This window comes from Equus asinus, chromosome 19 (genome assembly GCF_041296235.1).
Source record: "Equus asinus isolate D_3611 breed Donkey chromosome 19, EquAss-T2T_v2, whole genome shotgun sequence".
Classification (NCBI taxonomy): Eukaryota; Metazoa; Chordata; class Mammalia; order Perissodactyla; family Equidae; genus Equus; species Equus asinus.
The window spans coordinates 17,397,116-17,685,473 of record NC_091808.1 but is presented as its reverse complement, the minus strand read 5'-3'; the positions used below and the strand labels follow the sequence as shown (position 1 = coordinate 17,685,473).

The 288,358-nt window shown below is 40.2% G+C and overlaps 1 protein-coding gene across 2 annotated transcripts; it reads right to left on the bottom strand.

The window, feature by feature from the left end:
* Positions 1-112,267: 112,267 nt before the first annotated feature.
* On the bottom strand, positions 112,268-250,309 carry EPHA4 (EPH receptor A4). Of its 2 annotated transcripts, none has more exons than XM_014843255.3 (18): positions 250,141-250,309; positions 247,078-247,145; positions 242,299-242,962; positions 187,158-187,313; positions 170,421-170,759; positions 146,084-146,208; positions 144,940-145,099; positions 143,394-143,505; positions 136,661-136,719; positions 135,127-135,240; positions 134,690-134,875; positions 130,728-130,789; positions 130,068-130,277; positions 127,681-127,830; positions 123,956-124,149; positions 120,469-120,624; positions 119,223-120,136; positions 112,268-114,861 (listed from the first exon to the last, which is right to left on the bottom strand). In XM_014843255.3, the coding sequence occupies exons 1-17, from the start codon at positions 250,229-250,231 to the stop codon at positions 120,022-120,024; spliced, it is 2,961 nt and encodes a 986-aa protein (XP_014698741.3). In that variant the 5' UTR covers positions 250,232-250,309; the 3' UTR covers positions 112,268-114,861; positions 119,223-120,021. The 2 variants fall into 2 exon arrangements, with proteins under 2 accessions (XP_014698741.3, XP_014698742.3); XM_014843256.3 differs by having other exon boundaries at positions 112,363-114,861; positions 120,440-120,624; positions 250,141-250,297.
* Positions 250,310-288,358: the final 38,049 nt, after the last annotated feature.

The following is a 288,358-nucleotide window of genomic DNA, read 5'->3' as shown; positions in this document are numbered from 1 at the left end:
GGGGAAGCCCTGGGTACCTGAAGCAAGAGCAACCCTGCCACAACAGAAGAACACATGTAGCCCACACAGGCGTCACTTCTGGAACCTTTGGACTGGTGATGAGAGGGGAGAACACTGCTGGGCCTCAAAAGGCCTCTCTTACATAAGACCACTTCTCCAAGATCAGGAGACATAGCAGACCAACCTAATACATAGATATAAGCACAGAGAAAGAGGCATAATGAAGAGACAAAGGAATACATTCCAAGCAAGGGAACAGGACAAAACCCCAGAAAAAAGAATAAATGAAACAGAAATAAACAATCCACCGGACAAAGAATTCAAACAAAAAGTCATAAGGATGCTCATTGATCTTGGAAGAAGACTGGATGAACTCAGTGAGAACATCAACAAAGAACTGGAAAATATAAAAAAGAATCAATCAGAAATGAAGAATACAATAGTGGAAATAAAAAATTCACTAGAGGGACTCAATAGCAGAACAGATGATACAGGAGAATGGATCAGTGAGCTAGATGAAAAACTAGAGGAAATCACGCAAGCTGAACAGATAAAAGCAAAAAGAATTAGACAGAATGAGAACAGTCTAAGGGAACTCTGGGACAACATCAAGCACACTAACATCCATATTATAGATGTCCCAGAAGAAGAAGAGATAGACAAAGGGGCAGAGAATCTACTTGAAGAAATAATAGCTGAAAACTTTCCTAACCTAAGGAAGGAAACAGACATCCAAGTACAAGAAGTACAGAGCACCAATCAAGATAAACCCAAAGAGGCCCACACCAAGACACATCATAATTAAAATGTCCAAAATTAAAGACAAAGAGAGAATCCTAAAACCTGCAAGAGAAAAGCAACAAGTGACATACAAAGGGAACCCCATAGGCTATCAGCTGACTTCTCTGCTGAAACCCTACAGGCTGAAAGAGAGTGACAAGATATATTTAAAGTACTGAAAGGAAAAACCTACAGCCAAGAATACTCTATCCAGCAAGGTTACCATTCAGAATGGAAGGAGAGATAAAGAGATCCCAGACAAGCAAAAACTAAAGGAGTTTATCACCAAGAAACCAGTTTTATGAGAAATGCTAAGGGAAGTTATTTAAGTGGGCAAGAAAAGATCACAAATAGGAATAAGAAAATTATTTTTAAAAAAGGCAATAAAATCACTGGTAAAGGCAAAAATATAGTAAAGGTAGCAGATCAACCACCTATGAAGATAATATGGAGGTTAAAAGACAAAAGTACTAAAATTAACTATTTCAATGATAAGAGAGTAATGGGTACACACGCAGAAAATAAGAGATTAGATATGATATCAAAAATGTAAAATGTGGGAGGAGAGGAGTAAAAGAGTAGAGCTTTTAGAAAGAGGTCAAACTAAAGAGATTATCAACTCAATATAGATTGCTACATACATAGATTATTATATATGAACCTCATGGTAATCACAAACCAGAAACCTATAATAAATACACAAATAAGTAAGAGGAAGGAAGTCAAACATATTACTAAAGAAAGCCATCAAACTACAGGGGAAGAGAAGAAGAAAGGAACAGAGAAGAACTACTAAAACATCCAGAAGAAAAGTATCAAAATGGCAATAAATGCATATTTATCAATAGCTACTTTAAATGTCAATGGACTAAATGCTCCAATCGAAAGGATTATAGTGGCTGATTGGATAAAAATACAAGAGCCATATACATGCTGAGTACAAGAGACACACTTCAGACTGAAAGTGAGGGATGGAAAAAGATACTCCATGCTAATGGCAAAGAAAAGAAAGCTGGGGTAGCAATACTTTTATCAGAAAAAATAGACTTTAAAACAAAAACTATAACAAAAGACAAATAAGGGTACTACATAACGTTAAAGGGAACAATCCAACAAGAGGATATAACACTTGTAAATATCTACGCACCCAACATAGCAGCACCTAAATATGCAAAGCAATTATTAACACACATAAAAGGAGAAATAGACAGCAACACAATAATAGTAGGGGACTTTAACGCTCCACTTACACCAGTGGATAGATCATCCAAACGGAGGATCCATAAGGAAACATTGGGCTTAAACAACACATTAGACCAGAGGGACTTAGTAGATATCTAGAGAACATTCTGTCCAAAAAAAGCCACAGAATACACATCCTTTTCAAATGCACATGGAACATTATCTAGGACTGATCACATGTTAGGCCACAAAACAAGTCTCAGTAAATTTAAGAAGATTGGAATAATACCAAGCATCTTTTCTGACCAAAAGGCATGAAATTAGAAATCAACTACAGGAAGAAAATCAGAAAAGCCACAAAAATGTGGAGATTAAACAAAATGCTACTGAGCAATGATTGGGTCAATAAAGAAATCAAAGGAGAAATCAAAAAATACCTGGAGGCAAATGAAAATGAAAGTACAACATGCCAAAATCTATGGGATACAGCAAAAGTGGTGCTAAGAGGGAAGTTTATAGCAATTCAGGCCTACCTCAACAAAGAAGAAAAATCCCAAATAAACACTCTAACAGCGCACCTAAGGACCTGGAAAAAGAAGAATAAACAAAGCCCAAAATCAGTAGAAGGAAGGAAATAATAAAAATCAGAGCAGAAATAAGTGAAAGAGAGACTAAAAAAAAAATAGAAAACATCAATGAAACCAAGAGCTGGTTCTTTGAAAAGATTAACAAAATTGACAAACTTTTAGCTAGATTCACCACAAAAAAAGAGAGAAGGGTCAAATAAATAAAATCAAAATGAAAGAGGAGAAATTACAATGGACACCTCAGAAATACAAAAGATTATAAGAGAATACTATGAAAGCATTACACCAAAAAATTGGATAATCTAGAAGAAACAGATAAATTCTTAGAATCATACAACCTTTCAAAACTGAGTCAAGAAGAAACAGAGAATTCAAATAGATCAATCACCAGTAACGAGACTGAAACAGTAATAAAATCCTCTTGAAAAATAAAAATCCAGGACTAGATGGCTTCCCTGCTGAATTCTACCAAACATTCAAAGAAAACAATACCCAGACTTCTCAAATTCTTCCAAAAAATTGAAGAGGAGGAGAGGCTTCCTAACTCATTCTGCAAAGCCAACATTACCCTGATACCAAAACCAGACAAGGACAACACAAAAAAAGAAAATTACAGGCCAATATCACTGATGAACGTCAATGCAAAAATCTTCAACAAAATACTGGCAAATGGAATATAACAATACATTAAAAAGATCATACACCATCATCAAGTGGGATTTATTCCAGGGATGCAGGGATGGTTCAACATCCGCAAATCAATCACCATGATACACCATATTAACAAAATGAAGAATAAAAATCATGTGACCATCTCAACAGATGCACACAAGGCATTTGACAAGACGCAGCATCCATTTATGATAAAAACTCTGAACAAAATGGGTTTAGAAGGAAAATGCTTCAACGTAATAAAGGTCATGTATGACACACCCACAGCTAATATCCTTCTCAATGGAGAAAAACTGAAAGCTATCCCTATAGGAATAGGAACCAGATGAGGATGCCCACTTTCACCAGTCTTATTGGACATAGTATTGGAAGTCCTAGCCAGAGCAATCAGGCAAGAAAAAGAAATAAAAAGGATCCAATTGGATAGGAAGAAGTGAAAATGTCACTGTTTGCAGAGGACATGATTTTATAGACAGAAAACCCTAAAGAATCCACTAAAAAGCTTTTAGAAATAATAAATGAATACAGTCAAGTTGCAAGAGATAAAATCAACATACAAATTCAGTTGCACTTCTATACACTAACAACGAAGTAGTAGAAAGAGAAATTAAGAATACAATCCCATTTACAATTGTAACAAAAAGAATAAAATACTCAAGAATAAGCTTAACCTAAGAGGTGAAAGATCTGTACACCAAAAACTATAAAACGTTGTTGAAAGAAACTGAAGAAGACAGAAAGAAATGGAAAGATATTCCATGCTCTTGGATGGGAAGAATTAACAAAGTTAAAATGTCCATACTCCCTAAAGCAATCTACAGATTCAACATAATCTCTATCAAAGTTCCAACAACATTTTTCACAGAAATAGAACAAAGAACTCTAAAATTTATATGGAAAAACAAAAGACCCCGAATAGCCAAAAGAATCATGAGAAAAAAGAACAAAGCTGGAAGCATCACACTCCCTCATTTCAAAATATACTACAAAGCCGTAGTAACCAAAGCAGCATGGTACTGGCACAGAAACAGACACACAGATCAATGGAACAGAATAGAGAGCCCAGAAATAAACCTACACATATATGGATAGCTAATTTTTGACAAGGGAGCCAAGAACATACAATGGAGAAAGGAAAGTCTCTTCAACAAAAGGTTTTGGGAAAACTGGACAGCCACATATGAAAGAATGAAAGTAGAATCTTACACCATGCTCAAAAATCACCTCAAAATGGATTAAAGACTTGAATGTAAGACCTGAAACCATAAAACCTCTAGAAGAAAACATAGGCAATATGCTCTTTGACTTCAGTCTTAGCAGTACTTTTGCAAATATCTTGTCCAACCAGGTAAGGGAAATAATAGAAAAATAAACAAATTGGACTACATCAAATTAAAAACTTCTGCACAGCAAAGGAAACCATCAACAAAATGCAAAGACAACCTAACAATTGGGAGAAGATATTTGCAAACCACATATCAGATTAGGGGTTAACATCCAAAATATACAAAGAACTCATACATCCAACAACAAAAAACTAACAACCCAATCAAAAAATGGGCAAAAGATCTGAACAGAGATTTCTCCAAAGAAGATATACAGATGGCCAATAGGCACATGAAAAGATACTCAACATCAATAACTATCATGGAAATGCAAATCAAAACTACAGTGAGATATCACCTCACTCTGGTCAGAATGGCTATAATTAACAAGATAGGAAACAAGAAGTGTTGGAGAGGATGTGGAGAGAAGGGAACACTTGTATACTGCTGGTGGGAGTGCAAACTGGTGCAGCCACTATGGAAAACAGTATGGAGTTTCCTCAGAAAATTAAGAATAGATCTACCATATGATCCAGCTATTCCACTGCTGGATATTTATCCAAAGAACTTGAAAACACAAATGCATAGAGACACACGCACCCCTATGTTCATCGCAGCATTATTCACAATAGCCAAGACTTGGAAGCAACCTAGGTGCCCATCAAGGGACGCATGGATACAGAAGATGTGGTATACATACACAATGGAATACTACTCAGCCATAAGAAATGATGAAATCTGGCCATTTGTGACAACATGGATGGACCTTGAGGTTATTATTCTAAGTGAAATAAGTCAGAGGAAGAAAGTCAAATACTGTATGATCTCACTCATAAGTAGAAGGTAAAAACAATGACAAATAAACACATAGCAAGAGAGACTGGATTGGTAATTACCAGAAGGGAAGAGGGCAGGGAGGATGGCAAAAGGGGTGATTAGGCACACATGTGTGGTGATGGATTGCAATTAGTCTTTGGCTGGTGAACATGATGTAATCAACACAGAATTCCAAATATATTACAATGTACACTTGAAATTTATAAACCAATGTTACTGCAATTAAAAAAATTATTTTCAGTAAAAAAAAGCAAGTAGTCTTATTAAGTTAATATTATTCAACTAAAGATATAATTATATAAAAAATAAGAGAAAAACTAAAGATATAAGTAAACCAAATCATAGTATATGGTTTTCCGATTTCAATGTAATTGTGATAATAAGCAACTGAAAAATGGAACAAACAGTGGCCTTTATAATATTTTGCTTTCCTAAATTGATTGGTTAATCTGGCTGCCACAAACTGAGCAAAAATGGAAAAAAAGAACTAAAATTATTTAGATCTGACTACTTGTCATTATGAAGAAAAGCACAAGGCTAGGCTGTCAACACAGTAGCAATTTCATGACCCTAGTCCATTGACTTTTTGAATTTTAAGGAAGTATTCGGATTGCTCTGAAGTGGTAACCTATGAAAATACCTAATTTCACTTCTCCGCTCAAACCTGAAATGAAGGATTACTTGTGATTGCCCATGAGATGAACTGAAATTACAACTTGACTTCGCGCATGAAGACACTACTTATTTGGAAACCGGAGCAGAGTTCAGATTTCTGACCCCTCCCTTTTGATCCAATGTGCTTGGAAGACTGAGGTAAAGTGTCTGCAAAATGGCGGCCACCAATTCCAAACATGCCTATACCTGTTCCCACTCCTCCCATCAAGGGGTGTGTTCTATTTCCCCTCCCCTTGAATCTGGGCTGGCCCTATGACTTGCTTTCACCAGTAGAATGAGGAGAAAGTGACATTGTGCCAGATCTACCCTGGCCCTCAGGAGGCCTGGTGGCTTCTGCTTTTGCTCTCCGTGAGCTCTGAGCCACTATGTAAAGGGGTTCAGTTACCCTGCCAGAGAGTCCTCTAGAGCCTTCCAGCTGCCCCCACCAGAGCACCAGGCATTCCAAGAGGTTGTCTTGGACTTTCCAGACCCAGGTGTGCCCCCAGCTCAATGCAGCCAAGTGAGTGACCTCAGCCGGTGCCATGAATCACAGCAGAGATGCCCAGCTGAGTCCAACCAACATGGAGAATTGTGGGGAAGAACAAAAAATACGTCAGTAAGATGTGGCATGGTCTGCTATACCATCATAGACAACAGAAAAAACACCACCCTATTTCAACTTTGTCACTTACATTTTGGTGGCTATCTCTCTAGTATTCCTACAATCAATCTATTGTGTTAGCCCAAATGCAATTTGTTGAAGCTTCATTTCTTTTTCTACCTCATGACGGAATTTCTCAATTCACATGCAAATGTGTGCGCACATGTGACATTCAAGTCAGCCAGGATCCGTATGTACTCTCTAATTTTGTTTTTATTCTCTCGTTTGCTCTCCTTAAGGTGTCACTTTAGTGTCAAAGTTAACTTCTCCTTTTATTCTTTTCAAATTGTTTATAACCTATGCCAGTGAATTCTACTATTGTTCCAACAAATCTTTCCCCCTAAGCAATTAGCAGTAACATGAATTCCCCGGGAAAACAAAACAAAAAACAGAGCTGCTGTGTTTATGTGCATGTGTGTGCGCACACTTCCGTGTAAACGTGTGTGCTTTTCACCTTCCATCGACTGTAATTAAACTTGTCCATGCTTGTTGTAATCTCGTGATTCGGAAGGCTTAAAATAAAATTTAGCTGGCTCAATCCCCAGAATGTCTAAACTTTTCCCCGTTCAAAGAAGAATGACTTTTACACCCTCTGTACACGTCTGTCCCCTGTACTTTTGCAGCGAGCTCCCCTCTCCCATCCCTGCCATTAATCCCTTAGGTTTCGTCTTGCCAAAGATGTTCTGCTGTTTGATAGAGCACTAATCTCCGAGGATCTCAAAGTATCAGCTTACCTGTGGACGCCCAGAAACTGTCTCCATCCTTAGCCTCCTCTCCTTTTATGTTTTCTTCATCTCTGAACAAATGCATTGCTTTCTGTCTGAGAATGAGGCTTACATTCTGTTGTGGTTAGAAGGGATATTGACCTGAAGGCACCCTGTTCCCTCTTAACTAAAAGAAGCAAGATCAACATTCAGAATCACTCAGAGACAAACATCAATGGGGAGACGAGCAGGTCACCCACAGGCAGGAAGCTCAGGTAAGCTCAGGGAGGAATCCTTTGTGAAATTAACCTAGAGGCTTTTGCCCAACGAAAATAAGTCTTGGAGAAAGAAAGAAAAGCAGAAGTGGGCAGGAAAACTGCAATGAGGGGAAAGTTCTCTTTCAATATTAATCTCCCGTCATGATTCTACACATCTGTAACAGGAGAGAAGAGAGATACAAAGGGAAAGTGTAAATTGACAGTTTTAGGACTCCAATTCAGGGCAATTTATTACCAGGAAAGTGGTTGAACTGTGAAAATGAAAAACTCAGTCCCTCAGCGAATGAAGGGTCTGAAGCTACAGTATTCCTTCAATGGGAAAGAGCAGTGGGTTTAATAGAATCCGCAACATGCCGCTGAGGGAGCTGCTGCTATATACAGCGCAAGCCCAGTTTTCAGTTCTAATGAGTGGCAAGGTTCTCATGCTTCAATGTAAATGATAATTGTGCGAAGCCCTGTCTTTTGCTGGAATGATGCTTTTTATGTTCCCTAACCTTATGTATAAACTCAGGGCCCCTGGTGTTTTGAGAATTAGAGGTGACAGGAGAATGCGCAGCTTCCCCTCCTCCCAATTACAGCAATGCTGAAGCCCCTTTACCATATCGGTGCTGCTGAGCTCTGCCAAAGCCCTGGGGTTGACTTCAGTCTGAGCCTGAGACTGTATTGGGACATTTACTAATCCGTCTCAGAAAACACCATGATCTAATAACCAACAGCATTTTGATGTTGGCCAGACCATTGGTGATCAGTCCACCATATGTATCCTTCCAGGCTCCATAGGCTGATGGGGGAGCAGGAAAAATAAAGAACATTTATCTGAATTTTCACAGTCTGAATGTGCTAGCGGTATAGACATTTGTGTAGTGACTTCAGACAAACATGACCTTGCTTGAGGTCCCAGGATGCCAACCAATTTCTGCCTGTGCTGTGACATGTGCTGAGAGAAAAACCCTATCTCCCAGTGCTTCTCATCAAATAAGAAAAGCCTGGGAAGAAGGAGAGAGAGGCAGAATAACAGAGAGTAGAAAAGCAGAACCATTTTTGAAGTGGAAATTAGAACAAGTTGAAGATTCATTCAAGCTTCTTTTGCTCTTTCCCCCCTTCTTAGCCCCATGGGATGGTGGCGAGACCACACCCAGACTACTACACTGCATCTTGGGTACCTGAGTACCCACAAACTTGGACTGAGTTCAAAGGAGATGATTAAAGGAATGGGGGGATTGGAAGTGATTGACTGATGAAAAAAGATGAAAGGAGTCAAACCAAGGAAGCTGACTGAGCAATAGCTCAGGGGCAAAACGGCAAAAGTTACCAATACCTGGAATGTGCACACACCAAATAAGGAGAGCGTTTCTTGATAGAAATCAGCAGAGGAAAGTTTTGGCTGAGAATTAGAAAAATCTTCTGAGAGAAAGTGTTCAATTAGCCAACTGATCACTAAGTAATGAAAGTGGAGGCTGGATCACGAGAGACATTTGACGAACAGATCGACTGTTTCCGGAAGGCATCTGGTAATGAATGCTTCGGCCCTGGGAAGGTCCTATGGCCTGGACTACCTGTCAGAGCAAAATTCCAATAATGGAGGCTAGTTAAATTACTAATTACATTAATTGCATTAATTTGTTCAATCTTCAAAAAGGTAACTGGTAACTATGGGGGAAGGGCAGTGAAAACCTTTAGAAATCAGAAACTCAAAAAGCCAGGTTTGATGTCAAACAATTTACTACAAATTATAACACGGAAATTAAATGCACAGCATCTTAGGGAACTTAATGAGGTGAGCAGCAACTGCAAAGACTTCTAATGAAAAGTGAAAATAATTGAAAAAAGGCATTTCTTGTAAAGGCAGCCTCCAGTAATGAGAACCAAGGCTGCTTTGAAGCTTTCAAACAATTCATTCTGATGACCTAAAAGGATCCCTTTAGCTTGAGAAAGTCATTTTTTACTTGTCCTCCTAAAATTCCTAGTGTGACCTTGCTGATAAAAGTGTGCTAGCTTTCCAAAGAAATTCTCTCCTATTTAGAATCTTAGAACAAAGGTTATAGAAATCTTAGACATAATTTGCATAATCATTGACCAAATAACTTGAGACGTTAAAACCTTCTCTTAATTTAAGTGTTGGATCAAATTGCTCTTTAGAATGATTTTTCTCCCTATTTTTAGGAAAGTTTGAGTCCGTAAAGAGTTTTATAGAATCCAATGAACTAAAATAATCAAACTATTTTGGGGTGTAAGACCCAATGCTTACATACACACTTGTAACTTATTTGTTCTGTAAGTGTGTAGGATGACAAACAAATTGGATTTTTTTTGATAGACTATGTATTTCTTATTAGTCTTTCTTCTACTTGAGCCTCATTTTTCTGATAAGCTGGACAATTCTCCCTGTGATAAGCTTTGCCCTTTGCCCTCATTTAACTGTGCACACTCCAATTTGCTCAGTGGGAATTTTTACAAGGGTCCTCCACCAGAATTAATAATCAGCAGCCAGCTTTAATTTGAAATTGCAAAGTCCTGTGCTGCAATAAACACCCCCCAAGATTTCTTCCAGAAGCACTTAATAATCTGTTTAATTGTGCAGGCAGACACAGGTATGGTTAATTTGGAATCTGGCCATTCCCTCCTCTTGCCTCCCGCTTCCTCCTCAATAGCTGGTAAACAAACAAACAAAAATGTCTGGACATAAATGTATTATTCTATTGCATGTGTAAATGTTATTTTTTATTCTCTAATCATTGCCTTTGACATTTTCTTCCCCTTCTCCCTTTTTATTTTTCCCTCAAGAAACTTATAAACCCTGCAAGAGCTGGACCCACTTAACTAAAGCGTGTACCACAAAGAAGTGTCTATTTCCACTCTCACCAGCAATTTCAGCTTCCCGCTTGCAGTGCACAGTTCCATTTTACATCAATAGTGGTTGCATGCAGAGAACAAGATCTAAAAGCGAGGAGAAGCCTGAGAAGCCATCCCCCGAATGGCTGACTTATAACTTGAAGTAGAAGAGAGCTTAAAGACCAGGAAAGAGGCCACAGCCTCTGAAAGCCGAGTGGGATCAGATATATTGGAGAAAGTTTTCCAAGATCCAGTTCCCGAAACAACAATCATTCATCCTGCGGTGAGAAGGAGAAAGCACACGTGTGTTCATTGGGGCCTGCTAAAGGGTCTAGAATTACACAGACACATCTCCTTGTACTTTTTTTGTGCTTCTCTGGGGAATATATTTTTATACAGCAATCTTTTCTTGTTATACAAAAATCCAGTAACTTATCAATATATTAATTGCCATCTGTGACTTGCCTAGAAGTAGTAAGAATGAACGAAGGATTGTTTTTCTCTTTAATTTCAAAGTTATATGCCGAATACCTTAACTTGTTTTTATTACCTTTAATTAGCTTAATAATCTTCACATTTCCTTGTTGAAGAACTGCTAACTTAATGTGTTGCCATAATGCATTTTTAAATTACGGCTTTAAAAATTCAGCGCTGATTTCGAGTTTCCGCTCACTGTATTAATTATCTATAAATATGTGTGAGATTTCCTTCAGCAGATTTTCACAATCTCCTTATTATCCCTATATAGACACTTTAAAGTGCTACAACAATTCAAAGTTCAACATCCCTGTAATTTACTCAGCCGTATAATTGATATTTATAAGCTCAGCAATCCTGGAAGGGAAGAGAAATATTAGCCAGCCCAACTCAAGTTCAGAGACCTTTAATTTTGGATGTAAGTGTTGAGATCTTGTTTTCAGACAGGTCCGCCCTCCTTTGTGCTTGGAAATGTGCCTCTCAGGACACAGTTTCTCCTTTTGAGCAAGAGACGATTTCCCCGAGCTCATTCATTCCTATAACAAGCTTGAGTTGAAAAGAAAAGTGAAAAAACCAGTTTGTGAGCTGCGTGCTGGGGATGGACAGTTGTTGGACTCTCGTTAGGTATTAACAGGGTAGAAGGAAAAATGAAATGCCTAAGTTCTAGCTCTGCCACTTGCTACACAATGAGGAATGTGTCCTTTACTGTCACAGGACCTCTATTTACTCATCCATACAGTGGAGGTAACATTTGCCAGAGATAAAGCCCAGCACTGTTTGAGGAACTAAGACAAACATAGACACAGTACTTTGAAAGCACCAAAGTCCGTAAAATGCAAAGATATAATTGTTAATGCTACTAACCTATGAGGGTCTGGGGAGCACGCCCAACCAGTGGTTCTCAAAGGGTACGCCCCAGTTGAGTAGGATTGGTACCACCTGGTGAATTGTTAGTTTCTAGAGAAACCAAAAACTCTAGGGTAGGCCCTGCACCCTGTGTTCCCACAAGTCCCCTGGGGAATTCTGACGCATGCCAGTTGGGGAACCAGTACCTAGCTGTATTGTGATACAATAGCTGTGATCTATCAAAGAAGTTTTGGGGTTGATTCTCCATTAAGTTATAAAGGGGAAAAGAGAAAATGGAAAAGATCTGCTTCCCTTTGTCTGTCTTGGGCAGCAGTGGTGTGTAGGGGTTAAAAGTTTGTGTTCTACAATCAGACTGCCCTGGGTAAAATTTTGACTCTCCTAATCGGGTGGTTTGGGGCAAGTTACCTAACCTCTGTGTCTCGGGCGCTCACCTAGGATATTGTAAAGTACAAGACTTAGTTCCTATGAAACACAGTGCCTGGACCATAGCACATGCTCACAACCTATTAGCTATTATGATTCTCTAGGTTTTGCTTTCTGGCCAGGCCACAATAGTGTATTTGACCCAACTTGTTTCCTAACTGTGTAAATAAAATGAAAATAAAGAAAAAATTGTCCACTGGTTTGGATATATATACACATGGTTCTTCCACGCAGACACAAGCAAATCCCAAAGGCAAATTCACAGAATAATTCCAAATAGTCTTCTCAGTATACAAGTACCTCATCCCTCCTCCCTTTTATTTGTTCCTCTGATGCTACAGATTTATGGTCCCCACTGTGCCTCTCTGTAGATATGAAACTTTTATCCATCCATCCCATCTTCAAGGAACGGGAGGCAGAGTTAAAGGAGAAAAGGAAAGTCAGCCTAGCCGATTATTTTCATGAACACATACAGTCAATTTCAAACATACACTAGAGCGTTCCTACAGAGCAAAGAATCTCTAAGAATTCACCATTCAATGGAGAGCAGGAAGTCATTAATTTCCTGAAAACATACAACGTATATTCATTAACCTATTTGTGAGGTGCTCAGAATCTTCCAGGTGTGATGCTCATTACTGGCATTAAAAGCACTGCAATTGCCAGAAGCAGACAGTGAAATAATACAAATAAATCCATGTGCATGGAAAAAAGCCTTGGGAAATCTCTGAGACACTGCAATTAAGGTGAGAAAGACGGCAGCTCTTCTGAAGGAGAAGAGTAAGAGGAATCAAGGGCTTTCAAGATGGCTTCTTGAAGGATTATTCAAAGATCTGAGGGCAAAAAGAGAAGCCCTGCAGGGGAAATGGAAAATCCAGGTTGGAACCGAAGAGACTAGAAGGAGGAAAAGCACTAGAAGGAGAAAAAGAAAGAGTGGTGGCGGCTGGGTCAACAGCGTTCAGTGCTAACCCAAAGAGAGAGACGCGGCAGGAGAATTGCCCCTTAATTAATACAGCCAGCTCTCAACTTACTGACCAGCTCTGTCCTAAGGTCATTTGTAAGTCAGCAAGTTGAAACTCAGAAAACATTTTCCCATGGAAACATTATTCATGGTGGTTTGGCTTTCTGGACAGCCCACAACAGGGTATTTAACCCAAAATGAAATTGAATATAGAAACTAATCCTTAAAAATATGATTTCAACTATGTTTAAGCAGCATTTTTAATATTGTGCCTTTGGAAAAACAGAGTTCAAGTTCAAGGGTGGCATGCATCGAATGAGTCCTGAGCCTCGGCCAGCAGCTCAGCCCGTGTCCCCTCTGCCTAGAATGTTCTTCCCCTAGATGACCTCATGACTACACAAATAGCACATTCTCAGGGAGGTCATTCCTGACCATCTTATTTAAAATTTCAGCACCCAATCCCCAGCACTCCCTAATTCTTTGCTCTGTTTTATTTTTTCCACAGTACACCATTCGACATACTATACATATTTACTTACTGATTGGCTCCCCTGGGAGAATGTAAACTCAGTGGAGGGAGAGATTCTTGCCTATTTGCTCACCAGTGCATAGAGCAGCATCTGATACACCATAGGCGACCAATACACATATATTGAACTTAATTATTTACTTTATCTATTTATTAACTATAGGTTGGAGAGCTGGAGCTGGAACAGGGTCCAGGTGGATTTTCCTGGATCCATGGTAATGCCCAAGAGAAATTAAGCTTCTAAGTTAATCTTTCCCAAATGCTTCGAATTGGAGATAGAAATGTGTGTGTTGGGGAAGCAGGGTTGGGAGAGGGCTGGGGTTGAGAGGAAGAGAATTTTGAATTCCCCGCTGGGCATGAAAGAGTCCTGGCCTAGAAGCAAAAAGCTCGTAGGTTCTTCTCTTTTCTCTCTATGCATATGACCTTGGACCAGACATTGACTGTCTGGAATCGTAGTTCCCTCTGTTTAACAGAGAGGTGATGCTTTTGTACCCTGCAGGGCTGTGGTGACGATTGACTGGGTAAAATATGCGTAAGTGTTCTGCAAACGATAGAGTGCACCCCAAAATCAGAAAATAATGGTGACAAATGGGTGATTTATACAATAACTAGGGTGATTAAACCTGCCATGATCCTATTTGGGATGCTGGAGTTGTATTTTTCTGAATACAGAAATCTGTAATCCTTACCTCAATAATCTACAAGTAGGAAGACTGGGGAAAATGTGTGTACACTTGGCATTTTTTATAAAAGGAAAAAAAAGAATTTAGGAAAATACTCAATGACAATATGACACAAAAACTTTTCTTTGAATCGCAAAATTATAGCTCAAAAATAACTTTCTCAGAGATTTCCCAGAGGTAGCCCTACCTGTCACTCCTCTGTCCATCAAAAATCTAATCTCTCCTTGCTCATAATACTCATTTTCTTTTTCTTTAATAGCCTCTATCACAATGGATAATTATATGGTGAAACATATAATTTATCTGTTTACTGACAAGCTCTCCACACCGTCCCCATCTTACAAGTTCCATGACCACAGTACCATTTTTGTCTTGCTCATGACTGACTACCCAGGACCTAGCACAGTTTCTGCCACATAGCAAACACTCAATAAATATTGGTTGTGTGATCGAATTAATGAGTAGGTAAATGGATGAATAAATGAACAATGAATGAATGAAGTCATGAATGTGTACACACATGTGTACATAGAGGCTTGAAGATCAGGGTTTAAAAGGAGAACTGGATCCACCTGGCAATTCCTTCTACGCATGGGTGAATCATCAAACATGATGGTGTTGCGTTCTGCTCTAGCAAAGAGGGGTTTCCTGGTCAAATAGTTAACTAGTGCCTGATGAGAAGGGCTGAAATGATCTGTGTGTCCCTGATTTTGCTCTCACTTTTCATTCAGGCTTTGTCATTGGCACAGGCACAGGCAAGTCCTGCTTGACTGGCTAAACCTGTCAGGCAAAACCCTATTTAATTACAGCCAGAGAAGTCTGGCACACCATTCACAAGTCTGTCTGCAGACAGGTTTGTCCAACAAGGCCCAAATATGTGCGTCTGCTCCTCTTCTCTGCCTGATTGTCTGCAGTGGCAGGGGCAGAGGCCTCATGGGGACCTGAAAAGGTTAGAGCAGAGCAAAGGCCAGCCAGAGAGCTCTCTCTCTGCACGTTCCCAGGACACAGGCCTGAACCTGAATGAGCACCCTGCCCTGGTATCATATCTAATAGAAGGAATAGGCACTGATGAAAATAAGGCCCCAGGAAGGGACACTCAGTGTGATCTTCAAAAGAGCAGATTCCACGTTTCTCCGCAATATGGCTTATTGGAAAGGGCTCGGCTTGGGAGTCCGACAGCCAACTGATTTTGGACTCATTTACTGACTGGGTTATTTACCATTTTCAGTTCCCTCATTTGCAAAATGTGGATAAAAATACCTACTGCTCAATGATGTAAAAGTTAGAAGCATATGTATATAGAAGGCATAGAGTAAGAATTTGAAAATTATAGTAATTATTGTTATTTCCTGGATTATAGGGTTGTCCTTATAAGTCTTGCTATATAAACAGTTTGCACAGGAGTATATTCCTGTAGCTCAATGGTTGTCAGCCTTGGCTGCCCAAGATGGATAACCTGGGGAGCTCTAAAAAAGACCTGAACCTGGGTACTAGCCCCAAAGATTCTGAAGAAATTGGTGTAAATTGCAGCCTGGATTTATGGATTTTTGAAACCTCCGCTGGTGATTCTACTGGGCAGACAATGTCAAGGACCACTGCTCTGGCTGGAGAACTCTCCACCCAAAAACTGATACCAAACCAAACCAAACTCTCTCTCTACCCCACAAAGCACTAACGCCGGAAGTCCTTTCTAACAGAAAGTAAGCCCTGTGTTTTACAATGAGTTTAGGTGGAAATACTCTTGGAGGAAGTTACTAACTTAAGATGATATTAGGATATGGGTCTCTCTGGAGCAAGTTTTGAGAGGAGAAAATAAGATGGAGCCTCAGGAGGGGAAAGTGGTACAGAGAAGGGAGAATGGAGACAGAGAATGCACATTCAACGGACTTCCCAATTTCCCACCACCTCTTTCTTCTCCAGAACTATTAGCAAACTCAGAATTTAACTTTTTACTCAACAGCCATATAGAACCATGTGGTCTACCAGAATTGATATTGTTCTGTCTCTTTTTTAACTTCTTAGTGATTATCTTTTTTGTTATGGTAATTGTCTTTGGTTTATTTTATGTGTTCTTTTATTGTAAGAGCTGTATGGTGTTTTGGAAGAGAGTAAGAAATAAATAAATGAATAAAATATTTCACAATTTTCTGAAGCCTTGCCCTGCATTACTCCATAAAAAATAAAAGATACTACCGGTCACCGGTAACTCAGTCTGACTCTCAATTTTAGTAATAATAGTAATAAGCCATAGTAATCATTTTTGAGCACTTACTCGGTGCCAGACACAATTTGGAGTACTTTGCATATATTAACTCTTTCAGTCCTCACAACAACCTTATGAGCTAGATATTTCCACTCTACAGATGAGGAAATTGAGGTATTAAATAACTTTCCCAAGTTCCTACACTAGAAAGTAAAAGACTTAGTAGGGTTACCAGAAAAAATATAGGGCACTCAATTAAACTTGAATTTCAGATAAACAATGACTAATTTTTCAGTATGACTATGCCTCCAATATTACATGGGACCATAATTTTTAAGTATAAGTATGTCTCATGTAATATGGGGAACATTGTTATACTAAAAAATTAGTCATTGCTTATCTGAAATTAAAATTTAACTGGGTGCCCTATACTTTTATTTGTCAAATCTGACAACTCTAGTTCGAAGTCAAGCCATACCCTCTCAGTCCAGAACACATGCTGTTAGCGTTGTGCTCTGCTGTCTCTGCCTTCAAGAATGATGGCCAATTCCATGATTCCAGAGATCTGGGGACACGAGTCAAAGCTGAAGATCCAGCTGCCACACACCAGGGCCAGGCTGGCCGCCAGACTCTGTCTCTTCTTCTCCCCCAGTAGGACCACTTGGTCTAGCTTCAGGTTCAGCCCTGCTCCCACTTCCTAACCTAAAGCAATGACTTTGACCCTGTGCTACCAACATTTTAAGGTTCAGCATGTTCTGTTGCAGTCAATTCAGCCATGACACAATGTCCTCAACCTAAGAAGTGGTTCCTCATTTTCTCTCTCATCATCAGCTCTCTGTGGGGCCCAACATCTCGATAGCTGGACTTCTGCCCAGACTCCTGTTCTGAGTGGCCACTTATGCATGATTGTGCATATAATTTCATGCATCTGCCCATTCTAAGGCTGAGTAACTCTTATTTACTAGGAAACCCTGTTTTTTCATCTTGTATTTTCGTCTACCATTAATTGCTTCTGAAACCTCTGCCCCCAAGATGTTAAACTTGGCCTGAAGGACAGAACCTCCTCTGTATAAGTCTGCCGCTATTATTCCCCTGCCAGCCCCTAGCCTATGCCAGTGGATGGCTCCAACTCTATGTCTTAGTCTTTCCCACCTGCCCTGTCCAGCTGCAAGCAACCAGCCAGTCAGCACTGGCTGGATCCCAAGATAGGACAACATGAGCAGTCTCTTCCCCCTGGCACCTTCCTAACACCATGCATTATCCTCTTTTAGTGATTTCAATTCCCTATTCTGCAGCCTTGGACCTCTGTCTGAAAGTCTGGAGTCCTTGGCGGTCCATAGGAGCAGTGACAAGAGGAATGCACAAAAGCTTTGTTTATCTCCAGAGGAAAAGAACTGAGTCGTACCCAATAAACCCTGAGGCAAATACTAGGAGAGGAAAAATTATCCAAATTCAAGAACTACAGGAAACTTGGGTTGATTTTTTTAATAACAAATCATGCCAGACAACCTAATTAGCATTTTGATGGTGTTATGACATGACTAGTTAATGTAGCAGTTGGTGGTAATATCCTGCATCTTTCTTTTAATGAATCATTTGATAGCATCTCATGAAATTTTTACTCACTGTTATCACTGTGGAGTTTGTTGCAATTTGCTCAATGCTTCTTAATAAACATACAGACAAACAAGTTTCCTGCCCAAGGGAGCTTACAATCAACAAGAAAAGTCAAGCAGAGAAGGGATTCCCACAGGAAGGAAAATAAAACTTACTACCAACACAGCCTGCTCTAAATTACCAAGTGCACTGGCTGTATCATCAGTCATCTTCACAAACACTTATTAAATGCTAATCCGCACATCGTGAGGTGTAAGGCTCTAGCTCAAGGGAGTGCAATGGACATGGTCCATGTCCTACAGGAATTGACAAGCCAGAGAGCTGGAGTTATAAATGGAAGAGAAAAGATTGTGCCTCACTTCGATTCTCCTCCCTTGCCTGGGAACTCACTGAATAACTGTGGCTTCTGCCTGAGAAACACAATCATTATGTTTACTGGGCTTGTTTTCCACCGTATGCTTGGAAATCTAGGAGTGGATCTTTTCAGCTTCTGTATATTTTTCCCCTGAAATAAATTAGATTTACCTTTGATTGTTTGTCAAATCTCAAATCCTTCCATATATAACTATGCCTCCTTCTAAAGATCTTTTATTTGGATTTTAACTTAATTTTTAACACATGGTCGAGTGTGCACTGCTCATCTTTCAAGAACAGATTTCAGAAGAAACTTTATAGTAAAGTATCTTCTTTCCAACGGTGCATTCAGCCTTAATGTAATTTACCTGTTCTTCTGTGTATAGATGTGAATAAACCTGTATGTGAGCACCTCCATCCATAATTACATATTATATGTAATAGGAATATGTAATATAACAACCAGGATTTATTGGGTACTCCCAAAATTTTATATACCATGCTGACATACTCATCTTCTCATTTAATCTCACAAAACTTTACAGAAAAGGTAAGATTATTGTCTACATTTCATAGACAAGAAAATGAATACAGAAAGTATTTACACAGTAACTGCTAAAACGGTGACATGAACCAGTAGTCGGACTCCAGACCTAAGTGTGTAACTATCCCTCTATTGTGATTGAAATTTTATTTTATTTTACTTTATTTTTTAGTGAGGAAGATTGAGCCTGAGCTAACATCTTTGGGACGCTGTCACAGCATGGCTTGATGAGCCGTGTGTAGGTCCATGCCCAGGATAAGAACCTGCGAACCCCAGGACACCGAAGTGGAGCACGCAAGCTTAACGGCTACACCACCAGACCGGCCCCTGAAATTTTATTTTTAAATTCTGTATTTGTAAAAATCCACCCTGGGGATTTGAGGCTCAACCGGTTTGAGACGCAATGATGGATAGAATGCTGTTGACTCCATGGCAACTTCTGGACAGACACTAGTTAAATCACCTCTCTGGGACATCTAGCCACAGCCATCTCATGAATGTGCCCTTGCTGTACAAAGAAAGGGAAGCTACCCAAAGGCTCCTCAGCTGGGTTCTGCCTTCACTGCCATCTCCTTGGACCTTGTGCTCGGACTGGTGACTCTCACCTTGAAAACACAGCCCCTCCCCTTACCTCGTGTCCCTCTCACGATCCAACAGCAATACATTTCTAAAGAATTCTCAAATACAACACAATTTACTTTTCTGTGCTAGTGAAGATTTATGAGGGTACGAAGTGTATACTGGCAGGCAATTACAGCCCACTTGAAAATGCCTTCGCAGAAGGCTGAAATCTGATAAGGAAGCAGAGTGAGAGTCTCAGCGGGCGCCAGCCTGCCATCCTGCTTTCCCAATGTTCAAATCACCCCAACTGGAGAACACAATATTTTTTAACTTGCAAAGGTTGACTTTTGTGCTGCAATATATGATGCACTTAAATATTTTTCCAGGAGCATAGCATTGGTCCTTATGCACATTGGGTTGGACAGAATAGGTCCAGTGTCTTCCAGCCTACCTACCCACCCGAGAAGCTTTCCATTGCACAGGCTCACAGCTCTAAATGAAGGACTTAGGAGCAAATAAGTCATCATGCTTTTTGCTATGTGACACCACGACTCTTGCCACAAGTTGATTAGATAAGATTGTCACTTGACCCTAAGCAGACATTTATATGCTGTCTAGTGATCCATGAATCAGCTGCGTATGAGAATTCCACCCAACAGGGTGCTTCATGCTGGATAACTATTAACGAAGCTTTCTTTCTTTCTCTCTCTCTCTTTCTCTCTCCCTCCCTCAGAGAATTTGAATGTGAGAAACAATAGGGAACAGAAGGATAAAATACACATAGAGCCCAGAGGCAGAAGTCAGAAAGAGAGAGAAGGGCTGAGTCCATTTGTTGGGAGGAGCAAGAGACATAAAGCTGTCACCAAAATGGCTAATCTTGGGAGTGGAAGCCTCAGATGCTTATTGCTGAAGCAGGGACTGGAGAACCAGCTCTACAGTGTAACTATGCAGTGCACCACCCTCCTGTTAGGGCCAGCTTCATGGCTGTGTGACCTGTGCAGGCTTGCATTGACCCCATGCAAGGAAGGGCCCAACACATGGTTTAATGAGTTTGCTGCCATCTTGAAATTCTTCATAGACTTTGAATAAGGAGCTCTGTGTTTGCATTTTCCACTGGGCCTGGCAAATTATGCAACTGGTCCTGCTTCCCATTGCCTTTTAAGGCATAGCCTTTTTGTGGATGAGCTTGTTGTCTGCCCCTCCCAGTGGGAGATCCAAGGTTTGTGAGTCCTGAAGCTTATATGATCATGAGAACCCTCTTTAAGAAAAAGTATACAAAATTGTGAACATAAAAGTGGGTTTGAAGTGATAATTTACCTAAAGTGAAGATATAAATCACAACAAAAATGCCTATTACTGAATTCCTCTTTGTTCCTTGAAAGAGCCAAACACAGTCTCCTGATGCTGACCTGCTGGTTTCTCAGAAAAATGTTCAAAAACACCTCAGGCTGACTTCTTATGGTCCCCGGGCTACGAGGCGTGGTTGACAGAGTAAGCTCTGGGGGAAGGGGTCATTAAGACCTCTTGGTCTGGACAGTTTTTTCCACCTACACTAGCAGAATCTTTTCCTACACCAGTTTCCCTCTGCTTGTCTTTTTTTTTTTCTTTTTTTATTCCAGTTTGTTTTCAATCCTGCTAAAAAGCAAACCACTCTAACACCACACCTAAAAAAGTACACCTCCTGGTTGTACAGAATCCTGGAATTTCCTGTTCTCTGGTTTTTACTAAGCGAAAACATTTTTCTCTTTATTCCCTTTTATTTGTCCAGATACCAATACATTTTGTTTGTCATGATATTGTTTTTATATTTAACAGCTTAAGTGTTGTCTTTTAACACATATACACCAGACGCCAGCGATATTGTCTACTCCAGAGTATTTGAGAAGAGGATGCATTCATCATCCACACTCTATCACATCTTCTTACTCTTAGAACTTGATTTTGATGTAGTTTGTCTTTAAGATTGTGGGTCTGTACTAGCAGAAGATGGCAAACCTCTTTCAATTTCATTTAGCTCATAGTTTGATGAACCCATATACGTGAAAGTATTCAGTAGAATGTACCACTCACAGTAGGACTTCAACGAATGCCTATATTTTTCTTTTGTTCCTCTGATTAAAGGTACAAAATATATGGAATGTGGACATTTTAAATGTCTGCTAAAGTTTCTTTTCTTGAAAATAATGTCACTCAACTTTCACCTATAAGACTCACTGATAAAGTTCAAAAATACTTATTGTCTCATTTTAATTTTTTTCTCTAAGTTATTCTAAAGCATAATTCCTAATTCTAAAATGTGTGGAGCAGCCTTAAATTAAGTTAATTGCTGGAATCAGTAGAAATATTTCATTATCTCTTCCCAGTGTATTATGCTACACTGGTTTTAAAGCAGTTAATAGTTCTAGCAAATAATGTATTAGCAGTTGAAAATATTAATCAATGATATTACTTTAATACTATTTCAGAAGTAACCAGAATGGTTGAATTAATAATATCTTATTATTTTATTATTGCATAAGAATTTATAGCTGCGCTGACACCACACCAGGACTAATTCTCTCTTTTATTGGACTTTATTAGACAATGTGTGTCAGTGCCTTCTCCAATGTCCCTGAGGAATCCCACAATGACCCAGGAAGGGTCACTTTCTTAACCCACACCCTGTAGCACATTATTCTTTGTCTCTCCCGGTTCATACAAAGTTCATGCATGAAAATATCTGCCCAAACCAGAGGTCAGCCAATCAACAAGGTAGCATTTGAACACTTAAACTTAAATCCAACTTGTATTTAATAAGAAATATATTATGGGCTTTCCATCAGCAACTAACTTTGACAGGGCGATTTATGTTGAGATTTACGCTTTTGAACAGTGACCAAGGCTGCTTCTGTCTAGCTAAACTAAGCCTGAATTTGCCAACCTATAGGCCAAAGGTATGTGGGAAAAAGACTTCAATGGATTATAAATTGAAGAAAGAATGACAGTCAATGCTTCTTACGCAGCAAGAGAGTTTGAGGAAGTTTTGGCTCTCCATAGATTGAAAAGTTCACTCCAGTTTCCTTATATTGTGAGATAAAGTTTAGATTTTGATCTGTTATTGCCATCTGGATCTATAATACCTCCTTGTGGTCCAAGAAGTTGATAACAGAAGCAGATCATCCCAGCGACCAAGTCATTCAAATATTTGATATTTACCACCACCTAATATACACTAACTGTGGTTGTAGGTATCAGGGATATGACGTGGAACAAGGCGTTACTCTCTTGGAGACTCCAGTCTGTCTCCCTGGCCCACTGATATAATTTACAGGGCATTGGCCAATCTTAGCCAGAGGCAGAAGGAGGAAAGTTTCCATCCTATAATTTCTAGTGCCCCTTGTCCTTACTTTAGAGGAGATTTTTTTTCTTTAATTACATTTATAGACCACTCATAGTTCACAATCTCCAAAGCTTTTTTCCCCTGGAATATAACAATGGCCACTAGAAAACCATTATATTACTTTAAGTATTTAATGTAGTTCTATTCATGGAAGAGAATGAAATTGTGCAAGTGTCACTTGGCTATAATAAAATCTGAGATCTAAGAGAAGAGGTACAGAAATTATTGTGCTCAGCTCTACCAACATAGATTCTTTCTTTCTACTGCTTCCTTTTAGTCATGGTTGACAGCTCTCAGGAAATTAAATACTTGCATGTTTTCCCAAGAAACAAGATAAGCAAATACAGAATAACACATTGAAGCCAGAAGAGACTGTGTGAATCATCAATTCAAAACTTTCAATTTACATAGGAGGATATGCTCTTTGCCTATGCTGCTACCACTCTTAGGACAGCCTTCCTCCCCTCCTTCACCTAAATCCTTGTCATCGGGCAGCACTCTCCCCCAGCATCACCTCCTCCAACTCTGAGGCTAATCCCAGGGCCCTTTGCTCTCTTCCCATTGGTCCTATGTATGCCTCCATCAAAGCACAAACAATATTGGGCAGAAATTGTTTGCTCACCTATCTCCTTTGCTTCACTACACTGAAGTTTTCAGTGCAGAAACTGCATCTCCTTGTTCACCTCTGGGTCTCAGGCTGCAGCAGGAACTGATGCCTGGTGGGCCCCTCCAGTGCCTGTGAGTTGGGATCTGCTCAAGTTTATATGGTGAATTAACAGCAGATCTGGGACCAAGACACAGTTCTCCTACCTCATGGCCTTGGGCTCTTTCTACAACACCCCAGAAAGGAGTATATGGGAGGAGAAAGGCTCATAAATTGAAAAGGGAAGGCTTTGAGCAGTTTTCTGTAGCCCCAACTAAGGAAAATTAATGGGCACTTTTGCTCCAGAGCCTATGCCACCCGCGTGATCCCATGACTAGTCTTGAGCTGCTTAAGATGAGCAGCCTCAGCTCCAATGGAAGAAAGGGAATGGAAATGAGAATTTGTTGAGCACCTGTGAAATGCCATATACTATCTCATTTAAAGCCAAGTTTCTGTGGAATTCTGTGTGCTGATTTGTTTTGCTTTCATTTTCCCTGGTGAGATTCTTTTTAAATAGTCACAAAGGGGAGAAGAGAAAGTATACCAAAAGGGTTTGGGAAACCCAAGTTCTCCCAGTAAGCAATAGAAGTGATAATAGCCTGATAATCTACTAGAGGAGTAGGTAAAAGATAATGGAGCTGGGAGAGATGGAGATGGGAAACCCATCAAAATGTCAAGCACAGCCAGGTCAATCATGAGATATAGCCCCTCGAACTTCACCTGGCTTACAGGGCCTTAAATAAATAACAGGAAGACTCAAAGTGATTGTGCTAGTTCAGACAGCCTGCGTCTTCTTGGTTTTCTTGGCCTTTCCTTCTTGTTTATCTCTTCATGATTTCAATATGGCTGCCCTAGCACCAGGTGTCTCAATTCGTTCAAGATAGAAAGTGTAAAGAGGAAGTGCCAGTCACTTTTGTGCCTTTTATCAAGAAATATAAATTCTAGGACTGTACCCCCCCCCCCATTAGATTCTTCTCATATTTCTTTGGTCAGAACAATGTCAGTCTATCACCTCTGGCTGCTTGGGAAACAGAAAAGACGAATCTTTCACAGTGGAAGATGGAGAGGGAAAAGGACATTGGGAATAGCTGTTGGGTGAGCCAACAAGCAGTATCTGACACAGGCTCCTAGAAGTGAACGGAGGTTGGAGATACTTAAGAAGACTGGAAGTTTCTGAAGGAGAACATTTGTGATATCTTTTTTACTGTGTCCTCAACACTGAGCAAGAGTTTAGTAAATGACGCATCAGTGATTGAATAGATGAAAAGAGCCCGGAACTCGGGAAAGTACAATATAGATGCTGAGAGAAATTGGGCTTGCAGTAGGAACAAAAGCGGGTTGAGGGCTGTTGCTGCTAATGGGAGGGACTCAGAGTTGTCAGGAGAGTGAAAAGTTCCTGAATCAAATTCTATCGTGACACAATTTTGCTGTGCCACCCATTTCCCGTGCCATCAGAAACCATCTCTGGCCTACACCAAAAGCAACAAAAAAGAAGATAAATATTAACATCCAAAACGCATGTTCTGTTCTTGGATCCCCTTCTCAGTGAAATTTGAATTCTTATTAGGTGAGCTGTTGAAAGAGCCAGCAGTTTCTAGAAAGTCTGAAGACACTTTTGTACATCACTGTTCCTCTTCTTTCCTCTCTCCAGCCCACACATACCCAGTGATTACGAGTTGGCACTTCTTTTTAATCTTGGTTCTCTTTATTCTGACTACATAGAAATGTGTTTAATTGGGCCTTTGTCACTTAGGGAGAGTGAACAGATGGAGGAAGGAAAATTATTAGCTACATTTTCCCACCTCATTGATTGAGGCCATCACAGAGAAAATTTTAAAAACTTGAGATTCCTTATGATGCTGCAGAATATGCTACTGTAAGCCACCAGGCAGTTTGAGGAATTCCTAAAACAAGGCTATTTAATTATCTTTATAATAAGCATGAAGCACATTTCCAGCTTGAGAAACAAAGACAATGAATCTTTTGCTTTATTTCCCCCAAATTTAGTTGCTCAACCCCCACCTTCCCCTCCACCCCCGTAAGTCTAGCACCTCTATATAGGTCTCCACTCACTACTTGAATAACCAAGAATCAGAAGGTTACTTTCTCAGTCCAATAGAGAGTCCTATCTCTAATGCTTCCAGGAGAGGGGACGGGAAGGTCCCGTAGATCTTGAAGTCAGAGATTCTCAATGTTTTCTTTTTAAAGAAATTCATTTTATTTGTGCTTTGCACCTTGATGCTTTCTATTATATTCTATTTCATCCAAAAAATATGCTGATTATAACCCACTAAAAGGATTTTACTGTATCACCTATTGCCCTTGGGGGGCAGGGAGCACAATTTTCAGCTGTTGCTGTCACACGGTGTTGGTACTGAAAACAAATCCAAAGCCTCCTCACCATCTACCACTTTCCAGACGTACACAGACCATAGTGCTGTGCCACCCTTTGGACTCCCACTGTTAGAGCTCTTTGAGCACATTATCTCTGAAACATGAACCCCAAGCTGGGGTGAGGGGGTGCGGGGATTGGTGGGCACTGAGATAAGAGCCTGCCTTCCTGAGTCATGCATTGTGCAAAATACTAGCAGGTCCCTCACAGTACCCCAGACTCTCGGGTTAGATCTAAATCGCATCCCAGACTTGCCCTTCTTTCAGAATCAGTTCCCCCTTAAGGGGCCCATGGGAGCTCTTTCATGATGACTGTAAAGCCAGAATAATATTGTACCTCTGATGAGTTCCAATGTTCCTTATATTTACATAACTGAAAGGAGATTGTTCAAAAATCACAGAATGACAGTCTGCCCCATTTACAGTCTTCACCAATAGAAAAAATGAGGCAGGCATCTTTTATATAGCAACTTCACCAGATAAAATAATAAGAGGAGTGATATGTCACCCAACCAGGCCCCCTGCTTCACTACAGAGAACTAAAAGGGGAACGACGAAGACGCTAGTCAATCAGATAATTACTGAGCTATCTTTACTAATTCACGTTGGTCAAGTCTCTTCATCCTTCTGTATCACTCTTTCTCCACATTTCAGACAGAGGCGATCATATCTCCCCCCCAGCTTTGTTTACTAGAAAACTGATGAGATATCAGATGTTACAGTGGTGTAAAAATCTTTAAAAATTATCCCAATACAAATTTAATATGATTATCAGTGTGACCTTATAGCTCTCTCTAAGAAAACTCTTCTGCTAAAAAATTGAAATGAGCCTGGAAGAAGTCTTGTTTCCATAACACACTTTGCTTAAAGTAGGAAACCACCTTGCTATCTCTGAGAACTCTAAGGATTTTATCATTATAACTTTTTTCCAGAATCAAAACTGCCTTCCCTACTCACCCCGGAAGCCACTTCAATAAAGCCTCTTCCTAGTGGGCACTCAGAGGAAGTCATTCGCTTGATGTATATATTTAATTTCATGTATATTTTTGTGCCTCATCTGCAAATCCCACTTTCTATATTTATCTTGAGATCCTCAAAGGCCCTGCTGATTAAACCTATTTCTTCCAAGCAAAAGAACCCATTGACCCAAAGGGAGTCTTTTCAAGAACCGGGATAAAGAGTAAATAAAAATCAAAGTCAAGGTCAAGATTTAATATCATCTTATTGCCTTTAAACCTGAACTTTATAGTCCAGGCGAAAGACTGGACTGATTTTCTTTCCTCCTTGATGACTTCATTGCTGGATTCGATGTATAACCTCTTTGCTTTGAAAGAATGCACGCTTTAGAACAAATTTTCTCCAAATCATTTCTCAAGATTTCCTGTTATTTCATCTAAAGCTGCTTTCCATTAACAATTCCTCAGTACAAAGCATCTAGACACACAGACACCATAATTAGGGGGATTTCAATTACCTATGTGAGGAGGCAGGTAATTGACAAACTAATTAGTCTCATTTCAATTACCATTTTTCTCTTCATTAGAGCAGTTAGTTAGAGAATGGTGAAGATTTGTAAAACATTCCAAGACCACAGCATTTTCAAACTAGATTTACTAAAGGTTAAGGCTGGACCTTTCCAAGACCAAAGGAGCATAAACAATAGGAAGGCAGGGTCCAGGACAGCTGCTGTGTGCAAGAACCAGAGCAGCATATTGGGAGCTCATCAAGCAAGAATATGATTCAAACCCCTGGGGTTGAAGCTGGCAAGTGAATCAAGCAGGAGTCATTCATTGTCCAAAGGAAGGGTTCTTTGAAACATGCATTATTTGGTGAATTAATAATCACTCTCAGGGCCGGCCCAAGGCTGAGAGGTTAAGTTCATGTGCTCCTCTTCAGGGCCTGGGGTTTCACCCGTTCAGATCCTGGGTGTGGACCTAGCACTGCTTGTCAGGCCGTGCTGGGGTGGCATCCCACATAGCAGAGCCAGAAGGACCTACAACTAGAATATTCAACTATGTACTGGGGGGCTTTGGGGAGAAGAAGAAGAAAAAAAAAGGAGGATTGGCAGCAAATGTTAGCTCAGGTGCCCATCTTTAAAAAATTTAAAAAATAAATAAATAACCACTCTCATTTATGGAATGCTTGTTATGGGTCAAACACCACATAAGCACCCAACATACAATATTTTCTCCTTTCCACACAAACATCAGCTCTCTGAGGTTAATATTATCAGCCGCATTTTACAGATGAGGAAACCAAATGGCAGAGATTATGCAATTTTCTGCATCCAGGCGAATATTCTGACCCCAGATCCCACGCTCTGAAATTTTGTGCTCATTTCCTGACTCATGGAGAACTTGGCTTTGGATTTCCACAGACCTGGGGGCAAATCCTAATTGCTTCATCTTCCAACTGCTATCTCCCCCAAAATATTAAGTTCCCTTTCATCCTCCTGAACAAAACCAATTTTCCTTTATTGTGTGTGGGGGGAAGATTGGCCCTGAGCTAACCTCTGTGCCAATCTTCCACAGCATGGCTTGGCAAGCAGTACTAGGTCCACACTGGGGATCCAAACCTGCGGAGCCCTGGCTGCCAAAGCAGAGCACGTGAACTTAACCACTACTCCCCCAGGTCAGCCCCAAAGTTGCCTTTTTATTGCTAATAAATATAAGCAAGTGGGTATATAAATATAGATATAGATATGTGTATCTATAAAAATATCCACATGTATGTATAGAAGCTTAAAAGTACCTACAGGACAAAAAATAAAACTTCCTATGGACTTTGGGTTATAATGACACATCAATGTAGGTTCATTGATTGTAACAAGTGTATCATTGGTGCTGGGTGTTTGATAGTAGAGAAAGTTGTTCTTATATGGGGACAGAGACTATATGGGAATTCTCTGTACTTTCCATTCGATTTTGCTGAGAACCTAAAACTGCTCTAAAAAATAAAGTCTATTTAAAAAAAACAAAACTTCAAAGCCAATGGTGATATGGAGCCTCTTCGTGGAAATTCCAAGATTAATCCAAACCTGTCCCATCCCTTCTCTGAGCTCTACTCCTCAATTAGGTACATCTTGCCCTCAATCATCTAGTGCCCTAAGTGTCCCCTGCCTCTCACGTCCTCAGCCTCTCTGTGCTTTGCAGCTCCTTTTCCCATCCCCATCAAGACTTTCCAGAATCTTCCATGACAACTTAAAACTTAAAGAAAAGTTGACACTTTCAAAGGTAATAGATTTTTTATTCAATGTATATATCTGTCAAAAACATATTGGTTTACTTCCAGGAAAAATTAATGGGTTAATCCAGAGGTCATGAGAACCCTTGATCATAGATTATGAGAAGACAGTCTTAAAAACAGAGAAACTTTGGGTCCAGCCCTGTGGCTGAGTGGTTAAAGTTCTGCGGGTTTCACTTTGGCAGCCTAGGTTCACAGGTTTGGATCCTGGGTATGGACCTACCCCACTCATCAGCCATGCATTGGATGCATCCCACGTGCAAAATAGAGGAAGATTGGCATGGATTTGGCTCAAGACTAGGGTTCCTCAAGCAAAAAAAGAGGAAGATTGACAAAAATCAACCAACAACAAAAAAAGTAGGGAAACCAAGTCATCAAGTTTCTGGGCTAGTGCTGTGCGAAATATAACATGAGCCACAAATGCAAGCCATGTATATAAATTTAAAATTTCTAATAGCCACATTAAAAAAGTAAGAAGAAAAAGGTAAAATTAAATTTTAAAACACATCTTATTTAACCAGTATATCCAAAATATCATCATTTTGATGTGTGATCAATATAAACATCATTATTGAGATATTTTACATTCTTTTTCTTTGGATCAAGTCTTTGAAATTCAGTGTGTATTTTACAACTTCAGCATGTCTCGATTTGAACCAGCCACATTTCAAGCACTCTGTACCAGCTGAGGCTGGTGCCTATATCTTGGACAGCACATGTCTAGACTTCTCATGATATCTTATTCATTCTCCAGTCAGCCAGAGCCACTGGGAGTTTCCCTATCTACCCCAAGGACAGGGAGAGCTCCTCCAACACAGGGTGCAATTCCAGCTTGAGTGCAGGTAAGGAAGGCTTGAAAACAAGGCTGGCCATCTGTACCAAGCTCGGTTGCCTTTACAACGCTTTTACGTGCTGTATTCCACTTGGTCCTCACAGCCACCCCACATTTTAGAATTCCCATTTGACAATTTAAACTTCCACTGACTGTTGATAGGTTCAAATACCATGTTCCAGCTATGTGATTTTTGGATAAATTACTTAACCTCTCTGAGACTCAATTTCATGCCTATATAATAAAGATAGTAATCCTTGTCATGGAAGGTGATTGAGAAGGTGAGAGAGAATATATATACAGTACCACAGAATAAATGTTCTAAAAGGGTAGTAAATATCCAAACTGTGCAGACTCCAAGTCACATATTCTTGCCCTAGATCATGGTGTCTGAAGGAGCAGATAGGTCTGGAAGATTTCACAAAAAAGGCAGAAGCCCAGCACCTGGCAGAGCGATTTCGCATCCAGATGACGGTCTTTGATGCTGTAGCCATTGTTTTCTAAACAGCCTCAGTTCTCAACCTTTCTCCCTCCTTCCTGATGGAACTTTTTAGATTTTCTGGCTTGGATGGCTTGAACTGTGAAATATAGTCATGTTGAGGAACTCTCGTTTCGATGTTAAACTTGATGGCTCTGGATGGCTCGACTTTGTAAGTGTTCAATTCTCTTCCATTGGATGGACCGCTGGACACCTGGACTTTGTCCAAAAACCTAGAGCCCTGAATTTCTTGACCTTGCATCTGCCTAATGTCACTCAGCTGCCTCTAGGAATCAGAACTCTCCAGGGCACTGATCAGCTCAGAACAAGGAGTTACCAGGGTAACACTGTTCGGGTAGCAAAAATGTTCTGTGGACTTGAAATACTGGCCCTATTGCTTTTACCTCGTGCAGGCACTGCTTAGTTTAACTACACATGAACTTGTTCTAGTTGTAATAAAAACTCTGGCCCCAGGTTTGACTCCCTCGAATTTCACCAGAAATAAAAATTTCTCCCTGGGTATTTGTGCACATAGTTCAGTACACTTCCATTCCGGAATCTTTGACAGTCTTTTCATTACTCCCACAGCAGAAATAGAGGCTAGGATAAAGTGAATTTTGAAACTTTTTATTTATAATTCTAAAATGCCATCCTGTTTATCATGACAGACTCATCATGGGTGGCAGCGGAATGAGAGTTGCTAGGGGGAGCTGGGGTAAGAATAGACTTTCAACACTGGGGGAGCTCTTAGAAGAGACAGGAGTATGGACAAAGTCAAGGTTTACAATAGACAAGATGAGGGTTAAGAAATCCATAGTACATACAGAAGGCAGAAATCCAGGTACTTAAGATGAAGGTTAAATAATATTGACTGTTCAGCTTCTCAAATGAACTTCCATCAGTTTTCTCTCTGTCTTATGCTACTGTTGCTTTTCAGATACTCTAAATTCTTCTCAATAGACTCTACCTGTAAGGGGTATAAGCATTCTTTACCAGGTTGCTTTTTGAATTACAGCGTATATCAGAAGTTATTCACTTGACTGAACAACCAGGAGGACCATTATTTCTATTAATGTATTTTTGTGGCCCTGAAGATTCTGGATAATAATCCCAGGGTTCAGATAACGGGAGATCTCTGACCACCTTCTTAATTGAGAGAATCAAGATAAAGCTTGATAAAATTTACAGCTGCTTGCTGTCTCCATGCAGAGGCTAGAAGTTGGCTAGGATCAAGCTGTAACCTTGGCTGTAGAAGATGCCCAAACTTTCAAAGGATCAGCATCAATCTTCAACTACTGACCATGGCTCAAGCTTGGACCATCTACTGATGAACTAGTATAGTTCCCTTCTGGAGTACAGTCCTGGAACTCTTCCCTAGTGGGCGTGAGATTTTCAATGTGCTTTTTTAGAATATGCTGTATATTATTTTAAAAATGTGATTGAGCTGGAGACTTTCTTCCCTTTAGAAATACTTCAAAAGGGGAAGAACAAAAAGAACAAATCCATCCCCACCAACAAAAAGACAATGTTCAGTTAACCTTGTTCCTTCAAATGCCCACGGCTTCTTTGGTTCACCAACTGTCATAAATTTGCTCCCTCCGAGCACAAAAGCCTTCTTTGAGGTTCAGAGGTTGAGTTTTATCTACCCCGAGGGATACAGGGTTGCTCTCCTCTGCTTCGGAGGCTCCGGAGTACTGTTGTTGGCCTCTTTTGAGACGGGCTTGGTTTTCTAATGAATGAGTTGTGAAATCAGTTCCGAGGCTCCCCAGGAGACAGATGAGGCTCCCTTGTCTCCCCCAACGTCGACAGCATGTGTCTATTGCATATCAAAGCAAAACCAACACCTAAGCAAATCAATCCATCAGTAGAACTTCTGTAAAACATTAACTCCCCAAAGCAAGGGAAAAAACAGGATGGCGGTGCGACTCACACTTCAGGTAAAGAAAAATAATGCTCAGTTTGCATCCTGTTAAGATTATTTTCAGGTGGTGAATTCTTTCTATTGTTTGCTATAACTAGACCATTGGCTAAGATCAATTTTTGGTTAAGTTAAGGATTCAACATTTCAAAGGTATTCTCAGAATGGAGTATGATGGGAAAAATCAAATAAAAATATGTCATTTCCTATGTAGAATTCTGCACCATCAGGTGTCCTATTGCAAGGGGATTCATGTTCTCCAGTAATTTTTTTTTCTAAATTTAATTATAACAAGTCTATAGGACTATAGAGCTACTGACAGGGAACATCATATTGAGAATATAAACAGAAGAACACTTATGATGTTTCTTGAAGTTCAAGTTCACTTTGCAAGATTGGTTATTAAAAGTCATGGAAACTGGAAAAAAAATGGCAAACCATCAAGAAAAGAAAAGGGCCACTCACTTGCCGTTCCCGGTGGGGACGGGAAGAAATTTGAAAATTGAAACTTTGGGATGCTTTAATCTGGGTTGCAATCTCCTACTCCAAGCTATAGTTAATAGACTAGATCCACTGAGCTCAATACTAAAATTGTGTTTAACATTTCACAGTCAAGTGCATTTTGGCCATAGTCATAGCTGTCGACTCTGAAATAGACTAGATTGTTCTGTTTTGATCGCTGAAATAGCAGGAACCAAACATGAGCGATCAATACAGTTATTTTGGTCATTTCATCAACCATGTGATTCCTCAATTGTCCAGCTATTGCCAATTATCGAGCTGAAAGAAGACTGAAATCCCAATAGAATGGTTGATTCCAAACTGTCATGTAGCGCAAGTTCGACTTCTCTGTAGCTGCTTCTGTAAAATGGGAGGCATACGGCACTGTGTTCCATTTCTGGGAGCACACTGAGGGTGCCTGCTCATCAAGCTTTCTAACAAAATTTTTCAGAGCTTGCCCAGGGCTTTATCCAGTTTGGCTTTCATTATATAGAAAAACTTCCATCAGTAGGGCAAAGATGATTAAATATCTTGTGCTTTCCCTTATGTGGAGTAAGAAGCATCCATGTTATTATTTTTCTATTTTCTGTGTTTCAAATCTCTCGCTTCCAGTTTGCTTTGTAAACTTGGGGTCTGGCAAGCTTTTCTGCTAGATTTTAGGTGTTAGGGGAGCCAAAATTACTTCTCACTTATCTCCTGTTGATCAGAGAGCCTGACACCGCACCTTGAACTCAGAGGGGAGTCCCATTTCTTTTGGATGATCGGATGGATTTTCAACCTGGAATGATTTTCCCCAGAGAATTCCAACGACTTTAAAAAGTAAGAATGGTGGTGTTTGGCTAACTGACTGACTATGATTATCTGGGACGAATCGCTCTCCCCAAATGAAATGACATCAGAGACCTCTCATTTCCCATTTCCCATCAGAATCCCGAGTAAGATGTCAAGGTACTCCAAACCACCGCGGCCTATGACATTTGTATTTATTAAAATATTGTGGGTACTCTTCCTCAGTTATTGGCTCTGTAAACTAGACGCTACTTTGGGAGGCCTTTTAATCAGGGATAGGAATTATTCTTAAAAGACTGTTTGGCTCTGTCTCATTTTAAACCATGTAAAAATATTCAAGGGACTACAGTGGTAACAGATCTCCATGATTATATTATGCACAATCAATTGTATAAACTTCAAGGATACCAATGAAGAGAATACCAAACAAAGTCCCATAAACATTTATACAGCTGCCTGTGTTGATGAGGAATTCACCAGTTCCATTTTCTTATAAACTTTCATCTATGATTCTGCCCTGCAGTACCTAATACAAGCAGTTATAAACATTTTGGAATCTTGACATTATAATACATATAACATTTACCTAATCAAGCTATAAAATTAGCATATTAAAGGTTCTGATAATTCCTGCAGTTAAGAAAACTCTTTTCCTTGGGAACACTCAGTCCCCAAGTGTATTCAACTTAGACACCTTTCGTTTATTTTTATTGCATATTTTAGAAGTAGCAGTCATGAAGTATCATTCTAGAAATATTTTGTGTGTTGCCTATTCTATACCAAGCCCTGTGCTCTGTGCTGGTGTGGTGTGATTGCATAAGATAGACAAGGTGACTACACTCGTGGGTCTTACATTCCAGCAGGGAGAAACAGGCAATAAAAACACAAGAAGTCCCTTTAAGATCAGTGCTACACAGAGAGAAATGAGAAGGAGTGAAGGGAGAGTAGGGGAGTAAGGACAATTGTCTCCCTTAGGAAAATCCTCTCTCAGGAAGCCACCTGCCATGGAACTGACTTTGGGATAGGCTGCCTTACAACCTACCTAAAAAAATGTTCCAGATACGTTTTTTAAAATAAAGTATAACCCTGGCTGCAAAGCCCTGTGAGTCAATGGAGGATAGAGAACGTTCCATATGAAGGGCATGCCAGGGAGCCACACTGTTAGGAACTCTGCGTTGTGCATTAAGTAGGGGGGTGTTCGAAGTTGACTTTCTTGAAGTCTGAACGCCCCCTTACCCCAAGGCCTTATTTGAAATGGCTCTCCTCTGCCTTCCACCTACCCAAATGCTTTAAAACTCAGATGAGTTCCAACTCCCTTATGATTTCAAATTTTCCATAGCATTTATAATGCGTGTTGCACCACTTAAGGATCAGATAGTCTTACAATGTAGCTGTTCTGTGTGTTACCTTCGCTTTTAAAACCAGTTTATAAACCTTTCCATAGATGTCTCTGCTGCATCTACTGGCAGGGTCAGCAAAATATTCTATAAAGGACCAAATAGTAAACATTTGGGTTTAGTGGGCCACATATGGTCTCTGCTGTATATTTATCTTCTTTTTTTTTTTTTAACAGTCCTTTAAAGATGTAAAAAAATCATTCTTAGCTCACAGCCCACACAAAAACAGTGTGTGGACTGGATTTAGCCCATGGCCATAGTTTATTGACCACTGCCTACATTATTCTAGAACAATCTCTGTGATAGTCAGTTTTCTAAGAATAAGGCTTACTTAGGCACAAGATTCAAGACTCATACACTGACACAAAGTTGCTGACACATACACATATTTATACACTCACATACCTGTCATAGAAGAATTCAGTGGGAAGAAACAGATGCCACAGGGGTTCTCAGCCATGGCTATACATTAGAGTCATCTGAGAAGCTGCTTAAACACATCCATGCTCAGGCCCCACGACAAACCAGTTGAATCAGAATGCCTGCATGGGAGCGCAGGCATCTGTTTTTTAAGCTTTCCTGGTGATTCTATTTTGCAGCTGGCTTAAGAACCAATGTTTTATTAGAGTAGTGGTTCTCGAACATTTGTGTGCATCAGAATCCTCCTGGGGCTTCTTAAAACTCATTGATGCCCCACCCTTAGAGTCTGGATTCGGTAGTCCTGGGGTGGGGATCATGGAGTTTGTTTTTCCTAATGATTTCTCAAATAATGCTGGTGCTGCTGTTCTGGGGACCACACTTTGAGAACCATTGTCACAGACAATGCAAAAGAGATCCAGATGAGAGCTTTCCTCTAGGTGGGACTTTTTGCTTTGTTTTCTTGGTTGCTCGTTTAGTTGGTATTTTTGTTTTTTCCTTGACTTAGAAGTTTCTAGGCCTCAAGTAAAAGAAAGTTGAGAGAGCAACTTGAAGGCAGGAACCATGTCAAGATATAGAATAAATTCTTAACAAACATTTGTTTAATTTAGGACATGGCGAGGGCTAACAGGAAAGGGCAAGGTAAATGGCTTTATTCTTTCCACGGAGAAAGAAGAAATTCTAAGCAAATAGCAAAGACATTTGAAAGACTGCTTTGAACGTATCTTCTAATAACACAGAGAATGCACACGTTAAAGAAAACCTACAAAGCCAACAATAGCAGTCAAAAATTTAGTTTGTTATATACTCTGGGCTCAGTATTTTGTGGAGACCCACCAAAGGAGATAATATATCAACCTTCAAGAAAGTCGACACCATGACAACTGGCAAAAGTGCATTCTCTGTTGAAATGTCCAGGTATGAGAGTCTTGCACTTGTGGCCTTTACTTAATAAGTAGAGAATCCCAGAAATGCTGAGATTTCAGATACTCGTCTCATCATCCCCAGGGAGAGAACCTGATAAAATCTTGCTACTCAAAGTGTGGTCCCTGGACCAACTGCATTGCTATCACCTAGAAGCTGGTTAAGAATAAGGCTTCATTATGACTTCAATGGGCCATAGGTGCTTTCGGCTTCATGGGCCCTTCCTCCATAAAGAAAACTGGAAAGTAAATTTTTATGCTTATGCTTATATCAAGACAGATATATTAATATTATATAGTAAAGCTTTTTCCTTAACCTAAAAGTTCAATCTTTTTCTTCATATTTTAAGAGAAATTAAAACATTGTCTTGGGCCCCCAAGAATGTGTCTAACAGACACCAGCCCTGATGAGACACAACCCGGAGTTACTGATTCAGAATCCACATTTTAACAAAATCCCCAAGAGACTCAAAAGCACATTAAAGTTTAAAGACTGTGTGAGAGGTCACTATAGCTTAACAAACAAACAAATGGAATGTGATTTTGACTTTTCCATGCTTTCTGAATGCTGAAAATATGCTACCAAGTTCTCTGCACTGCACAGTCAGCTGTGTGACTCCAGAATCCACATTGACCTAGGGGCTGTGCTCTGCAAAATTACACAGAGCTCTGTAGACATCAGGGTGGACACGGAGGATGCAATGGGAATTATATCAAGTTTCCTGAAAATCACTGAGCAGCTACAAAGGTATAGGACTCTAGCAGTTACGCAATATTTCTGACTCCCTAGAATAGTTCACAGAGATGACTTGGAATCCTGACATTATTTTCTCGTGATACCTGTGATTATGGACATTATTGCGTGATAATCCTGGTGACTATAGACTTGAGTGTGGGTTGAAACACCCATTCCTCACTAGCCAAGGAATAGTCTAGGACTATAAAATAGATCTAAACATTTTCACTCTGTTTTCTCCAATGACATTCATGAACACAGTGAAAAAACTGTACCTTTGTGTTGAAATACAGCTTCACATCTAAGACAAAAAATACCAACTCAATAGTATGGAATTTATCACCAGTATTTGGGACGGCTATTCTCCAGTTTCTCTACCTCAGTGATTCTCAAACCCTTGCAGTGGTGAAATTATTTTAAATTGAAACATTAGAAAATAAACAGAAATTAACTCAAAATGGATCATAGAACTAAATGTAAAACACAAAACTATAAAACTTGTAGAAGATAGAATAGGATGAATCTAAGAGACTCCAGATTGGATGATGTTTGAGATTCAACAGCAAGAAGCTGTGCATGAAAGAAAAAGCTGATAAGTTGGCCTTCATTAAAATTTAAAACTTCTCTGTGAAAGACACTGTTAAAAGGGTGAAAAGACAAGTCACAGATAGGGAGAAAATATTTGAAAACACATGTCTGATAAACGATTGCTATCTGAAATATACAAAGAACTCTTAAAACTCAACGATAAGAAAACAGTGAGCAAAATATCTGAACAGACACCTCACTGAAGAAGATATACAGATGGCAAATAAGCGTATGAAAAGAAGCTCTGCATCATATGTCAATAGGAAATTACAAATTAGAACAACAATGATGTACCACTATATACCTATTAGAATGACTAAAATCTAAACCACTAACAACATCAAATGCTGAGGAGGATGGAGAACGGCAAGAACTCTCATTCTTTGCTGGTGGAAATGCGAAATGATACATCCACTTTGTGAGACAGTTTGGCAGTCCCTTACAAAGCTAAACATAGTCTTACTATACGATCTAGTAACAGCACTCCTAGGTATTTATTTAAGTGAGTTGAAAACATGTCCACACAAAAACTTGCACAGGAATGTTCATAACAGCTTTATTCATAATTACCAAAAATTGGAAGGAATCGAGATGTCCTTCAACAGGTAAATGGATAAACTGTGGTATATCTGTACTGTGGAATGTTGTTCAGTGATAAAAAGAAATAAGATATCAAGCTACACAAAGGCATGGAGGAACCTTAAATGCATGTCGCTAAGTGAAAAATGCCAATCTGAAAAGTCTGTATACTGTACGATTCGAACTATTTGACCTTCTGGAAAAGGTTTTCCTGATCAGTGAAAAATCAATAGTTGCCAGGGACTTAAGGGGAGGACAGGAGGGAGGAACAGGTGGAACACAAGGAATTTTTAGAGCAGTGCAACTATTCTATATGAAACTGTGATGGAATATGCGTTTCCATCCACCATGATAAATAACATTATATATTTGTCAAAGTCCTCAGAACCATACAATATGAAGAATGCAGCCTAATATAAACTATAGACCTTAGTTAATAATAATGTATTGATATTGGTTCATGAGTTTCTGACGAATGTACCAGACTAATGCTAATAATAGAGGAAGATGTTAATAATTTAAGGATGTTAATAATAGGGGAAACTCTATGCAGGAAGAGCGAGAGCTAGGGAAACTCTCTGTATGTTCTGCTCAATTTTCTAAAAGTTCAAAAGAACTCTAAAAAATAAAGTCTACTCATTAAAAAAATAAAATAAAACAGCACTACTCTATGTGACGTGGGAACAGAAGGATCAGAATCTTGCCCCAGATTCCTCACAGAAGCCGTCCCTCCCTGCAGGCTGCTGAACTCATCAAATTTTTTTTATAGCAAAACAAAGTGAAAATGATCTTATCTGAATCCCAGACTTCATTCTTGACAACCTCTGGACCTGGGTCACTTATACGACTATTGTGCAAGAATACCTGGAAGAACACAGCAAGAGTAATCATAACTACTACATACTGGGAGACACATCAACTCTTTTGCATTATTTTATTTAATCTGCACAATAATCTGTGCCATGGGTTGTAATATAATCTTCTTATAGAAAAAAAAAAACTCAGAGGGAGAATGTGATTTCCTCAAAGTTACATAGCCAATTATTGTGAGAGTCAAGTTTCAAACTCTGACCTACTGCATACCAGTTCTTGTGCTCTTTCCATTATGCAACCTTTTTACTCAATTCTGTGGGAATTTGCTATAGTCATAACCTCTGGGTTTCTTGTGTCTGATGTTTTACATTGGTACAATGTACTTAAAACATTTTTCCAGAAAGATGTTTACATATCTTCTTCAAAAATTAACATTCTCATCATGACTGGCTTGTTTGTTAGTAATACGTCCGAATGCTAACTTGTCAACTTCCAAACATGCTCCGCCTCCAACTGAACATAGCCTACATCTTGTTATTTTAGAGCATGGGCAGCACAGTTGTCATGAGAGCAAGATATGGTCAGGATCAAAACAAGACAAAGTTCTCTGTTGAGGATCCAAAACAGTAGCATACTTTCAAAGAAAGAAGTGGATAAGGAAATCAGGCAGTCATATCCAGAAGATAAGCACAAAATCAGGAATCAGAAATCCACCCGTAGCATGGGATGAACAATCCAGAAATAGAGATAGAGCGAGATGAAGACAGAACTCAAACCAGAAGGGAGATCCACTGAGCTCCTCTGAATTGCTGAGCTGTGCTGCCCCATCCCTGGAGCTTTTATATGCTTCCTGAGAAGAGCCGATTTACAGGTTGAAATATAGGGAACTCCCTGGACCGCAGTGAACACATGGAAGGGGTTACTTCTTAGGATATTCTTGTCTTTTCCTAGTAACAAGAACAATGATAGGGCTGGCCCCGTGGCTCAGTGGTTAAGTTCACGCACTCCACTTGGGCAGCCCAGGGTTTCACCCTTTCGGATCCTGAGCACAGACCTAGCACCACTCATCAGCCATGCTGGGGCAGCATCCCACATAGCACAACTAGAAGGACCTACAACCAGAATCTACAACTATGTACTGGAGGGCTTTGGGGAGAAGAAGAAAAAGAAACGATTGGCAACAGATGTTAGCTCAGGGCCAATTTTTTTTTTTTTAAAAAAAAACCGCTAAAAAAAAGAACAAAGATATTTTTAAGATTTAAGCACTATGCCAAATTACAATACACGTTCTCATCTAGAGGTCAAAGAAACCTAATGAAAAAGACAGCATTATGTCCATTTTACAGATGAGAAAAGCATGGCTCCAAAAGCTTAAACACCTGCTTGATAGTAAGTATGAGCAGGGACTCAGATGCAAGTCTTGTTGATTCCAAAAGTGTTGATCCCAGCCACTACAACATGCTGCCTTGCTACTAAATATTGGGAGGTGATAAGCTTCCACTCTCTTACATTTTTTAAAGATCTGTTTCATTCATTTCGACAATATTAATAGCCATAGTGAAAATGAGATATCCCCGTTCGGGGGTGAAGCTTTAAGCTGGTGGAAAGCACGGTAGAGTTGCACCAGCTTAGTCAAGACTTTATACGATGCAAGAGAGACCCTGTTGGCCTAGCCAACCACTCTAGCAGCACCAGAACCTCATCATGTTCCCCCAGCACCAAGTACCTTGACTGGAACTTGTAAGTGTTTAATAGATGCTTGATAAAAAAATGATAAAGGTATACTATTAGCATTATAGTTAAGAGAATGGCCTCGAAGTCAAGCATACTTGTGTTTGAATTCTAGTCCCACCTACCACTTATTCAACATAAGACACAATCTCACTGAGCCTCAATTTCTTTGTCCCTAGCATGGGCCATCATAATCTCTACTTCACATTATTGGAATAATTAAAATGAGATTAGACACAGCGCATTAAGTACAATGCCTGCTATATAGAAGGTTATAAACAGTATCTCCCCCATCGTCTTCCTTTCTACATAACCTGTTGTTTGAAAGATTTAAAAAAAAAAAAACTTTCCCGTTAAATAGACTAGAGATTACAGTAGCTTTAACGTTGAAACGTATTCTCTTATGGCTGATATTAATTCAGTTATCTTATTTAGGGTATTAACTTTGGAATATAGTAGATGATTTTCTCAATGAATGTTAAATTATTTAGGTAGCAAACGTTATCTTCTTTGCAAATTGGAATCCCTGTCTCACAAATCTGATATCTGTTTATCCTTTGAATTCCGTCAATCCTCAGTTCTTCAGCTTGTGGATGTTTTCCGAAAGTTACAGCAAAATAGGGCTCCGATTTGTCAGTTACACTTCATAGATATGAGGGCGCACAGATAAAATCTATTAGGCCAGCAGGGCACCCATTAATGTTCCAGTGGCAGTAATTAAATCCGGATGGAAAAATATCTACAAATATTTCTCCAAAACTGAACCAGATGTTTTGGCAACTGGATGAACGCACAAACCTGAGAAACTCCACATGCCATGGGCAAAGTCTCTTCAAAAGGGGACCTTCTGAGAGCCGTGGGCCGCACACTGTCTCAGCCCGCTGACAAAATTAAATAACAGCAAAAAGTCTCCCCATGTGTGTAACTGCGATCCATCCTAGCACACCAAGAAACAATTGGAAGAATTGTCAATTTGTTAAAAGTATCTCTAATAATGAAGCAAAGTGACTAATACCTTTATATTTCCACACATGAGGTCACAATCCATTCACAATGGCCCTACAACTTAGTCATGCCCCATATATCACCCTTCTAGGTAGCTTACACAGATACAATTTCCTAATTAATAGGCAGTAAAAATATTAATTATCGCCATATTCATTTCGTGTTCAATTAACAAATGAAAATTTAAAATTCATTTTCATGGCTGGCTAAAGGTGACCTGGGGGACCCCTAAATAACTAGCATCCTTTTATTTTTTTATTTCTATCTTTTAGATTGTTGCTTTTTTTTTTGTCGCATCTTGCTTTCCCAAAGGCACCCACTCTGGCCTATTCCTCCTCGCAGCACATCATTTAAATATCTTGACAAAATGTTTTCCAGCGAGGCAGAGCTCACTCTTGTCCTGGCATGAATATCTATCATGAAGCTGTCATGATATCCTGTCCTGAAATGAGATGAGAAAAGTTATCGGATCCGTGGAGACTGAAATGAATAACGGTGCTGCTGGTTTCCATCAGCAGGGCCAGCAGCGGAGGCTGAGAGGGGCCCAGCTCAGCTGGTCTTTAATTCAGTGCAGAGCATCTTGAACATCAAGAAGGCAGCAATAAGAAGCTCGCCGGCCACTGTGTACACACAGGAGCATGGAGCATAATGGAGTGCCACCGGCTACCCTCTCCTTAGGTTGGTGAATTTCATTCTGTCAAATCAATTACTACCCTGCTACCTATGTTATTAGCGTTAATTTATCTCCCATGTTAAGGAGGTCAACGACACTGTTATTTTCTCTGCTACTGAGCTTTACTGCGTGTCTGCAGGATGATATTCCGAGTCACCTCATCAGAGGAAGGAATCACAGAGAGGACCTACCTGCACGATAAAAAACCTTTAAAAATAATGTCTCCTTCTGAGAGAGGAAATAAAGCAATATAACGTAAATTGTGAAGACTATGGAGGAAACATTTTTCATCCATCAAAAGAGACAGCATAATGGTTGCACATTCCTTAAAACACAATATCACACAAAACCCTACATAAAGGTCTGGAGCTATACTTTCACACAGTTCTTATCAGTTCACGCTGAAATTCACTAAGGTAAGAGTTATAGATATTTTCTAATTAGCCTTCATAATTCTTCTGGCTTTATTTTTTCTTTCAAAGACTCCTTCGTAGACCTGAGCCTCCCACGGTGAAGAAACACGGGCGGGAGACACATGATCTTAACTCTCTTGGTAGCAATAAGCCATACATTCCAAATCGAAGAATTTCCTCAAGTGGCGATCGGCTGAATGACCCGGCCTCCCCTCCATCCACCCCACACCCCCTACCCCCAGCTCACGGGCTGTATTGTGATTCATTGATCTTATAACAGTTACCTTTCTAAAATGCATGTCTATAAGAGTCCACAGAATTATAAACACAATATAGAATGTTAATATAAAATTATCATCTAACATAAATAGCGAGACAGTTTGGGGTGCTCTGTGGTTCTGCAATTTGGTGATTCTCATTGAAAACACTACTCTTGAAATTCTTTGGAAGATAATAAGTTCATCGTTATATAGTCAGAATTCTCTTTTCCTTGTAAAACCCTGACCCCTTAGCGTTGTATTAAATTCCACTCACAAAGAGAAAGAAAAATCTGCTATTTGTGTACTTTTGCCAACCAACAAATTCCCAAGTACTACTCCTCAAATGATTCCCAGCATAAACCTCAGTGAAATGTGAATAAAAATTGTAAATGAGCTCTCAGCCTTTTAATATTCTCTCACTTGAGGAACAACGTTGGGCTGGCCGAAGCAGGTGCTGAAATATTTTCCTGTAGCCTAATATCTTACCCCCATGCAGAGTAAATTTGGAACTTCACCCTTTACAGGCACAAGCCATGGCTGAGGTCAGATTCAACTCTTTTTTTTTTTCCTTAAAGATTGGCACCTGAGCTAACAACTGTTGCCAATCTTCTTCTTTTTTTTTTTTTTCTGCTTTTTCTCCCCCAAACTCCCCCAGTACATAGTTGTATATTTTTTAGTTGCGGGTCCTTCTAGTTGTGGCATGTGGGAAACCGCCTCACCATGGCCTGATGAGCGGTGCCATGTCGGCGCCCAGGATCTGAACCGGTGAAACCCTGGGCCGCCAAAGTGGAGCGCGCCAACTTAACCACTCGGCCATGGGGCCGGCCCCAGATTCAACTCTTTAAGATATGTGTTCTTTTAGGAAAAAAGACATTTTTTTCTTGCATCCTTTCACTCTCTCTTGCCTTGTATTAACCTGTCCCTCTTGTATTTTGGAGATTCCCTTCCCACAAAGAAACTGTAATTCAATGACCTCCTAATTTTAAAATACATAGAAGAAATCAGTAGAAAAGAACAAAGAGGAACCGAAATGCTGATGCTGGGAAGTCCGCTGGGTTTACTCATTAGCTAAGTGATTTGCTCTTTTTCACCACCTCTGCAGAATACATTTCAAACCTGCATATGCTTTATCAAAACTAGAAATAGACTAGTCATGTCGTGGACCTCTGAGGTTACTCTTAAATAATCAAAATTATAAGCGTTAGTTCTAGCAATCCCAGTAGCCGCACACAGACACACATGTATATGTAATTTTCCCCCTGGCCTTTTGACAGACAACTTCTTGAGTGATCTATTCCTTTGTTATCTCCTGTGTGGACAATGGTTTCCACTGTATAGGGAAATTAATAGAAGTTGTAACAGAAGAGGAAAAGGCTTGGCCAACATTTATTCAATATCTATCAGGTGCTTTAGACTCATGAACTCTTTTTTTTCTTTTTGAGGAAGATTAACTCTGAGCCAACATCCACTGCCAATCCTCCTTTTTTTGCCAAAGAAGACTGACCCTGAGCTAACATCTGTGCCTGTCTTCCACCACTTTATATGTGGTACACCTCCCACCACATGGCTTGACAAGTGGTGCATTGGTCCGCACCCAGGATCCGAACCGACAAATCCTGGGACCCCAAAGCAGAACACGTGAACTTAACCACTGTGCTGCTGGGCCAGCCCCTCATGAACTCTTATTAGAACTAGAAGAGTATATGGGCTTATCCCCAGTGAACACATGAGGATCCCGGAACCTAGAGAAACTGGGTAATTGTGGGGATTGTACAGCTGTTAATACAGAGGGAAATGACTTCAGAGCTTGTGTTCTTCCTATTGCATCTCTCTGCTTCCCGATTTTGTGCACCTTGTGTTGACATGCCCCGCCCTGGGAAACAACCAACATCTCCAGGCTAAACATTAGTCCAGACTAACCAAGTATTTCATCCATTCTGACATTGGTCATTAACCACGAGCACTCAAAGGAATCTGTCTGGGTTGTGAATCACTGTGTTTTGAAAACCACCCACATGTCCTTGGTAAAAATGAGAGATATAAAGATTAATTTAATCCTTCCCATTAGTACCATGGTTTGTATGGTAGATTTTTTCCTATTGTGCTATCACATAAATATGCTATTGGTTGCAAGCACAGACAACCACTTGAGTTAATTTAAGCTCTTAGGGATTTGGAAGGGTAACTGCTAAGCAAATTGAAAGGAGAAGGTAAAGAATCAAGATCAGAAAGCAGGAAGGAGGCAAGGGAGGCTAGAGATGAGAAATAATCTGGAAAAAGCATTGTCACCACTGCTGCTGCACAGCTCTGCCACCACCAATGAATGCAGACTCCGAGGTGCCCAGCGCTTCCACTGGGCTACAGCATCTCAGTGCAGGATCACACCTTGATATTCAGAGTCCTGGGTGAGGGCAGTGGACTAGCTGAGCTAGGGAGCCAGCCCTTCCTCCCTCCTGGCCTGCATGGGATGGGAAGAAATTGGATAAATTCTGTAGTAGAGTAGTGACCCACACTCTCACTGAGAGCCATGATGTATAAACTCACCAAAGCCAGGAAGATGGTTCTTTTGTTGAACAGCCAAAAAAACCCAGAAGACGAGTGTCCGCTAAAAGTAGCCTTGAACACCTCTTCTAATGGTTCTATTCACCATAAATAATATTCATAGATATTTGTTTATTTGATTGAGAACATAGGGAGATGAATAGTCCTTTCTTTACTCCTGAGTCTATAAGCTGATTGGGTTTTGTTTGTTTTAAATACTTATTTAAATATGTATCAATACTTATTTTCATAGATTTGTCTTTGATATTACAACTCATGACCAGTGTGACATAAGAAAGAATCTCTCAGGGTTCAGTTTATACTTCTTGTCATTAGGACAACTCAAAAATAAAGAAAAATATTGCTCTTGAAAAAATTAGCACCAAGGGAGTTGTGACCTGATGGAACTAATATCAAGAGTCCTGCTTTCCAATTCATGTCCTACAATCTGCTCTCTCTGGACTCTGCTACTGGAATCTCTGCTCCAAGCCTGTCTCCCTCATTTCTGAACTAGGGCTAATAATGCCCTGGCAGGATGTCTCTGAGGGTGAAATGGTATAGGTAAAACGGTACCTCTGACGGTAAAAATGGTGATCCATAGAGGCTAGCAGATCATAAGCACTCAAGTTTTATTCAATCTAAATGTTTATGTTCATGCAGGATTGCATCCAGTGGTTATAAACTATTAATCATCACAGATTCCTCCCATAACTACTTTGAGCTCATAAGGGCAACTTTATATCCTTAGTGCTTCTAAACTGGCAGTTCAGAGGAGGGTTGCCTTTATTGGGTTCTAAAACTTAAACCACAACCATAAATCACACTCATCTCAAACATATTCTCCTCCAACCTTTATAGGATTGAGATGCTCTCTGAATGAACTCATTTTGCCTGGGGAGCTTCATCAATGGATAAACCACAATGGCCAAGGTGCCTGCTATGTTCGAAGTATTTGAATAGGCTAATGGTGTAGAAGACGGGCGCAGAGAAGTGTAAAGCTCAAGTCCTACCCTCCTGGGAGCTTACAGTTTAGTTAAAGAGCAGGAAACAAAGGCAGACATGTATACGCCCAAATGAACAGTAAATTAGTTACTCATTTGAGTAACTTACCCAACAAGGCAGTTTGAGCTCAAGGATGGAGTGATCGTAAGAATCTAGCATAAGCAGGGAAGAGCGAGATCAGAGTTCCTGTAGAATGTTTGCTGCTGTGAAAGGTTAAAGGAAGAATATAATTTGAACGGGAGAGGAGAGGGAGAAGTTTAGCCAAGTAGCAGGATAATATAAAGCAGGACGGAAGAGGAGTGCTTTAGTGTGCGCTAGAGAAAACTTTTTCAATATCCAGAGCTTTCAGTGAACCAGAGAAATCCACGGATTTCCCCATTTCCCACCTCTACAGTGAATTTCCCATCTTCTTCACTAGGCCACTTGAACATTAGTATCAATGTGCCATCTGGTCCCATAACATTCCCAGGAACTTCTCTCATCTTGAGTTTACATACTGGTCATAACCATCAAATTATTTTTGAATAATATTACCACACATTATATAAATTTTCTTTCCCAGTTTCATGAAGGCATGTCTCAAACTGTTCATTTAAAAAAAAAATATTTCCCCAAAAATGGTTCTAGAATCGCTGGAGACCTTCTATGCATAGTTCCTCCAAGGCTTTTCTAAATCTCTGAGCTTTCTCATGCATACAGAGCAGAAGGGAGTATTCCAAAGGGACACTGTCATTTACAATGTGAACGACAGCTCAGGGACTTTCATTTAGATGACAAGAGGGTTCTTAACAAAAAACATTTTGTGAGCCTCTGTTTGAAGTGTTATTTTTATGATGCCAGCCATGGTAATTGTCCATCCCAGAAGTATTAGAAGTAGGTGGTTAATTTTCACGGTGATTCAGGCCATCATTGTTAGACTAGGTGTTTATTGTCCTGACCTCATCAGATGACTGCTGAGTATTTTTCTCAGTAGAATCATAAATGTCTTTCCTCCTCTTGGTACAGTTTATTTTCCTCGCTTGGAATGTCTACTTATCTTTGGTCTCGTGGTACTTAGAGTCTACCTTTATCCTAAGTCCTGGTTATAGTCACGTTGAATGGGCTTGAGATGCCTGCGCATATTCACTGAGAGTGTTAATCCCAAGTCTCTCAACATTTCAGTCTTTAGCTTCTGAATTCATTTTCACACTCTTTGCATCTTTCCTCCTTTAAAAAGTTGGTTTTGTGGTGTAATTTTGCCAATACCATCCCACGGGTTAATAAAATTATGCAACTTCTATTCTAATGGATTTCAACAAGACTTCCTGGGCTTTGCTGCCACAGCAAGGGAGCTCGTAAGACAGCACAGACTTCCTCTCATAGTCAAAAAGAAAACGTATATACTACAGTTGTCGAAATGCTCTTAGACAAGACTAACCCCCCCCCCCACCCCATCAAGGTTTACTGAGTTAATACTGGGAGAGGAGGCTGTGAGACTCAGACAGATGGCACTGTTCACTAACACTCTCATTTCATGAACCTAAGGAACCTGGAGAAAAAGATGTGTATTCACAATTCAATTTGCCCACGGCCATCATTATACGTGGAACAATAATGAGTGAAACAAGAGCAAAATAGATGTCAGAGAGAGAAGAAAACAAAGAACACAAGAAAATGAATTGCTTCCATGTTAAATACCTTCCACAGAGTTCTCTGACCTTTCCATGTTTATGCTGAGGAGCTATTCTCCTCCCAATGCAAAGACTGGCCATTGCAATGGAAAATGGGAGAAAGGAGGAAAAACTAGCCTCCCTTATAGTATTTTTTATTCCTTTTTTCACTTAGTAAACATAAATTGAAGGCTTACTGTGGTTCAATCAAGCCACATGCTGGCCTCCCCAATTTGTAGATGAAAAAGATGAAAGAAGAGAAAGAGGGATTGAGTTTAGGGGAGAGGAGCAATGAGGTAAAAATGTTTGCATATCAACGCTCAGTCCCTTCGAATTTTGTTAAAATGACACCAGAGTAGCCCAGACGTATTAGTTATCTATAGCTATATAACAAATTACCCCCAAATTTAGTAGTGTCAAACAGCAAACATTTATTTATCTCCTAGTTCCTGAATGTCAGAAATACGGTGTGGTTTAGCTGGGTACCTCTGGCTCAAATTTTCTCAAGGGGTTGCAGTCAATCTGTTGGCTGAGGATTCTGTCTTATCTAAGGCTTGACTTGGGGAGAATCTGTTACCAAGCTCACTCAATGTTTGTTGACAGTTCTCACTTCCTTGCTAGTTGATGGACTGAGGGCCTCAGTTCCTTCCTGGTTTTTTGGCCAGAGACCTACCCCAGTTCCTTGTCATATGGGCCTGTCCATAGGCCATGTCATAACATGGCAACTGGCTTCCTTCAGAGCAAGCAAGCAAGAGAGAGTGTTTAAGATGAAAGCCATAATCTTTTTGTAACCTAATGTAGGAAATGACATCCCATCACTTTTCCATATTCTGTTTGTTAGAAGCAAGTTAGTAGGTCCAGCCTACACTCAAGGGGTTAGAATTACATAAGGACATGAATGCTGGAAAGTGAGGATCCTTGGGGACTGTCTTAGAGGCCATCTCCCATGCCCATCTATAGTTTTGAAGATGTTGAGACCATTTGCTTTACTCTTGTCTTGTCAGTTAAGAGACACAAAGGCTGGAAATAAAGTTCCTGACATGGTCAGTCTAGCTGAGGTGTCCATATGTCCTGGTTTTCCCAAGATGGTCATGGTTTAAACCTGTTGTCCTGGTGTGATTATGAATAATGTCACCTATTCACTTATGAGTGCCCAAATTTGAATGATATATTACATCAGAGCTGTCCAATAAAGCTTCCTGTGCTCACAGAAATGTTCTCTATCTGTGTTGTTCAATATGGTAGCTACTACAATTGTGTAGCTATTGAATACTTGAAGTACAGCTAGTGTGACAGAGCAAATGAATTTTAAAATTTTTATTTTATTTTAATTAATTTAAATTTAAATAGCCACACGTGGCTAGTGACTACTGTACTAGATAATATAATATTATAAGATCAAGGATAGCCCTCTTCAGGGGTCTAGGAAATCTAAGATTGGAGCGTGTCCAGTTGGATCCCATTTTGCTCAAGGTGGTGATCTAGAACTCATCACTTTAACTCTCTGGACATCAAATGAGGGACTCTCATCTCTAAAGGGAAGTCAAACTTCTCAGTGCTTTTCTAGCACCTCCAACTTCACTTTCTCTCTTGCCATTTCAATGACTCTACTCAGAAAGCTATCCTCGGCCGCTACCTCTCCTCGAGCATGCTCTTGCTAAGGTCAGGAATGACCTCTAATTTGATAGATTCCATAGATGTTTTTAAATCTCATCTTTTAAAATTTCTGATGGTTCCTGATTCTTGAAAGAGTTTTCTCACGGTATCTATGATACCAATATCTGTCAGTTTTTCTCCCACCTCATTGGCTGATGTTTCTCAGCTTCCTTTGTTATCTCTTCCTTTTCTTCCTGTGCTCTAAATGCAGCAATCTTGATGGATCACGTCAATTCCAACCCCAAGGTACATCTCAAATCAATTCAATTCTTTCCATCTCTACTGCATTCAGCATAATCCAAGCCACCATCATCTTATCCATCATTATAGTCTCATAATGGAATTGATGGCTTCTGCTCTTGCTTTTCTCCGTTCAGCAGACAACAATCTTTATAAAATGCAAGTACAATCACTTCATGCCACTTCTTGAAATGATTCAAAATGGCCTACAAACCCTCCATGATCTGCCTCCAGGCTCCCTAGAGTTTTATCTCATACCATTCATTTATTATAACTTAATTGTCTTATTCATTTAATGTATGAACTTCTCTAGATTGTAAACTATATTACTCAAGCATTTTGTCTGTTTTGTACAAAATACTACATACTAGATGCTCAATAAATATTTGTCAATTGAAAGTTTTCTTCTGTAATGTGGTGCACCATTTGGCATCTGCCTCAGCAACTATTTGAATTTTCTCTGAGGACAGTTAATGTTGAATGCTCTTTGACGATTCATCTGTGTGCTCTAGTCAAGCCCTTTCTCATCTATTCTTAATTTTTGGCAGTTCTCATGTTTGGAGAGTTGATGAAGCTTCTCTGGCATCCAGGAGGATAAAAAGGACAGAGCAAAGGAATTCAACCTGGGTAATAATCAGACTGTGCCCATAGTTTTGTCCCTTTAAAACCTTGCTCCCAGCTCCAAGAGAATCATCAAGTAGCTGATAAGAATAATGTGCTGAGTAGCTGTTGAATTCTTAACTCAGCCTTCAAATCCGTCTGTCTCTGGTTTCATCTCTGGTCATCCCAATCCAGGATGGACTCTGTCCTTGCATTTCTTGGCTTCCTGAACAGTTTGATTGATCCAGTGGGATGCAGACCTTGCTCCTTTATATTTCAGATGTGACTACTTTGAACCTAGTAAAGGATCTACAGCCTACTTTGGCACAGTCCTAGGATCTCCCCCATCTCTGCCTCTCTCTCCACCCCTCCTTGCCCTCCTCCCAATACACCCCTAGCGTGTTGCCTTTGCAGACAGCCTTGATTTGTCCTGGTATGGCAAAGCCCTGCCTTCTCCCGCCTCTCAAAAGGTGACTTCAGCAATCCCTGCAGAATTCCTCCTCACTTACATAAGGCTTTTGGTTTCCTTGGTTCATAGGAAAAAACCTCTGTAACCCTTCTGTAAAAGCTGAGTAATGACCCATCAATATTAAGAGAATTGGGAAGGAGACCGTTATTTCTAGAAGTTGATGGTACTTTCCAAAGAGTCTTTGCCTTCTATGTTTTCGGCATCCTCTGATCACTTTTAACCACCTGCTATAGTTCATGTCACATGGACTCAGTGTTTCACCATCCAGAAAGCCTCTGAGATCCTTTTCCTCTTAATCTTTCTGTCTACAGAGGTTGACTCAAGGGCTCTAGAAAAGCCCACCGCTTTGTTGTTATAATTTCTCGTTTTTGCTATAAAGAGCAAGATCTTGTTTGGAGAACGTTTCCAGAACAAATACTTCCTTCTCTTTTTATATTCTACTACTGTAAAATCATATTTCTATAAAAACATATCCATATGCATATTCATTAAATATTCCATTAATACAAAAGTATCTAACCAGCATGCATTCTCTATTACCCAATACTATTAATATGCTTTGCAATTCCCTGCACTGCTGAGGTCTCTGCCCTTTAGCTAATGCCACTGTGTTAAGATGTCAAATGTTCCAGTGTATGACTTTGAACAACTCACTTAAGCTTCCTGAATCTCAGTTTCTACATCTATAAGATGGACATAAATAGTGCCAGCTGCCTCAGTGAGTTACGTTAACAGGATATGGCATAACTATGCCAGCCTCTCTTATGTCTAAGGATGGAGACCTAATCGCCTTGCAACAGATCTTCTTTATTCAAGGAAAAGTCTCTTAAATGTCTGACTCGTAGTTATACAAATGCAGGGTGAATAGATTCCCATTGTCTGGGACAAAAGAATGTAACAAAATCTTGTATGACTCAGTCAAGACTGCCTTTCCTTGAGACCTCTGATATGAAAAGCTGGGCATTGTGGAGAAGCAGATCAATTTGCAGAAGAAGTCCAGGGTTTGGGGGAGAAGATAATCCAAGACCCACAATCCCTACTCACAGTGATATGATGTCAAAGAGACTTGTTGGGATGGACCAGGGTAGCACTCGAGTCAATGTCAGGGAGAAGGGAGGATGTCAGGCTGGCATAGTGGTGGGCTTTGGGGCACAATAGCTAAGCAATGACATATGAGCTAAAGAGCTCCAGACTTGTACCCAAAGTGGGTTGCCACTGTATCCTGAGAAAGGACACAGAGAGCAAGTGTTTCCCAGCAGCAGTAAGCTTTATGTTTGGATGTGCACGATCAGCCTTCAAAAGAAAACCCTGGGGCTCCAAGGAGCACTCATAGAGGTAGACTGATCCAATTCTCTTTCCCTCTTCCCCTCCTCTTCTTCTTCCTCCTCTTCCTCCTTCTCTGCCTCCTACTCTCTTCAGCACTATAAAAGGTACCAAATCACTTTCAACTAAATAGGCCACAGTGTTCTTGGACAATTTTGAGATGGTAGACTCTATAAAGAAGGTACTAGATTTCACATGAATAGTTCAGGTAGGCATAGAAGCAAATAATTTAAAAGTAAATCAAGGTGACTATATACCTTGAGCTAGTAGAGAAGGCAAGACTTTTTACAATAATGCAAGAGTTTTGTAAATAACAACACTCTGTATAAGGCATGAGAGGTTTTTCCAGCCTTTGCCTGTGACATTTTCCTGAGGCCCAGTATACTCCCAAATTGTCCCAGGTTGTCTGAAGGGCTCTCAGAGATCAACCAAAATCTAGAATAAAAATGAACCTTCCAAGAAGCACTTAGAAGTACTCCTTAACTCTGAAATAAGATGATGTTAGGGGATGTTTGAGATAACTTTAGACCAGGGAATACCATAAACCAATCAGCTCTGAGGGTGCAAGGCAAAAGCTCTATCAAGGTCTTTGTAATAATTTTCCAGTTCCCCTGGAAATAGTAGGGGAAAATCCGGATATCACTGACCCCTGGGTCTTGTACCTCACCTCTGATGAGAAAGGGCTGCCCCTTCCTGTGTGTCCAGGAAGGAGATTAAACTTTGAGATTTGGGAGTTTCCATTCTTAGCCAAATTTTTGGCCTTCAGCTAGCTCTCCAGCTCCCTTCCCAAAACTGTACCATGGAGACACCATCCTTGATACAAGGTCCTCTGGGCACACTGCAGACATGGCCTGTTCCTAAGGCATTCATTATCCAGCCCAGCCCAGCACCATTTCTCTCCCACACAGCAACAGAACTTATGTCTCCTTTTCATTTTCTGTTTTCATTGCTCTCTTTTCCTTACAAAACAATATAACAATCCAACAACTCTTTGCTTCTATTTTCCACATCCATGATCCTGTGTCATACCTACTCCCAAATTCCAATTTCTAAAACCAATTTCCTGTACCCTGCAAGATGTTCTGAAATAGTCACCATGGTCTTCTCACTATGGCCTATAGTAGTGCCTGGCTCCTATCATCTACTCTATAAATATTTTCTGAATTAACTATTTTTCTTAACGAACCCAGCATACAAGATAATTGAATTTTATTCAACTATTTAAGAATATTCAGCCATACTATGATATTGCTCATCTTCTTCAGAATCATTTGCTGCCTTCATCCTTCTGTCTTTCTAGCTGTACCTCATATTTCTATTGTTGTTATCAAAAATGATGATTTCTAGGGGCTGGCCCCGTGGCCGAGTGGTTAAGTTCGCGCTCTCCGCTGCAGGCGGCCCAGTGTTTCGTTGGTTCGAATCCTGGGCGTGGACATGGCACTGCTCATCAAACCACGCTGAGGCAGCGTCCCACATGCCACAACTAGAAGGACCCACAACGAAGAATATACAAGTATGTACTGGGGGGCTTTGGGGAGAAAAAGGAAAAAATAAAATCTTTAAAAAAAAAAAATGATGATTTCTATATATTATTTGCTTATTGATTTATTTGTATGCCACCTGGCTATTTGCTCTACCGGAGACTTAAGATGACTTATCAGAAAACCTAAAAAGCAGCAATATTATATAAATTTAAAATGTGAGAGCCAGCCCTAATAGCCTAGAGGCTAAAGTTTGGCATGCTCCACTTCAGTAGCCCAAGTTCAGTTCGTGAGCATGGAACCACACCCCTTGTCTGTCAGTAGCCATGCTGTGGTGACAGCTCACATAGAAGAACTAGAAGGACTTACAACCAGAATATATAACTATGTACTGGGGCTTTGGAGAGAGAAAATAAAAGAGAGGAAGATTGGCAACAGATGTTAGCTCAGGGTGAATCTTTCCCAATAACAAAAAATAAATAAATAAGTGAAAAAAGTCAGGAAAAGAAGGGTAAAATGGGTTTTGAAATAAAGCAAATGCAAAGCTTGTGCGCCCATACAGCTTCTCTGGATGGATTACTAATTTGGCTCTTAAGTTCCTAGCTACCAGCCTCCAAAGGTAAACCCAATCATTCTGACAATTTGTAGTGTTTTAAGAGAAAAAACAAAGAAGCCACTCAGAAGAAACAATAATTTGAGATGTTATGATCAGACAGGAATGTCTGCCACAGGAGCCATTGAAGAGTTCAGTGTCACACCGTGAGCCACACCCCCACAGCACACTTACAGGGACCATGCAGAAGTTTATAGGATTATTTAAACAGTGTTCCCCACTGAAAGCTCATGGCGTCTTTCCCAAGGACAATGGGGTGTAAACATCTTGACAGGCTCCCAGTATGAATGACACAGTGCAGACACACAGATCTCCAGTGATCTGACTTAATCCAGAAGTAAATATAATCTAGAAGAACTGATGTAGTGCATAACTTTCAAGAAATCTTCCCTGGAGATTGCTTCTCTCAGCTGAGTTTTGATTTAAAATTGGGTGCCAACTGCTACCAATCAAGAAACCAGCCATTTGTCACACACTGTGTACATCAGCTGGGATCCTTAGATCAACCCACCTGGTGGATATTAGTGCTCATATTATGTTGATGAGGGAGCCAAGACTCTGAAGTTTAAATAACTGGTTCAAGGCCATCGTAGTGAGAAAAGAAGGTGATGAGGATTTGAAACCCAAGGCTTGCTTCCAAACTCATACTCACTTTTTTAATTATGAAAATTCTCAAATATTCAGAAGAACATAGAGATTATTGTAACAAATGGCCATATACCCACCCTCCAGATTTGACAGATGTTACCATTTTCCCCTGCTCTAGTCTGTACATCCGGTTGCCTCTTAGTGCCGCCTTGGTGTCTAAGAGATGGAAATAGACTAACAAAGATCGGAAGATGGCTTTTTTCCAACCACACCAGCAGAGAAATTTCCTGGCTGTCTTCTTTCATAAATGTCTAACTGCCCAAAATGGCTTGGGCTGCATTATTTAAAACACATTGTGCCTTTTTTTTCCCCTTGGCTTGCAGGCAGGAACAATTGAAGACTAAAACCTTAATGCTGCCCTGGAGAAGAAAAGGCTCAGCTGTTGGTTGATCTGCCAACTTCTCATGAGGGGAAGTGCCAGTTACCCACCTCCACGCACAAAGAATCCCTCATAACTCAAAACACAACGTGTGATTGGCTGGTTTTTTTTCTCAACTTGGCTGAACATGAATAAGACATGTTGGGAGAATATCTATTTCAAGGGTGCCATTTTCTATGGAAGTGAATCTTTTCATCTAAGTTCAATGGTGAAATTTTTAATGAAAGAAGTTAAAGTGGATTCAAGATCTCATAATCATGGGTGTGTGGTGATTTGAAATACATTTTTCATCTTCTTCCACATCCTATTTAGCGTAGACTCTGGGCAGCCACAAAAAGTAAAGGAATTGTTTTTAAACCAAAGATGGCCTAAATTTCAGGAATAAGAATTAAAAATCTTTAGCTTGTCTACCCCTTAATTTACCCTTTAATTAATGCTACAACGAGGGCTTGAGGATCTGGGGAAGACCAGTGGCAGACACTGACAAAAATGTATATACAGAGAGAAACTCTTCAAATAATTGGTATGAAACTGGACAAGGTAGTCTATTTATTTATTACATTTAAATAAAAAATAGTATAGCTTAACTCTCCTAACTTTCATTTGGACTATTATGTTTAAATCACCATAAATTAAAGAACTTGAGACGGATAAAATTAACATTTGAGCTAGCAGTCCTGAGTTCCAAATTTCCCACTATTGGCGTCTAGACACTAACAAGAAATATTAACAATAACCCCCAAAGAAGTCAATTTGCTCATCAATGTTGTATGTACCAACCTGTCTCAACAAATATTTGAAGTTCTTTTCTTTCTTAGCCAAACTTTAAAGAATTGCACCTAGTTCAATTTTTTTAAAGATTTTTTTAAATCTCTCCCACAGTTTGCTTGTATGACCTGGAACAATTTTCTTTTAGACCCTGTTTCCTTCCCGGGCAGCAGTAAATGATTAGACTTTGCACCTAGGCATGATATACAGTGGCAGCCAGACATAGCATGCCTACGTCTAGTGAACCAGAGACATAATACTGTTATATGGATCATTGGGACAAAAACATCCACAATTTTTGTGTGATTGTGTGTTTCCTGAAAATGTCAATTTGGAATCATAAATATTTGCAATTAGGAAGTCCTTAGTGATTTTAATGATTGATCTTCCTTCATCTTTTAGAATTGTACACTGAGGCCAGAAAGTTTAAGTGGTTTGTCCCAAATCACAAGACATGCCCATGGCAGTCAGCACCTTAAACAAGGCCTTTGACTCTTTTCATCAAACACACACACACACACACAAAAAGCCTCTTCTCATCCACAAAGCCTACACTGGGTATCTGAATTTCCCAGACAATATTTCTGTCTGTTTTCTCCTTCTCCTTCTTCTTCTTTTAGATGTTTTACTTTACCCTATGTATGGAGACTGATTCAGCTCTGGTTTAACTTAAATTATAATAACTTTTTGTAGCGGTTCAAAAAAAATGAATCTTCTATTTGTTTTCATTATCCCTCCAGCTGTCCAGAAGCAGCCACTGCCCTCCTCTCTTCTCTCACCTAATAAAAAGATAGCCAAACCAGGCCAAAGATTTTTAAAACCTTCCTCTACAAAAAAAGTACACACACATAAACATAAACACTTCCACTGGGGCAACAAAACCAATCACTGGAAAACAATACAACCGAAGAGACAAAGAGAGTCTTCTGACCATCCAGTAAAAGTCCTATTTCATCAGCAGTTTCACACTCCTGAACTCTGGTTGATCCTGCTCCAATATCCTCCTGTTACCATTTCTTAGTTCCCCAGCTCCAACTGGACATTGGATATGGAGCATGAATCTGCCCATTAAGGACACTGTGCCTGTAACCAAATACTAAGACAATATTATCTCAGAATGTACACAGGGTATCACTTTCTTGCTCTCCTTAAGTATTCATAGCTAAATGATTTATAGACACACAAATGGATATAATGTCCCATAATGTGTAACAGGACTAATATTTAATGTGTTTCTTTTTTACTTTGTTTGAATAAAATCCCCAAAAATACTTTTAGCGAATGATCATTAATTATGTGCATTGTCAAACGCTCTCGGGTTCTAATAAGCTGGCCTCAGAATTTACAGTCCCCAGCTCTCTGCTAGTGCCCATAAATTCCATGTGGGTGACGGTACTCGATAAAACGGCCCCATCACCGGAACAGAAGCCTCAAATGGTTCATTTTTGGATACATCATGGATTTTTTCCAATGTCTATAACACAAAAAGAAAATACCCTTTCCGGAATGTTATTTTAACAAACGTCCTAGATTATCTGAAGTTGTTTCTTTAATAGGACTCTATGACCCACAGGGGCTAAGTTTGTCCTTAAGCTTGTGGGTTTCACCAACTGCATTTTTTGGATAGATAGGCTATCTGGGGGAAAGATGAAAACCACAGTGGCTTCTTGGGGAATATTTATCAGTGAATATATTTTCAAAAAAATAAAGATTTTAAAGGAAAAATGTTTAAATAGAGTTGTGACTTCATAGTCAATTTACTTAATCTTCAACGTCTTTGCAAATCCATTACACACTTGGGATGTCAGAGAGGTCTACAAATTACCCAGTTGTTTGAGGTTTGCTGCTTTCTGAAGTGGCTTTGGTCATTTATTTTCATAGAAATGTTATTTCTTCAACTTACAAGGTATGTAATAGCAAGGTCTTTTGAGACAACTGGCTGAATAGAAAATGATTATCCATGTTACTAAAGAAAGATGACTTGTTCTTTATATGAAGTCTTTCAAGGAGCATTTAGCATTTTAAGTATATGAAAAGACCAAACTTCAACTTTTGAAGTCTATAAGAAGTGTCTATGCAAAAAGAGAGAAATGCAGAGAAAATAAATAGAAACATGGGCTGCTGTGATCTGAGGTAAGAGGAAAAAGAATGCAGTACATTTTAGTCTTGAATTCCTTTTTGTCTGAAGATCTCCAAATACTTTAGATCAAGAAAGAGTGATGTAAGAAAGTGTTATTGTCTCATGATTTGAATGCCAGACTGAGGATTGAAAAAATAGTTGGACCTTCAGTTTAAGATAGAATTAATGATTGAGTGCAGCAAATTAGACACTAGGGTGAGTGATGAACCATATCAAGATATTTTTTTCCTTTCTGGAAAATCTGTCTGATAGAGTTTTAAATTATCCAACTAAGAACAAGAAACTTCATACACTATCCTGCCTTTTGTATGTTTGGAAACTGCATAACAGAAAGTAACCAGTGAACATTGCCTCTAGAGGTTTTATCCAAAAGATAGACTTCTAGTCAACCTCCAACCCAAACTAACACAAAAAGCAACAACACAACAAAAGAGAGATACACATGAAATGCAGCAAAAAAAAAAAAAGAAAAAAGAAAAAAGGGAAATACCACCTCTCAAAAAAGTTTAAAGGAAACGAATGGAACTAAGAGTAAGAGAAACAAATATATAAGACCCCTAGATCCAAACATAACAATTTTCAGTTGGGGAAACTGTACCTATGGGGCACAGAACACAGATTTCTTGATTGTTGGCCAAAGATTTCTCCATATGCAAGGCTAAACCTTTGTAGCGCTACATTGTACTGCAAACCACAAATTATCTTCGCCCTTATGTCAAGACTGCCAGACTCTGGCTAGGACCCAGCCTTCCAGCTTCTCTTTCCTGGTTTTGCTCAGGTATTGTTTTATGTGGTGGTATCAACTTCATCCTAAAAGAAGAGACCGTTATCCCTAAAACTGTGGAAGCTCATCTAACCAGCAAGACAACAGTTTATGCATATTTGCTTGAAAGACATGGAAAACCTCCCCCTAGTGTAACAAAGAAGGGCTATTTCTTCCACTCCAGGAAAGCAGTTAGCTCTGGTTTCCAGGACAGACAAAGCTTTTTCTTACAGCAGGCAGGGCTGTGTTAACATCACCTTCCCTCATCTTCAGAGGTCATTTGTTATTATCTGCTACTCCCCCCGCTTTTTTTTTTCTTGCTAGAGATCAAAATAAGGAATTTCCTGATTCCTTGAAATCCCATCTATTGTTCAGCCTTCTCTGTGCCCATTCAGGACAGCTCTTGGATCTTTTATGGAACCAGGTTTTAGAGTCTGTTGCTGTTAATCTGTCTGCATCGTGGTCTTAACATCTTGCTTCGTTTTGGAGGGCTGATGTAAAGTTATTCAGTACAGTAAGTTTTAAGGCACTGCCACCATTGTTTTTCAAAAGGCATTTTGTTTCTGAGTTCTTTGATGGGAGAAGTTATTTATTTGGGTTTGAGGCTGTCCTTTTAGAATGGGAAGAGAGGTGACAGGGGTCAGATGTCCCCATTAAGGAAGGAATTGGAACTTTAAACAAGAGCATCAGAGTAGGATTTATTATTTTCTGAGTGATTCATCCTTCAGGAAGGAAATATTTGCCTCTGCTGAGCAGAGAGAAATTGTTTCACAATGTTCACAAGCGAACCTAAGGTAGAGAAACAAGATTAAAACTAGACGTCTCTGAATTTAGACATAGAAACTAGAATTTTCTTTTGATTCACACATTAATGATTAAGAGGTGTGTTGGAGCATAGGATGGGTTGGAGAGGGCATAAATAACTTCCGTAGGAAAACAGAGGGTAACTAATTGTGAAGGTGAGAAAGATGCTTTAAAATCAGGGTTTTATATACCCACCCATGAAACAGAGAGCCCTTCTGGTGTAAATTGCTCAAATAGTGATATCTACCTGCAAAGCTTGAAAATATTAATTGTTTAGAAGGATAAGATCAGAATGGTAACTCAAGCCCTATCTTGTGCATCTCTAAAGTAGGGACTCACTAACAAAAGCATATCAATATTTTGGCAAGTCGTCACACCTGGCAATTTCATTAACACACCAGATTTTCATGCGGAAATATATCCAGATGTTTCAGAAGAATTTGTACTGGATCTGAAAGAACCTGGATCCTTTTGGCAAAGTGCTATTTTGTAGACTGATATCAGACCCTTTAGCTCCATCTACATGAAAGGATTTCGATTTTGTTTCTATCTGATTTAAGCTCATTGGAAAGGCAAACTGGTTTTGCAATGTGTGTGCTCCATTCTGATGGGTCTGGAGACCGTTGCTCAGCTGGCTCCTACAGAACACCCATAAAAAGAAAAAGAAGTGGCCATCCCTAGAGTTTAGTGCAGAGTTAAAACTTTTACTACTTTATCAGAGACTGTGACCTCACAAAAATTGTCTATTCCCCATTGAACTAAACGAAAAGAAACTTAGATGGATCAGAAAGGCCCAAGGAAGTGATCTATCACATCTCCCTTCTCACCTTTGGAACAGGTTATATTTACAACAACTCTAACCAATAAAATATTCAACACTTTTAGAACCCCCTAGAGAAGCAGAGTCTATCATCATTATCATCAGTCCACCTAGTTCTTACAAGTCCTCAGTGAAAATGAAATTGTGTTTATTGGGAGTTACTGTGTATTAACAATCCACCCTCCCTATCCTATGGTTTCTGGGGTATTCAGGGAAGCAATAGAGGTTGTTATCTTGCTCATTCTCCATCTTTCCTGACCTTCAGGGCTATCTGGTCCTTCAGCTCAAGAAGTATGGCTATAACATCTGCCACTGAGTTAGTCTAATCCCATTGCTAACTAAACTCCTCTGCTACTTTTGGTGGCTAAGGTTCTGGATTCAAATCAGCTCTCTCATTTACAAGCCACGCAACTTTGATCAAATCATGTCATCAATCATTCAGTTTCTTCATCTAGAAAATGGTGGTTATAATAGTACATACTCGAAGGATTGCTTCAGGAAGCAAATGAGATTATTTATGTTGAGTCCTTACCATGGTATGTGCTCAAAAATTGTAAGCTATGATTATGTGTGTGTTTAAATCTAATATTACTAATTCTTTCTTCATGCCTCACTCTACCTCCCTGTTCGAGTACCTCTCCCTCAGACCTTTAACACTTGACTACAAAACGGAGATTCCTGATAAAACCAATTTCAGAACAAATGATGCAATCCCAGAGCTGTCATGGGACTCTTGACATGACCCTATACCCAACCGCTTGCGGTTAACTTTTTATATTCCATAGATCACCCTAGTTCTCAGAACAACTCTATGATATATAAAGAACAAACACGATTATTCCTATACTACCAATGAGGCAATTGAAGCTCATGAGAAGTCGACAATTTATCCAAGGCCACATAACAGATGGGTTCTTCCACACTGATTTCATGTCTCCAAGCCTTCCAAGAAGCCTCGTGTCATCTTTCATCATTTCACATCGCCTAAAAATCATATCCAAAAATCCTGGTCTTCACACTAACTTGGAGGCCTTGCAAGCCTCAGAGAAGGAGGTCACAGAGGGGCAAGACTGGAAGGGGCAGGTGGCTCTCCCATGTTTTGGAGAAGCTTTGGGGTCTCTCATATCTTCCTCCCTTTACCAAAAAAATAAAATATGCTCTCCTGGTTTAACCTCAGCATATGCCAAAAGTTCCCTATTTCCTGGACTTTCCTCATTTGGGAAATAGAGCCCAATAGTAGTACTTCCCAATTTTGAGTGTGCATAAGAATCACTTAGGGAAATTTGATTCAGTGGGTCAAGGACTGGGGCCCAAATGTTTGAATATTTAACCTACACTCCAGTACCTGTTGATGTATGTACTCCCATTTCCCCACCGGAACAGAGGTTGCTCAAGCCCTAGGACATTGCAAATTTCCTATTCCTAGTTACTCTGGGTGGTAACTACACTTTCATTCTCTTCTGCTGATTTTGTACCCACTCGAGATATTATTTTTTCATGTTAAATTTGCTGATCATGTAATATGTGTAGGAATCAAACATCCATGTTATGTAGATCACTTTCCCGCAGTATAGCAAGACTGACACTATCATAGAATAAAATTAGAGGAGTCTGACAGGATTTAAGCAGCTACCAGTTATTTCTTAAGGTGATCTTAAACCAGATGCATTATCTATAGGGTATATTGGATGGGTCTTAAATTATTGCTATTGGTAATGAGGAGTTTTATTATTCCTAATATATATTGCTCTGAAAATATAGTACAGAAGAAAGTAACAGACTTTATTCCTCTACAGCATCATACAGTTAGAGGGAAAATTAATTCAGTTCATATCCAAAACCCTTAGTGTTTTGAACGTGTCCGGTTACAGCCCTGACCATTGTGCCCATCTTTATAGAGTTGATTCTCATGAGCTTTCCTTTGAAATTCTCCAAGTGATGTGTAGGCTTGGAAGTCTGTGCAATCTGACGTCTAATCTAAAATACAAGTCCCTACAAGTCTGTGTAGATACCTCTTGTCTGTGGGTGGGGTGTGTGTGCGTGTGTGTGTATATACAAAAGAAAAAATAGCACTAAAATGTAATCACAAAAATATCTGTAAAACTTTTATGAGACTATTTCCTACGAGAAATTTAGATGGAACATCTACATGATGACATATATATGTGTGACATACATATATGTATATACATATTCATACATATATATGTATGTGTGTGTATATGTGTGTGTGATACGCAGGTGAGTGTTTAACTAGCTCTTTGAGGGAAAAGCACTGGTTTGTAATGTTTGCCAATTTCCATGATGTACATACTCCCACATTGGCTGATTTAAAGCTACCTACCAACATGACTGAACACACACCATTTGCTTTCCTAAGCTGGTGGGCTCCAACGCACCACTGCTATATACCTCTCTCAATTTCTCTTTGCCAAAGAGGAGGATTTAACTAGCTGACCTTGAAGGTGTTGCAACATTAACACTATGCTTTCTGTATTTACATATACACACTGTAATTAATTGATACAGCTTGAGTAAGAAAGTAGGTGGTCCACAGTGCCTTTAATCCCACCCAAAGTAAAGTGTCTCAGAGCAGAGATTTAAAGGCCATCACACAGATTTAGGGCTTTGAAACCCACTGCTTCACCCAGGGTTTCTAATCCCATATGTTCGCAGAAGTGTATTTTCAACAGGCCTACTTATCGCTACAATCATTTCTTCCCATATGATCTGCATATTTTTACGTGTGTCTTTTCCTTCAAATGATTGCCTTTGTTTCAGATGTTAAAATAAAGAATTTTATCCCATGCCCCACCAAAAAGAAAAGGGGGACAAAAGTTAATTGTATCTGCACTGAAGTGTAACTATGGCCCTATTAAAGAGGTGTAGTTATAGGCTATTGATCTCAGTGCACAGGAAAAGCTTGTCATGTAAAGTCAAGAGGTTAATGTAATTACAAAAATGGGCAGCAGGATCAGCTGTAGCCCAGAAGTGGCGAATAACTAAAAGCTGCTTTAGAGACGCATAACGTTGTCAAAGCATAAATAATTCATCCTAGCATTCAAGAAGAAATTACTCCTCTGTTCCAGCATATTATTCAGCCATTAAAATCTTGCCTTCTAAAGACTTTTGATGTAGTCATATTTTCAGTTCTAAGTCATTCTGAGGCCTGGCACCTCCGTTACGCCTTATGTTGTGTAGTTTTCAAAGTATGAGAGAGGATGTGGAATAGATCCACAATTTGTTTAATAACCACGGTACAGTTCAGATAAGAGGGAAGAAACGGGAAGGATTTCTGCTGCATCTAACAGCTAAATAGGGATGAAGACTAAGCAACAAGCGGTGGAATTCTTAATTCTCAAGCTGGGCCAAGTTCCATTCACTCCGGTGCATCACTGGCACAAAATTCTTGCTGATTCAACCCCTGAAATGTTTCTGTAGTGCCATAGTAGAAGAGGCACGAGAATTACAGGCATGAGAAAAAGTCCCACACCTTTCTTGTAAATATTCTCCTGTCATCTGCTCACCAGCTCTAATAAAAGTGCTCTAACAATGTAGTTTGGAATTTAATCTACTTTTTTGTGGTTGTTACTGTTTTTCTATCAATCTGTGCATTTAGAAACACAATTTTGCACATCTATGACAAATTGATAGCTGCAGGCCCCTCGGAACCAATAGCCAACTGCTATCTCTACAGTGATTACAACCATTATTTATATTGTGTTCTGCTCAACATTTAAAATGTGGTACATAAAAGAACTAATATAAGAATAGATATAAACATGAAATCATGGAACCAAAAGTGACCTTAGAGGGACAAATGTAGTTTCACTCCCAAATCCATTCTCTACCCTTCTCTGTCCTGTCTTTGTCCCAGGATGTTGAGCTGGGATCCTTGACTCTCTGACTTCTGTTTGGGGATCAGCCAATAAGAGACCCCAGTAGATAATCAAAGAGCAGACAGGTGGGACTATTTCTTTCCTGGTCCCTCTGTCCTGGGGTTCAGTTCTGGAGGTGGCTGTGACCTCTACAGCTTCTTTTGAATGACCCTCCTTTCACATCTCTGCTCTCATTCAAGTTTTGGTAGCACTTTACCGTCCCTTGCTCCTGTAGACCCACGAGATTTTACCATCATTGCAAGCCTCTGGAGTGTTTCAGCATCATTGGTTGGCTTTCTATCAATAGTCCCTTTATCGAAAGTCTTTAAAAACCCCAGCTCAATGTGCTATACATTTTCTCCGAGGATCCTGACTGATACATACAACTAGGCAAGGGGTAGGGAGACAACTCCTCCTTCGTATATTCTCTAGAAGAAATTCCTCTTCTTAATTCTTACGGCACCATAACAGTTGCTAAAACCATGATGAAAAAGCCTTAAAGAAAGTCATGTCAAAACAAGACTGTGAAACACTCAGTTAGATACCCAGAGAAGGGTGGCATATTTTTGTATTCTAGGTCATACCACTGACCAATTGATTGTCCTCTAAACATTCCTAGGGAGGCCCTGACATCAGATCAGCTTCCTCCCACCCATGCTGGAACTGGGCTATGCCTCTGCTTAAATGTCAAGAAGCCTAATCTCTCCGTTTCTGGGCAAACTCCACTAGTGAGAGGCAACTCACTGTATATTTCAACTCATTGTGTACATCGTCTACTGTACATTTCAATCATTATAAGGATTTTCAGCTTTTAAACTGAAAACTATGCTCCTCTGGGTTGTTCCTGGTTTTGATTCACAATGAAATAATGTCATCTTCGTTAAAGGAAGGAACATAAAGCATTTATTCAGAATGTTTGAGACATTCCCATTCATGGAGCTAGCCAGCAGGGCTGTGACAGGCTGCCTTGGGCAGGACATGCTGCAGCAGTGACAGTGGGCTTCACGTCCAGCTCTGACTAGCTACCCTCCACAGCACTGGCAAATATTTCTATTTAGCATCACACCTAGAAATCATCTTTGATTGCATTTTTGTCTCACCACCAAGCCAAACCCATTAATCTGTTGGATCATCTCCATCTCAAAAATATATACTAAATCTCTCTCTATTTCTATCATTGTTAATACCTGGCACAACTGACCATCATCTCTCACTGGGATTAATATTAATATAATAACCTCACTGCTTCCATTCTTGCTTCCCAATAATCTCCTTTGTACACAGAGCAGCTAGTGTGATGATGTTTCTAAAATATAGATGAGATTATATCATCCCTCTCCGTTACACCCTCCAATGGTTCCCCTGATCTATAAGGCCCTTATGTAAACTTACAGTTTCCTGTCCTTGTTCCCTTCACTCATGATACACTAGCCCCACTGGCCTTCTTTCTGAGTCTCAAACATGGCTCCTTCCCCCTTGTAGTCTTGTTCTTCTGCCCAGAACAATCAGACCCCCATCTTTACTTGGCTGCCTATGTCCTACCATTCAAATCTGAACTCAAATACCACGCTCTCCGGAAGAGCTTTCTGACCAGTCTTGTGCCCGGCCCTCAAGCTGTGCTCCATCACATCTTACCATGCTGTTTTCTTCTAGTGTTTATCTCTATCTGAAATGCATCATTTATTTATTTATTGGTACTGCCTGTCTTCAGATTTGGAGTGTGAGCTCCATGAGATCAAGAATCTTGTCTGTACTGTTCACCCCTTTCTCTCCAGTCCCCAGAATCACACAGGACATAGTAGGGGCTCAGAAAGCATTTGTTGAATTTGATTCACCTGTCAACTGCAATAGAGTAGAGGGAGGCAAAATGGCGTGGCCTTGTGTTTACTGTTTTTCACCAAATACTGTCAATTTGCTCTTCACCTTATGCTCAAAGTATTTTGTCTCTGTTCAGTAGTAGAAAATGCTGGAATGTGTGCAATATGAAATTGTTCTCATTTTCAATGGATGTCTCACAAGTGATTTTTAAAAACTTGATTCTTGTATATAATATTAACCTATTTGTCAAATAAAGAACACAGAATTTAAAAATACAGAAATGGGATGAAATGAAGGAGAGGTGACAAGGACAAAAAGAAAACCCGAAATCCAAGTTGTTTCCAGGATGGGCAAATCCTCTTCACCCCAGGCCACTGAAGAGGAGCTGGGAGAGTGCTGCCTCTCTCTGAAAATTTCAAAAACAAAAGGTTACGGGGCTGGCCTGGTGGTGTAGTGGTTAAGTTCAAGCGCTCTGCTTCAGTGGGCCAGGGTTTGCAGGTTCAGATCCCAGGCATGGACCTACATACCACTCATCAAGCCATGCTGTGGCAGCATCTCACATATAAAATAGAGGAAGATTGGCACAGATATTAGTTCAGGGCCAATCTTCCTCACCAAAAAAAAAAAGATTCTAGCATAAGATTAGGGATTTTCTGATCTTGCTCTCTAATCAGATAAACTTTATCTTAACAGCCAATGGGGAAAGTTTGAAAAAAAGATTTAAGGAAAGTAACCACTGCCCAGAGGTCAGCTATTTAAGAAAGTGAAGCAGAAACAGGTGTAGGAAAATGCCAGGCAGGTTTGTCTGACAGGATGACAAAAGCCTGGGTGTAACAAGAGATGAGGTGAATTAACCTTGAGAGGAACCAAATGGTGGGAGGGCTTAAAACCCCAGGCTAGGAGAGTGTGACCGGGTCTAGAGGCAGACAAGAGTATGATGACAAGAATATTCAGAACCACGACAATCTTAGCACCCACCTTCTGCAGCAAGAGAAGACGTGTGCTCGTATTAAGGGGCAGTGAGAAACCCACTGCATTTCATCAAGTCAGGCCACATCTGGAGAACTGGGTTTTGTCTCAAGTGCCACACTTTTCAAAGGACATTGACTTGAAAGCACCCACAGGAGGGTGACCAGAGGAGAGGCGAGTGAAGAGCATATCAGGCAAGGGAGAATTGAAGGGTCTGGTTATAAGTAACCAAGAAATGGTTATAAGTTAAGAAATGTGCTCTAACTTTCTTTTCTATTTGGGTTGATCTCAGCTGACTTCAAGAGACTAAAGAAAATTTAAGACTCAAGAGTCTCCACATGATTGAGAAGTCAGAGAGGTGTATGGGGAAGTCCTCTTGCCTGGAAGCCAGATAACCTGGATTCACTTCCAAGTTTACCCCTGACTTGTGAGTATGTTACTTACATTCCAAGTCCTTAGTTAATTCATATGCTTAAAAAAAAATCTGATTAGAGTAGAAAATCTCTAAAATGTTCACCTAATTAGCTGGTGGCAGAGATAGAAGAAGTTGTCTATTTACTTACGTCTAGTGGTTACTTAAATTACCAGAGATATTGATTAATTTTCCTGATCCTCATTTGGACTTACCTAAATGGATGCAAAACAGAGCAGCAGAAATGGGAGGAGTTTTTCAATAACGGAAGTTAGGAAAAATAATAAACACTTCACAGCGTATTGGAATCCAGTTACCCAAGGGATCATACCAGAGCCACAGTTAAAAAACTCACTGAAAATTTGGTTTTGAGGGAGGGTAAGTGGGAAGCCAGACAGGAAGAGGACATTCTCAAACTGCGTTCGACAGAATCGTTGTGTTATGGACTGAATGTTGGTGTCCCCTGTAAAATTCATGTCTCAAAGCTGTAACCCCTAATGTGATGGTATTTTGAGGAGGGGCTACTGGGAAGTACTTAGATTTAAATGAAGCCATGAGGATGAAATTAGTGTCCTTATCAGAGGAAGAGAGACTAGAGCTTTCTTTCTCTCTCTCAGCCTTGTGAAGACATAGCGAGAAGTTGGTCATCTACCAGCCAGGAAGAGAGCCCTCACCAAGAACCCAAACATGCTGGTACCCTAATCTCAGCCTTCCAGCCTCCAGAACTGTGAGAAATAAACTTCTGTTGTTTAAGCACCCCAGTCTATGGTATTTTGTTAGAGGAGCCCAAGCTGACTAAGACATCCAGTGATTCCGGATGTTAAACGTTATTATTGCTCAAAAAAAAAAAAAGAAAAGGTTCCATGGTAAAATTAATTTAGGCTCAACAAAATAAAAAAGCTTTCTTTACTGCAGGATTTCTCAGCACCTTTAATATGTTCAAGGGTCTTGTGACGCAGTAAAGACATTGTACAAAACAGTGTCTTTATTTTTTTTTAAACCACAGAGTTGATCTTCCTTCCCACAACACCCACTGCCTCCACTTGCAAGAGTTTTAGAGGGAGGAGTGTTTATCAAACTCTACTTTACAAAAACCCTAGAGAGCTCTGCCTCTCAGTTGGATGGTCCCAATAGGGACAATCAGAGTGCTCAACTCACCCTGTGGGAATAGATTAAGAATCTCTAAATCAATCTTTAAACACTAATTAAGCACCTACTATTTGTCAATTGCTGTAATCGATACAGAGACTAAAACCTATCATCCCCCTTTCTAGAAGTTTCCAAGATACTAAGAAAATAAAACTTGTACACATAAAAGGATAAATAACCATGTAAGACTCCCTTACTGATGTGGGCCATGAGCTCTGCGGGAGCCTGGAAAGCTCATCATGACGTTGGCAGTCAGGGGAGGTTTCTGCAACCGCAGGGTTTGTTTTGTGCTGTTCCTGAAAAGATGAGCAGGATCAGATGGGTTTTTAGGAAGAGTCAGGCATTTTAGTGGAAAGAGTAGTGTGATCAAAGGGGCAGACAAACCCCAGGGAGATGGGGGGACACTGAAGAGATGAGTCTGGAGCTGAAAGTTCTGGAACAGTGGAGGACAACGCTGGAAAACCGGGGTGGCGAGGGCTGATTAAAAAGAGAGTCAAATACCAAATGCAAGACATTCGAGCCCTGCCATACAGGCACTAGTGAGCTACTCAAGTATGATGTGAGCAGAACACTCATGTCACCTTCAGCTTCACAGAAACAAACTGGAGGGGCCAACTACTCACTGGCCTCCATTTCAAGGCGAAGAACTTTTATTTCTGGAGCAAGGCATTCACTTAGTTCCAGAAGGAATTCAGGGAGAGGGGTGAAGGGAGAGTTTCTGTTTTCTCTCTTCTTCTGGTAAATAAACAATCCTTCTGGTGGAAGAAAGGGTTCAGTGGACTATTTTTAGCCTCCTGCCAGTGTACCGTGGTGATAGGAGACACAGATGTGTTCTAATAAAAGATTCTGATAGCCTGCTCAGCCAGCTCTGCACACTGTTTAAGTAAACGTTCTAAAAATAATACAATAAACCTATATAACCAGGAGAGACAAGCAGTGGACTGCAAAGTGAATTTAAAGTGTTTCCTCATTCATTTTGGAGATTTCTTTGGATTTCAGCCGAGAAACAGCCACCATGGTGTTTACGGGAAGGAGCCTCAAAAGAAGTTTAGAGAGACCTTCTTCCTGAGTATTGTTCCATGGACTGGATGGCAACCTCAAGCCTTCCGTTGACCATCAGAATCCGCCTCTTAGTGAAGAGCAGAGCAAGGTGGCCAGGAGCAGTGTTTCATGGACCCTCTTCATTCATGTCACTCATGTCCATGCTCTGTCTGATCCCTTGAAGAATTCAGGTGACTTGTGAGTGACTCATGAGTGACTCAAAGTTGAGGAATGGGGGTGGAAATGGAGCAGAGGAAGAAAGGTGTAGGGCAACTGGTCCTGCGTCATCCCTTCTCATCCTCCCCCAACACGGTCGGCCTCACCTCATCTGATCATTGACTCTGTAGGACCTTGAAGCAAGTAACCAAGCTCCCAGGAGCTCTCTCTGCCACAAAGGCTTTCTCAGGTGAGTGGATGGGGGCAAGGGGCTGCCTAGGATACCAGAGCCCTACTCATAGGGCTGGATTCCTTCTACTAGTTCTACTGTATTTGCAAGAGTTGCCTTAGACATCTAATTTTTCTCTATGAATATCCCTAAATATTACACATTGCTTCCAGTCAAAATACCATGCATCCATATTGGAATGGCTTCTCCTTTTCAAATTACATTTAATTTATGAAGGTCTGGACTCCCTTTATACTTTAATTAACCTAAGACTTACAAGATCGTTCCACTGGCAAGTATGGTTAGAAATAAAAGAAACAACAACAAACAAAGAACCGGCATGGCTAGAAAGTAAAATCTCAGACATTCCGAAATTGTTTTGCAGGCTTGTCTGCTGCAGTACTAGAAGACCTCTGGTTTCCATTGAACGCTAGCTAAAAACCACTGCTGCCGTGGCTTCCAACTGTTTCTTCCTATTTTTGTGGCCAGCCTCCCCACCCACAGAGGACAGCCATCCCAGCAAGTCCGTGTGCCCAGTATCATGAATGAATGCAACTGGACGGAACGGCAAGCAAAAATGAAGTCCACATAGAACAGGCCATGAACTGAATGTTCAATTGTCACTCCCCCTTTTTAAACAAAACTGCCTTCAACTCTCCTCTTTTGAAGGAAAAGCCTGAAAGTCAAGCACTTCGCTTTCTCTGGGTTGTGCTTACTCTAAATAATGCCGTCAATCTAGCCCTGCCTTGAAAGAGAGTGTGGGGCCACAACATCCAATTCCATCACCAGTCCAGCCCGCCCTATCACATCAGAGCCTGATGCTCTCCTGAAAACTCATTTGTGGAAAAATACAATCAAGCTGGTCTCCGAGGGGCTGCCCCCCAGGGAACTTTGGTGTCATTGCCTTGAGGAGAAAGAAATTTACCTCGAACTGCAAGAAACTGACATTCTCTGCATGGTATTATCTGCCTGATTGAATGCAGTGAAAAACAAATTCAGCCGGCCCAGCGTCTGCCCACTGATGGTTGCGCTGGAGAAAGGAGGCAGGCAAGATGATGTTGTATCGTTACGACACATGGCATTCATCTTCCTAAGATGATGAATCAAGAGACACACTATTCACTCTGTTAGAAACAAGGATCTACAAACCAGAGAAGAAAAGCAGCAGTTCATTATCATTTCAAAACCACAAACTGAGCAGAGGTTTGAGCCAGGAATATGGGAAGCAGAGATGCAGTGCAAGGACACATGCCCCCTCTGTAAGGGCATGACAGAGTGAAATAAATCAACCCCATTGAAGACGCATAGCAGCCCCCATGGGCAGGGGAGTGAGGGAGTGCATTTACTCTCCTTGAAGTTTCTGAAGCATCTCTGAGGCTAGTCAACTGTGGAAGAACCAGATGAAAGATGATCAAGATTGGAGTGGCTGCTAGAAACTGTGATGAGCCCTCCTCTCCGTGAGTGCAAGGCGCCAGCTGTGTGCCAAGTAGGGCAGGGCCATAGATACTGAGCCCACAGTGCTCTCTGACCACGGCTAGGCTCTCATCTAGCTCAAAGGAGGCTTCGCAGGGCAGATGATTCGGGAACTGGCAGGAGTCTGCCACCATCTGGGAGAGCCGATGTGTTTGAGCACAGATAGAAAGTCACAGAAAGTAAATGAGGAGGAAAGAGGGGATTGGAGGCTAGCAAACCAGCTTCCAGCCATATGGGACAGTTGTGGACAGAGTAACTGTGTGATTTATTGTCCACACAGGGACACTTGCTATGAATAATGATACAACTGGAGTAAACTGTGACTGCTCTGGCAAACCAAGATAGAGAGTCAGGCTGGTTATAGACAATGTCACGAGAGAAAATGGGAGTGACTTCATCTTAGCTCTTCTTTCCTTGTGGGATGTCTGTGCCTATTTCCCCATCCAACTCTGAAGTCTGAGAAAGGAGTAGAAGATGCTGCTCCAGTTGGGCAGCATTACAGGTCAAGGTCAGCTCTACAAGGAGGAAGCCTCCTCTACAAGTGGCATGACACCAAAGGCACTCCTAAGTAGAGACAGAAAGATTGTTATTGGGTCAGATGGACCTGGGTTTGAGTCCAGACTCCGACACTTACTTAACGCTTTAAGCCCCACCCAGTTTTCTCACATATAAAATAAGAAGTAGACACCTCTATGCGAGGTAATTGGGAGGATTCAATAAGAGAATGTATGCTTATAAATACTATTGCGGCTCACCAAGCACCAGGCATTCTTCTTACCCTATACGTGATTTACCTGTATTTATGCCTCATTTCTTTCAAGGCAGAGTGCCTGGCATAGAGAAAGTTTCCAAAACGTCCTAATTATTAGCTCATATGATTTTGTCCCTCCTATTTTCTTGGCTCCTAATTCGCACTAGTATGGGAAGCATGAAGAATACAATCATGAGCCCGATGCATTTGTTGTAGCACTCTAGAGGCCTCGTGATCAAATTATTTCACAATTCGATATACAAATACAAACTCTGAGAAGTGATATGGAGGCAAACAATGCAGAAGAGTCTGAGGGGGAATCAGAGGGGATCTATTTTGAATGTGGTGTTTGGAGAAGACCTCACGGAGGAGGTAGTACCCATGTGCTATGTCCTGAATGACAAGAGGGAGACAGCACTCTGAGAGTGGGGCAAGGCCCTTGCAGGAAAAGGGCAACTGTGGGCGCAAAGCTCCTGACCAGGCAAGCACTTGGCACATTTGAGGACCCTGGGGGAAGGTGGGAGAGGAGAAAGGCAGAGGGCAAAAGACTACCCCAAAGACAAGCTCCAGCCCTGAGTAGTGGCCACTCCATGGAAGGTCTTGATAATCGTTCATTCAATCCATATTTATTGTGTGCCTACTGTATGTGCTCCTCTAGGCACCAGACATCTGAATTTAATAGAAGAGTAATGAAAAGCCATTGAAGAGTTTCAAGCTTGGAAGAAGCATGACTGTTTACATTCACAAAGCATCATTTGACCGCTGAGGGGAAGATCAGCTGGGAAGAGGAGAAAGAATTGAAGGGAGCAATCAGGAAGCTCCCACTATAATTCAGAGCAGAGCGAAGGGCGACTTACACTGGGGCCATCTTGATGGAACTGGAGAGAAGTGGCTGGACTGAGAATATATTTGGAGATGGTGCTGATAGGGCTTAGTGATCCTGGGTGTGGAGAAGAAGAAGGGAGGTATCAAGAATAATTCTACTCTGAGACTTGAAGCCCTGGATAAAGAATGAACGAGGACCAGGTTTGAGAAGAAAATTACAAGTGCTGTTTGGATATGTAAATTTTCAGATATTTTTCAGATAATGAAGGGGATAGCTTAAGTGAGCAGATGTACGTATGAATCTGAAGCCCAGAGAAGGTATATATAATTGGGAGTAGTAGGAATATATGTGATATATTTAAGGACAAGGATACATGCAATCATATGGAATACGTGTAAAAAGAGCAAAGGGCAAGACATGTTAAAAACATGGCAAGACACGTTAATTTCCCCATTCCCTCACTGACTCTAAGAATTATTTAAAAAATAAAAATAATAATAATTTTGATCTTCGACAAAAAGAAGCCATCTCATTATTAGCCACTTGATTTTTTATTGCCTGCCTATGTAAGTCCTTTCCCCATATTTCTTTTAGGATAGGCATATTTTTGATTCACGAATGCTCTTTATATATTGACAATTTATACTTTTACTACTTATGCTACAAATAGTTTCTAATTTACCGTTTATCTCTTAAAATTCTTTGTAAGATTGAGTTTATTTCACTCCTCTTTTCAGTAGTATAATTTTTTTGGGAGGGGAGAGAAATTTAGATTTTTCCTTCATGATTTTGCGTTCGGTATAATGTTTAGAAGGTCCTTGAATGCTACCAAAGTTTTAGAACAAAAATACAGAAACTCAGAAGTTTATTACAGGATTGTTTATAACAATAATTTTTTTAAAAAAAACTAGAAGTACTCTAAGAATATATCAAAAATTGATTTGCTAAATATGTGATTTTTATATAATAGAATGCTTTTCAGCCATTAAATATAAAATGTGCCTACATTTCCTGACATTCAACCATCTTTCCTATATACTTAGTGAAAGAAAGAATGTAAAATATCATTGTGCTTCCAAAGTTTCTGGAAAACTTTTTGTATTAAAAACTATGTTTCTACTGCTTTTTCTATAATAAAGGGGTAATCAGTTTATTTATGTTTACCTTATCTCTCAAATAATTCTTGAACTTCTTTTTGTATGTGACCTCCTCAAAAAATTAGTTAATTAATTAAATTTACACACATTAATGAGATCATTTATGATTTAAAAAATTTATGCTACTACTAATGATGGCTATCATTTATATAGCTCGTAATATGTGCCAGAATTTGACACATGCATACAACAGTTTAAAAGGGTAGAGAATTGGCAAGAAATATTTCAAGGCGCACATAATGTAGTTATCAAAGCCTTTCACCTAATTGGCAAGTCAGAAATTTGGCTGTTGACTGCCTTTCATAAAACTCTTCCAACTCTTCCCCTGGAGGCTGTTAGCCTGGGAGCTTCCCTCCTTTTCATGGCCAGGGGCAAACATTTCAAATAATCCAGTATTGACCTTGACAGCCTCCCACCTGCCTTTTTGCTCCACTCCGCACACCTCTGGAAACCCAGACCCAGCAAGCTACCCTAAGCCTCCGATTCCGTTACCCACATAGACTTCCTGTCCCCTCCCTCCATGCAGAGTTCTCTCCAACAAACCCCCTCCCTACCTGCAGTGGTCTCATTTCCTTAGTACAGCTGGTCTTATCTAGGAAGTATGGGGAAAGCACTCTGATTCAATTAATTTATACTGAAGTATTAATATCTGGCAGTCTTTTGATCTCCCAGAACTTATTTGCATTGAAAATAAAATGAAGATGTAAAAGGGAGGGAACTCGGTGACAAAAATGATTCTCACTGGTGGAATGTTAAGCAGTATGGCCAATTCAGGTGAAAAAAAATCCAAGCAAGATTTCTTTGGACGGTTCTGCTCTGGCTAAGGGTCCAGCTGGAGGTGAGGGCAAGAAGATAAGTTGGGGGGAGGGGGTCTCTTCCTTCATGATGCTTTTGATTTTCACAATATCTTCCTTGTCCCCACTTTGAAACCCTTGTCTTGTCTTGTCTTGTCTTGTTTTTCGTAGATTTTTTTTCACCACTTTGGCAGCAGTGAGATATCCGGCAAAGAGGGGGCCCAGCAAGGGAAGTGGGCTCCTTGTGCCTGATAGCACTCCCCATGGGGAAGGTCAAGGAGACCTTCATTTCACTTCATTTCAGCCATCTGCAGTCTACATCCAACCTCACATTTCCTGTCTCCGAAGAGTCTCACCAGATCCTAAGTTGGCCAGGCCTCGAGAAAACTGAGAAACCACACTGTCTTGGTCCAAAGAAATGGAGACACAGGGCCTACATTTTTCTCTTCCATTAACATTCAAGTATTTTAATGAACACCAGATTTTACTATTGGTTCCTAGGGGAGGATATTTGAGTTTTCTGTGGCTCACTTTATTTTTAATATTTAAAAATCTTTTCCCTCAATGAGGCATAACCATAATTGCATTTGTAAGAAGTGGGCTGTATGTATTTGGTTATAAATGTGGTGGCAAGAATTAACTTCGTGTTCCTTTTGTAAGGTGCTTTTCTCTTTCTTTTCTTTCTTTTTTAATTTATCAAGACCGGAAGGTTTTTGAGTCAACCCAGATCTGTAATGAGTGAATACCACTTCACGATAACTTATAAGAAGCCATCTAAGCAAGTTTATATAAAGGAAAACTCCTCTGCAATAGAAAGGGTATTCAGATTGCTCCATCTAACCACAAAGAAGAGCCAATCATCCCCAAAGTATAAAGTGGTTTAAAAACAGGGAATTGAGAACTAAATTTGAAGCTGACATCTTGACAGTCTCATGACCTAGTTTTGGGCACAAAGCTATACAAGAGTGACAAATGAGGAAAAAAGAAGGAGAGGCAAATGGAAGGAGCCAGAGGAAAAGAAGAAAAAGAGAAAGAGGATGATGGTGGAGTGATGAGAAGAAAAGGCATCAAAAAACAATTAAGAATGAAATACTATAACAGAATATAGCCGACTGACCAACTTAAAGCTGTTGTTTGGTAAGTGATCAATACACAGAATAATATCATACATTTCAATATTAATAATATATACGAATATAAATTTACACTTTTCAATACAAAAGTAATTAATGATGTCTACCAAAACAGCAGTGGAGTGAAAACCAAGGGAGGAAAGAGAAGTTTGATGGGAATTTTTCCAACTTCTTAGATAGTTAACACCAGGTACCGTAAATATCTGAAGAGTTTTTCAACTTCTGTGTTCATGTATAGTTACACATCACGTGGGAGAAGATCATTTCCCAGGACCCTGATCCAAAGTTGATGGTCAGTGGACCTTAAATCTGTGCCTTTCTTTTGACAAGTAGATGATTTCCACACTTCCTTTTCACTCTCAATGTCTCTGGGTTTAGGAGACAACATCAGGGCCCCAAAATAAGCGGAGGAAAGAGAAAGCAGACTTGGCATTGACTGGGATTAGTAGCCAGTCTGCAGTTCAGTTTTGCAATAACGCTGGATCCCCGCTATTTTTAAATAACGGTTTATCAGAAAAGAGCTAGTTTCAGTTTCACTTACCGTTATAGGCAATTTTCCTGTGCGTTGGTGAGCCGAAATCTACATGTCATCAACCAATTGGATTGGATGAAATCCAAAGAATGAACTATTAGGTGGGTATTTTTAAAACATTTAGACGCTTGTTGATATGTATCTGGTATTGCACTTCAATTTAAGATACTCCTCTTGGCAGGAATATTGCTAGAAGGAACGTTCCAAGATGGTCAATCTAAGGTCAGGAGAGACCCCTTAGAGACATAGCTGTAGAGTCAACTAAAGGATTGATTGCAAAGAATCACATATATATTGTAGAATTAATCACATGCAGTTTTCTAGCAAACATGCATATGTATAGAAAATTGCTAATAATGCATGGATATATTTACAGTATGATCTTGCTGTTTACCGGTACACTTTCTTACCAAGAGGTTCCTAGGTTCACTCCAGGTTGTTGGGGAACATGGTCGGAGATGGTATTTTTAGAACGTCCAGATGATTCTATTATGGATGGTCTGGGACCACATGTGGAAGTAGTCCTCGGCTCTAATAATTGCAAAGTTCAAAAGTAAACTTAGAGAGTTTTCTGGCCTTCACCACCTGTACAGTTCAACAACAGCATTCTTTTTTTTGCTTAGGAAGTTTCCTAAGGCCAATCTTCCTCTTTTTGTATGTGAGCTGCCACCACAGCTTGGCCACTAACAGATGAGTGGTATAGATCAACGTCCAGGGACCGGGCCCAGACTGCTGAAGCAGAGCACCCCAAACTTAACCACTAGGCCATGAGGGCTGGCTGGCCCTCAACAACAGCATTTTTGCTTCACTTGAGTGGAATAAGATATGGGGCTTAAATATGGTGATCAAAAGCAGCTCTGACCCCTAAAGAATCCATATGCATTTATTTATTTGTTCGTTTATTTATTAAAGATTGGCACCTGAGCTAACATCTGTTGCCAATCTTCTTTTTCTTCTTCTTCTTCTTCTCCCCAAAGCCCCCCAGTGCATAGGTGTATATTATAGTTGTGAGTGCCTCTGGTTGTTCCATTTGCATTTGAGGATTGGATTCTGATGACAGTAGAATCAGTTGGCTCCATCCTCCCAAGAATCTGCTTGCTTCTAATTTACCCAGGTGCAAAGGAGTCCCCCCTGGGAAAAAACAAGACTGCAATCTGCTCTCATTAGAGATTCAAATATGCATCGCTGATTTCTTAAAATAACCCTCACTGAGGCCAGATTATAGGAAAGACAAGAGAAGCCCTAGGAATACCTCCCCATGAGGGTGGGAGTCCATCCATCAGCCAGATGCAGCACCAAGGCCTGAGGATGATAGGAAGAGAGAAAAGAAATGTTCCTGGTACAGTGTGCAGGTAGTCCTGGAGCCCAGCCTGGCACAGCCACCCTAGTCGCATGTGCATCACAGGATGGAGGGGAGTGCATGAGCAGCTACCCTCCTATAAACCACAGGGTTGGGTCTCCCAAACATCACATACAGTGGCAGCAGCAACGGGATGGCAAACAGTGAGTCTTGCCTCAATGAGCCAAGTTCACAGTACCATCCAGGCTTGGGCTGCAGGGAACTGGCACTGGGTGATGCAGCCTGGTGGGGCCGCAGTGCCCAGGACTGATGTACGGACTCCATAAACAAACCTGAGAAACCTCAGAAATGCTAAGGAAATGCGAGACTTAAACACACTGTGTCTCGTGACATCAATCAGGTGAGGTTTTAGAGCCTAGGAATCTCGGGTTTTAAAGTCAATATAATGCATTCATAATCCCAAATAGAGAAGGGTGGGCAAACGTGTTCCATTTGTATTGTTTTTTCCTGTTGGCTATTACACAAATCCACTCAATAAAGGAAATCCTGAACACTTAACTCCTCCGAGTGAGTAGTTCGAATGCCCCAAATTCCTTTTGTCAATAGTCTCCAATTTATGCCTCAGAGATAGAGGGTTGTTTTTTAAAAAATATGCTAGGATTTAGGTGAAAAAAAAATATGTTTATACATATATATATCTTCCAGGTTAAGCATTGCCTAACACTTTCCCTCATTACTCAAATGTCGATTCTTTTGGTTATGATTTTCCCATCACTTTAGGAAGACTAGGCGTGGCAGGAAGCTTTGACGTTTACCAATTTTGTAAATACTCATGTGGATTTTATCATGGAGACCCAGCCCTGGCTTCTCCTCATTCAGGCTTTGATAAGCAGCATTTCAATGGATTTGTCCAATGCTTAACTTCAAATTCCATTTGTCATAATAAAAATGAAGCACTGGCTAAGTTAAATGTTCTGTCAGGGGCTCAATGCACTTTTTCTGTAAAGTGCCAGATAGTAAATATTTTTGGCTTTGTGTACCATACAGTCTCTGCCACAACTACCCAATTCTACCATCGTCCCATGAAATATCCGATGATAAAGTGTAAACAAGTGAGTGTGGATATGTCCCAATAAAACTTTATTTATAAAAACAGGCAGCCAGCCCATATGGTACAGTTGTTTGACTCCTGCTCTAGGCCCTTATATTCTGCCACAGATATCTTGTTTGGCTTTGTTGTGTTGTGTTTGTAACAATGGTAGCTCTCTTTAGAGGTCACCCATGATTAGAGAAGAGACAATAGATTTCAGAAGAGGCGGGTACAGCCATCAGAACACTGAAATGCCTAGCTTTGCACAAAAGCATCAGATTGCTAAACAAATAGCAAATTAAGTTATTTTAGTAAACAAATACTCGTCCATGTTCAAAAAAATATCACAAAGGGGAAAATATATACTTAAGTAAACTCTTAGTATGAAGAATTTCAGATAAAGATCTGGTACATTTGTAGCCCAATTATAAAGCCACATCCATACATACAGTGAAAAGGGTGATGTTGTACAAAAAAAATAAAGGAATTATCTTAGTATGTGGATTGATGAATATTTGAAATGCAAGCTACGTGAAGTCACATGTCGCCATGTAAGCAACAAAGCTGTGTCTCTTGGTTGCTGATTAAGCCCATAAATTCTCAGGAATGATTGTCATGATCAGCTAAAGCCAAAGAGAGAAACAAAAAAGGAAAAAAATGGAGCCTGTTTTACTTTGCTCTGCTCTCCATCCATGGCCATCACCCTCAATGCTATAAGAGGAAGGGAAAGAAATTTGCCTATTAAAGAAGCCGATAGTTTTTCATTAGCAAATGTCATTTCCAAAGATAATATGTTGCTTGAAACTTTGAACTTTCCTCATGAAATATTTTTTATAGGCCCACATGTTAGTAAAGCCTCTTTTGCAAGCAACGAATATGCAAAGGGGGAAAATGTGGCTTTTCTGTGGTTTCTATGATAATATAAACATAAATTCCTCATGTAATTCTCCATTTTGCAGATCACAAAACTAGGTTTATTCAGACTTGAAAAATAGAATGATAAATTCCTAGCAGCTTATCTGGTAGGTATTCAGCAGTTTCTGTGACATCTTGGTGCAGCCGGAAAGAAATCTTTTCAGCACTGGTTTCTTTTGTGGACGCGGTACTGAAGTTTAAAAAAAAAAGTAGTTTGTGTTACATATTCTTTTCTGCCCATCTTCTTACTTCTTTTTTAAAATTTAATTTTTAATTTTTAATTAATGTACAGTAAAATTGACTTTTTTGATATACAGTTCTGTGAAGTTTAACACGTGTAGATTCACATAAATACTACAGAAATCAGGATCTGAACGGTTCCAGCGCACCTCAAAATTCTGTCATGCAATCCCTTTACGGTCACCCCTTCATCTACTTCTACCCCTTCGCAACCTCTGATCTGTTCTTTATCAATATAGTTCTGTCTTTTTGAGACTTTTCTATAAAAAGAATCATGCAGTAGGTAATCTTTCAGAACTGTTTCCTTTTACTCATCGTAACGCCTTTGAGATACAGCCAAGCTGTTCTATGTGTCAATAGCTCATCTTTTTTTATTGCTGACTAGTTTTCCATTACAATAACGTACCATGAGTTGTTTATTCACCTATGGAAAGACATTTGGTTTTTTTCCAATTTTGAGCAATGATGGATAGAACGGTTGTAAACATTCATGTACAAGTTTTTGTATGAGCATAAATTTTAACTTCACTTGGGTAAATACCTAAGTATGGGATGCCAAATCACATGGTAAGTGTACCTTTAACTTTATAAGAAACTGCAAAACTGTCTTCCAAAGTGACTGTACCATGTTGCATTCCCACAGCAATGCAGGAGAGTTCCAGTTGCTCCACATCCTCACCAGCATCTGATATTTTCAGTATATATATTTATTTATTTACTTATTTTTAGTTGTAATAATTGGTATGTAGTAGTATCTAGTCATCTCCCTTTTTTTTTTTTACAAAAAGTAATGATTTTCTCTTTCTGGGTTTCCATTTTTTATCAAACGAAAAACTGTATCTTCTAACTCCCTATTCTGTTCTAAGGGCTAAAGGATCTATACCCTAAGGCAGATTACACTCACTCCTTCAACACCTTTCTTTCTTTTTTCCTCATTCTTGGTGGTTCCAAGCTAATTGTAGATCTGATTCCTGTTTCAGAAGGAACACACTCACAGGGTTAGGTTGTGCTGGTGAGTAAGTTGTTAACAGAGAGTGAATCACCCACTTTGGAGCAACACCCCTATTTACCAGGGATCAGCCATGTGGATTCAGGTGTGTGTGGTGTTTTTTAAGGAGCAGAACTGGGTTGTCCCCGTAAGGTAATGTACCTACAAATCATCGCCCATACCCAGGCTTGCCATCTGAAGGAGATTCCTAACAAATACGATATATTTCCGTATGTGTTGACAATCTACACTATGTTGACAATCTACACTTCCGTATATGTTCCATAAGTAGCTAAACACTAGAAGGCCAAACTGGCTTTTGTATATATCATTTTGGAGTTGAACCTTCTGTGGGCTAATTAACAATGGAAATGATGAGAGGCTATAATTGGCGATTTCATGGCAAGGAGTCATTCTTGAAAATGGCCAAGGCAGAGAGGGTGGAGAGGAGAAGAGTAACAAGAGGGATGGTGCTGAGGGACCATCCAGGAAATGACTAAACCTGGCTCTGCATCCAGTTCCGTGGTTATCCATTATGTAAAGTGGGTAGCCTTGGTATAGCCTACAAACGGACACAGAGTAATGGGGAATCGATGAGCTCTACAGAAGGGTGGAGGCGAGAATGGGAAAAGTGATGTTGTGAGAACACGCATGGGGGTGTTGTAAAGAAAGTGTTTGTGTTTTATTCATTGGAGGTTTTCAAGATCGTAAGTAACATACAATTAAAAAATAGTTTTAAAGAGGGATAACTTGACAGCCTACGATAATGTGGAGAGGATAAAACAGAAAGAAACAAACTAGTGGAGGGGCTTTTGAAATAATCTTGACCTAAAAATCTTAACGTAGACTCTGCTTTTTCTCTCACGTCCAGTCAGTCTCAAACTCTTCTCTCTTCTTTTCTTCTTCTCTGTTCTTTTTCTTCTGTGTTCTTCTCTGTTCATTCCTACCTCAAATAGCCCCTCGACGCTTCAATCTCAGGTTGCTAACAGTTCCATATTTACTACGTTTTTCTCTCCTGGACAATGTTTGGAACCATTATCTCATGTAGACAGTATAGATATGGATAACATTTTTCTTAATGATATTTTCAGTGTAAACTTTTTGTTTTATACTTAACTATTTTTTCCCAGGAAAAGAGAGATCCAAGTTCAGTGTGATGTCATCAGTGAAGCCCCTCAGCCACTCCTGCCACTGGGGAAGCAGGCTGCTGGTGGCCCAATATATTCTAGGAGGTCCCCCCCAAACCCTTGGAATAGACTAAAGACCTTTCTCAGGGCAACTTTTTCTTAAGGGATTTCAGGAGAGGGAGCTGCTAGAATCTAGAACATTCCCAGGGTCAGGATCCCAAGAACTGCATAAACAAAGGCCATGAAAATGACAGGACTCAAAATTTGACAATTTAGCACAGGGCTGGTACATAGTAGTTGCTTAATGTGTACTTACTAAGATGAATTGGGTCTCACCATCTTATCTGCTGTAACATTTTTTTGGGCTCCCTTTTCGTTCTTGCTAGAAAAACAAGTAAAAATGAGGAGTTAAAAGGAAAAGGGTTTTGAAAGAGAAAAACACTAGCCAACAAGATTTAGAAATTTAAAATAGCTGTAAAACTCTCTGCTTGTGGAAACACAATTGTCATGGAGCCCGATGATGAAGCGCTGCAAGATATGTGTTTGAAACTCCCCGGGTGGCAAAGGTCGATACACCATCAACATTTTCTTTTTAGAGTTACCTTTTTTAGAGTTCAGAGGAAAATTTTCCATCAGAAATTCTTCTGATTGGCTGCCATTGTCAATTTTTCATTCACTCCTAATTTCTATCTCTAAGTAGCTAGACACAATACAGAACAAAGAAGCATTTGGGGGCAAATTCTTGCATCACCTTATCTTCATTAGGCCCTGCTTAATTACATACACTTGGTCAACAATTTACTAAGTTTTAGTCAAACTACCAGGAAATCAGAAAATTGTTAATGCTACCTTCTAAGCATTATTTGGCAGTACTAACCTTCACCCATTCAATGATTCCATCAGTCCATAATTCAATCATCCTACATTTTCTGAATGAATCTGCCCATCTAACTGATTAAAAACCAAGAAACCCAAATCAATGTGTTAGCATCTGATAAGAAATGTGTTAGCTGGGGGAGGTACCGAGCGAGGGGGCAGGCAAAATAGGTGAAGGGAATTAAAGGGCACAAACTTCCAGTGATAAAATAAATAAGTCACGGAGAAGTAATGTACAGCATAGGGAAAATAGTCAATAATACTGTAATAACTTTGTATGGCAACTAGAACCATCGTGGTGATCATTTTGTAATGTATGTAAATATCGAATCACAGTGATGTATATACCTGAAACTACTAGGATATTGTATGTCAATTATACTTCAAGAAAAAAAAATGTGTTAGCATGTTTTTTAAAAGTTATCTGAACGCAAAACTAATCTCATCATCTTGGAGGTAGGATAGCAGGCTTCACTTTATTTTTTTTTAATTAAATAATGTAAGATAAGTGAGAGAGATATTACAGTCAGGAATATATTATGTACATCCGCAGTTCATCTCTTTATCTAGAGCAGATATCACGTGCATGCTTCCATACGAGATAACCTAACCAGTAGCATATTGAACTGACCAACCCGCTTTGGTAATGATATCTAGTTTTCCTACGTACAAGGGAGCATGTTTTTAATCGACCACATGTTTTAAAAGCTTCTACAAGACCAGTTCTATCATTTTCACTGTTATGGCTACAAAATTTTTTTAAATGCTCCTTTTTGGATAATCACAGCATTTCTCATTATGTTTCCCTTATCAGACTCTTGAGTTTGAAATTTCAGAAGAGTTGCAAAGAATTATACCAACCGCATTCATTGCCCCTTTTTCCTTATCCCATATGTCTCATAAAATCATATATCTGCATATAACTTATCAAAAGTTTATCAAAAGTAACCCTAGGAAAAGCCAGGATACGTATGCCTTCCCAAATATTTATAGGCTTTGTGTCTGAGGCTTTGAGTGTAGACATTTACCATTTTCATTTGTGCCAAGTTTTAGTACATCTGGATAATCAGATTCTAAAAGGAGAATTAAAGAGACATGGGTTCTAAGTGAGTTGGCTAACTCACTTGATATGTGACCCTAGGCAGAGCTCTTCCTGAATCCCAGTTTCTATTTCTATAAATGTCGAGGCGAGAGGGAGATAACTCTACGAGGTAATCTTCAATCCTCCTTCCACCAGCAGTAGTCTGACTACTTTTTGTTATCACCAATCACCCTGTAATATTTACACGTTTAGCAAACAAGTCAAGACACTTACAAGCACACTTTCGTGGCTATATTCTTTCACTTGTGCTCCAGCTCCTGGTATCTCTGCACAATTTCCAAGCCTAGCTTGTCAACCATGTGATGGCTCCCTAGATGAAATCCCATGCTTAGCTCTTGGAGTTTGTTAAATTCATCCTTTTACTTCCCCTCTGCCTCCATTTCATAACCCCGAAAATAGCCAGGTGGCCTACTCTAAATCACTAGGGTTAATTAGTCACTGTTTATTTGTAAGCTTCAGTCCTCTCTGCTTCTAACATCTGCTTCTTGTATGCAATGTTTAGCATCTATCACTGCTCCTTGTTACCTTTGATGAGGTTGGTTGGTCACTGGGGCAAGGTTTCAGCCAAACTTTAAGTCAATTTTCTCCATGTTGGCACATTGAACAAATATTTGCTGAATAATGATTGAACTTGGTTAGGGAGAAAATATAGTCTCATGTCAAGTCCAAGGTTTCTACTAAATTTCATGTAAATTTTATCTGTTTGTGTTATTAACTACCATTATGTTGATGTAATGATGGTAAAGAAAGATTTTACAGTATTGCATAGAGTTCTTTTACTATCAGTTGCAATGAATGACTGCTGAATATTTGGGCCCTAACTCTTACCTTAGCATCTCCAGAAAGCCTTTGTAAACCTGAGTGAAAACTGTAAAATTGACCCTCAAAAGATTTCTATCCCGGGAGAACACACATCCCACCCCTCACCATGGAGTTTCTGAGTGGTCTGTGAAGCATCTTGACTGCATACTGGATGGGGGATGTCTTGTCTAGTTTCCCAAGAGTGGTTTAGCTAATAAGTCCTCCAAGAGGCTCATCGAAGGATAATCCTCAAAAAATTTCAGTCCTGCCCATCAAAAATATGACTCAAAGTGGCAATCCAGAATATTTCACTCTCCACTCCCAAGAAACATGGGGCTGTAGTCCTTCCAAAAGGAGGGAGCAGGAGAGAGAAGAAATACTGTGAATGTATATTTCTAACACTAAATTTTTTTTAATTGATGACTGAATATCTGCCTTCCACCCACTACTCACAGAATTATAAAACCATTTTACCAAAAGTCGAAAGACTTACTATTTGTTCTGTGTCTTGAGTTATTAGAAAGAAGCTTTAGCTCCAAAGAATCAGGTCTGAAATAGCAGTCAATATCCACGCTTTCTTTCAGATAGCCTCAGCCTCGGCCACAGCCCAGGAATTCAAACGCAAGTGGAAGTGGGAACTCAGCTTGTCTCAACGTCAATAAACATGTCTTTATAATGAAAGACAAGACTTGTTTGCCAGACCTATAAGGAAAACATATCTGTTTTGTGTACTGCAGTAAACTGGTCCATGGACAGTGTCACTAAATGAAGGCAGAAACTTTCATGGCGGAAAGACAGACCTAATGAGAACCGAGGTTACTGGCCATGTGAGGGTTGCCTGATTTTACCAAATGCTCTCAGACACTGCCTTCAAAAGATTAACTGTTTTTTATCCACCAGTGATTGTCCCTTCTTAGCTGGTCCTTAAACCTATTTAAACTGCCAGTCTCATTTCTGGGGACTGATACCAAATCAAGACAGGCTGATTGATGCTGATTTGGAGTTTATACAAAGCAGGAAGAGTGCATAAGTTTTCCGTATGATTTTTTACTGAAAAACATCTGACCCTGGGTATGTTCATTTATAAGTAAAATCTTGAGGTTTATTTATTTATGTTTCTCAGTTCCTTAAAGAGAAAGAAAGAAAGAGGAGAGAAAGAAGTTGATTGCCTTTGCAGCATAAATTTCATCAAACCACTCTAAAATGGAGCCAAATGAGTTGTTTCAAAAAACCAAAATGTCTATGACCCTAAACTATCTTGATAAGTTTAGTTGGCTGGTATAAGAGAAAAATAATTTCATTAGGAGAAGAAACTAGGAAATTGCATTAATTTAGTGACTTTAGTATGAAAATTACAGTGAAGAAAACAAATGTACATCAGCCAGATGCATTTTTCTGTTCGTAGAATATGCCATATTCTGGTTTTCCTTTTGGCATTCTGGAGAGTCCACAGGAAGCACCGATCTTACTTGAAGCGAGAGCCGAAGCCGTGTAGCCACCTTCAGCTTATTCTTCTTGCTCTCTTCCTTTAGATATTCTCCACTTCAAAATTCATCTATTCTGTATTTCATCCCTCTTATCAGAGGCATAAAAACACACACCAAATTCTTGAACTTAAGATAGCAATTATTGGTATGTACCATCGTAAGAAATAAGTTGTTCCACTTGGCTGGTGCAGTAGTGTAATGGTTGGACTGGAGGTCTTGGATGCACAAAACTCCAGTTTAAATTCTGGCTCAGGCACTATTCTGTGGTCAAACTCTGGGAAAATGTTTTCAGCTACAAAATGAGAATAATCATTTCCATCTCAGAAGGCCACGGGGAGGAATAACCAGAGCTGGATTTGGTCATTTGTAAGCTGTTCCATGGCACCTGGCACGTGTGCTGGGTTCTGAGTTTGGCAATGATGGTAGTGTAGTATATAATTCTATGTAATTTAGGTTAGGAAGAAGTCAGAAATTCTACTTTAATCCTCTCTTTTCCGTAATACTCGCCTATAGATCTCGTGCTTCTCCTCCAGCCATTGTTTTAGAAGCAAACAGAGAAGGTTTATTCCCTTAGTCATTAAAAAAACAAAAACTGTCATTGGTGGTGCCCAGGAGAAGAACAAGAACTTGGTAAATATAGTAGTGATTGAAATAGAATCAAAACTAGAATAATTTAAATTTTTCCTTTGTCCCGACTTAACGTGAAATAAATACCAGAAGCAGATTTCTCGTGGAGACAAAGATACTCAAGTTTCTGAGCCCTCGCTTCCTCGACCCTTCCTAAACCAATATTTACTTTCAGGCCTAATTTTGTATTATTATCCCTAGGGAGGGCTCTCGAAATTGTGTCAGCTTCAAGCTGCACGACGCCCGCGCCCATCCCTGTGAAACTTGTCTCTAGTTAATTTTCCTTATATTTTTCCCTCTTCACCATCTTGAACTTTTGATTTACATTTCGAATGTGAAATTTGGAATCTGGTGTGTGAAACAAACTAAAGAAAAGTGATCATCTGATTAATTGGCAAAACTTTCACACTCTTAAAACACTGAGCATCAGCATATGTTCACTCAGCAGCATAACAATAACGTTTGGGTATTTCTTGCTCAACTATAAAGCACCATTTTAAAGCATTTTAATTGTTGAATAGCAGATATACAAAAGAGGACACAAGCCATAAGTCAATAGCTGAGTGGATTATTAGAAATTGAAGACATCCTTGCAACAAGCCCCCATGTCTAAATATACGACATCACCAACTTCCCAGAAAGCCCCTTTAGTGCCCTGTCATTTGTTTATTTGAAAAACTTCAATCTCCAAAAAAACAAAATGATAATACAATAAACACCTGCCTATCTTTTAGCTGGATTCTCCGATTAACATTTGGCCACATTTGCTCCTCTTGCGCCCTCCTCCCACTCTTTCTCCTGTTTAACCATTTGAAAAGCATCATAATACCTCATTCCTAAAAATTTCATGTATTTCCTAAGAGCAGGACATCCTCCTATTTAACCACAATATCTTTATCACAATATATTAAATGCTCATTCAGTAACATCATCTAATATCAAGTCCATATTCGAATTTCCCCATTGTCCCCTAAATTTCCTTTATATTTTTCTCTCCATCCAGCATCCAATCAGTGTTTCTGTTTTACTTCTATTTCTTATGTCTCTCTAGTTTTCTTTACTCCACAACAGTTTCAGCACCATTTTTGCCTTGAATTTTGCCACATCGAAAACACAAACAAAATGCCTTACAGAATGTCCCAGAGCCAAGCTCTGAAACTGAGGCTCTGACTTGGTGGTTGTTCATGTTTATATCTACTCCTGAGTGTGGCTACCTCAGAGGTCATGGGCAAAGCCAGCTACGTAATTTGTGGACCTGTGCAAAATGAAAATGCAGGACCTCTTGTTCAAAGAGTGGGAGGAAAATGCTGCTTAAGATGTTGAAAATAAAGCTTTTATCTTTAAAAATATTTTATTACTATGAAATGTAATAGGAGTAGCAGTAATACATGAATCACAACATAAACTTAGAAATTACAAAATGAAGTTTCTTGTGTCATATTTTATACAATAAATAATAATGATGAAAAGTCAATACTTTATTAATGACAGATACTTATATCTTGACTGATCATAAGATTTTTCTGGCTCTTTCCTACTATTCATTTTTTAGATAAATCAAGTTCATACTTTTAACAGCTTCACTTTCAGTTGATACAATTGAAAGCAATCACCCTTCATGAATGAAAGATGGCAAATGATTTTTCATGATTTTTAACTTTGAGATGGATCTTTTTGCTGATGTAACTCTTACTATAGCCATTAAGAGAATTTTCTAGGCTGTGACAATATTGGGATAAATTTTTCTTAAGTTATTTTGACATAAATTTTAGTACGTAATGCCCTGATGATTCTTGAGCAACAATTTTTCTAAAAAGATTTAACTCTTCATACAAATCAGTTTTGTATAAGTCTTAATTTAATTTTTAGTGTAAATTTATGCAACAGCATTTTAATGTTTCCATTGGCATTTTATGTAACTTATAGAAGTTATACAAGAAACTTAAAGTGGCTTCATGCTTTGTATATAATTCGAGTGTCTGTTTATGCATTATATTACTGTATCTTCAATTACAAGGAAATGCTAATCTTAAAATTGTGTGCTTGTTAATACTAAGTTAATCCAAAGCTTCATATGAAAATAGTATTCTTTTCCATTGAATGTGATCATCTTTAGATTTAATTTCTATTTCTAAAAGCCTGTGTATCTTTGCTTTGCAATGGTTCAGTGGTATTCAAACCCAGAGAGTCTAAACTCTTTGAAAAATTCTAATAACCCCTTGATATGCTTTATTGCAATATTATAGTTTTGTAGTAATTTACTGACTAAGTTTACTGCCTGAGTGTAGGTACTTCCTGTCCTGGTTACATATACTCAAAATGCCTGTTTGTGCATTCCATTCCTCCCTTGGGGATCCGTGATGCCCTGGACTGCCCCAGGCATACACATGTGCATTGGGCAGCCAGGCCAACCGCACAGGATGCGTGCTGCTCGCTACTCCCCTGTGCCCATCAGCCCGAGCCCATTCTTGCTGCCAACTGGTGTATCTCCTCTGGTCACACACATGCTCCATTATCCCATCACACTTCACTTACAAAACACAATTTAAACATGAAATTATTAAGAATTTCAAGAGCAGCAGAGCATTATACCAAACTCGGGCCTCTTCTAAGAGTTGGACCCTGTGACTAGACGGGTCCCACGTGGATGAAGCTGGCTAAGCTTCAGGGATTGACTAAGCAATTGTTCCCAATAAGATGAGAGGTATGTGACTATGTGTACACACATTATTTTCACAACAAGGTCCACGGCGAGTTGGGACATCAAAAACTAGTTTGAAGATGTCTGCTTCCAAGGAGTTCCTGAAGATTGCTGCCATAGGGCAGAGGCTCTCACACTTGGCGTGCATCAGAATGACCTGGAGGGTGACAAAAATCCAAGTTGCTGGTCCTACTCTCAGGGTTTTTAACCTTGTAGGTCTGAGAGGGCCCATGAATTTGCATTCCTAACAAGCTTCTAGGTAATGCTGATGCTGATGCTGCTGACATGGCAACCACATTTTGAGAACCACTGCCATAGGGTACCGTGTGACCAGTTTGCTTGATATTCTGTTTTTGTCAAGAGAGAGCAAAGACCCAGATTTATGTGAAATCTTCCAATTTAAAAAAAATATTTATTTGAGAGTTTTCAAACACCAAACAAAACACATTTGTACGTTGAATTTGACCCAGGTGTTCTTGGTTTATAACTCTCCCACCAAGAAATGATGCTAAATTAGATGGAAATAACACTCAAAATCTTAAATTTTTTTTTAAGATTGGCACCTGAGCTGACATCTGTTGCCAACATCTTTTTTCTTCCCTTATTCTCCCCAAAGTCCCCCAGTACATAGTTATATGTTCTAGTCATAGGTCCTTCTGGTTGTGCTATGTGGGATGCTACCTCAGCATGGCCTGATGAGCGGTGTCATGTCTGCGCCCCGGATCGGAACTGGCAAAACCCTGGGCCGCCAAAGCAGAGCATGTGAACTTAACCACTCGGCCACGGGGCCAGCCCCATAATGTTCATGTTTAAAAGTCTGGTAGAAACCGGGTCAGGGATACAATTTTTTAAAAGCCATACCAGTGGAAGTAGAACTGCATTATTTATTCTTTCAGATAAAACTGCTATTATTTTCCCCCGGACTGATGAGAAAAATGCATGGTTACCCTCAGACTTACAATATAAAATTAAAAGGAAAAATATACCTTGCAAATTAGGTAATGAATTTCCCACTGTGGGTAGGAGCTGCAAGACAAAATAGAGATATACTGTCTTGGCCTCGTTTTTGCCTGACATACGAAGTGCCTCTTTCACATTAAGCCATCTCTCTCCAACACCTTCATCTTCCTTTCCTTCCAATCCCCAAGCTTCCCTTTATCACAAATACCGTGCAATTGACTGCACAAATCCAATATTCAACAGTTATAATTAGGATAGGGAGAACGGAACGAAGGCCTCTTTTTCATAAAGTGAAAAAACTCCAGCTGAATTCATTTTACTTAGCGGCAATTAAAACACATTTGTGAATTTATAAATATTTTGTAGCATGGTTCTGCAAGTGTTTCTAATTTGAGCAATGACAGGTGTTTGTTGTTTAAAATAAATAGCGATCCTGGGGTCTTTTACTTAGGATTCAAAATATGTCACTGTGGAAGAACCAAATTGAATACCGGCTAAATTTTCTGTGGAAACAAGCTGTGATATCCCCTGCCTAGTTAGCTCTGATATGTGTCAGAGCAGCATGTGAAGAAGTGCCTGCTATGTGCCAGTTGCTATTTCACCTACCTGCATTTAAGCTTCAGAACAATTCTAAGACCTGGGTCTTAGAAGCCCCACGTTATGGATGAGGAAACTGAGCTGAGAAAGGATAAATGACTTAGCCAAGACCATATTGCCAAAAAGTAGCAGAGAGGGAATTCTAACACAAAGCCTGAATCTTACCCACCACGGTGGTTGCTGGTGACGATCCTGGCCTTGGCCGACCACAGCTCAGCTGAACACCTGCAGGAGCTGTCTACTGGACCATGCCAGTCTTACCTGCTGCTTAGAGGAATGGGATCAGTGATGCAAATGTCTCCTGTATTTGTTATAGGAGACAATTGTAAGATTAAATCCTAGACTCTGAAGTCAGGCTGTTTGTTGTCAAATCCTCCCTCTGTCACTTAGTAGTAATGACCTTTTACAAGGTGCTTGGCTGCTTGAAGCCTTGATTTCCCCTTTTGGTAAGTTAAGGATGATAATATCACCTACCCACCAGGAATGCATTGAGGATAAAGTTAGGGGATGAGCATAACCCACTGAGCACCCTACCTAGAACATGGCGAACAGTCAACAAATCTTGAGTATTATGATGTTGCTTAATTTAAGGGGATCTTTGGAGGCACCTCCATCGCCAGATATCTTATCTACCCAAGAGACTCATCCAGAGCCACAAGAGGTAAAATTAAGTCTTAGAGGTAACTAACTCCTACTCTTCTTTTTTTTTAAGTTGTATTTCATATTGTTTTATTTTTTTAAGTATAGTCTGTTTTTAATTTCATTTATTTTTTTATTGCAGTAACATTAGTTTATGACATTATATAAATTTCAAATGTACTCATTATGTTTCGCTTTCTGTGTAGATTACATCATGTTCACTATGCAAAGGCTAATTACCATCCAGCACCACACATGTGTGCCTAATCACCCCATTTCCCCTCCTCCCTCCCCCCTTCCCCCATGGTAACCACTAATCCAATCTCTGTCTCTGTGTGTTTTTTGTTTTTATCTTCTATTTATGAGTGAGATCATATCGTATTGGACTTTCTCCCTCTGACTTATTTCGCTTAGCATAATACCCTCAAGGTGCATCCATGTTGTCGCAAACGGCAGGATTTCATCTTTTTTCATGGCTAAGAAGCATTCCATTGTGTATATATACCACATCTTCTTTATCCATTAGTCCCTTGATGGCCAGCTCCCTATTTGTCTTTAAGAGTCAGTTCAGGGGCCAGCCCCATGGCCAAGTGGTTAAATTTGCACATTCTATTTCTGTGGCCCAGGGCTTCGCCAGTTCAGATCATAGGTGAAGACCAGCAGTGCTCATCAGGCCATGCTGAGGCAGCATTCCACATAGCAGAGCCAGAACGACCTACAATTAGAACACACAACTATGTACTGGGGGGCTTTGAGGAGAAGAAGAAGAAAAAAAGAGCCAGTTCAGATGTCATTTCTCCTGGGAAACTCTCAAACTTCTCATACACATTTGCCTAGCATTCTGCTTATCAGATTATATACCATATTAAAGTAAACTATATTATACTACATCACAATGTTTATTTGATTTTTGCCCTACTTAGACTGTGTGCTCCCTGAGAACAGAACTTCTTTCTGTCTTACCCACCTTCGGGGGTATTTAGGAGTGCTGGCTCTCGCCCCAACCTGCTGGCACAGGGTCCTGCCTCTGCAAAGCACTCCCTCTGCCTGCAAAGCACTCCCTCTGCCTGCAAAGCATTTCTGAGAATCTCCAACAGTGCCACTCTGTCTGGCAGGCACCATGGCCTTGCCAAGGTCGTGGACACACCTGCCCCTCCCACTGGGTATCACTTCCTCTGTCCACCATGTTATCACCTGCCAGTCACCACAGGCATGCTCTATGGAGCAAAATCGAGCAGTAATTTGTGAACAAGTGGGGAAGAATCTTCCTCTCGCTGTTGGCATTTTGCTTTATTCTAGGATTTCCCAAAGTAATAGTGAAGTAGGAATGGTGGGAAGATGAAGTCAGTACAGGGGTGCCTTGTCTGCAGAGAATTAAAAATAATAAAACCAACTGAAACTTGATCTGCTTTTTACTATCACTATGCACTGGCAATTTATGTTCATTATTAGCTTGGAGTATTGTCTTCCATCTCCTCACTCTGAGTCTGTGTTTGTCTTTGGGGCTGAGGTGTGTTTCCTGGAGGCAGCATATTGTTGGGTCTTGTTCTTTAATCCATCCTATGTGCTGGCAATTTAACAATGATAAACTCCTCCTTCCTGAAAAGCATCTTTAGTTCACCTAAGTTCTGAACAAGTGCTGTAGTTATTGTTGACTTTTACTAATACCAACAACAAGAAAACATTAGCAATAGTAATATAATCTTCAAATTATTGACTTGTTACTTACCCTTTAATAAACATGGTATCCTACATGAAAGTTAATTCAGAGAACTCCCAGTTAGTCAGTCTCAAACACAAAGGCTCAGCTACATGATTTTATTTGAAGAATAAGGAATTTTTTGCAATCAATTCAGCTCACTTTGGGTGCAGTGTGTGTCTTCAATTCCCCCTGAATTTTATCTATTCCTGCATTAAACAGTAGGTTCAAAATAATGACAGCATGGTGGCTGTCAAGATGAAGAGACAGAACTTGAGTTACTTCAACTCTGTCATTCCATCTAATCACTTGGACTTTTTGTGTTTGAAACTTAAAAACAATGGAATAGAGACCCAGCCCTGATGGCCTAGTGGTTAAAGTTCAGTGTGCTCCTCTTCAGTGGCCCAGGTTCATTTCTCAGGTGTGGAATCACACCACTTGTCTGTGAGTAGCCATGCTTTGGTGGCGGCTCACATAGAACCAGAAGGACCTACAACTAGAATATACAACTGTGTACTGGGGCTTTGGGGAGGAAAAAAATGAAAGATTGGCAACAGATGTTAGCTCAGGACGAATCTTTAAAACAAAAACCAATGGAATAGAGTGCAAATTGCAAGTTCTGCTTGGTGGTGAAAATTTTAGTTCATATACTAAAGGTTTTATGGAATTTTAATAATATTGTTAATTTGAAAATTCTTTTTAAATTTTTTCAAGTAAATAATGAAACAGGAAAATAATGATTAGCATTATTATTATTACATAATTATTACTGAAAATAATTTTGTTGAGTTGAGGAGTATTGAAAAGTGGTCTGCTCCAGGTGTCAAATGCATTAGAAACACCATGAAAAGTAGTGCTCCTTGGGCCCTGATATCTTACAAAGAATGATCTTTCAGATATTACTGAAAACCAGAAATCCACATTACAGAATATATGTACAGAAATCCATCTTAGTGAATATATATATATATGTTACTGAAACTTATTAGACAAAACGTATAATATTACGAGGCTGGAGGCAACAAAGTCTAAGCTGGAGACAGAGGACAAAACCCTTGTTTCTAGATCAAGCTTGTCCTGCTCCCCACCCTCCACCATTCCCAAGATTTCTCAGGCTCTAGTGCAAAGACTCCTGAGTAGCCTGCCCCGCCAGCTCTCCCATGTCCAGATATGTGGGTACATGGCCATTCATGCACCTTAGGCTCCCACTGGGACCCCTCCACCTTTGTAACCAGACCAAGCATAGAGGCCAAACACAGCAGGTATGCAAGAAAGGTTAAATGGATAAAGGAGAGATTGAAATGCATGAAATTAAACCACACCAATGAGATTGCCTTTAATTAGATCTATTTGCCTCCTGACTGGATAGGAGAAAGGAAAGAAGGATGAGTGGGTGTCAGGGAGGTAGTGGAAGGGTCAAGGCTAATGCCAGGTGCCAGGGAACTTTACCTCACTTCTCAGCCTGGCTGGGCTGGAGCAAGAGTGGGATCCTGTTTCAAGAGCTGTTCTGCCAAGTACTGCAACTGAGCAACCAACGAGGAGAGAGGAGAGTCCCTTTATTGTTGCTTTTCTGTTTCCATAGCACATTTGGTTTCATGCTTTGCAACCATTAATTATTCTTTCCAAAAAACACTCCAGAGAGATTTTACAGACTAGGAAACACGTGCAGCAAGATGGAGCACCTTGCCAGACCTACAGAACGCTTCAGCAAGAGAGAGGTTGATTTGTGCTCAGGTCCTCACAACCCTTCTATTGGCCTTTGCTGCTGGAGGAGAAGCAGCACCGTTTGGCTTCCAAAAGCCATTCAAAAAGTTGAATCCACTCACTTGTGTTTAATCGTAATTAAAGATTTCCAGGAAAGTGACTTTAACCATTTGAAACTAATTTAAGAGGAGACATGGAAATAGAAACAGTTAAGTACAAAATGTTAAGTCCTGACTCAGTTTTCCCTTCCTTATCACATGGTGACCGGGGGTGACGCGAGATTTTATTGACCCACCATTTTGAACCCTAAAGATATTTAGTACTTTGATCTATCAATAGAGCAGGCAGTTAGTACTCAGCAAACAAAAGTTCCATGGTGACTGCCAACAGTGGGCCTCCTTGTTTGGACTGTGGCACCATCCACTGCCTCTGGAGTATCTCTTGCTATCCCTGCACCACCCTCGAGGGGATTCAGGGCTGCCCATGAAGCTCCATGTGCTCCTGGCAAGATGGCCTGTGCTACAGCCACACTCCCACCCACCTCCCCGCTACACACTGACCAAGAACAATTCTAAGAAAAGGATATAAGCAGAGTTTATTATTCATCTTCATCTAAAAGACTATCACAGCTTAGCCAATCATGCTTTAACATCTCTGTGCCTTAGCCACTTCCAGAAGTGCAGGACTTCCGGGTTCCCAGCATCACTTGGGTTTTTATCCTTCTATAGCCCTAAAGTCTCCTAATCAGTCCCAGTTTCCCACCACTTCTCTGCCTCCCAAACCCTTCCACTCTTTTATCAGGAGTTTAGAGTCTATTATCAGCCAAATTTCCTTTAACCACAGCATTTCCTCCAGGCAGATCTCTTTCCTTCTTACATGAACTGGAATCTGGCTGTTGTCTGACAGTAATACTTCATCAAGAGCCTTCCACTCCACAACAATGAAAATGTTTTTCTACTGCTCCCATGCACCCTAGGGCCTGGATGGGAGGTGGTATCTTCCTTGCTCCTCTTGACCACTTCTACACAATTTTTCATCCCTTCTTCCTCAAACACTCAGGCTCCTTTGAGCCACATCTATCAGGAAGTATCATCAACCATCCCTCCTTGTTGTATGTCGTCTAATAAGTGTCCAATTAGGGCTCCATAGTCACTGAAAATGTTAGCACCCAGCTTACTGCCTTTCTTGTCAAAATTAATCCTGTCCCTGTTATCACTCTTGGCAGCTTCAACATCTAACAAAATAACCCACTCATCACTCCAGCCTCTCACTTCCAACAATCTTTCCTTCAGTTCTCCTTAGCTATCAACTCTTATAGTCTTCACACCCTAGATCTCATATCCCATGCTCTAACTATATTACCTCCACTACCTTGATCTTAAGCATTGTACTCTCTGTCTTTCCAGCTTACATATTCTAACACCCTTCTCATTCCGATAATTCTTTGATCTTCATTGGGACTTCCAATCTATTGACTTTAACACACCTATCATTCCCCCAACCGTCTCATATCCCTCCTTATTTAACTCAGATTCCATGAATCACACAATTTCTATGGATCAGAATCACAGAGAGAGGCTGAGTATTTCTGGTTCAGAGTCTCTGATGAAGTTGCAATCAAGATGCCAGCTAGGACCATGGTCATCTGAAGGCTTGACTGAGGCTAGAGGATCTGCTTCCAAGTTGGCTCAGTCATATGGCTGTTGGCAGGAGTCTTCACTTCCTCACCATGTGGAGCTTTTCACGGGGCTGCTTGAGTGTCCTCACAACATGGCAACTGACTTCTCTCAGAGGAAAGGGTCCAAGAGTGAGAGTAAGCAGGAAGCCACAATACCTTTTACAATCCAGTCTTAGAAGCCACACATTGCTACTTCCACCATATTCTGTTAGAAAACAAGTCACTAAGTCCAGTGTGCACTCAAAAGGAGGAAAATTATATTCCACCTTTTGAAGGGAGGACTATCAAAGAGTTTACATACATATTTTAGAACCATTATCCAATTTTACAGATGTGGAAATTCATGTGCATAGAGGAAAATAACTTGCCTGTGGTCACACAGTCTCAAACATGAAAGGATCCTATTTCTCACTCATGTAAAGTCCTTATCAGTGGGTGCTTCTCCAAGTGGTAACCCCAAGACCCAGTATCCTCTCATTTTGTGACTCAATCATCCTCAATACATGGTTTCCAAGGCTGACATTTTTATCGGCATTAAGCCCCAGAAGGGGAAAGAATAGGGAGAATCAAACATAAGAGGTTTTTATGGGTTAGTCTTAGGAGTGACTTAACGTCATTTCTCCTCACATTCCATTGACAAAAACTCAGTCACATGGTCACGACCACCTGCAAGGAACTTGTGAAATGTGATCTAGCAGTGCATTCAGGAAGAAGAGGAAATGGATTTGGTAAGAAGATAGCAGTCTCTGCCACATACAATTCCTGTGCTCATGCTTGTAGCCACTGTGATGTGACAAAGTGCATATGTATGTGTTAGTAGGAAGGGTGGCAGATGGAGGAGCAGGTAAGATCCAGAGCTGCTTCCACAAATAGAAATTTTGTGGCTCTATAGGATAAAATGGCAAAACCACATTCCATACCTTCAAATTGTTTCCATGGTTTTGTTTTGGTTGTTTATTCAATTGTTTGTTGACTGAAACCACCACCTAATACAGACATCCATTCCATTGTACGTCTGAAGATAAGTTTTGTAGGCCATCCTACATATAAACATGTAGTTTCAGGCCAAACATGTCCTTTCATCTTCATAAAATGGATGTAAGGGTCATTTGGGACTTTATTTTGGCATTGTCTAGACAATGGATCCTATCTCTCATTTCATTTATGGGACATCAATGTCCAAAGGCAACGATACAAATTAATCTGTAGCAATTCTCCTGCTTGCTCAGGAGTTGAAGACTCCTGAAATTCTTCTCCAGGTATCTCTTAGATTCCCTAGGGTAGTAGCATCTCATATGTGCTCAGCCACGAGTCTACTCCTGCTCCACAGCTCCAACATCTTACCCAGGCGCATGGCCACTGACTGTAGGCAAGAGACCTCTGGAGAAAGATTGTCTACCATGCTCGTATTGTTCTCCGCTGGTAGCTACTCTAAACCCTGAGAGTTCCAAAGCTACACTATGGTCTATGGTACCATTTGGACCCTGACACTCCCGAATATCTTATGGACACATGTCCTTTACCTTCTGGATTTACCATTTGTGGTGAATTATAATATTGTTCAGGAAATATTAACTCACTTCCTCCTCCCTCGTGACAGCAGAATATGTCTCCATCCATTGATGTTGGTCTTAGCCATTGACTTGCTTTGACCTCATGGTGGGTGGAATGAACTTCCCCACCTCTTGATCTTGAGCTTGGCCACGTAACTTATTTTTGCCAGAAGGATCTTAGTGTATATGACGTACATGGAAGCTTGAAATGTATGTAGCATTTTAGGGTGGTTTGGATGCAGATTTTATGTGGCAATAGCTAGTTTATATCCTCTTCTCTGTTCTCAAAATCAGTCGCTTACGCTGAGCCTGTGGGGCAGACATCAATCCATCTATTCCAATGTTTTTTGACCCGCCCCGTCCCCTTCAGATACTCCAGGACCAAATCAATCAATATGAAACAAGGACCTGAATCCAGTTTGGGACTCAACTATCTTGGTACATTTGACAACACTGACCTGTCCATGTTCTTCATGAGTCAGAATGTAGAATTTCTTAAAAATAGCGTGTGGAAATAAAACTTCAGAACAAATTTCACTACCACCTTAAAAATGCAGGGTTCACATTTCCTTTTATAGAGAAGTTTACTCCTATTCTCTCTATTTCATTAGGCTCTCATAAATCATAGGTCTTTCACATAAGCAAACTCACCCCGCAGGGTTAGTGGTATCTTTGCTGGCAAATATTTTACAAAGAAGGCATTTGTTTCAGAAATAAACATTTAATTTGGATGAATTTTAATGGCCACAGTGCTTGATTCTGATGAAAATGTTTACTAGCAGCATTTCTACTTTGCAATCATTTGTTTCTATTATTTTGACAGAAACAAAATTTGGTTGGTCGCTGTTTGGGATGTGAAATGGTTTTGTAAGCATTTCAGCTTGATGCCCAGGCAGGCAGTCACAATAATTCTTCTCCAAATAAATGAGGACTACTATTTTTTTATTCATTACTTCAATAAGAAAAGTTTAACCAGTGAAAGGATTTGCAAAACACTGCATCATAAAAATCCTAAAGTCAATCACAGCAGAAGTTAGTGCACTGTAAATATTTTTGCAAAGGTTTGGATGATCTTTTCTTCCTATAAATACTTGTCTACCCAGTAAAGGAAATGAAAAGTCAAAAGAGAAAAATGTGTTGTCTCATTTATAGTTTGGAACAGCAAATATTATTGAATTCAGCAGAACTTTTATTGTGTGCTTTGTGAGTTATACATAAGGTAGAAAAGTGGAGTACATTTCAAGCCAACATATTAAGCAACATAGAAGTGACTTCTGTAATTAAATCATTTTTTAATCATCAAAATTGAAAATAAGAGAAAACAACTTCTGAAGTCCAGGGTCAATCAGCTAAATAAACTCAAGTCATTCAGTCAACTAGCATTGATTGGATTTCAGCAAGATGAAATCGACTTTGCTCCAACTCCACCCACTTCACAAACTAATTAAAAAAGTACATCAGCGACATCTTCAATCAGCTCAGGAAGATAAGTGGGCTTCAAAGCAATCAACTACAAAACTCTGTCAAGAATAGCAATAGATCCTCAAAGAACTTTGGGGAGCTTTCTCAAAGTTATTCACGTCAATCAGGAGAACAAAAACTCAGAGCCATGTGCTTGTAATTTTAGGGGACCTTTGTGGACAATGTGGCTGACTTATAAGAAAGAAAACCACACACCAGCAGGGCATATATTAGCATCCAAGATCTCACTCAACTTCAGTCCACCTAAATTCCCATCAAGCAAGAGTAACAACAATGCTTGGATCAGAAGGGCTTGAAGGGTCATTGGACAAATCATTTAAAATGTCTAGAAATGTACAAGCTCCTATGGTCCTCAAATGGAACAGAGGATTATTAGATTACCCTTTGCAAGGAACCCTGGCTGCAGATCAGTAAAAGACTTTGCATTGTGAGTGTCTCATTCTCTTTACTGTCCAAAACACCGTAGAACATTTTGTTCATTTTTGAATAGAGGAATGAATAAAAGAAGCACTTTGAGGTCATTCAAGGGCAAAGAAATTTTTTTATTCTTTCTATGTATTTCCATTCTCAAAGTCCTGGAAGTCTAATTTCTTAATGAAAGGTATCCATCTATTCAAGGCTCTGCTTTATTGACAATCCTAGGTAAAAGATTCAGGAAAAAAACTGAAAATGAAAATTTCTTCCTTTAACTCTTGGATGACAAAAAAACAAGGAATAAGAAAGGAAGGAGGGAAAAAAGAAAGAAAAGACACTGAATAACACAGGAGACTATGCATGTCTAGTATGGCGTTAAGTTTTCTGTTTGACCCTATTGGTCTTCAGTGATAACACCTCTTTCTCTCTCTCTCTCTCCCTCCCTCTCTCTCCCTCTCTTTTTCTTTTTCTAGTGTCTTTTTAATTTATGGCCCAAGTCTCTGTTCAGAATTATGGTTACTTTATATGTGTGAAAATATTTTTAAATCTTTCAAAAAGTAATAAACTTTCATGAAATATCTAAATTCCTTGACTCAGTGATTGTGGGGCTGCAGAGGGGGATAATTAGGGCAGCTGAAGTAACAGGAGCCACTTCTGAACAGAAGCCATGTACCGACTAGCATGGAAGTATTTAAATATTGTAACAACAGCTCCAGCCTTACCAGCGCGTATCTGCTAGAAATCAGGGCTGCCTTTCTTTCCTGTGTCTGTGCATAAACATTCTTGCATTCAGAAACTCATACCTAGGAACCAAGAAATTTAAAGTGTACATTGAATTTTAGAGCTGAGAGATATTAGAGATTAGGAAGCCCAAGTCCTGATTTTAGAGTAACGAGTCACGCTGACAAAGCTCTTTGTGGCAGAGTTAGGGCTACATCCAGTATCTTCTAAACTGTACAATATTCTTTTTCAACCACATCAAGCAGAGAGCGCCTATCACACTAAGTAGATTTTCTATCCCACTGGTCTATAGCTGGGAGAAAATCAATTTCAGGCCATCAACCAGAGAATTAAAAGTCTTACTTAAGATGTGAAATGTTACTGGTTCTCATGAAAACACAAATTTTTTTCCCCTGCATTCCACTCCTCCGTCAAGACACTCAGACAGATAATGACCATGATGGGCTACTTATACCAAAAGAATTTCTGAAACAAACAGAAAGCAATACTTTCACAAGTCTGCTTTGTGGAAATGCCTCAGGAAATTAACCAGCGAACCAGCTTTCTCTCCAGTTCTATCTCACTCTTTCAAGAGGTATGGTGGTGTTATAGCAAGAAGAGCATCCTTGGTGGCAGATAGACATGGTGCAAATCGTAGTACAGCCATTTTATAAGTTAAAGCTTGAGAAAGTGCTTACTCTATTTAATTCTCAGTTTTATAGCCATAGCTGTAAAATAGAAGCAAAAATACTTACATCCCAGTTGTTGTGGGAATTAAGATAAGAAATTTATGTACAACTCATAAGTCACCAACCTCACCTGCTTGTAGCTACAAGATAATGTTGCATTTTCTTTTCACGTCCAGACTATTATGATCTGAGCTCTTTCCAGCCAACTCCTGGCAAATAGCATCCTCAAAGTTTTCTGAGCATTTCCCAGCATTCCACCTCCCAGAACAAATCTGTCAGGTTCTTCCCCTTGTATCTTCTCCTGTGTTGCTGACAATCCTCATGATAGCACTCCTCTCTGGGCAGCTATTTTTCACTACTGGCTCCCACTGCCTCTTCCCCGGTTTTAACATGAGCTTAGTGTTCCATCCAATTCCCCATATCATAACTGAGAGAGGATTAGGGAAGATGTGGTTTACCTCCAACTTGACTGAGGTTTAGGTATATGAGGAATAACTCACAATGCTACTATCCCATGTGCCCAACATCTACCTTAGATCTTATTGGTCAACACCTATCCTACCTCCCAGCCTGCCTTCTTGTGCAGGGCCCCAGTAATTCTCACCACTGGAAATATTGCAAGCACTCTCCTGCCTGCAGTCCAGGACCACCTTCCCTTCTCCACCTGAGGCCCCAAAGGAGAAAAACATCAGCTCCACAAGTCCAAGGGTCAGCTTATGTCCAGTCCTAGAACTTCCTCCTTCTAGGATGATTGCCAGTGATTAACCGTCCATACAGGGCAAAATGACCACCCATCACATGTGGTCTGGCCCCATGGCTCACATACGACATTCACAAGAGTCAATGGGATATTTTCCGCAGTCTGGCACATTTAATCTTAAATATCACCTCACGTAGAACAGAGTTATTCAGCCAATTGGTTAAGACCAGCTCATTTTTTTAAAAGAATTTTTCAAAGTATTTCTTCCAAAATGAAATGCAAAAACCTGACTAAGTATACATTGCTCTTATCATTGTATGGTCTCACATTCTGATCTCCTGTGAGCAAGGCTCAGTGACACACACATGGGATCTGAGAAGAAAAATGGAATTGATCTGGAGACAAACCATAGCCTGACCCTAAAAATAAGAAACTACTTACAAACCTATAAGTGATAGGTTTCAGCTTACAAAGGCTCCAGTTCCCCATAGGATATAATAATATTTGTGGCTACTGTTATTTATTATTACAATTAGGATTAGCAGGATGCAGTAGTAGTTTGTAATATTCAAACTAAGTAAATGAAGATCAGATGCTAAATCATAGGTGATAGTCCTCAGAAAACAAAACAAAATATGGTTAAGTTTGTAGGGCATGAAGATAAAGAGTTACTATTTCCTAAGTGTCTGGTGCCATGCACCTGGCCATTCAACAGCTATTTACTTTCACACGACAACCTTAAAAGTTAGACATCATTCCCATTTTACATATGAAGAAAGCACACAATTTGTCTAAGATGACCCAGGCAATAAATAGTGGAACTAGAATTCACGTCCAGTCTATTTGATGCAAAAAGCAACAATCTTTTTACTACCCCTCAACACATTCTTCCATCTGCCCAATACTTGGGCAGATAATACATGATGATGAAGGATGGTGATACTGAAGATGAGAAAAATGAAGAAGGAAGAGGACAAGCAGTCTTGATGTCTTTATGATGATTCGCGTATTTAGTATACGAATATGTACTAAGGATAATGACAGGGTATTTCTTTTCTTGAATTTCAATGCAGTAAAAATAAATCACAAGGACTCATTCATTCATTCGTTCATTCAAATAATTCAGCCAGCATTGGTTGAGCAGCTACCATGTGGCAGCCGTGATACTAGGCATGAAGATGGAGACAAAAATAGAAGATAAAAGATTCCTAAGATTTCTCAGATTCTGTTGATCTTAGAGTCTAGTGAGAGGAACCAACAAGAAAATCAACAAGTAGTCTACATTGCTAAAAGCATTCTAAGCAAGGTAGGCACAGGGTAATGTGAGGGGTCACCCGGGTCAGACTAAGAAGATGAAGACGTCCGTGATGTACTGACTCAGGATCTTAAAGGATGAGTGGGTATCAACTAGGTGGACAAAGTCTATAAAAAAGAAGAAACACCATAGGTAAGGCAGTACGGCTTGAAAAGACTTGGTGCATTTAGAAAACTGTAAGTAGTTATCTTTCAAATTTGGGTTAGTGACTTTTATACCCTAAGGCTTAGTTTCTTCGTGTGTGAATTAGAAACGATAAAAGTACCTTCTTTGTAGAGGTGGATGTTTTGTTTGAGCCAAAGTGAATTCACACTTAGCACAGTTCTTGGTCCTTAGTAAAGACTCTGTAAATATTAGCTTTTGTTATCATGGAGAACTTTGTAGGTCATGGAGGATATGCTTTTGGTTAATAGTAACAGACCATCCAGCTCAAACTGACTTAAACAATAAAGGAGACTTCTGGGCTCTGATAGGAAAAGTGCAGGAGTAAGCCAAGCTTCAAACACTGTTCAATCAGAGCTACGGCCAGTGGAAAGTTAGTAAATGTTTAACAACCAGCTCTGGAGGTGAAGAGGAGGAAGAAGAAGAAAGAGGAGGGAAAGGAGAAGGGGGAAAAGCAGCAGCAGCTCTGAGTTTTAGTGTTTGCAGATTTCTGTGGTCTAAATTCTCCCATCATGGCCAATTTCAAGCTGCCAACATGATGTTAGCTGGCTCACAAGATTCCCGAAAATTTCACAATTGGTTCTCGTGAGCTGGTTGATACAAGAAGGCTCCAGCACACCACTGAGTCCAGCTCTCTTTGAGATTCTCTTCACCTCTGTGTGTCACCTTTATCCTGATGATGACTTTTGTCATGATCCCAAAGTGGCTGCCAGGGGAAATGGTGACTTTTGTTCACGTGAGGATGGGGCAGGATTCAAGGAAAATTGTTTCCCACACTGTGGAAAAGAATCTCAAGTTTTGCTCTGGTTGAACCTCCTCTGAACCCGTCACTGTGTCAAGGGTCTCCTCTGGTTCAGGTCCGTGAGTGTAACTATAGCTGGAGATGGGCTGGTCCCACTTGAATGACATAAGGAGAGAGCATGGATCCTCAATTAAAATCTGTTCCACGCTGTTAGGGAGAGAAGCAAAGGGGAGTAAATGCTGAGTCAGCTACCAGCAAAAGCCCAAGACACAGCCTTGGGAGTTTGTAACTTATTATGAGGATGATGTAAAGATACTGGGGAGGCAAAGTATTGGAAAATTTAGTCTCCCAACATTGGATACCAATCCTTATTTAAAAAGCAAGCACTGTTTCTAGGATCATGGCAGATCCCACCAGGGAAAAATGTGTATTATGTTAGCTCAGGTTTTAACTTCAGATATTTTATGAACAGCCGGGACGTAAGTTATAAAGAGGCAATTTACGAGGATCTTCTCATTTTACAAATGAGAATTTGTTTTGATTCTCTAAGTTCCTGGCCATGTTGAGGGAGAAAAAAAGATGAACTCAATTAAACCTTAACTGAATGGTGAATGAGGTGGTGATTCTATGATGTCACCCACAAGATAATGCATAAGCAAGAAGGACCTACAGGGCAATTAGCCCCTTGAGAGATTCTAATATTTCAGTAAGTCACAAATAAATTCTGAGCAATTTAAATAATAAGAACTCTATTAATTGTAATGTTCTCTTGCCCATATAAAAAATTATTGTGCCTGTGTGTCTTCTTGCCTTTTTCTATCAAGTATTTCTTAAACTTCTTTGCAACTTTTCAGCCCCTCACATTTGCCTCTGGCTGATTTTAAATTATGCTAATTGGGAGAGGGGAAAATGCTGGTAATGGAATAAAATGACACGCTATTTCTTATAGCATCTGGTGCAATCTGAGCCATTTAAAAGTGCATCTTATGGAATAGAGATCTGAATAAGCAATGCCAGTCTGATTACAAACAACATGGGTCTCATTAGCATATGTCAATCTGATTGCTAGGTAGTGATACACTGCAGATTAGGAGGCCATAATTGCCTCTTACATATTATGTGTATAATATATAGTTTCTCTGGGTGTATGTTAAAGCCACTTTCTCTCATGGCTATCTTTTCCAGCTCTACACAAAGCAATGTCTATGTTCTACTAAGTTGATTTTAACAGGGTCTTTAGGCCCTAATTCTATTTTCTCCTAAGTATTCATCAAGTTTTCTACAGCAGTGCTGTAAACAAAGAATTATGTCCAGGGCAATTGCAAGAAACAAGATATGTCAGGCGTCTATTACCCGTTCCACTGGAGCAGTCCATGGCTCAAGGCACTTCCTCCAACGGGAAAGAGTAAAATAACTGAGGCCAAAGCCCACAATATGGCCACAAGTCTTAATTAGCTTGCTGATTTAAGGGGGTTGTGCATTTTTTCATTGTCAAAATCCATTTGGTTCTTTACTATGAGTAGAAGAATTCAGACATTGTAGTTCAGGTAATGACTTTGGCTCACACGGTTCAGTTCTTCATTGAAAACCTCCTATAGGGGCTCTGAAATCAGGACCTGACCTTCATACTTTCCAGCTGCCTAATCTTGCCAACCAGTGCTCCCCACCTCGCATGCTCCATCCCCAACCAGTACTGCAACCACTAGACCACAATGGAGAAAAAGCACATCTCCGCGCAGCTGCAAATCTAGAGAAGTATTTGGAATATGCCTTGGGGTCTGAAGGTAGATGCAGTGTGGGTTGGGAGTCAGGCAACTTGAGCTAAAATTTGTGCAACATAAGATGTGTCTGTTTGTGCCTCTTTTCTTCAATTTTCTCATCTGCAACCCCAAAGGATAGATGTCCAAAAGGTGTTTCAGAGAACTTTCATTCCACGGAGATGTGCAAAAGATTTCATCTTCAAATACATTTGGAAAATGCTATGTTAAACTGGCAAAATTTGTTTCTTTATTACAGAACTTCTCAGAGCCTTTAAGTTCCCAGTGTGCTTTATGAATCTCCAAAAGGGGATAGTAGAATGCATCACTGTTTTCCAATCTTATTTGGCCATAGCACCCCTCTGGCCCCAGCCTACCTCCCACTAAATAATGCTCATTAACATCTTATCAGTCTAATGTTTTGTCTAAATAATTACTCACTCTCTATTGTGTTACTTTTGGACAGCATCATTCATTCACATGGCCTGACTGGCCTGTGGAAACATCTGTGTTTGTAGCTACTGCTTTCCATAGAATTGAGTACATTAAATTTTCACAAGACCCCAACAACATAGGGAACACCTGCTCCTATTTTAAAGATGAGTAAACTGTGTTTCTGGGAGGTTAAGTGGTTTGCCCGAGTTCACGCAGGTAGTGAGCAGCCGAGGCAGAGTTCACACTAGGTTTGTGCACTTCTCTATTGTATCATGCTCAACTCTACTTTAGCTAATTTTTCTCTTGTCTTTGGATCCGTCTTTTGTTTCTATTTGGTTAATGACTAGACTCTCTTTGTCGCAGGCCATCATCAGAGTGAAGAACGGTATTTGAGAGGTGCTGTCTGTGGCTTTAATGCTTAGAACACGAAAATGGTAATTAAAGCAAATCACTACTTCCTCCCCCACTGTCTATCAGAGGGCGGTATCTTAGTGATAATAGATTACATTCTGCTTTTAGTGAAAAGTAGACTTTGGAAATTAATTCTTATAAAACACAATGTGAAAAATGAACATGGTATTTGAGTTATATATTTTTTCACTACAGCTTACCAAAAATAATTCACATGACAGTAGGTCAAAAATAAGCCACTGGGCAATGGAATAGGGAGGCAGTGTTTAAGGAAGAATGCACCGGGGTACATGTACCTGTTAACAATGGCGTGTAGCATCATCATCAAACTGGAAAATACCTACCTGGCAAATCATTTAATCAGATAGAAGGGTGCAACTTGATTTCATCATACGGTATGTTGGAGCAGTGTAGAAGTTGTGAGCAAATCTCTGGAGTCCAACTTCTTGCGTTTAAACCGTAAATTCCAGCCCTTATTAGCAAGATGGCCTTGGACTAATTATCTAACCATTTTTACCTTAGGATTTTATCTATGAAATGGGCAAAAGAGTATTCCTGTTATAGGCATAGTTTGTTGTGAGTACTTAAATAAACAAATCTTAGTATGTCTGGCATGGAGTTAAGTGTTTAAAAATGTTAAAAGGAATGAAATCCTTCAAGCCTGGGCTCCAGCTCCAATTCTTAGGATGCCTCAGAGCAGACTTAATAGTCTTGTCCATCTGATAGGGGCTAAGGTGGTGTGAATTTGCATGTTCTAGTTATTATCTTTATTCAGAGGAAAAATAACCCTAAATCTCTTGCCTGGGATTAGGGTTTATTCTATGCTCCCCATTCCCCTCCCTCGTTTTAGGCAGACTGAGTGGCTAAGGCAATTTAAATCCTAAAAGGCAGGCACTTTTGTGTATAAACAGAAGCTTGTCTCTAGAGAAAGTGTAGAGATCTGCAATGCAGAAAGGAAAATGCAATCTGTAAGCATCTGGATAGACAAGGATGGGAATGCAAATGTTACAGCAAGTCTGAACATTGCTTGAGCTTCTCAGAATCTCTAGGAAATGACTATTGGACACATTTATGGGAGCAGATCAAATAAAGCTTGTAGCTGTACTTGACTTCTACAGGAAGATTTCCCCGATTTTGCCTAGGTGCACGGTGCTCCTTTGTACTAGCAGAGACTGGCTAGCTGCTCAACAGTTTTAGCTCTACTTCCTGTGCACACAAGAAGACTACATTTCCCAGCCTCTGAACAGTAGGTTAGTCCCATGTGATCTGGGTCTGGCCAATGAGATAAGGAAGGTAGAAATACAAGCTCTTTCCAAGCCTGGCCATAAAGCCTTCAACACAATTATCTACGTTCTCTTCCCCTTAGGTGCTGGCCTTGGACCCCACTTGTTGAACATGGCAACCTCACAGCGGGTAAGGAGCTTGGATCCCTGAATCAGTGATGGAAAGTTGCCAGAAAGATCCTCTGGGTCTTCATCAGGCTGTGATATGAGCTAGAGATAAAACTTCAGGGTTTGGGGCTGGCCCGATGGTGCAGAGGTTAAGTGCACATGTTCTGCTTTGGTGGCCCAGGGTTTGCTGGTTCGGATGCTAAGTGTGGACATGGCACTGCTTGGCAAGCCATGCTGTGGTAGGCATGCCACATATAAAGTAGAGGAAGATGGGCACGGATGTTAGCTCAGGGCCAGCCTCCCTCAGCAAAAAGAGGAGGATTGTTGGCAGATGTTAGCTCAGGGCTGATCTTCCTCAAAAAAAAAAAAACACTTCAGGGTTAAACACTGAGACTGTGGAGTCTTTTATTATAGACGCTAGCATTCATTACCCTGAAAAATACAAAAATCCCATATTACACTACACTGAAATCACTTTCAAAATTATTGTTAAGATTGCACGTGGCAATTTTGATGCTACCCTACCAGTTCATTCCTGAAAATGGGGGAGGAGGGATATTCGTTGATCTGACGGTTAATTCTGTGTCAACCTGACTGGCCACAGAGTGCCTAGATTAAACATTCTTGCTGGGTGTGTCTGTGAGGCATTTTCCAGAGGAGATTAGCTTTTGAAATGTTTTCAGTAGATTGCCGTCCCCGACATGAGTGGGCATCATTCAGTATGCTAAGGGCCTGAACAGAACAATAGGTGGAAGGAGGAATCCCCCCCTTTTGTTTCCCAGCTCTTTGTCTGAGCTGGGACATCTTATCTCCTCTTCTCTTGCCCTCAGACTGAGATTCCTACCATTGACTCGGAGGTTCTCGGGCCTCTGTACTTCGACTGATTTACGCCACCAACTTTTCTGGGTCTCCAGCTTGCAGATAGCGGACTTCTCAGGCTCCATAATTGCGTGAGCCAATTCCTCATAAAAAATGTCTCTCTCTATATCTCCGCAGAGATCCAGTTGTAGATATGCCTCCTATTGGTTCTGTTTCTCTGGGGAATCATCACTAATACGATTGACTTCCTATCTTGCCAAACAAGTAGGGGAAAAAATGCCAAGACTAGTCTCTTTCGAATCACAAATATGTTACCAACTACTCTCCAGATTAATATAGCTGATTTTAGGGAGGTGTTTAAGTAAGAAATAAACACAAAATAACCAGATGTAATGCAGAGTCTTTTCATTTCAAGACCCATATTTTAAGATGTCGCTGGTAACACTAAATGGCATGCTCCAGCTCTCTGAAGCCAGCTGCTCTTAATGGCTTTAATTAATATATTTTGATAAGTCTTGAGCCTGATTTTCAATTAAGAGGGGCTTAGTCATTTGATAGTTTATTTAATGAAATAGTATCATGAGGAGAGCATTCATCCATAAAACGGTGGCCTTTAGTGTTTTTTTATTGCGCCAATTTAGAATTGGATGAAATTTATGAACTTTCTCCTCATCCAAAGATACATATACATATAACCATTAACATTTAAACCATGTTTTAAGGACATTCTTGGACCCCTTGGAGCTCCAATGCACCCTCATGGATCCATGGATCCTGGATTAAAAGTCCGTGGTAAGGATGGGTAGCTGGTCCCTTGGATCAGTAGCAAAGATGTTTGAGAGTGTGGAACTGGGATGGTTAGAGAAGACAGCCTATATCATCAAAAAGGCTCCTGAGAATAGCTACCATTTGTTGAGTTCTGGCTAGATGCTGGACATTGTGCTAACATTTTAGTATATTTAGTCTTTATAAAAGCTCTTGGCACTGTAATCGCCATTCTACAAAGAAGGAAACAGGCATAGGGAAGTTAAGAAACTTCCGTAGGGTGCGGCCCTGTGGCACAGCGGTTAAGTTTGCACGTTTTGCTTTGGCAGCCTGGGGTTCGCTGGTTGGAATCCCGGGTGTGGACATGGCACCGCTTGGCATGCCATGCTGTGGTAGGTGTCCCACATACAAAGTAGAGGAAGATGGGCACAGATGTTAGCTTAGGGCTAGTCTTCATCAGCAAAAAGAGGAGGATTGGCAGCAGACGTTAGCTCAGGGCTAATCTTCCTCAAAAAAAAAAAAAGAAAAAAAGAAACTTGACCTAGATTGCATGATCAATAAGAAGTGGAGCCTCAATTCCCCACAAAGCTCATAGTCTTAATTACAATGGGATACAGGATCTTATGGAATCTAAGTCAGATTTGCCGATGCATCGCTCCCAAGGGCAAGGAGCATTTAGAAGTCAATGCTTTTTATCCTCTGAATAAGTACTCTCAACTAGAATTTAAGATATTTGTGTTTTAATCAAATGACAACCAAAAGTTAATTAATTTAGAAACACCATACCTATGGCAAAAATTATTGAAAAGAGACAACTAGATTCTAAGTTTGTATACGGCAACTACTTTATTATTTTCAAATGCAAACTCTTTGCATTTAGTTTGCTATTTTACAATTTTACAAACTAGGTATAAAAGACCATAAATAAATGACATAAGTTATGTGTACCTAAAGTTCATGAAGGGAAGAAAAATACCTTGACAAATTAAAACAAAATAGAAAATCTATGTCTAACTTAAGAGATCGCTCAAATCTCGGAACATGTATGAACCAAACAATGTTCTATTAATTTCTTTTTCAGTTATGAACTAAATTATAATATGCCTTATACATTCTAATTTTAACCACAGTCCTTGCATATTCCAACATACTTGGAGTGATACAAAAAATAAATGCACTCTTCAGTGTGTATCAATGCTTGATGTTGTTTGGAGAATGTTAAATAAGTGAAAATATTGCTTCTAGAACTTTCCTTTACTGGTCAGAATTTAAGTGTCTTCAGACAAATATTGAGGCTATACGCGTGTATGGATTAATACACATATCCTTCACAGATTGAATACAAGAGGTCTCAAAACACACACCAGCTGTGTCGTGAGCACAACCTTTCTTTAAAATAACATTTTAAAACACACCAGAATATTTCATTCTTAAGATTGTTAAAAATAATTTGGGGCCAGCGGACACATGGTGAAGCTATTTGATTTGGTGCAAGGGAACAGCTTAATGCTGCCTAATGGAAGATCTGAGCGAAATTTATCTTCTGAGCTCCCTAGGCCAGCACTCACTCACAGAGCTACATACAGCCCTTAACTTGGCCTCCTGCCCTTACCTCGGGGAAAGATGACCTGCTCAGAGAGTCAACCTCATTTCTTTATACATATTTTCCAGGCATCAATGCATAGGCACATCCCTTTAAAAATATATTAAAGTCCCCCAAAAGGGGTGAATTAACTTTGTCACTCTGGCATAGTTATGAGAATACAATGCCACACACCCTGTCAGAATGTAATAAATATTTATTGATCATTTTCTCTACTTGTTCAACAACTTAGGGTTCAGAATCTTTTTTCCCCCATTTTTCCCTGATTTGATGTTATAGCTTATATAAATGGCCACAGTTTCTGCAACCATAGCTTAGAATAAGCAAGGCAGCCACTCAGATTGTGAAAAATGGCAGTATGTCAGCTGGAGTTTGGTATATGTGTCATATCAAAACTGAATCTTCACATAACGGACCTCCGATTCCAGAAGGCTGATGCACTTTTGAGGGCTGTAGGAATTAGCTGCATATTAATAACTGTAGAACTTTCTGTGTAAATTGGGAACCTGAAATTGCTTGAGGCCATTTAACCCCAACTATGCTAACCTCAAGAGTCACTGGCATGTACTTTTCTGTGACATCGGGAGACAAAGTATTAATCCAGGACACAGCATCTTAAAACTGACACACGTCTACGTTCATCTCCGAAAGTATATGAATTGCATATATTTGTTCTCATTCAACAAGTCCATTTATGCAGAAAAACAAAGGCTACTTGTATTCCATTTGGGGTTACCAGACAAATTCCATCCCCTTCTCTCTCGCCATCAAGGAAGTGGTGATTCGGATGAAGAGTTCGATCAGAATTCGTGATTTCGATGATAAGTTGTCACCTGAATGGATTTATATTCTAAAATTACTCCACCACTAGGGTGAAAATGCCTCTGTCCCAAGCTGGAGAATCACTTATTAAGGTTAGTGTGGCAACTACAAAATACACTTAATAGATATAGGACATTTAACATTTCTGGGTTGTCTTTCTAAGGGGATGGGCATGGTCTCCTGGCCCACTCTCTCGTGTGGCTCTTCATCTCAGAGCTGGTGGAAAACCAGAACTCTCCAGGTGTAGCATTCCACAACATTCACAGGCAGTTCTAAGCATGAGGTTATACACACACACACACCCCTACACTCGCGTACACACACTCACACCTATGTACACACATCAAAAGAGATAGTCAGCTCATATTTAGTCTAGGAAAAAAATATATTTATATCACTGCATGGCACACCCTGGGTAAAATGTTACTTCAGCAATGCATATCATAGGCAGCTCATGGGAACTGGCTTTGTTTTGCGTGGTGGCACCCGACCTGGTGTCCATAGTAAAACCTGTCGCCTTGCTGCCCTGCCAAGGCAGCAGTGACGTACAGGAATGAGATATGGAAATACATATAAATAAAACCGCAAGGAGTTTGGGAACAAAGGCTCTGCAGAGCTGGTGCTGCGAAACAGTCCATTCCTCAGCGCAAGCGGAGAACAGATGCTGAACCTGGAATGTTTGCTGTTTCTTTCACTGGGAAAGGGCATTTGAAAGTCACACTTTTATTCTTTTCAGGAACGGGTGTTGTTTCATCAGTGTCTTTGCTCCAGGACTGGCGTAGTAGAAGCAGAAGAAACACATTTGGAAGGAACTGAGGAGGGTGTGTTCTGTTTTCTTCTGTGGGCTTTGTAAGCAACAGGAAGGGCTGTGAGTCCAAGATAGCAGAATCTGCTCCCTGTGGAGAAAAGAACAAGACTTTAGACAAAACATCAACCAACATCGCCAGCCAGTTGTCAACCAATAACGCGAGAAAGAACATAGGTGCATAGAAGTTGGTATAGCTCCATAAGAAGCAGTTCAAGAGGGACATCACGAGTTCTTACTCTCCTCCTCTGAAAAGTGACAACTCTAATAACAATAAAAAAAATGTTTATTAGCATCTTAGTTATAACAACTCCAAGGAAGCTACTATTCTTATTCCTATTACACAGATGAGGACATGGCAGTGCAGAGAGGCTGGCAATCTGCTCCTGGTCGTACGTTCTGAAGCAGCAGAGCTAGGAGTAGAGCTCACACAGTCTGAGCCACAGCCAGGCTTTAACCACTACGTGAACAGCCTCTCTTTGAAATGAAAATTCCGACTTGTTACGGTTCAGTTGTGCAAGATGAGAAGGGCTTAGAAAGGATGTGAAAGGCAAAGTGGCTTACTGCAAAAGCCGCAGATACCAGCATCCAGTCTTTCCAAAGGGGGAAACTGTCTATCTTGGAAACAAATCCGGATACATCATGATCCGCCAATATTCAACAATATGACTGAAAGAATACAATCTAAGAAATAAAAAGTATTGGCTGTTTTTCTTAAAAAGAAAGTAATGTCTAATGAATGGAGGTATCTAATTTGTAAAAGATCCATATAATCTACATATAACAGGCTGAGGGAAGGAACCTGGGGCCATATGCATTGTGAGAGGTTTGGCGCCAGTGAGCGAGGTCTTGGGGGCTCAAGCCCACCAAGAACTAATCAGCCACAGCCGCCCCATGAATCTAGAATCAAACAAGGCTGGTGCAATTCAACTGAATCATTGTGGCTTCTTTGCATCCTCTCATTAGTCAAATAATCAACTCAAGCCAAAAGAAGCAATTTCTCTTCTTTCCTTTCTGACAACTGACCGTCAAGATTGTTTCTTGGTCTCTCCCTATCTCCCATCATAATGGCCATGTTTGGCAGTTGGTGGCTTCAAGTGTAGAGCAAGGATTAAGACCAAAATACATCTTTACAGGCAATTTTACTTATTTTGTTAAATCAATTATTTATTTACTTGTTTTGCATATGTACATGTTTATTTATTGTGTGAGGGAGATACATAAAATTTAGTTTGTTGGAGGTAAATGACCATTATTTAAACTTGTAGAAAACACTTTAGTCTATTTGGAAAGAGAGAAAGCTTTCTCATAGGATATTCAGATAGAAATTACTTCTTAAGCAATTTAAAACTATAAATGTGGATAAGGGTATGCTATGAAGGTCTTCAAAAAGCCACTTGTCAACATCATTCATTTTCTCAATTATGCAAAAAATGAAAGAAGAGGAATTGGATCTATTTTTCCAACTGTTTCCTCTCTGGAACTCAGTAAGCCTAACAAATGTAGTTTTTGAAACCTGAATGTGCAGGGATTTCATCAGACAGGCATGCATTTATAGGAAGGACAAGGAGAACACGACTGTGACCTTAAGACTGATGGAGTACAACCAACACCATATGGATATGCAAGCTTTTGGAAGGTGTTTTTCTTTTGCTCCTAGAAATTCCATTCTTAGAAGATAAAGAGTGGTTTCAAAAACACGTTTGTCCCCTTTCAGTTTGCCAACCTCCTTCCTCACTAAACGCCTGGATATAAATATGCATTATATAAATATATTTGTAATATTAAGTGAGCTATTTCGGGACTCAGTGTGTATGTGAAAAGGATTGGATGTTTCGAGTGAGAAGTGTGGAATGTGAAGGCTTATATCTAGTTGATGCCAGAATAAGTAGAGAAAAATAAACCTTCTCTCCTTTGAATCCTTTTATCACAGGGCATGGGGAATTGCTTGAACAGAGACCAGACAAAGCCTGTGGTCTATGTGGGATCACGAGTGAAAGACGCGACTTTCAGTGTGACTAAATAACCAAATCGTTGTTCCTTTGAGTCAGTCATGAAGACACCAAAGCATCTGTGCCATCCAGTTCTTTTCATTGCAAGGGGGTCTTATTGTGCATTTCACTCTTTCCAATTATAAAATAACAATTTTATGAATTTCAAGGCTAAATAATACAGGAGGAATTTGATTTGATAGGTCTACCACCTTTTGTATAGATCCAGGTTCACCCCCAAACCCTCATAAACCCATTAAAAGTAAAGCAGCTTCATCTGCATGGCTCCCTACCATTGAATTTCATTTCACTCCATCTAGCATTTGGGTTCACAAGTGAACGATGGATGAATAACACTTGGGAGACCTCGGAGGAAGGGTACATCTTTTTTTATGTGAAGTTCAGTATGTGCTATATAAGAGAACTTCATATACACTCACAACAGGACCATGCTGTAAGAAATGTGTTGTTAGAAAAGTATCGTTATCTCTAATTTATAGGCAGAGGAACTGAGTTACAAAGAAATGTAGAATGAACTTCCCAGTGTCAACATCTCAATTGGCTTTAGAATCCAAAGCTATCTGGATGCCAGAACGTGGCCCCAGGCCGCAGGCAACAATGCAACATTCCTATAGTCCTTATATTTCTCTTCTAAAATGTGTAACTTCATGGAAGCAATGGAGTTAACACTGTTCCTGCTACTGGATATTACTTTAGACACTCAGAGAGTCCCCTTTTGATTTTCCATTGTCCTGGACTTTAACTCACGTGTGTATTAAAATTAAGATTCAGAAGGCAACCTTTGAATGAAGTAAGATTTCATATTCTGCCTTTCTTTCAATCCTCACCTATTATTCATTTACAGAAAGACCTGCTGAGGAAAACAACGCCAGCATAATATATAGCACTAACTTGTTAGGACATCTTAGGACTGACACACTCCTTTTTGAAATGTTCTGTTTTGAATATGCCCAATATTTAGAAAAATACTGCAAGTCAAGTTGTTGACTTTAAGAAAGCAATACTTTTAATTATGCAATGTACACAAGGTAACATTCTCTTTTTACTTATAAGATAATACCATAGTGCTATCTTATTTGGATTGGACTGTGGAGATTAAAAACAAAATACTCCACAGCTTTGCTGAAGGAAAAAGAAATTACAATTTTTTTAAAGAGCAAGCAAAAAAACCAACCTACATTTGTCAATTTTTAACACGAATATCCAGAACTCCTAGACTTCAGCAAAAGTGGTGATAAAACTAAAATTGCTGGAGTAGTTTTAAAAACAAATTTCACATTCCTTCTGAACAGAAAAGCTTTTACAACTAATGTTGCAAAAAGGGTTTTACTAAACTGTCACGATTTGACAGCATCAAATTTAACATTCTTTGCTCTATAAGAAATAGCTTTCAGGATGAAACCAAGGGGGAAATAAAGGTCATTAAAATCAGCCAAGCTCTTGTTTAAAAGTGATAAAAATGGAATAAGTAAAAAAGTTAAAATTTGTCCAGTCAAAAAAGTTAGATCCTTTGCTTTTTGGATTGAGCAAAGCCATGTAATTACCTGTTTCAAGAAGGAAATTCTAGGATTAAAAAAAGCATCTAAGGGGGCTGGCCCAGTGGTGTAGTGAAGTTGGTGCACTCCACTTCGGCAGCCCAGGATTTGCAGGTTTGGATCCCTCATCAAGCCATGCTGTGGTGGCATCCCACATACAAAATAGAGGAAGACTGGCACAGATGTTAGCTCTGGGACAATCTTCCTCAAGCAAAAGAGGAAGATTGGCAACAGATATTAACCTAGGGCCAATCTTCCTCACCAAAAATAAAAAAAAAAAAGTCTAAGTCTAATGGGCTTTATGGATGAAAAGTGTGTATTTTAGTAGGTCATTTCCTGATAATGAGGTAGTAAGGTGAATTCCAAGTCTCACCATTGACATCTAGGTCAGTCCTCTCTGGCTGATCTTGTTTGGTATGCGGCTGCTGGAGCCAGACAGAAAATGAGACTGATGGAAAAGAGACCCTCCAGTACTTCTCAATGGGAGCAAAGACTCCAAAGGATGGGACACATACATGACCCAAAAAGGTTAGAGAGCAAGGCTCCTGAGTTACTGCCCGGAACCCAGAAGATCCTCAATAAGCACTTGTGGCATGAATGAATGGCACCAAAGAGCAAGAGGAACCCTGTATGAAGAAAAGCACTGCCAGCAAGAGTCTAGGTCCCGTCTTCCAGAACCTGACCTCATATAGTTCCTATTTCACTGCTTCCTGGAAGAACAGCAAGGAGGCCATATTGGTTTTGGTGTCCTCTCCCATTGTCAAGAGAGTACCGACATCTTGAAAGAAACCCAAACTACCCAATAGACATGCAAGAATATTTACCCCTTAGTGTTTTAAATAAGATCAAGTTTTTTAAAAAAGTTTTTATTATAGAAAGACTCATTGCTGGTTCTTTTGACTTACCTTGTATATTTTGGGTTACTTCTTTAAAGGAGGGAAATGTCAAAGTTCCCTATTAAAGATTGTCACAGTCCACTAACCGTAAGGTAGTCACAATACGGTTGTAGAGTCCCAAAATAAGACTTTATATGGCACAGCCACAGGCCCAAAGAAACAGACCTTCTTTGTCCAGTTAGGGGGTACGATGCTTGGGTTTTATTATTACTTTTATTATTATTCTTAAATCCACTTTCCTTTTCTTTCCAGCCCCTCATGTCATCATAATCCACCAGGTGGCCTGAGCACTGAAGGAGAAACACTGATGAGCCATGTGGTTTTCACCTAGAGTTTTTTCCACGGTATGAACCAAGCCTGAGTCCTTCAAAAATGTTCCTAGGCATGGTCTTCATTCCAGTGAAAGAAAGATGACTGTCACTGATGCCACAAACAAAATATGACGGTTGTAATTCCAAATGTAGAGAGAATCAAGGATGTCTCAGAGAAACTCAGTGTCCGCAGCAAATACGGCAGCCACACTCGGAGGCGATGTTCTATTTATATAGGTACATGTATTTTACAAACTGGTGATGGACCGAAGTACGTCTGAGAAACAATTTGTTCCAGATCTATTTCAAATGACAGATGTCATTTCTGTAAGCCCCACAGTTTCAGCAACCTGTACACCAAGCTACGCTGCAGATTTTTTTTTTTTTCCTTTAATTTCGGAGGGCGAAGACGAAGTAAAAAAAAGTGCAGTTCTTCAATTAAAGTGCATGGATGAGGTAAACTAATTTCAAGAGTTTTGAGTTTATTCAGTACCGGCTCAGACAGGAACCATTCTGCCGTGTATCTGCTGCATTTGGGTTCTCATCGCCTGGACACTGCTCAAAATCTTATTCTGGTGTGTGACAGCGGTGATCCCAATTCTTGCCAGGTCACTGTAGACAGGGGGAGAAGAAAGAGGGAAAGACAGAGTTACGAGGGCTGAGAACCTCTTTTCCAGGCTTCATGCAGACACACATTTGAATCAGCCACAATTAATACAGCACAACAAGGCAGGTGTATTAAAATGTTTAATTAAGCAATTTAATGCAACAATGTAGGTGCTTTATAGAGGCTGTGTAAAATTACACTCAATCAAAATGAAAAGCATTCCAGTTTTCTGTTTATTTTTTTTTAATGAGTAGGATGATTATGCAGCTCAAAGCGAAAAAGGAAAATACTATTAAATCTAGATTTACCCTTTTGTGTAAGATCGCTGAGTACTTACTCCTGGTTCACGTGCACTACAGCCTCTAGTGTGGTATAACCAGCAGCCGTGAAGTTATCCTTATACCGGTCCATTTTAATGGCCTGGAGCCAATCGCCCACCGATACTACGGCGGAGAATTCCGGGGAGCTCGGATCCAACAAGGCAGTGTTAGGTCTGGAAATGGAATGAGAAAGTGTAGACAGACAAGAACCATCAGTGAGACCGCAAGACTCCGAAGTCAGATTGCCCAAGATAGGAAAGGGACATTGAAATGCCAAGAGCAGGTTTTCCATGGAACATTCGCCATCAAATGTCACCATGTGATTTTTGCCCCTAATTTCACTAGGCTGTGGAAGCATCTATCAATCACCCGATTTGTTCTTAATTCCATTTCCCACATTTCTTTTATAGGGACTTCTTCATGCATTAATGATCATAGCAGGTCTTTTAACATCCCAGCCTGAGTAAAGATCAGGGGAGCCCATGTGGCTGGAACCTGTTCAGTTTTTGCAGAAAGAGTCCAGTCCTTGCCAGCACCAAATATTGTAGACTTTCGTTCCGCAACTATGGAAACCCTAGTGAAGTATGAGTAAGGAAAACTGCAAGCTTGCAACCTGCCAGACTCGATGGAAGCAGAGAAAACAGCAAGAGTTCAAGTCCAGCATGCTTCCAGCCAGGTTTGCAGGCAGGCTCAGGGCATTCAAACAAACTGGGGACAGCAGGGAGTTAATCCCCTCTTTAATCAACCCATGCCTGACCAGCACGTGTGCCAAGACTGGCAGGAAGAATGGCTACTTTGATCACTGTTTGCATTGTGGAATGTGCTTCTCGTATTCCCTTGCTGGGGCTCCTGAATAATCATTTCAACAAAATCTGAGCACTTCTTATGAACTTATTTATTAGTTTATGCATTTCTCAGGCCAGGTGTTTTATATTAGGTCATTGTCAAGAATGACTATAGTTCAAGGCAAGAATTACGCCACTCTTCACGATATTGATATATGATAAATCACCTATTAATGGAAAGTATTTATTAAAAGAATTATAGTCATCTTCATCATCAAACTACCTAATAATCATAGGTAGACCTTCTCAGCGTACTTATTACTTTATTTTATTACAGGGTACATTACTTTATTACAATTACCTGTATAGCAACACTGCTGCTTGCTAAGTTATATTTTCTTGAATTTCCTTTTTCCCTAGAAATTACAGAATGTGGTTGATCCTAACATTTTTGACCTGATTTTCATCCTCAGACTATGTTGCTTGAATATAAACATTTAAATCAGAATTATATCATCACTATTGAATTTTCAACAAAAAAAATGCTTTTCTTGTAAAAACAAAATTAAGTCAGTATAATGGCTTGATTAATTTTCTACGTAGCAGAATTAATCCAATTCTGTTTTTTATCATAATTTTTAGCTAAATTATTTTGATTTGCATTACTTCCCTTTTATATAAATATTTTTTAAATGACTTGTTTTGTCAAAAGGTTTTCTGTCTGAACAATAGCTTGCCTTTGTGAGCTTGCTTTCAATTAAATCCAATTTTCTGAGTAAAATTCTGCATTTTTACAGCAAGAATAGTCAAGATTTAATTCTCTTCCAAATTTTGAGTCAATAACAAACATTACCACATAGAATTTTAGACATTAGTGTGGAATGTTTACCGATAATATCTGTTATTAGACAAAGACCAATAATTTGCATTTACTTCCAACTTTAAGCCAAGAACATTAACAGGGCAGCAAGGAAGGCTCTAGGTACGTGACAAGGTCGAAATGACCTTAGGATGAAAATCTCCTCACTCGGGTATCAGTTAACTCTAAGGGTGATTCTCAAGCTTGTTCTGGAAGTCTTTGTGCTCTCTGGGGAACACCATGACATTTGCTTAACTTGTGCTGAATCACATGCCACATTATACTACATCCCATTATCAGCAAGCAGTAATAAGTATCAAAGCTATTTAAGTACCATCAGTGAGAAGAACTTAGAATTGAGGAAAGGGTATCCACTAGTTCAATTTGTTCTGCACTTTGGTGCTAAGAGCACAGTATACAATATTAGTAGCCGATGAGTTTATGCTAGCAGGAGAAGCCCCAAGTACCAAAGAAATGGCCTTAGGACCCTCAGACTAAATACACGGGGATCTAGAGCTGGAGATCTCAAAGCTAGAGGAGGTTTATCTTGGAATAGAAGAAGCTAGCTACCCAGAAAGGAGGCCTTACCGCTAGCTATTTACACCCTTACAGTGAATAAAAAACCAAAAACTAGCTCAGAAATGTTAGGTTGGTTTTTCTTAGGTCACATAGCTACCAAGTGGCAGGAGTAATGTGAATCAGGCCAATCCTATTTCAGAAGAGCGTGATCGTTAAGCTCTGTGTAGTGGCCAATGCTAAAGAGAATGGAAGGTTCCTCTGCTGTTTGCTCCAAGTTGTTTTTCTCATGTTTTGTAATATTAAGTATATTCCTTCTCGTCTACAATCTTTAGGTTAAGCTTTTAGGAGAAAGACTGGTGGAGAACATCATTGTGCCGGCCAAGCCTGGAAGGGCTTGGATATCGTGGGAGAAAAAGTCCTCCTGTTTTTAACTCAGGGCCATGATGAAAGAGAAGCCTTTAAGAAGTACATATTTGGAGAAGCGTAGATGCCTCGCCTCAGGCAAGTCTGAATCACTTGGTCTTATTGTGCCTGTCTTCTTAGATAATTCAGCTGATAAGGATGGGCTACACCCTTTCAGATGGAACTGGTATCCAGGCATCCTGCCTCTTCTGCTAGTAAAGCTCAGTCTCCATGCAGGAAAGTTCCTACAGGAATTACAGGACTTGCAGTGTCTTTCTCTTCCTTCCGCATGAATACGCTTCTTCATTTTGCTCTTTCCAATGAAATAACTGCCCCTTTTACAGGTGGTTTCATCATTTTAGTTTTGAAAACCCTTCTCAAACGCTCATCTGCATGCTTTTTAACTTGGTCAGTTTCTATCTTGGTCCTGTTTCCTTCTATTCTTGAAAGACTCAGAAAACAGAAACTTTGAGAACTGAAAACTAATGAGTCTGTTGTGACAATTAACACTCGATAAGTCAACTTAAAAATTGCACTGCATAAAGGTCTGTCCTCTAATCTTTATTTTTCCCGAAGTCAATGTTTCTTTCCCTTTTCAAAATAAAGCATCTAGGAACTGAACATCTTTCAAAAGTACATTTCCTCTTTCTTCCTAAATTTTCAGGTCCAGCATCATAAGGTAAGCACTTTAGTTATTTCCTTGTTGTTGCCTTTAATTTGTTCTTCTTACTACTGTTTGAGGCCTGCCAGGCATGAGGCTCTCCAAAATGGTGACCAGAACTACAATGAATACTTCACTAATTGAGAAAGAAGCCACCCAGGTTGCAGAGACCTGTGAAGTGGCTTCTGACTAAAAGGCAGGAATTAAAGTGAGTCACTGCTTGCCTGCCATCTCTAATGGAGTCTTTCATACATCACTATTAAGTAAGCGTGGCTGACCTGGAGCTCTCAGTCCCCGTCCTCTTCAAGCTGTTGGGGTTGCGGATGAGTTTGTCCAACATGTTGACAATCTGCCCAAATTTGGGCCTGTCACTTCTCTCCTTCTGCCAGCAGTCTAGCATCAGCTGGTGGAGGGCAATGGGGCAGTCCATTGGAGGGGGTAGTCGATAGCCTTCCTCAATGGCTTTAATCACCTATCAAAGAAAACAGAATGGTATGTTAAGCTGCCAGGCAAGCTGTCCTTAGACGTTCACCCTTCTGATCGGCTTGTCCCCTGTACATTAAGCTGCCGGCAAGCTTGAGCACGGGAACAGCTCCAACTCCTTCACAGCAGCCAAAGCTGGACCTGAGTATCACTGGCAACCAGGCAGGGAAGCCAGCTGTTGCTATGAGGTGTTCTCCAATGGCAGGCAATGCCAATTGGAAACTCTAAAGTGAAGATGCATCAATGTTCCAAAGTGGTTAGAACCCAATCAGATCAACAACATGGTGTAGGCCCAGCCCTCGGAGATCACATGGTGATGACCCTCCCCATTCTGCTATCTAGCATCAGCTAAACGCTCTTAGCAAAAGAGATTCTCACTAGCGTTAAAGACCTTCCTTGGGAAGCAGTTAATAGCTGCCTCCAAAATGAAGTCCCTTTGCATCATTTTAAGCCTTGGTCCTCTTGCTCAGACAGCTACTGGGTCAATACCAAGCCCAGCTTCCGGCTCTCCCAATCCTGAAGACACTGCCTTTCTCAGAAACAGCACATTCCTTCCCCTCCTCCAGATGCCTAGCCATTTTGACTTTTGGAAGACTATCCCCTCAGATATCCAATTCTCTGTCTCTTTCTTGGTCTCAGGTGGCTGTCAATTGACCTTGTTAAAGGTGTCAGTAAGTAGATTTTTTTTTTGAAAAAGAAAAAGGGTGGCAAAAACTCCACCTTTTTATAAGGTATTTGCATTTTAAAGGGGACCCTTATACATCAAAGGAAAGAAGTTATAACGGTAGATGAAAATTGTCTTATTGCCCAATGTGGTCTCCCAGCCTAACAAGATACAAATAATCATTCAACAGTCTTTCTTCAAATTCTGATTTTTCTAATCGGTCTTCTCAGATATTACAGTATTTGTCTTATTGGCTTTTCTCTAAACCCTCCTTTTCAAGGCGTGAATCCCAGTAATGTAATATGGTACGACTATGCCAAATTTAAAGAGAGGAATTGCTTCATAATTTTTCACTACTCATAAGCTTTGTTTAAGAGTATCCTATGAGATTCTGGAGGTGCTTCTGTTTGTTTTGGGATTTTAAAAAGTTTTACTTGTTTTAAATCAGTCTTTTTTTTTTCCTACCAAAACGACAGCTGCTAGTGAAACAGCCAGTCATTGCACCCACCTCAGTGACCACATCAGATTCATCCTGCCATGGGGTCCATTTGCTGCTCAAGACTTGGACCTCACCAGAAAAGAGTCCATTCAGTTGGCTGTAGTTTCTGTGTAGTAGTGTGAGTGTTGTCTTTTTAACCAGCACGTCACTTCAGTTTAACGATCATCTTGTGATTGATTAAGCCCTCTGAGACTCTTTCTCCCATGTATTTTTGCCAACATCCTGTTGTATTAGTATTATCTACTTCTCCTTCTACTATAGACTTCTATTTGCTATCTTATTGAACATTATTTTATTTATTTCTGGCAATTACATTAGGTCAGTCTGACCCTCTGACTTTCTTTTATCTTTCCAGGTGCATGGTGTTGACTCCAGACTTGATGAAAACATTTTACATTGAATTGATGAGAATACAAGCAACATTGGGCTGATGCCAGGTTAACACAACTTGTTATAACTCCTCAGACTGCTTAATACTCCTTCATTAATCCTCTATCCACTGCCAGCTTGGAAGATGGCTTGTGGGTTAACAAAGCATATTTTCTCAGTTTACTGCGGAATGTTTTGGGGGGCAGAGGATTAAACCAAACAAAAAACTTGATAAGTCTGACAAATTTTCCCCAGTTACTTTGACTCCATTCACCATACGCCAAATGAATTGTACTCATAAGAGTAATTCTCTAGTTACATTTCCTATTGATTCCTGTTCTACATAGAATCCAACACAGAGACAAATAGATGTGAATGATAGATCAATATTACTTGTGGGAGAGAAATGGTTTCAGATGCTTTTCCCATGGATAAAGCCAGGCAACTAAAAGCCGAAAACAACAAATTGTTTTATTAACATATAGAAACTGTCAAAACTACAGGTCTCAAAAGATTTAGGGCAGGAAAACTGATGACATCTTTAGATACTCTGCCCTTATGAGCATTTGGCCATGGCTCTCAACTGAAATAAAGGAAAGTTTAAAGATCAAATAATGAAATAAGTAAAGGCATGCACTACTGGCTCATGGAGGTTGTTCGTCTTTATCCTTCTGAAAGTCTCTAAGCCAAAACCAAATGATGCTACAAGAAAGGTACTTGAAGGTGTCTGTGTACCAGAATCACATCAAACAATAGATTACATGCCTTCCACCTCTACGGTCTTTTTCCAGCCTGTAATTAGCTATCAGGTATGCTGCAGTCTTTCTTCTATCTGCTATGAACCTTCCTTTATAATTTACAGATAATACAATGTCAACACTACCATTCCTCTTAATCTGATTAGAGAATTCCTTTTGCCCCAGTAGACACGGAGTGCATTAGCTTTTCTATTGCTCTGAACACTCTTCCATTGATAAGGCGACCAGCATCCTATTTCTTAAGCGCACCTGGTTCACCGCTTAATCGTCTTTGCAACTTCCAGTTGTTTCAGGACGACAAGGCAGATGGTCATAAAACATTCCACCTCAGAGAGAATTTAAAAAAGAGACTTTTTCTAAAATAGAATTTTTTATTGATAAATTGAATACCATGCATTGTAAACACTCCATGCTAATATTTTACCTCATACATATAAAAACTAGGAAAGTTCAAAAACTGGCCATTTTATTTTGATCTGATTTCCACTCTTCTATAAGTAATTAAAACCTTTCCAGAACTAGCTTGTAAGTTTCTAGGAAGACCCTCTGGTCTAGGTTTTTTTTTTCCCCTGACTGGAGATGTTTGTAATTAAATTCTATTACTCTGGAATCTTATTAGTGTCATTATTGAAGGCTTTTCTGAAATTGCCGGCATTGTGGATACTCCCTCATGAAGCGGTCCAGATGGTACATTTAAAGGGATGTGCATAATTTACAAAGGGTCATTCAATGCAGCTTTATTTCAGAGTCCTCAAGGGTGAGCTCTAATTACAATTATGCCAGCTTTAAAATAGTCACTAGTTTTCTTCCAATAAACCTTTCATATCAATTTGATCACACGTGAAATTTGTGTTTTTCAGATATCCTTGCATTTTCTTAAAATTCAACGTTTAATTTTGTTTCAGTATGGGTTTGAAAGTCAACCAAGTAAAAATACTGTTCCATATCACTAATATATCAATCTGTGCATCTATCTATCTAATCAAGCTCTCTCTCATAGTATACCACTTAGACTATGTAATTTTGGTCCTTGAAATTCCTGAGCATAAGGTTTAGCTAGATTACTTGACACATTTATATTAAGAATCTTGAGTTTAATGCATAATTTCAAGCTCTACGCTCACTCCATCATACACTAATGCAAAACTTCCTGAATCTCAACGCAAAGACATATATTTTGGAATGCAAATCTATACAAAAAGACATATATTTCAGAACATAAAGACTCACATCTTGATTGGACATATCCCAATAAGGTCTCTCTCCATACGACATCACTTCCCACATAACGATTCCATAGCTCCATACATCACTTGCTGATGTGAATTTACGATAGGCAATTGCTTCTGGCGCAGTCCACCGGATGGGAATCTTGCCACCCTATGAACATTCGAACCATAAGTTATTCCTTAAGTACATTAGTGACGTGCCATTTTAGTTTCTGAACGTTGTTCCTATTTGCCATGCAGGCCTACAGCATTCCGGAGCTAGCTCTCCAAACAATAACAAGGGACTTGTTTATTTTAACTAAAGTCTTCCAGGCTGAGACAGTTCTTTCTCATATGTTTTCTTTAGTCACAGGGACGTGAACAAGTAATCTGTTTAATTATTTTTAAAAAGCCCACCTGTTATCTGAGGTCTGCTTAAGGCAATATTGTAGAAGAAAGGGAATCTCAGGTTTTACAAAATACGTATGTTATCCGTGGTGGATCAATAGATGTGCAGCTCATATTCATTTTACTTCTTGTTGGACTCTCTCACCCAGCAGCACAAAGACACACTCAAAATTGCTTCTAAACTCATGAACTAAGGAAGTCAAATATGAAAATTTCTATCCATCACACTATCATCCTACTCTTTTTTTGGGGGGGTGGGGGGAAGACTAGCCCTGAGCTAACATCTGCCAATCCTCCTTTTTTTGCTGAGAAAGACTGGCCCTGAGCTACCATCCATGCCCATCTTCCTCTAGCCTGTATGTGGGACGCCAACCACAGCATGGCTTGCCAAGCAGTGCCATGTCTGCACCCGGGATCTGAACCGGTGAACCCCGGGCTGCTGAAGAGGAACATGCACACTTAACCGCTGTGCCACGGGGTCAGCTCCCATCCTACTCTTACGTAGCATGAGAAACATGCCCAGCATAGCTAGAAGGTAATACACTCAATAGGCTCTTAGAGTAAGCCAAATAATACCAGACGTTAGAGCCATTATTGATTTAATGGAGTGAGGGTAGGATTTTGGTTATCATTTAGTTAATAAAAAAACACCTGCAAAAATGGTAAAGCAATTGAATATTAAAGTATGCTTTGTTTTTGTTTTTTTCCCCTGACAGTCTCATTTGATTATGCTTATGTGCAAGGTGTTTTTAATCAAGTTTCAAACTTCCTCGGGTTCCATCCGGGGAAATTAATTCAACTTGAATTCAGATCCTTAAGCTGTTCAAGAGGACATCATTTAAAAGTTTTCTCTGCTTTATAAGGGCTTCTAAACAGGACAATATATTGTACTGGAAACTGCATTGATCCACATCAGATTACTCTGAAACCCAGGGTATTACACTTATATTTGCTACATACAGAAGGACACTTGTGCTGCCTCCCACCTTCCTTAAATATTTGGCTAAGGTTTTATCTATGTAAATGTATCATTCAAGAAGCCTCCTTTAACTTTCCTCTCTCCAACTACTGGGAAAAAACAAAAGATCTTTAGCATTCACAAAGATGTATTCTTTCCTAAATGAACGGATTTGGAATTCAAAAAAGGATCTGTGTAAGAACCAAAACAAGAGCCAAAGAAACTGAGTACTAAAGAAAAAAAAAAAAGGAAAGAAACCCACCCAACCAACCAAATGAAAAACCCCAATGTTTAGGATTGCAGATGCAAAATGGTGAGCATTACAGGACGAAGATGGTTGGTAACTGTCTGCTTCATGTTGATTTTAACGGTGTCAGCCCTAATGGCCAATAACTTTTATGAATCTGTGTTTATTCCATTACTATCTTATATTCAGATTGTCCAGCTAAGATAGGGTAGCCATTAACTGTGTACTGATAACTCTTAACTGTGCCCTAATCCCGGCTTATCTACCAGAAGTAAAATGAAGGCCATTAGATACTGGAAAAGCCTCACAGTGTAAATGTTTTATAAATCCTGTATATGCATTCTCAGATTTGGTAGACAACCAACTAGAAACATTGCTCTGTCTTGTTTAAAGTAAGAAATTTTTTTTAAATGATAGGTAAGAACCAAACAGAAGATCTAAAGCAAACACGAGAAAGAAAAGAAAGAAAGAGAGAGGAAGAGAGAGAGACAGAAAAGGAAAAAAGGAAGGAAAGAAGGAAGAGAAAGAGAGAGAAAAAGAAAGAAAAGGAAAATTTAAGTGTAAAAAAATACAATAATAAGTGAAGCTGTGTTTTGTGGCTTTGTAAAGCGGTCACACATCTAGGAGCTGTTTCAAAATCCCTCTCTTGGGAAGATGGTTGAAACACGGATGCATGGATATGAAGACACTCTGAAGGATGAGGAAACATAAAATCATAAAGGGCTTAAACATCAAAGTGAGAAGAGAGGTACAGTTTCATCAGAGTCAAAACCCAGAGGTTACAAATCCTCCTTACCCTGGTGGTATAAGCTGCTTCCGGGTCATCCTCAAGCACTCGCGACATGCCAAAATCAGATACTTTGCAGACCAAGTTGCTATTCACCAGAATGTTCCGTGCAGCCAGATCTCGATGCACATAGCTCATATCAGATAAATACTTCATCCCGGACCCAATGCCACGAAGCATGCCCACCAGCTGAATGACTGTAAATCTGCCGTCATTCTTCTGCATGGGAAAGGCATGAGGAACAATCTCATTAGCATTAGGCCAGATTAATTTCCACCAAGCATTTACTACTTGGATCTTTTTTGATATCTGTATCCGGTATGCAATGAAACTCAACATTATTTCTGGGCCTTTCTCACCAAAGTCACTAATTCACTTGTAGACTATATGCTAAGAGCTGTGTTTGCTTCCTCTGATAGATGGAAATTAGCCAACTGTAATGAATCTATGGCTCAAAGAGCCCACGATACAAGAATAAATCAAAGATTACCTTCATTGAACGTGGATTATTTACTAGCCTTTAAAAATCAGATCATTCTCTGTTTTCCTCTTCTTCCTTTACCCCATTAAAAAAATCCCTGAATACAACCAAATGGAAAGGATACAAGGAGTTTGTGAGAGTTTTCTAAATACCAACATTCTTGGGTTTAATATAAAGTAGCCACGTACCCTGAGGAATGCATCCAAGGAGCCATTCTCCATGTACTCTGTTATGATCATTACTGGTTTACCTAGAGTTTTCAGAAAGAAAAACACAAACCCTTGATGAGCACTGTAGTTAATGAGATAAAAATGGGCTGTGCACAATTTTACTGCCAAGACACCTGTCTTGTGTGATCTAATTTAATTAAAACAAGCCAGGCTTATGCCTCAGCTGCGGGGAGCTAGGAATGAAATATTAAAAGGACGAGTAGGTTTAAATTCCATCTGGAAGATTAACCCTTTGGGTGGCTTTTTGACAAGGTCTTTAACTAAAGTGGCCTCTGGTATCCAGGGAGCACAGGAATGGCTAATTGCTCTCTCAAGTAAAAGGGGGAGAAGATAAATGAGCAGGCTTGTTTAAAGGTGAAAAAATCTTTAGGATAATTAATTTATTTTGTCCCCAGAAGAGCCACTTGTGTGATGCTAAAGGAGTCAATGAACAGAGAAACTTTTTTACTTATTTAGAGAAACCCAGGTTTCAGGGGGCACTAATTATGTCGGGTACCTCATTACTCAGAGAAAACTTAAAGCTCAAACATGCACAATATTAACTTCTTTCCTCCTATCTTGCTCAGATCAGGGGCTGTATCTTTTGTTTTTCTCTTTTCCTATCTATAAATAAATTTATTATATTTGCTTCCTTAAGCTGCCAACCTCAGCAACAACAAAAATCACAGAAAAGGTGAATTAAATTGTTTCATCCGAGACAGCGATTTTAATTCAATACTAGAACATTCTTGCAAATGTCCCACCTCTTTTTTTTCAGCAAAGAAATCAAAATGATTTTAAGGTTTGGGGAAGTGGGGGAAATATTTTCATTTCGCTTTAGTTTTCTTTCTGAGGACCTTAGGAAATAAGAACCATTCTTTAGTTTCTTAATCGCTGGCAATGGACTCAAGATCTGAAATTCCTTCTTTCTAAAGGGTATTTGCAGGAGGGGTGAGGGTGGGGTGTAAATCCTCAATATATTATGAAGGCAAGGGTTAAAGCAAAGAGAACATAAAAGATGCCCTCGGGGGAAGGGAAATAAAAGGGTAGTGTGATGATCAAAAATATTCACGCTTTCATTGCTGTACTTGTGGACTGTTTGGACATGAGACGTTCAATCAGGGAAAATGGGCTGGGATATGTCACTGCTGAAAAAAACCCCATAATTATTCTTAACCAATACATTTCCTACCCAGAGCTCCTATCAGAATAGACTCCCTTCTGGGTGTGGGGAAAGGGAAAATGTCTCATTTCAGAGGCAAAAAGTTGGAAAAGCAGGAGTTTTTAATTTCAATACAGTCCGATTTATCAATTTCTGATTGCGCTTTTGGTGTCGTATCTAAGAAATCCTTCTGAAGCAAAAATTCTGGATTAGAAAACAGTACCGTGGAGATTTTATTTTCAGGTGATGAATGAAAGCCGACCAAAAAAGGAAGAATCTTGGTGTAGACCGAAGGATGAATAAAACCACTTCCAGTCTTTCTCCCTGGCTGGAGGGGGTGGTCCCTATGCACCTTTCCATTCTCCATCAACATCAATAGGAAGCTGTTAGTCCTCAGATTCATTTATCCTCCACATCTGTGACCACAGAGTTCCGAGAGAACAAATGCATCTAAATGAGTTTTAATTAACCTGCCTCAGTCAAAAGATACTTTGTCAACTAATGAGAAGGGGTGACTCTCTTGGCGGTGTATTAACACCTACTTCCATTTCACCAGATCCCTCAAGAGGTGAGAAGAGAGTAGAAGATCCGAAAGAGAGGGGTGTGGTGGAGAGAATTTATAGTCTCCCTGTCAATTTCAAAGGTTCCCCCAGGAACTGCTGGCAATGAATTGACACTCTTCCACTTCCACCTTTTCACCTTCACATCTTCCTAGTCTGCCTGTTGGCACTATCTTCAGAAATCTTCTATATTCCTTATCCTGTTTATTGAAAGGATGCATTTGTCAGAATCTTTATGAGCTCTATAAGAGAACGTGAATTTCTCCACAAACAGAGGGGCTGATAAAATGGGCCCGGGTTGGGCTCATGGAAGGAGGGGGTTCCTTGCCTGGAACAGGCAGGGATGCAGCGGGGAGGGGAAAGGTAGGGAAAGGGGACAGCGCCTTTGGTGGAAATTTTAAATCATTTTAATTCAGTGACAACTGCATTATGCAAATGCGCCCAGTCTTTTATAAGAGTTACAGCTGTAATAGCTATGAGTTTTAGAGGCGCGGTGGGACTTCAATACAAAGATCCCGTTTCTCCTCTCTTCTGCAGAGGTGCTATGAAAATCACTGTCGGTGGCAGGAAAAACACCCCTTCCCAAGCCGAACAGGGCCTCCTTTTGAGAAAATGGACCTGCAGAAGTATTTAAAACGGAATGTTATCTTTTAATTAAAGTAGTGAAGGCCTCTGGGCAGCCCCGAAGTCCATAGGCAACAGAAAAATATCCTGTCTGTAAAACTAATCTTAAAAAGTAAATAGAGCTATTCCATGCTAATTATAGCCTTCACCTAAGGTGGAAAATTATATATCCTTAGCACCAAGGTTCCTTTCTGGAAGGAGTCTGAAGATGGGGAAAGACAGACTTCTTAAGACATAATAACACCAGTCAACACTTAGAGTGGTGTTGTCTTTTCTTTTAATTTGCCAAGTATTATGCTAAACACGCTAAATAATTCGTCCAAAATGACCTAGGAAGGCAAGTTCTATTTTTATCTCTATTTTGCAGATGAGGAAACCGAAAGATTGAGCAACTAACTAGTGAATGCCTCATGCTTCACTAGCTGGGGAGCTGGTGTGTAAGTCTTTGGTCACTCGGTGGAATGTTCGCCAAGCGTGGTCCTGGGAACTGCAGCTTTGGCTTACCTTTGACATCTAGAAATTCAAACTCCCAGACTTCCCCCCACCTGCTGAACCAAACCTCTGAGGATGAGGTCCAGGAAACTGTTTTCGCGAATTCTGATGTATGTTTAATTTTGAGGATCTCTGAATTAGTGGAGACTTTCTCACTGTTTAGCGACCTTCTTATTTTCTCTTCTTAAAAATTTGGTACCTTTGTGTCCTACTTCCCCCTCTGCCCCAGGCCTGATGTCCAAAGTTTACTCTTTAACCTAGCCCCCACTGGCGCAGCCACTCTGCACACGTTGATCGAGGATGCTTTTCACAGGCACCTTGAATCAAATAAGAGGCACCTTGCCTTTCTGGAGACATAGCCTCAGGCTTACAAGATCCTTGACTGGTAGTAACTGTAGTAGGTACTACGGCTTCTGGAACAGAGCCACCTTCAATAGTAACCTCTTCAGCCACACTGTCCATGTGGTGCTTTATAAGTTGGTCTTAGAGATATATTCAGGGTTTGCTTTGCAAAACACATCTGTTGAGCTGTGTCGTATTTTAACTGAAGCATGGTTCACGGGCTCAGCGAATGCTAATGGACTAAGAAGGGAAGGTACAACCAGGTGTTACTGTATATAATAGGTGCTGAACTGCAACAGCCATAAATCAGGCAGAGCAGACAAGCAAATCCCTCAATATAATAAAGATTCCCAAGATTCATTCTCTGCATCTGGAACTGAAGCGTCGAGCACAAGGTGTGGCGAGGTTTTGTTGTGTTTTATATGAAAAGTACTTAAAATTTATTTTGCTTACCATCTGCTTGTGCCTACCCTGTGACAATCAGTTTGGTCTAGCAAAGATTTGAAAGATGGCGAGGCATACCAAAAATCTGCAATATTAATTCCCTACAATCTCACACAAGCTGCCTTGGAGAGAGGGTATCAGCCTAAACCATAGACCCATTTAGAGCTGACTACAAGATTAATGACTTGTCCTGCACTGATTTCCTCCTATTAGCAATCAGTGGGTCTGCTCCATCTGTCATTTCCCTGGAAAGAAAATGTGTGTTTAATTTGCCAGTAACTTCTAACTTGGCTTTAGAAAGGCAGCGACCCACGTACATTTGGTGACGACGCCTTCCAGGTGAATTATATTCGGGTGGTCAAACTGTCCCATGATGCTGGCCTCGCTCAGGAAGTCTCTCCTCTGTTTGTCTGTATAACCAGCTTTCAGTGTCTTGATGGCCACACAGATCTCTCTCTTGCCAGGCACTTTGAGACGCCCACTGCATACTTCGCCAAATTCACCTTTTGGAGAGAAAAAGAATCTACTATGGACCAGAAACACATTCAAGATGAGAGAGTAAAAGTTAACATCTGTTGAGTACTTATGACATGCCAGGCACTAGGCTAGTGTTTCACAAAGATCAAGGAAACTTCAGGTACACAGATATTTACATGTATATACAATACATTCATATGGATTCATATAATCCACATATGTATATTTAATATCCACAAAGAAAACAGGCATATTAGACAGACTCTCAGACGCTTACCAACTCCTATGACTTTTTCAATCTTAATGCAAGATGCGTCGATTTCTTTGGCAAATTCTCGAACTGCTTGGTTGGGATCTTCGTATGTAAAAGGATCCACGTAAGTTCTAACACCTAAGTAACAAACACGTGATAGGTTGGCTGAGCACGTCTCAGAAACTGCTAATAAACTTAAGTTGTCTGGGCTTAAAAATATTTAGCGTAGGAAAAGTTTTCTTAGCATGTGAAAAATACTGAGCACAGACATACGAAAATGTTGAAATTCTTGCTCTGGTTTTCATTAGCAGGTAAACAAAGAATTGTGAGGGGCTTAAGAGGCTGCAGATCTACTGACTTCCTGGAATATCTTCACACTTTAAGGACAAAATTTTAAAAACAACCCATCCCATGAAGGAAGAGAGAGTCTCTACAAGGAAGTTTGGGATGTATTAGTTGAGTGCTGTTGTGTCAATCAGTTACTCATGTCCTTCTCACCATCCCCAGCTATCCTCCCTTATAGGAACTTCCCTTCTCAACTGGCCATGCCTACATGGTCCCACCTTTTGCCCAATATCTGGACCAATTAAATATGTGACAATTAACAAACTAAGATTAGATCTAGGTTAAAAATGGACAAGAGGGGTAATGGCAGGTAGTTGATTTGAGAATATAGACTTTGTATTGGATCTCCACTTTTATTATGTTTTGGAAGGAAGGTGCTATAAGATAAGTCATTGAAGTCCACTAGATGCTTCAGCTGGAAAAAATGCTGCAGCCTAATTGTGAATGGTTTGAACGCCAGGAAATGTAATTAAGCAATAACCCACAGTCGCTTGCAAACTAAATTCAGAATATGAGCTCTGAGGCAGCGTGGAGACGTCTGGGACAAGATGCATTAGTAATTCCTGGCTACTTTCTTTGGGCATTCGTACCTCTCCTCTTCCTACTGGTGCAGATATAGAATATCACCATCTCTGAAAAAGTTTTACGGGACAGTGCTCCTGCAGAGTCATCAACCACTGTCCATTTAAGAGTCTTCTGTCTCGCTCAAGTCATTCTAGAGCCAATTCTTTGAATTTATTCTTTGACCCCCTTTGGAACATCAAAATAACTAGAACCCACTAAAAAAAAATTGATAGTTCTGAATTCTATAGCACATATACTTTGGGGTGTACCAATTACCCTTAAATTTCTTATTCTTTTCTTCTCCAAAAATTTGACCTTATAATATGAGAGAAATTGTTACCTGTTACATCTTGCCACCCAGCTACAAAAATGGGCCAGCTAGACCCACACCTTTTCAGGATGGAAAATAAAATAAAGAAAAACAACAATCTAAGGGAATTTCTCCAAACCCCATCTTTAATCTCACTTTAAACAATCCCAAATCATCAATTTCTGTTTGATACTCTTGAAGTACATTATTTGGAAAATTCCATGAAAGGACTATGTAATATAATATTAAAAGCCACATGATCATTATTTAGACATTTCTAAACTGAAAATATGACACATGCCCTAAAAATAAAGTTATTTTTAATCCAACATTTTGTACCTTGATTCAAATGCTTCTCTTCATCTGCTTCTTGTTTTGCTTTACTGTATTTACTCCGTCTATTAAAAAAATTTTGAGAAAATGAAAATTATTTTCAAAAGCTGTAACACAAGCCACAAAACAAGTTCTTTGCTACCATAATATAAGTCAGACAGATATGCTATGCCCATTTCACAGATGAGAAAACTAAGGCTTATGAGAGATGAGTAACTTGTCACCTTGGTAGTGAATAATGGTTTCAAGCACAAGCAGTCAGAGTCCAGAGTCTTTGCTCTTAACCAAAATATTAAACTAAGGGGATAAAGCAAGTATTTTACAACATAATTATAATTTCAAATCCAAATTTAATTTGAAATTATAATTTCAAATTTCAGAAGAAATTTGTCTTACTGAAGATACAATATAAGTATATTGGCTAATTTCTCCAAATATATTCAGAGTTGAAATGAGTTTCCATGGGTGTATTCTGCATAAATCAAATGGCAATAATGTTCAGAATGTGATAGGTAATTCTAAGTCCTTTTGCTATAACCACAAAAACCACGACCTCAAAAAACCTCATTATCATATTATACCCTATTCTTAAAACAATAGCTTTGTGGTTATTGGTTTCAGCTGTTGCATACAAATTCCTAAGTTATTAATGAAAATTTAAAAGGTAAATATTTGCTTTGTACTGGATTACATTCCTTAAGAGTTTGTAGAAAACTTGCAAGAGTAAAAATGAGAAGTTTCCATTTGTAGCCGAATTCTCTTTCCAAAAAGTGGTGTCTGAGACTTGGCATTCTGCTCTAGATGTCCTATAAGAGTGACATCTGGCTTTCTTATAAGTCTTGGGGATCAGAAATCTTAAATATACATAGATCTTGAATCCACCTTGATACTCTCTCTCTCTATATATATATACACATATCTCACTTAAATGAATCAGAAAGTCAATTCAGTTGCTATTATAGCTCTCTAAATTTTGTGAGGTAGAAACCAAATTACTGAAAAAAATGTGGACATTTATGTCTCTCTCAAAAAAGTAAAATTTACATTGGAATTTGTAATCATCTTGTATTTTTTTAGAGCTTAAAGACGAGGTAAGTCAAGACTCTTACGGATGAGGAAACTGAGGCTCAGAGGGGACTCCCTGAAGGCCACAGCGCGTCTTGGCAGTGTGGTCCTGTCGGAATCTGGTAACCTGAACCCCTGAGCTTTGAACAAGTAGAGAAGGCCGGGATGAGCATGTAAGATAGCAGCAGGGAGAAGCTAAAGGGGCTGAGCTTGTGCAAGCACAGAGGGGGCCCTCATGGTCACATGTTCTCACCCACGTTCCTCTCCTGACTGTCAGCAAGGCAGGAGCCAGCCCCACAATCAGAGGCTCACAGCCTGCAGATGTCCTCCGTGTGTACAATTCCCTGGAAAATAATAATACCTTGCACTTTTCCACTGCATTTAACTTTTCAAAGTGCTCTCATCACATGTATTATTTCCTCCCCCAACTGTTTGCAAAGCAGGAACCAGCTTAGTAAACAGAGGCCCCAGTTACTAGGGTCAACTGCGAAGTACACGTCATTCGGTCCCAAATAATAGCTTGCATTTTCACTTGCATTTAACTTTTTAAAGAGCCCTCATGTCTATTATTTAATTGCATCCTCACAATAACCCTGAAAGCAATCGAGCAGACAGACATGCACTCAGTTCCATTGCACAGATGAGAACATGGGAGCAAGGGCCCAAAGATTTGCCCATGACTCTCTTAGCAAGTACAGGAGTGTGTCTGCCCTCACCAGGCTCACTACTTCACATGCCTCACACAGTGGAGAAGTTATATGATGATATCTGATGAGAGTTCATTATGAGTAATATTACGTTTTATATCAGTAAGCCCACTTCAATTGGATTCCACTGCTCTCAAAATCCATTGCTTCTTCAAAGCAGCTAAACACGTTTAAACATCCTGAAACCAAACATTTGTGTGAAAGCTGTGGTCCCCTCGAATTCCCCGCCTTCCCCTTTTAAAGGAAATGTAAGAGTGTTAGGTCAGGAACTACAAAAACAACATTTCATGTCAGGGAAACACGTGGCTAGGTCCCCAGGGTGAGATAGGGTCCTGCCAGCCAGAGAGATTGCATCTTATCAGAGCTCCTAAAAGCATTATCTAAAATTACAAGGATATCTTTTAAACCACTTTAGATCTCAAATACTGATTTGAATTTCTTTCCTTTAAAGAAGGAAAAAAATGTGTAGAGCGCAAGAGCTTTGCTACCAACTTTAAATTGTCAGTGAGTTTGTCAAAAACCCTGGGATATACCAAGAGAAACAAGCAGCCTCAAGCTGCCCAGGAGTGCAATTATCCGTTTTACGTTGAACACACTCATTAAATATGTGCAAAGCCAGAGGAAATGCAAAATGGCAGGGATCATTAATTATAAGGCTGACCCGCCCATCCCTTCCCCAGACTTCTAAACGTAGAAGGAGGAATTAAATTAGTGAAGGTGTATTTTTAAAGAAACTTCTTTACTTGGAGCTTTGCTTGGAGGAGTACTCACTAAAAGCACATGGAAGGCCCAAAAAGAAATGCCAGGATTACTGTTCAAAGGCTAATTGTAGCCTATTAGCTTTTTAATAATACCTTGAAAATGAAAATGCCTGAGTCCTGCTCTATCTTTGTCACCTGATGACCCCTTACTCTTGGCTCCTGGGTAGGACAATGTGTCCGTTATTGTCCCAAGAAAGAAAGCCCATTGAAGCTGATTATTTGGTCAGCCAGCCTGGAGGAAAGTACACAGCCTAGAAAGTGCTAACTCTGAATTGACATCCGACGCAGATCACCTGCATGGCAGAAGGAAACCTTTGTTGAAGATTTTCTAATTATAGAGACGTGGGCCAGCTGATTAAAAAAGGGAAGGAGGGGGAGTGGTTGGTTAGTGAATGCTCCAGAAGGAAGCGTGGCACCTTTCAACTGCAGGAGTTGGAGAAAAGGGCCTCCTTTGCAGGTGAAACTTTGAAAGAGTATGAGCTGAGCCCTGCCTGCTGTCAAAGGGAGGCATACTAAGGGTATTAAGGGACATTGTTGATGAACAGCATGAGCCCCAAGCTCTGCCCTCCCAACCAATGTGTTGTTCCTGGCACCTTGACTATTCAATACAACAAACAAAATGGTGGAAGGGGAGCCTGGCAGGGGCCCAGCAGAAACCCCGCTTTTATTAAAATACTAACTTCCCTGATCAAGTGGACAGATTTGATTGATGTGGTTCACTGTTCCAAAACTAATTAGTAAAAGGTAAGTAATTTATTCAGTTAAAGTGCAGATTAAAGAAGATAAAGCAAAGTAATAACTAGCCCAGCTTCAAGAGGCCCTTTCCAGCGTTTAATGGCATCACCCATGAAGATTCATAGAAGCCATCCTTCTTTTTCCCCTTCCTTAAGCTGTCATTGTTCTTGCATCAAATGATGTCTAAATGTTCTTCATGAGCAACATTTTGAAATGGGTGGAATTGAACCGTACGATTGCATGCAAGTTGTTTAGAAATGTTCTCGCAGTACCATCTGCCCCCTAATTGTATGAATTTACATGACTTCATCAGAGCCAATTTAGGCTAACATTTAAGTGTATTCATTCTTATGTGATCATAATATTCCAATTAGGACACCAGAGAAGATGGATACAGACTGAATGGTAACTGTTTGAGCATTCCTGGAGCTGCTAGCTCCAAAGTAGAAAATCTTAACCTTCATAAGAAGACAAAACCAATTTGTAATGGACCACTTTATATTGTCCATTAGACTTGCACATTAATTCACAGATTACAAATGTTATCAAAATCACTGAGGAAACTCTTGAAATTTGGGTTCAACAGAACTGTCAATGTTAGCTTTTAATGTGGGTCAAATTTTCAGTTCAAAAGACATTAAAATAATCTATCTATGCCAGTACTGGAAGTCAGGAGAAGGATGCCTGTCCTTATCAGGCAACCAACTAGCTGTGTGACCTCGGTTTAGTTAATTGTTTAACCTCCTCTCCAGGCCTCAAGTTCCTAATACACAAGAGGCCAGTGTTTGAATTGAAATTCCATTTGGGGGAAACACTCTAGCTTAAATCAACCGAAATTACTACTTTTTGGGATGCTTCTGGAGGTAATCCAATGAAATCATTAATATAACAGGGGGGAGGGGATCAGAGAAATTTAACACATTCGCTCATTAGTCCTGGAGGTTATGACCTTATCGTTGTGTTTTATGATGTCATTGTTAACAGTCCTTTCAAAAATCACTTCAAAAAGGCAATAAAGTAGTTACACTGTGGAGCTCACGAATGTGTACCTAGAGGAGAACAGAGGAAATGGCGCCGTGCTGCCAAGAGAATGTGCACATGTGGTTTGGGGATAAAATTTCTAGGAACAGCATCACATGGGTATAAGTGCTGGCCTTTATACAACCCAGACAGCAAGTACAGTTATGGGCTCTGCAAGGCTGTCAGAATCCTTAAAATATAACTCAAGTGATGACGAAGACACTGATCGAAGAAGCCTATAAAAAACATGTTAATTTGCTTAACATCACATCGGTGGTAAAAACATACACTATATCTAAGTCAATGTATTCTGTATAATATTAATTTTAAATATATAAAGTTTATAAACTTAGCATAGTTTGATTCTTTCACTGAGATCCATTAGTGTTCACACATGCAAGTTGGCCAAAAAAAAAAAAAGATCTTCTCATTGAAAAATAGAGTAGAAAATACTCTACTCTGGCTTACCTAAAGCATGAGCTTCTCAGTATGAAGGGAATATATTGAAATAAATGAAACAATTGCTATAAAAAAATTCTAGCAAGATACCAGCTGTGAGCCTGAGGCCGTTTCCTCTTTCTTAAATAACAAATTAGCACCGGACAGACTTTCTCTTGGAGGTGATCAGAAGGACTGAATCATTTCTCACTGTGTGGGTCCCGGCCCATCTACCTCTTAAGAAATCTCACAGGCTACCAGCAGTGTGGAACTCGGTTGGAGAGGACACACCCTAGAAGGGATCTGTCTCTAGCATCCATTCTGGCATCAACATTCTGTGGCTCCATGACGAAGAGATGCAGCCCCATCACACCTTCCAGGCTAGGGTGTTTGATCTGTTGCTTTCCCAGCCTGCTGGCTGAAGTGTGGCAAGATTATTCTGGAGGGTACCATTTACTACCTTTCATTTCACTAACCCTGAGCTAGACTTTTGTCCGCACTACCCATCTCTTCTCTCTTCACCTGTTCTTGTCCCATTTAAACATTTGCAGTCCAACATGACAGAGCACAACAGCCTGCGTGCAGAGAAGAATCAGCTGAGTGTGCATCGGCCGTGGCAAAGCCTGTCAGCTACCTGGCTCCAGGCAGCCTTTCCCATGACAGCTTTATGGCCGACACTAAAGAAGAATCAATAGGAGGGCAAGGGGTTGACATTTCATTTTCTAAAAAGTGATCCATTGAGGACCAATCACCACGCACTGTTTATCAGCCTTGGGAAGTGACATTTTTTTTTTTTAATGGGAGAGAAGGAACAGGAATCATCACTGGGTTACTCGACAGGCTCAATTCTCCAAGGTGGGGACTCATAATTGGAAATCCGATGCATCCTGCCATCAATCCTGCCTTCAATAATAACGTGATCAATAAAAGCAGAAAGGAAATTAAGTCATCAAGCTTGCGACGCTATTTTCTATAGCGACAGCTTTTAATAAACTTGTCTTCCCGAATCACATTTTCCTGGGCTCTCCCTTTCTTTTTGTCAACGTAGAACATCCGAAAGAAACTTATAATGAGGTGACATTTCTGATGACTCCGGTTTGACTGCTGTATTTAGGACAACTTAAAATGAAAAAAAAAAGAAAATCTCAAGGAAAGCCGACCTATAACTCGAGAAGACTTCCACCCACCATCAGAGAAAAGTTGGAGGCACAAGAGGAGACCCGCTTTCTGCAAGGCACTGGTTCAAAAGAATATGCTGCCAAGCCTTTTTATTTCTCTCTCTCTTTTATAGATTGTTTTTCAAGTGCCAAGTTTGTAAACTCTGATAGAACAAGGGAGCTGCTGTTTTAGATTCATTTCTGAGAACAATGCCATGCCCACAGTGGGCTCAATGGGTATTCTCTGGAAATGTTGATGGCTTTTCCAGAGAGAAGATGGAGCCTTATGCCCATTTCTTTGCTTCCATTGCCATTTTTATTAGCCAATACTATGTTGAAGCACCTACTGTGTGTCAGATTATCTCTTTTGCCTATCAAAATTCTCCTGTCAATAGCTCTTCGAGGCAGCTATTATTATCTCTATTTCATTAACAAGAAACAAAGACTCAAAGAGGTTAAGTAATATAGCTGACCAATGGCAGAGCTCAAATCTGGGGCCCAAGTTTTGTATGGCTTTTTTTTGCCTTTGGAAGTAAGTCCAAGCTTAAGAGACGTATAAATGTAACACCTTATGGCTTAGAGTATCTAGAAATCTCCCATTGGCTTGCTTTTCAGCTTGGTTTCCTGGAATTAGTTGGGTCTTTCCAGGACTCTCAGCTGTGGGGACTGCCACCAGGGTACAGCCCGAAGCTCCAGAGGGGGATGGGGAGATCAAAGCAAAGAGGAGGGAGCTTGCGATGCAAATGCCGTGTTTATGATGCTAATCAAAAGCCTCAGCTTTGTGTGGAGCAGACAAAAAGCTCCCTCATAAAAACTAGGAAGGTGGGGGAGGGCAGTGAGTGGCTTAAGTGCTTACCTCCTGCTGATGACAAAGGCTGCGATGAGAATGACCACCAGTACCACACTGCCTGAGACGGAGACCAGAAGGACAGTGGAGTTGGCCCCATCTCCGATGATCCGGGAAGGCACTGGCAAGACAATTACACAACGGTCACCTTTGGGAAGGTCCTTAAGAGCTAGAACTTCTGACTGGATCACAAGTTTCAACTTTCTGAAGGCTTCTGGAATGCTCACAATCTCTTTTGCCCTTCGTTAAGTATTCATGCAACAGCATTTTCTAAGACAGCCTTAATGAGACAAAGGCATTCTTTCTATAATTGGATGGAGAGCTTCAACCAGAAGACTCTTATTAAACCCTGTGGTAAACGTTACCACTCACTGCTTTCTCTTCTTTTTCATTCTACTCTCAGCCCTAACTCTTACATAATGATCTGACGCATTCCTCAGCGAGAGAGACACTTGGAAATTTCAGAGAGGACAAGCAATTTCGCACGTCCCACCCCAATCCCGAAATCTATCAAAAACCTACCTATTAGTACCCAGCTCAAAAGCCATTTTCTCCTTGAAGCCTTCCAGGATAATCCCAAAGGATGTCAAACCCCTCCAGATTCAATACTAGAGTATTTTCTCTTCTGCTTTTTTCATTCTTATTTTATTTAAAATAATTTGTGAATAAAATTACTTTCTAGAACTGAAGTCAAACATTCTACCCCACCATTTCCTTATCAAGTAGGCTCAATTTTGGTCTCTTAATTACGGAGGGGGAAATATCTTATGTAAACTGCTCACTCATGGGTACACCTTCTGTTAACATTTTTGATTCAATCAACCACTTGACCCAACTCACAATACTGAAGGACTTGATATATCTGTCCAAAGGGGCTTTTTTTTTCTTTTAGGAAGATTAGCCCTGAGCTAACATCTGCTGCCAATCCTCCTCTTTTTGCTGAGGAAGACTGGTCCTGAGCTAACATCCGTGCCCATCTTCCTCTACTTTATGTGGGATACCTCCCACAGCATGGCTTGCCAAGCGGTGCCATAGCCTCACCCAGGATCTGAACTGGCGAACCCTGGGCTACTGAAGCGGAACGTGCGAATTTAACTGCTGCACCATGCCATGGGGCCGGCCTCAAAGAGGCTTTTTCAAAAACTGATCTGACTTGATTTAAATAGATTCTTAGAAAAAAATAGGAAAGAAAAACTTTTTGGTCTCTTCTTTAATGTTTCCAGGGAGAAAACTTCCTACCTTAATGTAAGATAGCTTTGCAACTCTCAATTAGTCATTTAAGCAATCCCATTTTTCATGGTTTATAGAAGGCTCAAAACAAGAGAAAAGTAGACAGCATTTTTCAATCTTATGAAAAGACAAGTCAAATACTATTATGAAAAATGCTCTTCTCTAAATAGCATGAGGTTTCTAAGTTAAAGACATTAGCTATCTAATTTCAAGCAATGTTCATTGCAACAAAACGTTTGCCTAACCAAAAATTATGTACAGCTCCTTGAATTTCACTCTAATGGGATTTGCCCTGGATTGTAAAAAGAACCTCAGAACTTGTCACCTGTGTTGGTTGTGACCTCCAGGGGCTCGCTGAAGTCTCCATAGCCAGCTGCTGTCCTGGCCCGGACATGAAAGACGTAGGAAGTCAGAGGGTTCAGGCCCTTGATATCCGTGTTCCTGGCAGCCGTCCGCACGATCCGATAGCTTCGCTCATTCTGATCCTACATTGTGGGAAGATAAAATTGAGGAAGGCGGCCAAAGAAATCCTCCACTTACTCTTGGCACAATATTATAGGAGCTAAGTCAGTCTACTCAGGAGTTGAAAGTACGTGGAGATTGATAAACTCTCTAAATCCTATATTCTCTTCAATGTTAGAAGTATTACTGATACTTCTTAGATGTTGAAAAAAATGCGGAGTCCAGGTATGATTTGCTGTTGACATTGACCACATCCAGATCTTGACTCATAATCTCTTTTGAAAAGAACATTAGAGGATGGTTGGTGGCTTTTCTCAGTCCACACCCAGCAATTTAACAGAAATAACTGTAAGAAACTCCCTTGTCTTTTTCTATTTTCCGTCTAGAAAATGTCAAAAATGTTGTAATCTGGTTTCAATGGAAAATTTCCTGTCCCTTTTCTCCTTTTAAAAAGGAAGCCAATACAAGATTATCTTCGAAAAGAAAGAGAAGACAATTGTTCATTTTCTAGACAACCTTGAATGCAAATAGCTCTCTTCACAATTCTGTCCTTTAAGAGAGACAAGTTATTTGTAAAAATAATGTCTTTCTATAACCCAAAGAGGCTGAAGAATGTAATTTTCCTTCCCTGATTTTCTATTAAAAGTCACCCAAACCTACACCTTGATACTGAATAACAATGATCTACTTAAACAGATCATTATTTCAACTTTTATGAGTCATTCTCCCTGATGGAAGGTTTATAGATCAGAACTTCTGAGCTATCATGGTTTCCATGACTAGATAGGAAAAAAATACAGTTACTTTAGAATGTAACGTCTTTTTCCTATTTTTCAAGATAACCAACTTAACATTCATACATAAAGTTCATAACTGAATTTGATTGGGAAGCAAAATGTATTTGGTTTAGAGATTCACTGGTCTTCCAGCATTTACTACTGGCCAAAAACTATAGAGACAAAAGAAGGAAGGGAGGAAGGAAAGAAGCTTGTTCATTCAAGTAGTACCTTCTCATAATACTTGACTTCATACTCCAGGATCACCCCATTGGGCCGATCTGGTTCCAGCCAAGCCAGAGCAACACTGTATCTTGTAACTTCTTTAGCCTGCACCAAAGCAATGGATGATGGTGCTATTGGGAAAAACAAAAAAACAAAAGACATCTTACTTTAAGCGGAAGAAGAAACTGGTGGTATCAGTCAATAATTTCATCTTCTTTAAGATGTCTTCCTCCCGATCCCCATTTCATTCTTCCCCAGTACAAAAGCGCACCCTTTTACGGTTCTCTCCAATACTGCTTTGTATATGATTTGTCTTAGAAAGATAATCTCTGAAGGAAAAGCCTGGTAGGTACACAAGCCTACAGCATCACCTCTACAGCACCTGGAGCCATTCCTCCTAAAAGGCTGAAGGTATAGAGAACACTATCTGCTTTTTTAGTTTTTGCAAGCCATGAAAGCCTTTTGAAGATCTCCTTTTAAGCTCAGCAAAACTGCATCTCATCCTACCTCCAAAGTGTTATGAGTTTCACATACTGGCCTTTAATTTTGTACAAGGAAGAGAATTTGCAACTCTTCCAGGGGTACCGTAGGGGATGCCAGAAGGCAAACAATTTACATACTTTCCAATATAAATAAAAGTATTGCTTAATTACAGTAGGAGTTTCCAGTTTGAACACAACCAGGCAACTAATGAAGAACACCAATAAGGCACTGATGGTCTCTCTGGACATAGATGGCATTTTGCAACTATTTTATAAGTGTTGAAATACTGCTTTTGCCTGCTAAGTAACAAACCTTCTTTCACTGAGAAAGAACAAAGGCAGTTCCCCACTGGGTGCATTATCAGGGGTGGGGAGGAGGAGAATATCTGAGATTTATAAAACCAGGCTGCCTGATGCTTGCTTCTCCGCTGCAGTGGTCACATCTCTAGCCAGCTGTTATCAAGCTCGGCTGTGACTGACAATGGTACAAATGTGCCATCTCCAGGGAGAAGAGGGAGCATTCATGCAAACTGTAATCTTATCTAACAAAGCTGGTCTGTAGAACCAGAGATTAGAGGTCTTCCTAAACTGAATGTATCTTCTTGTTTGTTCCCCAATTGTGGAGAGACGTGAAAACACTCCTCAAAAAATAGCCACAGAGGAACAACGGCATAGTGCCAGGTTCTCCTCCTGCTCTTCCTCAACACACATGCACACACACATGACTGCCGAACTGTAACTCGGAGGAAAGCAGAGGAAAAGTAAAATAAATTATCGCTAAAAATGGAATGGAGATGGCTTCAAACGCATCTGACCACATCTGACAGGTATACGGATGTCAAGGAAAACACAGACACACCATGGTCACACAAGGAAGCTTCCAGCTGAAGCCAATCCAGCAAGGAGCATGTCTTGGAGGTGGCCATTTGACAGCCTGGCATCTCCGTTAAGGGTGCCTCGAGATGGTAACACACACGCACACACACACACACACACACACACTTTCCTATTTCATTCTCTCTCTCTCTCTCCCCCAAAGCTATTCCAGATTAGATCTCAGGCATAAACGCAAGTGAAAGATACAGTGGATACACATGTCGCCTATCAAAGGCAACCCTAAGGTTAGGAATACCAAACTGGAGGAACAGAGCTGCACACAGCAGACATATGGAAGCCACTGAACATCTGAAGAAAATGAAATGCGGAAATGTGCTCATTAGCTGTGTTAAGGCTCTCCTCCCCCAACACATTCACACACACACACACACATTTTCTCTCTCTTTACTGGTCGACACGGAGCCATTGTCCAGCAAAATTCAAGGAGTGACTTTCTTAAACATAGAGCTATCAAGGAGCCTAAGAAGGCTGCCCGGCTGTGAAAAGCCATTTCACTCCAGGTAATAAATATATTGCCTAACAGAACACTTTAGCATACACTCCATAAAAAGGGGCTCTTTAAATTCTGATATTCAGAATCGGAAAATGAAATAGAAAAGTGAGGCTTTTAGAAAGAAAGCAGGAGGGAGGAAAATCATAAAGTTATAAAATGAACTTTCTCTCAGCCATGGTCTGGGTCAGATCCTGATAATCGACAGATTTCTCAGGAAAGAATTGCCTGGCTGCCCTTGGAGTGCACTGATTAACTAAGATAGTCTCTCTCTGGCTGGTTTATCACTGAACTGCTGCATGTGGGAAATGAATCTGATTTCTATTTTAGAAGCTGGAGCAGCAGTATTCCTGCGCCCATTCAAAGGGAATATGAGCTCAACCAAAGCGCTCAAAAAAATCTCAGGCAGGGAGTTAGCAATATAATGGTGGTAACTAATAGAATATTTCTAACGCAGCCCTCCTTGGAAAATTCATATGCACAAATGTGAAAATCAATCAACAGAGTGTATGCTGACTCAACTGTCGTAAAAATGGAGGAAAATGAAATTAAAGAGGAAAGTAGAATAAACAGTTCTAATTCACAAAAAGTATTATGTTGTACGGCTGTAAAGTTGGAATTCTTTCTGAACAGATGTTTTTCAGGAGAGCATTGTTATGAGGCCATGGTGACAAAAGCAATCCAGAACCAAGCGAGATTGAGAAACATACCTAAAACATGCAATTGCATTGCAGAAAATATGGCAGTCACCCTTCCTCCGGGAGGAGAGCTTCTTAACTTCTCTAGTAAGAAGGACACCAATTTGGGAAAAGTTGGGCTTTGCCACACTGCCACTTTGGAGGCAAGAGGCGGCTTGGATGTCCGCTACATTATAAGCTGCATAAGGGGTTTTCCCTCATCTTTCCTACCCTGCTTCCAAGACAGCCTCCAACTCTACATCTGGAAGCCATCACTCTGCCTGTGTGCCTGCCCGTGGCTCATTTCCCTAGAGGAGGCATTTGGCAATGGCATTTCTCAATCATTTCCCTACCCCAGCAATTCCCAAGAATCAGTCTTCTCATGCCACCCATGTAATTGCTGCCACATCCCTCTGCAACTTGTACTACGATTTAAGTAATGTTTTTCTTAAATCAACACACGCTATTATTTTGAGAGGAAACTTCTCATTACTGTTATCACTTGCAATTAATGGCAGGTAAGCATAAAAATGAAAATAATATGTAAAAAATAAATGCAATCTATGTTTGCTGGATGCTCTTGCCTCTCCACACTTTGCCAAAAAGAGAGATTAGTCAGTATTAGAGAAGGATTAAGGGTAATCCTGGCACCAATTTGAGATTCCAACCTCAATGTAATCAGAAGAACTGAGAGAGAGAATTGAAAAGAAAAACCCTAACTTTCACACAATGCAATTCAGTATTATGTAACTTTTCATGGGTCTTCTCTAAAATCATCTTTGATGTCACCATTGGTATGTTTCCACACTTTGGTAAACACTGCCAAACCCTACTCAATATAGAAATGTTTTGGATTCTGAGTCCCAGTACCCTAGGGCTCTGCCCTTTGCTAACAGAATTAGAAGAGGAGATAATAGACTAATAAAATAACAGACTGAACACTCATCCCAAATCTATGCTTCACTAGGAGGTTTGACAAATTAATGCCTTAAGTTTAAAAGATGGCTTCTAGTCATAGTGGGAATTTTGGTCAACAGAAAAAGACCAAGCAGAAAAACATCTTGTTGCCTCTCAGTTCTCTGATTTACATTCTGACACCTTATAGAGACATGGTTCTTTCTCAGTACTGACTCATCCACTAAGCACATACTTAATGAGCACCAGTGGAACAAAGCAAAGATGGGAAGGGCAAAGAAAATGGAATCAAATACAATCCTTGGTATCAAATTAAGTACCATCTTATCAATTAGCCTCTTCTTAATTAGAAAAAAGATGGGGAAATTTTTATAATAGGTCTTATAGAGAAGACACTCTCTAATGCCAACTTAGAGGACCCATCTTCTAGAACTCAAGAGGAGACCATTCCTGCTAACCCTCTTCTTCTCCAAGTTCTCTCATGGCTACGGGGACAAGAAGTGGGCATTTCATCATCATACAGTATCTTTAGACACGCAATACTCAGCTGACGAGTCAGAGGAGAAGCTGAGGGCTGATGTCAGTATCCTCACGAAAACAAAGAGATACCTCTTAGATGGAGAAACATTCCTATCAACCCACAGACTTCCTTCATAAAAGGAACGTTTGCTTTAAGGAAAGTTTTGTGCCCCTGGACATAAGCAGACATTTTTTAATGGCTGGCATCTTGACACAACACACAACACGGAGAGCTGGTCATGCTAGTTGACAGCCATCTGCTTAGAGAAAGATGACTGCTGGACGTAAAAATCACAAAGGCAAGAGCTACTAAAGGGTAGTTTTTAAAGAAAGCTTTGTGATTCAATTCAATTAAGTCCTTCATTTTCAAAGTTTTGAAGCAGAATTTCCAAAGACCAATGGATGTCTATTTTCCTGTCCTGAGATGCCAGTATCTGAGGCCACCTATTCCTATTACTCTCAAGGGGATTTCAATAGTTTTGAATCCAAAACATGTCCTCCATTTCCTCTTCTTTTTACTTACGAATCCTGCTGACACATCCATTCAATCATTCGACAAATGTCCTTTAAGCCTTTGCTTGAGGAACTTAAAATCCAAAGCAGAGCTAAACAGGCGTTTATATTTAAAAAGTTAAACAATACTTGGCTGAATGAAGATAGTGACTGAGCCCAGAAGCTAGAATAGCGAGGAGTGCATTGCGGACCACAGAAAGAAGCATGGAAGGATTTGGAGTAGGGCTGGGGAAGTATGGTCAAGATTTGCAGGGATGAACAGGAGGCAAAAAGGGGAAAGGGTGGCTGAGCCGAGTGCACTACTGCAAATATGATGGAATCTTCAAGAAATCACGAGCTCACTGGTTATGTGAGGGTGGAGGGCTCATCCGGGACATGTGAAATGCAGTAAAGATGAAAATGTATTTGATCCACACACTTAAAGTATTCTTCACATTACTAATTTGGTGGGAAAGTCAATTTTGGGAAAGAATTTTGGATACAATTCCAGGTTTGAAATTTACTGCTGCCATCCTGGGCAAATGACTCAAATTTTGTCACCTCAGTTCTCCCATTCTTCCCTCCCGATACAAGCATGTAAGCCATTAGAATGTACACGCCATTAGGGTCGGGCTCTACCTGGTTCATCTCTAATCCCCCCTATCCGAGCTCATCTCTGGCACACAGCAGGTGCTCAGTAAATTTGTCGAATGAATAAAAGTGAACTAAATGTTCAAACAGATCTAAAAACATCTTTGAAGATGGTAAACTATTGTCTAAATATAAAGTACCAGAAGTTAAGTCATCCTTAAACAATTTTTTATCTGCACCTGTTTCGGATGACTTTCTGTGGGTTTCATTTTGCTATTTAGGTTAACTAAGATCTTGACAATGAGACGTGAAGCAAATGACAATTCTAATTATAAGTGAAGTCTCTCTTTTTCTAAGGGATAAGTGACACTCCTGAACTTTTTTCAAACACACAGGCTGTAAAATGTCATTCAAATATAAGTTAACATTAAAACCAGTTTTCACTGCACCTGTTATGGCCAGCATTTTGAAGGAGTGCTCTTTTGGTTGATGGAGGCGTTGACAATCGGCTCAGTGTTTTTCCTCTGTATCTGGAGGGCATATGCAACCATTTCTTCTGACTTCCTAACCACTAAGGTGTAATGGTGTTGAGATTCCCCCAAGTCATAATCCTAAATCCAGAAAGAGCTCTAAGTATCTCCCTTGTTTTTTAAGACCAGAGTTATCTCCAACATGCACTAGCATCAATAGTCACTGCCCGGAGAAGCCATTAGCTCCTGCATACATCCCTGAAGTCCCACCAAAAGGACATCCTAGTTGACGTGTCAAGGGCCCAGAGTGGAGAGCCCTCTGCAGTCAGGGTAAGGCAGCAAGATCAAACATGTGGAACAGACTCAGTCTTTCCACGCACCTGTTGGATACAAGCAAAATATCAGTTTTTAAACATGGAATAAAAACCAGAGGATAAAAGGCAAAATTCACCAAAGCTTGGAGGTTGGATGATCTGAGCTTTTTACAAGAAAGTCAAGATAAATTCTCCCCTCCTCAAACAATTCTGTATTCAAAATTCCACCTACCCTCGAGAAACCGAGAAAACTTTCTGAATAGAATCCTCATTTGCTACGGCCCCGTGGTCCTATCTGGTTTGAGAGTAGACCACAATGCATCAAGAAGGCACATGTGGGTTTCATCTCTGCGTGTGTTTTTGAGAAACAGAAACAGCACAGATGAGGGCCTCTATCCTGACTCTAACAGTGGTGTGTTTCACAACGAAGAATTACAGGAGATGCTTTGATGTCAAACAGAGGTGGCTCCTTTTAAGAAAACGGCAAATTTAACTTTCTTTGGTTCAAAGCTCAGCAGTTCCCCCTGCTCCCCACTGACGCGAATGCTGCAATTTTCTTTTATTCACTTCCTCAATGACTTGCCATTAAACACCTACAAGTCATTTTACTGCAGCAGTTCAGTACTTATGACACCCAAATAGGATGGAAAAGAGAAAAAGAGGTTGGAGAAAAGCAAGGGAGGAAGGAGTCATGCAAACTTTCATTTGTGAGCTATAAAATGTTTTCTTGGGTTCAGCATCAAAAGCAATGAATTAAAAACACTTTGGGGGAACTTGGTGGGGGGAGGGGAGGTGAAACAGATAAACTGCATTTCCCTACTGGCTCAAATTAGGGAGGCGGAGGGAATAAAGCAAGAAATAAACAGATGCAATGAAAGGTCGGTCTCCAGCCTGTGGTCAAGGAGATGTAAAAACAGCCCTATCTATACGAAAGTCAAGAAACCTAAGCCTTGGATGTCAGTGGTACCCAATGCTCACTGTTTGGAGGGAAAATGACTTCTTAACTACAGCAGGGTAGCGTTTCCCTCTCCAGGATCTGAATTCAGAGATGGTGTTTACTCAAGGGATCTTTCTCGGACAGGAAAAATAAACCCGCAGTTTATACATATCTCTGTTCAATGCAAATCGCGTATTTAAATTTAATTACTTGGAGCTTAAGGTGTTTTGTTCCCTCTTTCTTTCTCATCTCAATGCCACAGCTCTGATTTGCTCTTTATCAAAGGTTTGTGCATTTTAAAATGCTGTCAAGCATCAAAATTAAATGCTTCAGAGCACTAATGATATCCTTGTGATTAAGGGTTTTGCCATCGCAGTGATGCAAAGAACTCCGGCGTTAATATTAATTGCTTTCTTCCACAATCCACCGAAGGGAGGGAAGAATTTCTTCTCGGAGCTTCACACCACCTATGGTACCACACACCGCTGAGTAAATTTGTTCTTTACTATTGTCACGTTATAGTTCTCAACAGCCCACTTGTGCTTTCATATACACAAGGCCTCCTCGGCCCTACATTCAAGCAGCGGGGTTAGCCCTCTGCTATTTTTTAGGGAAGAATCATTAAAAGACTCAATGCCCATCTACTCTCCCTGGATACTTCACCAATGTTGTAAGAAACTGGCTCTGTACCCACAGCTTTTAGCTGCTTATCATTAATCCACATAGGCACATTTTCACCTAATCAACATGGGAAATTGTTTTCAAAACAAACAAACAAAAGGTATAGAAAAACTTGATTTTTCCAAAATTGATATGGAATTATTTTCCTAGTTAACAAAAAGGCATAGAACCAAATTTTCAATTAAAGCCTTTAGAAGACTCTGAATTAAACGAAGTTCATTTATATTTAAATATGGAATTACTAATATTAATTAAGCTTATACTTCAAATGTATGAGGGATGCATTCTTTTCATGAAGTGATTTCCAAGGTCAGTAGAGAGCCTATTTTAAATGAATACTATAAAATAAAGCAGGGCACTGTAACACTTAACGAAGGACACAACAGACCCCTGTTTCCAGCGATTTTCCGAATCTGGTTTTGGGACACTAACAATGCTTTAACTAAGTGATCCAAGAATTAGACTTTACAAAGCATTTAACTCAGACTTTACTTATTTTTCCAGAGAAATGGGTGGCAGGTTATTTTAGACAACTCCTTTACAGAGAGCTATTCTCCACATTTTAATGGCTTTTTCTTTTTTTTTTTTTTTGCCAGGGAAGATTTGCTCTAAGCTAACATCTATTGCCAATCTTCCTCCTTCCAAGCCCCCCACCCCAAAGCTCCAGTACATAGTTGTGTATAGTTGTAAATTCTTCTGGTTCTTCTATGTGAGCTGCTGCCACAGCACGGCTACTGACAGATGAGGGGTGTGGTCCTGCAGCCAGGAACTGAACCTGGGCCACTGAAGTGGAGTGTGCCAAACTTTAATCACTAGGCCATCAGGGCTGGCTCCGCACATTTTAAATAACGGAATTTGATGTTATTCTCAGCCTTCATGTTAAGTGGTTCGTACAAGGAAGTTGAAGGTGTCAGATTGGTCTCTGCGGCTAACAGTCCAAAGACGTGTGCTCCCTTCTCATAAATAACTGTTTCTGTGATGGAGCTGCACGAAGTCTATGTTCTAGATCCCTTTGCACGCGGGCTGGTTCATGTGACTGAGTTCTTGGCACTGGAATGTGGGTTGAAGTGATTACTCCTCTTCTGGATCAGATGCATAAATAGTTCCTTTAAGACCCTCCATCGTCTCTAACCCACAATCTTCCAGCTGGATGTTGGTGCCCAGGCCCATCTTGGATTGGAAGCCCTCCACTGACCCTCCCCTCATCACCACCAACTGGATGCAACTTGTGCAAGAAATAATTTTCTATTGCGTTAACCTACTAACTGAGATTTGGAGTTTCAGCAGGTACCCAGTCAGGCAAAGTGCAGCCATTCAGCAAAGAAGAGGCATTTTCACTTAAGAACATTTTCATATAATAACTAACTAAAATAAAGTGTAGTAGGATTGTGGCCAACAGAAGATTGTGCTGTGGTTTAAAGGTGCGTGGATGGCCTTCGGGCTCCCTCTTAAAAACTCCAGCTCCCAGGCATGCACCACGAGCAGATACCCACTCACTTGTGAGAGACTGGGGAGGGCAGGCCTAAGGTCAGCCATGCCGGGCACACGCTGTGCAGCTATGCGGGGACACAATCACAGCCACAGGTCTTCCAACAGTGAATGAAGTCCGCAGAATCACAAAGTACTGAGCTAAAAGATTCCACTGGGCTTGTTTTAATACTAAATGAGAAAAGACAGTGGGGTTCTTAAAATGGTTCGGTTGAGTTCTTTTTAGAAAAGAGTTAGTTTAGTCTTCATTGCATAGTTAGCTAACATAGTTGAAGACTTGGGCCATGTAAATCAGAGCTAAACAGAGAAAAATGGTTAAACGAGCAATAAGATGCTCTTGGCCCCCTCTGCAAGACACTTTCACACACTTGACATCATTTAATCCTATAACTCTCTGAAGTAGTTGCAATTAGCACCTTTGATTTCATATTTGAAACTGCAGCACAAAGAAATTAAATAATTTGACTGAAGCTGTAACATGAGATTTTAAACCCACGTCTGCCTGACTCAAAAGTATGTGATCCTCCCACCATATCACGTCTGTACAAACACACACACTGAACTAGCCTTTATTGAGTAACTACTATGTGCCACGTATTATTTTAAATCTCTTACATGAATTAATTCATATAATCTTCACAAAACCCCTATGAAGCAGGTGCTAGTATTATTCGCATTTTATAGGTTAGGAAAATAAGCTACAGAGGGTTTTGAATTACAAGGTTGAATTCAGAAGTCAGGTGCGAGAGAGACCACATTTTCAACCACGGATCTATAAAAAGCCTCTGGTCTCTCCTTCATTCACTGGTAAGAAATTAGAGACTTGAGGGTTAAACGGCTTGCTCTCCCACAGCATCAGCAGCATCAGTGACAGAGCAAATCTCAGGGCTGCTGTTCGCTAGGTACAGAGCTACTCAGGTATATTTTTGGTTGCCAGAAATCCAGAGGTAAATTAGACACGACCCCTGTTCACAGACAAACCTTAAAGTTTTTGGTGATGAATCACTTCATAGTAGAACTTCCTGAAGAGCCTAAAAGAGAATCACCTAAAACCTAAAATTTCAAATACAAAACAAAATAATAGTATTTGGAGCTAGAGGAGTGGTAGGGGGCGCAAGGCAAGCTTCTGGAAGGTCGGCAATGTTCTATTCTTTCACCTGGCTGATGCTCATACAAGCGTTTGCTTTGGGATAGTTCATTGACTATACTCTCGTGTCCACTTTTCTGTATGTGTATATATTTCACAATAAAAAGGTTAGAAAACAAAGAAAACTGTGAATTAAGAGTATTAAAGATGGAATACTAAAATTTATATTAGAAAGACCATTCACAATTTTTAATTAACCCTCTGAGTAAAGATCTAAAGGTATCATGAAAGAGCTAAGTTTTTCCAAATGAGGGCTGTTAGAACTATTTAATCGTTATGCTTAATACCCGAGCTTTACAGATTCGAAACTCTGTAGCAAAGAAAATGCATTACTTCAATGCCTGTTTCACTTCTCAAAATAACTACTATCTTGAACTGGCGTTACTACAGGTATAGCCGTACCATTAGTTGCAGAATTGCAAGTGAGGGACGGCTCACCTTGAAACCAAGGCCCACGTCCCCCGGAATTAACTGGGGATGGCTTACGGGGCACCCGAGTGTCTCCAATGCAGTTCAAGTGTGTCTTCTGTTTCGTCTGAGAGTTGCTTGTTTTACTTTCTATTTGCTTACTAAGAAATTTGTTGGCAGGTTCTGACAAGGATAGACCAACACTTGAAAACAGAAACATGGCAGGCTTCAGTGCGTATTTCCTGTTAAATAAGAATGCCAGTTTGAGGCAAACAGGAATGCAAGTCCTCCACTGGAAGGCAATTTATAAGAATTTGCCTGAGCAAGACAACTGTTTTAAGAGAAGAGAACAGGGTGAACGCTGGCAACAATAGAAAAAGTAAGCAAATCTTCTTTTTCTCTGAGTGCCTCTAGGTAAATGCATCTTCTCATTGTGCCTCAGTATGTTGAAAAGTATCTAGTATAAATGCTTAGTTGAAATTATTTTATACGTGTCTTGGTTTGACAGGACAAAGAGCTCTGGGCAGAGTGAGCCCCTCCATCACCCACAATGCCCCCCAAAAGTAATCTGGAATACGGAGGATGGCGTAAAGGAAAGATTCTCTTCTATTGAGCAGAAATACAGTATAGAGAGCAGAAAAGGATTAGCTGCTGTGAGCCAAGGCTTCAGTTCCTTTAGCTGTCAGCTCCACTGAAGAGCTTCAGGCATTCCAAATCTGGAAAATAAAAGCTGTGCTGGGGACTTCAGTTTCTCTTTGTTGCTCAGACAGCTGCTAATCGTCCTGCTGTGTTAGGAACCAATGAGACAATGCTGGAACATTTAGCTTTCTGACATCCGAAGCATCTAGATCCCTCCCCAATTAAAGATGTATTAATCACAGAGACTCTAAAAGCCAGGATGATAGATGCACCCAGTAAATCTCTGCTCTTGCCTTTTACTTTCCAAGCTCAGGTTTCTTCATTTATAAGCAGAAATGCTTAAAAGCCTACTCCAGAAACTGACCAATAAATACCCTTGTTCATTATTTTATATCAGATGCTTGACGATTTCCTACCCCTAAGAAGCCTCTCAGAAAGAGGTAAGACATTGATCATTCTGCTAAAAGAGCCTGTCTGCTTCAATAAATAGATCCACTGTGGCTGTTGTCATCTTGACTTTTTAAATGTGATAACTAATTCGGGAGTATGGCATTGCCATTTGCTACAGGGACATCCAAATCATCTATGTAGCTAAAAAAAAATGCTATTAGATAAACCTAGGAAACTTCAGGGGACAAATATTCATAATACTAACACTGATAATACTAATAGTCTCCTCCAAGACAGGCCAGATCACCCTCAGGTCATGGCCCTGAGTAAGAGTGAATAAATGGTAGCTTATTCTGGATTCCGATACCTGGAACAACAGAAAAGAGTATGCATTGGATGAAGCCCCTTGAATTCCATGCTTTGAAATTTACATTTCTTCCTTATATACAAGGATGTCTTCATAGAGGCATCTCATCACTATAATACTAAATGAAAAGCTTCAACACATGAGGCTCATGTAACCTCAGAAAAGAAGCATTAGCTATTCTGAGTTATTGGAAATCTTTTGAAATTAGATTCTTATTTTTTATTGCTGAGGCTAACGGAACTCATGAGAGACAAGTGCAATATTTGCAAGATGCCAGGTTGGTGCCAGCTCAAGGCACTGAATTCCTTGGCTTTCAATGGAGCCTGAATAGATCATGAATAACTCCTTTCCCATCACCGTCACACTGACGGTCCACTGTCTTCCAAGTTGAAAGACTAGGAAGTCAATTAGTGTCACTTATGATGTGAACACCTGTCGACTAAGACCTGGACTGAGACCAATTCTATTACCATAGCACTCAATGGCTGCCAGATGGTCAGGCCTTGGACCACTTATGATGTAGTCCAGATTCAAGAAGGTGACCTAAAGACAGAAAGGTCCAGAGTCCCATTAGTCATCTTCTGAGCCATCCAATTCCCCATCATATATACTTGGAACGGGATACTTATTTTTCCTAATGGTCATTTAAAAGACCACATGAGCTGCTCAAAAAAAAGTCATGGTGACCAGAAATTGAGGATATGAGTCCCATAAATGGTAAGCATGCTCACTGACCACTGTCATTTTTATCTCTGAAACTACTTTTTAGTAGTTCATTTTTCTTTCTCTTATTGTATTTTGAAACACGTAGGCAGAATAGAGAAAAAAAACTGAAATGAAAAATATCTGACAAAGAATAAACTGGAGCATGAAATTACAGGCTACAGATTATCATTGACAGAGTGAGAAGGGCAGAGGAAATATTTCAATACAGTTTTAGTGGCAAATCTATGTGTTATATGCTCCTCAGTCCAAATGTTGCTTGGCTTAAAGAGAAGTGATGGCAAAGGATAATAAAGTAGAACATTATGAGTGAAAAAAAAGAGAGAGAGAGAGAAATAAGAAGACCAACCAGTGAAGTACTGAGACGCTCCAATTTATTCCCAGTTTGGTTTCACTGCATGGAAGTCTCGGGAAAATTCTGAACACAGGGCAGCAAAATATTCAGAGGACAATAAGCATAAACCATAGAATGTTGAGAAGCTGGTTTTCAGTACTACCTCAGGAAGCCTTCCTTTCACTTGTAGCCAAATCTTTCCCATTCAGTTTCTTGCTTGCTATGTAGACAAGCAGAAAGAAGTGACTGGTTAAGTGGAGGGAAGAGAAGTAGAGAGCTTTGGGTTCAATTACAACCAGCACATTTTGAAAACGCTTCAAATACAAATGGTCACCACATGCTATGTTCTCAAAAAATGTGGCCACTAAATGATATTCCTGTAGCCCTCATATTTGAAACTCTATCTTTTTGGCAATTCTCTTAAAAGCTATGATAGAGGTTAGGAAAAGGAGCACAATTTATGAGATGGGATTTCAAACTTGGGAATTTGCAACCGTAGAATTAATTTTTTTTATTTTATTTTGGGGTATCTGCCAGAAGCTAAATTGTATGTGCCAGATAGTTTAAACTCCTACAGGCATTGTAAGACCCAGGCTGAAACAACTGAGCTATTAAATTTTAAAATAGTATTAAGGCCAATAGATGTCTCCAACTGGATCTGTGCTTAAGAAATCAAGATGACTTTTGTAGTCATAAAAAATAACAAAGAATGTATTAGGAAAGCTGTAACTGTTTTAGGACTTGACTTCTTTTCTTTTCTTTTCTTAACTAGGAGGTTCCCAGCATCTCCCTGGGGCCTCTCTTTAACACAACTTGCTGAAGTGTGAAATTCAGTATTACTGGCTCCACCCAGGAGTCAATCTGTAAATACCGGAAGGATCTCATTAGAAAAACATCACACCTCAAAATAGTCCCACAGCATGATCTCTAAGAAAGACATTGGAGCAGGACTCCAGCACACTATGGGCAGTTTTATGAAAGTGATTTCGTGTGTGTTCTGAAATAAGAAGGGAGAAAGACGTGGAGAGAAAGAGAAAAAAAAGCCATCATCCAAAGTAGACATACAGTCAAGGTTACACCCTTGAAGAGTAACAGTGAGATTTAAAGGGCAAGAATTCTCATCCATCATTCTCCACAAACAATACTTTTATATTATATAAAGATTCCTTAAAAATATTACAAGCCTCTTAGAGCCACATCTGAATTAGCTGACTGCTCAGCATTGGTATCTACAATGAGGGCTGTGAACACAACTTAGGCTTTTAAAATTCTATGAGCCCTGTTCCCGGTTACAAGAAGACACTTAATTTCACAGGATGCGATTCTGCTATATTTGGACTCCTCACTTTCAGTGGAAAACAAAGCAACAGGAACCACTATACATACTGCAATGACAACCCCACCCTATTTTAAATGGGGAGAAATGAGATGATGTTAGCTCCAAGGATTCCCAAGACTCACAAAGCATCCTCCAAGAGTTTCCTAAAATCATGCTCTCCGAGAGCCCTGTGGGATCAGGATCAGATTCAGCTGGTTTCAACGCAAGCAAAGGCTCCACGAGAAACTCTTAGGATCATCCGCAAATTTCAGAGGAAAAAACAAAAGTCCTTGATTATCTTGGTGGGTGGAAGGAACACATGATTAACTTTTCAGCTAGTTTCATATTCAAAATCTTTGGCCTGTTTATACGTGTGCCCCTGCCTTTAATAAAAGAAAATGGAGGAAACTGTGCTCTCATCCACCTTCACACTCATTATGCTCAAAATACACACTTACTATGCCAAAAAAAAAAAAAAAAAATAGGGTTGATTTGGAAGGCTGATTTACAGCTTGGAATATGCTATCTAGACAACACCAAGTCTCCCGGGAGCCATTGTGAGCCTGCTTCCTTCAGTGTTTGTTCTAATGGATGGATGTTACCCAGGCTTGTTACACACCGTGAACCTGTTGGTGCTAGGGCCCCATTTAGCACCCACTGAGAAGCTGAAGCTACATATTTAAGTCTTGTTTGTATGCACATTTCACCAACAAAAGTTTCCTACATAAGAATTTTTTTAAATTATCTACCCCACAGCTCTCATCAAAGAGGCATTTTTTTGATGGAGGACCAAAGCGCCCAAGAAATCCATGTACGTAGATTGTCCTTTGGAAGATGCCGGGCAAAAAGAAGTAGCCATGCTTCCTCTTCTTCTCTCCCTTTTTCCCTTCCAAGAGCAGTAGCAAAATAGGACAACTATTTCAAATCACTGTCATTTGACTCATAAGAGATTTTAGATAGATTGCGTTTTAGAAAGTAGCCCTTGTGCTTTGTCATAACAAGAACCAAAAGTTGTAGGAGATCCACAATAGAGTTCCTTTAGGGTGGGCTGACCGATTTATCAGAATAGAGAAAGAAAGTTTAATATAAGAGTTGTCTCTTCAGCCAGGTGCCTATATTGGCAGCCATTTTGCTGACTGTTCAGCCAGATTCCCATAGAACTCTGGGTATGGACTTTTCACACGTGGGATCAAATCATTAGTGACATTTCCCAGTGAACGCCATGGTGTTCACTAGGCAAGTGACCACACTGACGTCTGGTACCATCTCTCTTTTTCTGTTATTGCAGTGTTGGGGGAACCCTTGGAAACTTTTTCTTTCTTCTGGTACAGACAAGGGAGGAAAAAGCTTGTGTGTGTGCACGCATGTGTGCATGTGCATTAGGGATGAAAGGTGGACACTGGGGAAGACATTAAATAAAGGAGATATTTTTAATACTGATGGATAGAGCTAAGGCTTGCTTATCTTGATAGATTAAAATGTAAAACCTAAAAGAACCCTCACAAATCTTTACCTCAAGACAACATATGGAATGCTCTCCTATTGCACACCCACGTGAAAACAGCACACCAACACTGAGATTCAGAGAGGTCTCTGTATATTGGGGTGACATGGACAGGCATTTTAATTAGTTCCTGTAGATTTAAGATCTCTCAATGTAGGATTAGTCCTGCAACATGGCTCTTTGGTTTTCCCCATGTTTAAAGGAAAAAACTCTTTAAAGACATCAGCAGGTGATTAACGGAAGATTTGATAAAGTTTCTCTCGATCTTTTTATTGATGCTCAATTGCAAACTGGACTCCTCTGAGGAGACAGTAATTAATTTAGCCAGTTGGAGTGACAACTAGACAATTTAGACACCCATCTAAAACCTTTGCTAGCGCTGCACTGTTCATTTCTCATCTCAGACAGACGCTTATTTTTCAAATCTCTTGATGGCTTCTCCAGAGGGTGCAAAAGTTGGCACTAGTGTTTGAAGTAACAAGCACAACACTGAGCAATGAGAACCGAAGCAGTATTGGACTGGCAAGTGTCGAGGGTAAGTGCTGGTGAATGGATTTCCCTTCTCACAAATGAACATGTGCATATTTATGTAGGAGTGAAAGGAAGGGAATCAGGAAAAATAGTATGCTCAGTCCTGGGTCTATAAATAAAACTTTCATTTTCTTAGAGTGAAATATTCACATCTTAAAAAATAAAATGCCACCCAGTTTTCACTTAGATGCAATAATTACCTCTAGGCTCTATAGACATTCTGTTTGTCTACGCTGCTCAGTCAACCTTGAAGCTGGATAATTTAGTAGGTTCTTTTGGAAGGCGTTGAGTTTTTTCTCCTCACCAGGACTTGTGGCACCCACCCTGAATACAAATTCATAGACCCCGGTGCCACACACAAGAGGCTATACCATTGTATATCTACTGGTTTATTTTATTCTTAATTACGATCATAATTAGTGAGTATGCTCAATAATTATAGAGGTGGCAATATTCATAGAAATGAAATTATTTTCAGTATAAAGTTAGAATAAAGAAACTGTTCCCCTTTTTTTTTAAAAAAAAATTATACTTCATGTTTTAAAGTGTATATTTCCTAGGCATTATGAACTAAACCGGGAGCCCATGGCTGGATGGCTGTTAATGAGAAAACCACGGCTTGGCTTCTCTGAAGCCCATTGTGTGCTTATTCGGGCCTCTAGTTACTCAGGCACAGAAAGGACTCTCCAACCAGCTTCCATTCTAGAGGCCCTAACGATTACACACCAACAGCTGAGGATGTGCAAACAAGCTTTCAGCCAAATAGCCCAATGGATTGCTTTACAATTTGTCTGAAGGATTTATAAATGTGTCTTTAGAAAGATTTCTGACTTACAGATTCCACTAGTTTCATTACATGTTTTTCCTTTAAATTTCTTAGGAGTGAAAAAAAAGTAAAATGATTTACTAGAGATCAAAGGCAAAAAGAAAATCAGTTTGGTGAGGGGACAATGGAAAAGAGCAGAGCATATGATTACTTAAAAAGAAAACTGCTGCCAGCATCTAGAAACCACACAACAGTGCTAGGAATGCATGCTTTTCAGAGAACGGGAATACTGCCTTCTCAGGATAGTCAAGTATGGTCGACATTACACATTGAAAGCTGAGTGCCATTGGGAAAAGATTTGCGGTACAAGAAAGCAAAGGCATGTTTGAAATCTTAATTATTTTTGTGAAATCTTGTTTACATGGTCAAAACCCTTAAAAAAGAAGGGATCTTGCCAAATATCAAAACTGTTTCAAATGTGAGATTAACCTAAGTGTTAATCTACTACATCCTTTGCTGGGGCAGTTTGCAACAAATCACACCAGCATTTCAGCATCTTCTCAACCTCCTTTCTTTTTAAAAAAAAAAAAATTTTTAAAGATTGGCACCTGAGCTAACAACTGTTGCCAACCTTTTTTTTTTCTGCTTTTTCTCCCAAAATCTCCCCAGTACATAGTTGTATATTTTAGTTGTGGGTCCTTCTAGTTGTGGCATGTGGGACGCCACCTTAGCATGGCCTGATGAGGGGTGCCATGTCCACACCCAGGATCTGAACCAGCAAAACCCTGGGCCGCCAAAGTGGAACGCTTGAACTTAAGCACCGGGCCACAGGGCTGGCCCCTCAACCTCCTTTCTGACTGGTCCTCCTTCTTAATTTAGTTCTCCAGAGCAGGGATTGGCAAACTTTTTCTGTAAAGAGTGAGATGGGTAACATGTTCGCTGTGTAGACCATTCAGTCTGTTGAAGCCATTCAACTCTGTGTTGCTCCGTGAAAGCAGTCTAGACAATACAGGAACAAACGAGCAGGACTTCTTGCAATAAAACTTCTTTATGGACACTGAAATTTGCAATTTATATAATTTCCAAATGTCACAAAATATCATTCTCCCTTTGTTTATCATCATGCCCTGGATAATGACGTTTTGGACAATGATGGACCACATATATGATGGTGGTCCCATAAGACTAGTACCATATAGCCTAGGTGTGTAATAGGCTATACCATCTAAGTTTGTGTAAGCACACTCTATGGTGTTCACACAATGATGAACTTGCCTAATGATGGATTTTTCTGAAAATATCTCAGTTGTTAAGCTATGCATGACTGTATTTTCAACTCTTTCAAAATGGAGAAGCCATTCTTAGTGGGCTGTACGACACCAGGTGGAGGATCAAGATTTGGTTCCTGGGCCATGGTTTGCCAACCCCTGCTCCAGGGTACTAACAGAAGCCAGATATTCATGCCTCAAAAATATCATGAGAGCTTCTTTTTTCCCCCTTCCTTTTCAAGCTTACAGAAAAGCCTTGGTCCTGGTCACATCTCATCTGAGTTTAGTATTCCATTATCATTCTCAAAATCAGGAGTGTGCTCTTTTCTTGTTAATTTGATCTTGAACCTCACTTCAGGCCTGCTCCAGCGCTGTCCCTTACACCTATCTATGGGCAAGAACCATTCCAGTGTGACCCTGCACTTCAGTGCCTTTCATATCAGGCCAAGCTGGACTGGACTTCCTGATAGCTCTCCTTGCTTCCTATTCATTTCCACTCTTAGGCATAATTACCCGATAGTCCCCTTACCTGACAACTACATTGATTTCAATCTAATCAGAGGCAGAACTTTATATGCTGAAGCTAAAGAAGGTTGCATGGGCCCCTTCCAAAGCTCTGTTCTTCATTTGATATTTGTAATTTTGTAAGGTTCTTTTTTGAAATCACACAAAAATCATCTAAGCTTCAGACCCCACAAAACCTGGCGCCACCATGCCTAGCGCACATTATCTAACTCAATTGCTCTAAGATGTTTCCCTTTCTCCCACCAGCTCCTTGAAGCTTTCCTTTTGCTATCTAGAAGACAGGTAGCAATTATACCCAGTGGGGATGAGAATTCCCACCGTTCTCCATTATCCCACTCAAATAACATAATATGTCTAATTAAAAGATGGCAGAGAAAGAGAGAATGGGAACTTACCAGTTGAGTAATAAAAGACAGTATGCCTCTTGCACTTAGTTATTTTCTTTTCTCTACTCATTATTTTGGTTTTATTAACTTTATCACTATTTGACAAAGAGAGTTCACTGGCTGTTTTTACTGTAAATAAATGTGTTAATCAATAAACCAGTATTAAATATCTACTATCTGCTGTGCAGTGGCATTACAATGAGGTGTCCTGTGACTTTATCGCTGGTGTGGTGTTTTCTTGTGGTTTTCTTTATTGTCCTTCCTAGAGAACAAGGCCAGTCTAGCAAGCAGCAACGGGGATTCTTCGCAAGGGGCCCCAGAGAGCCTTTTATGATGGCTTGTCCTCCGAGAACAGTGCTTGGGGCATCATGTTCCCAGCATGGATCAGGGGAACCAAGCAAAGATAGTTGGTGATGGAACTCTTAGGAGATGGACATTGCTCTGAAGTCACAGACCTGTTTTTTAAGTATATCACTAGAGCAGAATTTCTCAATCTTGGTGCCATGGATGGACATTTCGGACCAGGTAATTCTTTGCTGTGGGACACTGTCCTGAGCATCATAGGATGTTTAGCAGCATCCCTGGTCTTTGCCCACTGCATGCAATAGCACTTCCCCTCCTCCCAGTTACAACAACCAAAAACATCTCCAGACAAATGTCGGGGGAGGGGCATGGGACAACTATATAAGAGGGACAGCTAGTTTACTGTTTTGTCCTTTAAAGTGAATATCTTGGAGAGGTGGAGAGGTGGCAGGATTCAGCCTCATTCTGATAATTCTGCTGAAGCAGTTTTTGGAATTTTTTCCTCTTGTGGAATTGCCTTTAGAGCCAGTTTCAGAACATCCTGGGGAAATAAGTGCTACTTCTTCATGCTCATGGCTCATGGCTATATTCTTGGCATCACAGAATTTTAAAACTGGCGATCTTAGAGATTAGCTAGGTTCAAATAATTACTTGATCCAGGGAATATGTGAACTCCTCCAAACTCAGTGTGGAAGATTTTTGTCACTGGAACGCTATAGCTGTGATAAAGAGAGGCTGGCACGTGTATTTCATTGTAAAGCGTCTAAAAGAGTATTACATGCAAAATAAAAATAAAAAGTGATATCATCATCCCAGGTACAATCTGGGCTTAGTAGAGAATAACACACAAAAGAGTTCATAATGATTTAAAATAAAGAGCCTAGAGTATGGTCCAGCCCCATAGCCTGAAGCCAGGGGTGAGAAGTTTGGGGGGTGTACAGCGAAAACTGGCTCAGTGATATTAAGATCTACTGCTGGCTGCCATCGCAGCATTTTTAGCAAAAGTGTTCACAGTTCCGTTGCTTGGCCGGGAAAACCTTGTTTCATTTATACAGCATTTCTCTCTCCTGTGACACATCCTGTATTCATTTGCCTGAGATGGTCCACTTAAGTAAAAGTGATCCGAAGGAAAGCCATCTAGTAAACAAACCAGCTGGCAGTCTGCTTATTCATTTTTCATAAACATCAGAACCATCTCCTCCCAAACAAAGGCCAGAACAGTTGCGAGAGGATGGAAGATGGAGGAGGGGACACAGCAGTTTTCGAGAGAAGCACATTTTGTTCCCTTTGGACTGCAAGGTAGCAAAGTAACTGTAAGGAGAAGTTCCATTTTCCCTGTCTGATGCTCTCCTACGGGGCGACTTCAGTTGGAGCTCCTCACCCACCCCGTCTTCTCACCTCTCCTTCGTTGCCCTTGGCTTAGGGGTAGGGGTGACATCTCATGCAGAGAATTCGGGAGAAGTACTATGTTCTTGGCTCAACTCTCTGTGCTGTCTCGTACCTGTCTACCTGCACAGAGCATCATTTGGGCAACTTTAGCAGCTCACACTTTACCCTTGTGGGAAGCCTACAGTCAGCCAGCTGCTCTATATTGTCTCTGGGTGACACTGTGCAAGTGTCCTTAGAACCAGTCCTTTTGGCCACACATATAACGCTCACATCCTTCCACCAGCTGATCAGCAATAAAGCTGACACCCTGAGTTCCCTTTGTCTTGTCTTCTGTGTCAATTGGGTTTAAACTCAGGAGGAGAGGCAAAGGGTGTTATCAGCCCCTAAAGAAGCCAAGAGTAAGATCTGGGCTAAAACGGTTTAAATGACCATGTGAGAACACTGGCCCATTCACACCACATTCCACAACTAAGCCCAGTTAAACTTTCCCCTCCATGTCCAGATCCTCACAGTGTCTGCTCTCAGAGATGGGCAGAAGGCCCAACTGAACGTATACATAAATGCTACCAATTATCTAATAATTTTATATGAAAGCAACTTTGTCCTTTCAAGACCAGAGCTCTCCCTGGTTTCAAGTCCTGGCTGACATTGGCTTGAGTGAGTCATTTTCCTCTCCTAGAGGTGTTCAACCATGAAAGGCTCAGAGGCAGCGACGAAAAGACCAGGAATTCCAGGAGGTTTTGTGTTAGTTTCTTTTTAAATATATTATCGATGAGAGAAAGAACCCCATGAAAACAAAGCAAAACTGACGAGCCAGGAAACTTTGTGGCCTCCAGGTGGTAGATGCTAACATTCATCCTTTCTGTGTATTCCTTATAGAGTGAGACTTCATGGCCTATAGAGGTCCCTTAGGAATTTAATTTAATGAAATGATAGGAACGGCTGCAATTAGGACATAATTGTGTATATGTAAATATGCTTAGGGGAGCTTTGATAGTTTCTGGTTGCTACATTCACCCAGAATTTTGGCCTACATTATTAATTTGCACTACTATGAAGAAAAGGTTTGTTAATCAAAGATAAACTACCCCGATGATTTTGAATTAGTGAGCTCCAAATTATGGTAGGATAATGAGGCTGCGCCGTGCACACATACAACTCTCTGCTAAGCAAAAGCTTTCTGGCTGGCCACATAGGAGGTCTCCTTATTGAAAGATTTATTTTTAATTTGAACAGCTTCCCAGCATTACCCTTCATGAAAATTAAAACAGGGAGCTGGAATTTTGTCCCATTCAACAAATCTCCTGGCAGGTCTGCTTGCCGTGGCAGAGAAAACCTCACTGTGTCAGAGGAATTCCCTGTCCACCATTTTCCTGGATCTGAAAGAATTCCACCTACATTTTTAATAAAACTTTGACTTTTTCCCTCCCTCTCTCCTAATGTTTTTGCACATTTTCCTCTTTTGGAGGATTGTTAGCCTATCTTCTTTGCACTTCTTTTCCTTCTGTCTGGGTAAGGGTTGACATAATCCCTTGGCTTGAATCCCTAAGTTTACAGAGTCATAGAATTCTCTGCCACAGAAGTCTGGGGGAGCCAAGCCTGTCCTCAGCATGTCTCCCAGAGGCGAGTCTCCACCAAAGAGAATGACTTCACCTTGTACAGCTGAGGCCTCGAAAGCTCCATTTCCAGTTTTAATTGAGTTAAGAACACAAAGTAGTGATGTGTTTGAGGACAGCCAAGAAGGTACAACGAGGCTGAACCTAAGAATATTGATGGGATTGTAAACCAGATTCTCCAGGGCGTGCAGAGGTTGCTCTTGTTGGCTCCTCCTAACTCAGAAACAACAGTGGCACCAATGTGTTTCCCTGGATCTTTGTGCAATGGTTCCACTGCATTCTTCCAAATGAGACTAATAAAAAGCTGGCAATCAGAGAGTACTTGTGATGCTTTCAAAACCTCCTAAATCATACTAGTCTTCGTAGAAAACTAAAACTGAATACCCCTAACAGTGTGCACAACCTAAAAGTGCAGAAACAAAAGACAAAAGCATAACCAGATGATCTGTTCACACTACATATTTTAAAAGACTGGTCACATTTGTACAAGTGAAGTTGCTTTCCAGTAGGATTTGCCATTCTAGCTCCAGTTCAAAATCTTTCCCAAGTCTTAACTTTTTATTTATTCTAGAGAGTTCAGGGAAAAGTGGAAAAATAACAGCTTTGATTGGGACGCTGGAATAGTTCTCACTATAGGATCAATTAGCACAGATATATTTTACTTAACTATTGAACACACTTACTGAAACATTCATTTAAGAGAAAAGTGCAGTAAGAGGTTAGATAGGATTGTTGGCAATTTATAATCCTTTTCCGATGAAGTTTGTTGTTCTTAAAAGCCTCACAAAAGGATAAACCACAGTCCTTTTTTCCTGCTCCCCTTTAACTCTCCAGAAATAAATAACAGGGAGCCGGCAATGTGAAACATGTGGTGGAAATCCAGAATGGAAAATTAGCGTGGAAATTTTTTCAGGGGGGGAACAGGAATGAGTGGGCCAGGAGCTGGAGCCTAGAAATCTAGATTCTGACTTGCACTTTAAAATGTCTGATATTTAGGATTTTGTGACAATTCTGCAATTAACTTCCCAGAAGCACTTCATGTACAGAACATGTTTTCTGGTCATCCGAATTAGAAGAGAAAAATGATGTAGGAAATGGGGTAAATTAACTCTCCTCCCCCACAGGTCAATTGTGGATTCAATTATGAAAGTGGTTACAAACGTAGTATGTGTTTTGAGGAAAATTTTGTCCGTCGCACAGTTAAAGCTGCCTTTGTAAAGCAATCCTTGTTCACAGATTTACATGATGATTCTATACAGATCTACATCAATTATTTTTACAATTTTGAAATAAAAAACAAGATTAAAACTATAACTGCTAATGCTTTTGTTGGAAAGGACAGCAAATACTCATATAGCACTCCGTATGGTAAAAATCAATTTTATAATCCTAAATGACCTGTAAATGCTCTGATGTCCAACCGCGGACTTTATGACTAACACGGCTGATATGAATGTCTTACAAGAGAAGTCCAGCATGGAGTGACCCAGCTCAGTAAACTATTATCTTCTTTCAATCAGACATTGTCTTAGTCTTCGTTTTTCTCCACCACCTAATATAGGGTGTACCATGCAGTTGATGTCCAAGAAAATATTTGCTGATTGAATAAACGTCCTTCTAAGTGTCTTTTGCATTATAACACAGCTCACAGGTTAATTAGACCCATATGATTCTACCTCAATTGTAGAATTGAACTTTAATATCATTCATGGATATCAAGATGAGCCCTTTCTTTATGTACATTTAGATCATATAATAAATGGATCTGATCCCTACCTGCTTGGTTAGTTGTCACGGTGACGGACACTGATTGGTCCGGGCTGGGGTTATACTTGGACACTCCATTCACTGCCCAGATTTCAAATGTGTAATTGGTATGAGCCAGGAGGTCGGTGATGGAGACTTTGGTGGTCTTCAGGCCATTCTGCTGTGGGGTATAGTGGACTCCACTTCCGCAGGGCCGGCACTTGCTGGAATCGCCGGCTCCACATTTCTTGCATACCACGTTGTAGGAGATGTCCTGGCGGCCACCCGTGTTCTGAGGACTGCTCCATTCCAAGTTCACAGAAGTCTCATTGACATTTGAAATCAAGTTGAGGGGAGCAGACGGTGGGCCTAGAGAAAGAAAAAAACATATTGTCATACTGAGAACTAAAACTATCCTCTTGCAGCTATAGAAAATAAGGTGGGCCTATTCGGCAAAGAAAGCAAAAAGTGAATCAAGCCAACAAAAAGATCTTTGAAAACAACAATATGATAGAAGGCTGTATATGTTAGTGTCATTCTCACTCCTGTGCAAAGAAACGCAGCATCGACTGCCACTCTGAGATGTGAAACATCTTTACAGCAAATGGGCTCCAAGCCCAGTCTTTCTCTCTGAAGTGGCAGGAAAATATCATAATTTACCTAGTCTTAATCTTATCATCTGAAAAATGGGTATACAAATGTGTTTCTAGTTCCCAGGGCTGTTGTGGGCCTCTGGTAAATTAATAGTTGTATACCACTTTTGAAGATAAATGACGACTCTTAAGTACAGTGTGTCATCAATATGGAATAAGATTAACTGAATTCTATAGATACGCCTCTTCAGTTCAGCATGGCAGTTGAGGGTTAAGCTGTTTATGGCTAATTAGTAGGAACTGGTTTAACCGGGTTGCAGACATGTCAAAAGTACAGCTGTTGAGAGATTTCAGCTCAAGGCAGGGGTTGTACAAAGGCTCCCAGGATCCCAGGCCCCATGTCTTGCCCTTCAACTGACCAGGGCCGCATCAGGTCCTTTTTAAGCACGCTCATCCCCACTGACATCAAAGAGTTTCAAGATAGGAATGGTGGTGGTGGCTGTCTTGAACCAGAACAGCTGCTCACAAACAACATAGTGGTTGGTTTAAAAATAATAATAATAAATAAGACTATAGAACCATAATGAACTTTCTTGCTTCTTGCTGTAGGTTCGTCTTTATATGCCAAGAAGTTGGGACACAAACTGCCATGGCGGGGGAAGAGTCAAAGTGGGAGACACGGGGTGGGGACAGGGGTAGAATTTCCTGGTCTGAGCTGGTCCCCAAGGTTTAAAAGACACCTGCCCAAAATAACCAAAACAAAAAGTGACAAATGTTGGAGAGGTTGTAGAGAAAAAGGAACCCTCATACACTGTCGGTGGGAATGCAAACTAGTGCAGCCACTATGGAAAACAGTATGGAGATTTCTCAAAAAATTAAAAATAGAAATACCCTATGACCCAGCCATCCCACTACTGGGTATCTATCCAAAGAACTTGAAATCAGCAATTCCAAAAGTCCCATGCAGCCTTATGTTTATCGCAGCATTATTTACAATAGCCAAGATGTGGAAGCAACCTAAGTTCCCATCAACTGATGACTGGATAAAGAAGGTATGGTATATATATACAATGGAATACTACTCAGCCATGAAAAAGGATAAAATCCTCCCATTCACAACAACATGGATGGACCTTCAGGGTATTGTGTTAAGTAAAATAAGACAGATAGAGAAAAACGAACTCTGTATGACTCCACTCATAGGTGGAAGTTAAACATAGAGACAAAGAGAACTGATTGGTGGCTACCAGAGGAAAAGGGGGGTGAGGGGAGGGCACAAAGGGTGAAGTGGTGCACCTACAACATGACTGACAATAATGTACAACTGATATTTCACAAGGTTGTAAACTATCATAATCTTAATAAAAAGTAAAAAAAAAAAAAGACGCCTGCCACAGTTTAATGAAAAATATTTACTCAGTGTGACACTTAGAAAGCTCTCTCTTTTCCTTCCTCTTTCCCATGTCAGTCTTCCAAGAAAAGAGCCAAAGTGAGTTTTAATGAAAATTTGAAGTTTCTTGCTCATCATAGCTATTCTACTTCTAATTTATTTGTAATGATGGCTTTGAAGGAAATTTGTTCATGTTCCTGAGGAAAAGGAAGTTAGCTGGAGGCTTCCACGGGCTTGGGAGCAGCTTGATCTAGTCAATCATGATGGAATGTACTATTCCAAAGTAGCCATTGAGAGAGAATTAGAAGAGAAAACCTACAGATAAGGAGTCATATTGAAAATTTATGACTTAGTTCATGCTGATGAATGGCTATAGGATTTTGGTGGTAATTTTGAAAAGGAGTAATTCACTTTCCTTTTCTCTTTATACAGCTTAATTGAAGACTTTATTTTAACAAGGTAAGCAGGTCCTCCCAATCTCCTCTTGAGACTAATTACCGACAACCTCTTTTAGTGTGAAGAACTGTTCCCCATGCTGTGAACCCTAAAGCAGAAATTGTTGTGAAATTTGTGTTACAGGTAAGATTACCCCACAGAAGTCCCCAGAAGGAAAATATAAATGTCTTCCTTGTTTAGATTTCAAATTTGTATTTATGAACATTAGCACAGTGACTGGAAAATAATTGGGTCAAATAAGTGGTTTTTGAATAAATGAATAGAACTATTTAAAATCGCAGACTCCTAGAACCAGAGAGGATGTTAAAGATCATTTGGTCAAACTGCCTCATTTTAGAGATGAGAAAATTGAGATCCAGAAAGTGGGTCTAGTAATACTGAAAGTTCGTGCAATCTAGGGACAGAATTTAAAGTCCATATGTACTTAGTCCCACTCTTGGGTTATTTCTGCCCTACCATGTGGTCCCCATTAAAAGTATAATAACAACAAAACCAGTCATTTTCATCAAAGTTTGAGAGGTAAAGGTAGGAAGAAGGAGTGTGTATCCTCACTCCTATTTAAATTCTGCAGGTACTCGCCACCATGGGGAAATCATTACTAGTCTGCATCTAAGGCTGACCATAGCTTGGTTTATAAAATGGGTCAGCCACCAGTTCTTGTTTTGCTGTGACTTCCAGGGTTAAATAAGAGTGACTCTTAAATCCATTAACCTCCTTGCCAACGTTCCCGGTCCTCTTTCACATGGGAAAATGTGACACAATGAATCAAGCACTGCAGAAGCAAAAAGTCAGTAATTAGTATGTGGGACGGGACATGGCAGTGTCCAAACAGAGAAGAAATGGAGCAGAAAACTAAATGGTCACAGGGCTCAGAGATATAACACTCTCATGTGAAAAAAAAAAAAAAGCGCAAAGATGCTTGAGGATTTCAAAATGGAGGGCTGGCCTGAAAACAAGTGGTAGCCCAGAAGAGCCTTCTTCCTTTGGGCAGTGAGACTTAAAGAGGACTCGGGCAGATGCTCAAGGGAAGACAGAGAACTGGGCAAGTTCAAGTTGTTGCCTCCATGAATGGTTGGCTGAATTGAACTGCATATGTTTTATGTTATGCTGCCATGGGGAGTGATGGTTATATGGGGCACAGTAGCAGCTTAGAAATTGGACTGTGACAGAGTATTAAGAGAGGGAAGAAAATATAGAAATATCCACCCAGTATGATTATAATGTTGACCTGCATAAGCCTGGGAAAGAACGCACGTTTGACAAATTGAAATCATAATGGTGGTTATATTGTGTTTGTGGGATTGTGGTTTTCCTTTTTTTTAACTCTTGCCGGTTAAAAGGTGATGAATATATCAAAGTGTGCTTTCGTTTATAGGAAGGCACCATCTCTTCCTCAGAAAAAAAAGTATTCCCTTCTTAAGACAATGAGAATAAAGTGTGGACCTTAATACAGACAAAAGTCAACCTGAGCCCAACAGCCACACTCAACAGCAGTAATTAAAACAATTATCTGCAGAGGGGCCAAAACGAAAACAGTATTCTAACACAAGGTCTCTCAATAAGTACAAGGCATCCAAAAGAAAAAAAACTTAACTCTTGGATTCCATCTTCCCTTCTGCTTAAGTAAGTATCGTATCTGGGTATTTAGGAACAATCAAATTTCTGACGAGTGATTGCCTTTCTCATCAGAAATATGTCCACCTGCAAATAAGTCTCCAATTACAAACAGGAGATTTATAACCAAGAGGGATAATGGCACAGTTTGTTTTAATTTTCTAGTCTCCATATTGACATTATATCTCCTGAGCATACACCACCTTTAGGTAGCTTGGAGGTCATTGTGAATGGCAGGGTTTTATGCTTTCCAAAACTACCCACTACCAGCCTGAATATAGGACAGGTGGCAATCCCGCTAGAGGTTTTGTTCCACATTTCAAGTCTTTATTTCTGTCTCTTTGTTTGGAACACGTAATAGGGTCTTGCTAATCAGACACACACTGCATAGCTGTTTCTATCGCCAGCCTACGTGCTCCTCAAGAGAAGAACTGACATCTTCACCATTTCCCAGGGTCTACCATGACTTCTAGTTGAGAGCAAGCTCCGTAAACGTTTGATGAGTAAATGAATGAGTGACTGTATGGAAAACTAGCAAAATCCTCTAATGCATCTTATGCCCACCTGCCCACAATGTCATTTTAAGTGTGTGAATTAATACAGCCATCTCTGAGCTAAAGCTATACTAGTTAGCTTTTCATATACAAATTAATTAGCATTCAGCCCTTAGACGAGCATGTCAATGTAACTAGCTTACTTCAAATTCCTTCTTTCTATAGTTTAAAAATATTTCGGACAAAGTAGAGAGAGCTAGGGCAATACATCATACATGAGTGGTTACTTCTGTTGGGGAGGATGGTGCAGTCATTGAACTATTCAACAAATATTTACTGAGTGTCCATTATTTTTCACCTGCTCTACAAGAGGTGGGCATAGAAGAGAGAGAAAAAAATACTCTGATTCCTTTTGATACTTCCCTGGATAGTTGAAGGAAGGGGCAAGGACTAAAGGGAAAAGGAAAAGAGTCGAGGAAGCTAAATACAGAAGACTGCAAGGGCAAGAACTGCCCTCTCTTGTTTTATTAGCTCTGTAACCAGCCAGTAGGGCTGGGAATTCAAACTGCGGGCTCTATCCATTAAAGTTGAGTTAATTTGGGATTGGTTGTCATGACTTTTATTTCTCCATCTTGATTTCAGGCGATGATTTATTCAGGCATGAAGCTATAGAAAACTTAATCTCTGAAGGAAGTTAATTTTAACATTTCAAAGATAGGTTCGCATTTTCCTTATCAGCCTTTATAGAGCCACAGTTTTCCTTTAAATTTTATCATCAAAATCAAGACATTTTTAAACACAAATTAATCAAATACCAAAGTATGCTTAAGGGAAAAATAGATATCCTTTCTTTACATTTTCGGTTTTATTTGTAAAACTACTTGGGATTCACATATAAGTTAAAAATTCTCTCCCTGCATCCAAGAATGGGGCTAGCAGGTTGAACTATTTTAAAGTTCTCATATTTAGAAGGCCCTCCCCATTGTTAACATAATTTTGTGGCGCAGATAACTGCTGTATTACCAAGAGTCAAATGAAGTAATCCTTAACTGATGGAATCCTTTAGAGCAGTCTTCAACAAACTTTCTCCATAAAGGGCCGGATAAATAGTCAATATTTTAGGCTCCATGGGCCAATGGTCTTTGTAGCAACTACTCCACTCTGCACTGTACCTCGAAAGCAGCCATAGACAATACCTAAACAAATGGACGTGAATGTGTTCCAAGAAAATTATATCTGCAAATACAGGGGGCAGCTGAATTTGGTCTTTGAGGCCTAGTGTGTCAACCCCTGCCATAGAGAATTTGATGGGAGCAATGCACCCTCTTCCCAGAAAGACGCTCATGGGAATCCTCATAATTTTCCACATGATTCTAGGGACTTCAAGCACATCCTGAACCCATCCGGGAAGCTGAGTCCAAGAGCTCCTAATTTACTCATTTATACAGCCCAGGCAACAACTCTGGCTTCTCAAGCCCAGGTTACACCTACCTTCATTCACTAAGGAAGGAATAAAATATGTAAAATATTGTGACGTGTTTCTGCAGTTTCTCATTGCTCTGAAAGAAATGGGCACTGCATTTCCTGCCACTGTGGATAAATTTAATGAGCATCCATTCGCTTCACTGGTGTGCAATACTTCCTGTATTGCACAGCAGGTACTGGTGAAAGGTGCTACAATGGATAATTATTATTTTCTAGTGGAATGTCAACCTCCATTCAGTTGACAGGAGTTTGACAGTATGACGTCCCAAAGAAACTATAGCCAAATTACAGCAGAAGCAAAGGACTATAATATCATATCATAAAATATCCTATCCTATCATGTTATCTCATAAAAGAAATCCTGATCTTCCTTAACCGATCACGTGCTCTCCTCTGGGAAAAGACAAGCTTCCAGAAACGAACCACACATTATCTAGAGAAATTAAGTGAAGGTGACATTTAAGAAGGGCGATATTCCAAGCATAAAAGAAAATTCCAGTAATTCCACAAATCTTAATTCTTCCTTCCCACGTATGAGCCTAAAACAGAATATCTGAGTAGTTTAGAGAACACACTTGCTGGCTTACGTCAGGATTTCAAGCAGCCCCATTTAGGACAACTTAATGTTTACACATCCACATGAAATCTGTGTGAGCCTTAATAAGGTCATTCAAAAAGGATCAGCCAACACTGAACCTAAGGTCATAAATGCTTCCAGGTTGAAGGAGGAGTTGCGTATGAACCATTTCTTGGAAAGTCTAGGTCAGAATAACTGCCCCCTGTGTATGCCTTCTACCTCCATCAGTCAAGAAAAAGGCGCTTCTTTATTCGTATAGGAGGCAACTGGAACTTCAGCAAAAGATAGAGACCTGCTATGCTAATCGCATTTAGAAGCAGGTTCCGCCAAAGGGTATCAATCCATATGGACGCATGGTGTAATGTGCCATATAAACCTGCAATTTCTATTTCTTCTAACAACTGGACTTAAAGCGCTAACAGACTCTGGGACCAAGGGGAAAAACATAAGTCAAGCTTAAAACTCACATTGCTAGCAACACTTTAAACATGCAACTCAAGTACCTGAGACTTGGTGGCTCTGGCTGGAACTCTCCCCCTTGGCTCTTTTAATAGCTGCCTCCTTACCCATCTGGTCTCAGTTCAAATCTCACCGTCACATTCTAGACTATTCTCTGCAATGCGAAGTCCTCCCCTTTCCTCCATTTTACCCTATCACATCATCTTTTGCTTTTCTCTTCTTGTGAGAATTTTAAATTATCTTGTTTATTATTCATATTGCCATTAGGGCAAGAACAAGAATCTTTTCTGTTTCCTGGTATACTAGGGTACCGCCAGCCCTTAGAAACATACCAAATATACAGTAGATGCTCATGAAGCATCTGCTGAATAAATAATCAATGAATAACGATTCTTCAGCCCAGTCCAGCTCGCTCCTCAGAAGCATCCCCACCACAGCACGTGTATATCACAAAAGCTGATTCAAAAAAAAAAAAAAAAGGCAATCACATGCTAAAAGTTTGAAAAAAAATTCAGTTTGCGACCAAGCAAGGCTAGAACATAGTTGATAGGAAACCAAAAGAGCCGGGCTCATGGATATAGTCGTTTCTAAAGCTTCACAGACTTTTAATACTTAACTGATTTTTAATCACCCTTTCAAAATTCAATGCCTGAGCCATGAAATTAATTCTGGATGTGGAAAGAAACATTCCCCAAGAGCATGGACAGAAACGTAATTCTTAAACGATCCATTTCTTTGAGCTCCACTGTCACCTTCTTAAAATGCCCAGGCAACCAGTACAAGACATAGCTTCTGAGGAAGAGGCACCTTCGGTCTCGAGCTCCATTTCATAGAGCTTCATTAATCATCTACAACTTTTGGACTGTCAATAATACTTCAGTGCCTTAGCTGTAAAACCCTCCAACACTTCACCATAAGCCTTTGTTAATCTCACTCCAGCCGAAAGACAGGTTTTAAGGCAGAGTAAACCGGGGTGGTGTGTAAATTTTGACTCGGAAATAAAGCTCATGCTTTCCCCCTGACAGTTGTATATGCTGCCACCACTAATTGCTTTCTCTCAGCCCTTGCTTCTATGGGTTAGTTTACATAAAGACTGCCGTTCAGGGACACCTCTTCCAAGATATATGAATAGAGCATAACCTTTTATCACAGCAGCTTATGTGTTTTAACAATGAATAGAGCCAAAGCAGAAGTACCCATTATTAAAAAACAGAGCCATTTGGACACATCAATCACTTACGGCTGTCATGAAAAATTCCTGGCTTCCTTTAGAGGCAGCTTCTTGCTCAAATTTTGCCACCACCTATCTTTCTGGCATATCTGTTTTCCCATTCTCCCCAGGAACGCTTGTCTTTTCTTTACTGGCTTAATCGCGTTTTGGTTTCTTCATTTTAAGATGACTGGTTTATGGCTGATGTACTTTATAAAAGTAAACTCTGTTATTCACGTGGAAGCTACAATCTGAAAGACTGAGAAAAGCACTATTTCTTAAAAAAAACCACTATGAGTATTTTGCTTCGGAATTAGCTAGCCTGTGAATTAATTTACTTTCTTTTTCCCCAAAAGATTGGCACCTGAGCTAACAACTGTTATCAATCTTTTTTTTTTTATTTCTTTCTGCTTTTTCTCCCCAAGTCCCCCCAGTACATAGCTGTATATTTTTTTTAAATTGTGGGTCCTTCTAGTTGTGGTATGTGGGATGCCGCCTCAGTGTAGCCTGATGAGTGGTGCCATGTCCGTGCCCAGGATCTGAACCAGCGAAACCCAGGGCCTCTGCAGCAGAGCGCACGAACTTAACCACTCAGCCATGGGGCCAGCCCCAATTTACATTTTTTTACAAAGAACTTTTCCATACTTTATCTCTTTCATCCCCATAATAAAATCTGACACAAAAGTATTTATTTCCCACAACAATCTGATGACCAAAAACTAAGATAAAGAAAAGTTAAGCAACTTGTCCCAATTGACACAATCAATATGTGCAAAGCTATGATCAGAAACCCTGATTCCAAGGCTAAAATTAACCCCTTCACAGAGATAAACACAAATCAAAGAAAACAATGAAGCATAAGGGCTGGTCCTTGTGGCCTAGTGGTTGAGTTTGGTGCACTCTGCTTTGGCAGCCCGGGTTTGCACATTCAGATCATGGGTGCAGACCTACACCACCACTCATCAGCCATGATGTGGCAGTAACCCACATATAAAATAGAGGAAGACTGGCACAGATATTAGCTCAGGGCTAATCTTCCTTCGCAAAAAAAAAAGAAGAAGAAGAAGAAAAAGAAAGAAGCATAATGATGAATTCTTTGTGGAACAAGCTGGAATGTTCTCTACTTTCTCAATTCACTCCCAAGTCACATTTCTCCTAGATTCCTGGTCCTTCTTGCTGAAGATAGCCGACATTACTTCCTGGATGGTGCTCTTGTCTTACCTGAGCTATCCTCTCTGTATGATTCCTAACTTCCAGGCAAGAGTGCACTTAAGGGTTTCTGTTAAAGGTTCTTTCCCTCGGTGGAAGGTCACAGGTTGGAGGGGAGCAATTATATCTATGCAATAGGACTCTGCTCTCAGTTCATCTTCAGCTGAGCTGCAGATGGCATGCAGAATAAGAGTCAACTATGAGAAGGGAATCAAAATGCTGATAGCAAAGAAGGTATCCACTTCTCATCCCAGGGCACCTAAGGAAAATGTATAATTGACCTTGTTTCATAGAAGCATGCTGTGCACAACCACTGTATGACTTCCACGAATAGTGTCAAAAATGCAATCCAGAAATGACAGGGCTCGGTTGATAACAAGCCACTCTTAATTTATTCACGGCTGTGGAAAGATTCTAATAACCTGGCTAAATAGCACTGGCAGATTATTCAAGCCTTTCACTTAGGCATACATTAGTTTTCCTCAAATCTATACATTTTCCAGTTGAATCCACATTATACTGTTAATCCCTATGAAATGCCTACAGTGGACTGTTAAAATGAGAAGTAAGTTGGAGAGTAAGCGAGAGGCTAAAATATAGCATTGTTTTAAAAACCAATTCAATGAGATGATACCTGATATTAATTAAATTTCCTGAAGCTTTTTAAAATTTTACAAACCACCAATTGGCAAGTCAACAGCCTGGGGTCCATCTAGTACCTTCCATTAAGCACACCTGGTAATCTTTTCCCCTATATCCTTAATTGTCTATGGACAAGAATTGTACACATGGGTTCTCCAGAGGTACTTTATCCTATTAGTAGTCAAAATGCTGAAAGGCAATCAAAAAGGAAGAGACAAGTATATGGCTTACTCACTAGCTGATGTCAGACCTTGTACTATTGAGATCTAATGAAAGAAGCAGCCTAGAAATGGAATGCGTCAAAGGCTGCCTCTGAATCATCAAAATATCTTTGGTTGCTTTGATCACTTTGTACGGTCCAGGGGACAAGCACGTTAGTCAGCTTATCAACTAGCTAACTGGCAGCAGGACCATATGTTCTGAACTAAAAACCATGTCCCGTAATCTAGCAATGGGGGAGCTGGTGTCTCAGCTCGAGTTTTCGTCCTATGACAAATGGAACAGAGTAGAAAAGTACACTCTTACATTGCCGATTTGATAAATGACATGAAATAACAAATTCCCCCTAGAAATCTTAGATTCAAGAATTTTCATAACAAATACGCTCACAAAAATGATGGATTGTACGGGTGATAAAATGTGAAATGGTTAGAGATCAACCAATGGATCTTCCGAAACACTTTCATTAACAAAACTTTGGCCTCGTTCTCACTCTGCTAATAACTAGTCTTTCACTAGAGCTAACTACCCTCTCATTGATCAATTTCATAGAACGTCCTTCCCCCCCATCATTGTGTTATTAGTTACTTGCAGCTCTAAAGTAAAAAAAAAAATATATGTTTCCAGTGGGAAAAAAACGCAGTTTACTTGAAACTGAAGGCTGCCTTTTATCCTATGGTTTATACATCAAAGCCTCATGCTAGTCCCAAACCCCTTAGCCAGACTGTTAAGTATGTAAATCTTTGGGGTAGAGAATTGAACTGAACATCAGTGACACCTTCAAGGGCTTGTTTGAAAACGGATGTGAGATTTCCAAAATTAAAGCATTAAAAAAAAAAAGAGTCTCTCTCTTCTCCTGACCTTGGAAACAAGTAAGGACGATGTTATTTTAATTTGCATTCAAATTTTAACAACACAGTCACACAGCACCACTGGGATCCACACTGGGTTTCCACTGAAGATTGCTCATCATTTCATTATGGTTCATTATGTTGATAACTGTCAGAAAGCATTAGAAGTGAGGGCTTTGAGTAATAGAACTGAAATGGTAATTTTAAAACAATACACTTTCTGGAGGAAATACAGTGGCGCGCTAAATTCAATTAGAAAAGGCAAATGTACGGACGATGTAAGCGATGTTTGCTGTTTGGAGTTAGGTTATTTCAATTTCTTGATAGCCTAAACCTGCAGAAAGCTTTTTCGAATCAGGACCTTTCGTCATAGATCTTGGTAAATTTGCCCTCATTAGCTCTAAGCAACTCCGGTGTAAATTGTCTTAAAAGCTGCAATTCTGGAATATTTTAGGCCATGTCTAAGTATCAATCAATCACTCTTTGTTTGGCACAGCTGACTGAATTATTCAAGGCCGTTTACTTGGAGACAGATTTGTGAAGGCCCTTCAAGTTGGCAATCTAAAATAATAATCTCTTATTTACAGAGTGCCCCCAATCACAAGGGTCTAATAAGTTTCATCAAACAAGTTAAGTGAAGAGTCCCGAAAAGCTCAAGGACAGATTTCCAATTGAAAAATACAGAAAACCACTCTGGTAATGCTGCTCAGAAGGAAAAGTGGCAAAATAACAAAGAAGCTATTTCTTTCTAGATCTACAAAGCCAACTGACTTCTTCTGCAAGGCATTTTTTTCTAGTACATTTTGAAACAAAATAAAGGGTTGGAAAGTTCCCTTAAAAGTAATATTAGTTCAGCCTCCCAGTAGGGGAAAAGAAGACCTTTCTCACTATAATCAGTGAACAAGCATCTAAATGACTAAGGCAATCAAGGGCTTCCTGCATAGACATGCAGTTGACTTCTCCCAACACTGCTGATTGCCAGACCGCATTCCTGACTCCAGGGAAAGGTAAAGGGAAGGTGAAAGAGATCTGGAGGAGGAGGGGTGGTTATCTGCAGAGTTAAAGGACATTAACACATTAATAAAAATCACTTGAAATTCCTCCTAAGAAATGATTCATGAAAGCAAAATTCCTTCATCAGCTTAAATGGCATCCTTGGGTGGATAGAGGTCTCAGTGTCTGCCTTGCTGGCAATGTCACGGAAACCACTGTTGCCCTTCTTGACTGATACATGCGTGCGAGGTGAACATTTACATTTCCACTATCTGGTAGTAACTTAGTGGGGATTCCGGAAGAAAATAAAAACAAAGAAAGCCCTACAGCGAGTGTATCTGATTAGGCAACTCTGAACCAGGTCATAGTTTCTTCATTTGGGGGACAAATGAAGTATTCAGTTTCCATTAAGGGAGAATGTTCAGAACCATTGAAATATCTTCGTAGAATCACCACTGAGCTGAAGAACAGCCCTGAGTAACAGCCATGGAAGAAAGGCTCTCCCGTCTCCTGCCACTCATCAGGGAAGATCCAAATCCTTACTACCTAAAGGGGGTCCAAAGACCAGCAATGTCAGCAGCATCTGGGAACTTGCTAGAAATGCAGAACGTCTGGCCTGACCTTTCCTACTAATCTGTAGATGGCCTTCATGTGATTTCTAGGCACATTAATGCTTAAAAGCATTGATCCAAATGATATGGATTATTTTCTTGAAAATATGCATACAATGCTTCCATTGGGACACTGCCTATCTCACAGGCAGCCATTTATGTTAACCTAACCACAGGTTCCATCAAAAGTCTTCCTCAAGATTAACTTTATTTACTATTAAATTCTCTGAAGTTCTCAAGCAATGTAGATGGTGTGAAGAACTTCTTAGGCATGAAGAACTTCTTAGGCGTTGCCTTCTAAATTAGCCAATGCTGCTTGTATTCACCTGGTCTAATCGTTCTCCAAGTGAACAAAAACCTGATTTTACAAGCCAGTGGAGCAGAGTCTCTCTTTGGCTAGAGGAATGAGTCTCAGATAGTGTGTTTTATTTCTTCATTAGTGTGCCGTCACAGTGAGCGATCACTAAATGCAAGGCTGCATAAGAATGCTAGGGTTAAAGACAGCATAATGAACAGAGAAGGTGCCTGATTATCATGGCTGTCAGCACAAGGGAATTGGCTTTGTCACCTGGCTTAACCAACTGGGAAGAACTGATTAGGCTGGAAGCAGTTTGAAAGGATCCCTGATGTTTACGTTCCTTCCCATCCTCACATCTTGTCAAAAGAATCTGCTAAAGCTGGGGGTGGGGCGAGGGGGCAGGACTTCATTCTGTGGGCTATCGGAACAAGAGGTTCTTTAAGAAACTCCCACTGTCTTCCCTATTGAAATGTCTACGACAGGGCTGTCCAACAGAACTTTCTGCGATGACAGAAATATTCGATAGCACTGCTGTCCAGCACAGCCACATGTGGCTATTAAGCCCTTGAAATGTGGCAAGTGTATATTAGAAACTGAATTTTCAACTTAATGCTGATGACTATGAATTTAAATAGCCACATGCACCTAGTGGCTACTGAATTGCAGAGTGCAGCTCCACTATATTCAACAAGAAGGGAGTAATTTAGAGAGAGAGCTGTAGGCTAGAATAGATTCTAATTCTGCTGCTTAATGTGCTAGTGTACCTATTAGCAAAATCTGGTCACCTCCTTGATTATTCCTGTCTCAAAAGTCTTAAGCATCTCATATAGTTAATGTTTATTAAATTTAAAAAAAGAACTTCAAAATTCAACTCTGTAGAGAAGTGGTCTTAACCTATCTGCACAGTAGAATCAAGGGGGCAACTTTTGAAAATACTGATGCCTGAGTGCTACCCCAAGAGACACTGGAGCATTGTGCAGCCATTGGGTAATTTCATTGTGCAGTCAAGTGAGAACATCAGCTTGGGGAGGCAGTGTGTTGCATTGGCAATCTGCCACGGTGGTAGTTTGGGAGAGGAAATGGCCAGCTCAGGCTAAAAAAAGAGAAGAACCATTTGTTAGATTCCTACCATGTGCGAGACCTTTGCAAATATTTTCCTATGTAATTCTTGAAACTACCCTACAGGTAGATAATGAGAATCCCATTTTACAGATGAGTAAACTTTGTGGTATTAACATCAGTACTGTGTTTCCTCCTAACTCATGTCAGAGGGATGCCAAAAACATTAGAATGATGTGAAGATTATTATTGAGTTAGTGAAGTGTAGGAGGACTTCCCAGAGGATGGACCAGGAGCAGAAGGATCACACATTGCTTCGGTATTTCCGTGGACCATTTACTGATGACACAAAAAGCTACTAGTCTTACTCTCTTATTGCTGAAAACAAATTTCTGAAAAATGCAAAAGTTGCTTTAGTTTTTAAACTTTTTTGGTCCACTCATCTGCTAAAATCAATATTTTCTTTTTCTCAGTTGCACCGTCAAGGTAAAGCTAGCAATTAATTCCTACAGAAACATAAAATTCCAAGGGCTCAGCTACCACATTTACACATACAGCAAACATTCCAGTAACTCGGGCATGTGGCAACCTTTGGGGTCTCCTAAACTCCCACATAAGAAGCTGCAGTAATTAAATGATTGGCCCATGGTACCCTAGAGTGCTAGACAACCGATGAAAATCAGGAGACTAAAAATATCCGGGAGAAAGAGCCAGGCGGCTTGCCATCAAAGGTGAATTTTATGAAGTTCATAACACAATCAAATCCCAATCTTGAGAAGGCTTTATCTGTATGGAAAGTAGGTGGTGGGTTGCGTGATGCAAATTAAGGGCAATTATCACACTGTCAGCCCACAATATTTCCCATTGAGTTTGCTATCCTGCCCCCAAATGCCACAACTGGAGAATCATTGGTAGTGGGTGTGGATAAATGAGGAGCGTGCATCTTTAAACTAATCCTGCACAATGGAACATAGGAGAAGAAGATTTAGACTGGAAAAGAAGAAGGCTAGGACTGGAGCATGTCAGATGTATGTGGTCATCCAAAGAAAGTACTACAGAAAAAGAAGACAATAAGGAAATTTTGGCCGGTTTACGCTACTCCTAAGGCTGGTCCTAGTATCTTCTTTCCTTCTGGAAATTTGTGGTTGACCTGGGGGTTCGGGCAAGACGGCCTCCCAGCAAATAGGAACTATATGAGTCTTCTGGTTGTGCTGCTCTATCATCAAGCTGGGGTAGAGTCTTGGGCATGTTCCTTAACATCTCTGATAAGGACTGCCTTATAGACTCGTTATAATATGAGCCCTGTGATAAGGTTTATCAAAAGTGCCTAATACATTACCTGGGTATGATTATAAAATGCTTATTGTTATTATTATTATTTTTATTATCTCTGTTTATGAAAGAAACTCTGAAGGGTATAACCATTTCAGTACAAATTTGGGATGGACCCGAAATCTCTCTCCCACTCCTTTTAAAGGCGGTACTTGACTGGGCTTGACAATGGTCTCAGAGTTGGCCCAATGGCCCCCAAACCAGAAAATACTTCTATTTGCAGAGATGTTGGCTCTAGGTCAGCCAAGATGAAGTTAACAGTAGTTAGAAAACAAAATGATAATGGTCCTAATGACAGTAGAAGTTAAAATATCTCCAGTAGCATCCTTTTATGCATTTTATATAGTATGAAAGCAACATGAGGGTATTGAATACCAACAACCACGAGGCAGGTCATGTTATTAACTCCATTCCACAGATAAGGAGACTGAGACATAAGAAGCTAACAGTCACTCACTTACTAAATGGTGGGCTGAGAAACAAGCCAACACGTGTGGCAAGCCTGTGTCCCTGGCCACTAGACTCTGCCCCTCCATACACAGACTCACCCAACGGAAACACAGGGGGAATACCTGGGCCCACCACTCCCTCTTCTAATCAAGGTCACAGCCATGTCAGAGTCTCCGGAGCCCAGAGTGTACATGAAAGGAATGGCAACACCTAGGAGCACTGCCCATGCAAAGTGTGAGTAAAGATTTCTCTACTCCCCTGCATACTAAGGTGCCAACTGCATCCATTCATTAACCCAGCATTTATTGAGTGTCTATCATTAAACAAGCATTTATTAGGATCTAGGCCTAAACGTTATGAATACAAAACTATGATGAAAGAAGGAAGGCAGATAATGACCACGCCAGCTATGACATCAGTGCACAGAACTGAAACTACTTGCCTACACGGGATCCCAACCTCGGAACTCTGTCCTATACCTCTCTCCCCGCAGCTGTCAAGCTTCCCCAAGAGTCCTCGAGGAAACGGGAAAGCCATTTATAAATTCCAATCTGAGCTCTAATTACACTGTCAGACAACCCTGAATGCTCAGTCTCTGCTCCACAAAGTGGTCTGTTGGCAGCTGTGCAGTTTGAAGGCAACCAGAACAGGAAGAAAGAGCCTTTCTTTTCAAAAGCATTTCCCCTTCTATGGTTGAGAAAAGATATGTGTTTGATCTAATTTACCCCCCGCATGGTTATCCTGGGGGAAGACCTGGCAGCGCCCTGCTAGGTGGTAAGGAAAGCTGTTGACATCAAAGAAACGAGAGACAAGCAGACAACTTACGGGTGCAGGGCATAGAGGCAGCATCATTGTCGGCTCTGAAAAAGCCTCGGTCACAGGTGCACGATGTGGCTCCTTCCCAGACGGAGTAGCTGTGGGGTGGGCACTTGGCACAGGTGGCATCCGTGGAGAGAGCCTTGTAATATCCAATTTTGCAGGCTAAAAGAAAGAAGACAAACAAACCAATATAAACCACCACTAATATAACAAAGCAAAATGTCAACTCTTTGATTTAGACGAAGGGGGACATTTTTGCTAATCACCAGTGATCACCTGGCTTGAGATATAGGTAAAGCAACCAAAAACATTAATTGATGACAGTCACTTTTTAAGGGTGATTAACAATCCTAGTCAGATGGCAAAAAGCCCTATGGAAAAAATTTTCTTAAAACCAGTGGTATCAATAAAATCACAGCTGAAATTTATTCAGTCCTTCCTCCATGCCAGATACCCTGCTTAGGTTCACGATGTTGTTTAATCCTTAGGCAACCTTTTCCTCCTTTTCCATAGGCACCCTTATTAGCCTTACCTTGGAAATGAGGAATACCAGCTTTGAGCAGTAAACTGTTGGTACCAGACCACGCATCTGGTAAATGTCAGGGACCAGCTTTGACCTCAAGTGTTGGGCCCCCAAAGCCTGGACTCTTGGCCACATGCTTGGAATCTGAGAGCGTGGTCTTGAACCAAGCAATTGGAAGTCTATCCAAGTGCTAACCAAAACTTGGTTGGTGATTATTTCCTAATTACAGCTACAGAGACAACCAGGAGAAGACCAACAAAAGCGACCATAACATAAAAGAAAAGAATTGGTAAGATGTAGTCACAATTTCAGGGGAAAGTACTATAAACTACCAACTGTAGATTCTGGAACATATTACGCTAAGATTTTTTTTTTAGATTAACTGATACTTGGTGTTTATTTTCAAATTAATAAAACCTTCCTGATTTTTGCTCTCTCCATTTTTTCAACACCTCCCTCCCTCCTTTTGCATACGTCCCCCCCACAAGTGGCTGGTACAGAGAACATGGGCCATATAGTTCTTTATACACCTGACCTGCTTTCCATGACTTCATCTTTACAAACACCACGCTGACACTGAGGACTGCTTGTACTAATGTGGAAAAACTCCATAATTCTTTGAAACCTCATAATAAAAAATAATTAATAGGGCCTTGCTCCGCCTTTTTTCTCCCCTACGCCCTTCACGATCACCTCCCAAATCTGTCTCAACCTGAAATAAAAATTGACCAACACCATCAGTATTAAACCCACAGTGACAAGGTCATTAAAAATAAAGTTAGTTCATAAGACCAGAGGTATAAAAAAAAAGTGACGGTTATCCACAATCTTTCCAGTATGATTCATTCTTAATTCTCTCCATTTATCACATCCTTGAGATGTTTCCGTAGTACCAAAAATATCAGCTGAGAGAAAGACCCATCAGCCTGACCACCAAGAGACCAACCATGCCAGCAACCCAGCAGGTCTTACTCAACTGAGTAACTTAAAAAATACCCACAAAACTGCTTGATTCTCTAAAAAGATATGGCCACAATCCCTCTGCTGTTACTCATCCATTAAGCATCCGTATGGCTTCCAGTGGAAGTCTGTTCCTCCCTCTTGCACATCCTGTTGGCATTTTCTTAATCATGCTCTTGTAATAGCAAGCGGAAAGGGAGTTTAGCAGAAGCTCCAGAAAGGCACACAGTAACTTCACTATTCTTAACTAAAGTTGTTTATGGAATTTCCTTTAACGAGCCAAAACTTTATGATGTGTGGAACACCGACAATAAAAGCGCTCGGAGATCAATCTCTCCCTTATTTGCTTTCGTCTTAGAAAAACAAGTTGCTCCAATGACTGAGATTTATCTGTCTCAAGTTTACACACATCACATAATTAGATAAGGTTCAACATGCAAGGTGCTTTTTGGTCATGCTTAAAATGGCCCAAGGGTTTCCATTAAAATCAGAAACCCTGGCTTTGGCAGGAAGAAGCACTGGGGCTCCAGCTTGTCCTTCCCACATCAAACACAATAAGGGCCAAACGGGGACAAAAACCCACTGGGTCCCACCTGTCACTCAGTCAGTCACAGTCAACAAAGGCAACTTGTGTTAACCTGGTCACTCGGAGCTAGTACTGCCAGGAAGGCACGAACTGGTTTTATTTTTTCCCATCCAAATGTTGGAGGAAAACACTCCATGGTCCATGATGGATCCTTGTGCACCTCCATTTAATCAGCCATCAAAATCTAAAATCTCACAGCGCAAGTAGAAGACGGACAACAAAAACTGGCCTATAACCGATACATTGCAATATGAAAACGGTGCGCATTCAAAAGCTTGTAAGAAAAAAAGGGCATTGCTCTCTCCTCAACTTCTACCCTAACGAGACTACTTCTAGTTAAAAAATTAAATTCATAGTTCACAAAAATCAAATTGGAAGGTGTCTTGAATTTCTTAAAGTTCAAAAATTATTTGTATATGATAATTTAAGGCAATGTCTATGACATGATACATGTATATGATATGATAAATGTGATGATATGATACAATATGATATGATATATTTGATATCATATACATGATATCATACCATGTGTATATGATAATTTAAGGGGGAAAATGAATTTGCCACTTGATATTTTTTCTACTTTTCCTTGAAGCTCGTTTTAATATGTTACCAAGAATAAGTACATATGAAGTCGTTTGGAGAATACAGAGTTTTATACCTATTTGGAAAATAAAGCCTGTTGTTCTTAAACACACTGACTATTTTCACTCTCTTTTCCTCTTGCTTTTACGAGCACAAGCAGAAAATACAAAATTATCATTGTGTTATTCTCGGCAACCCTGGCTACCCTTAACACGTTCTTGTGTCTTCAACTACATTAAGACCATGTTATTAATATTTCAGGATTCTTAGAAAGGATCTCTCAAAATATAGTAGTAATTTTTCATGCACACAGCCATTTTGCTGGCTACATTCAGAATGACCTACTAAATGGATGGTTCAGTATATTTCTTCACTCTGCGTGGCTCACAGCCTTCCAGCATTTGGTGCATGAATGTGTAAGTACATCCCACATTTATGCACCACTTATTTGCATCTTAAAATTTTCACCACATCTTTCATTCTGAACAAAATCCCCGTGCAAGGTGTATTTGGTAAAGCAAGCCTTGACGTGTGTCGTGATTTTCCATCGTTCTCTTTCAAAGAACTGTTACACTGTATTTTTGGGTGGTAATGACTTGGTGAGTCAGTTTGCAGAGAACCAAAGTGCACACTCAAGAGATATCTTCCCCCGTCCCCCTTCTGGTGAAGGTTCATTAGATGGGGTACAGTATCAAGGAGCTCCTTATGTGGCCTTTCAAATATGCCACTGTGGGAAGATTAGTTCATGCGTGCAATGCAAACTTTGAATTCGTTTCTTTTAGCTTTGCCTTAATTAGTTCTTTCTGCTGACTTTAAATAAAAGAAGAAGATAAATGAGCACAAGGAGTAAAAAGAAAAACCTCTTTTCTTTCATTGGCTTACCCACTATCATAATGAAGTTACATTTCAGGAGAGAGTTTTCTGTAAAGTTTCTTTGTAGAATACTTGCATAATCACTTTTGGTTAAAAACAGAAACAAAAAAATTTTTAGGTAATGTACTATCTTCAGGATTTCTTGGTGTATAGATGATTTACACGAGGGTGTAATGCCCAATTTAAGGAGCTGGTTAAACCTCCTCTTTAAAAATATCCTGTATAGATTGTCAACGTCATTTTTCTCCTTTTTGGAGAAATATACAAAGATCGATAGTACCTGATTGTCTTTATAGTTCATTTGAAAGTAATTCAGTTTGTAAAAATATTTAATAATAATAGCAATTGTGATGACATGTCAAGCATTCATTGAGCATTTATGGTGTTGACTCCCATTATTTCATTTAATCTTCACCATCCTGTGAGCTTGAGGCATTATTATTCTTGTTTTGCAAATGAAGAAACTGAGGGTTTTAAGTAACTTGCCCAAGGTCACATAGTTAAGTGGGAGTCAGCATCGAACTCCAGCTCACGTTCTCCTAAAAGATTTTATGTAGTTATAAAAGGTTAAGATTGACCTTCAGCAAAAATGTGACGTTGATATAATCCAGCAGTGGGGAGAGAGGGCGGTCCCAACTTCCATTTATCCTCCCAGCCCATCCCACTGCTGGCGCACTTTGCATCAGCCCCACTTCACTATCTGCAACTCACTTTCCAGCTTGAGGCCCTTCAAAGCTGCACTGATTAATAACGTAACCACTCGCCATCTGCGGCTTCTGAGCACTTGAGACGCGACTGGTCCAAATTGAGACAGATTGTCCAAGAGTAAAATTCACACTCGATTTTAAAGATTAGGTACCCCCAAAAAGGGAAAATTGTGTTGTTAATAATCTTTATATCGATTATATATTGAAGCAATAATATTTTGGATATGTGAGTTAAATAAAATATATCATTTAATTTCACTCTTTTCATTTTACCTTTTTTAACGTGGATACTAAAAAACATAAAATTATCTATGTGGCTTGCACTATATTCCTATTGGACAATGCTACTCTTGAGTCTGGAGTATTAAGCCTCTGTGTGTGTGTGTTCATGTGTGTGCGCACACGCGGGTGCACAGGCACTCTTGCAAATGTTGGGTGCTGACAGTAGTGGGAGACGTACCATAATGACCCAAGGACCTTTTATCAAAACTCACCCTGAGCCCAGCTCAGGGAATCTGATTCACTTCTATTAAATGCCACTTTCAGCCAGCTAGTTAATTTGAAAAACCTAATTTGAGCTAAAGTACTAACAAATAGACATTAATGAGTTAAAAATTACCTTTCTAGGTACCAAATTTGCATTTTAATATGGAGTCTTCTGAGGGTCAAAGCTCTCTTGGGGGAATTTGAACACTTTAACAAACTGGTCCCCAGGGAACATTTGGCTCTGAGAAGCCTACAGGTCTCTCCAACCTCATCATGTGGGCATGATATTAGGGACTCACATCCAAACGGGTTCTATGGGGAATTCTGATTTCTGTGTACTGCCTACATAGTATATTCAGTATGCTTAGGAATCTGTTTTAGAAATATCAACGTCATGGAAAGGCCGTTATCAAACTAGCTCTCTGACTGTTTACTTGCTAAACTAGTCATTATATAAATAATTTAAGAAAAGTGGATGGGAAAGGAAGACAATCCGTCAAAGAAGGTTTCTGCTTTGAGGTTTTTATAAAAACGTACAAGCCCCAGCCATATTTGGGGAAGCTGTGAACATAATCAAATAGATTCCCCATAGTACAGATGGGAAAACTGAGGCAGAGAGGTTAAACATTTGCCCAAGGCAGGGGTGGTTTTCTAACCCAAGTAGTGTGGCTTGAATGCCTATGCTTATGAACCTCTTCTCTTGCTTTTGAAATCTACAGGGTGAATTGAAGATGGACAGTTGTTACTGGGAAATGGGGCTCTGCTTTTGGGCCCATCTGACTCTATTCCACTCCCAAATAGCAAAACGTGGGCAAACACCGGCAAATCCACACTGTCCAACTCATCTGCATTCTACAACTGGTTTTACTGATATGTGTCAATAATAATTGAAAATTGGGCTTTTGAAGGGACCTTAAAAATCATCTAGTCCAGGAGTTGGCAAACACTTCTATAAAGAGCCAGATAGTAAATAATATAGGCGTTGCAGGCCAAGAGGAAGACCAAAGATATTCAGAAGGTACTTACATAACAGGATAGAATTGACAAATTTCTACAAATTTTTTTATTGATGGAATTTAAACTATAATACTAATAATTATGTTTTTTGTAATGCAGATTTACCAATGAGAAGAATAAAATTCTTATCTGGAGAGAGAACTTTTCACTTAGGTGAGGTTCAAAGAAGTGTTCCCGCTTATTTAAATCGATTGCAAATGTTGTCTATAACAAACATTCTTAGGTCTCAAATCATACGAAAGCAGGTGGCAGGCCTGGTTCAGAGGATACTGTGCGGACACTAGGATCCAGTCCAACGTATTCATTTTCGAGATGAATGACTTGCCCATAGTTGCTTCTGGAGCATTCCAGGATCAAGTCTGGAATTCAAGGTTCAATGCTTGATCACTGTTACTCTGCAACGTCTCTCAGAGCTTTGAATGACAAAGTTTAATAAAGAGTACCTTCTTACCATTCTGCAAAAGAATAAACTTTCCATCAACCATCTTACTGGAAAACCTATTTGACTCAGTACTACTCCAAGTAAATCCACATTTAAGTTAATTTCCCTGATTAAAGGATGTGTCCTGATTTGGGGGATATTCCTCCTCCATTTTGGGGGCGATTTCTCTTAGGCACTTCAATTTCCCCAATTATACATTATGGTTAATTTTAACTTTACATTGTTGTAGGGGTTTTCCTTCCTGCGATTTCTGAGACGGAATTGTTTTCACCCATAACATAAATAAAAGATCGACACTGATTTTTGGTTTCTGAGCTACTAAGATCTTGAAACAAGTAAAACAGCATTCAAAATGCATTTGTGACTCATGTGGATGAATGCTGCCTTAACTTTCAGCCAGCGGAGATGGGTTTACTCTCAACCCCAACTCAAGAATGTGCATTGACAGAAGTATTCAACTGCTTTGAAAGATATAACTGATCTCTTTGGTCATTCTTCAGCGGCCTAAGCTCCAGCTCAGGACATTAGTTGGCTAAAGAGCCATTAGCGTGAAGATGACCTGGATCCAAATTCAGCTAGGATGCCAAGCTTCTATTCTCAGTAGCTGTCATTCTCCAGCTTTAGCATCCATCAGAATGACTTGGAGGACTTGTTGAAAGACCAATTGCTGAGGCCGAATCCAAGTTTATGATTGTCTCATGGGGCCTGAGAATTTGCATTTCTTACAAATTTCCAAGGTTGATGACAATGCTGTTGGTCCCAGGCAGCATACTTTGAGAACCACTGCCCAAGAGCAAACAGACCCATCTGTAAGTAAAAACATCAAACTGCAATTCATCTCAAATTAGGTGGGGCCGGCTCCGTGGTCAAGTGGTTAAGTTTGCGCGCTCCATTGCGGCGGCCCAGGGTTCGGATCCTGGGCACGGACATGGCACTGCCCGTCAGGCCACGTTGAGGCGGCGTCCCACATCCGACAACTAGAAGGACCTGCAACTAAGATATACAACTATGTACGGGGGGGGGGAGGGGGGGTTGGGGAGATAAAATTGGCAACAGTTGTTAGCCCAGGTGCCAATCTTAAAAAAAAAAATAAAAAATTAGGTAAAACCCTCTCATCCTTTTTCTGATACCCAAATCCCAGAGGAAATTAAAGCTAGGCCTAATTATTATCAGGGGAAGAGTAATTACTTTTAGAGTTGGTAGGGAGTATGCTGGAAATTTGGAATTTTTGAAATATAAAGAATGAATGACTTCCTCATAAAATCTGTTATTCTTCAAACCAATGTCATTACACTGTGTAATAACCCCTAACATCGTAGAACAGATCCTGTCGTAGAACGTGCTTATAAACACGGATTAATCCAAAAGAAAAAGGGCAGAGACAAAGCACGCAAAACTCTGTCAAGGTGAAGTTTAATTACTAAGCTTAAAGGAAACTTGCTAAACGGGCACTGTCTCAAATAAGTAGATGTCTTCTGATAGCAATACTATGCATGACCACTGCTGTCTTTTGCTACTATGATTCACAACTATTATACGACACAAATAATTCTTATTTATTTGATTTGAAAACACTTTTTCTGTCATCTACATGGTACTAAGTTCATGATGGTAAAACCAGGTTTTCAAAAATTATCAAATACTAAAACAATTATCTGGGGACCTTTGATGCACTCTGGAGAAAATATTTTCCAAAAGACAACTGTAAAACTAGAAAATCAAGTTTATTCCATTCTTGCCAAGATATGCTTCCTCTAATAAACAGCTGACTAACGCATAAAAGATGTCCGGAGCTATTTTATATGCTCTGACCTGGGGCCGGTCACTTTCAGGCTTCAGTATCCTCAGGATATTGTTTTGAAATGGCTTTAGGGGAGATGGTGGGGACAAAAGATTCAGATAAAACTGAAATATTTCATTTCGGCTACCTTAAGCAAGTTTATAAAGAAATCTCCTGGACATCCACTTAGAAAAGTTAAGATATTTAGGACAGAGATATTTCATAATCAACAACTGCAAGAATGTAAGGAAAAGTAAAGAATGACAAAAGTAAAAAAAAAAAGCCTAGAAACAAATCTCTGTTTATTTTTTTATCTAACATTTATCACACTCACTGTCGGATTTCTTTTTACACTGCGTAATAATTTATAGCAGGGTTAGCAGAGGAGCATAATGAAAAAGGTCCAGCGTCAGACAGACCTGAATTTGGTTCCTAGCCCTGACATTTACTAGATGTGTGAAATAGCACAAACTGTTTCACAATTTTCTGTTCTGCAGGGCTGATGTGATGATTAAATAAGATAGCACACGTGAGGATGAAGCGCAGCACTTGGCCTGTATTAACTACTTACGAAAAGGATAACTTGTTATTACTACGCTGTGATGCAGCTGGCCGCAAGAGATGAGGGTGTGGATAATCCACACATTAAAAAAAAACTCAAGTTTTTGTTTTGTTTTTGAATAGAACTGGATATAATTTATAAAACACCATGAGCTAACTTAACTATTATTATTTTATTTCCTCTGTTACCATGATAGAGAAAATCTTGGGTTGAATGCTGGCTCATAGCATCTGCAGCTTATTTAGTTGACCATAGGGAAGATAGGTATCAGGTAACACATTTATTTTTGTTAAAAAATATATGCCAACCCATTTTTTAAGTTAAATAAATTATGGGGTTGAGTTTTTGAGGTTTTCTTCTTTCCACCAATAGTTTATGATCCAGACAATCTCCTTCAGCAAGCCCCAATTCTATCCTCTTCTCTACACTCTATCTCCTCCCATTGTTCCCACTCTTGCTTTGGAGCTAGCTTTCACAAAAACAGACAAAGAAAAAAATGACAGAAAAGTCTATGCCAAAAATTGACTTGCTCTTTCAAGAAGAGAATGTAGTTTAATCCCATAAATAGGTGGGTAATTCTAAAATGTCAGATGTAGACGGTTTTCACATAATATGCAGTAAATCCTCTAGAAGCAAGTTCACATAAAACCTGCTAAATTTAAATTAACTCCATAAAAATCATTGAACACAAACAAAACGAATGCAATGGAGAAAGAACTTATTCTTTTCCCTGCTTGCCTTGAAAACAGACAATCTAATTATTTGAGGAGCTATTTCTCTTGGGTGAGTTTGGAGGGAGTCAACTTGAACGGGAGAAGTTCCAAAGTAGACAAAGTTCAACTAAACAGGGAAGAGAAGCAAATTAATTAGTGGACTCAGCATATTGACAAGGCCTAATTCCACTGTCAGAAACTCTGTTTGAAAGCGGCCCTCCCCGTACACGCATAAAAGTACTGATGGTAATGAAGGTTGTTAGCTCCAATCTCTGTGCCTCCCATCTTTGGCCAGTAGGCCTGGGGTTCTCTCTCATGGGAGAATTTTTAAGAGCTCAACAAAGGCAATTAGGCTTCCAAATTTAGATGTAAGTGACTTGCCTGATAGGACAAGGGAACAGCTTCAGCATTTCTGAAAAAGACATAATCCTTTCTGACCTAAAGCCCAGACGTTGTTACCAGATTTCACCGCAGTGTAGCTGGAAACTTGAACTTAGTTCGTTCATCGCAATTTTCTCTAAGATGGGAGTGAATACGGACTTGTAATGAACCACAAGCAGAACACTGTTAGAAGCAAATAAGTTATTTTAAAACAGTAAGGGGTGACAACTTTAAAAGAGTAGGCAGCACACCAAACTGTAATCACAATAATTTTTTAAAAATCTGTAGTTTGTGAAATAAAGATTCCTTAGTCCTGTTCTATTGTTCTTATTCTCCCACTTAGGACGTTAAAAATTTGCTATATAAAACAACAAATCATGGACGTCAATATTGCCTTGAAAAACACTTAATTCAAGGAAACAATCTAATCCCCACAGTTCTACAAATTTTGTGGGTATTTTTTCCCTTTATCTTATGCCTGAATTTCACATATCAAGAACCATGACTTTCGTTGGTAAACTTTGAAATTAAAAAATGTTAGTTTGATTTTTTTTCAACTTATTGATCCTATTGAAGATATCAATTCGAGTAGATTGAGCAGAACTTAATTGAATGACTTATAATAATGTTTTTAAGGTGGTCACACAATTTAACCTTATCTGCTTTTCTAATATGTTAAAGTTTATATTAGGAAAGAAAACAAATATAAGCTAAAAAAATCATAAATGACCACAATACAAAGAAAAAAACAATAAAAACAAATACTTTAATATGAGCTAAATGCCAAAAGTGTTTAATCATGTTTTTAAAAACCCCTACTCCCTGACTTGAATTTGAATATAAAATTACTGAAAATATACATAAATACTTTTCAAAGATTTCAGTAAATGCTGCCATATCAACTATCAATCCTCACAGTGGATGGTCCATCCATCACAGCCTGGCAGGCAAATCTGCAACCATTAGCATTGAACTTGATTACCCCTGACATTTCAGAGAGAGGCAGGGTTTTTCATGAGTTTCTATTGTCTTCTTCACCCTTTGATATTTGGGGTACATCAAGACTGGTGGTTCATGACACAACCACTGATGACAAATAACAGGTTGGAGCACTAAATAAAGGAAGCAGCTAGCTGTTCTTTTCTTCCTCCATGCCTCACAGCACCGCATCTGAATTTAATACTTGAGTTTCTGCGCTCAGCATCATTATGTAAAGGGTTCATCCATTAGGAGGTATGTGCATTCATTCATTCATTCATTCAGCCATTCACATTTTAGCAAATATTCATGAAGGCTTTACATAATAATAGTAGTAATAATAATGATCGCAAGGGTTTATTGAGCACATACTAAGTACTACGAGGCTGAGAAATGTGAAGCTGTTGCCTTCAGGAAGAGAGCAGACCATTGCTCACTCTCCCATCTTAAGGAGTGCTCTTTGGCAGAGGTGTCTGCAGCCTTTTGCGGGGACTTTCCTATGCACCTAATCCAAGACTATCTGCTTATAGAAGGAATTGAGTAGAAAAACGGTATCTGAAAGAATAGGTGACCCCTGAGTGGAACGTTCTGGAAGAAAGAGTTTGGCCAGGAAGCCAGGAAGCTGGTTCCACCCAGAAGTTAAAGTAACAGTTAGTGATTGCCAACCAGGAGCAAATCACTGTGGTGGGCACTTTGGGTGTTTACCAAGCTGATTTAGACAAAGATCCTCTTTTAGGGAGATCCACAGCCCTCTTGGAGGTTGTCTCGTTAACTCTACGTACATCCTATACTTGCTCAGTTTCTCCATTTAAAAGTAAGGATTGTAAAGAAGACTGAGGAAGAATGAAATATGTCCTGAAGTCAGGGCCAGATCAAGAGAAACACGTGTTAAATAATTATTTGATTAACTCTGGCAGCGTTGCTAGTCATTGTCATCCAAACGACTTTACAGCCTGAGTTGTCACAAATCATGATTTATGTGGCTGAAATGACTGTAGTTATAACTGTTCAGTGCCCCCTCTTCCTTTTTTGTTATGTTGATGGAGCCTGAGGATATTAAAAAAAAGAATAAGAAAAGAAAAATAAAGAACCTTTAAAAATCTGACTTCCCCAAAGTTACGATTATTAGCAATGCATTACAATTCTCTGCCGAGGTTTTTGGTCATGGGTCTCTCCACTGTGTACCTTTTGACTTATTGCGGCTTTGAGAATTTTTTGAAAGAAAATTTTAACATTCTGAGTACTCATGATAAAAAAAGTGATTTATGTTTAACTGATATGATCAGGTTAAACATGTGTTTTTTCCTATTGCATGTAATGGATTAATGATTTTATGTAACTATCTGCCAGCACGTAATATTATATATTTGACTATTCCAACACTGCCTATGTCTGAGGAGAACAAAATAAAAATTCCCGAGGAGGTCCCTGAAGAGTCCTAGTCTAGACTGAAAGAAATTTATGGGGAATTTGCCCTGTCTGTTTTTGGTGCAGTGTAGATGCAATCTGAGAGATCAGAACAAGAACTGGCAAACCAAACACTTGAGATAACATTGATGACTGTGCTATTATGCAAAATAGGGCTGGTATCAACTCACCCTCTCCCAGTGACTCAGTTAACACTTCTGCAAGCGGTGGGGGGGATTTGATCATTTATTTAATGCATTCTGAAGGCACTGGGTTGACAGATCGTTGTTCCAAGAAATCCATTCGTGTTGCTAGCAGGAATACGCAACACCTGCACCCCCCTTGCCAAGGATGACCTAGAAACTTGTTAGGGCGTACCTGTGAACATCCTACAGGACACATGGACACAAGGGAAGTGAGCGGAGATGGCCACTCACAGATCTGAACTCCACAGCACTAGGACAATTTCCTTCTTCCACTTGATCTCCTCTTGCAACACACAAAGGGCCAGTCTCTAGATCCTCCCTACAGTGTGGCGGCTGGGCTGGTCCCACCCTCAGGGGCTCTGGGAGGTTCTCCTGCGGATACTGCTTTGGCAGCCTCAGCTTTCTCTGTCATCAGTTTGAATTCATGAGAAAGGGCAAGATGCCAAAAGCGCTTGCAGGTGAATTCTTTGTCCCTTTCAAGTGCATCTGACTTACACTGATGACTTATAAGCGTGTTTATCTTTTGTTGGGAAGGATTATCAGTTAGGTCAGTAAATCTTTTCCAGGTATAAATTATAAATGACAAACAGGGATGCCAGGGGAAATATCAAGTCACAATCTGCTCATTTTGTCTGTATCTCATTCTCAAATACCGAACGTGAGCAATCATGATGAAAATTGGTATTAATAAAAACAAAAACAAGACCGTGTTGCTGACATGTTCCCACAGTGTTGGGTCACAAAGGAAGAAAAAGTGGAAGAACTCCCTTTTGTAACGTGTGGATGAGATGGAAGTGAGAGCCAATCCCTTTAGAGAAAACAGGTGAACAAATCCGGCTTATTATCACATACAAAAGATTCGCATACCACTAACATAACCTAAATTCACCTCAGATGTAAACAAATCTTTACTTATCCAAAACAAACCTCTGGACCAACCTTCAAAAATCACTATAAACCTCATAGGAAATTGCAAACTTTTTCTAGGAGTCTATTTACAAGATACAGCCTAACTGGATTTAGGAAAACGGTCTGAGCTCTTTACTAATTACTCTTCCTTTCTATATATCACAAAGCAGTTGAAAATCATTAAAAAGTCCTTCCAATCAGCCATCAAAAGTAGATCACTTTTGTGCCTGGAAAGCTGAGATCATGAGAAAACATGCGTTTTATTTATGAGAATAGGATACTTTTTTTCCTAGCCCTGAGGCATGATCATTCTGAAAGAGGCTAGGATTTGAAGGAAAAAAAAAATGATGAAGTCGTAAATCCTCCTTCCCCCCAAAAAATGGCATTAAAAAAATTTGGCAGGTGGATGATCACCTCCAAGAGCAAAATGAAGCTTTTTTCCTCAAGGCTACGTCAAGGTTACACTTGCTATGTCAATAACACAACCAAGAGTCCATTCCACGCGTACCTCCAAGTGCAGGAAGTGAATCCAGACCAGAGGACTGTCAGGACGCCAGGCTCTATGAGGAGTGGACCTGGATTTCAGTCCCAGTATTTACCAACTTACAGTCTTGGGTCTTCAGTTTGCTCTGAGGACACCAGACTAAATAATTTATAAGATGTCTTTTTAAACTTCTAAAATTCTATGTCTAAGCCCGTCCTATGATCTGATAGACTCAATGATTCTGAAATAGCCAAAGATGTTTTAATAAGTGCAAACATCATTTACTATTTGGTTCAAAGGCTCTTCAGCAGATTAATCCAGTGTGTTTATCTTCCTTTCCAGGCCTGGTGTGCGCTCATCCATGGAACTCAGGATCTAAGCTCTGCCACTTACCAGCTGTGGAGCCACGAGCAAGGGCCTGAATTATGGGCTTACACAAACAACTTTTTTTCCCCAATAAATTAGTGACTTCAAATTCTTTATCAAAATTTCTCTTACTTGTCTTAGCGGAGATTTCAGAGTGTTCCTACGCTCTTTTTGTCACTTATTAAAATCAGAAAAGAAAACGAAGGAAAGAAATGTCTTTTCTCTATGGAGTCAAGGTTCACTCATTCCAGACATGTTGCTGAGCACCTACATATGTGTGGCACAAGGAGCGGATGACTGACAAGGTCTGTGCTTTCAAAGAGCACACGCTCAGTGGCGGGGATGTAATTTAACAGAACAAAACTGGTGATGGGAAAGAGATTGGGGATATGATGGCGAAGGGGCTCGGGGAAGGGACTTACAGCAGGTACTCAGGAAAAGCCTTTTATAGGTGATACATGAGTTGGGCCCTGAGCTAAGAAAGGGCCAGCAAAGGTGAAGATTTACGTGGGAAAAGCATTCCAGAGAAAAGAGAACGTTGCAAAGGCCCTGAGGTTAGCATGTCTTAGAGGACAGAAAGAATTGTGCTGTCTCTAGGGAATGCTTCAAGAGCAATGCCAAGATTGAGCTCAAAGAGGCCAGCAGGGTCCACATTATAGGACCTAAACTCAGTCAACAGTTCAGATTTTATTCTCAGTATGGCAATGTGATCGGCTAGAGATTTTTCAAACCATCTTTTTTTGGCTGCTGATGGAACACGGATGGTATAAGTACTAACAGAGAAGCAGGGCCACCAGTTAGAAGGCTGATGAGAGAGTCCAGGGAGAGATGATGGTCACCTGGACCAGGGTGGAGGCAGTGGAGCTGGGATCAGTGGTTGGGTTCCAAGTAAGTGACAGACGGGATTAACTTTGTTCTTCCCCATGGTCACAAGATGTTCCTTTAAGTGGACTTAAGATACCAAACAAGTGACATAAAGGGAAAATTTTGATTTTCCCCTTGGCTCCGTCCTTCTAAATGAGTCATGTCTAGATCTACCTGAGTAGACTGGGCCATCACTTCCACCACTAATTACAGAGCACCTCCTGCATTTGTTATGCTTTTAAGAGGCTGGTACCCAGGCCCCAGGTTCTGACCACTTACAGTGGGCCACACCTTGATAGCAGCTGCATGACAGCACCCACTGACTCCAAGGAGCCTGTGGAGGGCCAGATTCCTGAGTGTGATTCAAACCAGAACAAAGCTGACAAGAACTTGTCAACAGCAACATAAGTAAATGAAGAGTTCTTAGGTTTCCAGTTGACATTAGGTAGCTGTTGGTGTGGGCAGTGTTGTTCTTCAAGTGAGATCTTCTCTCTTTCCTCACAGAGCCAACTTTGACCTAATTGGGAAACTGCACATAGCTAGCTGGTTTCCAAGAAAACCGAAAAATGAAAGTAGATTTTTCAGATCTGGTCTCATTCATGCCCCTTTTTCCTGATAGCCCCTGTGGTCAGAGAGCTGAATCCTTAGCCTCCAGTGCAAAATGGTCCTCATCTCCAGCTTGTAAGAAATGAGGAAACTTCCCTGACGCCTGTACTGGCTGGGAGGAAGTCTCTCTTAGACTCTCTTTACCCCCTCCTTCTGCACAACTGTAATTCAGCAACGAACTGTGTGTTTAGAGGTTTATTGTCCATCTCCCCCTGTAGAACACATTCTTAGCTCAACAGCAGCAGCAAACGTGCCTATCTTGTTTACTATGAAATCCCTAATATTGAGTGAATATATGGTGAGCTCATACAATAAAGCCTAGGAAACCAATGGATATTACAGCTCAAACTATTCATATAGTATCTTGTAATGGTAGCCACTCATGACATATTTGCAGGCTAAACAAATAGATGAATGAATGTTGACATTTACCACCTAAACCTTGATGACCATCTCTAGAACTCTGGACACAGGAGGCAACTCAGACCATCTTTGGCTGTGAACCAAGCTTTACAAAGATCATTTCCGGTTCACTTTCCTGTTCCTAAGTTTCTTGGCTATTGGAACTTGGATTTCCCTTCAAACAGCCTCACAACATTACAGGCTCTGCTCAAAGTTGCCAAAAGGGAAATAGGACAATCCTAACGCAGGCAGACAAGAAGGCCTGCTGATAATGCTTAAAGGGCGGGCAGAGTAGAGAGGCAGAATTTTAATGCTCTTGTTTGTAAGTACCTGTCAAAGGAGTAGGAAACCCATGGTTCAGATCACCCAACAGAAACTGAATCTAGAGAGCAGATTCGTTTTGAAAAGCTAAAACATTTAGACATGAATAATTTGGAGAGGAAAGAGAGCAGTAAAGGTTGGAGGGAGCGGGGCTGGTGGGAGAAAAAATAAGCCATATCAAAGGCAGCCTTGAGAGCTCAGGCAGATAGGATAAGAGATAAGTCCTTTTGCTAAATTAGTCACACCCTCCCACATACAATTCTCTTGGCAAGTGTTCCTTTACTGAGCAAGTGGGTGCAAGTTTTAAACAAAACAGTGCAATGTAATTGCTAGGGTGCCTATAAATGTGGTTTTGAATTTTTTAAAAAAGCATTAAAGACGGTGAAATATAACAAAACGATCCATGGTTTGAGAGTGCTAGAATACTGAGATGACTAGGGTCCTATGGCCACAAAGGAAACCCACATTTCCTCATCGTACATTAAATGATACACAGTTTCTGAAAAGGGGTGTTTCAGACCTTGAGTCACAGACAACAGGGCTGACATTAATCCCAATGCACTGTGAGATGGAAAGCAGATGGTGATTTAAAACAAGAATCTGAGGAAAAGAGAGAGGTGGAGAAGAAAGGACAACAGACTCAAGAAAACTCATTTCTTTTCCTTCAGATCTCCAGGCTAACCCAACAGAACTTCTTTCTTTTGCTCCACCTACGAAGACATCCTACATAGAGACTCTGGTCCCAGGTGGCATTAATGCTGCTGGCATTGCCACTGAAAGTTAATCCTGCACCTAACCATCCCCTAGTAAGGGAGCCTCTCAGGGTTTAAGAATAAAGGAACATTAAAAAACTTGTGCGTAGTGGTAGGACAACAAAATTAGGCCTTCAAATGTAAGACAAACATAACTTTCTAAACTCACAGCCCAAATAAACAAAAGTAGGTTACCTCCAACACAACCTAGAGCTCCAGCCATGCTCTTTCTATCTCTTGGACCAAGATCTTTTTTATTCCTCTGTAGTTTCTCTGTCTCTCTCCTTTCCTCTTGTTTCTGCTCCCACTACCTTTACTGGTCATGACCTTGATTTAAGGTTAATTTTTAAATGCCTATTTTGTATAATAAGGAAAACATAACGTTCATGTTGATTGTGCCACGCCTGTGCTTAACATCTTTCAAGGGTCCCCGTCGTGTATATCATAAAATTCAAACAGAGGAGTAGAGAAATTCAAGGGCCCCATATTCAGCCGCAATTTCTCCCTCAAATATCCTACACTTCGTCAAACTAGACTGTACCATTTGTTCTCACTTGGATTGTTGACATGTTCTCAGTCACTTCAGAATAATAAAATTTTAACCCTTCTTCAAAGCCTAAAATCAACTACCACCTCTTCTATCAAGCATTACTACATTCAGGAATCAGAACTCAAACTTATTTTTGTGTACACAGCATATAGACCTTTATGCTTATTTGCACACGTATTTATTTCTCTTATTATCCAGCAAGCAACTGGTAAACCCAGAGGACAAGACTCACCCTAGAGACACGCGCACACACACACACACACACTCCGTCTATTATCTTATCTTGAATATAACAGATGTAGAAGCGGGAGCTCAAAACTTACTAGTCAAATATTTCAAGATTTTCAACTCCAATTTCCCTCCCTAAAAATCTTATTCTGAAAGCTCATATAATCTGAATTTGTTTTCCTATGCGTTGGTGACTCTGAACAAATGAAAGAAACTCAATCATCCTTGAAATCCAGGTTTCATAATATGACATCATGGCATTTTGACGAAACCCCCTTTGACAGCTGCACTTTCAGTGTGCATTATTTGAAAAATTATACAATGGCAAAAGGCAATTACACATTTGATAACTCCTTAAAATCTATTTGCATTTTATTAACCATAGTAGCATCTGCATGTATTAGAAAGAGATTGTGAGAGACTGGTTATTCCATATACGGCAAGGTCTATCCTGGTCCATACAGTGTTAACGCGTCCCTATTTTCAACCCCTCGGACTGTGATCTACAATTGTGAATGTCAGTCAAGTAGCCATTGCTTGGCCTGACTTCAAGCAGCCAACTTTACCTCCAAACTTGCCCCTGATGAGGAAAGGAAAAAAGCTCTATCCACGACCAAACCACCAGTAGTATCTCACTTCTGATTAGATGTTGCAGGATATTCAAAAGTGGAACTGAAACTGGCCTTAAGGTTTCCCGACCAAATGCCTGAGAGAGTAGAGATACTATAACCAACGGAGGGACTGGAGGAAGGGGAGTCAGTTTTGGAAGGAGGGGCGCGAGGCCGGTTAGGCAGTCATTGAGTCTGAGATGTCTGAGTTGAGATGTTCAGGAAGCAACTGGAAATACAAGTCTAGAGGTCAGCAGGACCAGAGACAGAGATCTGGAAAACAAGAGTCACAGGAGGAGATGAGCTGTAGATTAAAAAAATGCTCAGGGAAAGAGTCTTGCAAATAGAGTCACACATCACATAACAACAGGATATGTTCTGAGAAATGTCTCATTGATGATTTCGTTGTCGTGCAAACATCATAGAGTGTACTTATACAAACCTAGATGGTATACACACCTATACGGCTATACACATATAGCCTACACACCTAGGCTATACGGTACTAATGTTATGGGACCACCATCATATATGCAGTCCATCATTGACCAAAAAGCCATTATGCCGCACAAGATGTACCATATTTCAAAAGGAATTGGAGAAAAATAAATTTAAAAAGCAGGATAGATAGAAGAACAGAGTAAGAAGGGATCTAGCATTTACTGACCACCACCAGGAAGTAGGTAAGGCACTTTAAACATGTGAGTTCACTTAATCCTCACCATTTGCTCTTGACGTGGGCATTGCTAGTTATGCTCACTGTGCATGATAGGCACCTGAGAATTTCAGTGTCCAACGCCACAGATCAAATGCTCTATTCATCATGGAAGAACCAGGAGAGCACACGAAGAAAGCCAAAGGAGATCAGAATTTCAAACAGTCAAGGAGGGTATCAAAAAGGATGAGGGCTAAGAAGAGACCTGGGTAGTCAATGTCAAAGGGGTCTGTAATGGTTGAGAACAGCACCAGGGGAGCCGTGTGGGTGGAAGCTAAGCTGTTGGATTGGTTCAGTCAATAAATCAAAATGAATGAAAAAGTTGGCTAACAATACCTATGTAATGACTGATCTAGAAATTATATAAAGACAATAGATTGTCGTTACAACAAAGCTCATTATTACACATCAATAAACACCACTCCAGAACATGGGTCCAGCAGGGTCTCTGCCACACTTCATTTACTTGTGTCCCATTTTCAGATTTACCTTCTGAGATTTCAATCATGTTCCCAATATCTTAACTCAAAAGCCATTATCCCTTGCCATAAATTGAAGGTGATAACAATAAAAAAATTTTAATTGTTAATTTTTTTAAAACTGTTACCACCTAGAATTTGAGAACCTGGCAGATAGCTTGGGTAATATGAACAGCAAGGAGTTATTGAGCTTTTCTATGTGCACGTCTATTATTTTTAACTGATTCTCCCAACAACTCTAAGAAGTAGGGGCTATTATTAATTGATTAATTTCCACAACAAATATTTTTGAGCACCTAGTGTGTGTGAGTCAGTGTTCTGGGTGCTAGGGATAAATCAAACTTTTGTTAGATTTGTAAGGGAAGGGGGAGCAAAGAGAAACCAAAAACCAAATATATAGAAAATGCCAGGTGGTTAGAAGTGTTTTGAAGGGAAGATAAAAAATAAGAAGACGTATTTCAATTGAGAAAACAGGCACCCAAACAATGTTTGACTTGCAGAGGGCAAAGAAATGTTTATTAAGTGGCGGACTGGAGATCAGGTGCAGAGAGAACGGCTCCAGAGCAAAGGCTTCCAGCCACTCTGGTGTGCGGGCTCCTGCCAGGTGCTAATCTCACTCCTCAGCACCGGTCCTCTACAATAGATAAGTATTAAGCCCATCAGATTCTGCCTGAGTTCACTTTAATGTTGGGCTTCTGGATGAAAGAAAGAAAACAAAACTTGACAAACAATAATCACGACATACAGTCAACAAGGCAAGTGCTAAGCTTAATTATTATTCCTCCAGTGTTTGCCTGATTTGTAGGTATTTTTGCTAAAATGAGAATGGGAATACAGAGCAATGGTTAGTCCATGTTAAATCTCAGTATGTCTATAATTCAGTATGACCCACCAAGTTATATAACCTTATAATCACTATCATATGAGGATGAATGCTCCCTGGGAAGTACAGCTGTCATTTCCTAATGAAGCCTGTGTCAAATAAAAAAGCCAACTAGAAAAGACAAGGTAAGTCCAGTCCTACATAGTGACCTTTCAGAATTTCCCAAATGCTTAACCATTTACATAAATTTTAAATATATCTCAATGGCTTTACTTACGCCGGGAAGATACAACATATAAGAAAGTTGTACTTGGATTTCTCAATGCTTTCAACATCTCAAGTGTCAGTTCAGATTACTAAACACAACTGTGGAAGAGCTGCCACATGACAGATGTTTATTACCATCCAAAACCCAGATTGGATTGGATCATATTTGATGGCTATTGCCAATGAATTAAAACAAATATGCTCATAATTAAGGTATGTGCTTCCCCAACTCAGAGATTTAAAATGAAGTTTTTCAAATAATGATCATATTTTTTATAACTCTTTAAGTTCCCCAAATTGTCCTATTTTTACCTGGGATAAATGCTAAGAGAGAAAAAAAGGGGGAGCAGACTTCCTAAGTCTATAAATATGTAATTTTTATAGCCTTCTGAAAGAGCTTACTATTTTCAATACTCACCAAATTCCATGCCCATGATAGAAATTTTTATTTCATAAAAGAATGTGATAAAAATTGATGATGTAAACTAGACTAATCTGTCAAGTAACCTGGCATTCACAATGGCCTCAAGGCAGAGCAGCTGCAAGCCATCGGCCCCTGCAATGTGTACTCAGAGAGGACATCCATTATGCTGCGTGAAACTTACCATTTAGGCGGATGAAAACAGGCGGTAGACTCAATGTACAACGCATATATTAAGTTAAAAGGTTAATTTTCTGACTCCTGGTCTGGATATTAGAGCTGTGAAAGAAAACAAGCCATCCTAGGCTTCCTAAATTACCTTTCAGCGAAACAAGATAACGGGGAACAGGCATATGGCCTTTATTTAGCGCCATCAGTTCCGGCAGCGCGGATGCTCAGGCTCACGTCTTACCCACGTTGGCTCAGCGGAGGCAGAGCGGCTCTGTGGCTAGGCACACAAGCAGAAGTCAGACAGGCTTGAACGGAATGATGGAGCTGCCACTTAGTGAGAAGTGTGACTTAACTCTCAGCTGTGGTGTCCTCGAACAGAATCAACATTATCTGAGGAATCACAAGAAATGGTCCACAAAGTATTTGGCACAGCTCTCAAAATATACTGCCACCAGGCTGCGCCGAGGTCCCTTCCAGGAAATAGAAACTGGGAGCCTACATCCTCTGTATGCAAGTGTCTCTTCCTGAAATTGAGATTCCCTGAAAGAAACGTTGCCAAGAAAAGAAGCTAGGAGTGGACAAGGAAGAAACCCATGAGTAATCTTGTGCACTGTGGTCCCACAGCACTAGACACAGTCCGTGATCCTCTTTAGGACTCAGAAGTAGATACTGTTTTTCCCATTTTATTTTCTAGATGAGAAAATGGTGGTTCAGCTAGTTAAATGTTCCAACTAGTTAAATGGGTAAAGTGGGAGTCAAATTGAGGTTTGCCACATTCTAAAAATAATTATAACTACTGTTTATTGAATGATTATGGCTCAGCACTTTGCATACACAATCTTACTAAATCCTTAACATGATCTTATGAATAAGGAAACACATTATCTCTGTTTTAAACTAAGGAAACTGAGGCATGTAGAGTTAAGCAACTGCGTGAGTGCCCATGGCTAACAAGTTTCAAGGTCAGTATTTGAACCAAGGTCGTATAGTTCCAGAACCATGCATGCCTCAAAAGCTTCTATCTTTCGTCTATGTGCTCAGGGAATAGAGGATCCAGAGTCAAGAAAAATTCACGCAACACACACACAAACACACACGCACGTGTTTAAAATGAGAAAAAGGATTAAAGTCCCAGTCTACTGATTTGTCTCAGAACAACACAAGAGAATAAACTAGAATGGGGTGGAAATCAGGTAAATTCAACATTCCCCATCTTCTCTTGGTTCAGAAGATTCCTATAAATAAGCATGTTCTATTCTTCAGTGGTGAGTGTCTCTGATTAACGTCCATGTGCACACGCCCACCTGCCCAGTCTCTCCTTGGAAAACACTGAGAGGAAAGGAACAGAAAAGGAGCAATACAAAACTATGACCCTAGGAAGAGGTAACTGAAAGGAACAGACATATTTCTCAAAAGACGCCATGGACAGACTTTCACAATCTCCAGATTTAGGACAATGACTCAGTCCCAAAGGACAGAAGGGTTGCGGCCGGAGGTGAAACCCTGACAGTCCACCCTCATTCACACCTAAGCATTACAGCCCAGTATCATGGCCCCAGCCCCAAGAAGGGAGGTCCACATGGGTCTGCTCAACACTCACGTATGTTCAGAGTCTTTCTCAGGATCACCCTCTCAAATCCTTCGTAAGGATTCAGCACAAAGTTGGCATAGAGCAATCCTAAAGATATAAATGGCTTACATTTATCCAACAACAGCCCCCTGAGGTAGACACTATTACTACCGTTTTACCCAAGAAGACATTGAAGCACAAAAAGATGAAGTGACTTGCCCGGCACGTAGCTGAGTAATGGGTGGGGCAGGGTTTAGACGGATGCATTCTGGCTCCAGAACTCACCATGCCGCCCTGCAAACCCCTTCTTTTCACATTCCCTCAATTTCTGAGGCTCATGAGCAGAGACAAAGAAATTCTTTCACATATCAAAGGTGTTTATAAATCTTTCTCAGGCCCCACCCCCACCCAGCTACTCTCCGTTTCCCCTCCCCTCCCCTCTGCACACACACAACACAAACCTTATCTGTTGTTTAAAACACAGAGCTATGCCTGTCCTGTTCGCTTTTGTGCAAACGCAGCCAGATTCCCGATATGAAGGCCTGTAATCCCTAGTAAAAGTCTGATAAGAGTCTCTGAGGTGAGAGAGCAAACATATTAGCTTTACAGGAGAATGTCCTCATTGAGTTAAAAATACACAGACCAAAGAAGAAAGAGTGACGAGCACAAAATAGCAAGTGAAATGATCCTAATTCCAGGCTGGATAAGCACCTTAACAGAAAGTACACATAAACCACTATGCATGAACAACCACCACAAAATCAAAGAGCCAATTAAAACTTTCACCTGCTCCTCCACCTCCAACTCCCAGCCACCTTTGCTCAGGTGATCCGTACTCCTTTTGAATCACCTTAGCCAAGACTGAAGACGCTTTTTCATTATAATACCAGTATCTGATTCTTGCAGTGCTTGCTTGCAAATTATTTGCATAAATAGTTCCTTCTATAATGAATTGAATCATCAATAAAACCTAGAAAAATTGGAGTTCTCTTATTTGCCAGATTAGGAAATTGAGCCTTGGGGAGGTGACCTAGCCAGCAGAACAGGAGCTTGATCTTCTGATTCTAAATCCTGCACTGCTCCCATTCCACTATTTTCCGTCCCTCTGAGGGCCATCCTCCACACCCTTCCCTTTCTATCCTGCCCTCGGGTCCTTTGCTTATCTGGGCCATCACCAAATGAGCTGCACCTTGGAATTTAAAATAGTTTTCAAATGCTCACACAACTAAATGCATGCTCTTAGCCTCTGCCAGATATGCCCCTCTGATACAACCAGGTAAAGAATCAAATTAGCTGCCACAACCAGAAGGACCCACAACTAAAATATACAACTATGTACTGCGGGGATTCGGGGAGAAAAAGCAGAAAAAAAAAAAGAGAGAATCAAATTAGCATTTGCAGTCTCAAGTAAATTAAAGCAGAGAGGATTAAAAAAGTTCTATCGATATGCCAAAAAACAAAAAGAAAAAAAAGACCTCAAGAATAACACAATAGAGTAATAGTGTTTCTCTGAATCATAGGACTGTGGGTAATTTTCTTCACTGCAATACTCTGTACTTTCTAAATTTTCTATAATTATATTATTATACTGTTTGACATCCAGAAAAAAAATGATTTAAAAAATGTTAAGCGATGAAAACACAGAAATGTTGAGTCTCTTGAGGAAGGAAGGAAAGGGACTTTGGCCACCGGGGACTTACTCTGCTGGGTCCTAAGGTGGGGGGAGGTGTTGGGAGGTGGGGCCAGAGCTGACAGCTCTCTCTCCACCAGGAACCTTGGTGGAACTGTGACATCTGGGAAATACCCACCCATCCCTAAGATCTGCCAACTCTTCCCACATCCAAACACACTGATTTGGGGGACCAGCCCAGTGGTGCAGCAATTAAACGCGCACATTCCGCTTTGGCGGCCCGGGGCTCGCCGGTTTGGATCCCGGGTGCGGACATGGCACTGCTTGGCAAGCCATGCTGTGGCAGGCATCCCACATATAAAGTAGAAGAAGATGGGCACGGAGGTTAGCTCAGTGCCAGTCTTCCTCAGCAAAAAGAGAAGGATTGGCAGCAGATGTTACCTCAGGGCTAATATTCCTCAAAAAAAAAAAAAAAAATTTAAACACACTGACTTGTACCCACAGAGAATGCCTATCCTCTAAAACAAGTTTAAAGATTGTTTGGATCTGGATAGACAGGGAGTTGATTATTTTGCAGGCTGAGCTAAATGTTTTGCCCTAAATCCTTGAGATCCCCGTGGTATCAAATCTCTGACTCAAAATCATCTCCGAGGTCATCACACATTGTCTTTAAGACTAGATTTGAAAGCAAAGTTTGAGATGGTGCCGAAGAGCACAACCTCTAACCTTTCATAGTTCTATAGTAACATCACTGACTGTGGCAGATGAAACCTGGGTCATTAACCGAAAGGTTTCTACGCATGACACATGGAGCTTTTAGATCCAAATCAAACAACCTTTTTTTCCTCCATTTGGGCAAAGCCATGAGTATATTTTCCTCAATGCGAAGATGGAACACTGGAAACAGAAAAGGTATTTTAATATGAGTGTTGTTTTCATATGAGGAAATCCACCTCCCACAAAATCACTCAGGAAAACGGAGAGAAAGAGATTCAGAAAGTGAAATGATTTCAGGTGTTATGTTAACCGAATATCAAAATAATAAACACCGAAAGCAAACAAGCCAGTAAGGGCAGGTAATAAATCAAAATACTTGCAGGAATCAGACCTCATTAGGTTTGAAAAAAGGAATACTGTTGCACAAACTGGATTAGCGCAAGCTTCTCTCTCCCTCCGTCTTTTTTCACCTCTTTAAAAAAAAAAAAAATTGGGACAAAGCCCATATCTTTTAATACATAATTTTTTTCCTTATTGTACATGTCTCAGCAAGTCGCCGTCAGCTGTTATTTGTTATTAAGGATCTGTGTAAACATTCAGGCGACGAGGCTGACTCACACACCAGAACAGGAAGAGAAAGGATGTGATCACACTGTTACTTTCAACCGCCGTCATGTTCAGCATCATCCATTACAGAGGAGACGGCAGTTAACATTCTCTAACACGAAGCATTTGAGCACACTCAGAAGCAAATTCTAGAAAGGAACAACTCAGCAGCGGGTAACTATTGCGAGTTGATGGACTTGGGGATAGGCGAGTACCTATGCCCCCCGCATGGGACTAGAGGGGGCCTCTGCCACACAGCAGGACCCTGCCAGGGTACCAGGGACACATGGACCCCTGGGCGTCTTTCGCAGGAGCAGAGTAACTGCCGAAAGCTGCTATGCTAGGAATCCTTAAATCTGTTGACTGAGGGCTTGGTGTGTTTGATTTGGGAACGGGGCACAGAGGAAATTCTGTTCTCCAGCTCCACTGGGTGTGTTCGCGGCCGCGTGGGAGCCTGGAAGGGAAGAGTTACAGCAAGACATTGCGGTCTGCAGGAACTCAGGCTGTTTTATGGTCCAAATAGCCCAGATTCCCCTACTGCATGGTGTTGTGGGTAAATGAGAGTCTTTGAGCACCCCAGAACCCACATCCCCATGTACCCTGGAAGTCCTTGAAACACCAGCTCTAAGTGGCTGCAGACAGAGTTGACACCTCAAAGGCCTGGGAATTAACTTACAAAGGCTAATGTAGTGTCACATGACCAGCCCAGGGTACCCAGCTACAATCAAGTTAAGAAAAAAATCGGTTAGGATGTCATTGCTCCAATTACAGCAAATGAATATCTTCTGAGACCACTCAAGAAAGCAAGGCCAAGCAAGAATTATTACTAGAAAAGTCCAAGAAGGGCTCCTAATAGTGCTTAGCATTGAAACTGCAAAGTTCAAAAAGAAGGTTAAACTTCCTGAGATAAGCTTAGAACACCAAAATCTACTTAGAAAATGTTTATACTGGTGGGTTTATTACACTAATATTCATAGATCAATAGGTTAACCACGTCAATGCCTCTGAAATTCTGAGCATTTCTTACATTCTTCAAAGCATCAGACCTGTTTCTGCTTGCAAAAGCCATGTGTTCTTTTTGAGCTTAAACAGTCAGCGTGCCTGGAACTCAAAATTCTCTTTCACAGAACTTTTGCTTTGTATAATTTTTACAAAATTCCTGGCTGTCCTCAGGCAGGAATTTCACAGTAATCACCAATGGAAGTAGAAAAACAAAAGATATTCTAATTCAGGACTGAACCATGACAGAAAGGAAAAATACGCAATTCGAATTCCTATACAAATAAGCACACTTGCCTTCCCGATTCAGGGCTGCTTCTGGAAGATTTCCTTATTCTTCATTGATATACGTGAAAAGCAATTTTTTTTGGGGGGTGGGGGGCGAAGAATAGCCCTGAGCTAACACCTGCCGCCAATCCTCCTCTTTTTGCTGAGGAAGACTGGCCCCAAGCTAACGTCCATGCCCATCCTCTTCTACTTTATATGTGGGATGCCACCACAGCATGGCTTGAGAAGCGGTGCGTAGGTCCACACCTGGGATCCGAAAAGGTGAACCCCGGGCCGTTGAAGTGGAACGTGCGAACTCAACCACTGCACCACCAGGCCGGCCCCAAAAAGCAATATTTTTTTAAAGAACAAAACCAATATAAAGAGGATGACAGTCATATCCATCTATCTGTGTCATACCTATATCTGGTCGATCTAGATATAGATGAAAACATCTTATCTAGATGTCTATTTTATTTTTATTTTTTACATTACAATGATTCACACTCAAATAGGATTTTGTCTTTGTGCAAAGGCCACGGTTGATTTTCCTCTCAGAGAAGCAGAGACTTTGAAGACAAATGTTTGCTGGATGAAGGGAGGAATGAAAGAGGCGATGGCATGTGCTCAACTTCCCAATGGAAATGTGTCAGGAGCAAGGACCTCCAGCTGCATTATTGACCCTTTGCCTTTATCAAGGTAGCGGCCCGTGCTCTCTCGAAGGGGGACCAGTTGAGGGAAACCAAACACATTGGCGTGTTTGCAAAGGAAATTTCAAACATCAATCAATTGTCACAGAGATATTTAAATGTATCCTACGGAAAGATGAGAATAACTGACCAGTTGAGATTTAACAATCTACTTCCACTTCTTGGCCGCTTTAATTTAAGTAGGCACATGAGCTAAGCAAATTCCTTCTCATTATAAGGGCAGATGATTAACTTCCCATTCCTGCTCAAGGAATCAACATCTCTGAGACAGTTTATTAGCTTCCAGGAGAGACCAGTATGAAAGTCAAAGTAGTCATGTCAAAATTGCTGATTACATTTCATTTGAGCCACACAAACGGCAGTGGTATGGAAACAATGAGAAAGTTATATTTGACAATGTGCATGCATTATAATAAACCCACCATTTTTCCTATCGTGGCAACTCTACATCTCCAAACACTGGCATTTTTTTTTTTTTTGAGGAAGATTAACCCTGAGCTAACATCCACTGCCAATCTTCCTCTTTTTGCTGAGGAAGACTGGCCCTGAGCTAACATCTGTACCCATCTTCCTCTATTTTATATGTGGGACGCCTGCCACAGCATGGCTTGATGAGTGGTTCATAGGTCTGCGCCCGGAATCTGAACCAGCGAACCCTGGGCTGCAGAAATGGAGTGCGCAAACTCAACCACTATGCCACTGCACCAGCCCCCAAACAGTGGGATTTTTTATTCAAAATATGTTACTACAAATCATAAGCACAGTCTGCCTTCTTTTGACTTGCTTTCTCTATTCTCTATTCTGTGACCTTCTGCTAATATTTGAAGGCAGAAATGGAGGCAGTGGGGGTAACTGCCCTCTTCCCCTGCCCCCATGTGTGTCAATAAAGGACACAGACGGGCATTTGACTAAGAGGATTAATGACTCTGAGAAAGGAGGTAAGCTGATGTGTTCAAAGCATAAATTCACAGGTGTGTCTCTGAAAGCAAAATGTTGAAACCCTGTTCTACACCCATCTGTGACTCCTAAAGTCAACACAGCTTCCAGACACACAGATCACAGCACAGCGAATGAGTTCCAGTTTACAGAGCTTCAGAAAACATGTCATACTGATGGTACTGGGTCTATGCCTCTTCCAAGGGAATCAGTATGATTCCAAATGCATCTAGACTTTTAGTTTTGTGATCGTTCTGTCAAAAACACACCTGTCGGGTAGGATGGGGGTTGTGAAGTTGGAAAGAGAGTCTCTCCTCTATGAAAATCAGAGCGGCCCTCTACAGGGCTACCGCACTCACTTTCCTACACTTGGCCAACTTGGGAGTGGTACCCCAAGAGAGCCAGCAGAGCCACACCAGAAGACGTGGGGCCAAAGCCCCTTATGCGACCACCTTTCCCCACATCTCTGCAGCACCGCATGTGTTCCATACCTAAGTAACTAAAATAGATATAAGAACAGCCCTACTTAGGGCACTGCTTACTGATGATTCTTTAGTCTGCCTAATTGGGATAAGCAGAGACTCACAAATATCAATCCAACTACTTCTCTTGAAGGACATCAGCAGGCACCATTTTAACTGATGATTTTTAAGGATAACTAACTAAAAGGACCATTTGAGAATGGCCCACGAGGAGAGTCAACTCTATCCTGTTTATTAAAGAATGATTTTGTGCAGAAACAGACCTCTGATTAATAAACAGATTTGTTTATTATTCAATTATTAATTGTTGATGTTCCAGTTACCCACAAGTGGTTCTGGAAAATTTCTCTGCCCTGGTCCTAGACCCCGTGCTGGCTCTGATTCTATTTCCGTTGGTTGGTCTTCTTGGCTAATCCACAGCCAGTCCTGCTCGAAACAAGTTTTCCTTTGAACTGGAATACAAGGCTAACTCCAGAAGATTCTGAGACTCCTTTATCTGCAAATGCTCCAAGGTCTAACATTGACACCTAGGAAAGCTCTCCATCCCAGAAAAACGGAGTCTTACAGATGCCTGACAGCCTGCAATGGGCTTCTTCTGGTCTGGCTGAAGTGGGTGGAATTGTGTAATTTCCCTACCTTTTAGAAAAAAGAGAACAAACAATCTGCAGGCTGTGATTATCCCTCGAACCCATGGCCAATTTGTTGGCTCTGTCTGAAGTCTCAAGAGTTGCTAATTTTTTGATAGGTTCTTCTTTGTTCTACTAGGGCTGCCACATTTAGTACATTATTTAGTTAGTTAGTTAGCTTTTGAGGAAGATTAGCCCTGAGCTAACTACTGCCAGTCCTCCTCTTTTTGCTGAGGAAGGCTGGTCCTGAGCTGACATCTGTGCCCATCTTCCTCTACTTTATACATGGGACGCCTGCCACAACATGGTATGCCAAGCGGTGCCATGTCTACACCCGGGGTCCAAACCGGCGAACCCCAGGCTGCCGAAGCAGAACGTGCGAACTTAACCGCTGCGCCACTGGGCTGGCCCCTAGGTAATTTATTTTTATGCCTACAACCAAACTGAACAGGCTTTCACTTCTGTGTGGTTGTAATCCAACACTTTTTCCCCCAAGAAACAGTTTCCGCAGAAAAAAGGTAAATAACTCTCACCTCTCCAGCAGACAGAACTGCTCTTCACCTGAGCATCCACATGATTTAATTTATTAATCAGAAAGAATATTATTCCAGCATCCAATCTAAACATATATGGTATTGGCTAATTTCTAGCACGATGGGATTGACCTCACCAGCCCACGCGGGTGCTGGCTCTGCACTTTCCTAGATCCGCAGGCCCTTCTGTTCCTGCCAGGTCAAAAAGAAACGAGCAGCACTGTTATCGCTCTTTGATTTCATACTTCACAAGGGGACCAGCAACTCACTTTCAGCTCTGTGTCAACCAGAGTCAGTCTTAGCGGCGTGGGCAGTAAACAAATTCATGAGTGGCATCCAAATGGTATTCCTCAGCCGAAATTAACCAGAACCACCTGAGAGCTTGTTAAAAATTCAGATCACAAACTCAAAACTCTTGGAATGTGACCTTCAAAATGTATATTTGGGGGCTCGCCTTGTGACTGAGTGGTTAATTTCACACACTCTGCTTTAGTGGCCCAGGATTTCACAGGTTCAGATCCTGGGCGGGGATATGGCACCATTCATCAGGCCATGCTGAGGTGGCATCCCACATGCCACATCAAGAAGGACCCACAACTAGAAAATACACGACTATGTAATGAGGGGCTTTGGGGACAAGAGGGAAAAATTTAAAAAACTAAAAAGTATACTGCAGCAAACACCCCGAATGTCTCTAATGTACAAAACTCATCTTTGGAACCCATTTTGGAGTTCATCATCAGAGAGAAAAGCCCAGAAAACAATCACTTTCCACCAACTTATCTTATGTCCTTCTTATACCTACAAAAGGTAACAACCATGTGTCGACCTTCAAACAGTTCCAAATTCCAAATCTAAGTAAATAGCATTTGTTTACTACCCAAAACTACCCAGCTACAAGGTAATAAAGCATCAATCATGCCAAATCAAGGGCATCTTATTTTTTTGTTGTTGTTCTTCAAACAACTGATTCCTTATTTTCTCCTTCTGTTTAAATAAAGCCAGTCATCCTTTAAATATAACCTTTAGTCAACTTTACTCTGAGGCTTCCTTATCTTTCTTTTGCATGCCTAAAGTGGCAGAACAAAGATTTTGATAAACATTACAAATCTTCGTATCAATGGCACATTCCCTTGGGTTGGATGAAATATCTATAATCTTCCAAGATCAGTGGCTCTCAAGGGCCAGAAAATAGCAGGCAATCAATGACTATCTGAAGAATGAGCCAGAGGAAGAGACCAGAGGCCTCCTCTGCCTTTCAAAGTCTTCCAAAAATCCAGTCTCCTGAGCCCCAGGGCCAGACAGCTAACTCCATGTTCTTGGCTCAAAGGATGCTCATTCCTCTCCCACCATCTTTATCTATCTACATTTTATCAAGTCCTCTCCTCCGTGGAAGCCTTTCCAGATAACTCCAGTCAACATCCAGTCAATCTTTCTCATCTCCAAGGAAACAGCACTTATTACGTTATCACACATTTGACACTTAAGAGCTAGAAAGCCTCCCATAAATGACCTATTGCAGCTAATTATTTTCCAGATGAGGAAATTGATGTAGGAAAGCTAAGGAACTTGTCTCTGATCAGATAATTACATACTTTCAGCACAGAGTTTAGAAGCTCAGTCTTTCCACCTTAAAGAACTCTTTCTTCTCAAGAAAGATTGTAGGCTTTGGGGGAGCTTGGGTTTAGATGAGAAGTGATTTTAAATAAATGTACTAGCAGCCTGTCCTTTCACTCAAAGCTGACCACCAGGTTACCTGCCCTAGGATGCTCTGCAGGAGACCCTTGACATTCTCAAAAGATATTTCCCCAAACCCCCATTAGTTCCTAAACTAGAAAATCCCTCTATACAACATAATTCGGTGAATTCTCCTATCTCTGAAAGGGGGCTATTATATTCCTAGTTTAGGATAATTGAAAGGATAATATGAGAACATACATCAAATCAGAAAACCAAAGATGCCCTGAAAGGAAGCACAGAATCTTGGTTAAGAGTGTGAGATGTGAGTCAGTGGCCAGACTTCTCAGGTTCAATCCAGATTCCTCAGTTACTAGCTGTGTGATTTTGGGCAAGTGGCTTCACTTCTCTGGGCCTTAGCTTCCTCATCTATGAAAAAGAGATAATGACAGTTGCTCCTTCACCAAGTTGTTGAGGTGCTACAGTGAAATACGGAAAGTAAAATGCTTAGCACAGAGACAAATTCTCACCAGGTAAGTGCACAGCAACCTCAACACAAATGATTTAAATTAAAACCAGGTAAAAAAAAAAAAAAAGATACACTGCTGTACCGTTTGCCATGAGCCTTTGAGTGCATTTGTGAACTGCTGTGAACATTCATTCGTGCGTGCATTCACTCATTTCCATAGCAACCATGTGTCAGGCTCGGTTCTAGGCTCTGAGGGATTCAGCAGGAACTAACTAGGCCCCGCCTTCATGGAAATTGCACTGTGATTGACAGCTAAAGGCAAGAAGGCTGGAGACCCACCAATATCCTGATTCCACTTCGGTCACCCATGCTCCAAATACTTCTTTTGAAGCTGCATTCAAATCAAGTTAAAAGTTACTCACGAAAAGAGTTTGTCAACTGTTAAGGTGACCACGTTCAAGGACTCATTTCCATGAAAGTCTCTGTATTTGCTCTTTGGGAAAAAATGACAGTGGACTTCAGCGTTACACAGACTTCTGTGTCAGTATATTGCTCAGCAAAACTGAGTGCTGGGCGTGCAGCAAGCACACAATGAGTAATTTATTGAATTGAAGTAGGAGCCTAAAACATACTGGAATGAAATAGATGTGTGAGTAGGGTTATAAGTCTTCTCTTCTAAGACACAAATGAAAATCTCCTTAGGGATACAGTTCCACCTGTAATTTATTTCTACATTATTCTTGTGTGTAATATTATTTTTGGCATGTTAATGTATTGTCAAAGAATTCCAATCTGGTGACATGACAAAAGCTGTATTTCATTTTGGAATGTAAAAAGTGTGAAAATCAACTGAATTATACATCAATGACATGCAATAAAGATAACCAGTATATTCTGGGTAATGTCACTTTTCCGAAATGATTAGCAGCCTAGAGCTATTAGATTAATTATTAGAGTTTTCTTCTTACTATTATAATCAGTTGGATCTGCTAAAGGGAGATAAAGACTCAAAGCTCTTTTTTGTTTTCCCCCAAAAAGAAAGACTGATTTGCCAGAAACCACATAATTCAGATGATTAACTTCTTTCCTTGGCACTTGACTAAAGCCATGAGTTTATGCTGGCAAATAAAATAAGCTGGAAGTTGAAGTCACTCTTTGATCTAGTAAATAAACCCACAGAAAATCAGCCTCAATTACACTCTTTAAATTTATGACATATCCAGTATTATAACAAGATGGTGACAAATACTGGTTTCTTACTGAAAATACATGACACATTCTAGGAGTGTGCTGCAAAAATCAATGGGCCGCTTGCAAATAAACAAAACTGAGGTGACATTTCTCTTTTTCCATTTGTTTATTCATCATTTCAACAACCACATAGGGAGTGCCAGCACAGAATAGGACTCTGTGCGCTATATTGTTTTAGGTACCACAGGCAATGCAAAGATAAATAGAATACAGACTTAGCTCTTGGAAGAGCATAGATTCTGGTACTGAACTGCCACATACAGTTGTATAGGTTGTTCACTGAATAAGAGTATCCAATAGAAGGGGAAAGTTGGGTCTAAATGCAGCTTCAACCCCTCTTACCAAGCTCAAGGCCCTGACAGAGGGCCACAACAACCCAGGAGTAGTAAGAACTAATATTTACTGAGCAATTACTATGTGCCAGGCATGGCTTGGGCGCTTTAAAAGTATTTACATGTCTAACGCACACAATAACCTAACAGAGTCGGTATTTTTACTATCTACATTTGATACACGAGTAAACAGAGCACTGAGAAGATAATGGCCTTGCCAAAAGTCAAACAGCTAATACGTAGTAGGGAGTTTACTAAGCAATACTCTGAAATGTAAGAATGTCAATAGAAAGTAGAAGCGACATTAAGGAGAGCAATCAAAACACTCACCGCTTGAGTAGGGCTTGAAGAATATACGCACAACTGTGATGGGCAGGAAGGCATGGGGGCAGGGCAAACTGTGTGACAAAATCCAGCAGCTGGATACTTGGAGCAGAGAAGGGGCATTGAAGAAAGAGCTGGGATGACCTTTTCCTGCAGGCTCATATGGCAAAGCCAGCGCTGGTTTCAGAGTGGGAGTGTCACATGACCAACGCTCAGGTTTAGGAAGATCTATGATCCCAGCCCATATATGTATATACCCTCCTCTAATTATATAATCCAGCCTATATAGTGCAGGCTGGACGGTTTGCAGGAGGGGAGCAGACAGAAGAGGGGAGATTTGTCATTACGCCCAGTTACTACTTCGCTTATCAGCACTTGTCCATTTCTACAAGACAATTTTCTTAATTAGTTCAATGCATTCTCTCACTTGAAAGCAAAACACCCAGCTGTTGCTCTTGTGATGACTCACGTTTCCATGTGCAAAACAAAACAAAACAAACAAACATACAACCAGTGATACCCTGGAGCCAGTGGGCCAAGTCATCTTCCTCAGTTGTCTTAACATCTGACAGAAGTAAGCGGGATCGATATGTAATGGGAATAATTTGGCAGATACAGTTTCAATTACCAAACAGCCCTTTTGGATCAAATTATTATTTTTCCTCTTCTTGCACTGACATGACCTTTTTGAAATTTGGTTTTACGTTCGATGGGCATAAAATAACCATCCTGTGCCAACTAGCGCTCTCAGCACAGGACTGAGGAAATAGTAAGTGGGAGAATTTCTACTGAATCTTGACCGGGAGAGGCAATTACTGTTAAATTACAATAATCTTAAAATTATAAGGGGCCGGAGCAGTTATTCCATCCTTCTTTCCAGCGAGGGATACCTGCTGAAGCTTTTCTTACTAAAGACTCTCTCTAGCTTCTGCTTCAACACTTCCCCAGCATGGAGCTTACTGCTCATCTTTGATGAGTTGGCTGTCCAGGCAAGTAGGGACCTCACTGACACCGACAACAGGGGGAGACGGGAAGTAACTGGAATTTGTTGGGGGTCCAGATCTGAAGAAACGGATGTAGGGCCAAATTAGTGTCTAAAATGCTGTGGAGAACTAAGTATCTATTTGGGACCACATCAAATACTCAGGACTTCCAGCTAGACGGCAGACAGCAGAAGCAGCTTGGGGGTCCTCAGAAGGTGCCATATTAGAAGTCAGGTGGGCAACCCACATTCAAGTTCCTGATGATTCAGAACAAGATTGTGTGGGATTGAGAAATAGGGAGCAGCACCCCAGGGGAAGGGAGCAGCAAGCTCATTCAGAGAGGATTTTGGGGTTACTGCCAAAGATGCTGGTCCCAGTGGGGAGCTGGAATGCTAAGCTGGAAAGAGAGACAAGAGTAGTTGTAGTTTCTGGGCTAATAAAGTGTGTGGGAAGCTGTAACACCACGGCAGGATAGGAATGCAGTCTACAACAGCAAAACGAATCCCCACCCAGCAAGTGGGTGATTCTGAGGTTTCCAGTCAACCACTTCCTTGATCTGCACGGAAAAAGGCAAGTTTCACCACGCAGACAGAGAAAACCACTCCATACTTAGCCATGTACAGCCAGGAGCCAGAGGATAGGTACCAGAATGTTCCCAAATGTGACTTCAGGTTTACTTTGTGTGGGAAAGTGTCTCTTTCTCTGCATTCTCCAAATATTCTATAGGGAATAGTATTAGTTTCATGAATAAAATGTGATAATTCATTTAATAGGAAAAAAATCAAGAAATAACATGGTTTTATGTTTGATATTGCTAAGAGACGAGTTGCAGAAAGCAGAATGAATGTTCTAGGTTTGAGGAAATGCATCCATGGTTTCACTGTTCTTGGATGCCTTACCCTATTTCTGAACAAGGTCTTCCAGAGTACAGCCAGTGTGTGCAGGATTCTTTGACTGAGAAAGAAGGAGGCAAATGAGTGGGGGAGGGTGGAAAAGAAAGGATGAAGCATTTTTCCATACTCCGTCCATGCAATTAGAAAAATAACCTGCAAGATGTCTCATTTGTTTTAAAAAGTAGAAGGTGCAAGACTGAAGTGAATAATTAAGAATCCATGGAGAAAAAGTGGGTCCTGAGAGATAAGTGCAGGGAATGCTAGTATAGACACTCAGACGACCCGGTTTGAAGGCGTTAAAGCTCTGATGTGTAACAAGATGGATTTTAAGGTCACAGAAACAATTGATTACACGGTCATCAATGCATTCAACTCATAAAGGAGAATTAGCTGATCCTATAGGGATTTCAACTCCTGGTTTCTGTGTGTGTGTTTTAAAGTCTGGGCATAGTCCATGAAGTCATTTTCCTCTTCAGTTGGTGAAACCTTGAAGGCATTCTGTAAAACTGTAAGACAACAGGGTCTGAGTGATTATATAAAAACAATCAGCCTCATCAAGCTCGCTTTAGCCATGTGTTTCTGAAAGGCAGTGTTTCTCTGAGTTTTAAGAGCAACGGTGATCATGAGACAGTGGGAGGGAAAACTTACAGCAGATTTAGAAGCAATAATTTATATCAAGGCACTAAACTATATAATCCTTTTTATCCTTTATATTATATTAAAAGGGAGCTACCCATGGCTGTCACAGGTACCCAATGACTCCTAGATGTTGTTTAAAACAAGCTTAAAAGTTAATTGGTTCTTTAGAATGAAAAGAAAGGCTTTGTAGGCAAAAACCTTAGATAAGCTAAAACCTTAAAAGAAGTTTTCTCACATGCAAGTGGTAATGAGTGAAAATACCTCCACTTTGGGGTTCATTTCATTAATGAGCATTGTATGGAAATGAAGATGTGATGTCACTGGACATGTGCTACTTCTCATTGTTTGTTTCAAGCTCAAGTCAGCTTGTATCTCAAAACTGGACCCTTTTCAATATGCATCAAAGCTTGTAAAAATTGCATAATTTTTGAACCAATAATTATTAGAAAATAATTAAGGCTGTATTCTAAGATTTTATTCAGGGCAACATTATTAAAAGCGCCAAAATTGAAAGTAAATTAAATGTTCAACAATCGAGGAGAGCCAAAGAAATTGTGGTACATCCAAGCAATGGAAAACTCTCCAGCCATTTAAAATGATGTTACAAAGTTGTAATTATTGATCTAGGAAGATTTTATGATCATGCTGTATGGTCACTAACTCTGTGTGTGTGTGTGTGTGAGATAATGATAAACATTTTTCATTATGTGGTGACATTATAGATGATTCTGCCTGACATTTCACTTGCCTATATTACCACATTTTTCTACAAATAACATGAGTTTCTGATTTTTTTTCTTAACCCAATAACCTTGTGATTCATCAGTTCCCTTGAATGTGGCTTAAAACCATATTAGGTACCCCAAAAGTGAGGTTTTCCATGCTATACTTAGCAGCTTTGCGCATAATAAAAGCAGAGTACAATTAATGAGAAACCTGTTTTTGTCTAGTAAAGTATTATTCAGCTGAAATTTAACAAATAAATGAAATATTAAACTATCTTCTTTAACCAAAGACACAATAAACGTAACATGTATACGAATCATAGGAATAATGCCGCAAAATTAAAAGTAAATAATAGCATCTCCATTTGACGGATGAGGAATACAAAGGCTTAGAGGGACTGAGCACTTTGTACAAGATCCACACTCCTAGGAGAGCCCTGGTCCCCAGGCCACCCAGACACACTGTCTTCATCAGAAACCCGCACAGGCATAGAAAGATAAATGAAACACGCTCTGAGACATGAAGACAGAAACCTTGATGCAAAGGCTAAGTCTTAATGATCTGCCAAGTGTTCACATGTCTTTATAAAACAAAGAGAAAGGCATTTTTCATCTCCTGTGATGGAGTGAGTTGTGCCCCTCTCAAAATTTATAGGTTGAAGCCCAAAGCCCCAATGTGACTATATTAGGAGATAAGGTCTTTAGGGAGGTAATTAAGGCTAAATGAGGTCATGAGGGTGAGGCCCTAACCCCATAGGACAGGTGTCCTTATAAGACACATGCAGAGAGGAAAGGCCATGAGAGGACACAGTGAGAAGGCGACAGTCTATACAAGCCAGGAAGAGAACCTTCACCAGAAACCAACCCTGAAGGCACCTTGATCTCAGACTTCTCACCTCTAGAACTGTGAGAAAATAAATTTCTGTTGTTTCAGCCACAGAGTCTGTGGTATTCTGTTATGGCAGCCCAAACTGACAAAGATATTTTCCAAAGAGTATCAAACGAAAACCTCTCAAAGGTTGTTTTTCTACAAAATCAAATTCAGAATGGAAAACCAAATAAAAATATGATCATCCTCCTTTCCTGGACCAGTGTCCTCATCCATTCATATATTCTACATTTAACAAGTATAAACTAAGCTAATCTTCCATCCTGCCATGCCAAACCCCCACCCCTTAAAAATTACCTCATCCTCTAGGATTTCCTCAGTCTAAGAATGGAATCATCAAGCACTGATGGAACAAACCTAAAACTTACAAGTTATTCAAAACTTTCCCAGAGGAGAATGGGCACGGATGTTAGCTCGGGGCCAGTCTTCTTCAGCAAAAAGAGGAGGATTGGCAGCAGATGTTGGCTCAGGGCTGATCTTCCTCAAAAACAAACCAAAAAAACCCAAAACTTTCCCTTTCACACAGCCCCTAGATCCCATTAGCCACTGCACTCACTGGTGGGTTTCATGTCATATGCATTTTTGCCTCCCCATTGACTGGGCACAGCAGATGCTTAAGAAATGTTTACAGCTAAAATCAGCTGCTGTTCAATACTTTAATTTTCCAAAAACCTTCCTCCTCACCTCATCTCCAACAGGACTCTGCATTTCTGTCCTCCAGGTCTTCAGCTGAGCTTACTTCGCTTATCACGTATTACAAACATTTTTACAAAGGCGACCCGCTCCCCTAGGCTGCGAACTCTTTTGCAAAGGCAACAGTGCATAGAAAGGCATGGAGACTTCAGAATACAATGACGTGAACAGAAAGAGTCACAATACATCCAGGGATTCAAGCCTGGAGGAGGGGAACAAGCAGTTTACTGAAACCCCAGTAATTGCAATCAAGGGCCAAATCTGATCTCATGTCCGAAGGCTTAAACTGGGGAGTAAGCTGGGGTATGCGGGACTTAGTTCCCTAAGGCCAGCTTCAAAGACATGCAGATGCTACTTGCCTTGGTTGCCCACATCTTTTCCGGGCTAGCCTCCCTTTAGCACAATCAAGAAGTCAGGACGCTAAAATTCCAGACATCAGGAGCCAGTCCTTTTCAATTTATTAGATACTTTAGTAATTTGAGCCTCACTTTTCTCACCTGTAAGATGAGAAGCCTAATAAATAAAGGATTTCTAAGGTCCTTCCAGCTTGAACACTCTCCAACTCTTTAGAGAGCCGTCCCACTTAACTAAGCCACAGTATACAAAGAGGGTTTCCCTCTGCCTCTGTCAGCAACAGAACCAAACGAGTCCATTTTGCCATCAGGCTGAGAAGGAAGGATAATGAGCTATCCAAGATGTTTCCGTTGTTTATAGAACTATAAAGAAAGCTTTTGGAAGAGTAACTACTCAGCCTGGGCAAACACCTTATGTTTCTTATGTCTAACATTTGGGTATAGAAAACTAGTTTGCATGTTAAAGTAATTGCCATGTTAAAGTAATGACCTCCTTTATTAATTAGAGTTGTGTTGTAAGCAACAGAAAACTTGATTCTAAATGGTTTAGGCTAAAAAAAAAATTTTTTTTTTCAACTTACGTAATTTAATAATTCAGGATGTAACTGGTTTTAGGTGCTGAAAAGTGAGCCATTTTCACTGAAGCCACAAGGTAGCAACACAATGGAGGAAGGGGAGAACGGATGTGTGGATGCTAAAGCAATGGACACACACCACCATTTGCAATTCTTTACTCCATCTTTTTCCTGCCCCACTCATTACATGAATGAATTTCCTTCCAAATGGTTTCATGCCATTTCTTTCTTTTTTTTTTCCGTACACATTTGCAAATAAATATTCTACCTGAATCAGCTTAAAAGCACGTGCCCAACATTTAGACTATTAAAAGTTCACCCTCTTTTTTAGACTGATTTTCCTTCTAAACATCACTGAATTTATTGTACAGCATGTGAGAAACCAAAAAGTTGTCATTTGGTTAGGCTGTCCTCCTGTTAAGATGAGCTGACGCTCTGTCCTTTGTAACCTTGGGTCTATGCTTATGACCTCCCTCTCTGCTGTGATCCAGAGTCAAAATAAGAATAATTTGCTCAGTAACACACTCTATGACAAGGTCTTCAGCCTTAATAATTGCAAAGGCACACTTTGCTCATTGCAAGGTCATTTGAAATAATACAAAGGACACCCAATGGCAGATGAGTGTTTAACAAATCTTGGAGTAAAATACAGGGCACTATTTACATAAGCCTATGACTCAGGCATTTTAAATATTCTTCTTACCTTGTAAGAATACAAGTCGGATGCCGAACTGCTAGTTGATTTGGGGAGAGTTTTCTCTCTTTCTAACAGTTCTTAGCCAGGAAAAGCATGGTCAAGAGTTGGCAGCTGTGGAGGCTGGAGTTAGTCTATCCAGTTTGAAATCTTCCTGATAAGTCTTCCTGGCCTTAGGCACCTTTCCGTGCCTCAGCTTTCCAAACTGTAAAATGGGGATAATAACAGTCCCTGCCTCATAAGGCTGTTTTAGAGCTAAATAAATTAAAGCCAGGAGAGCACTTGGTTGATGGTCATTGTTACAGATGCTTTTATAAAATGCTAGTTGTTTCTTCAAAAAGACATTGCCCATCTCCTTTACTTGGTGCCTATCACGGAAACACAGGATATCAATTTTGAGATGCTATGGTGAACACACAGATTTAAGGAAAATAAAAATAGAGAGGTTGATAGCTGGGATTGTCTGAAGAGCTTCCCATCTTTCCTATGCTACAAGATTCTAGACGTAGATTACCTACCTGTGAGAAATAGGAAATATTTAAAACAGGGTACCAAATGCCCTACTATCTTAGGATCTTAGAGTTGTAAGGAAATCTTAGTTTGTCTCGTCTAGCAGTTAACAATTGAGATGAGTATTCACACCTGGCTGACCTGTCAGCGACTGGAGGAAGCCACAGGCATTTAGTGCCCGGGAACTACTCAGGACGCTAAATGCCTTGCAATGTGCATGCCCACCGTTCACAGGACAGACCGACAATGCATGGCAGAGTATTACTCAAGGAAGAATTGTCCTGCCAATACGACAATGATGCCCCTTTTGAGAAATACAGGGTCTCCAATCTCTTCCTGCAGGGAGATGGTTAGGTGCCCTGGGGTCACCCAGCCAGTGTGAACACCAGCTCCAAAGATGTGGGCTCATCATCTCAAGAGGCATCCCACTTCTACTCTTCTCTAGTTTAAAGTATTAGACAGTTCTTCCTCATATTGAGGCAATATCTGTCCTCTGTTCTTCATTCTGCCTGCTGTGGGTTACAGAATAATTTGAAATGAAAAATGAAACTTGCTGATCCTCAAAACCAATATAAAATATTTACAAATTATTATGTCAAAGTTGCTCTCTAAGGAGCACCAGATGTTTCTATAACAGTGGATCTGTCATTTCATGTTCTCTCTTTCTCTCCCAATAAAAAAGGAGAGCAAAGCATTTCAGCTCCGAGGGGCTGCAGGCATCCACATTCACTCTGCAGTGACATGCAGCTTTCCCTAATGGGATATTAAATACTTTCTCAACCAGATTCTCATTAACAACCAGACTCCTGATTAATGAGTAGCCCAATCATGACTATGCACTAACTCCAGGTTTAACGATCCTGCTACCTTTAGCTTATATGTCTAAGATCTACACAAGTAATGAGAAATCTCAATAACATAATCATGGATGAGAACAATGTGGCATCTTTGCTTTTTACTCTAAAGTCAGCAGAGGCTAGAATTGCCCAAATCAAGGTTAGAGAACTTATCTAGTATGTTGGGCTTGAAACGCCACTTTTGTGATTTGAAAAGCAACTGAACAAGGTTCCAGAGCCAATTACTTTCTACAATGTCATTTACAAAATGGAAAAATAAGCACCAGCCGGGTGGCGCAGTGGTTAAGTTCACACATTCCGCTTCTCGGCGGCCTGGGGTTCGCCCGTTCAGATCCCGGGTGCGGACATGGCACCGCTTGGCAAAAGCCATGCTGTGGTAGGCATCCCACGTATAAAGCAGAGGAAGATGGGCACGGATGTTAGCTCAGGGCCAGTCTTCCGCAGCAAAAAGGGGAGGATTGGCAGTAGTTAGCTCAGGGCTAATCTTCCTCAAAAAAAGAAAAGGAAAACATATCATGGCTAATTTTAGAAATAGACTATAATATGAACACCTGCTAAGAATAGGAGAAGAGAAAGAGGAAAGGGATAGAGTTAGAAAGAGAGAAAAAAAGAGAGTATATAGGCTCACATCACTTAGATACTTATTAAAGATTCAAAATAAAATAAAAATTTCTACTTCTTACTGAGCGCTGAATAGATGCCACTTCCTAGGTGAGACTTACATACACTGTCTTATTTAATCCTAAGTATATGCATTACTCCCATACTACGGAGAGAAAACCAAAGCACTAAAGGTAAGCAACCAGCCCATAGTCACATTGTAAGTGACAAAGCCGAGATTAAAATGCAGTTCTTATTCCAAGACTCCAGCTCTTAATCACTATTTTCAATCAAGAAATAGAATTCAAGAGACTATGTATCAAAATCCACTGCCACTGAATAGAGATTTTTTCCATAAATGCAAAGAGATCTTACGGTTTATTATCAAAAAAATCTACTAACATATTCAATCTCAAAAATACAAGTGAAAGAGGTCACATAACTACAAGAGATATTTGATTTAACAAAATTCATTCTATCTGAGTAATGTTCAAAAATTGGAAATATGATATTAAGATAATATATCTCATAGCATACTTACAGCATGCTCATTAAAATTGGGCATAAAGTAAAGATGCTCATAATCTCTACTATTATTTATTACTGAAAATTCTGATGAATGTAAGAGAAAAATCAGAAATAAGAGGTCTAACTTTTGGAAAGAGGAAAAAATATATAATTGTTTGCGGTCAAAACTATTAGTTCTCTAGAAAACCATGGAGAATTAACTGAAAAGCTATTAGTATCCATAAGACAGTTCAATAAAGAGATTAGATGCAAGGTAAACATACAAAAATCAATAGCTTTCCTGTAGGCCAGTGATAGCCAGCTAGAAGATGTAATGGAAAATATTGGAAAAACTCAAAAGGTTTGTGTTTTTCAATCATTATCTGTAGTAGAAGCCAACAATGCTTTTTCAGGGGAGGGGTTCTTTTTAGTATATCTATTTTTTCAAGTTACAAAAATAAGCGTGATTTTTATACGGTCAGACATTACTTTTCTTAAATAAATGGCTTTACGTTTCTCTAGGAGAAGAAAAGAAAAGATGCGACAAGGAACTGAAAAGAAATTTCAGTACAACTGCTGAAATCATAGTGCTGGACTCTGGCCATGTCAAGCACCCATCTAAAAATTACAGAAATAGTTATAGCTACAACATTTTGTGAATGAGGATCCCAGAATCCTCCATGAGGGTTAAATTATGTTCTCGGGTTCATTTTAGCTAAGTAGGGTAGCTATTTTTGCCCTGTGGAGGATAACTTCCTAAAAGTAAGACCATCTGAGACCCTCAGGAGTTGTGTGTTTCAAATCTTTTTATAAATGCTTTTCATTTCATTCATGCAAAGATACGATTCTTGCTTTTCCATGAACATGAGTTCCTTTCCTAAAAAACCAAACAAAACACAACTTTCACATTGTTTTAATGTAGTTCTGCATTTGCCCTAATTTTAAACTCTAGGATACAGAGAGGCAGTTCCTAAAGAAAATGCTGTAAAAGGAAACCTGAATGTTCAAATATTACTTTCAGCTGCACTTCTTTGCTGGCACCTCATTAGAGACACAGGGTGACGAAATCTCAATTTTTCCCATTAGTTAATTAGCACCTTTGCATCTTAAGTACTGGAAGTATTACACTGTTAATTACCTACAAAGTCCGCTCTCAAAAATCTGTGGCTGCTTATACATTTTTTCTTATGCATAGGTTTACACAACACTTAAAGAAACAAATCTATAAAATATTCTTCTCTATGCACAGGCAAAATGTGACCAAGTGGAGTGCTGGAATAGCTAAAGCTGAGTTCAGACAACTAGTGCCCTTGTATTGATCTCTTATTTCTCCCAACACTTTTCTTCTAATCCTCTCCATAATTACATGAACTGCTAGAGCTTTCCTGAAGCTGTCAATTCCTCTTGCATCCATTTTCAGATGGCCAGTGGAGAAGCCGTCTGGGCACTGGATCAAGCTGTCAATGTTCCACACTCAGAGCAAGCCTCTTTAAGTCTCCTGGTACATCTGTCAAGGACCTCCTGGGGTTCTTCAAAACTCTCCCCCTTGGAAGACAGCAAGAAGGGTGGAGGAGCCAGAAAGGTATTGATCCCTTCTTTTAACATGTTAATTTGCCTGGGGGCTGCTTCAGTCATTGCCAAGCTAGACACTTCAAAAGGAAACTGTGTTTCAAAGTGGAGATGTCTTTCTCAAACACTTAAAACGGAAAACAAATGAATCTAAGTATCAAGTTCACAGTGCAATGTGAAGGAGGTTGGCCAAACAGAAATGGGATAGCTAATGTATAGAATAAAGAAGCCTAAAACGAATTGACGGTGACGAGATGTTTGAAAGTTTGAAAGATAACTTTAAACTTCTAAAGCCTATATGTGCCTCATAACCAATGAGGCAGTAGTCCATGGAGTTACATTAGTCTTGGGAGAAAAATTAAGACTGATATAATTAAACCGATGGAAAACATTAACAACATTTATATTGATGAATGCTTGGACATCTTCATAAATTATGAAAATGGAAAATCAAATTGATTGTTCGTTTAATTATACCTCTAACTGACTAGACACCATGAAGGCTAGATGGAAAAAAAAAAAGCAACCGGAGGTAACAGCATCATTGTTAAAGTATCTTTGTCTATTGCCTTTGTTATCAGTTTATTATTTTATCGATGAAACATACAGTACAGATAAGACTACAAGACATAATTAAGGGCACAAAGATTACAAAGTATTATCACATTAAGTTTGTAAAATTAAGTCATCAAAAGCGAAGCTTTGTTCATAGTTTTCAGGTCATGTATTTCTGGAGATATATTGTGAGTTGTCAATGTCGTTAACGGAAAGCCATATGAAAGAGACGGCTGTGCTCATAATGAAGGATCCACTGCGGAAAGCAGGAGCTGGAAACTTGGCGTCTTAAATCAGGGAAGTTCTTAAGGACAAAAGCCCATGAGAAAAGAATTCCTAACTGAGCTATGTCTTAACTGATCATGAGGTTGGCCCATATTTACCTGCCATGGTATTATGGGAGGAAATCAGCATTCTGTTAACCTCTGACCCCTCGGATCTGAAGCAGACAAAGGACCAATCTGGAGCCCTGGGAGAACATAGCCAAATGTCAAACAGCAGGGAAGCGATTGTTCCGGAAACATTTGGCCTGGGTGCAGCCAGCTTCATTGGGGTAAACTGCTATTCACAAAAACAAGCCATGAAGAGATAAGGCCATAAAATATGAACAAAATAGAACCTTTTCTGCCTTGCTTCTAAATTGTTAGCTTTATGGGACTTCATGCTGAACGGTATGAAAAAAAATCCAATTTGCTTTGAAGCGCATTAGTCTGTCTAACATCCTAATTATTGTTTACATTGCCATTTGCCTTCTATTAAGAATTGAATAATTACCCAGCACTTCATAGTTTAAAAATACAAGCAAACAGGATTATCTGGGTAATTAAGAAACTGTACCATAGCTTTGTACTGCTGTGGAAAATATCTGTACACGTAGGGGAAATGATAATTATCAATCAACTTACTTCAAATGGTATTTTAAGGATTTTGAGCAATTTGAGATCTGTAACTTATTAAGAGAGGTTAGTAAGATCACCTTTGAGAAGTGTGGGTCTGTTTAAATCCATCCTTAGAAACAAGAGCCAGACAAGCAGCTGAATTTTCTCATCCACTAATGACACTAGCGAACACACCAAGTACAGAGCCTTCTGCTGTTCTTTAATCCTAATAATCCATCCCAAATGGACTTTGAACAGGATCATCAAACTTTGTCAGACCATTTGCTAAACCAAAGTCTTCCACATTTAGATGCTGTTTTAGCTGACCCTGCCTCCATTCAATTAGACTGCAAAGTCTGGCGATGCTGGTTTTCTGCCCTGTGAAATTAGCTTGAACTCAGAACTAATTGAACTTCAAAAACATTTCATGCCAAGTCCTCTTCTTCCAGTTTATGGAATACATATGATCATGGCCTTCTGAAGAATGTGCTGTTTTCAAGCAGAGAGTGAAGTTTTTTGGGTTAAATATGCAGCGTGCATGCATTTCCATTCTAGAGGAATCAAGCAAAGGTTAAAGTAAATTTGGAGACACTGGGTGAAATGGGAAGACAGGAATTCAAAGGGTGAATATGCATAGAGAATAAGAAACAGAATTACAATCAATACACCTTTTAAAGAAATTTATGTGGGATATAAGTGACAGTAAGGGACTTTGTGATTCTAGATATGAAGACTGATATATTCATTCACAGATGTAGAAACACAAATGAAAATACCAATGATTACTTGTCCATCATACGCTTGCAGTATCTACTTGTTGAAGGAATGAATGGATTCCAGCCCAGGAATGACCTAAGGCCTATTTTCAGAACTTCCTGAAGTCTGACAATTCTTTCACAAAGAATTTTATCTTTTTACTTTACAATTTTTTAAGCCCTTTGTTGGGACACTTCTAAACATTCCTAGCATAATCTGAATAGTGCCATCTCCTCCCACCTCAGAAAGGACAGCAAGATTCCAGCTGAAGCTGTCACTAAACACACAGGCCAAGGGATTTACCAAAGCTAGGTTCCTTCCAAAGGTCAAAATAAAATGAGCAGCGAGAGCTCGGGTTGGTCTGCAGGGGGCAGGGGCCCAGGAGTGACAACCAGCCACACTGGGGCGGGGGGAGTACACAAAAAGGGCCCTGTGCAGATAGTCCACTCTCTGCCTCCCACCTCCCATCTCTGGAAGCATTCAAATCAAAACCGAATTAATTTGCATGGTTTCTAAATCACTGGGTTCTGCATAAACAGAAGGAGATTTTGGCTGGAGTTTCCAAAGAAAGCCCTCATCGCCTTTGTGAAGGGGGGAAATGGGTGTGCTGTTTTGCATGAGGGCGCATACAGAATATGCAAATGAAGAATCTGCTGCCTGGAAAAGCAACCCTAGGCAGACAGCTGACGACCCGCATTCACCCACAAAACACTGGGTGCCTCCAAAGGGAGTTGTAAGGGGTACCAACAGGATTGTTTCCCAGGAAGCTGAATTAGACCCTGAATATTCATAAAATGTCCACTTAGTCATGGGACTATTAATTACCCCCCAGATCTCGGAACCCAGTGACCTCACTTGCTCTTCTCCCCAAAACAGGGCAGGGGTACCAGCTGTAAGGAGATACAATGGGAAAGGTTTGATGCCCTAAGAGAAAAAGACAATCTCTCAGGGTCCAGGGGACAGCTGAGGCCTTCTTTAATCATTCCTTCTCACAAGCACAATAAAACTAAAAAGGGCACTGAGCCGTGTTATTGGACACAGATAAACAGTTTTTAAAAGGCCAAGAGCTGTAAATTGCTGCCTAATTTTATAGAAACATCTAAAGGGTTGAATAAATAAAACGCCATTCTTCTAAGCTACCTATATCTCCCAGATTCTGGAACAGTTTTCAGAGCCTCTTAATTCATTTTAATTTTTCAAATGTCTGCAGCAGGCAGAAGCAAATTCAAATGCCTGCCAGGGAAACTCAAAGGCGCATAGACTAGTGCAAAGGTTCTCAAACTTTTGGTTTCGGAACCCCTTTACATTCTTAAAAATACTGAGGATGCTGGAGTGCTTCTGTTTATTCATGAGTTAAAGCTATCAATATTTACCATTGGAAGTTGAAACTGAGGAATTTTTAAAGTATTTATTTATTAATTCGTTTTAAAAATTCAATAATAGATCCATTACATGTTAACACAAATAACATAGTTTAATGAAAAAATATATTTCCCAAACAAAAGAAAATCTGTGAGAAGAGTAATATATTTTATTTAATTAACTAATTAATTATTTTTGTAAATCTCTTTAATGCCTGGCTTAAGAGAGGACAGCTAGCTTCTTTGTATTCTTTTATATTCAATTTGATGAGATATCACATATCAGGTAGCTTCCAGAAAACTCCATTCATGATAAAAAGAGAGGGAAAGGGCAAATGACATCTCAGTATTACTAAGAAACTTTTGACCTTGTAGACCACATGAAAGGGTCTTGGGGAAGACAGCTGGAACACACTTTGAGAACCACTGCACTAGTGCAATAACTTGGGGAACAGAGGATTTGATCAATACAGACAAGACCAGCTATTTCATGCCGTCCCCTGCCCCTGCTTCTGTGTCAGCATTGTCCCCCTCTAAAAACGAAAACTAAAACCCCTCTACCCTGGGCCTAAATGAACTGCTTTCACTGTTGAACAGACTCTAATCAAATAGCCCACGTTGTCACCATATTTCCATCTAACAACAATAAAATTAACAATAACCATTTCCATTTACTAAGCCCTTAATGATTCTAGGCACTACCCTAAACCCTTTATTCTATACATACATGCTTATATATGTGTAGCATACATAGTAACATACTACTGACACCAATTTACAAGTGTGAACTGAGGTAAGGGAGGTTAAGTTAGCGCCCACGATCACACATCTGGTTAAGTAGCACAACTAGTAACTAAACTCCAGAGGCAAATTCCAAAGGCAGGCCTTAGTCATTGTGTACTAACAACTCTATGTTGACTCATGTGCTACAGAGGTTTTTGAACATTCAGGCACAAAGATGATTCATAAACATGATGAAAATAGTTAAGACCCAACTGAAGTAGGGATTATAAACATGGACCCCATTAATACGTTAGTCATATGCAAAGATTTTGATATCTCATGCTGACTCCATGAAACATTACTTTGCCAAATAAACGTTTAATATGAAACAGGCCACAATTCCTTATGCATTTATTTATTCATCCAATGAACATTTAATAAGACACCACTATGTTCCATAATCATTGCTGGCGTTGCTTGTCTGGTTATAATGGGTTATACTCCTTTACTTACTTTCTCATGATAAAGAAGTTTTATTAAATTCCCTTGTCCAAGATAAGCCAGAAAAATAACAAAGCAATGTTAATCATTCAACTTTTAAACAAAAATGTACAAATACATTTACAAATTAGTGTTTATTTAAAAATATTACCAGGAAAAAGTAAGACAACCTTAAATATCTACCAATGAGGGAAAAATTAAATGAAGTTTGACATAGTCATACTGCAGAATAGTAATCATCAATTATGAAGAATGAAGAAAAGTTCTCTTTCTCTAATATGGAATGACGTCCATGGTAAATAGTCAAGCATCATAAAAACAAGATGACAGTTAAGAGGATGATTCTATTTCTGTTATTTTTTTTAAATACACGTATAAGATGCATTTAGGTTACCTGCCAAACTGTAAAGACTGGTAACTCATAAAATGTTGGAGTAAGACTTTGAAGCATGTAGTTTGTTGGTAATGTTAAATTCATCAATTAAAGGTCAAAAAAAACCCACTTAAGTAGTAAAGTTCAATGATGTGAAAGTCAAACTTATATCACGACCACCTCTGAACAGTAGCAACTGAAAAGCCACTTAATCAGTCTTTTTCCTAAAGACTTAAGCCTTAACAGAATAATTACGTCTTAATTCAGTTTTGAAAGGTACAGGGAAACTCAGCTAGACTGAAAAAAGTCATCAAATCTTAAACACCATATTCAAAAATCCCTAACTGAGATAATTCCTATGTGATGCTTAGGTGAACCCAAAATAGAGATCATTGCATGATTCATACTCACAAAAGAAGCCCGGTCACATGAAGAAGGAGAAATAAAAAAGTATAACGGAAAAAGGACAATAATTAAAGCCCACTCTTCCCGTACATAAAGAAGTGTGTCTTTCAATGATCACAGCCACGCTTCAAAGCCGGAGATAAAAGCAGCCATGTGATTCAAGCAATTGATTCTTAAAGATATGATTCAAAGGTAGAAGAAAAATTTCAAAAGTGGAAAGGATATGAAGCAGCATCTCTCTGAACTAGATTTTAAATGCTTCCTTTCCAATATTTCTTTCTCCTGAGGTCCCTCTATAGTATACTAGGAAAACATAGTCACCTTTTCTTTTTTTTTTTCTTTTTAACACAGCTCTCTCCTTTTCAGAGCACACATTTGAAATATTTCTATTTTACAGCTATCAAAGCATCTCTATCTTGTTCTTTCTCAAAGGAGCTTTTAATAAGACACCTTTTGCTGACATGAAGGCGTCATATATGCAACTAAATATAATACAAGTCCTAGTCATATATGACCCCAATTTATAGCAAAACTGTATATTTCAGCAAGACTTGACACCACCTAGCTAAATTTTGTCACAGTTGTGATTATTTGACTTTGAGTGACTCCATAAGAATATTTTCTTTTTACTAGTATTATTTTAAGATACACTCTCTGAAAACGTTGCTTATTAATATTTCACAAAGAGTAAATTTGTGACTTTCCTTTCATTTTTCACCTTTTTAATTAAGCAAAAAATAAGTTAATAATGAATCTTTTCCTCTCTTTCTTCTGCTTAATATTTCTGAGGTAATGAAAACAACCCTGTAAGACATCTGGAACGTTCCCTCCCTGGAGGGTATGTATGTATGTGTGGGGGGGGTGGGGTCTGAGTTGGATTTGTTTCCATTTTCATACAGTCCGAGCAGACCTCGTAACTAGACTAACCAGAACAGTTAGTCATCCTCAGCACCCAATCACTAGGCAAGGTCAAGCTGCTGCTCACGCCGGCCACACATGCCCCTGGAGAAGACGGAGTGGCTAACACTGTATCGTCCTGCCAAGCCTGAGCCAAATCATTTCAGAAAACGCTATTCAAGAGCAGAATGAACTTGCAGCTGCCTCAGAGGGCAAGCCTGCCGTCACCCTGCGCTCTTGACACTTTCGACGCAGCTCTTCAGCCTTCGCCTCCATTAGCATGTACCGCTTGGAGGTAAGAACTCCAAGAGGAAGTGTAGCTCTGTCCCCAAGGTCCCTTGAGGACTCAGGCAGATGACCAGGGTTAGATTCAAACAACAGCACAGCCCAGGCCCCCACCCGCCTTGACCATTTTTGTCCAAGGATCCTTTGTCAAACGTTTAAGATCTTCATCAATCTTTGCCCTGACCTCCCAGACCCTAAGGAAGATGGATGAGGAAGTAGGTGACCTTTCACCTGTTCTTCTATTTGTCCTGCCACAGTCGACCCATTGAAAAGACAATTGGGGAGGAACCTGCTGCCAGCGTTCTGAAAACTTGCCAGTTTGCCTTTACAGCCCTCTCAAGTTTTCTTTACACCCTGGTCTTTCTTGTCCCACTCCCAAATCACTTTTCTCTCACTCAAAGGAAAGTTCTCTTTCCTACAGGGGACAAAGAAAAACGACACTCTCCAAATACCGTTTTCAATATGAAGCGCGAAAATGGACATTATTCTTTTTTAGGGCAAGGGCAATGTTCCCTATCTTTAGCCTTGACTTCCAAGAATGGCAAGGAGATGGGCTTCCCTCTTACTGTTTCAATTCAACACTTTTTTTTTTTTTTGAGGAAGATTAGCCCTGAGCTAACATCTGCTGCCAATCCTTCTCTCTTTGCTGAGGGAGACTGGGCTTCAGCTAACATCTGTGCCCATCTTCCTCTACTTTGTATGCGGGATGCCTACCACAGCATGGCTTGCCAAGTGGTGCCATGTCTGCGCCCGGGATCGAACCGGCGAACCCTGGCCTCCAAAGCGGAACATGCGACGCACTTAACCAGTGCGCCACCAAGCCAGCCCCTGCCAATTCAACACTCTTAAATGTCAACAGCTATGACCTTGGGAAGAGCAGAATGATAAAAGAAACGCTAGCATTAACATTGGCTTACTGCTTTACAATCTGCAAGGTGACTTTTACCCATCTCGCATCAGTGTTCTAAGTCTATAAGCCAAGTACAATTATTATCAATCCATGTTATAGATGGATAGACCGAGGCACAGAGGACTTAAGAAACAAGTTCAAGGTCATACAGCTAAGTGACTAAATTGAGACACATTTCCTTGTCTTGATGTTTTTTCTGCTCTACTGGATGCTTCTCTGATACCCCAGCAATGATGTCAAGGATGGAGACAACCATTTTTATTACTCCTAAGATTTGTACAGTCTTGAGTCATCTTTAAAAAATCTCACTCAAGTTTGGAATTTAAGGATCTTTTGTCATTCAAGTTGTTCCTTCCCCCCTAAATTCATCAGAAATTCTGACCTGTCGTATCAAAAACAAACAAGTACAGTGAAAGGTTTTGTGTACAAAGTGCCTTCTTGAAAGAGTTAATCATTTTACGAGTACCAAATGGAATACCTGGGTAGCAGGTGTAAAAACACTGAAGATTCTCTAAAATGACTCAATCGACCTTCTCCTTCCACTAAATATCTGGCCTTGTGTTGGGAACAGTTTGCTCAGAAATGGACTGGACCTAAAACATTGAGCCCCTCCCCTTCCATCAGCCACATGATTAACTGAATCCCCAAGATTATTTCCATAAAGCAAACCACTAAAATGCTCAATGGCCTTTACATTCACTTCCCCTTCCATCTTTTTCTCTTTTCCTTCTAATTTGGGTTGTAAAAATGTCAAGGAGTTTCACAGTGCAGCAATGAATGAGTTAGTGGGCTCTGTGACAATTGAAAATCAATGACATTAGATACAGAGAGATGTGCTAATGCCAGATGTGGGAAAATTTGAGCAGGAAATGGAAGACAATGGTGGGTTTTTAAAAAAATATATATGAGAACCTTGACATGTGAAGATGTGCAAGTCCTGTCTTACAAAAATCGAAAAAGCAGAATAATTTACTCTAAAATGTGATGCAGTGTCATTGCCCTGTTCATTTCACTGTTCCTGCTATGATTATTGTAATTTAGGTGCCAATAACAGTGCACTCAAACACTTTCTAATATTAATATCAGAATATCCTTCGAGGTTTCAGTTTAGTAGAGTTTGTCTAGCAGTTGCTAAGTCAAGGCAAACAAAATGGCAAGAAAGGAATCTTTATAAAAAAATTTAAATTCCAACTTCTAAATCTTCAAATTTATAAGTTTACCTTTTGACTCTAGGTCAACAGAAAAGGTTGCCAGCCTTTATTCTGTTTTATTTACAATGAAATTAAAAGACATTCACTGTTAGCTACTTCTAGAAGTAATTACAGCAAATCAAGAGTGGCACTTCAGAAAAGTATAAACTACGAAAGAAGAAATGCATAACTCTATGACACCCAATTATCAAAAATGCAATTTTCTTTAGGTTACAACTGTTGATTTCCAGTCAGTCAAGTGGATTGCCCCATGGTTAATCCCACCCTGTCATTAACATGGTTGAAATGCCAGACAAATTGTTTGGCAGTCAGTTATTTCAGGCTCTTTAATCACCAAATCAGGTGAACCATGGACCATCCGGTCTACAACTCAACAACCACCCTGAGAAAAAGATTATTCTGCTCTGTTCCATAGATCGCACCAGAGTTACACTGTTTGGTAGTAATCATAATAAGATTGCTGGCAGCAGACTATTGACAACCACTAAAAATAAATACCAAGCAAAATAGAAACCTTGAACAACTGATTTTTTTTAAGCCTTAATCCACTCATGACATGAGCAATCCATATAAATATGGATTACTCTCATCCTTTACTCAGAAACAAAGCTGTTCTAAGAAAAAAATTTTACAAACTCCCCAGTATTCTGAAAGAAAGGGGACAGCAGGGAAAAAGGAATTGCATACACTGAACTTGAGGTGAGAAAAAGTCATCTTAGTAATATGACAAACAGTAATTAACACGATAAAAAATATCTAGACCTCTTCCAAAACTCAATAACCAAAATGGATCACAATTTACTATTCCCTCTGACCACAGATCAAATAAGAAGACTCTTACTAACTCTCTGTCACCTCCTCAGGGAAATAAAGAGGTCTTTCATCAAGATTAATTTCACTTAGAGACGCTATCAATGGGTGCTTAGTGGAACAGAATGGACTCAAAACACTGTCATTCCACTTTGTTGAGTCATGTCTACACTGGTCCACCAGGCAGGGAAAACTGAACTGTCCTCACACAGCTCGATTTTAATCAGCTGGAGGGAACTGTAACAGCGCAATCCTAATTTCACATTTAAATCGCTCACATACATATACATAGGAGGAGAGAGATTTACCGTCCTTGCCATTTCACCAAGTCTATAGAGGGGAAAACTATGGTTTGAAAATGTGTGCGCTCTCTGTAAGCGAGGATCAATCAAGCCCAGTTCTTCAGCTTGTTCATTTACATTTGAGAGGACGCATCAAGCCAGTTCACATCTAAGTGCCTGTTAGCAAATGTGTTTGGCCTTCTGCTGATTACAGCAGCATCATTTATTTCGTTGGTGTTAGAAAAGTCTTAGCCTTGCCACCTGGAGCTATAGCACTTACTCATTAGACCCCTCTGTCCCACCACATCCCACAGGGGCTGCTAATTACTGGCTTTACTCCATTTAGTCTCATCTCTGATTTAATTACGTGCACTAAGCCCTAATGAAAAGTACAATATGGCTCCTCTTACCTTGGCATTCTCCATTCCGCTCTTCATGCCCAGCATTGCACAGGCAGTTGCCAATGGGTACCAGCCATTCACCATCTGCCCCACAGTACATTTTTGGCACATCCTTCTCTTCTGAGTTGTTGACACAGGAGCCTCGGACTTCCACCAGGGAAGACGTATCGGCCCCTGTGATGGTGTCTGGAAACTGGGCCAGATTGCGAACCGTGAGCGGGCACTTCTTATAGAAAACGCGGACCGATACCAGGGCAATGCAGGCCCCCACATCCTGAAAAGCCAGATAAAACCCCTTTTTGCTCAGCGGCCCTACATCCCGGATCTCCGTGTTCAGCTTCATGATTCTGTCGCCAATGTCCACTTGGGTGAAGCTCTCGTCGGCAGCGATGGTGTCAATCTTGGCAAACTGGCTCTCTCGGATGAAACGCTCTTTGTCGTTGTCTGATTCATAATAATACAGGTTAAACGTCTCCTTGCAGGTCCCCATGACGCCCGGAAGACTATTGCAGTCCCTCAAGGTGAACTTAATCTCAATGTACACCCTCTGAGCCCCTTCTCGGGTGATCCAGTCAGTTCGTAGCCAGTTATTCTGGCTGGGTTCCATCACGTTGCACACTTGGTAGGTTCGGATTGGCGTATTTTTTTCATCCATAATACTCACTTCCTCCCACTGCAAAGAGCCAAAGGAAATGTATCAATCACGAGATTTCGTCATACAGTGATTTGTCAAGCCTATTTTGCTCTCATAGGACACCAGTGATTTTTAGTTTCAATAAGAAAGGAAACTACCGGGCACCAGCCCTCACTGATAAAGCATCTTATGTGAGATAAAACAATATTTTATTGGGAAGTGTTTTTTTTTTTTTTTAAATGTTTCATTCTTTTGCCTAAAATCCAAAGGCATTGGTGGATTTATTGCTTATGAGCTCTCAGCAGTTCTTTGCGGTGGTCTAACAACCTCAAATTCACCTCTTACAACAGCTACAATTTCAAGTGGCAACAGTTCAAATTTACTCATAAATGAAAAACTTGTATGTGTACTGCTTCAACAACTGAGCAGAGACCTGCAAATTAAGAGCAGGAAGAGTAGCGCTTGCCAAAGGAAGACAATTATCAGTTAATTAGTGGTGCTCCTGTCAAAACTTTGCTCTCTAATACCTAAAAAAATGTCAGTCGATTTTTTTGGCACCATCACTACCTTTTAAAGGAAAATGAAAATCTCACCATTCTGGTTTCAGTAATCCTGGGAAGATAGAGCGTAAATTTTACAGTTGGGTTTCTCAAGTACACTGAATTTATAATGGTGGAACACTTTTCAAAAGCATGTATTCATTTAAAAAGCTTGTACCTTGTTCTTATTTTTAAACCATAGATACATAAGTAGACATGAATGCATACATGCTTTGCTTCTAAGCAAAGTGGTATTTATCATCGAAAGTGGTATTTATCATCGAAAGCCCAAGAAAATTAAAGGAGGATGGTAGAGTTTTTTTTTTGCAATCTACTTTCTGACATAAAGATTTTAAGGGTGAGACAATCAGAGTTCAGCACAATTACTGTAACTACAGGTGTGGTTCCACTCTCGCCATACTCTTTCAAGTAATCCTAAAAGCAGCAAGACGGTTTGGGGGCTCCCTATGAGGTTGCCAGCGAGCCTCCAATTCTTCATTAATACCTGCAGTAGTGCATTTATATAGATCTGGTGTCAACCAGCCTCAGTATCTGACACATGAATATAATTAAAAGAAAAAAGCATAGTTTAAAAAAATTTGTATTCTATAATAGCTCCGCTTAAAGCTTCATTCAGTCCAATGAAGTACATAGAATCATAACGTATCTTTTAAGGGGTTTTCCGTCTGTGCATTGGAAAACTATTAATGGATGGAAATGTGACTATGTGGAAGACCATAATGCATAAAATTCCGCATCCCTTTTATCTGCCACCATTATGAAAGTTGGAACTGGGAGGGATAAGTGCCCTGTGGTGATTAAAATTTCTTTTCATCCACTAAGCAATAAATCACCAGTAATTTACGTATTTGGGGAAATTCATGTAAATCCAAAAATAGATCCCCACCTTCAAAAAACCCCTACTCAGCATGCTTCTCATCTCAGAACAAAGAGAGTATGGAAAATCACATTTATCAATGTAAATGAAAGCACATAGGGATATCTCCACAGGGTTCATACAGGGTAATTCAGGTCTGAAGCGAATTTTCCAGCCTGAACGTAATTGTCTACACACATTGATCAATTTGCCAGAACAATGGCAAGTCTCCCCTTAGTTTTGTATTTCACCATCAGTGTCAGAAACTCAATATACTCCTCTAAAGGAACACTGCTAAGAAACTGGGCTTTTGCTACAATGTTGCCATCAGGCGTCATCACTTTCCATTATTTTCATGTTCTGCTTACTTGTTCTGATGGAAAAAAAGAGAACAGCGAGTTGTCTCTGACTATATTTCATTTTGCCTCGGTGGTATTGTCAAAAGTTTCTTTTTCTTTTTAAAAATAACAACAAATAAATGTCATTATTGGACAAAACTGTAATTCCAAGTTTCCAGCCAAAAAAGAGGGGAACCGTTCTAAGTAGAGATTTCAGAATAATCAAAAGACTTAGATATGCTTTTTCTCTCAGCTGGAAGGAACTTTTTAAAGCCAATTCATTTCTCCTTGGTAGATACGCAATTCATCGCTTCATTCTAAGCCTGAAAAAGTCCTCTTCAGTTTCATCACCTAGAGATTAATTAAACTTTATGATTTGGCACATAATTTCTCAATGGCTACTATGTATTTTTGGGAATGACAAATTCTATTATACACAAGTAAAATTTCATTTCTAACCCCTCCCAATAATACTTAAAATGTTACACATGTAATATGTAAGAAAAGGAACAAACAACATTTTACATTCAGAAGTCTACATTCAGCCAGTAAAAAGTTCTGGGTTGTATACAACCAGCTATGCAGAGAATGTTTTTAAGAGACTTTGAGACAGCCAAAAGAAGTTCTGTGTCTAGAAAAAGGAACCAGGCGCTCTTTCAGCAGTTGTGGGAAGGCAGGGGGAAAGATGTCTGCAGGATATTAAATTGCAATAAAAGCTTTCCAGAAACTAGATAGACCATAGACTATACTAAAAAATGTGTCACTCCTTGCTTTTAAATAGGTCACATGGATATTTAGTGTAACAAGTCAGGTGCAAAATCATACTAGATGCATTCTCTCTTCAAACTTGAGGGCATCCAGTAAGAAAAATCAGACATTAAATTTTTTAATGCAAGTACTGATACCTTCTATCCTCAATTTTGCTCGCAGTTCTAATACATTCAACCCACAGAGCAATAGCCCTGGTGTAGCATGGGAATGCTTCCCTGAATCAGTGACCTTTCCAGGGTATAGGATTAACAAGAGTCTGACTCTCACAAGATAAAGCTGTACCTTTCTTCGCATTCAAAGGATGAGGGCAATTGCCTGCAATCAGTGGTGAATACAGCCTGTCTACACAGCCAGAGGCCTGCCAATCACTCTCCCTCCTTTTAAAAAAATGGTTTTGAGGGCAGACTAGAATTTTTCAGCAGGGACTCAACCAACTGCATTCAAGTTCAGGCTGAAAACAGAAAGGCAGGGCAATCTCTGTTTTATTTCCAATAGATTACAGAACCTGCTTTGGAAAAAGCCTAAAATTCTCCATTTTCATGACTGCTTCCTTGCCTTGTCTTAAATTTGAAACTAGTCTTCTGTAACAGTTTCTATGAATCTTTAGTTTTTAATCCTTTATTGTTTATGCAACAGACCATACTGGGAGCTGGCAGTACAATTTTTGCCTGGGAAAAGACTCCTGATTTTTCATCCCGTTGTTTTTAATCAATTGACTCAGTGACAGATTATGAAGCAAAGGTAGGATGATATGCTTAATTTTTAAAGGATTTGAGAGTGATTCCAATTTGGCAGAAATCAAAGTTACATGTTGTACTGATTTCTTTCCCAAACTGATTCATTCTGACCTGTTATTAAGAGGGGGAGGGTGGGGTAGCTGAATGGGGCCATTGACCTAAATCTACTCTCTGAATCTTCTGATGGAGGCAGAGATGGAAAATTAGAGAAGAAATGAAAAGCGATGAGCTCTCTCATACTTTATAATCCAGTCTCCTGGATCCCCAAAGAACCAAGATTCCAAATACTTAAACTTTTCCCACTGAGCACCAACAATACTCAAGCTTGGGGGACTTTCTGCATATATCGTGCGCCTGGCACAAGTTCCTATAAGGCTTTCACTCACTATGCATGAGAACCGCAGATGATTTAAGGTTGTCCGGAGCCCGCACTGCTTATGCACAGAACTAAACCCGTGCCTGTTGCAATTAGAAATGTTACTTCCCTAGTATCTCTATTTATTCATTTTCCTCATCTGGAAACAGAACAATTGCTCTGAAATTAACCGTCAGGACTTCAATGGCCCTCACAGTAATAGGCATAAATTCTAATTTGGGCCCCAGCTCCTATTTCCTGTCGGTATTTTAGTTTTTTAATAGGCATTGAGTCTATGCCTCCACCAATCTCCTAATTTTGAAACCCCTCTCTGCCCTTTTGGTTTCTAGTTCTTCCATGGCACAGCTATCCAAAGGGAGTATAGGATTTCTCCAACAAAGCGTAATTCACTTCCTAGGCCATGGCGGGAATCTGACCCCTTCACCACAATCAACAAGAATCAAGCCATTAGGACTCTCAGAAAGTTGCTAATCACTCCATTTTACCCTTTGGATCAGAAAGCGACTCGGAACTTACCCCTCCTTCCAGAGGGCTTGCAATCCACCCAAGTTCTCCCTGAACGGATCTGGAATCCAACAAGGTAACTACAAGAAAACAAAGAAAAATAGATTAATTTCCAATTGCAAAAAGCCAATAGTACAAAAACCATTTGCCTGAGCGTTTCCATATGTGCCCAGGGTGCGCATATCCAACTCTGATCAGAAACTAAACTTGGTCTCACTTATGTAAATAATCATTACTCACTTGATCTTCTCCCCTCTTTAAATCTGCAGGTTCTTATTTATTTAACTTGCTTAGCATTTAAAATTCCATCCCAGGGCTCAGTTGATTCATTTTCTGAAAGGGACGACTAAGGAATCTCAAGTACAATTCAGAAAAATAAATAGATCTATGGTAGAGTAGTTACACTCCAGAGCAAAATCTGCATTCATCTCTGTCTGCTATCTCCTAGAGTTATTTGTTTTTGCAAGTTTCAGATGACCACATAACTCATCATCATGGTGACAGAGCCACAAGTGAATTCTAGCAGAGAGGACTCAGAGTCATGAAAAGCCTCCCCCCTCCCACATTTTTTCCCCCTCCGCCAGCAAAGAAATAGGCCCTGGATGTGGTATGAGCTGCTTTTTTAAATATCAAAGTTTCAGAAACCGAGAATGGCAGACGCCTAGACTTAGATACAAATGGACTGAAGTATTCTTTCCCAGGTCTTTTTGAGGACAGTCGGAGACCCGTCCTCCGCCCAGGAGGAAATCACTCGTTTGAATTTCAGGTATGGAGTGCTGGTTGAGACTGCTAGCATGCTTCTGCCCCACCTAAGAGTACGCGTCCAAGCTTGGGGGACTCGGACGGCGGCGACAGAGCTGCTTATCCCGCCCAGGCAGCAACAGTCCTAGGCACGGGGACATTGAAAAGGACGCAGTGAATTCCTAACCTCTCGTATTCCCTTTCCCACAGAGATCTGCAGGTCTGAGGGTCGAAAGGCCCATCTCAAAGGAACCACTGGGTTATTAATTTGATCAGCGAGGCTGGCTCTTCAGCGGGGGGAGGGGTGGGAATGGGAGGCCTTCATCTTTGCTCCTGCGCACCCCAACCCTCAATGTCACCCCCAGACCCCTGAATTCTGCCCACTTCCCCTCATTTCACCCCGAAGTCAAAGGAGTTCAAACCAGGCTCTTGCTCCTGGTTTTACCGAGAAGCCTGAATTCCTGGGGTCTGTTAATTATTTTAAAATGTGGACTCTTCCCGGGGTCTCTCCCGCCCGGAGTTGCGTCCCCTCCCCATTCTCTCTTCTCGGTCCCTAGAGAAAAGCCCGCTACATCCATTTGGATTTATGTAAGGTGGATTAGGGACACAAAGGGAACAATAAGACCCAATTTACAAAAAAAGGGAGGGAGTAGAAAGGGAGGGTAAAAGGGAGAAAAGGCAACGTGATGGGAATAAAAAGCAACAAAATGAATTAATTTTTAAGGGGGAGGAGGGGGAGGAGAGGGGGGCAGACTCCCCCTCCCCCACTTTCCACATCAGCCTACGGCTCCATCAGCACCTTTTTGTGCCTGGGGCTCCCAAGTTTTGGTTGCCAAAAAAAAAAAAAAAAACGCAGGGAAAGGGTAGAAAGAAAGAAACCTCCTCTGTGTCTGGTGCGAGAAGTCTTGGGGGCGTCCTAATTAAGTGTGCGAAGCAGTCAGGAGAACGCGGGGGCCACGACTCCGGGCAGAGAAATGACCCTATGGACTGAGGGGCGGCAGGGGCCGAGATAGCACCAGAAGCTACGTCGGAAGGAGAGAGGAGACGGAGAGGGTAAGAGCGCGCCCCTTTTTTCCCAAGCAGTGTCGGCTGGCAGGTGTGTGACTCTCTCGGAGCCTCCGTCTGGCGAGCTCTGGGTACCGGCTGACCAGCCAAGGCTAAGTTGGTTTTTGGCTCCCTCCTTCGGAACAGGGAAAATGATAGATTGCACAAGGATGGATGGACGGATCCTGGAGAGACGGACGGATGAATAGATGGATGGATGGATGGATGGGGGAGGGGGCGTGTGAAAAAGTCGGAGAGACAGATGCAAGGCTAGATGCAGGCGGGCTCGAGCACGAGCATTCGCCGGAATGTACGCGCACACGATCAGGGCACTCACGCACAGGCACACAATCGTCCGCGCCCACGCGGGCACCCGCGCACCCACATACACGCATTTGCGCGCGCGCGCATACGCACACAGACCCACACATACACACGCACACACTCAACTCGCCTTTCTCTGTGATCATCAGCAACTAAATGATCAACCCCCACCTCCCCGACACAGACACACACACAACCCTTCTAGAACGTCCAAACAGGCGCGCAGAAAACTGAGCACCGAGACGAGTCCAGTCGGTCCCTCTCGTTCCTTGCAAACTAGCAAAGCTCGAGTATGTTCAACTTGCCGGCGGGCTCCCCAGGTCTGCGGGATGATCTGAGGAGCCTGGGTCCCCTAGGCCGGGGATCGCACCCCCGGGACGCGGGGCCCGGCGGGGAGAAAGGTGTCTGACGCCGAGCGCTAGAAATCAGGTCACTGGCGAGCGGCGCCACAACCGCTGCGCCACGGAGGCCCCGCAGCGGGTCCGGGGAAGCGCAGTGCTCGGGAAACTTTGCAGAAACCAGAGCTCGCAAGGCTTTCGCAAGAGCCCGGGAGCAAAAGCCCTCATCGCGCTCCAGGCTTCCGTTTCCCCCTCGACCGGGGCTGGGTGGGGGATTGGTGGTAGGGAGGACCAGGTCCACAGAATTTTTCGGTTTTAATCCTGGCGCTGATCCCGTGCATCCCCTCGGGGCGCCTCGAGCTGGCCTCGCCGGCGGATGCTGATAAACTTTGTCCTTTCGCTGCAAACTTGGGCAACCCCGCAGCCCGCACGGGTCATCGCCCCAGGGCAGACTGGCCAGCCGCTCCCCGCCTCCCCTTTGCGGATCCCCTCGGCCCTGCCCCTTTCTCGGGGCGCACCGCTCACGCCGGGATCCCCCCACATCTGCTGGCCTCGCGTTCCCGGGGAACAGTCACTCGCGGATCGTCCGCTCTCTGTCCCCGACCGCAGAAAGGCCCCCAGCTCCTACCTTCATTCGCGGGGTACACCCTGGAACCGGTGACAGCGTCGCAAATCCCAAAGAGAAACGAAAAGAGGAGGAAATAGAAAATCCCAGCCATGATTCGCCGGTGCCAACGCTGCTCCTGCCGCTTCTATCCCAGTGGAATAAATGCTTAAGTTAGGAGTGCAGCAGGCTGAAGACATTGCCAAGGGGGTGGGCCCAGCCAGTGACGTGCACCCGCCAGTCTGGGGCATGCGGCCAATGGTGGCGCACACGGGGCGGCCCGGCCCCGCCCCTACCAAGCAGAACCCGCCTTGAGGCCCCGCCCCCTCCGGGCCCCACGGGGCGCGAGGTCTCCCGGGGTTTGAGGGGGCGAGCTCTGCAGGGTCCCAGCCCCTGCCAGACCGAGGCAGCGAGGTCCCCAGACGCCACCTCAGGGGTCCAGCCCCCGGGCGGTGGAGGGAGCTTCGAAAGACAGTTGATTGCGAGGGAGCCCGAGGAAAGATTGGCAGCACCCTCTTCCCCCCATGGGCGGTTTGAGATGGAGGAAAAGGCTCTTTTATCGCAATAAAATAAGTATAAAGTTAAGCTGCTTCTTAGCTGTTGCTTTTTGCTGAGGTTCGCGTCGCGCGCGTTCCCCGGCTGGGGCTGCACCCTCACTCCTGCGCGCGGCCTCAGCCCCCCACATCTACCTTGCCCTGTTTGGTGTCTTTGTGGCGCATCTCCACATGAAATGTTCTTTGGGGGGAGTTTTGTGGCTTGGTTACTCTTTTCTTCCCAGGCTCTCCAACTGCCTGGAGAGCAAGGACCTCATCGGTCCCCGACGTCTAGTGCAGCGCCGGGCCGGAAGCAGGGGCTCAGTCTCTGTCCCCAGAGACTGAACGAATGACTTTCCAGCAACCGAGAAGCCCCCTCTGAGCTCATCCCGGCGCTCACCCCGTGGGTCTCGTTCCAGCCCCAGCACAGTACTCCCCACTGCGGCGAGACGCCCCGAGATGGCCTTGGCTGCGGGGAAGCAACCGTGTCTTTCCCGGGGGGAATCCTGGAACCGGGCCCAGCAAGTCCAGGCTCGGGGGGAGAAGCGAAGAGCTCAAGTGCGAGTGCGGGGACCTGCGGCTGCACAGACATCACCGTGGGACCTCGGAGGCGCCGGGAGCGGTTGCTGCAGCTCTGCGCTCCGACCGCTCCCCTGCTTCGACCGGGTCCCCACAGCTCTCGCCGCCCCCGGAGATGGTGGTGGGAGACAGGACCCCCAGGAATCCTCGCAGCTGCCTCTGCCGAGGCGCCGTGGGTGTCCCTGCCGACCTCCTGGGGACGCAGGCACGACTGGTCTGTCCCCCGATGCCCCGGCCGCCGGTTCAGCCACCTGAGCGCCGGCCAGCGACGGCAACGCAGCCGACAGCCCGGGGGACCGGCCCCCGACGCGTCCCGGTACATTTCTCCGGAAGTTTGAAGGGGCCCCGATTGCTGACGAGGCCTCCCACCTTCCCTCCTCCCAGGCTGCCAGGCTGCCCCTCCTCTGTCTCCCTCCAGGGTAGGGCCGGGTTTTTCTCCCGAGCCTGGGTCCCAGCGGGAGGGCGACAGCGAGGAGGTGGAAGCTCCCTTCCCGCTCCGGCAGTGGCTCTTCGTGAACCAACCGCGCCACCTGCCGGCCAGACGCGGCAGCGCGCGGCCCCCGCGGAAAGGCGAGCGGACAAAGACAGCCGGGAGCGACCCGCAGGGAGGAGGTGTGTCCGTGGGTGTCTTTCCATCCACCTGCCTGCGTCCGGCGCACCCACGCCACCCCCGCGGCGTGGCGGCGGGAGGCGGTGGAGAGGACCCGGGAGTCTTGTTGCGCTTCTCGCCAGCTGGATTACGGAAGACGGGATCGGAAAGCGTTTCAAGGAGAAACTCAGAGTCAACCATCCCAGGGGCTGCCTGAGAGCTGCTGTCCCTGATAAAGGCATGCTAGATAAAGCCGGAGGGGTGTAGGGAGGAGTGGAGGAGAGAGCAGATCGCGGCCACGGTTTCAGGTCATTGGCCCCCTCGGTACATCGTGTCTCTTCCACGACTCGGAGCTGCAAACTCAGACCCGGCCTCCTAAGATGGGCAACTTTTACTTGAATGAGGCTGGCGAGGCGCTGGGCAGTAGCTGTGGGAGTCGGTGGCCTGGAGGAACAGATTGTGCGACTCCAGGCATTTTGGCTTCTCAGTCAAAGACCTGCTGAAATGTCACAGTCTGAGGAAGTGGGCTTCAGCTACTGTAGCTACTGATTTCACACAAGTAAAAAGGAAGGGGTGGGGGTGAACAGGAGGGATACATATGTATGTGTGTGTATAAATTATTTAAAATAACTGCACGAAGTCCCGTTAAGGAATGCGTTTCTAGGTTCTCTCATGTGTCTTCCTGAGTTTTATAGGCAAAGAAGATGCATATTAGTCCCTGTCATTTGGCACGCAGACTCCACAGAGAAAAGAGCAATCTGAATTCTTTTTAAAGCATTTAAAAAAGATAGTTGCTAGTTGCCTGTCTGCAAAAGCTTGCGTTTGCATGTAGTGTGGTTGAAATGGGAAATTGACTGCCTGCCTCCTTAAAAACAGTAAAATTTCTAAAACGTAGGCCATTTTTCTCCCCTGGGGTGTGCACACTGAAGAGTAAAGAATCTCTGAAAGCAAGGCTGTGTTTGCTAGGGTACGTTCGGTGACTTCTCCTGTTTTCTTCCCATTTTCCCTTTTCAGGCCCCAAGGCAGCCCAATAACCTGAAAATCCAGGAGGCAGGAAATGCTAAACTGAACTATTATTTCCTCTTTAAAGCATTTCTGGGCTGAAGATCAGACACGAGCTGCTGAAAATGCTGCTGTCCATTGTGACAGCCTAGAGGAACAGAGTTCTAATCGGACAGACATGATTTCTCCTAGAAACAAGGCAAAAATGAAAAGATGATGATGGCCTGGTCCACCCTCTCTGCAGAATCCCCCACTTTATTGGAAGGCACCCCTGAGTTTCCGAACATTTGAGAGTATTCACAACCAGTCAACTCCCCAGTATAGTCATAAGCATTCAATAGAATACTATACTTTCAAAAAGTGCCTAAAATCACCTACTTTTAAAATAAATTACCTCGACTCTTGAGTCAAACAAACCCCCAACTGCTGTAAGAATTCAAGGGTATTTTTAATCCATTAAGAGACACGTCAAAATATATATGCTTATAAGCTTAATGGAAATAGTAATTAAATAATTTGAATTTTTTGAAATATTGTTTCCCTTTTGTACAGTGCCCACCACAAAGGCTTGAGCTACAAAGTACATTTTAAATGCTAAGTTGAATTAAGGTTGAATTTCAAATGTATTTCTAATTTGTAAAGACATTTTTTTTTAAACTTATTTTTCCTTTTTCTCTCCAAAACCCCATGGTACATAGTTGTGTATTTTTAGTTGTGGGTCCTTCTCCTAGTTGTGGCATATGGGATGCCGCCTCAGCATGGCTTGATGAGCGGTGCCCTGTCCGTGCCCAGGATCCGAACCGGCAAAACCCTGGCCTTTCTAAGCGGAGCATGGAAACTTAAGCACTCGGCCACGGGGCCAGCCCCATGTGAAGACATTTTAAAATAGTACCAAGTATCCCAGAGTTTCCACCTCTGAGTGGAGGGCCAATTTCATCAAAGTAACAAGAAAAGGGCCTTGGACCCACGGACAAATAAGCGACATTAAAGAGAGTGCATGGGAGACTAGAGAAAGGGTAAGAATGGGAAGATGAATCCAGTCTGCCTTTTGCTAGACTCTCTGCCAGATTTTCTAGTTAGTTTAGCTGGACTTCGCTGGATGTCAGTCTTTTTATCAATAAATGGGGCCTCCAACAGTGCTCCAGTGACTCCCTGCCCTTGCCTGGACCAGGGTTTTCAAGACAGACGTCCCTGGTTTAACATTCTAGCTGCTCTTTTACTAGCTGTGTGTCTTTGAGTAAGTTACTTAACCTCTCTGAGATATGATTTCCTTATCTGTGAACTGTAGATAGTTATATTATGTGATTCTTCTAAATATTGAATGAATTTGGAGAGCACATGGTATCTGGCACACGGTAGGTAGCTATTATTACTCTCAAATAACATACTACTTAATTAATAACTATTAATAATGTAAAATGGGAAATCTGTTGTTCAGCTTAAATCTTCCCTGCCATGAGGAAACCAGGCACTGCCACTTTTTGTGTTCCAGAAGAGGACAATGCTTTATCTCACCGACTCCTGGAGGAGAGAGGGGCAATAAATTCTAAATTCTTTCGTTGTGGATCTATGACAGCTCACACTCAATTCATATTCCTCTATGATTCAACTGGATTTGAACCTGAGGACCGTACCTGTCTTCAAATATAGTAGGATCAAAAAGAATTAAATAAACAGGATGTAAGGAATCAGAAGTCCCACAGCCTCGTCAGGAGATTGGTAATAACAAATAACTGAGGTTCTACCTAATGAAATAGGTACCTTGTCAGAAGAGCGCTCCCAACCATGAGCTACCACCTGAAATATAGTGACCTGAAACAACCCTGGGTGGGCTTCCTAAGCCCCTGGGAAACCCTACTGGAGATTTCATCCTTTAACGTCAAGGTGTGATGCATTTCTCATGCAAATAAGCAGGAGGACTCTTGTTAGCTCTTTTTTTTTTTTTTTTTTTTTGAGGAAGATTAGCCCTGAGCTAACATCTGCCAATCCTCCTCTTTTTGCTGAGGAAGACTGGCCCTGAGCTGACATCTGTGCCCATCTTCCTCTCCTTTATATCTGGGACACCTGCCACTGCATGGCTTGACACGTGGTGCGTAGGTCCACACCTGGGATCCAAACTAGCGAACCCCAGGCCACCGAAGTGGGAAGTGGGAACTTAAACCGCTGCACCACCAGGCTGGCCCCCTCATGTTAGTTCTTTACTGGTGAGTGGGAAAGACGGCCAGAGAGCTCAAGTCTTGACGAATCAGAGGATGCGATAGCAAGACACAAGAGGTCTTCAGAGTCACTGAGATGGAAAAGGACAAGAAAGAAATGTTGGGGTCCCCAATGAGGAAGACTTTTCCGGAACTTTGTTTGGTGCTGTCCCTGAATTTTAGTTCACTTCTAACAAACACTTCTCAAACGCCTACGCTGTGCCAAACACCACGTGTTTAAGTTGTCAGAGGCTTCTTCTCAGGCCTGACCGTGCACAACACCCATCAGGGGAGTGTGGGAGCTGCATAGAAAGGATCGGGAAACTTCGATTCTCCTGTGGCCTCCGAGAAGGAGGTGGAGAGAAAGGAAGACCCTCAGTTCCACCACGCAACAACTCTAGGCCCCTGGAACTAAGCATTTTGTAGAGACAATGAACTTTTCTTCAGGAGAATTCAAAGAAGATCGTTTTGCATCTGCTTTGGGTTGCATTGGAAACCTGAGTTAAACATCAAAACTGTTTTATTTTTTAGCCATGAAGGAAAGCCCCCAAAGAAACATAAAATGCTTCTACTTGGAACCCTTCACGGCAACACCTATAAAATGATATTTGCTCATTCTAACTCAAAATGCCCACATGAAGCAGCAAGATAACAGCCATTAAATATTTCAGCTATTAAATACTTTCATATTAATAGCTATGTTGATTTATGATTATTAAAAGAGCTTTTGGAATTACAGTTGTTTTATAATGAAAAATTAATGATAATATATATGTGAAGGACATAAACTGGTACAATTTTTTTAGCCATTTTTAAAATATAATTATCTGGTTAGAGAACTAATTTATGAAAACATTGCAACAGCTGCTCTTTTCTTTCTTTCTGAAAAGCAATATGTAATTGCAATGAAATGCTATAAGTAAGAAAAATAATATGACCATGAACATAATTTATGATTTACTAAATAATGAGAAGGTAAATTTGGAAATGTAACTTTTCTTTCCCCATCATAGTCTAAAGCATTTACAGAGTACTTATGTCCCAGGCATTTATTTTGTAATTTCAAAAGATCTCTGAATATTCTAAAGTCTAAAATGACAGATAATGTATTTCTTTACATGCAATAGAAATCCTTTAAATGCTTGTTTGGATAACAGAACTTTATAAGCGTTCTTATAGAGGAAATGTTACTTTTGAAATGATATTTATATTTCATTTCTTTAACCTAATTATTTATGCTAATTAGTAAATAGAAAAAGCCTTTCCGTTGCCAAAAAATTATGCCTCTTGACCATTTATTCAAAAGTATGCGAGAGGAAACTCAGTCAAAACTCCAAGAAACAGCATATAAGCTTCTTCCTGAATTATATACTAATTGGGCTCCACTGCAAATTAATGAAACCTTATTAAAATCAACTGAACACAAATAAACTCCCTATAAAGAAATACAAAAGTGAGGTTCCTAAAGATGGTTTGGTTAGAACTGGCATTATTTTGGGACTTTCTGGATATATAATGCTCAAAAACAATGAAGAATTCATGTAACATAAATACTAACTCAGGAATTTATGCACATACGTGCATCATCCAACCTTAAAATGTGCTAAGCAGTCCTCTTCCACTCAGTTAAAGGTGGACTCACTTTTTCTTAGACCTTGACTGTATCTACACAAATAAACTGGCTTAAATTCAGGCAAACAATGAGTTACTTGAAGTAGGGAAGTAAAAAGAAATTCAGTTAGTAACGGATCATTTGACTCAAACTGACATTTAAAGTCTATCAGTTGGACCATTTATTTTTCTTCTTATTCATTCTATGTGTATGCACCTCAAGTTTTTTTTTTTTTTTTTTTTTTTGCTGGATAATGAGAGAGGGAGTTAAAAATTAGGCATTAAAATACAGAGAATGGTATGCTCATGAGGTTTATTATTTAAATTTGGGACTCTGTATGAAAGTAGCCTTTTAAGAAGAATGTCCTTAACCATCTTTAGCTGGATTGGAGATTGAGTTGCTCCAGTTTGGGATAAATCTTTTTTCTAAATAGAATGTTTGGACATTATCAATATTTATTCTAGGATTTATCTCCTGAGATTTGATGCTCCACTCTGACATTCAGGATTCACAGGCAGGATGACATATATGGCATCACTTTCAAGTTTCTGTCACCTTTATCTTCTGCAGCTCTGAATTAAAACAAATTTGGACCAAAACACGCACAGGTGATTGTGAGAGAGATTCCAACATACATTCACTTTAAGCATGAGGTCCCATCGCTGCAACTACAGCCTGCCTATTTATATTACATTAGACACCTATCAGGGGTAATTGAACATCGGCAGGAAATTCATCAAGTCTATTCCATTAAATGGTCAGTTTACTGCCTCTCAGTAAAGCTGGGCCCCATTTCCTCTGTGTGTCTCATTATGTTCTCATGTGGAACTTTTATAGTTTTCACTTGGATTGCTATCATTTAAAATACTTTGATAAATGCCTCTTGCACCCGTACTGTTTAGCAGGCTACCCTGGTAAGTTACTCGGCGAGCTAAATTGGCAGAGCAGAATCACTGCAAAGGTTATAAGGGAATTCAGGATGCTTTGGTCTCTCTGTTTATAGCCTTCTGTAGCAATAGACTTCTTGTGCCACTTTACAATATGAGTTTCTGTGTTATAGATATCCATCTATTTATAAACATGGGTACTTGTTTTAAAAACCTGACTTCGATTAAAAATAAGATTAGCTGGCTTTAAAGCTCCTAAAGCCTTCTACGTCTGGAAGGGTCTGTGATTAAGAACCTTCCTCTTGCTGTATTCTGATTTAATCTGCTCAGCTCTCTGTTTTTTCCATGTCCACCTACACACAGCTGTCAATCTCCCTACAACCTTTCTGCTGTCAGTCAAGTGACAGCCTTGGATGCGAGCTTTGTGTACCAAGGCCTCCTGAGGCCCAGCACTACATTGAGATGGAAAAGGGTAAGGGGGACATAACCGATTCTTCTTCGAAAGCTGGGGGTGGGAGATTACTGGTGGGAGGGTTTTGCTCCACAGCCCTTTGGAAACTGCTTTCCTCAAGCACACGCAAAAAAACGCAGGCACATATACCAGACCCCCACATCTGCAGCCCAGCACCAATGTAATGTAAAATTATCCTGGAAGGCAAGCATTCCAAGGTTTGTTGATGCAAAGAATAAAGCACCCTTGCTGAATTTCACTGGGTGTTGACGGCTAAGAATAGTCCTTGTTTCTCTCCTAGTGTGAGTGATTATATGCCTCTAGCTTCCCCTTTCTTGGATTGACTGACTCTTAGCTGACCTGTAAGTACTAACGTCTCTTCATAAAATTACTCGGGAGTATTTGTTTTTGTTAATTGGAGAGTAGCTGGAGAAACGTTCTGCTTACGACTTTGTCCAGATTGCGTCCTGTATAATTTAATGTCTTCATGTTGGAAGGAGGTTGCATCCTGTAATATGAAGCCACACTATTGAGATCTTTCTGTTTGTACAGTAGATTACTTCCCCGAAAAGTCAGATAGGTCATTAGCACAAATGGAAATTTTGATCTCTGGAAAGAGGGCCTGAATTAAGACATAGACCTCATTTTAATTACTTTGTTTTTATTTGGTGCCATCTGCATTCTATTATGAGTCTCTTAAATTTGACATCATATTCTTGATCAGCTAACATTGCAGGATCTTTAAACAAAATGTTCCAAGTTTATGCTAAAATCACTGGAAGCCCTGATATTCCTAAAAATAAACATTAATTTTCACTTTGTCGCAGGAAATGACTTTTATTTGCCTCTGTTTCGATGAAGGTAGATGTCGCCTAAAATATTTAATGCATGATAACATAGCAATGTATTATACTTTACTTTTTGCATTAGTTATGTTCCAATTTTATCTTTTTGTGTGTTTCTATTTTTATTTTTGTCTTATTGGAGAGAAGAAGATAAAAAAGTAAAAATTGTGAATGATACAAATTTGAATGTTTATCGTCCTACGTGAATTGTCGGTCTGGCTGTCTCTCTGGGGAGCGCTGTGGTTTGCAACAGTTGGGTTTCTCGTCTACCAGGCACAAGGCGAGCAGCAGTTGTTGAGGGTCAAGAGACTAACCAATAAACCTGAGCAAATAACTTTATAACCCAGGAGCTTATCTGGGATGTTAACACAGATGCTCGGCAAATCCATGGGGAATGTTTGGTAAATGTCTGATTCCCCAATGCCTTAAACCTGTTGAGTGTAAAGCTAATAATTACCAAGAAAATAATTTTGTGATTCTTTTTTTTCTGAACACAGTTAACCTTCAAAAACAGTAATCCTTTTGGTACTTAGTATAAAAAATAGAACAAGTCTAAATGTAAAGAATTCTGGGAAATTACACACACACACAACTGAAGAAAAGCAGAGAGTAAAGACTTTTACTTTTAAAATTAAAGCCATATTATTGATTATTCTTATACAGATTCATAGTTTACACAGATTCTTCTTCAGAGATAATTTATTTATTTATAATTCTGTAATATGTTTTGCTCTTCATGTTCTGATAAAACACACATGCATAATTTAAATCTAATATCACTTAGAGTTCAACTTTTTTGACAGTTGATTAACTTTCAAAATGATGAAATTGGTGAGAACAAATGAAGTAGTCCTCGGAATTAATATTTTAAAGGTCTGGAAACCCCCAGTAAACTATGCTTGGCTGTGGATAGAAACAGACTTTCAGTAAATTGTCTTCTTGGTAAGATTATGCCAAGAATAATACTGGTCTTTAGAATTCAATTTGGGTTCTTTTGGTGTATTTCAATTCAAAGTGTACCTGGAGATTATCCGTATAAATAACAGACACACACATAGGCACACACATAGGCAGAAACTCACACAAACTGAGAAACAGCCTTGTTAAGCTGCTGAGCTTTCTCATCGCTAAAGAATATGCCTTCAAGCAATACCATCTTGTCTTCTAACTCAGAATAAAAGCCATTTATATGGGAGGACAGGGAAGGATGGTTGATTGTTAAAGAAAAAAAATAAACTCCTTAAAACCAGCATCTGTATAAAATTGCCTCCTTAAACCTCAAAATAAGTTATTGATTTTCTCTTTCATGTCCATATTATTGAATTTCTCCTTAATTCTTTCTTCATCATAGAAAACACAGTTTTTCATTTTTGTTCAGTATATTTAATTTGGGAAATAATAACCATAAAAAATGAATTTCAGTGGGCAAACTATGCATGCAGGGGTGTTTTCCTGTAAGTGTATTAATAAATGAATCAGGTTGTAATTAATCTATGCATTAAAATTGAACTTGCTGATGGTGAAAATTTTCCCAAAACTTTGAAAGGTTTCCTTCTTTTCTGTGACCACATGGAATTTGCGCTGACTCTCTTTATGGGGCCCATTCATTACAGCCATGTGGGGAATAAATGTAGATTTTCACACAATTACTTTCTTGCTGCCAAACCAAAATGAATGGCCTTGTGTCGTACCATATTGGACAAACGTGCCCACTTCTGTAAGAGTATCTAATTACATTTTCCATTGTCTCTGCCGTCAACTTTTGATTTCAGGAGCTTGAAAATTGTCCCCCAAAGCCACCAACATTGGCTTCTTTTTCTGGCTGATTATTTGCCCCCAACAAAAAAGAGGAATAAGACCCAAAACAAATACAAATAGCTTAGCTAGTTGTTAGCAATTGTGCTTAAAAGTTAGATGGTTTGGAAGATTCAAATTGGTAATTCAAATGAGATTTCGAGAAACCAATGCTTTTAAATTTTTTCCCTTGTTTTCACTTTTTTCAGGAATCACAGATAATTTAGAATTGACTGACCTTTTAAAAATATTGTCAAAATTAAGCATCATATAAAAATTGATTTGTTTATGGATATGGCATCATGGACACATACAGATTCAACGTTGAAGGTTTTGACTGTTTGAGAATAACTTTGATTGCCTATGATATGTGATTTTTAACCTTATTGAGACTCAAATTCAAATTATACACTTTATGGCTAAAGCAGAAGAGGGAGTCATTTAGTCAAAGGACGCTACCTGTCCATCCAGTATTCAACCTCATCTCAACTCTTAGGTTTTCCGCTCTTTATCTCACACACCGTAATTCTCTTTACTTTGATCACATTCTAAGAGGGAAATGTATGCCTTGGTGAGAGTTGCAGTTTTCATCTGTAAAGTGGGACTAATCATAGTGCCTACATCAGGATTGTTATGGGAATTAAATGAGATCCACCATATACAGCTATAAACAGAGTGCCTGGCACAAAATAATTGTTCATTGCTAATACTATTGTACCTTAATATAGTGAGGCGGTAAACCATTTTTAAAAATTGGACCATACAGTTCTATTATTTAACATAATTGTCTGAAAGATGTTTTTAAAGAGTCTCGCAAGTATTTTTCTGCCAGAGAGTACTGTTTCCGTTTGTCGTTAGTCTTAAATTCAGACGTGGACTTACCGTTAGTCCATTGGGAATTGTCTTCCTTCCATGTGCTAACTCTTGCAGAGATTAATCTGTTTTTATATTTGGATATTTTATATGTTAGTCTTCATCTGTTGCAAAATTGTGTGTGTGTGTGTGTTTGTATGTGCATGCATACAACTCCGTTGTTGTTTGGCTATCACAAAGTGTGAGCCATAACTTCTTTCTTATACCTGAAATTTACATTGAAATAGCAGGTATCAGTCAAAATTGTTCACTCCTGAGCACAGATGAAAAAATCTTAATTAATGGAATGTAGATTCTGTTTACAACATGACAAAACAGAACATGGAAATCACACAATTTATCTCAGGGTGCTACAGAAACATGCTAAATAGTGGAAGGAAAGTCCTATTAGCAAGCTAGAGTCCTGGATCCTGGATTGTTTGCTGTTGGACAAGTAGTCACATCTCTTTAAGCCTCAGTTTGCAATCTAGATCATTTTGATAGTTCCTTTCAGCTCTCAAATAATACAAGCCCTCATTTCTAGCAATTTCCACACTTTTTCCTTGGGGAAGAATAAAGCTTCATATTCAGTCACTTCAAAGTAATTATCAACTATTCATAAACAAAAAAACAAACATCGAATGGGTGGTATTCAACTTGATGTTTTTGTATGTAAATCCTCTTAGCTTCTGTAAAAATTCTGTAAGGAAGATAGTTAAAACCTATTTGCATTTTATACATAAAAAATTCTGTCTTCTAAAATTACGTGTTTAAAAACCTCAAACCTATTAAAGAAACACATGAAATGCTCTGTATATTTAACTTTTATTATAACGTTAACCTTTATTGTGTTTATGAGCTCAAGCTTATGAATTCATAGCTCTCACAGAGGGTCTTCATAAATAAAACAACCCACTTGGATCTGCATGTTTCAAATAGCAAGGCAGCAAGCAACCAACAGATGGATGCATTTTTAATTAGTCAATCCATTGCTATCTTTTGGTTAGAAAATTTTCTTGCAGGTTGTAACAAAATCTTTCATTGGGTGCAAAAATAAGGACAATCTCAGAATCACAGGTTTCCTAAAAGAATTATATATTTCAATACTTTGATAACCTATTCATATTTGTATAGTGATAAATTGAACTAAATTATTGGTGGAAAACAAACAAAATAATTTGACATTATTGTAAATCTGAGACATGAATAAAATTAGCATCAGAATCTACTTTCTTTTATGTTTACTGGTTTTAATTGAGTTAAGTAAGCCAGTATGATCCAATTCAATTCAAGGCTGTTTTTGCAATGTTGTAAGGAACGAATCTATAATATTATGCTTTAATTTTTAATTTGCATTATACTGACAAATAACTTTAGAAAAAGATGCTCCTTGTTTTGGAAGAATTGCTCTAAAAATGAGAAGATAATATTTATCAAAAGGAGCCAGATGCAAAATTATGAAAGTCTTCAGAGATCATATTGGGTGGTTCCCAATTTTAAATGCTGTCTTTTTCTAAAAAGAAAAAAATAGTTATCAGATTATCTCTTCATATGCACAGAGTAAAAGGAATAGAGAAGTGAAGTAATTATTTCCATAATTCAGGCACTTAAAACTTTCTTCTAAAATATCCAAATGATTGATATGATAATTTTGACTGAATTAGTCAAATTACTCTTTCACAGTTTGCCTTCTCATTACATGCGTAGATACAATCTAAGTGTGGATGTAACATTTATAAATGCAGAACACTAAACTCATAGCTTACAGTACCTTTCAAGATTCATCCAATTATATATAATCACTTACCTTTTGGCAACATAGAGGGTAACAATTTATCATCCTCTTCTTCAAAAGCACCTATTTAGAACTTTTCCTCTGGGACCCTGTAGCATTGCTCTACAAAAAATTTCAATGTATGACACTAGACCATTATAACCATACAACTATTGCCAACCGCTGTGGCATATACATACATGAACTATAGGTAACAGTGCAAACATTGCGCTTGAAATTAAATGAGTAATGACTTTAACAATATTTTATCAGTCTATTTAATAAAGTGTGTTAATGTCAAGATATTATATGCTTTTGCAGAAGCTACAAAAAAAAAAAAAAAAGGATCAGTCCTAAATTGGAGATTCAATGGATGGTTTCTATAGAAAATCTGATGACAATTTGTATAAATTTTTTATTTTAATTGACAAGTTTATATCTTTATGAGTTAGAAACATAGTATAGAGGGGGAAAAATAAGTATGCAAAAACTCCAAATGATCTACTAGCAAACCCAAGAATTGAAACAAAGAGAGCCTCCTGGAATCTGGTCTCATTATCTCGATGAAAATTCTGTATATAAAAGTAGGTATACCTTTTGCCTTCAGAAAATGAATAAGGAACAGATTTGTTGATCATGCTTGTGGAAAGATGCTTTAATATTAATAATAAAGGAGAGAAGGCAGAAGACCCATTTAGTTTAATTTTCCTTCTTTTTCACTGAGATGAAGAGATAGGCTTTCAAACTGGAAAAGAAGGAAAAAAGATTGGAAATTCAAGCAGTCAACAATCAGGCTTTGTGTTAGATGCCAGGCTACAGTGGTAACAAGGCCAGTATAGTGTCCCCAGGATAGGGGAAAAGAAAGAAGAGAAGAGAGAACAACTTTAAATAACTATAAATCTCCAAGTACAGTTCAACTCTTTCCCAGGGAAAGGAAACAACTTACAGGCGTGCTTGTGGAATCATGGTTGATAATCTTTAAGACACCCTGAGAATGAAAGGGATGTGAAAAAATTGGAAGGGCTATGAACGGTGGCCTGTTATTTGAAAAGTGCAAAAGTCGGACTACAGAAATTATAAACCAGTAAAATTAATACCGCTTGCCGGCAAAATGTCTTAACAGTTCTAACAGACAAGTTGTTGGGGACACACAGGGAAAGAAAAGGTGATCACTAGGCATCAGAATTGTTCACCAAATTCAAGTCCTACCTGAGTGTCTAGAGAATTTCTGGCACACAGGAGACGCATAATAAATAGTTGCTGAATGCTATTCTTTCTGGTAGAACAGTTAGATCAGATAACACCAGAATGTATCTTGATTTTAGAAAGACAGTTGACAAAGTCTCTCATATCTTAATGGACAAGATGGCTCTGTCTGGTTCAACACATTTATCAGTGATTAAGATGACATCAAAAACAAGCTTATCATGTCTTTGGTACACAACTGAGAAGAATAGTTAATTTACTGAGTAAGAACCAGACTTAAAATTATCTCCGTGCACTGGAACAGTGGAATAAAGCCCAAACATGAAATTTTACTGAGATAAACATAGAGTCTTGGGTTTTGATTCTAAAATGATCAATTATATAGGTCTGGGATAAAGAAGCTCTGACTTCATATCAGTTTATATGAAAAAAGATCTGTTGGGCTTAGTGAATGAAAAGCTCAACACGTGTCAACAATAGGAGAGAGAAGATGACAAAACAAATATAGTCTTAAGCTAAATAAACCAAACTCTAGCATCCAGATAAAGAGATGAAAGTCTTACCATCTTCTGCACAGTGGGTGCCACATCTGGAGTTGGATGTCCTTTCTGGGACTCCACTTTTTTACAGGGACATTGACAAATGACAAAGATCCGGAGGAGGGCAACAAGGATGATTGAGCCTTGAGGCCACGACTTACGATAAATTGTTGAGGGGAGCGGGTAATGGTTAACAAAGAGAAGCTTAGCTTAGCAGATCATGACAGCTGTCTTCAAGTAAATGGGGGGTTGTCATGTGAAAGAGAAGCACCCTTATTCTATTTTGTTCCAAGAGCAGAACTAGGATCAGAAGGGAGCTTTTATTAAAAAGCAAATTTCTTGTTAATGTAAGGAAAAACTCTCATGATTTGAGTTCTCTCTCTGCTATTTCTGTAAAGTAGTAGCCCCCAAGAGAAGACCCAAGCAGAACCTAGTTAACCATCTATCAGCCTTGCTTTAAGAGGGAATTCCTGTATTGACGGGAAAATTGAATTCCTTAACTTCTAAGAGTATTTATGAAATGATGACTAAAACAAGCAAATTGCTAGGCAATCCAGAAAGAATTGTGTGGAAGTTCTGCATAGGATGACAGCTATTGTAAATGTCTGTGAGGACGAAGAGGGCAGATTTAGAAGAGGAATCCATCACCTAGGACAGTGCTGGCTGTAAGAACATAATATGGAACATATATCTGAGCCACATGTAATTTCATATGTTTTAGTAGCCATGTTTAAAAAATAAAAACGGCTAGCTGAGGGGGCTGGCCCAGTGGCCGAGTGGCTAATTTCACGTACTCGGCCTCAGCGGCCCTGAGTTTCACCGGTTTGGATCCTGGGTGTGGACCTAGCACTGTTCACTAAGCCATGCTGAGGCGGCGTGCCACATAGCAGAACCAGAAGGACCTACAACTAGAATATACAACTATGTACTGGGGGCTTTGGGAAGAAGAAGAAGGAAAAAAAGAAGATTGGCAACAGATATTAGCTCAGGTGCCAATCTTTTTTTTTTTTTTTTTTTTTTTGAGGAAGACTAGCCCTGAGCTAACTACTGCCAGTCCTCCTCTTTTTGCCGAGGAAGCCTGGCCCCAAGCTAACATCAGTGCCCATCTTCCTCTGCTTTATATGTGGGACACCTACCACAGCATGGCTGGCCAAGCAGTGCCATGTCCACACCCGGGATCCGAACCAGCGAACCCCAGGCCGCTGAGAAGCGGAACGTGCGAACTTAACCGCTGCACCACCGGGCCGGTCCAAGGTGCCAATCTTTAAAAAAAGAAACAGCTAGGTGAAATTAACTTTAATAATATATTTTATTTAACCTCATTTATCTGAAATATTACTATTTCAACGTATACTCAAAATTAAGAAATTTATTGAGATAATTTATGCTCTTCTTTTCATACTTTGTCTTTGAAGATTTTACACTTACAGCACATCTCCATTCCGACTGATCCTGTTTCAAGACCTCACAGCCACACGTGGTGAGCGGCTACTGTATTGGACAGCACAGACTAGAAGCTGGAGTCCCGGAGCGTGCCTAGTTGGAATCAAAGGAGTTATTAGTAAAATCAGAACTGTGCAGGTTACCAAGAAGTTCCAGAGACACAGCCAAAATAAAGAGGGTGAAGCTGCGGAATGTTTTCATTCTGGCAACCACAGGAGCGACAAGAGCCAGGAATACAGGTGGAGTTTGACCAAACAGAGCTGAGAATCCATTTGAGGCTGAACTGCACCTGCCCCACTCCTGGTTGCTCTGGCAACCAGACTCCCTCCCCATGCTAATGACATTATAATGAGAACATCCACATGCAAATGAATTAAGCAGTAATTACAGGCAGATCCTCACTTGTTCTACTAGCTCCACTTAAGGGGGTGGTGGTGGAGAGAGGACTTGGGGAGAGTTTGAGACTGCACAGAGGAGATGGCGAAAAGAAAGAATTGGAGTTACGAAATAAAAGGGTTATCTGGAGCCTGTACACCAGGCAATAAAGTCCTGTAGTTACACACTCACGTTGTTCCATCTGTTCAGTTTTCTCTGCTCTGACCATCACTCAGTGGGAGAGAGACCACCCAGGGGAAAGGAAGCAAAGAATAGGGAGACAACAGTGACTTTGCAAAGAAGGCGCAGGTTTAGGGAGCAATGCCGACCCCCCACCCCCCACCAGTTTCAAAATAAATTACTTATGAATTGTTCCACCTCCCAAGCCACCCATGGGGAGCTACCGTGAAAAACACTGAAACTCTGGGAAAAGATAAAAAGGAGAAAGAAAGACTGTCCTTTATTCATGGGTTTGATTTGCTCTTAATTGCTTTTTACAGTTGCCCCAAGTAGATCAGAGGCACATATTAATTAATAGTGAACAAGTTGAATACAGAACTTCAGAAACTTGATAACTGGCAACAAGCAGAACTTGGCTGATGTGGGAATAGTGTGTAGACCTGAGGTTCCGCATCTTGTAGGAAATTTTAGGTTTCCAGAGCCTCTCAGGAAAAAAGTATATATATATATAAAGAAAAATCTGGCTGGTGATATGATAAGAAAAATATTCAGCAACTGATCAAACAATTACACATGCATTGGAGGGTGCCTTGCTTTGGCTACCACGCCAATAGGCCCAATAACATTATTAACACTATTATCAGTTATGGCCTTGAAATGTGGTTTTATAAAGGAAATGATATAGTAATCTTTTCTTTTGGAATAATAGAAAATAATTATGTAGTGTTCATTAGATGCCAGGAACTATTTTAAATTACACAGCAACCCTATGAGGTAAGCATTAAAGTTAATTCTTTTCACAGATGGGGAAATACAGTAATTTGCCTAAGCTAAGTGGCGGAGACAAGTCCTGTTTCCAGTTAGCTCAGCTCCATTACAAGATGTCTAGGGTAGAAACTCCAAAAAGATGAACCAATTTTTGTTAACGGTTAACTAATCAACTATTTCTCTATCTAATAGAATGACTAATATAGTGGAATTATTTAATGGTTATCACATTTAGAACAAAACATGGAATAATGAGAAGGCCAGTTTGGCTGGAATGGAAGATTTATATAGGGCTTAGAGGAAGGTGGGCGTAAGGGCCCAGCTGTCAAGGAATGCTAAAATAGGGAGGCTCTAGAAAGATGCCATGGACCATTTTTGATGTGAGGCAAACAGTATTTGAAGAAATTTAGTTTGGTAGTAGAGTGTAAAGACAAGAGGGGAAAGAGACTTGAGCTACTGAGACCAGTGAAACTATAATTTTTTACCCAAGTGCATGCATGTAATGATGGTGGTAATAGCGATGAAGAAGATAATCAATGAGCAGAAATTTCCAGGGAAAAACCCAAGTGAAACTCTGGATAGTGAATGGAGTGGAAAACATGAGGAAAACAGAAAAAAGGATAACAGCTTAGGATTAAATCCAGGACTTTCTGCCAAAGTGATTAGGAGACAGAAATGGGGAAGTTTAAGTAGATGAGGGTACAGTTTCAGCCTGGACACTATTGATATTTTGGGGCCAGATAACTCTTTGTTGTGAGGGCTCCCCTGTGCACTGCAGGAGGTTCAGCATCACTCTTGACCTCCACCCACTGGATGCCCGTTGCACCCCTCCCCAGTGTGACAATGTCTCCAGACATTGCTAAGGTCCCCAGAGAGGGAGGGACACAGGCAGCAGCAAAATCACCCTCAGTTGAGAACTTCTGTTTAGGGACATAGAGAGAGAGTTTGGTAGACTTTTAGGGAGTAATAGGATTGTCAGGTGAAAATATCCAAGAGGCCTGGAAGCACGTAATTGAAATTCCAGAGAGAGATAAGAGGGGAAAGCCTGCGATTCCAGGAGTGACTGGCCTGCCAGTGTGGAAGGAACAGTTGGTTAAGACAATGAGTAGGTCTCAGTGATCCTGGAAAGAGACATTACATTAAAGTCAGTGCGTGTAGAGGGCGCGGGTGGTGGCAGTGATGGTGTAGAAATTAGGTTTCACAAAGTTAAGGAGTGAGTGGAGGGTGATGAAGGGATGGTGGCAATGAGTCTGGATTATTCTTTGAAGAATTTTGGCACTGACAACTACAGGAAAACTAGGGCACTGTTGCAAATGGCTAGGTCGATGGAAGAATTTCCCTTTTCAGGAAATGAAATAGTAGAGAAAGTTTTCAGGCAGGCGGACAGACAGGCAGAAGCCAATGAGAAACACTGGAGAGGCCAGGGTATTGCAGAAAGAGCAAAAGCTTTAGTTTGATCCTTCAATCAAGAAGGCAGAACTTCTGGGATGAATATCACTCTATACACCTATTCCTAGAAACTCCCAAGAAGGTGCAGAACAGAAAAAAAAGACGCAAATTTACTTCTTGGTGAAACTGGGAAAGCAACTCCAAAAACTTTATGAGGGAAGGTGGCTTTTCACTATATGCCTTTTGTACTTTTCTTTTCTTTTCTTTTCTTTTTTTTTTGGTGAGGAAGATTGTCACTGAGCTAACATCTGTGCCAATCTTCCTCTACTTGTATGTGGGAACTGCTCCAGCATGGCTTGATCAGCGGTGTGTAAGTCTGCCCCCGGGATCCAAACCCGAGAACCCCAGGCCACCGAAGCAGAGCACGTGAACTTAACCACTATGCCCCTAGGGTGGCCCCCTGCCTTTCATACTGTTTGATGTTTGACTCATGTAAATGTATATTAATTTTTATAAAAGTTAAATCATTTTGTTTAAAGAAGGCCCAGAGCTGGAAAATAAAATATCGTGATTTTTTTGTCTTCTCTCAGAGAGAATTCTAGAATAACATTGTGTACAATTTCTAAGACACATTATCTGTAGGGGTGGGACTCTATAAGTTAGTCTTTTGCCAACTGTCTGAGTCCGTTCTTTGGGATGTTGAAGACAGACAACTATGGTAGTGATAAGTACGTGAAGTTAAAGGGGAATATTTCAGACAATTGGTAAGAAAAGTAGATTTTTAAGTTTTTGGAATCATCCACTTTTTTTCAGTTTGTCCAAAGTATCATCTCAAGCCCCTTAGAGGGAAGGTTTTCAACAACTAAAATCTCTCATGAAATTTACATTCCCTTTTTACCAACATTTCCATGCGTCTATGCATTGAAAGCTAACTAGAATTAGAGGTGCTTACCACAGAAAAAATTTAACAGTTTTTAATTTATTATATTATTCTAAATTATACACATTCACTGAAACTTTTAAAATAGGGTATGTGTTATTCTCTGTGATCAAGAAAATCTCTTCATTCATCAATGTAGTTGCTTACCATCAGCAAATCTAATGGAGGCATAGATAATGCATCCTTTTTGGCAAACATAAACATTATATGAAATTTAGAAAAATCTAAGTATTGAATACAACACGCTGAACTTGGTTTCATTTAATTGATTTTACGGGCTTTTATTTCTCGAGTCATGGAAGAATGTCTTGAGGATTTCAGAAATTTTAATCAGAAAGCTTTATTATGTTTTATCTATAAACTTCTTTCGCGCTCCCTTTTCAGGTGCTCTGTGGAAAGGTACCTATTGAAAATGATTTACCGGAAAAGATTTTTTTGTGCAATGTATACTAAAATACTCTGTGTAAAGCACTTAATTTGAATGAAATATTTTACATTGCAACTGACATTATAATACCTTAATTACACACGTGCAAAGCTACCTTGATGCTCTTCTTCTGTCTGTTTCCAAAAGAACACGCGTATTTCATATATGTTCAAACATTCACACATATTTTTTGAGTGCCAGGTACTTTGTGAAGTGCTAGAAATGCTGTGGGAATAAAAGCAGCAAAGACTCTGTTCTCCTAGAGGTAATCTTCTAAGGTGGGGGTAGGGAGAATAAAGCAAATGAGCAAATCACATAACAAAATAAATGATAAAGGCAACTGCACCTGAGAGTGGAGAGTTGATGCTACAAGAATAAGATGTCACAGAAGGCCACGCAGATGAGGTGGTACAGCCATATATGGGCTATGTTCTCTGGTATGTCCTCAGGGTTTATACATGTAATGTGTAAATTACATATTCATACATGTCTTTATGCTGAGTTGAAACAAACCTTTACTCATCAAAGTTAGAATGTCAGTCTCCAAGTGCCTGATAAAAAGGAACAGATGTTTAAAATACTAACTAATTGATTTGAGCATAATCTCTTACTTGCATTTAATCTAGTTATTTAAATTATAGTTTAATTCTAACGAGAAAGCATTATTTATGGGAAACTTATATTGAATAAATTCTTATTGTCCTTAGGTTCATATTTTTTGCGTGACTTGGAGTTTAAGAACAGGGTTAGATACATTATCTTTATCATGTCATAAATAACATCAATTTCTTCTTAATAATTCCTAACGCTAATTTGCTTGATTTTGTTCTGTTACCTCTCCCAACCCACATTTTGGTCCACAACTTATAAATTGAAACTAAATGTGAAGTTTTCATCCAACAGAGTAAGAATTTGTCATTTCCAACAGGTCATCTCTACCATTAGTATCCATGATAAATATTGAATATTTTTATTGGATCAATGTCCAAAACAAAAGTTGTTTCAGGATGTGATACAATATTAAAATTGTACCAACTTATGGAACTCAAACAAGAGCATATATTCAGGAATGGATACAGTAACTTGACAACAGTATAAATTAACTCTTTGTGTGTGTGTATGATTAAGATTCAAAAAATATTAGAAGAAACGAGAATAATTAAGATCTAGGAAGAAGTAATTAACATGGACACATACAAAAGATATTGGAACAGAGATGAAAACAGCACACTATGACTAGATTACATAGATTTTCCCAGATAAATTTGAAGTGCCAACTTCAGGATAAGCTTGATTTTTTTTTTGCAGGGTTGTTTCCAAACCCTCCAACTCATTCAGTTAGCAAGAGTCCCACTTATTTTGCACTCAAACAAGTTACCGCTCTGGAGAAGTGTCCTTTATTTGTAGTTTTTATGGCTTCTTACAAGTTAGTAACAAGTACACCTAGACACACTTGCAAGTTGATTATTTATACTGTGGTATAAACAAGCCTGGAACACGAAGTCTTGGCACAATTTTTAGAATATTAACCTAGAAAATCATTCTGAACAAGCATAGAAATTTCAGGCTACTAATATCCTCAATTCGAGTAATAAAATTCAACTATTTAGCCCTATATTTCTTTAATATGGTCCAAGTCAATAATTTCCAACCTTGGTTTTTTTCACTCTGCGTGTTGTTTTCAGTTTTCTTATAAGAACTTTGGAAGTATATATATATATACATAAAATCTTTTAAAACCAGCAAATTAGTCACCAAGCAACTAGTATGTGTTTACTGTTTAATTAGGCCTTGTGGGGGCCAAGGGGAACCAATACCCACGGTCCCCGCCTGGAAAGCTTGTAATTTTGTTGGAAAGATGAGACAAAAAACAAACAGTATACAGAAGTTAAAGTAAGGAAATATAATACAAATGTAATTAGAACTCATTCTAATGTTAAATGTGGGTGTGTGCGTCTATATGCCATGTGGTGCTTTGAAATTAAGCGAACGTCCCTTGGATTTAAGCGACAGGTTGCTATCACACAGTGATATGAAAGCATAGCTTACATATTTTTCTTGTTCATCTTAACCCAATCTGTATTTTATATTTTGAGATAATTACTTAAAAGTAAGACCTGTCAGGAAAACTGAAAAGAAGTGGATGGAAACCTTGGCCTCATCTCTGTGTCCCTGAACAGCTGTCCGCACCGGAGCTTCAGAGAGGCTGTGTGTCCTCGTGGGGCCCACATTGTTCTGACCGTCTTGGAACAGCGTGGTTGTGCTAACCCAATTTATGAGATCCAGCAACATCTGGTGGCATTGGCATCCCTGTTTAGCTCTGATTGTCACTCCTTGTCAGCAGATGAATGTGTCCTGAGTGTCTGCTGGGCTGTGTGATAATGGAGGCTGCATGAGCAAACGTTGGGGTGGGCGTGGGCAGAGGCATTCTTGGGGCTCCCCATGCAGTGCAAAGTGGGCAACAAAGGGGAGGTGGCAGGATGCACAAAAGTGCTGATGCCAGAAGGCCTGACACGCCGCAGGCGGTACGTGACATCTCGTGGCTTTTGGCTGTTGTTGGGTGTGATGCGTGTCACGGTCATGATGGATGACTTTCAGATCTTTCCCATTCTATCATATGGGTAAGAAATTCCCTCTTCCTCAAATGCCCTTTTGTTCCGCCATCTCTGAGCTGCAGATGGCACCTACCCACGCATTCCCATTATGTGAGGCCTACAGAGAACGTCGCCATTCTTCAGGGATCCTGCTCATGGTTGAATTGCTGGCATTCAATTAAGACTTGAAATTATGGCTTTGGGCGGTTTAACCTCTTTTAACACAGAGTAATGGTAGCTACTGGGGTCATTTAAGAATTTCCAGAGGTGCCACTGATCTAGTTCATTAAGATCTGAAAGGATAGAATCAGTGGAGAAAATTAAAGCAATTGTACTCTCTACCCACTTCAGAATTAAATTATTCTTTATAAAGAAAAAAATATTCTCTTTGCGAATAAAGCCATTTGTATACATATATGAATTGCTAACAAAATGTGACGTGATCTCTCAATTGCAAAATTCAGCCTAATATAATAATTCCTATTAAGTACGGAGGTGAAACATGCATGAGTTGAGGGTAGGCCAAAGTAATAGCTTCTTCTTTCTCTCTCTCTTTAGCTCAGTGACATAAATTTTACATAGCTGATCTGTGCAGCAAATATTTTTTACTTAGGAAAGGCTGCAATAACGAATAATGTAGAAAGGAGCAGATTTATTATACACAGCTTTCCCTGTTCCTTTCTTATGATTGTTCCAAGCATGATGCTAAAAGAGAATACAAGATGTAAGTATGGATAAGTCAGTGAATGGGCACAGGGATTTCTTCTGAATTGTAGAAAAAGGCAATACGTCATCCAGGGGCTCCCAGGTTCAACATATGTTCCATGATAAGTGCAATGTGTGAGTGGTTGAAGCCACTCAAATGGAACACTCCAAACTGATGTTTAAATATTTGCGGATTCAAGTAACACTAGTTGTAGAGGATGAAAGCCTCACAAATTCCTGGAAACCTCAGATTAATTTTAAATAATCAGCCTCAGACTCCAGGTTACAGGTAAATTGGGTTTCGAGGGTAGGATCAAGGTGCATACTTGATGGTTATCAATGGAATGTTAGAATTCCCAGGAAGGGCTCCCCGTGTGCACAGATAAAGAAAAAAGACTCTTGGAAAAGTCATTATCAGGAGGAACACTTGGTTAAAAGGAGAGATAAGAAAGCAACCAAAATGGGAGAGTTAATGAAAAAGAGACAGGAATTTGGCCAAAGACCTGAGTAAAAAGACGAAAGGAGTCACGGATGTAATAAACACAAGGCTCTGGGCCATTGACTGAGAAGGCTAATGGCTTTTGAAGGCCGACCTAGTAAAATATAACCCTTATCTACACTGAGTATGACAAGGGACAACAATAACACTTATTAAGAGCTTACTATGTGCCAGATACTTTTCTAAATGCTCTGTGTGTATGAAACAACCTTTTGAAGGATAGATACCCAATCAATTAATAGTTTAATACGGTGTCTGTTGTGTTCTCTATACACGTGCATTCTCCAAAGACATGGTTTCCCAAATTACCAAATCATATGACCCCTTGGGTGCTATTTAAAAATGCAGATTCTTAGGGACCTCCCACAGAGGTCTTAGTCAAGCTAAGAGCCCTTTCTTTTAGTAAGTACTATAATGCACATAATTCTTATGCTCAGGACATTTTGGAAACACTGACTTCAGGAAAAATAAATTTTCCTAAATTTTTTTCTTTTACTTTTTAAGATCATACTTCACCTTTAGAAGTAAACAGAGCCAAAGTTTACACTTCATATCTATTAGGCAGTGGACACTCAATACATATCTTTAAACGATCATATGAAAACCTTGAATTGCAGAATATTGCTAAAGAAACGTAGCCTAAGTTCAAGGGTAGCTTGACAATGGATAAAAGGGATTTTCAATTAAAAGTCTTGCCTCGTCTGTTTTAATTTGAATTGTTAGAAGTAAATGACTTGTAATGAGTACATTGCATGTTATTAAATGATCTTATGACGTACTGTACAGTGGATCCTAACACAGTGCGTGGATCAAGGTTGGTTTCCAAGACCATGATGGTGTCTAATACATTTCTTTACTGACCAATGAAACATCTAAAAGAGGGTATTGAATTCTAATGCAATATTCAGTTGTGTAGGCAAGCTTAAAGTCTCCTCTATTAACTCCAAATCATCTAGAATTCTGACAAACTAGCAGGACTCTGTGAGTCAAAAAGACTAGAAAAGAAGATACTATTTTCTGGAAATTTTTACCATAGCAAGCCTCTTATTCAAAAAAGTTATTTGAGCTTTCTGAGAAAATTGCCAGAAGTCCACCTTTGTGTTACAGGAGAAAATGGAGTACAAAGGTGGTTGAAAATCACTTCTTTTTTGTAAAGGCCATAATTTGTAAAAATCGAATCATTTCCAAGGTAAAAATGTTATCTGTAGCATGCCTGGCTTTCAAAAAGTCCTGACACAAAGACAAATATAGAAGCATGGTCTGTAGAGATGCCAAGCCATTTCTGGGCATCGGCCCCCTAATCACAAGAGGGCTGCACAAGTGAAACAGCTGCGTGGAGAATCACTTCATCCCAACAAAAGGTTTGGGTTTGAGACCCATTGCTAAGTTATGAATCCCCAAATCAAGCTGAATATTTATAAAACTTTAAATTTGCATTACATGAATTTGACTCATCGTAAGCATCACCACTGTAAGTGGATTATGAATATGTGCTTGTTACCTAAGAAAAGTTGTGATTTGATTATCCTGAAAGAAAATAAAAACTTCATCTCTTGTAAAAAGGCTCCTATGAAATCAAAGGATAAGTGGAGAGAAAAGCGAAGGGACGGTCTAATGCAGGGTCTCCCGATTTTAGCACTGTTGACATTTTGGGTGGAATCATTGTTTCTTGGGAGGGGAGTCTGTCCTGTGCATTGTAGGGTGTTGAGCATCATCCCTGGTCTCTATCTACTAGATGCCAGTAGCACTCCCCACCCAGTTATGACAATCAAAAATATCTCCAGCATTGCCACATGTCTCCTGGACGGAGAGGAGGGATTACCTCAAGAACCACTGCTCTAATGTGAGCATTGCCCAGAGAAATGCTGTTCCATTTTACCGGAGCATTTTACTGGGTTGTCCAGAAAATGGTCCCAGTGGTGTTTGTGATCATTGGTAGCACACCACTGTTTGTTTTGCCTAGGGGACAGTATCCATTTTTTTCCTTATCCTGACATTTCTCAAGTCCTTGAAAATGGAGTCAATAGAAACCTCCAAAGCAGGCTGCCCACAGCAATGTTAACATGAATAGATGGATTGGGGAAAAGAGCACTTCCTTTAGAAACTCAAGATGCGGGCCGGCCCACTGGAGCAGCGGTTAAGTTCACACCATCCGCTTTGGTGGCCCTGGGTTCACTGGTTCAGATCTCAGGTGTGGACATGGTGCCTCTTGTCAAGCCATGCTGTGGTAGGCGTCCCACGTATAAAGTAGAAGAAGATGGGGATGGATGTGAGCTCAGGGCCAGTCTTCCTCAGCAAAAAGAGGAGGATTGGCAGCAGATGTTAGCTCGGGCTAACCTTCCTCTAAATAAATAAGTAAATAAAAATAAATAAATTAAAAAAAAAGAAACTCAAGATGCTGCAGGATGTGGACTCACTTCTTCAATGGTTTATGCTCATTCTTACAACAAATAGTATAAGAATATTTGCTACTGGGAAGTGATGTCCCTTCTTTGGATAAATTTTTGTTTGTTTCACCATACTTAGGGCTAAAGAGACGTAAACCCCAGTGTCTCTCTGGGTTTATTTATAACACCTTGTATTCCCCTCCCACATATAGCCCCTTGTGTATTATTCTAGATGTAACAGTAGTTGTCTACTTTTACACTGCAGTGGAAATCACTGTGGTAAGGAGTCCTGTGTCTTTGAATAGTGCTTTGTTTTATGCAGGTGAAGCTTGCATTTTGCTTTCAGGTGAAGTGAGCCCAGAAAATTAGCATTAAACATGTAAAGACCCTTGGTCAGAATAAAAGTCAGATGATACCCAAGCTCTAGAATAATATGAAAATACTGCTCTCCATAATGATGCTACAATATAAGAAATAGTCTCAAAATGAATTCAGGTACATTAGCCTCATAGAAATAGATTGCCCCAAATTCATATTAATTTTCAAAAAAGAGTACTCACAATTATTATATCTATATTCTAAAGGTACCTATTAAGGTACATATCAAAGGCTAAATATCATTAGGAAATGCACTGCTGCCAAAATGTTTTTTGCTTCAAAGCATCAAGTTCTGAAAATTTACTTTCAGTGCTGACATATCTGATCAAACTTTATCTTGAATCATAGATTTACCTTCTCCCTAGTAGGCTAAATAGAATCATGGATTATTAATTTGCTATTTCTCCTCTTTCTGCAGGTATGAGCTTGCATTTCTGATAGCCACCTGCTCTCATGTGTTCTCTCTCCTGTTTCATGCTACCTCTCCCTCTCTCCTCCACCGTGTTAGCTAGAGTGGTAGAAAAGAGTTAGATTCATTGACTTGAATGAGATGAAAGTTCTGTACGGTCAGAGACTGAGACACATTTTTAAAAGACTGAATTGCTTAAAATTAAGTGCATGCAGTAAGATACTTTAAAAGAGCAGCCTCTAAAATTCCCAAGAACTTTTTTCCAAGAAATCAACAATTGTTATTTAGTGTAGAGTACTACTTAATATTCACTTCAATCAACGTCCCATCTCTAATGATTGCTTCTGAGTGGCATCCACCCAGGGCTCCAGTGATAAATATTTAATAAAGGGAACTCCCTCTACCTTTTTTTTGCTGTTTCCCATATGCATTAAATTAATTACTTCACTTTAACAAGCAGAACTGCTCTCTCAAATGCTACCACCTCGATGCTCCACACTCTTGAAATCTCTCTCCGCACCAGGTTGATTTACAGCGAAATAGTCCCAAAGACGGAAGTTTTGGGAATAAATTTTGGCAGCAATAAAACATGAAAGAAGCTTTGCCCACAAAATAGAAAGGTTCCACTGTGGTTCTTCTCTCCTTCAGACTTGGTGAATATTGCCCCGTATTTGGTCATTTCAATGGAACGGCGTAGAAATTTTGCTTACTGAAAGGGGAAAATGAAGACATTTTACTTGCTTTGTGAAGGGCTTGATTTCCCAGAGACTTTTTTTTTCTCCTTTTCTTCTTTTCCTTTTTTTGGTAGAATTCTCTGTGTGCTGAAGACATTCTGTTCTGGTGAGCTCTGCACTTCTTACTCATGGCAATTACGTTCACATCTTTGATCTTGGGAGAGATCTCTTGTGCATATTTTGTTCTATTTATGTCTTTGATCTGGTTCCTTGTGATATTTTTAAGGTTGTGTTTTTACTAGAAAGACATTCAGCCTACAATATTTAAAAAGGAGAGAAAGGTGAAATTTAGTTTATCCATATGACATTGTCTTTTTAGGCATATGGGCAAATTAGATGTCTCTGTACCTCTCAGTTCCTTCTTCCAACATACTGATAATTTGTGCTTTTCAGCTGTCATAATAGTGGAAATCTCAACAATCAGATGGATTGCCACATGGTCGAGCAAACTCAGCTCAATAGCTTTGCAATCTTGTTATATACCATTTGTCATAAAAGAACCAAATGGGTCTTCCAATGATTCGGATGGTGATATAGCTAGAGAATAGTAACCGAGTAAATTCATAGAGCTCCTACTTATGAATGGTTTAAGGAGTCTTATTTATTTGTTATTACCATTATCCCTTTATTTAATATGAATTTATTTTCTTGTTTATGTAATGTATCATTTATAGCCAGGTTTCAGGAATTCACCCAGGCAGCTTGAAGGTGATATGTATTACTAAGGGGAGATTAGATAATAACATAACAGCTAGCGGTCGCTGTAGCAGTGGCAAAGTACTATGAATAAGGGGGCCGCCCGGGACCTAGGAATGTACATGACAAAAATTGGTCACCATGGCAACATCTGAGCAGTAGGAGACAGGAGCTGAACTGAACAACACAGAATTGCAGCGGCCTGATTGAAAAGAACTGCCTATAATTTAGCTTGACAGACTCGTTATGTAATATGTTTTCTGTACTATGCAAATGACTATAGAAATGTGAGAACCCAAAACAGTCTATAAATTTAGACTGCAATAAAAAACATACACCTTTCTTTGGGGATAAGATTAGGAATTCCAATTTGTAGCAAGCCAGAGGGTTCTTTGTTCGTAATAATCTTCGACTCTGGGCATTATCACAGGTCTTTCTCTATAAAGCCATGTCTATAAACAAGATTTCCATATTTTAGAGGCCTATTTATGCAAACACTAAACAACATTTTATAAAAGCAAGTAAAACCAGAGTTAGAAGGCATAGCAAGGTGGCACCAATATAAGAAAACACTAAGTTGAACAGCTCCGTGGTGAGCTTCATCATAGTAAATATAATTCAATCAAGTTTTCCTTTGAATTTATTTCTAGTTAAGTGTTTGCTCCTTGAATTATGTGGATACTTGTCCTCGTTTTCCTTTGCAATTGGTTTGTGTGGCATAGAGTCAGAGACATAAGGGACCTCAAACAACTGTATGATCTGGTAAACAAAGGTTAAATGGTATTTTTCAGTTTTATAATTGCAGAGAGGGAGAGGGGACCTTTCAAGGGCACTCGCAACATGTGTGTGGATAAAGACAACCAGAATATAACCTATTAAAAGACTATTAAAACCTAAAAAAACCCTATTAAAAGTGTTTTAAGATCAATGATACCTCAGTCAATAAAACTTCTAAACACAAAATCTCTTCCTAAGATTCAGTAATGTTAAGCATACAAGTACTTTATATATCATGTAAAACAGAATCGTATAGCTTAATGGCAATATCCTTGCTACGCTGTGCATGTGTTACTATTAATAACAAAATTATTAGTAATTGTGGAATTAATTAGACCTTAAATTTACTGAGCATTGTGTATGTGCTGGGTTGCCCCATTTAATTCTCCCCAAATCGCTGTGAGGCAGAAACAAACATGCTCCCTTTCTGCAAATAAAGGCTTAGAGAGGTAAAGTAATTTGCCCAAGGTTACATAGATAGTAAATTACCCTGATTAGAGCCATCTAGCTCCAAAGCCTAGTTTTCTAAGCGTAGTTTTTTCCCACCATGTATTCAGATTACTTCTTTCTATTTAAAAATTTGCACCTGAGCTAACATCTGTCGCCAATCTTCTTTTTTTTCCTTCTTCTTCTCCCCAAAGACCCCCAGTACGTAGTTGCATATTCTGGTTGTGAGTGCCTCTGGCTGTGCTATGTGGAACACCGCCTCAGCATGGCCTGATGAGCGGTGCCATGTCCACACCCAGGATCCAAACTGGAGAAAACCCTGGGCCACCGAAGCAGAGGGCGCGAATTGAACCACTCGACCACGGGGCCGGCCCCGTATTACTTCTTAATAAGACCTGTCTTCTCTATTCCTATTACTAACACTTTTCTCTGCCCAGATCATCTCTTATTAATCAATTGCAGCCCTCCTTTGATAGGCCTCAGCTTCCAGTCATGCACCCGGACACTGCAAACTTACCTTCTTTGCTTTGTAATCTAAAACTCACCAACTTGCCTCTTGTAAATTTTCCAATTGTAAACTTTTCTTCTCTTACAATAATGTGTCGCTTAGCCTTTCCTTCTATTTTATTTGGCTAAGCTAGATTAGGCAGAAGAATTTGTCTTTGTTGAAGTCTTGAATGTCCTCATTCAAGGACTGTTTGCGTGTTGATACTATGAAGTGATCAGGAAGCAAAAGAGAAGAACTGGCTGGAATTTTCTAGAATCCAGAATTCTCTTAGGCTGGAAGGGATACGTCAGGGAGTTTCTCTACTCTTGCGTCTGGCTTCTGTCACTCAGCATTGTATTTGTGATCTTCATCCACGTTGCTTTGTGTAACAGGAGCTTGTTCAGTGTCGTCTCTGTATGGTATTCCATTGTATGACTGTTCCACAATTTATTCATCTATACTATTGTTGGTAGACATTTGAATGTTTCCAGTTTGCGGCTCCTATGAATAATGTTGTTATGAACATTCTAGTATGCATCTTTTGGGAAATATATGCAAGCATTTCTTTAGGTGTTACAATTAGTGGAACATAGGGGCTGCATACAATCAACTCCTGGCAGTAAACACTGCCAGAAAGTTTTCAAATGTGATTGTACCACTTACCTTCCCACCAGCAAACAACACAGGAAAGTTACAGTTGCTTCACGTCTTTAGCAATGCTTGGTGTTATCAATGGTTTCAATTTTAGCCGTTCCAGATGTTGTGAGGTGGTATCGTTTTTGGTAACTAATAAGACTGAGCATCCTTTCACGTGTTGGTGGTCCAAATGGATATCTTCTTTCATGAAGCACCTTTTCAAGTATCTTGCCCATTTTTCTATTTGGTCATCTGTCTTTCCCTTATTGATTTGTAGAAAAGTGTTGATTTTAAGTGATAAATCAATGCATTGATAAATCATATACATGAGAAACTTTTCACTCCTTTCCAGATCTTTATCTATTTTCTTCTGTCACAACATTTGAGTATTAATTCAGATATAATATAGTCTACTATAATAAGAATTCCAAAATACAGCGGTTGAAATAAGGTAGAAATCACGTCTTTCTCGTGTAACAGTTTAAATAGCCCAGGTTGTCGAGCAGCTCAGTTGTGCTGGGGACCAAGGCTCTTTCCATCTTAATATCTGATATCCTAAAGGTATTGCTCTTGTCCTTAAGGTAGGCTCATCACCATTTACACAGTCAGACTCGGGGGTAAAAGGAATTTATGTATATGGCTCGAACGTTGTATACTTCAACTTGTATCTCATTAGCCAGAACCTAGCTTTGTGGCCAAAAGTCCCTTACTAGGCTGGAGGCTGGGAAATATACTCTTAATTTGGTACTTGTTTTACTTATCCAAACCCTCTCTATATGGTAGGAGAAGGGGAGAAATAATATTGTTGATGGACTGCAGTCTTTGCCTTCACTAGAAGTGTCAGATCTCTAATCCCTGAATTTAGAGATTAGAAAGATTTTTCAGATAGGTACCTCTAGAGCATTCCTTTCAGATTACAAGACTTGGATCTGAAAAGTACTTGATATCCCTGCCAGGTCACAGTCCCCACCAGAGCTAGCACTTCAAAACTTTTTCCCTAATGGATTAAGAGTTTGCCTAAAATTTTTACATGAAACAAAGTTAGACATATTTAGATTACCAATTAGGGTCACATCATTTATAAACTAGTGACAGTGTCTAGTGGCGTTGTTTTAGTTTTCTAGGGCTACTATAAGAAATACCACAGACTAAGTGACTTAAACCACAGAAATTTATTTTCCCACAATTCTGGAGGGTAGATGTCTGGAGTTGTTTTCTTCTGAGGCCTCTATTTTTGGCTTGTAGATAGTCATCTTCTCCCTGTGTCTTCACATGGTCTTTTCTCTATATGCATTTGTGTCATAATCTCCTTTTCTTATAAGGAAAGAAGTCATATGGGACTAGAGCTCACCTTGGTGACCTCATTTTAACTTAATTACCTCTTTAAATACTCTGTCTCTAAATACAGTCACATTCTGAGGTACTGAGTGTTGGGATTTCAACATATGAATTTGGATGGGGATACGATTTAGCCCATAACAGGTAGAGAAGGCAGATTAGTTAACTGTGATGGTGTAAGTATCTACACAAATGAACCTCAACCAAAGAAAAAGGAAATTTTGTGAGAAATTTCAGGCTAGCAGTTTTCAACTGAGTTATTTATTTTTGACAACTTCAAAAGGTTCCAGAAAGTGACATGAGCAAGATGACTGAATAAGGCATCTCTCACTCATATTCACCCCTCCCAGCAATTTGGCATCCATCCATGGAAAAGGTGTCTTTGTGGGAGCTAGGAAATTTGGGTAGGGGATTGTGAAACCCAGAACAGTCTAAGAATTAGATGAGTTGTTTTGAGAAGACAGATCCACACCCAGGTGTTTGACTTACCAACTGTAGTCCCAGCTATAGACCTGGAAACAGCTCTGTACCTCTAAGGACTTGAATACAGCTTCATTTGGCTTTAGTTCGATCACCAGCGCCATACTCCAAGGGGCGCATAAGGAGTCTCGCCCACCCGTGCATCGAGTAATAGGCATACAGACCATACGCCTGACTGTGGGTCCAGAAGTGCCCCGTGAACTGGCTGCAGCCCCTCTTGGCCATGGTCTGGAAGTTTCTGGAGAACACTGTCTTAGACAATCATCCACAGATGAAAGAGCCTTTGTGGAAGTCCGGGAGTCCAGCAGAGAAATTTCAGCACACTGTCAGAGAAAAAAAATTCGAGATGGGATGGATTAAAGAAGGTGAGAGGATCAGTTTGACTTTACCTGCATCACGCTTCCCACAAGGCAGTAAAGCTCAGTGACAAGAGAACCTTTTGAGGCCCATGATTTCTCCTTCTTGGGAAAGTGGGAGTGTGTGAGTGAGCACCTGTCTTCCTCGGCCAAAATGTTGGACATGCCAAAGAGGCCCATTTCTCTCTTGCCACATCCAGAGTACTGAGTTGTGAGCTGCATGACTGGGGAGCATGAGCAAGTGGGAGAACAGAAACAAGGGCCTCGAATGGAACATATTAAAGGATGGGGGTTCTCCTAACTGCACCAGGGACCCATTTGGGAGGCATATCCAAGAGCCACTGGGGATGATTCACCTACAGATCCCCCAGTTGCCTGTTGGAACCCACAGCACTCCATGTGCCTTGTCCACATTCCCCACCTCCACCCCAGGGTAGACTCCCTGTGCATGTTCCAGATAGTGATAAGAGTGAGTTTTTTAGGATAGCTAGTAAGCATGTACAGAGAGCCAGCCCAAATCTGCAGGCCTGGCAGAGACTGCCCTTGGGAAAGCAGAAGAGAAGTTGTCAGCACACAGCCTAGCTCTACATGACCTAGAGAAGGCATGCAAGCTTAAAAATTCTGTGACAAGAGGGAGCAAGAAGTGTGGAGCTGGTGTATCTGTGGAAGGTCTGAGAAAGTCTCAGAACACCTAACAGGGCTGAAGAAAGGTATTTCTCTCCCAAAGCCAGTCAGTAAAGACTTAGAAGAGGTGACTGCTCTTCATATGTGAAGACAGCAGTGCAAGATTTCAAGGAACATAAAAAAATCAAAGAAACAGAACACTATGAAAGGAACACAATAATTTTCTAGCAACTGACCCTAATGACATGGAGATCTGTGATTTATCCAATAAAGAATTCAAAATAACTGTTTTAAGGAAGCTCAATGAGCTAGAACACAACACAGCAAGACAATTCAACGAAATCAGAAAAACAATACATGAATGAAATTAGAAGTTTTACAAAGAGATAGAAATAGTAATAAGAACTAAATAGAAATTCTGGAGTTGAAGAATACAATAAATGAAATGAAAAATACAATAGAGAGCATTGATATCAGAATGAATCAAGCAGAAGAGAGAATCTGTGAATTAGAAGACAGGATCTTTAAAACTATCCAGTCAGAGGAAAACAAAGAAAAGAGAATGAAGAGGAGAGGAGAAAGCCTATGTGGTCTATGGATTACTATTAAAAGAAACAGTCTTCAAGTATTGGAATCCCAGAAAGAGAAGAGAGGGAAAAGGGGTCAGAAAGCTTATTTAAAGAAATAACGGCTGAGAATTTCCCAAATCTAGAGAGAATTTGGACCTCCAAGCTCATGAAGCTCATGAGTTCACAAACTCAACTTAAAGATATCTTTTCCAAGACATATTACAATAAAACTATCAAAAATCAAAGACAAAGAGGGAATCTTAAAAGCAACATGAGAAAAGAAGCTTGTAAGTTAAAAAGGAACCTCCATAAAGCTATCAGCAAATTTCGCAGCAGAAACTTTACAGGCCAGGAGGGAGTAGGATGATATGTTCAAAGTGCTGGAAAAAAAATTGCCAACAAAAAGTATTCTATGCAGCAAAGTTGGCCTTCTGAAATAAGGAAAGAGAAAGACTTTCCCGGGCAAACAAAAGCTGAGGGAGTTCATCATGTCTAGACCTGACTTAAAAGAAATGTTGAAAGGAGTTCTTCAAGCTGAAATAAAAGGACACTGATTAGTAACACGAAAGCATATGAAAGCAGGAAAGGTAAGTACATAGTCTAATTCAGAATACTTTAATACTGTAATACAATTTTGTGCTAACCACTTAACTTTAGTATAAAGTTAAAGGGCAAAAATATTAAAAATAAGTATGGCTACAATAATTTTTTACTGAATACATGATATATAAAGAAGAAAATTTTGACATAAAATACATAAAAGGGGGAGTGAAAAGGTCGACTTTTTTTGGTATATGATCGGAGTTGTTATCAGCATCAAATAGGTAGCTATATCTATAAGACATTTTCTGTAAGCCTCGTGGGTTCCCTCAAAGCCTCAAAGCATTCCATGATGGAAAATATCAATTCACAAAGGAAGACAGTAGGACAAGAAGAAAAGAACATGGGCCAGAAAACAATAAATAAGATGGGATTAGTAAGTCCTTACCTATCAAAAACTACTCTAAGTGTAAATGGTTTAAGTTCTCCAATCAAAAGGCATAAAGTGGCCCAATGGGTAAAAATTAAGACCTGACTGTATGCTGCCTATGGGAGACTCACTTTAGTTTCAAAGACACATGTAGACTTGAGGTAAGGGACGGAAAAAGATATTTCATGCAAGTGCAAACCAAAGAAGACGTAGTGGTAGCTATGCTTATAGCAGATAAAATAGACTTTAACTTAAATCTGTAACAAGATATAGAGACAATCGTTATACAATGGTTAAGGAGCTAACTCATCAGGAGGTTATAATGATCATAAATATATGTACATTCAACATCAGAGCACCAAAATATATTAAGGAAATAGTAACAGATCTGTAGGGAAAAATAGACAGCAATATAATAATAGTAGGGGACTTCAATACCCCACTTTCACAATGGGTGGATCTTCCAGGCAGAAAAATCAATAAGGGAACATTGGTCTTGAAGTATTCCTTAGACCAAATGGACCCAACAGATGTTTACAGAGCATTTTATCCAACAGCAGCAGAATACACATTCTTCTCAAGTGTACACATAACATTCCCCAGGATAGATCATTTGTTAGGTCACAAAACAAGTGTTAGCAAATTTAAGTCATACCAAATATCTTTTCTGACCATAGTGGTATAAAACTAGAACTCAATAATAGGAGGGAAACCGGAAATTTCACAATATGTGGAAATTAAACAATACACTCCTGAACAACCAATGGATCAAAGAACATAAATCAAAAGGTAAGTCAAAAAATATCTTGAAACAAAAGAAAATGGAAACAGAGCATACCAAAACTTATGAGATGCAGGAAAAGCAGTTCTAAGAGGAAAGTTCATAGTGTTAAACACCTACATTATGAATATTATTCAGCTATGAAAAAGAGGGAAATTTTGCAACTTGAAACAACAGATAAATGAAAATACTGTGTGATCTTACTTATATGTGGAATCTGAAAAAGCCAAACTCACAGAGAGTCAAATGGTGGTTGCCAGGGCTGGGTCGCAGGGGAAAGGAGGAGATGTTGGTCAAAGGGGTCAAACTTCAAGTTATAAGATGGCTAAGTTCTGAGGATGTAATGACAGCACATTGATTATAGTTAATATTACTGTATTATACACTTGAAAGTTGCTAAGAAAGCAGACCTTAAGTGTTCTCACTACACACACACATGCACACACACACACAAAGTAATTATGGTGATGGGTTTGATGAAGGTGTTAACTAACACTATTGTGGTAATAATTTCAAAGTAGATATGTGTGTCAAATCATCACATGTACACCTTAAATTTAGACAATGTTATATGTCAATTATATCTTAATAAAGCTGAAGGGGGTGGGGGAGTTTCCAACAGTTGCAAAGTTTTTTCCTTCCCTCCTGAACTTGGTGAGTGAGTGTTTGTGGGAATTTTCTCCCCTTTCCCCATTTTACTTTCTCTTTTGTCATATGGTACCGAACATTCCAATCACCAAGCATAACAACGTTCCTGTGGGGAAGTGCATTGCTAGAGACAGCATGAGGACCCAGAACACACCTACTCTTAACTGCAGGCTTAGAAGTGAAACCAGAGGTTTCTTCTCATACTATTCAACCTGCTTGTGTTGGTATTAGGCTTGAAGCCACTGGTGGGCTTTCCTATGGTCAGACAAAGATGATCCAGAGCTGGGATAAGAGCTCCTTCTGATCTGAGTATAGAAACCAGGGTAGGAGCTCTGAAATGAGGCTTGTAATGGGGAGCGTGCTGGGACATTGGGACTGGTGCAGGGGCGATAGCAGGGGAGCAGGGACTGGGATGAAGAGCTGCAGTGCTGGAGAGGGAGGGCCAGGAAGGAGAGAGTGGATCATGGCCACGACGGTGCTAACAGGGCAGCATGTGTCCCTCCCTTGCCTTGGTCGTTCTACCTCACCTCGCCTGTCTCACTGACACGGTGATAAGAAGGGTATTTGAAACAGCGGAGAGGATATAAGAGCTGGGAAGGAAAGATCATTGTCAGGTGTACAGTAGTTGGAGGAAAGAGAAGCTGACATAGAAGTGGGGATAACTGAGCGTTTCTGTAGCAATGCAGCTGGAATTGTCTCCCCTCATGGACCTAAATGCGAGTTTCAGTTCTCCTGCTCACCATAGTCAGTGTACGCAACTTTTAATCATTATGCTTTTGTGTTTTGTTTTTTCACCAGGAACCACGGCAACGTGGCCATTCTTTTTCCAACTGAAAAAGAAATAAATCATATGACAAATAAGAGCTGAACTAGTTTAATTAAATTTAAATTTATTTAGAAGTTGAGATGAAGCTTTTTTTGGAAATTCCATATCTTATATTTGATTGAAGAAAAGCACATCCATTAATTTGGTATAAAAACAATAAGTTACAGAAATGGATGCATAGGTTTTTCTGTGAATACTTTTCACATACTAGATGTTACAAGAAAAGAGCAGGAAGTCATTACGATATAAAAGTATTGAGTTCTCTCTATGCACATGAGTCCCTTGCCTTTGCATCTCTTTGTATTCTTATGGCATATGTTGTCCTCCTGTGCACAGGGCCACATTCTCACTAGAGCCTTTACCTACATATGGCGATGACATAATTCTAAACAAATAAGTAAGCCATTGCCTAATTTCTCTTTTGTTTCCTCATTTCTATTGTCTATCAGTATCTCTGCACTGAGTACTTACTGGGAGAAAAGCACCATACTAGCTGCAATGAGGTTTTACCTGGTTCGAAG

What these genes read in the sequence shown, in the direction of transcription:
- EPHA4 (XM_014843255.3), bottom strand. Translation starts at nt 250,231, where the DNA reads ATGGCTGGGATTTTCTATTTCCTCCTCTTTTCGTTTCTCTTTGGGATT. An exon ending in GGTGTACCCCGCGAATGAAG is followed by an intron (nt 247,146 to 250,140) that starts GTAGGAGCTGGG and finishes GTTTTCTTGTAG; the next exon opens with TTACCTTGTTGGATTCCAGA. An exon ending in AAGCAGCTTATACCACCAGG is followed by an intron (nt 127,831 to 130,067) that starts GTAAGGAGGATT and finishes GAATGTTCATAG; the next exon opens with GGTGGCAAGATTCCCATCCG.